Source organism: Durio zibethinus, chromosome 14 (assembly GCF_047325235.1).
Source record: "Durio zibethinus cultivar Kanyao isolate XHJ-2024 chromosome 14, ASM4732523v1, whole genome shotgun sequence".
Taxonomy (NCBI): domain Eukaryota; kingdom Viridiplantae; phylum Streptophyta; class Magnoliopsida; order Malvales; family Malvaceae; genus Durio; species Durio zibethinus.
Window position 1 is genome coordinate 24,125,199 of NC_143175.1, and position 278,360 is coordinate 24,403,558.

Sequence of the window (278,360 nt, forward strand, 5' to 3'; positions counted from 1 at the left end):
ACTTCTTTTAGCGTGCATGCTATGATACTCTGACAATTTTTACAACCTCGGCCTCTCTGGAATCCTATCAGCATTCTCAGCAGCAGCAGAAATTGCAGTAGAAAATTCAAGGACATGACAACCATCGTATTGTCTATCACACTTTGGAATATTTCATGTGGTTCTCAGCACTTTTACCATTGTTGCTTAGTGCATTACACTACACCAAGCAACAAAAAGAAAAGTGCACGCCCTCCTGGCTCTTTTTCAAGTCCAAATGCTTCGTTGGACTGACTCACTTTCTCTCAGAGTTTCCTTTTCCTTTTCTTTTTCTTTTTTCCCTTTCGTTTTCCTTTTTTACGTTTGCATAACATCAATACATCTCCTTTATATAAATTGAGTGTCTTTAGCCTTTAGGGTTCATATGCAAATGCAAATGCAATTGCACAATTCCTTTTTCTTGAGGGATGAATTTTGAGCAAATCTAAACTCAAGGATGATACCCAACAACTCAATCCCATCACCTATTTCACCATTTAGGTGATTTAATTCGATCTTTTCCATCACATCAAATTTATTGAAGGACAAGAAAATTAGAAGGAAGTCCCTGTACTAGTAGTGGCAGTTAAATTTTTTTTTCTCTAGGATTTTGGCATAATATGCTAAGCTATATATTCTGTTTTTGTCCAGTAAAGCTATACGCTCAATAATTCAATGGCACATGCACCGCAAAGTCCTTTTATAGACTCAGTACTGAGTCTTGTCGACAAATCTTTTCAGCTTTTCTTTTTTCTTTTTCCTTTGGTCCCATCTCGGGTTATTCAGACATTGTAACTAACTTCTTAGCTAGGGTCCTTATCTCTTGCCTTTGCTTTAGACTTTGCCTGCTCGATATCAGTTTCAAAATGCTTCTGGTAGATTGGGGCTTTTGTGATTAGAGTCCACTGATCGTTGTTAAAGTTAGTTGAATTGTCACCCAACTGCCTATGAAATATCTTTAAACCAGGCACCATGTCTTAGTTGCAAATGAACTAAAATTAGGTGTTATCTTTCTAAAAGATGAAATTGAACACCATAGTTATTTCTTTCATTTCTTTATTATTATTATTTTTTTCAGTGAAGTGGTCAAGGGAGAGGTAGAGACTAGAGACAAAGTTGCCCTACGTGTTTGATTAACACTGAAAACCCTAGGAAAAGATCTAGTAGATATTTCTTCTGCAATAATGAAAATTGCTAACCCAACCCATTTTACGTGGGGAACATCCATGAAAACTCTAGAGCTCCCTTGCTTCCCAGCAGGGGTAATAGCTTGCCATTAAGTCAAATATCTCTATTTTTTCTCATTTAACAATGAAAAGTTCTCATTTAGAAATAGAACTAAGCATATACATATATATATATATATATATAATTAGCATTTCCTTTTGATTGATACTTAATATACCTTCTTCTGAATCACTTCAATTGCTATCTGAAAATGACTTGTTACTCTGCAATTATCGACAATTCTCTGTTTAGAATTCTAATCAAATAAATGACTAATTAAAAATGAAAATTTTAACTTCAAATTCCCCACAAAAATTTGAAAAAATAAAAATTAGTGTTATCTATTTCTTCCCACATTTGTAGTTTGATCAACTTTAAGGTACATAGGTGAAGGTACCTCAAAACGCAAAGGCTTTCGTTTTATTACATCACAATGGCAAGATATGTCTGCATGGCCCATGAGACATGTCTTGTTTTGGCAATTATCAAGCATCGTTTTCTCGAAGGAAAGTTTGAGTTCCATGGATAAAAATGACCCAATCCCCCCCCCCCCTTTTTTTTTTCTTCTTCCTTTTAATTTTTTCCGTGCATGATCCTTCACCAAATTATGGTAGGGTAGCAGCAAACATCTCCAGCATATGCAAAGGGCCAGCTCTTGTTTCTTAAAGACAACATATTTTTGGGTTTACTTTTAAAGCTGGCTCTGTAATGTCAGATATGCCCAAACAGTTGAGGAGCTCATCCTTCTCCTCCTGACAGCCACACACTTGCATGGTATGCTGTAATTTGCAAATCAAATGTTGGTAGAATAACCTGTATTAGAATCCATACATAGCAAAGTTTAACTGTAAAGAGGAAAAATAAAGTGTAATTGTAGCATGCTAAAGCAAGGCCATCTCCATGGCCGTACAATGAAAACTTAGATTGAAGGCTGATGCTTTGACAAAAAGAAGAGATTTGGGAGGAGCAGCTTCATCACAGATAAAAAAAGTGTTCCATTAAAGAACAAATTGGAAAGAACAACAAAAGTAAAAGTTAAAGGAAAACATAATTGAAGAGCATGGAAAGGAGGAAGGGAAAACAGTTAAGGACAAAAAAGGCACGGTGGCATGGTGACATAAGGAATACAAATGCCATTTGGACAATAACCTGGACACATGGGAAACCAATTTCTACTATGGAACAAATAACCATTCATCATTAAAAACACAAACATGATACAACCTTTTTATTTTGTCATTTTCCTATTCAAAGGTCAAACTTTCATCAATGCCATTTACTCTATTCATTTTCTTCTTATTATTTTTTTATCTTTAATGTCTTAACCCTACTTACTTTAGTCTCCTACAAATTATTTTGTCCCACACTCCCCCAACCTGCCTTAATTACATGTGTAAAAAGTAAGTGTGCTGTTAATGATTTGAAATTTTATAATTTTCTATCATATATACCTTACTCTTCACTCTCAAAATTTTTTTTCCATTTTTTAAGGTTTTACTTTTTAAAGGAATAATCCAACTTCACCATATTAAGGAATGTAAAATTACAATATCAATTGAATAATAAACCACTAAATCAAAGGCATATTTAGAAGGGAATGGAATTTCTATAAGTTATAAAATAGAAAGAAAAAATAATAATTACCGTACAATATCACATTATTGATTGAATTGGATAATAGCTGACATTTTTTGCTCATAACTTTTAGGTATAGAAACCAAATCGGTTCATCATTTGACACGAATTAAGAAGCCAATGATCCTTGCATATTTTTTTATATAAAAAATGGGTAACAATTTATAAATAAAAAAATTATAGATGTTAAAATTTAAAATTTAAAATTATTAAAATTTACTTTGTAAAATGTAATTACATAAACTAATTAAATTAAATTTCAAGTAAAATCAATTGAATTTAAGTAGTTAGTAATTGTGATTAAATTTGGTACAATTTGCATTATTGGATGTTTGTTTGGAAGTGTTAATTAATGTGTTAAATTCAACAACTATCCAACTAAGAAGATATGTTCTATATATTTTTATTGAGTTAGGCCGAGGAAGAGGAGGAGCAGGAGAAACAGCCATTGAAGCAGGCTAAAGCTTCAGGTGCAAACCTGGAAAGTATAGATTAATTATATCCTGCTAGCTTGTTTACTATCCAAAGAATCAGAAATATTGTAAGAAGCTTCAGGAGAGAATCACTTTCCTTCAGTTTTAGATGCCATCTTTTATGTCAAAACAATAAAATAAAAAACGAGAAAGAAATCAATGATTTTTTTTCTTCCTGCTGTCCTTCTTCCAAACAACCTAATGTTCATTGTTAATGGATAAATCAAATCCTTTTCTTTTTGACTGAAAAACAAATCTTTCAGCGGCTATATATCAGCTCCAATGCCTATATATAACTTGTCATTTGTTTATTTGCAGAGCCTTAATTTCTGCAACAAACCCTAATCTTGTTGCTTAAATTTTCCACTTCCTAGTGTTAGGTTGTATTTTTCTATTTTAACACTTTTTCATGTCTTTACTCAATCTATTGCTTTGATCATCATACTCATACTTGGAATCGGAAAAACCATGATGAGAACTTGGCTTGCTGTTCATCTTTACTCACCAACATTTTGCAAATTTTAAATAAGACAAAGAATAGATATCATATGCTTACAAAAATATTTTTCTTCATAGTTTTAATTTAAAATTAATATTATAAATGATCCTAAGAAATATGCAAAAAATTTAAAATTTTTTTATAAATATTAAAAAAATACTCCACTTAATATGGGCACCTTTTAGTCTAAAGAAGCTGGCTAAGATAAATTTTTTAAAAAAATGCAGCGGCTCGATCACTTTGAACACTTGGAGAACTGTTAAGATGCCAACACACAGGCCACAGCTTGTGGTTTATTCAGCTTTGATTTCACAGCTCATTGTATCATCATCATCATTACTTTACAGGCCACAGCTTGTGGTTTATTCAGCTTTGATTTCACAGCTCATTGAATCATCATCATCATTACTTTAAAACTAAGATTATAGTCCACCATTAATATAATATAAAAATAATTTATGAGATTAACATAATAGTTAATTAAGATTATATAATCAAATACCACACTTAACCACAAGAAAAGACAATGGAATTGCATAATAAGCATCACATCCAACACTTTCAGAATTATTTTTTGATTGGGGATTTTACTATTCCTGTTTTTTTACCAAATTTCCCCATTTAAAATTCAATCCCTCCTTAATCCTCTATCTTTTCCTATAGGAAGAAATATCAGGGGACTGAAAATGGACCACCCCAAATTTTTATAATAGTAACAAATAATCATAGGCTCTCAATGACAAAGAGAGAGACAAAGGTGGATTGCCCTTTTTCTTTTTGACTTCTTCATAGCCAGTCTCTCTCTCTCTCCCCCAAAATTGGCAGATTACCTGCCAATAAAATTATTACCACCGACTCCCTTTGCTTTTCACCTAATCTTGAACGACCTTATTGGATGTTTAGTTCATGTTTTCTTGCATTACATTTCTATCAATCCCATGGCTGTTTCTGCATTTTTTTCTTTGTAATGACAATAATCATGCCTACAAATTAAATGGAGTTTCATTATTTTTTATATATTAATCTTTCCTTTCATTTAACAATATATATATGAATTCTTATTCTTAGTTGTTACTATCATTGTTTGAGTTCAACCTTTTGTTTTTCTATAACTGGAAATTCATGGAGTAAAACTTTGATGGTGTAAGTGTAACATTAAACATGCAAACCAATAGTGAGTGAACTTGTGAAGTTGACTCCCCATCTCCAATGGAAATAAGTAGTATGATTAGTTCATATCTCTGTTAGTTTTTTTTCCTTTAATTCTTTGATCTGTGTCCTTTTCTTTCCTAGTTCTAAGGAATCTACAATCCATACATAAGTGGGGTCAAATCTTTTTAATCCTCAAAGTAGCTCCTATGGATGAGCATATATATATATATATATATATGTTCTTGGGAAATAGAACTTTCCTATTGGGTGTGCAAGCCTTGAAAAGAATATGGTCTAATGATTCATCATTATGGGTGATGGTATTAATTAGTGCATCTGCTGCAATTCTGGCTTTCTCAATTCATGTTGTTGTCTAGCTAGGGTCCAAAGAGTAAAAGCCAGCTTTTCTAGTCAAACAAATTTTCATTCTCTCTCTTTACTTCACTCTCCCATTTTTCTACTAAAAAGGATACAGCAACTGTATATCCAGAAAAGTAATCTGAAAATTTAGAGTGAAAAACAAAATACTTACTATTATCTATGAATCCCAAGGGAATGAATGCCATGGTTCATTCAAAACCATATACTGAGTAGAAGGGCGCAGTGCAGGGAGGGGTTGGACTCACTGTAGGCACCAAACTAACCTGAGTGGCTGAGTCACATATGATTTTCTCCATAAAATTTGACCTATTTCTGTATTTGTAGGTACCCCATCGTCAGTGTCCTATTTATGAGTGGTTGGGGATTGCTTTTTTCCCCAGCTAACTGTGATGATGGATTCCTAACCTTCAAGTAGGATATGAAAATTTTATATTAATTTTTCCTCTGCTTTCTAGCCGGACAAAGAAAAAAAAATTGTTGTAATTGTCAATGGCATATTCTACAACCTTAAAACACTGTTCCCCCAACTCATTTTTTAAAAGTATCTTTCAGTGAAAAATATTAAGAATTACTAATAATAAATATAATCTGACATTTCGTATAAAAAAATTGTGTTTGATTCTTGAAAAACAGTGAAGAAAAAGAAAATGACAGAGAACAGATATCAAGTTATTCTCAAATGTGCTTCATAAATTTCTAAGACTATCCCAAATGCAAGTTAAAAAATTCAAATAAGATTGAGACAAAACTTTGCCATTGAAGCACTTAAGGATCTTATCACAAAACAAGCATAGTAAATGCTCTTTTGAAAGGGGGCTAGTAGCCTAGTACGATGAGAAGTCGACAAATGCCCCAGCAGTGGGGAGAGGGCAAAGCAGAACCTTGCCAAAGGGGAGTTGCAGATAAAAAATCAAACAGTACGGTAAGCGTGAAAAGAGAGAAAGATACCAATAACCACTTTATTTTTCTTCAATTCTTTTAGTACTTAAAAAAAAAAAAAAGAGGAAAATGCAAGTTCAGGGAAAATGTTCAGTGTCAGATTTCTGTAAACTTTATTGTATCAGAAAAAGACTTTGACTCAATTGAGTTTTTGTCATTAAAAAAATAAAAATTAAAAAAGAAAAAAGCTCAAAGGCGTGATTCAACTTCTGTATTGAAGTTGGCAGGTGAAAGAACTCTGACTATGGAATATGAAAATGGCTAAATTTAAAGAAGAAGATGGTTGCATTCTAAAATATTAGTTCATTTGCTGTCCTTTTCTATAAAGAATCAAATTTAGAGCGAATCCCCAGGTTTGTAAAAATGATTTCCTGACAAGGTTTTTTTTTTTTTTAAATTTTCTTGGTGGAATCGTATTCTCTGTATTGTTTCGAAGAACTTCATTGCATAAAAAATATTGGTACTAGTATAACATGTATAATGTGTATCTGTGCATATGAAATTCTTATTTTCCTTTCTTAGGACAAGAATTGATGGTGGGAAATTGATGAATTCTTAGCTGTTGGAACTGACAAATTATTGTTCGAGTTCAAGTTGGGATTTTCCTTGCTAATTATATTTTACAAGAATGTCTGAGGGAGTTTCCTGGTAAAGGACAAAAGAACCATACTTGTTTAGCTTGGAAAATTTAGCTACTGCTTTAACTGACACTTTTTACCATTAATATTTTTGGTGAAGATACATACCATGTGATCATTGCTACTTTTCCGTAAATTTGATTTATTCAAACTATAACATTTTCTTATTATCTTTGAAGTAATGGTGTCACGTACGTTTTATCTTTACTTATAAAAGTTAATAAAGATTGGGGTTAAAAACAAAATTCAAGATTTGAGATCTAATTATTTAAACAAAAAAAATTAAATTTAAAAGGATTAAAGTGATCCTTGACAATATTCTTTTTGTTTTCTTGTTAAAATGAAGATTTATAATAACACAAATTAACTGATATTAATTTGTAATTGCAGACATTTTATTTTCAACCTGATTTGAATTTTGAAGTATCCTTGTCCGGATACCTAAAAAAATTAAAAGCCTCTTTTATAGAAGACAAGATTAAGCCTCAAGATTACTCCTTATTCCTTAATAAGCTGTCTTGTAATATTAAAGACAAGGTATCACAGGCTTTGTTTAGTGGACAAATAGTATTATTGCACTCAACACTTAATAATCTTACATGAAATGGCTTCCCTTTCTCTCTATACCATGTTTACCAAAGATTGATTCAATTGTTAAATTCGTCCAAATATAAATAATTTTACTTTCGTTTGTGTTCCAAATAAAGATGAACCCTTTTTGCAAGACAACTAACCAAATTGTTAATTTACAATTAAATAGTAACCCTTTTCACCAAAAAAGAAAAAAGAATCAAGCTGTATTCAGACCATGTTTCCATTGAAAAATACATGTTTGGTATATTAATCATTGACAGAAAGCTGTACGTGACAATGTGATATGGTTTTTAAGCTACAAGGGTTAGAAAAGGACGGCGGAATTAAAGGGGACAGACAGACAATCACACAAGGAGAAGGTTAAAAGATACCCGAAGGTTTGAATTTGAACAGAAGAAAAAAGAAATTTCTTGTACAAGCCTTTGAGCAAACTGCTAACTTGATAAATAAGCAAAAGGAGAGGACTTGGAAATCAAACTCTTCATACATACATTTATTATTATTCATTTAAAAAACAATAAAGTAAGAAACACAAACAGTGGTAATAGTACTAAAAATGAAATTAGTTAAACTGGGTGTTTCTTTTTGCACAGTTTGAAGCTGTTTTAGTCAAAATCCCATCTCTAAGTATTCACACGGCATGGTTTTGTCGGGTGGAAAATCCGTGTCTTTTGCATTGTCTGTCACTTTCCATGTTTTTTCACAGCAAGCAAACTGAACTGCTAACAGTTGATTTTTAAAAGCAACAGCATCGTAAACAAAGAAACAACAGCAAAACATAGGAGTAAAAACTGAAACGAAACAACCGATTATCACAAAAGTCAGATAGAGTGGGGGGTGAAACATAGAGAGAGAGAAAGAGACAGAGAGAAACAATGAGTTGAAAAGCCAGATAAAGAGTGGGAAGATAATAAAGAAGAAGAGTTTTCGGGGTGTGAGTGTGCGTTGTTCATAAAGCAAAGGAATTTGCAAATGTCACAAGAGTCTGACGAGATAAAGACGATTGAGCAGTGGAAATGGTCCGAAATGCAAGGCCTTGAACTTATGTCTGCTCCTTCTTCTGACCCTTTTAAAACCAACCCCTCAACCCCAACTCCAACAATAACAACAACAAAAAACACACACTTAATACAACACCAAGAGAAACCTAAAAAGCAAAGTCAAGCTGAATCACAAACTTATCAAGAAAGTGTAGAGGAGAGAAGAGAAATGGAAACTACTACTTCTGCTTCTTCTTCATCTGAGACAAAAAAAGATGGGAGTAATAATGGTAGTGGTGGAAGTGGGGAGAAGCCAGGTGATGTTCCTTCAGTTGGGTTTGGTGAACTATTTAGATTTGCTGATGGCTTGGATTATGTGTTGATGGGAATTGGGTCTCTTGGTGCTCTTGTACATGGCTGTTCTTTGCCTATCTTCCTTCGTTTCTTTGCTAATCTTGTCAATTCTTTTGGTTCTAATGCTAATAACATGGACAAGATGATGCAAGAAGTTTTAAAGGTTCTACATTTAAAACCAATTTTTCATTTTTTTTGTTAAGCTAAAGAATTTTCACTAAAAATATATTTTTTCTTGATTTGTAGTATGCATTTTACTTCCTTGTGGTGGGTGCGGCAATATGGGCATCTTCTTGGGCAGGTTAGTTCATCATGGAGAAGACAAAGTTTTCTTCTTCTGCTGCTTTTAGTTCACGTTTCTGGGTTTTTTCTTGATGTAATAATTGAAAGAAAGCTTGAAAATTGAGTGCAGAAATATCCTGTTGGATGTGGACTGGAGAGAGGCAAACAACAAGGATGAGGATCAAGTACTTAGAAGCAGCTTTGAACCAGGACATTCAATACTTTGACACTGAGGTTAGAACTTCTGATGTTGTGTTTGCTATCAACACTGATGCAGTGATGGTCCAGGATGCCATTAGCGAGAAGGTAAAAACAGAAATATATTCTTCAATTTTTTTTTTTTGGTGTTTTTCTCTTTTAGTGTCAAATTGAACTCTGTTATTATTATTATTATTGTTTTGTGCAGTTGGGCAATTTCATTCACTACATGGCAACATTTGTATCTGGTTTTGTGGTGGGTTTCACAGCGGTATGGCAATTGGCTTTGGTCACACTTGCAGTGGTTCCTCTCATTGCTGTTATTGGAGCAATCCATACCACCACATTAGCCAAGCTCTCTGCAAAGAGCCAAGAAGCTTTATCACAAGGAGGAAATATTGTGGAACAGGTACAAAGGATGCAAATTTTTAGTTTCAATTTGTGGGAGAAAGAGATCAAAACCATTTTATGTCCAGTTTTTCTTCTGTTTCTTCATCTGGGTATTTGCTAACTGCGAGCTAAATTGCAGACAGTGGTTCAAATTCGTGTTGTTTTGGCTTTTGTTGGTGAATCAAGATCATTACAAGCCTACTCCTCTGCATTGAAGGTTGCACAAAAGATTGGTTACAGGTCTGGATTTGCAAAGGGAATGGGATTGGGGGCAACTTACTTTGTCGTTTTTTGTTGTTATGCTCTTCTCCTTTGGTACGGGGGTTTTCTGGTCAGGCATCACTACACCAATGGAGGACTTGCCATAGCCACTATGTTTGCAGTCATGATCGGTGGATTGTGAGTACTCTGTTTTCTATAATGCATTGCTGTAGTAAACTACTGTTTGCTCAAGAACATCTCTTTTATTGACAGGGGTTTGGGACAATCTGCACCAAGCATGTCTGCATTTGCAAAGGCCAAAGTGGCGGCTGCAAAAATTTTCCGCATAATTGATCACAAACCTGGCATCGATAGAAACAGTGAGTCAGATTTGGAGTTGCAGTCAGTTACTGGTCTAGTTGAACTGAAAAATGTGAATTTTGCATACCCATCAAGGCCTGATGTAAAGATCCTTAACAATTTCTCCCTAAGTGTACCTGCTGGAAAAACTATAGCTTTGGTGGGAAGCAGTGGTTCGGGTAAAAGCACTGTGGTCTCCCTCATTGAGAGATTCTACGATCCCACCTCAGGTAAGCCATGCTGCCAATTTTTTCATTGCAACCTCTATAACCAACAACATTAAATCTTATCTCATTTCAAGTAAATGATACTAATAATGTTTTATGCCAATTGAAGTTATTTTTGCTGCTGATTTCATTTATTCCATTTGGGTATGTACTTTTTTCCGGAGATTGTATACTTGTAGGGTGGAAAGTCTCAGTTAATTAATGTACTTGTGCAGGAGAAGTGCTGCTAGATGGGCATGACATAAAGACATTAAAACTGATATGGTTGAGGCAACAAATAGGACTTGTGAGCCAAGAGCCTGCCCTTTTTGCTACCACCATTAAAGAAAACATTCTTTTGGGTAGGCCTGATGCAAACCAAATTGAGATTGAAGAAGCTGCCAGAGTGGCCAATGCCCATTCATTCATTGTAAAGCTTCCTGATGGCTTTGACACTCAGGTTAGCTAATCTCGGACGGTTCATCTATTCTCAGTTTAATAATTGCTACCATGTTGTATACTTCATTAGGATTACCTACCTTCTGCAGCACTTGCTTAAAACACTTAAAATCTCTAATATAAGATAATAAGATGAAATTAATGTTAGTGTTAGCGTTCTTCACTGAATACTGAGCTATACTTATTCGCAGATTAGAAATATGTCGTTGTATACAAGTGGGGCTGTTGACTTTATGGCAATTGGGGAAGGTGAGGGAATGGGTAAGCTAGGCACCAAGGAAGGTGAAATGTAATCATGGATCTTGACCAAAGGTTTTGGTTATATTTTTAATGCCCTAGAGTTGCTTCATTTGGTCAACAAACAGAACCTAACTTACATTTATTATTTTATACAATATTTTTGAAGTAAAAGGAGGAAAATATTTGGCCATGCATGCATTTATAAGAAGGTAACATGCTTCAGTCAGCAATGCATGTGCAGGAATAAGACCAAATGACTTAGAAGGGGGAAGACCAAGCAGAGAGAAAAGAAATTAGCATAAAGGACAATAAAATATAGAAGGCTTCAAAAAATAAATAATTGCTGAATAGTTTATTTTTTTAGTAGGAATATGGAAATCAACTGATAACTTGAAAATGATAGGTGAGAAACAAATTGTGAAAAGAATAATTGGTTTAAAATTACAAAAAATTTATCGTTGGATGCAGAATTAATTAGACATACCCTTCTTTTAAAAAAGAAAATGGAAGACATGGGGTTAAATGAAGGGGTTTTCCCCTTCATTCAATTTTAAGGAGACTGCAATCTCTTAACTAATACATATATATAAATAGGAACAATCAACCATTTTTTTATTTGACAATAACAATCCGCCAAACTTTTTTTAATTTGATGCACAACCAATATTCCTGACAAAATAATCATATAATTAAGTTAATAGTATGCCGTTGTTAGCAAGGTGCAAAGAAATCTAAGTCAAATTATTGCTTGATAAAAATTTCCATGCTTTCATTTCTTTTCGAATTCTATCTTGTGATAAAAAGCAAAATATAATCAAAAGAGAGACAAATTAACTTGAAAGCATAAACCAATTAGAGTTAATAATTTTGAAATGGCAGGTTGGGGAGAGAGGAATTCAACTCTCAGGTGGGCAGAAGCAGAGAATTGCTATAGCCAGGGCAATGTTAAAGAACCCGGCAATCCTACTCTTGGATGAAGCAACTAGTGCACTGGACTCTGAGTCAGAAAAGCTGGTGCAAGAGGCTCTCGATCGTTTTATGATTGGGAGGACAACTCTTGTAATTGCCCATCGCCTTTCCACCATTCGTAAGGCTGATCTTGTAGCTGTACTCCAGCAAGGGAGTGTTTCTGAAATTGGAACACATGATGAGCTTATTGCCAAAGGAGAAAATGGTGTCTATGCCAAGCTCATTCGAATGCAAGAGATGGCACATGAAACTGCCCTTAACAATGCTAGAAAAAGTAGTGCAAGGTAGCTTCCACAAGTCTGCATGTGTTTGATAATATCTTGAGAAACCTTGCATTTTTTAGAATGTTCCTGTTAACATAGAACACTATAGGTAAATCTGAGATCTGTTGTCATGGTTCTTCTGCAGGCCTTCTAGTGCCAGGAACTCAGTAAGCTCACCGATTATTGCCCGGAATTCATCATATGGCCGATCACCATATTCACGCAGGCTTTCTGATTTCTCTACTTCTGATTTTAGCCTTTCCCTTGAGGCCTCACACCCTAATTACCGATTGGAAAAGCTTGCCTTCAAGGAGCAAGCTAGTTCCTTCTGGCGCCTTGCAAAAATGAATTCTCCTGAATGGGTTTATGCTTTAGTTGGTTCTATAGGTTCTGTTGTCTGTGGGTCTCTTAGTGCTTTCTTTGCATATGTGCTAAGTGCTGTTCTCAGCGTCTACTACAACCCCGATCATGCTTACATGAGCAGTGAAATTGGGAAATACTGCTATTTGTTAATTGGACTTTCATCAGCTGCCCTTCTCTTTAACACACTACAGCATTTCTTTTGGGATATTGTGGGAGAAAATCTCACAAAACGAGTGAGGGAGAAGATGCTGGCAGCAGTGCTGAAAAATGAAATGGCATGGTTTGATCAGGAGGAAAATGAGAGTGCTAGGATTGCAGCAAGGCTGGCTCTTGATGCCAACAATGTCAGATCAGCCATAGGAGACCGGATTTCAGTGATTGTGCAGAATACAGCACTCATGCTTGTTGCCTGCACTGCTGGTTTTGTTTTGCAGTGGCGTCTTGCCCTTGTCCTCATTGCAGTCTTCCCTGTGGTTGTAGCAGCAACTGTTTTGCAGGTTTGTTTCCAAAGCTGATCTCTTGCACATGCATGCTGTTGTCAAGTATCAATTCCTAGAATTGATGAATGATCAATTAAATTAAACTGATAATACCTAAAGACTAAAAGTAGCTATAAGTTATGGTGAAGCTGTTGTTGATATGTGATAGTTTTTGATTTATTTGAACTATATGCTAAACTAATTTCTATCTGCTTGTTGAGCTAATGTTTTTCACAGCTCCAAGATTTAGAAATTTAATCAATTATGTCTTGTACAAGTTATGCCTTTAGCAATATTGACCAGACATCAAGTTATTAACTATGTTTGTTTGATTTTCAACAGAAAATGTTTATGAACGGTTTCTCAGGAGATTTAGAAGCTGCTCATGCCAAGGCCACACAACTAGCTGGAGAGGCCATAGCCAATGTAAGAACTGTTGCTGCCTTCAATTCAGAGAACAAAATTGTTAGCCTATTCTCCTCAAACCTTCAAACTCCATTGAAGCGCTGCTTCTGGAAGGGACAAATTGCAGGAAGTGGATTTGGGGTAGCTCAGTTTTCACTCTATGCTTCCTATGCCCTTGGTCTTTGGTATGCTTCCTGGCTTGTGAAGCATGGGATCTCTGATTTTTCGAAGACAATCCGAGTCTTTATGGTTCTCATGGTATCTGCCAATGGTGCAGCTGAAACATTGACCCTAGCTCCTGACTTCATCAAGGGAGGTCGAGCCATGCGGTCAGTCTTTGATCTTCTTGACCGTAAAACTGAGATTGAGCCTGATGACCCAGATGCCACCCAAGTTCCGGACCGCCTTCGCGGAGAAGTTGAATTGAAGCATGTGGAATTTTCTTACCCCTCACGTCCTGATGTCCCAATTTTCCATGACCTTAATCTTCGTGCCCGAGCTGGAAAAACTCTTGCCCTCGTTGGTCCGAGTGGATGTGGTAAGAGTTCGGTCATTGCACTTATACAGAGATTCTATGAGCCCTCATCTGGACGTGTTATGATTGATGGAAAGGACATTCGGAAATACAACCTCAAATCCCTGAGAAAACACATTGCAATTGTTCCACAAGAACCATGCCTCTTTGGGTCTACCATCTATGAAAACATTGCCTACGGGCATGAGTCAGCGACTGAAGCTGAGATCATTGAGGCAGCTACACTAGCCAATGCCCACAAGTTTATATCTTCATTACCCGATGGTTACAAAACGGATGTGGGGGAGAGAGGAGTTCAACTCTCTGGGGGCCAAAAACAGAGAATTGCAATTGCAAGGGCTCTTGTGAGGAAGGCAGAGCTTATGCTGCTTGATGAGGCAACAAGTGCCCTTGATGCTGAGTCTGAGAGATCAGTCCAAGAGGCTCTAGACCGTGCCTGCTCAGGGAAAACCACAATTGTGGTTGCTCATCGGTTATCAACAATTAGGAATGCTCATGTCATTGCAGTGATTGATGATGGGAAAGTTCCAGAGCAAGGGTCTCATTCACATTTACTAAAAAATTATCCTGATGGGTGTTATGCCCGCATGATACAATTACAAAGATTTACTAATAGCCAAGTCGTTGGAATGACATCAGGCTCAAGTTCTTCACCAAAACCAAAAGATGACAATGAAAGAGAAGCCTAATGAATTTTAAGAAAATAGTAGAAAAGGAGTATATCCCATATACCCCTTAAGATTTTTTTGGATGTTTACTTTGGATTTAATATTTTGATATAGTATAATATATGTGCATTATCTATTTTTTCTCTTTTAACGATGGATCTTTCCAAGGAAATGATAATGACAAATATAGTTCCTTGAGATGAAATAGATAAATACATGTTTCCATTCAAACATATCATAAAAGCATCTCATACCATATGTGTTTTGTTTTTCAACTTTCATGTCAAGATAGGAGGGTATGGCAATGAAAGTCAAGGCAATGTTGAAAAATAATTGAGGGAAACAGTGTGTAGCCAAACGTTCATTTAGCTATCAAATCTTGCATGGAATCCAGTAGATATCCACGACAAATGATTAACTTTGATGCATGATAGAATTCAATCACTTTCACAAGGCTTATCACATAGTAATGGATAATTCAATGGGTTTGTGGTTGAAAACTTAAGAGGATTGGCACGTTTGGCATTTTCATCCATCACCATCCCACTTTAAGATGATGGATTCGTGGCAATTAGGGAATTTATCCTATCCTGAATATTAATGAGAGAGACCCTGTGGGGGACAAATAATTCATTGTGAAGCTCGCATGGTGGTTGCTACATGTGCAATGAGTCCTTTTTAAGCAGAGATAGCAACAGGAAGAAAAGCAAAGAGTAAAAAAGAGAAATAGACAAAGACCCCAAAGAGGACGGATAGGAAAAGATTATGAAAGTCATGCTTCAGCCAGTGTAGTAGCTAGTAGTGGACACGCGTGAGGAAAAAAGAAAGGGAAACTAGGATGGGAAAATGACAAAAGGATGATAGTGTTGGTTCATGGACCTCGTGGGATACCATGCGAGCAGGTGGAGCCCTCACCCTAATACCTTTTTTTTGTTAAAAGAATATATAAAGGATGTTAGTGGCCATAGATCCACCGATGGACCTTTGCTGGGAATGGCACTTTGCTGAAAGATTGGTCTTTGTTTTCAAGGGCTGAGAACTTTTTCATACTACTGGGAAATTAGAGGATGACAGACTGCAAAGCAAAGTACTGACTGCATCTCTTGTTCCTTTGTCTACATTGGAAAAGGTAAATGGCTAAATACAAGAGGAGAGCCAGGGCTATCTCAAATATATGATATTGATACTCTTCTTATTGGCTCTGCAACATTAAAACACTCAAATACAACTATGGAAGTTTATATGATAGCAAACACAAGACGCCAAATAGTCAGACCTCAACCATGGATTCAACAGAGCACAATAATGAGAACTTGACAAAAGTATGTTTCAAGAATCTTAAAATTTGTACTTTGTTGGTGATGTTTATGTATCCTTACCCTCACTAATTACTTGAAAACAAGAATAATTTACCTAAAGGAACAACAAAACCAGAATCATAATCATATCAGAACAAATTTTTGCTAGATTAGACCTAATAACAAAGATATTTGATGTCCAGTCTAATTGGAGGCAATCCAACTTCTTAAAGTGCTATTTCCTCCACTCAAGGCAAAAAGCAAAAAAACCAATCAGATAATGCTCCACTAAGAAGGAAAGACACGTGAAGTTTCCACCTTCCCTTCCACCCAACAAAATTTATTCTAAGAAATGCCCAGAAAAGTTCCAAGATTGAGCATCTGAAGATATTAACAATGCTCCATCTATAAGCAGCATGATACGTGGGGCCACTTCTATATCTACAGACAAACCAACAGGCTTTATGCACCAATCAAACCTACAAAATGTAGACCACCAACAGACAAGCATACATGCCATGATTTTGAACCCTCCGACAAGTTATTCTTGTTATCTTTCAAAGGAAAGAAATGGAGCACGAAGTTGCATTTCCAACTTGGATATGCGTCAAAATTCACAACCCTCTTCCTATAGCTGTCTTCCTGTCCAATACTGCTTGATAACTCAATGAAGAATGATCTAATGCAGCATATGAACTTCTTAACTTGCTTAATCCTAATAAAGCGACACTTTCCACTATCCTTCTATCTAGCACCATAACTAAGGAACATAGGCATTTTTCAAGCAACAAATAGATGGTTTGTTAGGAGTTGTGGACCAATAACCACATAGAAGAGTAGGAAATAGAGGCAATGACAAGCATTTTTGGTTGGAAATTTATCAACTGGCCATGACTTAACAGTCAACACTTTTTTCATCCCTCTCCTAGTAACCAATTCCAGTAGGAATAAAGATTGGTCTAGGCAAAGATAAGTTCAACCAATACAGAGTCCAATCTTAACAAGTATCAAATGTGTAGTTGTGACTTTTGGAAGTGTCAAAATGGAAATATAATAAAAAAGAAATAAAACAGATATTTATTTTGGAAGGTTAGTAAGTGACCAGAGCACAATATATTGTAAAACCGATATTGCTAATTTAAAAAAGAGCTGAAAAGAAAGATAATACATGATCCCTGGTACTCCTCACTATTTTCATCCACGTTATATTACTTACAGGATTATAAGATATACTGGCACAAGAAAGTAACAAAAAGGGAAAAAAAAAAAAAAGAAGAAAGAAAGAAAGAATCCACGTATCTGCGCAAGCATTAGTATAAAAGAAGCAACATTGGTTTCATCACTAAAGCAGGAACATAATCAGTTGTCTGAAGACCTTGCACCAAAAACCCTCTGCAATTAGGAGCTCTAAATTTGCCTACTGATTGCCAGAATGATCTACATCATGGATGGAGCCAAATTCAGAATGCTCACATTGACATTAAGGTTGGTCCATTATCCGGCATACCCATCCCAGCAGCTAACTCAGCATCAAGTTGAGTATGTGGTGCAGGCCACAACATTTGCTTTAAACTGCACCAAACAAAGCATAAATCAAACAAAATATCCTCCCTCTACTAAGATATGCTCACTGCAATAATTAGCTTCTACACTTTAGTCCATTAGCAGATGGCATCATCAGATTCTGTTTACCGTTACACCACTAGTCAGCCATTAGCTAATCTAAGTTACAACAATCTCTTTCAGTGTCATACTATGCAACATGGAAAAGTATTAATTGGAATGTGAACACTATTAGTATCAGAGCTATGAAGATTTCTAGAGAACATTTATAGCAAACATCGTAACAACCAAATTTTCTCAATAAAACCTGAAATTCTTAACCCAAACATGATTCTAATTTAACCCATATCAAGCATAAAACTTTTTGACTAGTTAGAAACAAAAGAGATACAGAGCCAAAGACGGTAACATGACAATTAGAAAATGGAATTGCTCACCGTTTCTTGTGACGTTTCGTCTTGAAATGTTCATCCCTCACTGTCACATTCGCAAAATATCGACTGAACATATAAAACAATAAAACGTATTTAAAGTAACAAACCATTGTATTATACTAGAATTCAAGATTTTTTTTTCTATTTTTCATTTTTTTTGGAACAAAAACAATACCTTAGGTCATTAATCAAATTATAAATTAAGTTCATAAATTATTGCACTTACTCGCAGTGTAAGCAGTAATATTGGCCCATTCCAGGCAAATCCTCATCGCGAGGCAGTGGCCTCTTCTCGAAATCACCCTTTTGCGGCTCCTCATAAACGGCATAGTCACGTGAATCGAAATCTCTCAATCAAGGAAAAAAATAGATAAAGTAGAAAAAGAATATACTTTGACTATAAAGAATGAAAAATTCTATTAAATTAAAATTGAAGAAAAAAAGGAAAAAGATTATCTTTGAGGAGGAATTTGGTGCGGCGAGCTGTTTTGTGAGAAAATCTTCGCTTCTTTACTTTCCTGGTTAGATATTTTCCTCCCATTTTTTCCCCTTTCTAATAAAATTATTTTGAATGGCTCTAGACCTTTTTTTTTCCTCTTTGTTTGTGAATTGGGGAATTAGGGCTTTGTAGTAGACTCGTTGAAAAACCCTAGACGAAAAGGGAAATCGAAGAGTTGAGGCGATGCTAACGAAACGGTGTCGTGTGATCATCATATCTTATGTTTTGGGCCTGTGACCTCGAAATCTTGGGCCGTGCAAGTATTGTTTCATGGTTTGGGAAATGAAATATAAAAGGAATTATAAATATTTAATAGCCTTTAGTTGTAGAAAATATTCTTTAGAATTTCACTTTTACTTTTATTCTAGATATATATGATAAATGCAACAAGATAAATAATTAACTGGCAAAAAAAAAAGAAGATAAATAATTAAATATGAAAATTAATTTGTTATTATATAAAAAATTGGAAAATAATTTTGAAGTAAAAAATAAAATTATTTTCTTTACCTTTTTGAGTAATTTAATCAATTAATTTAAAATTTACATATTTTTTATAGTTCCATAAGGTTTAATTGCACTTTCATTTTCGGGATCAACCGTGGAAAAAAATGGGTAATAACCTTAAATTTATTATTATTATTATTATTATTATTATTATTATTATTATTATTATTATTATTATTATCCTTTTTATTATTTTTTATTTATGAAAAAAATTACAAACCGAATTCTTTGAACAAAAAAATATATCTAATGGTAGTCTAGTGCTCGGTTTTATTAATCATTATTGTTCTACACTCTTTATTTTAAAAATCGTTTGCATGGCCAACAATTATGGAATCTATTAATAGAATATTAGATTCTTAATTTTAATAATAAAAAAATATTTTACATTTAATTTGCTAAGATAATCAAAGCAATTATATATATATATATATATATAGGGAATAGCTAGCACTGCCAAAAAAGCAGCTTAGTTTAAGTTGGGGATCAGAGAGTGATCTCTTCAAAGTTGAAAGTTTCAAACACATGTAAACCAATTTCAAAGAACAATATTAACAACTCTTTTGCTCCTCATTCTTGAAGGATATGTTTATGTTAACTGAAATGTATATATGTCTATGAGAGTATATGTTATAGAAAGAATAAGAGAGTTTTGTATCTTCAAACATTATAATTTACTTCTGTGATTAACAAGCACAAAACAGTACAAACAGATGAAATCAATTTTTTTTACCTCAGATAAGAAAGATGAATGTGGTAAGATAGGTTCCATGTGCACCAAATTACTGAGAAACAGATAAAACCAAGAAGCCATTTATCTGCACTTTGCAACTGCACCTCTCTCCATTCCCAACCAACAAATTCAGAAAATGGCCCATGCATGGAGATTGTTATGATCTCCTCCTGGCTGTAGCTGGAGTTTAGCTAGGACTCGGAGAGGTGCAGGTGCAAATGCAGATAAATGAAGACTTGTTGGATATGTCAAATGTGGCTGCAGCAGGAGACTGATTTGGAGAAGATCAGCAAGGGAAGGGAAGGTTAGCAAGGGTTGAAGAGAGATACGATCAGTTGCTGATCAACAAACAAGTTTCAAAGGTTGAAAACTTGGGAGTGGAAATGATAGGAAAATAGTAGTAGTAGAATTTAGCTATACGGCTTCTCAACAGACTTTCATTTGATAATCAACTAGTACGCTGCGACGATGTGATGCGTCGGCTGAAACACGTGGGACTTTATGCAAACAAGCCAGTCAGGGAACGCCACATAAGGATCATGCATCTGCTTCTTCATCTGATATCACTCACCCTTGGATGCCTCTAGGGCTGCCTTAAATTTTTGGGTTTAAATGCTCCTTTGCTTCACGTAGGTACTTTCTGACTCCTCATTACTTTTTGTAATCCTCTTGTTCTATGCCAATATTGTAGTAAGAACCAATATTGTAGTAAGAAAATCAAAGTTGAATTTCAAGCATTTGTTTGCCATTGATAACAACATCACACTATGGGGCACGTGCCAACAATCGCTACAACAATCACGAGGTGTCATTGAAATTTTCCATTTCAAATTTCGGAAGTTTGCACACCATTTATATCAAGTAATTGGACAACATGTAGGACCACTTTCATGTCTAATTGATTTTGTTTGATGCTTTAAAAAAAAATAGTCCACATATAGCCGAAGGATAATGCCCATAGCCATTAGCCACCCCCATAACGCAAAGGCATGATGCAACATAAATCTTCGTCTAGTTACCATTTCATCCATAATACGATTAGACCACATCCACAACAAAAGTATGCCATTTACTATTTCATCCATAATTGAATTATTTTTGTTTGAATTTATAAAAAAAAATGGCAATCTAAAATAAACTTCTAAAACAATCGTCTTACCTAACATAACACTATTTACATCCCATAAACAATCAAACTGTGAATTCCATGAAAATTCAACTAAAATGGAAGTCCTTTTGTAGTTTCTATTAACATAATGGGCATTGTTAAATGGATCAGGAAATTTTCATGAGTTGGCTTTACTAGCAGAGTTAAAAAGTATGCAACAGAGAGAAAGTGATGATGGTGGGTGCAGAAGTGGACAGATATTTGGCTAAGAGAATCGCCGCCCAGCGAATGAGAGCAAGCAAAGATATGGATTGATAGGCTTCTGCTCAACCTAGAGCTAATTGGTTTAAACTTCCTTATCACTACTTGTGCAGTGACTGATATAATAAATGTCAAATTGTAGCAAATTTGTAGCGTTCTATTGTAACGCTCTAAGAAAAATATTCCATTCGTAGTCACCCTTTGTTTTATTCTCACGAGTAATATTTCAATCCTACTTTACTACAGCTCATGGACCAAATATGTGCTTTCTACAACAAATTAGGAAAGTTGAATTTATTAAATTTATTAATTTAAAATTTTTACAGAAATTATTCACAAAAAAAAAAAAAAAGAATTTTGTTTAAAGTAAAACTGATTAAATAATTTCAAAAAAAAGTGAAAAACTAATAGGGCAAAACGCAGTTTTTTAAAACTAGCACATTCTATGATTCTCTAATGGAATGAACAATCTCTACAATCTAATACCCATAAGCTAATTTCTATATAGTGGGGGCAAAAGAACATGGGAAAATAGGGTAAAAAATTACATGAGCATATTATGAGGATGTAAAAGCTGGGGACTTGCCAGAACCAATACCCCTTGAAAAGCCTTCAAGCAAAACAGACTAATCAGGCTTAATGTGGGGTGAAATATTATGAGGTAAAGATGATCTTACAGCGGTTGCTTCTGGCCAAATTACTTTACACAATGTACAAATAGATTGATTTCCCATGGTGCTCGGCTTGAAACTCAACTATCAGTGTTCATGCTTGACACGTGCTTTTAATATTCCTGGAAGAGGCGGCGACATAGGAGGCTTATCCAGCATGCTTGTCTTTTGGGGAGGACAGATCTGTTGTTGGTACATTGCGGACATGCTAGAACCTTCACCATCCGTAGAAAAATTGTGAGCCATTTCATCACTCTGTGGTCTTTCACAGAATTTCATTGCCTTCAAAACATAATTGTCATCGTGGAGCTCAAAGGGAGTGCTGTAAATAGAACACCAATAAGATGAAAAGGAGAAAAAAAAAAAAAGGCAAGCCATGAAAAAGATGATTTAAGCATTTGGTAGAGATTTTCACTCGCTTGTCAAGTGAAGGTTGCTATCAGTCTATTGAATTTACGCCTATACTTTCACTGAACATCTAACCCTTCTTTCTCTCTCCTTAGCTTCCCATCACAATATGAGACAACATGCTTGTTTACGCTAGATGATAATGACTCAAAATAACCACCAAATGCTGTTGAATGGATGTTGCAAGTTATAAAAATAGTTTAAAAATTTTACCTATTAAAATCAAAATGCACGAGCTGCATATCTTCCGATATTTCTACCTCAACAGTTGCATGAGGACGTGTCTACAATTTCCAGGTGACAAGAGAAAATAAGAGGAGAAATTAAGGGGCCTCAGGATTAATGGAAGAGTCCAAATAACAATAAAAACACACTTTATATCAGTTCAGCATATGCATATTCCATGATAGCCTATTAGCTTTAATGAATAAACCTCATGGGGTCCATTTTTTTCCTTGAAGTTTTAGCAGATAAGAGCTTGGAAAAGGGAGACAAACACATAACAACAGATTCAACAATGCAATTGGAGTATCAATATGGGCAGAGTAAAATAGAACTTGAATAATGAAGGCCCACAATATACCTAAATATAACTGCATGTTTGAGAAAATGTCAAATCAATCAACATGGTACCAAGAGAAATTCTCCATTTATATACATTTTGCATATAAAATAATTCAGATTTTTCTTGATTGACATAAAGGAATAACAAATTCACAGTTTAACCTCCACACTTAAAATTTTAATCATCTGCAGCAACTTAGAACTTTTCCAGTTTCCACCATATCTAGTGTATTTAGTTTGTGGCTACCAAAACTTTCGTCTTCATTACATGATTAGTGCAGAAAAACCATTCCATGAAACTCTTTTCAACCCTAAACTGCATTTATTCAACCATCAGAGTATTTATATTACCTATTCAGCACACATGTCTATGTTTGGTAGGCAGCATATGCACATCAAGAAGGGCAAATGCGTGTTGCCCTTAATCAAACCTCATCCCTACTATGCCAGCTGTCAAAGAAATTTGGATCATAGAAATGGATTCCCTCTTCTTTGGCAAAGTGAGCATAGTCACCCATCATGATAGATTTGCATCATCTACATTGTGAGTGCATGTGGACAATTAAAAAATTGATGCTCCAAACTAAAGATAGCTCTTTCTTCTCCATACTCCTAATATAGACTGGAATTGATATTACTAACATGTGAAGAAGTTTTATCAAAATAAGGTTTATTTTTTATGTAGCAATCGCCAACACCTACTTATGGACATTTCAAAAATCTAGTTGAAGAAAAAGAAAAATAGGCGTACAAATCCTTTAACATATTCCCCACTTGTCAAGTAGAAAGACATGGTAGACATTCCAGTTTTTGAGTCATCAAGTTAGTGATGTCAAGCTGTGTTACTGAACAAGATTTTTTGGACAAGAAACAAAGTTAACCAAAGAACCAAAACACTGGTTAGACAAAAAGAAAAATTAAGAAAAACAAGCATACAGATGCAGATCTTAACAAATGCCAAAGCTTAGTCAAAAACCTTAGTGAAGTGATAATTGGAACAGACTACATGAAAAGTTGACTGATCATACATTTCTAGTTAAACAGAAAATAGATGATTGTCAAATTTAAGGTTGGTTCATATAAGCACAGGAACAATGATTTGAAGGAGCTAGGAAACTAAAAGTTTGCCTGATAAAATTAAATTTGTGGCTTAACTTAAATAAGTGGCATTTTCTAATTCCTTAAAGGAATGAAAGACTTGAGAAGATAACAAACCTGCACCAGGATAAAAGGTAAAGCCACACCTCCACTGGGAGCATTTCCTGAGCTGTATAATTGCTCATTTCGTTGTATCAAATTCTGAAGACCTACAAACTAAGAAGCAAAACAAGTACGTAAACAAATGCCAGAAAACAAAGGGACCAACTGAAACTTGACACACACACACTCTCTCTCTCTCTCTCTAAATGCAGCAACTTGATGAATAGCAAAAAAGAAAACTGTTAGCCTATGCGCATGCAGAAAGCAATTTTACGTACAAACATGTGTAAATTGAAAAGTACGCTATTCTTGCCTGTTCCTCCAATTCATGCAGATAGGCAGCCTTTTTTTCAATCCTATTTCTCAGTCCAAGCCGCTCAGTCTGTACATTTGAAGAGCTTGTTAAGTTCCATAATAGATCCTTAATAGTCATGGCAGATCATACCTACTTAACATAAAAAATACAAAAATGGAATCTGTATTGTCACCTTCAATTCTTCGATATCACTCAGGCTAGTACGAGGAAGTCCCTTCCATTGTATTTCTTTTTTATCCTTAGATATAATATCCATTGCCATGAGTACATTCAGGGCATCATATACCCTTCGCCGGATGTTTTTCTCATCATACTGTTGCTGTTAGATTAAAAAACCAAAGGAAGGTTCGATACCGTTAAATTTCACTCTCGTAGGTTAAAACATGCAAGTGTACTGATCAAGGAATATAATATCAGCATGGCCAAAGAATAGCAAACCTGATCTGGTGATGCTACACTACTGCCGGGATCAGCAAATTCAGCTACAAGTTCATCTGCTACCTGAAATAACTTTCACTCTCAGATAAAGACATGGGCTTATAAAATAAATTCTTAATAGATAAAAGAGAGAGCATCAATGACCATTTCCAAGCCAGGAGAGAAGGAGTGAAACTTCCAACTTCATTAAGCAGACAAAATAGTAATTTTCCAAACTTTTGAAACATTAGGAAGGGAAGACATAACTCCATACGCATGCAAGCATGTGTTTGCTGGCATGAGAAGGAAAAACTTACATTTAGGAACCACGTTACTGTATGATGTCAATTTGAAAGGCAAAACAGTATCCTTCAGCTTAAAAATTTGAAAGGGCACAAGAATTATATATATCCACAATGGAACTTGGTTGATTCTTAAAAAAAACCACTTAATCATGATGATAGACATGCAACTAGAGATTAGGTCGCAATCAGAGTAGAACAAATAGGTTGATGAGAAAGAAATCGCCATGATATCAATTTTTCAGGTCTACTCTTCATTGATATCTCATACATACATTAGAAGCACTCTGCACAGACTTGATTGCAACAATTTTCGAGTGATATGGCAGAAGCTCTATATCTAAATATAGTAGTCTTGCGATTAAGAGTTAAGGCATGCAAACCCTGCCCTACAAAAAACAACTACCAATGCACAACTAGTTTGGATCCTGGTTACCCGACAATCCATATATCTTAATCCATTAATGCAGTATCAAAGAAAAATAAATTTAGCTTTTTCATATACCATATAACACAGAGAATAAATTCAGGGAAATTTCAAATCATTTTGCAAAAATGGATAGAACATATATACACAACCATAAACAAATGCAATGACCATTAACAAGTTTACCAAAAACAACAAACATGAAAAGAATGACTTTCCGAAACCACCTGACCTCATTGTATGTGGTTCTTCCCTTGCTTTCCACTTTTTCACAAACTGGATGAAACCAAAGACAGTTCAAACAAGAAATCAGTTAGCTAAGCCACAACAGCTGCCTCATCTAAAATATCCATGGAAGAACATCAAGCACATGAAAAAAAGTTTTCACATGAAACAATATGTGAATAAGCTTTAAATGCAATCTGTTGTTAACCATAAATCACAACCTTTCAAAGGTAAGGAAAATGAAAGAGTGAAAGAAAACCTTTCATGCTAAATTGGCGGAGTCCTCTGCCACCCTTATCACTTCCAACCGCACGTTGACCTCTCTTCTTCTTTTTGCTAATGCAAATGAAATTGGCAATAAGTTAAATTCATGTTACACTCTAGCATTATAACAACATAATAAGACCATTGCAACAACTGCATTGTTTTGTCAGAGGTCAAGGATAAAGAACCAAGAACAACCCAAATGAACGCACCACATTCAAAAGATTCACCAATTTAAACAATGTTCGCTATTGTAACCGACAAACAATGTTCAATTCTAGCATAATGCGATAATATTTACCAAATTATAGCATAAGCAAATACAAATTTACATCATGAAAACACAATTCGAGATTTTTCTTCAATCTGCCCTAAAACCTCACCCCCTTTCTTCAAAAACCCACGATGAAATCAAGCATTAAACAGAATTATCATAAAATCAAGCTAAAAAGGTATCCAAAAAATAATAAAAAGCACTCACCCAGCACTTTGAGATCCAGAATCATCTCCGTGAATATCGAGATGGTTCAATCTTAAAAAAGTGTTCTCACTAGCTGGTGTAGCCATAGCTTGCTCACTCCGGCTCGAGGGAGAGCCGACACTACCACTAGTCGAAACGGATTGACCTGAAACGGTCGTGCCCCACGACCTAGAAGCTCCTCCCTTAGTTGGGTTTTTCTCCCCATCTCCTTGGTGGTTATGGTTTTGAATATGGTTACTCCCAATTACCATACCTGAAAAACCAAACCCAAAATTAAAAATTTAGTAAAAATTCAGGGGTTTTGAGAGAAACCCAGAAGAGAACTGACCTTAATGAAAAGTGGGTACTGGACATGAAGCGAAGTTAATGAGCATAACCAGTAATAGCTTGGAACAAAATAAAAAAAGAATATTATTTCTATCTGTTTGATTCTATTCCTGTAAGAAAACAAAAAGGTAAAATGAAAACTGAACTTTGAAAGTGAGGAAAGATGGGTTTTTATCATGGAATGGGGAATGGAACCAACGGGGGCTTCAAGGCTCCAAAAGCTGCGAAGGATGTGGAAAAGAGGGAAATTTTATTTTTGCGAGGGTTTGATTGGTGTTTTTGTTGTTAGCTTTATACATTTTTTGCAATTAGTGATTGGGTAGGGCATAAAGGGAATGGACTGGTCCACAGGGCCCAAATTTTCGGTTTAAGGATAGGTATAGCCAGGTTTACTTCTGCCAACTGAAATTGTTGCACTACAACAACCAAAATCAAAGTTGTTATTAGTAAGTTTACCTAATTCAATAGCCTCCAATTATTGTTCTGTTGAAAGAATTTGAATCCAAAGCTACTGAAGTTAGTAACTATTTTAAAAAAAAGATATATACATATAGATATGTATAAAATTTTAATTGATATAATGTAATGCTTACTAGTTGGATTGAATGTAGAGGGTAATTATTTCATGAAATCAACAAAAATTGGAATCGTTCTTAACTCGGGTCTTTGATTCACTACCTGGTTCATCATCAAAAGTTGTAGGAAACTTCGACTTCACGAAAAGCATAGTGCTGAAAAAGGCTTGGAATACTGAAACAGAGAGTGCTTTACCCTACGGACTAACCATGATTGAAACTTGAAAGTGGGGCAACAGGATTTTCATTCCCCATTATTAATTTCACAAGAAATCAAGACAGGCGTGAAAATCTGAAGCTTCTCCCTGCTTTGCTTTTCCTCGCCTGACCTGAATGTTGGAAGTGGGTCAGTCTTTTGTTTGGCAACTGTTCTATCAATTCAATTACTACAAGCTGCCACCCGACATTGGAAAAATGGTCCTTAAAAATCATGATTCCTGCTCAATTGTATTATTGTAAAATTGAATCTGGATTAAGTACTTTATATAGTGTTTGTTCATATATTGTGTATTAGACCATTGAATTTGATGAGTCGTGGCTTAGTATTAAATCAAACAAATATAATTAATCTGTCGATTGCTAGGATTTTCTTTGAGGGACTGTTCCATTTCTTTTAGAGAACACTAAGTTGGGTTTAAAAATCACATTTGGCTATGCAGATACCATAATTTACTTGACCAATGTTCAATGATATATAATATTTACAGGGACTGTGGATGTTTGGCGGATTCAAGTGATTAATGTGGCCAGTGGATGGAAGGATCGAACCACGGTGGAGCACATGGATCTTGCTGCGAGAGCTAGTCTTAGGGGATGTAAATTTGTCTTCGTATCCCAAGTGAATCCTCTTCCTGCATTATTCACCCTGGATTCTGAAACTACAACCTCCCATTTCCTTGTTTTAATCCACATTCCCTAATATACTCTTTATATATCGTCTAAATTTCTCCACAACATAGGTAGGACAGAAATGAACTTCCAAGCACTTTCAAAGCATATCAATATCAAGAGCATTGTTGGTCAATCGGCCCAGCCAATCTCTTCATGAAGAAGAGCAAAGATATTATCTGTTGTGAAATGAGTTACCGATCCACCATTTTTCTCTAGGCAACCAACTAAATTAACTTAAATTCCAAGCAACAATATCTCCAATACCAACTCAATAATGATGTAAGAGAGTATCTATCTTTAAAAACCTTCATCTCATATATGCATTCTTCCCCGTAAGGAAGATAATCGCACATCGTACATTTGGTCACTTTCTTCTCTTTCTCTCACAGCATAGATATCCCAGACACCGTTCCGGATCCATAAGTGCAGCTCACAAAGCCAATAGCCATTTACATTCCAGCCACCATTACCATTCTTAATGCAGTCTGCAGCACAAGGTAACTGTAACAGCACCATGTCAAGTTTTAAATTTCACCCTTCTAGGAATATATCCATGGAATGCTGCTTATAAGTTAATATAAGTAAATATTAGATCAACTAGATGATAAAATTAATGCATCACACATGGGAAAATTGTATATATGCCTAAAGATAGACATAACTAACCTTGTAACCGTGTAACATATACTAGCAGGAAGCTATGTCAAGATGTATTTTGTCTAAACTCAAAATCTGTGCTTCCTAAAGTTTATTTTTATAGATCTAGTCAAAGCCCCTAATTTCACCATTTCTAAATAAACAGATTTTATTAATATCTTAAAATACACACAGCACTCGAGCACATAGAGGAGAAAAATAATTGAATTGACAAAAATGAGACATGTCCATTAAGCATAAGCATCATAAAAAGTAATGCAACATAAGCCATACTTTTCACTCTAGTTCATCCAGTTTAATCTCATATTCTTCACCAGAAGAAAGGATTTTTACACAAACCATTCCCCTTGTGCCACTCAATATTTCCTACCGATATTAATCTTTGTGCATTTGTCCGTGCAGCTTGTTTGAACACCCTAAAAGAGAACGAAATCAAAATAATGATTACTCAAAAGTCAAAACATGAAAGAAATCGATCAAGAAGTTGAGGTTTAGTATCTTAAAGGACATCACTGGCATTAGTACCATTTAAGTGGTTTAATCTCCAAGACTAAGTCAACACTGTGGCCTTTCTCAGTGAGTTTAATAGCAACTATAGCAGCTAATCCTTGAAGATCATGAATCAGAGCACAAACATTGTTGTCTACTTCAAGGCTAACTTCCGGTAGGAGTCCCTTTTCCTTGAGCAACTTTTGAACCACAATCCCCATACATGCCCCAAGAGCCGCATGCACATGATAGAATGATATCCGAAAGGCCAAATGAGTATAAATTAAAGAAATATCAAAGCAAATTAACCATAGACAGTAAAGAGAATAAAGTTGTCAAATGAGGAAATGAGAGTGGCTGGAATATGTTAGCAAAATAACACATGAATAACATGACCTATCATAACATAATGATCCATAATTGACTGATATTTAACCTATCAATCTGTTTGCATACGACTTAATTATGAGTGCACAAGAAAATAATCAAGAATAGAATTATTATTTCCAGGATTTAACTGACTTCAACAATAACAGCATCACCAAACGCAAAGCCACAAGCTGGAACACCATCCCCACCAAAAGTAGAAAGTAATCGATCATATTGCCCACCACCACAAATAGCTCTCATCTTTCCATCTCTATCAAAACCCTGAGAAAAATTTTCATCATACTGAAAGTTCAAAAGGTGGAAAGAAAACAGAGAAATCTATATTAAAGTCAGTAACAAGCATAGACAATTTTCACCAAATAACTAAATGATTTTTCAGAGTAATACCACAAGAGTCTTTCTGTGCTTATGCCCCACAACACAGGCCACTGGCAAATGAACATCTCATATACTCATAGGCAGACCTAATGCTATTGATGGAAGCAGTGAAGTTTGGATATAATTTCTTTCAAGGGCAGGGTGCAGCCCTATGATCATAACGTTATAGTTCATATTTACACTGCCAATTATAAAGAACAATTACATGTCTACTCATATTCCATCAAAATCTCCAATGTGTCAGAAGATGTCATGCCCTTAGAGAAATATGCTACCGGCCTAACCTCCATAAAAGTCAAACCAATGTAGTTTATTAGCAGTAAGAACATATTGCCATAGAAAAAGTTTCATCAGACCCACACAAATAGGCACAGGAGAACTAAACATGAATGGTCCTTTTAAATTCAGTTTCATGTGCAAGTGCCCACAGTCTGTATCAATGGAGGAAAAACTATATCATAAATCTAACCTCAAAAACAATACCAGTGTAGTAGGCAAGACCACGAACAACTGATGCATCAAACTGAATTCACTAGGAGTAACCAAACTTCTCAGCAAGTGAGAACATTTGTTTCAAGTCAGCAATAGCATCCCCAGCATCTCCAAGTATCTCTACATTTAGAAAAGAATATGGCACACACAACTAAGATTAAAGCTATTATCTTCTTATGGAAAACACAACTATTTACAGTAAATTATCCACAAATGGTTATCACATATCTCAAGAAAAGCTGAATGATTTACAGTCAGATTCCCATTTGAAGCTTTTAACATGGACATAGAAACTTGTTTGAGGGAATCTGAAGGCATGATTTAATTTCAAATATCTGCTACAATCTCAAGAAAACTGAACATTGGGCAGCCATTATTCTTTTTCTCTCTTTGTTTGAGATGGTGATACTTTTTTACATTTTGTCCTATTGGTTATCCAAATCTTTTTCAAAATTAGAAACACTGAAGGTAGCCCAACCCCCCAAGAACAGATTTCGTCAAAGTAAGTTCATGAGTGATACATATAAAAGGTCTACTAGACCCTTTAGCCGATAATCCAACCAGATATGAGGTGGAGAAAAAGCTGAAAGCTGGAAATGACATTTGTTTAAACTGCCTTCATCTAGGGTAGCCTGTGACTAGTTGACTTTTTACCCTACCCTTTCTTTCTTTCCTTTTCTTCCCTTTGGATGGAAGAGAGGAGGCACCTAACTTTTCCTTTGACGAAAGAAAATAATATAAAATAACTTGTGGAAAAACAAACCTTCCAACTTTGTCAATGACTTCATGGAAAGGACTTGCAATAGTTCCTCAATAGCCTCTTCCAATAACCCGGTAGCATTCAACTCCCTCTTAATCTCATCTACAAGAATCTTTTCAATCTATTTCAAGAACAACAAAACTAAATTAATCAATTAACAAGTGTGCAAATAAAGAATAAAAGGAGAATAAGTACATCCAGCCATTGCAATTTTCCTTTCAAGTTTAAACAAAAAAATATAACCCAAAGACCAAATTGTGTTAACAGTTTCAGAAAGCTAGTACATGACTAAGAGAATAAAACTCAGTACTATAGAAATCATAAATACTAAACTTTAATCAACTAACCTTGTCTATAATGATGCAAACCTCGCCAAACAAATTTTCAGGTACTGAGTAGCATCTAAATACTTCTTGCAAGACCTGTGAAGTAGATATGAATTGCAATCTCACAAGATATAATAACAGTGTGTACATTTTGCACTTTCATAGAAAGTAAAACATACTGCATGGAAGAAAGTGCCAATAGAATATTGCTTTTGCAACTGTAACAATGAATGTATTCAAGAAAGTCATGAAAGACCTCATGCAAGAGCACACCTTTCCCCTTGAAACCCTAAAGCCAACATCTGATTCCGTGATTCCAATTCTTTTGAAGAAATTGACAATGGAAGAAATAAGTTCTGCCTCAGCCTACAAAGCAAAAAATGGTAATCTTGATAACTAGAAAATGAATGAAGGAATCTCCCAACAGAATCATACACGTGCACCATGTAAACCAGATACATATTAAAAAATTTAGATCCACTTGTTCAGATCAACAATCAACTGTCTGGTTTGAGCTCATCTGTGGAGCAACTTAAAATTCACTAAATAAAAAGTAAAGAGCTGTTTCTGCACTTTTGTAGCAGGTAAGCACATGTGAGCAAGGGACTGAGTAAAATAACGTCCAAGTTTATAGAACAATTAGGACGTGGCAACTGATGTTGTACAGAGGTTATAAACTATAATAACAGCAATGAAAGGCCATGATCCAACCAATTGGTAACAAAAAATAGCATCTACAAAAGCTTAGTAGTTCATAAAGCATATCAAGTTGGCAGCACATACAGTAACTTCAGGTACACCAAGAATATCCATATTCCTTTGCTAGTGCTTGCGGCAGCATCCCCTTGTCATTCTCTCATACCTCCAACACTGACCAACAGCAAACCACTTCAATGGGAGGGCAAAGATATTCAGAACCAAAAAGAAAAAACATTGGGATCAAATTCTGGCATCTGCACCTGGATACAAAAATACTGACAAAATATCATATCTTTGAAGCAAAAGCAAGAAGCTTTTTTTTTTTTTTTAAATGAGTAGATAAATTATATGGAATCAACATTCTCTGTACCCTTGCTGTATCAGCAGCCTTGCCTAAAGAAGGCATGAGCTCAGGCCTCAATGCGACTTCTCCAATCTTCAAAACAATACAACTGCATATAGAAACGACATATTGCAACAGTCATTGAAAACTTAATCTAAAAAAGTGTAAAATGTAAACAAAACACGGGCAAACATCAAGCATTCACATAGTGCATACTCTTAAAACTTTTGCACTCCTGCTGTCAAATGTTACAGTTTCACATTCTTACTTAGTTACTTTTACAGTGCAAGTGGCTATAGTGAACAAAATAATCATCCTATTTCCGCAAGTAATTATAAGCGTCCTCTGCTCAAACAAATTTAGCTATTTTATGAAACAAGGTAGAATATTTGTTGTCAGATATAATACATTAGAACCTTATCTTTCGCCTCATCTAATTTCTTGAATTAAACTACTAATCAAATCAAATATGTTCCGTAATTAGATACAATGTAATACAAAAAGGGGGCAAACCTAATCTCCAATCTCCTCCCCTGCCTCCTAATAAACAAAGCCTCTGATTCTAGCACTGGATAATCAACCTCTTCGAATCCAAACAACCGCGAAATCTTCCATAACAGAAAAAATCTAAAGTGAAATAAAGTAAAATCACGGAGCAAACACTTCACCCAAAAATTAAAACTAACTTCTCTGAAATGGTTAAAGAACCAATTACGGAGTCGCGTATCTTCAGAAGGGAAGTCGCGAGTCCGTTTAGGTGGATTCACATCGATTCTCTGAACCTCCTCAGCCAGCGGAGATGGAGATAGGGCACCGGTCTTTCCGCCGCTCCTGCTGCCATTGTCGATTGCGGACAACTGCCCCAAAGCGAAGGAAGAGAAGGTTCTAGGTTTCGCGGAGATTGATTGCCTCAAGATTGGGAATTTTTTGGCGCGAGAGAGGACCGAGAGAAAAGGAACAAAAGGTTTTAGCGAAAAACTGAGGCGCGGATTCAGTGCCGAAAGAAGCGGAGGCATTTGCGGCAAAAGATTTTACCGTTACTAAGCTGCTCTGCTGCACGTATCATGGTATCTTTATGAGTCTGTGCTCGTATGGATTTTTAAAACATTGGGCTTTTCTTGGCCCAAACAATACAGAAGATTGAGTTTTTTTTACTTTTCGATCAATTATTTAAGTTAATTAAAATATTATTTTTTTTGTATTAAATACTCTAATTGATAGTTAATGTTATGAATTTTAATATATTGAAAAATAAATTACGCTTAGCACTCGTTAGCAATTTTTGTTTTTTGTCGTTGTTGGGATCAGAGTTGGGTTGGTATGGGTTGTAGAATCTCTAATATCAAGGCCCCAAAATCATAGATTTGAAATGTGGGCTTGATTTGGGCTTTAACTCTTTCAAAATTTGAAATTTGGCTCTTGGAAATTGGAAACATTGAATGTGCGTTACCTTTTGATGGGTTGTAATTAATATGATAAATTCAAATACAGTCAAATAAATCTCAAGTGAGTTGCAATAATTTAGAGTAATCTAAATAATATAATAGTAGGAAATTTTGAATTGAATGTGTTAGTAGGCTTTTGTTCTGATTTTATTTTACATATGGGTGCATGGATGTTCAATGCAGGCATTTATAGGTAACTCAACTTCCTTAAAGAGCTTGAAATCCCTGTCCATTTAACAATATTTCACATTATTAAACTTCTTTTTGTTTAAAAAAAATTTTTGTTTCATTGTTTTTCAATTAAATAATCCAATATTTTAGGGGTTATTTGGTAACATATTCATTTTTTGTTTTTATTTTTAGGCTCTTTAAAATTTGGAAATAAAAATATATTAGAGAGGTTGTTTTTTTTTTTTTTTTTTTTTGAAAAATGAAAACAAAATTTTTAAAAGTTTTAGAATTTATTACAAACAAATATTGATGTTTTCAAAATTTTTAAAACAATTTCAGCATTGTTACCACATGGGTAATGTTCACTCTCGCTCCAGTACTGTTACAGTTCAAAGGTTTTGCTTTCGGCTAGGTTCAAACCTCTCTCATCTACAATTCAAAAACTTTAACTAATTTCTCTTTTATGTTTTTGTTTTTATATTTTTAAAATAAAAATATTCTATCCAAATATATATTTCAAATCAACAAATTAAAAATAACACAAAAAATAAAAATAAAATAAAATTTCAAAATATATAAAATACAAAACACATAACGATACCAATACCGAATGATTCCCTTAGTCATCGTGATGAAACTCGAGACACCGCATGTTTATCTTTTCTCCACTACATGTACTCTCCAAAGGAGTTTCCTGCAGCAGGAGGATATTTCTGAGGAAGTTTCTTGCTGTGCTTTTTGGTTATGACAAGTTCCACCATGGAATGAATGATCAAGGCATATTGGGCGGGACCCCTATTCTTGGCTTTTCGTCTAAATTAAAAGATCATAATTATAACTGCCTGCCATTGGCGGGCCTGCCACTGCCTGCCACAAGGTCCCCATGGCCACGGGGATAACAATGAGAGAGCACTGAAGGGATGTTGAATTGTTAATGTCGCATTTAAAAATTGAAGTCCCAAGTCCCAACGTCTCTCTTTCGCATCCCTCCCCCAATAAAGACCTTAAGCCTTCCCCAGTTTCTCGCCGTTGGTTTGTTACGTCACTGATTTTTTAAGCATCCTTGTTCAAAGTAAGAAAATTTGTCTATCTTTTCCATTTGTGATCAGAGTTTCACAGCCTCATTTCCTTCCTTCCTTTTTAGCCTCCGAATTTCAGCATTCTAAAACTCTTTGATTTTGGCCTTTATAATTTATAGGGTTGATTGCACACGAAATAAACTTGTGAGCAGATAAATGCATGAGTTTCTGCCTCATTAGACAAAATGTTTAACGTTTGAAGTCAGCGGTTTTGAAAATTGTGTGCATGGTCGCAGAATCCGAAGCTTTGATCAGTTTGTTATGAACTAGCTAGCCATCTTGCAAGGGCCATTATGATGATGTTGATGTTTAACAAGAAGGCGGTTTTGTTACGTAAAGTTGACGAGGATTTAACCCTTTCATATATAAATATATATATATATATATTTTGGGTCAAGAGTTTGCTTTCATAAACATTAAAGTTAATAATCTGAGTTTGGATCAGATAGTGTTCTCTACCTACGTAAAGACCTAAAGCCTTCCCCTCCCTTCTGGTCGATTGTAGGCCCTATTTCCTAGCCGCGCTCGCCTAACCATCCTAAACTCCAACGAATGCAACTAATTAATTGCAAATTAATCAAGTTCAATAATCATGATTTCTCGTGAAAAAGCTCGAAAAGTAGAAAAATAATAATTTGTAAATTTATATTATGTAAAATATTAATAATTTATATATTTATATTATATTTTATATGAAAATTATATATAATAATTTATTTTAATATAAAAATATAAAATATATTTGTTAATTTTATTAAATTAATACATAATTTTTGTTAAAATTTTAAATTATATCACATTCATAATTTTATTTATCTCACTTTTATATCATATTATCATATCTTATTTTAAATTATTATATTTAATAAAAAATATACAAAGCTATATAGAAACCATGAAAGATATTAATTTGCATCTTAAGGCTTAAGCACAAACTCATTAAATGAAGTAAATATTGCATAAAAAATTAAAATTAGTGTAATATTTTATTTTTATTTATAATTTTTAAATTTTAAAAATTTAATATGCAATAATTTTAAAATATTTTAAATTAATTCATCAATTTTATCAATCCGTATTAAAACATTTAAAAATTTAATACTTTAATATCTTGTGAATGCATACATAATAAAATAATTGAACCAGTTTGATTTATAATTTAAAATTGATGTCTCTTGAATATCTATATGTATTTGACGTAACATATTTTATTGAAATTTTATTGTTAATAGTTAAATTGATGAATTTAAAATGTTTTTAAATTTTTGAAAATACAAAATTAAGTTTTAAAAATAATATATATATGTATCATGTAATAATGAATAAATTTTATCAATATCTATTGATTCAAGTGATAATAAATTCAATTTCTCTTAAGTAAAGTCTTGATATTAAATTTTATAAATAAAAAAATAAACTTAAAAGAATTTATCTCTCATTATAAAATATATGGCTCAATTCAATTTTGAATTAATTAAAATTTAAAATAATTACCAAAATTAAAAGATAAATCACAGCTTTATAAGTTTAAAATTTTCATTTTTAAATATAAAAATGAAAAAGTATCTAACAAACTATTGCAGGTTTTATAAAAGATAATCATTACTTACTCCAATTTAAGTCTTCTAGAGTACATAATTAGGTCAAACAAAACACTCTTTGGGTTAGTTAATAAAATTAAAAAATTAATTGACAATCACTGTGCCCTAAAACCTGCTCTTACTTACTGTGGGTTCACTTTAATTACGGACCTAGTAGAACGTTCCTCGCGACGCGAGATCTCAAAAATGGAACTCATAATAAAATACCAAAATTTCCCAAACACAATAAATTAAATACTATATTAAAGGGGTAGTAAAGTCATTTCATCTACTGTCACGATCCGGTCAAAACGTGGTTTTAGATTGGTTTTGAAATCCGTCGTTTCTCCACAACCATCATTCAATACGACGGCAAAATAAAATATAAACCCACCTAGCCCAGCATCAAAGTCGTCATCACCATCATCATCATCATCATCCACCTACATACATAACATAGACCATCACCAAACATAGGCATAAACCGCATCTTTTCCCTATTTATTCATCCTCTTTGCCTCCCCTCCTGCTCTTCAAACAGCTCTTCACTAGCCCTCTCAAATTCCCAACCAAAAGAAAACAAAATCCATACAATTCCGTCAACCAATGGGTGAGGTTAGTTACTAGCTGTTTTCTTAGACATTCTCTCTGGTCTTTTCCTTTCAATTCTTCGAAGATTTTCCGTTTTTCCTTTTAGCTTAAATTGTTCTGTTTTTTTTTTTTTTCCCAGCAAAAGGAAGGAACAAAACCTGAAGCCGAGAAGAAACCCGCCGCCGATGCCGGCGGTAAGAAAGATGACGGCAAGGTCGCCGCCGTCTACAAGATTGATATGCATTGTGAAGGTTGTGCCAAGAAGATCAAACGCTCGATTAAGCATTACGAAGGTATTTAACTTTAGTTAATTGATTAAATAATCCCAATTAAGGATTGGAATTTGTCAATTAGAAAAAGCGGTTTGGTTGGTCCTTTTGAATTGTTCGTCAAATTTCCCCGTGATATACGGGGAATTGGATAAGGATTGGGCTTCGATGTAATGTTTTCAACCTTAATTAGATAAATAAAACTGAAAGTACATGTTACTTCTAAACATTGGCGTAAGTGGAAACCTAACTGAAAATTTACCTAACACGGATGTTGTTGTTTTTGGTTGAAGGTGTGGAAGATGTGCAGGCGGATTGTGGAGCCAACAAACTGACGGTGATTGGCAAATTTAACCCTGCCATAGTCAGAGATAGATTGGCTGAAAAAACCAAGAAGAAAGTTGACCTTATTTCTCCTCAGCCTAAGAAAGATGCTGCCCCAGCCGCCGCCGCTGCCGCTGCCGCTGGTGGTGATAAAAAACCAGACGCTGAGAAGAAACCTGAAGAGAAGAAAGAAGATAAAAAGCCACCTAAAGAGGTAAATTTACGTTAAAAAATCTGGTTAACGTGCGCGGTGCGCATGTTAGACATGGGAAGAATCTGGGCCGGTTGAGTTGTTCTTATCGGAAATTTAAGTCTGGTGACGTGTTCAATTAATTAACGATAAAAACAAGGAGTTTGGTTTGATTAAGTTTTTATTGGTTTGAGTTCTGCATAATTAATTGTGATTAATTTTGTTTGGTTACAGAGTACGGTGGTTTTGAAGATTAGAACACATTGCGACGGTTGCATTCACAAAATTAGGAAAATCATCTTGAAAGCCGATGGTAAGTTAATCAATTATGATTAATTTGAATAAGATTAAATTAAATTTGTTTAATTAATTGATAATCTGATATGATTTTATTTTAATTATAACATTAACAGGAGTTCAATCGGTGAACGTTGATGGAGCTAAAGATTTAGTAACCGTAAAAGGCACAATGGACGTGAAAGACCTCGTTCCTTATCTCAAGGAGAAGTTGAAACGAAGCGTCGAAGTGGTTCCCCCTAAGAAAGACGACGCCGTTGAGAAAAAGGACGGCGGAGAAAAGAAAGAGGCCGGCGGTGACAATAAAGAGAAAGGAAAAGAAGCTGCTGCCGGTGGCGAGAAGAAGGAAGGTGGTGAAGCGAAGGTAGAGGTGAACAAGATGGAGTATCATGGATACGCGTATCAGCCACAGCCAATGTATTGGCCTGATGGACACGTGTACGGTAGTACGAGTTACGCGGTTGAGGGATATCAGAATCATCCGCACGAGTACGGATACGTTAATCAGGGATACATGAATATGAACCAGGGGTATATGCATCCTGGGTATGTGAATCAAGCGTACATGATGGACCCGCGGCATCACCTTCACGCCCCGCAGATGTTCAGTGATGAGAATCCGAACGCGTGCTCGGTCATGTGAGAAGAAGGGATGATGGAAATCAACGGTGGTTGATGAAAAACAAATCAAGATTTAGGGGGAAAAAGGACAAATGTAAATAACAGAATTTTCTAGGGAGAGAAAAGTAATTTAATTGGAAATACTAGAATTTTGGAATTATCGATCATCGAATAGGTTAGAAGTTTAAGGGATGAACCGGCCGAGCCGGGTTTGTTGTACTCATTGGTTGTTTTGTTTCCTTTGCTCGTTCCATTTCTAAATTTATTATTAATAAAAATTTGTGTTAAAATTTCGTAAATATAAAAATATGAAATCTGAAATGTTTTATTTTATCTTTGATAAATTAAGAAAAATTGGTGCGTGGCAACCGGGATGCAACGTGTGCATTTGCTGATTTGCTTGAATATTCTAAGAAATTTTGTCTCGTTTGTTAGTGGTTTATTAGTGGGGACTGGTGATTTTTCCTTTGGCCAAATGGGGAATGGTCATTAGATTTGCACTTTTTTTATTTATTTTATGCTTTGGTTTTGACGTTTGTGATTGGGAAATGCTGCTGACGAATGGAGTTTTCTTGACTGGTTTCAGTATTTATTTAATTTTATTTTTTATCCAATAAATTTAAAAGGAATTCTTTTACATACATTTAAAATTTTTAAATGTTTTTCGTAAAACTGAACTTTGATTTCGAAAAAAAAAATCTTTTCTTTAGTAAAAATCTATGATAGTAAAACAAAACATTGTTGTTTTCAACAAAAATGAAGTAAAATTTATTCATGAAATTGATTTTTTTTTTTGTTTATTGAAGTAATGAAATTAGAAACAACAAAAAGAGTTGAAAATTCATAAAATCTATGGGGAATTTGATTTTATTAATTAGTTGTTGGGTTTTCATTGGTAAGGGCAAAGATTGAATGGTTTGTGGTCCTCGATTAATTAAAATATCTTTCATGAATCTTCTTCTAATAAAAATCGTTGGGGATAAAAAAGGGCATCTGGATTCATCCAATGGAACTATCATTTGACAATGAAAATGGGTTTTAGTTGACACTTTTGCAAGCTAGTGAGGAAGGTGGGCATGGAAGCATGCAATTTAAAGGCCGAAAGCTAACCCTTGAAAGAGGCCTTTAAGAGGCCATCGATGAGACTTTCATGATTATATAAGATTTAGTGTTATAATAATGGCTGAAAAAGTAAACTCTCCTTCCTACCTTTCCTTTGCCAAGCTGCAACGGGAACTTAAAAGGACCAAAAAAGACTGATTTTTGGATTCTATATTCGATTAGATTATACACAAACGGTGACGTATAGTTATGTAGATGTTTTGAACTGTTTTTTGTTTTTGTTGAAAATGGGATAACAAAATCATTTAGAAGATCATTAAATCAGAACAATACGAAAGTGTTGGAGATATAATCTAATTGACATATCTAATCATATTTAAAGAGTGATATTTTATAAGTTAGAATTTAGATGAAGGCTTATGCAAATACTTTTCCTTTGGTGATAAAAGGGTGATGGAAACTTGGAATGACAAATATTTTCCATTTCGTAAGTACTGTAAATCCGTATGCATGTGATTCAGCGATAGTGGCAGTAGAAATCAATCAAATGAGGCAAATTCTAGCCGAGGACCCTTCCAGGAAGCTTCCCTTACTGCTTCCAAATTTTTGTACATTTCCAGGGCCTGTCACTTCCAAAGACTGGTGAGAACGACTCCTCTCACCAAGCATACATGTCACAAACTGAACAGTTACTTGATTCCCAATCTGCATTTAACTTTGCAATAAGTTCCAAGTGTATTACGCAGAAATATATCACAATAATATCTCTCCTTTTCCAAGCACCAAAGTCAAATTTATTCCATTTCATGATAATACGTCCAAAAACCCAAATTTCCTTGAAATTCTTGACTCTAATATAATTGATAATTGACTTGGAAAAGACTTCATTTGCATGGAAAAACCCAAAAACCATTAACGTAGCCATCAGTCACTGTACTTAACGTTGTGAAGGAATATTCATTGGCTTATATACATATAAATGTGTATTAGGGTAAGAGACGTGCTTTCTTGCTGGCGTCGATTACGATTTACATCGACGATGGACCGTTAGGCCCCATTGGGACGTTGAAACCAAACTCGAGGCCATCGTCCCTAGTGGAACCTACGTAAGCATGTGCGTCATGGCTCATTAGTCTAAGATACGGAGAGTTTCAGCTTCAAAGAAGCCATACAAATCATGGCAAATATTATTTCTGGTAGGATTAGCAGAGATGAGGTCAGGGTTTCATTCGCAAAGGTACCTAACTTTACACAGATTTCTTTATTATGTTCTTCACGACAATCAACTTTTTCTCGACAAATTTTTAATCCTTGCACCACCGTATATTTTAGTTAATCTCATAAAGTTGATATACTTTTTTTTTTATTGGTTTGAATTCGAACTCTATCTAATTTAATTTGATTATATAAAATTAATGATCTAAATTTATCGAACTTAAATTGTATATGAATTAATCAAATCAAATATTTCAAATAATTTAAAATATATGAAATTAAATCAATTTATTTTTAAAAATAAATAATTAAAAATCAAAACATGAATAACTTATATAACAATTTCAAATAATTGAAATTAAAGATAATTTGAATATAATTTAATTTAATTTTTTAGAATTAAAACATCATGACCATAATCAATAATTGTATAATATGTTAATAAAATATTAAATCCTTAATTTTAATAATCAAATTTCAAAATTAATAATCTCAAATAAAAAAACAAAAAAAAGCTGACCACCCATTTACCACTTCTCAACCAAATTTTATCGAATTTTTTTTGTTGGTAAAAAAAAATTTAAAAATAGATAAATTGTTCAGTCATTCAAAATTGAATAATATATATCATATTTGACAGTTTAAGATATCGTATATTCGACATGATCATAACAAATAATCATAAATAATATTCGAATCTAAAATATTTTCGTTGAGAAGAATGATCTTAATCGATTGAATCAACTATTTATTAATAATTTGATCGAATTTTTATATTTATACAATTAAATTTTTTATTTTAATAATTAAAGTTTTAAATTGATTACCTCAAATATATATATATATATATATATGTGACGTGACCACCCATTTACCAAATATGATCCAATCTTGATGTTTATACTGTTTTGTTTGCTTACGGAGATCAAATCGAAAGCATATGACTAAAACTTTTTTACTTTAAGTCAAGTTTTTACAACAAATCAACTAAGCTTATCATTGGTCTTACGCACAAATGAAATGTTTATATTAGCGAAGAAGAAAACAAGAAAAACAAGACAAAACCGATATTTGAATGTCGGGTTAAGCAGGCCAGAGTCCAGAGATGATCAGGTGATTAATCAATTGGCCTAGTTCCATCTCGTGCATGCGACCTAACAGATTAAATTTTAAAAAGCAAGCTTCTAGAGACCTTATTAAATAATTAGTAAATGGCTTAGAAATATAAATATTCCTTCTTCATGCTCCAAGTCTGACATCAGGAGGACGAGATTATTAAGTATGGCAGGCAATGATAATAATAAAAAAATAATAATAATAATATAAATTAAATTAAGGCTTGATTTTCTTCTCACAATAGGAGCTAAAAATAAAATAAAATATGATATAATGATATTATATAAAAAATAATATATTTTAAAATTTTAATATAAATAAAAATATATTTTATTTTTTATTAATATATATTATAACATATAATTTTTATATAAAACTTATTACAAATATATAAATTACACGCTTAAATTTCTTTGGAGCCTTTTCTATTTCCAATTATTAAAGTCCTTAATCGATAACAATGTGCTTATAAATGAAGATTGGACGTTGGGTTGTACATGTCATGGCTTTTTTTACTTCTATGTCAACCTCTCTTACTATTTAGAGTATATTATAATAATCTTATCCTAAATAATATATTTATTTTTATATAAAAATATGTACTCATGCTATAGACAAAAATTCATAAAATTTGAATAAAATGATTCGATTAATTTAAGCTTTTCCTAAGTAAGTAAAAAAATTATTTTAATAATAATTAATCTGTTGATAAAGTATTAAATTTTTAATTTTAATTTTTAATAATAAATAGTTAAAATTTTTACATTTCAAATATTTTATAAAAAAATTCTATGCATCCTAAGAAATAAAGCAAATAATGTGAGAGAACAAGAAATGTACTCTAATAAAGGAATTTGTTTTTAATATTTGGAAGAATCTATTGAATTTGAGGCTTATTTAATTGATTCAAGTGATATTTTTATGATTCTAATTTCAGTATTTATAATTTTTTATTTTTAAATTATAACTTTTTTGTATCAAAGAAAAATTAGAAATAAAATTTCTGGCCTCAGACATAATTTAATTAGGTAAAATTTCTTGCACCATTTTCCCATGGTATATAGTTCAATCATTGTCTATTTTATTTTTTAGTGTCAATGAGTAACATACACACTCGATGCCTAATTGCTTATCTTCGTTAATAAGGAAAAAAAAAAAAAAAAAAAGGATGAAGAGTGTGTACGATTCATTTTAAAATATTCACATAAAACTTCAACATCACCAACCTAATTATTAAGGTTGAAATTTTTGCATAAAACCTTTGTAAATGCGTCAGATTTCCTCTTAACTTGCGTGGTTGTACAAATTAAAGGTGACAAATTAGTTTACCGCTACCTTCTGAAGGCAAAAATCAAGATTAAAAATCATTGAACAACATCGAGATTCCGCTTAGATTTAAATGTTATTTTCAAGTCCAAATTAATTACGCTAATCAACTACTTTTAAACTAATCCAACCGCAAAACAAAACCACCATCAAAGAAGTGTGCTTGTGCTCTCATCTATGTGCTATTTGAAAAAATATATATATCTTAATTAATTACATTAACTTGTATTCTAATTAATCAACCAACTTTTTGAAAAATAAGTTAATTAGGAAGCTTCTGAAAAGAAGATAAAATTTTGTTTATTTGATTAATTCTTTGTTAATGACTGATTAACAGTCAGTTAATCTAGTTTTATCAGCAAATCATCTGAGTTGGACTCACAGTAAAGCAGTGTTTTGGTTACACCGACAGAGAATGATTTTGCCTCCGTTGTGTGATAGATAGCCGTCTTCTTTCATATTATAAATAAAGAAAATAATCTCAAACTTTATGATAATAAAATAAATAATCACTAATTTAATCTCATTATAAAATTTTAAATCATTTCATTGTCAGTTTTTTTTGCCAATAATTTTATTATTATTATTTTTAATTTAAAGATAAGTAGATTATTTAATTTTTTAAATTAATATAAAATATATTATATTTGATATTTTAAAATAAATAATTATAATTCGTGTATTTAAAAAAAATCTCAATAAATATTCATCGATCTAAAATTTTTTTTTTGAAAAACAAAATTTAATTAATTAAATCAATTATTTGTGATAATAATTTTATTAATTATAATTTAAATTTTGATAATTTTAAAAATTAATAATTTTAAGATAATATAGTTTTGAAATAAGATAAGGCAGGAGGTGGGTGAGAGTCATGAATAAGGTCCTAATTTTCTGACTCAGCTCCACCTATGACTGTCTATAAAAAAAAAAACAAAAAGGTTCACTTTCATAGAGCTAGAGTTTTTTTATTTTAATGATGATGATGATGATGGTGAACTATGAGTATGCATCATGCAGCATCATCCATGCATGTTCACATGCGTGGCAATGATAATGGGGCATGGCGGTTTGAAAAGGGCATCTGCTGCGTTAGAATAGGAAGAATATTCAATGTATCATATAGTGAAATACGTAAATCATGTATTTGATTGTGATGATGGAGCCGATGGTAAAATGAAAAAAATATGCGTAGTTAAGTGAGCCCACCAGACATGAAGGTGACCCTTGGGTCCCAGTCCACGTCAATTATACACGGCGTCTTGTTGGAATTTGAAATTGCACGCCAAAATGTGTCCTTTGGCCTTCTTCGCATGTTCTATTTTCCAATTTTTCTTCAATTTCAAATTCCACAATTGACAGCAAAGTTGAACAATTTTTTTTTCTTTTTTTTTAAATAATTAATGTATTTTTGCAACAAGTTTTGTTTCATATTGAATTGTTTTTAGACCGACCAAGGAAAAAGAGTAAATTTATATTTTAGAACATTTTCTAAGATTAATTAACATACTATTTATGGCAATCTTTTTTATTAAATATAATAACTATAGTTAATGTGATAATTTCAGTGTGTTAAAAAATAATTTTTTAATATAATAATTTTAACGAATATTCTTAAAAAACTCGTTGATAAAATCTAATAAAAATAAAATGACAGTCTGATGTCATACTTTATGATATTGGCTTTATTAGAAAGGAAAGACTAAGCTTACTTTGTCTAATGTTAATCAATACATGAATTAATAATAAGTTAATAGTTAGTATAAATCAAGATTTATAATTTATCTTTCACTTTTTAATCTAATGACAAGGAATTTGAGGCAAGCATGCGATCGTGAGTTTTAATCCAATAAAAAATTTTTTTTAGGAGTTTTGTTTTTTCGGTAAACAAACAGAAATTAAAATTTATGATTTTTATTAATAAAGTTGTTACTAGGTCTATTATTAAAATTGTCATCGGGTCGGGTTTGGATGTGAGTTTTGCTCGCTCCGAATTCGATCCGATTTTATTTAAATTCAAATTTGATTTTATTCGAAATTTTTTTTTTAATATTTAAACATGATTCGATCCGATACTATATAAATCGTATTCGATTCAATTCTAAATTAATAAAATATTATTTTTTAAAATATAAAATATTATTTTTAAAATATAAATATTTAAAAATATCATTATATAAATATATATAAATAAAAAATTAAATAATTAATTTAAAATATTTTTTTATATAATATCTAATCAAATCAAATCAAATTTATCTAAAAATCAAATTCGATCCAATTCAAAACTCAAATTTCAAAAAAAAAAACCAACTCTGAAAAATTTGGTCGAATTAAAATCCGTCGGTAATGGGTTACCGACCCTATCTATTATACAAAATATATTCGACAGTTTTCCCTTACAAATGTTTGATTAGACCATTTATTTAATGCTTATAGTCCATGGTCATTCATTTGAATTATTGTTCAAACCAGACCTACAAAAAATTAAAAATTCTTCGTACAATTCCATCTATTTTCTAATTTATATATTTTATAGAAGCCTCAGTTTTTTTTTTTTTTTTCATTTTCAACCTGGGTTTCTTGAAAAAAAAATATTTTTCTTGATATATTTCTAAAACGGTGTATTTAAAAAAAGTTTTTTTCTTGGTAAAAAGAAAAAAAGTCTTATTCTTTTTCACAACCCACGTGCAGTCGTGTTCATTTTCTCTTTGTTGGCCTAATATTTTGGCAAATATTCAACTGTTGATATAAAAGGGCATTGAATATTCAATCAAATCTTTGAATATGTAATTTCGGTTGGTAGGAAACCCGGGCATTTCGTTGATTTTAGTTTGACTTTCTCATGATTTTGGATAAGCTTTGCCGCATTTACTAGCTTTAGCCCCAAAAGAAGGAAAAAGGTGACCGAAAATAGTAAAAAGCTCACATATGACAATTGTTGAAAACTTTGGCAGCCGCCAGTGCCAAAGCGGCAATCCCAATTGGGCTTATAAATTTTTTTGAGGCCAGATTTAAGTATATCCAGGCCTTCAGCCTTCGTGTGCTATTTCAAATCCAAACCAACTCAGCCCAAGTTCTCTGGCGGTTTGATATTGGGCCTGCTTTCTTTGCCATGTTCCTGGGAAAAAAGGGGAAAACAATGGATGCTATTCTAATCTCGTTAGACTTGCCAGGCTTGTTTCATTGCTTTCATCCTGCTCTTTGGTGTAGCCCGTGTGTTGTTCATCATCCTGGTCTTCCTCTTTGCCATTTGCTCAGACATTGTTTACATCCTTTTGGACATTGTTTGCCCTCTGTGAGTATCGGACAATCAATCCTAAAGCTGCTTGATTATTTGGCATATTAAAAGATACCCATAAAGAGAAAAACAATAAAACTTGGAAAGGAAAAAAAATTGTAAGAACCCACCTCTGTTTTTCTAAGCTCCCGTTCCCTGCCTTCAAGAAAAACAATCCATAGAATTCTTCACAATCTCGCCACCTATCCAAACCAAACATTTCAAAAAGTCAAAAAAAAATGGCATCAGCTCAACTACTGAGACCATCCTTAACCTTAATCAATTATCAAACAAGCTCCAGATTCCTCATTCATTGTCTCAAACCAAAAAAATTTTCCCAAAATGCAAGTAGTTCTTTTGCTCATAGATTCGCCTTTCTATCTTATTCTAACTCTGCTCCTCTTCATCCTTCTTTATCGCTTTGCTCTCGTTTTTCTTTTTCTCACCCTCCTCTTCCTTCTTTGTTTCCACTTAGTTTTGGTCCTCTTCGATTTCTTTTAACTTCAATGGCCGCTCCTCAAGTTGCCAATGACTCCTCTCAGCCTTCCCAAACCAAAACGGTAAGTTTCTCTATTATCCTTGTTAAGAGTAATTGAGATATTTTGCTTATTTGAATATTGGGTTTTCGGAAAAATACAATGATTCCTTTGACCAACCTTAGATTTCAAGGTTAAATTTTTATTCAATGATCATATATTAATGATAGATATAAATTTTGGGTTTTGGTTATTTTACTTGGAAAATTCAGTTTAGAGTGAATAATTCTGTAATAGGCAACAAAAAAAAAAGGGACTCATTTTAACCAACCATCACTGTCAAGATTGTGGCTATGTTTATGGGATTAATGGGACGGTTTAAGTTTTAGTAAAGGAGAATGAAAGTGGGTTTTGTTTGTTTCCTTGGAAATTTCTGTTAATTTTGAGTAATGATTTTGTAGTTCTATTTTGAATTAGCAACTAGCTAACACTAGGGTTTAGTTTGTGCTAATTTTTATGACTCTTAGTTATTGATGATAATGGGATTTGGTTATTTCTTCAGTGGCTTCAAAGTTCAAGTTTGTGTAAATAATGGGCATCTCTTGATTTGTTTGTGCAAATTAGGTACTTGAAAGTTTAAAGTCTATATATACTAATCAGGGTTTAAACTTTAAGTCTCTTTTGTATATATTTGACATTGCGTTTTGGTTGTTCACTCTGAAATTCAAATTTGTGTAAATAATGGGCTTATCTTGATTTGTTGGTGCATTGTAGTTATTGTAATGTCTATATAAGGTACTAATTGATTTAGTTTGTTCTAATTAGGGTTATACGTGTCTTCCTTAGGTTTTAATAATTGGTTTTGGTTGTTCCCTTGGAAAATTCAAATTTGCATAAATAATAGGCATATCTTTGGAATCTTCTGTAGGTTTATCCATTTTGTTTGTTCCAATTAGGGTTTTATGTCACTTTATTGCTTTTTGATAATGGTTTTTGGATGTTCCCTTGGAAAGGTTAACTTCCTGTCAGTAATGGACATCTCTTGATTTGATTGTGCAATTTAGGTTTTTAAATCTCTGTGTATGAATTGTAATGAACTATGGATTTGATGTGCAGGTACGGGTTGTCATAAAGGGTAGGGTACAGGGCGTGTTTTATAGGAACTGGACAATAGAGAATGCCACTCAACTGGGCTTGAAAGGTTGGGTTAGGAACAGGAGGGATGGTTCAGTGGAAGCTCTTTTCTCTGGGAGCCCAGAGTCTGTTCAGGAGATGGAGCAGAGGTGCCGTCGTGGTCCACCAGCTGCAATGGTTACCGGGCTTCAGGTTTTCCCTTCCAATGATGATCCTGGCACCGGATTTGAGAGGAAGTCAACAGTCTGATCATCCTATAAGTAAAGAGATTACCCCCATTCTCTATAGGATATATAATCTTGTTCTTTGAGGAATAAAATAACCGAGCGGTTGTGAAATACTTATGGTTAAATAGTATTGATGTTAATGAATTCTTAAGTATGATTTATGACAGTCCTTTTCCATTTAAATGAATTTTGTTTGATGAGTATTCTGTTTACTAATTCACAGAATGACAATGTCTGATTGTGAAGGGAGAAATGAGTTATGTATAACTTTATGTATGCTTGCTAAACTTGATTATCTTATTCTTGCTTTGACTGTTTAAGCATATACTGGATTATATGCATGTTTATGGCCTGGTATGCTAAAACTTGGAGGATGTTTAAACTCTATCATCTAGTTCATCAATTATTTTTAGAATTGTAAGAACAGGCTATAGAGGAATTTTGGTTTGCACAAGTTGGAGCGCCCCTATGAGCCCCATTCTTCCAATTTCCAAGGTATTGTACTTAAATATTCCTAGCATGTTGTATGTTGAGTACATGTCAGCCTCACTGTCCCTTGTGGGCCTATGAGCTTGATTCATGTTTCTTTCATATTTAATTGTTCTTTTCATTCATGTGATAATCTGTGAACTCTGTCTGCCCTGAGACGGATGTAACCAGCGTACTAAATTTCTTTATCTCTATTGTCTGTTATGATGATTTCTTCTGTTCCAGACATGTTAAATGCAGTTTCCTCACAATATTTGAGCTTTTTTTTTTTTTTTTTTCAATTGCATGAGGTGCTTAGGATTGCCAACTTCACCTGATTGTAATAGAAGCTTCATAAATAGAATTGTGCATCTACGTGCATCAAGCCATGGTGCAATGGTTGTTTCATTTCTGTCTTTCAGATATTTTGCAAGCATGTTCCAAACAAAGTTGCTAAAATTGTATGTTTTATCCAGCATAAGGTTATCACTTTAAGATGAGTCTATTGTGCAGTTTAATGCAAGTGTGAGTGATGTCGGACAAAGTTATGAAGTTGGGCTGGGGAAAATTAGGGATCTTAAGTTTTATGCTTATGATTGAAATTAGGGTCAAGTTTTGAGAATTAACTAGGCTTTGATTCACCTGATATTGGTCTGAAAGAAGGCAAGGGAAAGCTAGCTGGAATTTTCGGTCTTATATCGATTTCTCTAAGAACAATTAATAACTCAAATCTCTATTACAATTCATTCTACCTATACTAGCAAGACAAAGAGATGCAATAGGCACACATGAACTTATCCTACTTGCTCTAGGTTTGCCAAAATAATTAGGCTTGGAAATAAAACTCAACTAGTGTAAGCTGAAAGACTACTTAAACCATAATAGCTCAGCCCAAAATAAGATCTAGTGGACTATGGTTACGGCTGATTCCAGTTAAACAGAAATTAGCAAAATACCCCTAGAGACCAAAAATCAATAAACTGATAAGATATTATTCTATTGCCTAACTAGCTACCATGGAGATCTTCCCCTGGACTGAAAAACTTTTTTTTGGTTGATTAAGAACACTAGATCTTAACCTTAGGCTTCCAAAGAGGATGTAACTAATTTAACCAATCTATTGGTGGGTTACCAAGCAGTTTCTCATTGGATAGCTGCAAGCTTTTTAGTTCACTTCAGAGCCTAGGATATAGGTAGGATTTATAATCCCATGGCAATTTAAGAGCGGTCTTATTATGTTTTCTTTTTTCTCTTGACTCATCTGGTGGATCTGTCGCCTAGTTCTAGCTGGTGTATAACTTGATTTGCTCATTGCTCTTAAGAATAGTCTAACTTTTGTGTATAACTTAATTTTATTATTGTTAAAGCTTTCCATTTTTTCTTGGCTCAAGTGTAAAGGTTTGAGTTGTAGAACTATTGTAGACATATACCATCTGTTTAGCTGTCTTCATTGCATCGCCCTGAGAGAATACTGTCATTGCTTACTTACTGTTGACCGAACAGTATGTGTTTACGTAATAATTTACCTGGGTAAACCTCCTGTCTTATTGCCCCGTTAGCAACAACATTCCTAGAAATTTTTGCTGATTGAATGAGAATACTTATTAGCTGTGAAGTGGTTGGAGGAAAGCTGTGCCTTTCTTTCATATGAATCTTTTGTCTTGTCTCTAAGTAGATTGTGTTTGCAGGTTCTAAGAGCAGACTGTTAGAAGCGTCAAGAGACAGCACATTGCATATGAAAGACAGTCTGTTCTAAGTAGATTGTGTTTGCAGGTTCTAAGACAGCACATACTTATTAGCAGGTTCTAAAGCACATTGCATTCAACTAAAAATAGGGGGTGCAACTTAGCTGACAATTTAAGAAGCGTCACATGGGAAAAGCACCTATGCTATGGTCCCCTAACAACTTCTCCTTCATTTTATCTACCATTTTCTAGGTACAAAATGCTATATATGTATCTGCATTGCCTACACAGAGCCTCAAAATTGATCGTGCAAAATTTTGGTACACCTAAGTGACTTGGCCATGGGTAAGGATAAGAATTTTGGGGCCTTGAAGAAGGGAAGCATTGGAATGCTAAGGTTCATTGCGGGGAAGCTGCAAAGCAGTCTTTCCCTGTCCAAGAGGATCCGGGATGGCCACTTTGTGGTGATCGCTGCCAAAGGTCAGGAACCAAAGAGGTTTGTCATCAAATTAGATCATCTCAACAATCCTGATTTCCTGAAGTTGTTGAAGAAAGCTGGGGAAGAATTCGGGTTTTCCCAAGAGGCTGCCCTTGAACTTCCTTGTGGACCAGATGAGCTACGGAGAATTCTAAACATATAAAAACTTTAGCTTACTTGCTAGGCTAAAATAACATGTATTTCCATTGACTAGTTTGTCTGACAACTTTTGCTATTTCTGTGATAACTGGTATGCTTTTATCAGCTTGTGTTACAAATTCTTATGTTAGTTCTTGGATCTCTCCTTAGTCAGCTTTATAAATATTTAAGATGTTCCTTTTTTCACCTTTATTTGGGGAAATAGTTTAAATGTTGTAACTCGTCAATGATATTTCAGCTGATTAAGAAAAATGTAGAATGAAACTTCATACTGGTATTAAAACTCCAATAAGAATAGAATCTGAATTTGAATCCAACTAACTCGGAACTCGAGTTTTAATTTGATTAAAATGACATTTATATTAAGTGCAACAAAGGTTATTATCAACATCAGAGGATGAACAAATTTCCCTTTCCTGCATACCTGCATATATGTACTTATATTTAGCTTTGTATTTACATTCCATTTAATCGTTATAATTTATCTTTCATATTTTACAACACTAGATTTTTGTTTTCAAATTTGAACCTATCTGATTCATATCCAAGTAATTAGAATTGGACCAAATAGCTAACATAATATCTAACACGTCTGGTGAGCTGAACGACAGGGTAATTTGGGTTCAGAATTTGTTGTTTACATAAGAATAAACCTTCTTCTACACTGCTATATGCTTGAGATATCCTCTGAAATCGGCAGTGTGTAATGTGTTTCAGATCAAGAGTGACTAAACAGAAACAATTAAGCCGCACATTATGGAATCCTAAAGTTGAAAACCATACAGGGTTTAGCCCTCTTGCCCTTTGGACTTTTGAGTATAAGCTCTATAGCTTATCAACAAATGACCAAAGCCTGGAACCATTGATATGGGTCATAATGAGAACTTATATGGTTAGAGAAATTACTTTTAATGGAGTCTTTTACTGTTAAACCCTCTGCGATCTGTAGGTTATCAGTCTCGACAGTAAAAGACTGTAGAACAGTCAAGCTCTTGGCAATCATAGAGCTAATTCTAAAGCATTGCTAAGAGCTTCGATATAACTCTGAAAACAGTCAAACCACCATTCAATGCAGGTTCATTTGACTTGCCTGTTAGAGATAAACTAAAGAGCAAAAGCACCAGAGATGACCAAGTTAATGGACTTGGCTCTAAAATCTGGGACCCAATTTGTGGAACTGGTTGAGTTTTATGCTATGAGTGGTTGGCAGAGAGAGACGAGAAGATGATGTGATGGCTACAGAAAAAGTAGGAGGTAAGATGGTTCTGAAAGAAGGAGATGGATATTGCATAAACGCCATGGTCTTTTTCGTTTTCGTGAAGTGAAAGTTTCTTCAGGGTAGGATTAACAAGCTCTCTAGTGTTTTGGCCAAAGGTGTCTCCAAGTGCTCGAGTACATACCAGGCTTATAAGCTCTCTGTCATGGGAGAGTCTACACTTTTTGTTTGCTTTCTTTTTCATCATTTTACTTTTGAATTTGAATTATAAAAAATTAAATGTTTATACAGTTCCTTTTCTCAGGAACATGAATAAAGACCAGCATCCAAGAATCAAGTTCCAGGCCAACAACCTTGGGGAACCTGCATTGATGGATGAACATAACCGACCTCCTCTTCAGAAGGAATGTCAGACCTAAGGTTAACAACATTGAAACCAATAAGAACATAAAACCATAGTGGACATAGTGGAAGAATTGTGCTTTCTGAGTTGAGATAATGATGGATTTTTTTCAGTTGGTTGACAACTTTCAGAAGGCTAGTTGCCACAGTTATCGCAAAGATATTTATCAAAATGAAGATCAATAAAGAGTTAAAGACTTTACTCTTTTCTGAGTTCAACAGCAACCCATTGAAATCGAAGTTAGCTACTAGTTAGAGGTGCACAACAGGGAAGTAAGTGACATCTAAATAATATTGAGCCAAATGAAAATGACTCTTAACTAGCTCAATCTGATAAGTATGTAAGTCCAAAAAGGCTTGACCAGGGAAGGCACTGGTCATCCTACCACCCAAACTTGCCTTAGCAGTAACTGGGGCATTTTGAACATAAGTCAATTGCTCACCAACTAGTAACTAGATATTCAAGGATGTGCACAAGTCTTTTTAACTAGCTAAACCTAGCATTTAACAACAATATACCTCTCCTGTTTCCAATTCTCATTGATCTTTCAGACAACAAACAACTAATCATTCACCCTCTTCCATAGAAAAATTTCATCATTACCGACTTAGCATATTTGAGAAAGGTATAAGTCACTCAACAGCATAACAAATATATGTAGAAACATTCACAAAAGATCCCAATATTACTTGAAAGACTTCAGATCCACCAAAATAAGAGAGGGAGGAGTTAAGACAGCATAATGAGTTCGGAAGAAGGGGTGAAGCAATAAAGATACACAAACTTTTCAGCAGTGCAAATTTCTTTGTCCAAACTAATTATCAAAGAGCATGCCTACACAAAAGAGAAACTAAGGGAAGTAGACAGGCCAGTTGAAATAATACGAGTCCCTGTGATCCTTGTCCATGCGCTCATTCCACTGCAAAGACAAAAAAGTGAAGGTTTCATGAGAACACTTCATGTCCACTTTGTATAAGGCATCTAAAAGGACTTTCCATATTGCTTTTGAAGAAAGCTTGCCCATGAGTGATATCAAACAACATACCTTAAATTTGTATCGTTGCTTCCTTGCCTTGGCTTTCTTCCAATGGTAGTGTTCAAATATCATTGCTTGGTCATGCCAACTGCAATTTGAAATATTCCTAATTAAAGAAAGGGAACTATGCTACAATCCAACCCTAATCCAGCATTCCCATCCCAATCAAACCAGACCACGAGATATATGGAGACAATGAATCAAAATCTCAACCTTACAATATTGAAATTAAAAAAAAGAAAGAAAAACAATTAATCCTAATGCTAATGAATTTCAACCATCTTTCATTAACTTCAAACGGCAACCAAAATCACAAAAACCCTAAAATAAACCAACTGAGGAAACTAAACATAAAAATCACAGCTTATATATGAAACTGTCCAATAAACATAAAACTCAAAGCCAAATATTCAGATGAAACAAAAGAATTTAAAGACAGAAAAAGGAGTGAAAATCACTTGAATTGGTTAGCAAGCTGCCACATGTAAGGGTTGAACCAAGTAAGAGCAGAGAAAGCATAGGACCCAATCCATATATTCATGAACCGATCCGGACCCGCATGCGGCACGCCGGGGTCCCCTCTATATGCATTCCCAAAATACTTCTCCATCGCCAAAGCTTCTCTCTTTCTTCAGCTCTCCTCCCAGACTCTTATCTTTAATAGGATAAGGCCAACAAAAAAAATCTTTTTTTAAGTGAAATATAGTTGTGGGCCGGCTTGATAGGCCCAAATAGAGTTTTTTTTTTTTAATTTCTCAAATTTTCCTGTATTATCTTTGATTTTTTTAAAAAATTAAAGTACTCAATTAAAATTTTAATATTTATGTAATTTTTAATTAAAAATTTTAATTTTAATTTGATTCAATTTAAAATAAAATTTTTGAATTTATTCAAATAAAGCATTCCTTTATGATTGTGACTTACATCCTTAAAAGAATCACTATTTTGTAATATAATATTTAGAAATCAACCTCTTGGTTCATCAATCTTGTCGCCAATGACTATCGTCGATCTTTGTCCTTCACCGACGACACGTCTTCGTGATTGAAATAAGAATCTCAGGCTCAACTTTTCTTCTCCATTACTCTCTCTTTAAATATTTAAATCAAAACTCAACTGCAATCCAAAAATTAAAAAACTCAAGAATCATGAAATTTCCTCACCATCCACTGTACCGTCGATCGATCAGCATTTTCTTCCTTTTCTAACTTTGTCTTAAAATTCAAAAATTAAAAAAAAAAAATCAAACCCAAAAAAAAACTTTGTTGATGAATTATCAAATCTTATTACCATGGCTGCTTTTGTGAATTAAAACCTTCTTATTCTATCAATTACTTAATTGAAATTAGTTACTGATTGTTAATCTAATTGATAAATTTATTTTGTTGATTGTTTAACAAAAAATTTTCTTTTCCCCAAAAACCTTCTCAAAATAATTGTTTTACCGTATATTTTTCTACCTCTTCAAAAATTCAAAAATTTTGTCTCAACTTTCTTGTTTTTCAATGGCCTTTGATTGTGAATTGCTACGATCCAACTTGTTTTGCTTGATCATTTGAGGTTAATTATTGTGCTCAATTTTACTCTATACCTTATCGATTGCTACTGTACTTAATTTTTGTATTTTTTTTATTAAAGTTAATGGTTTTAATGAAAAATATTAACAAAAAATAAATTTAACAGAACGTATAAATTACAGCCTTAATTTAATCTTTATTTGAATAAAATTGAAAACGTTACATTCTATATTAAATTAAAATAAAGTTGAAATCTTTAACTAAAAAAATACACAATGGTTCGATCTTAATCGAGCATTTAACCTTCTAAAAACTTTTAAAACCTCTATTAACGTTTTTCTTAGGTTTCGCTTTTGGTTGGGTGCATTTTAAAATTTGGGCCTGTTGCTCTGGTTTCAGCTGAAGACTGAAGTCGTTCTTTTTCCCAGTTGATTTGAACTTCCTGCATGACTGGTAAGGCTTCAAATTCTTTTCTTTATCCCCTATTTTGTTCCTTTTTTGTTTGTTGTAGAAGTAGAAGTGTAGACCCTTTCTAGGTATCTTGGAATCAGCTGCAATTTTCTGTCTTTGTTTGCTTCCCGAGAAAAATATAGAAAGAAAAAAATGGGTTTGTTTAGTTCTTGGGTTTTTCTTCGTAGAAAACGGAACTTTCCCATTAACAAAATAGAGGGTAACGGCTAGTTTTTTTTACGAGTAATTAGTAGGAGATTAAAGGGATGAAAGAATAGATAATGTCAGAACTTAGGGGGAAAATACTGTTAAATTCGATATGAGGTTTTGAACATGAGCCATGGAGGTGTGGGGAATACAAGAGATACAAGAAAGAGCGAAGGTCAGCGTAGCTTGTCATTGGGAAGATCGAAAGCTGATGACTTTGGGAGAGCGGTTTCAAAGAGTGCAGTGGTTCAGATGTGCGAGAGTGTCGGTTATCAGGGATTTAAAGAGTCTGCTTTGGAGGCTCTTACTGATATCTCAATTCCATACCTCTGTGACTTAGGAAAAAATGCAAGTTCTCATGCTAATTTAGCTGGTAGGATAGAATGCAATCTGTTTGATATAACTTGGGCATTGGAAGATTTGGGAGCTTCACATGGGTTTCCGGGTGCTTCGGAGATTCGAAATTGTCTTGTAGGTGCTGGCATAATTAGGGAAATAATTCAGTTTGTGAATTTGAAGGATGAAATTTTGTTTGCTCAGCCTGTGCCTAAGTTTCCTGTTGTTAAGTATAGGAACCTGATTCAAAGTTTTGAGCATATGAATGGGACCCCACCTGGCAAGCATATCCCAATTTGGTTGCCTGCTTTGCCTGATCCTCACACTTATATTCATACACCTATGTGGAAAGAGAGGGCATCTGATCCTTGTGCTGATAAGATTGAGCAAGCAAGGCAGCGGAGAAAGGCTGAGAGGGCAGAGACTGGTGTGTAACGGTTCTACTGGAACTTCAGTTTCTGCGGTCATCGATGCTAAAAGGGAAAAATTACAAGAAGCTGGAAGTAACCCTTTTCTTGCTACCGCATGCAACCTGGGGAGAAAAATGTTTCACAGGTTGTTTTGCCAACTGAGCTTTCTGATAAAGTGAGCAAGGGCAATCATGTTTCTGTGCTACAGGCATTTGCTCCTGTCATTGAAGCAATGAAATGTGGGCCATCTGATGAATTGGATGGTGAAAGACTCTCCTTCCTGAAAAGAGGCCTGCTCTTCATTTCAAGTTCGAACTGGCAAGAAAATCTTGGGTGAGTCGCTAGATTTGAGCTTCCAAAAGAAGGGTGAGAGGAGCACGTATAAATTGTCCACGACAATGCATCTGGCAAAAGGAAGTTTTCTTGCACAGTTTTACTCTCGGCTGTTCCATTTAAACAAGGAAAATGTCCAACCTAACAACTCTGTCTCTCTTATATGATTCTCTTTTACTTCGTGTTATGATATTTGGTGTGGAAATCACTTGTCAGGAAAATTTCCCCACTTTCAATTGCAATTTTCCATCAGTAATCAAACTAGTCAGTTTCTTTATGCAAATTTCAAAATCATCGCAATAGTATATAGCTTAGAGCCAGGGAATTCTGGTAAGACAATGCCCGCAACTGTCTAGGGCAGCCGTCTAAAATATATGGAGTTGCTTCTGCTTGTAACAGAGACGGTAGAACTAACCTTCCCTTTTGTCATTATTGATATGTAAGATTTCTTCCATGCTATATTTAAGGCTAAATTCAAAGTCACTTCCTAGAGGCAGTTTTTAACCTTAACACTAGGTTATAACTGGAAATTTAAAATATTTGCTCCATGTCAAATATGAAACAGGTTAGAACCACAGACATGAGAAAATGAAAAGTCGAATAATGATTCGAATTGCTGACCTGCTGGAAACCGTGTCTATGATTCAAACTGACACTGAGGTTCAGTATGCCAGACAATATAACATAAAAGCAAACAAGAATGCCAAATCAAGAAGAGTAGTAACTGATGATTGGTTAAAATCGCTACCACTTTGGAAAAATAAAAAAGTACAATGCGAGACAGTACACCCCCAACCATGCCCTCTAGCTCTTAAGTTCAACAGACTCGCCAACGATGGCACTCTCCTTAACCAAAGTATGTGAAGCTTATTGATCTTAATGCTTCAGCTTCATCTCAATTTCCAACGGAAATGCTTTGGCTCTGTGATTGAAGATCATGAAGTCCAAGTTTGCTGGCAAAGAAACAATCCTGCATTCCAGATTATACTTCGTGACATTAGTGACCCATAAAATTTTCCTACAAACAACAAAGCTAGCAGGAATAATAGTAGTTATTCTACATTGTTCACTTTCTACGAACTCAAAGCAAGTTAAGGATGACAGATGCAAAGATCCATTAGCAAACTTTTTCTAGAAAGTATATTATGGAAGAGCCACCAACATTGAAAAGAACGATAACCCACAGCCAAGGTCAGGAGTCTATTTTAGGCTTCCTTGTTCATTTTCAGCAATAGTTGGCAAGCACAGTTAAATAAAAATAAAAAACATATAAAGCATTTATGGCGAGTTTTTAAGTATAAGTATGCATGGGAACATGAGGCTGAAAGGTTCATAAGAGCAGCTATATTCTCTACCTATTAAAAATGCAAACAAGCATCATATCTTTTAATCACCATAGAAGTGTGCAGTATTTAAATAGAATGATTAGTCAAAACCAATTTCGCCAGATTCTCAGCAAACTCCTTATTCGAAAGATATAGCTGATTGTAAATTTACTAGGAAAAGAGTGTTGAGAGAAATTTTTTCGAGGGAGACTAATCAAAGATTAAACACACTGAGACAAGATTAAACACACTACGACCTTCTATGTCATATCTGTCCATGTGAAATTGCTAAGATGCACGCTAGTCTATGATTACGAACTAACATTCAACTTAAGTTCAATAGGAACAAATGTTAGCTCACAAACTGAAAATCTATAAATGTAATTTATGAAATACTATCACACCATCATATGGGGGGGAAACCAAACTTGTTTCAACTAAAGAAGATGTCAAAGACAGTCAGAGCATGATTATGATCCCTAAGACGCCAACAGCATTTTCAGTTTAATTTGTCACTTCCTCTCTTTCAATATAGATGATTTAAGCAGCAAAACTAATAAGAAAAATTCCCTTCTTTTTAGTTAACCACAACATTAGTACCAAACACTTTCCCTCTCTCTAGGTATACCTTTTTTCCCCCAATCTTACATGAATAAAATGTAGCATCAACTTCGGATAATCTAAACTGACCCCTAATCTAAAATTAAGCCATTGAATGACACATTAACAACAATTTCATCTTTATAAAACACTGAGAATTGAAGAAATATATAGTTTCCACGTACCTATTCTCCTCAGAATCAGGATGTATCGAGTGAAAATTCCCGGGCACGGTTAGGGCAGCCCAAATACAGAAAACAAACCCTAGAAGCAACTCTAAAACCACCTGCTCTTTTCACATCAATGTCTTTACTTTAGATTTTGCATTAAAAAATAACACAAATTTATCAACAAATCAAATAAATAAAAAAAAAAAAAACTTACATTCATGGGTGGACCTGAAAACTCCTCCTCCATAATCTTCAACAATCCCCTATCTGAAAAAAGAAAAATTTAAAACTTTATCGATCAAATCAAATCAGAAAGGAATAGAGAGTTGTGGGAATTTACACTGAATCGTGGAATAAGCTGCGTGGGAGAGGATTAAAACTCCAAAAACGCCGACTATGAAGCCCAATCCCATCGTTGAAGATCCTCTTTTCCTCGGTCGATTCACAAATCACGACCCAAAACCCCAAGAAAGCACTTTATCTGTTTGTTTTTTTATAAAATCTTGATTCTAAGAAACGGTGTCGTTTCTTGTAGTATTCTTCTAAATAATGTTTATTTTCGTTCTTTATCTAACGCAGCGTTTCGTTGGCACCTCTTATCCTTGTTGATAACGAAGTTTATGAACTGGCAGATGAAAGAGATTACTCTGCCATTGTTGCGGGAGTATGGGCAGAGGAGGAAATTTTAGTCCTGAATTCGCACTGCAGAGCTGTGTTGTTCATAAATTAAGTTTCCACATTTATCTTAGGAAAGAATGGAAGTTGCTTCAACATGGGTCATGCCCTTGTCCCATTAAGAATGTTATGAATTTTGAGACTAATGGCTTAATTTTTGTTTTTTTGTTTCCATTGTTTTCTCTGAAGTTCCTTTCTTGGCAGGTGGTTTGGAGGTTGTAACTCATGTTAAAACTTCTCCTTTGAAAAGGAACCTTTAGTCTTGTTCTGAGCTAACAGTTTCTTATTTTGAGCCGTCTTAACAAAGTTTTTAATTTTTAATTTCAATTATTAGAATTTAAATTAAAAAAAAAATCAGTTTTGAATAAAATGGAGAAGCACTAAAGAAATCATGAATGGTTCCTCATTTTGAAGTTTGAGTTTGTATTTCCTTTTCACTGTGAAGTTTCATTATCAGAACATGGGGCACCTATTCCTCTCCCCCTTGTGACATGATGATTTGACCTAACACTTTTTTTTTTTTTTTCCTTGGATTGCAGTGGTCACACAAATTCTCGATCTAGTCAAAAGCAAAATAGTTTTCATCATTAAAGCACTCTGTCAGATGGTAAGCAACAAAATTCATTTGAGTGTGGTAATCAAAACATGTGTTGGTTTTAACTTGGGAGATTTCTTTAAAGCAATGTATCCCCAAAAAAGAGATAAATAAATAATCAAAAGTAGTTTTTTAGTTAAGGAAATTGAAGTGGCAATTGGCAAAAGCATCTCTCCCTTTGTTACTCACATGCAACTTGGGTGTGTAAATATATATACAAATATATATATTTATTTATATAAAAAGGGATCCAATTACATTTTAAAAAATTTTGCATATTTTTTTAATTATTAATTTTAATAAATTCAAGAGATAAAAAAATATATTTTATATATAAGGAATGAATCAACTTACATCAATATAAAACTTTTTAATTTTATCAATTTTTTTAATAATTGATTTTTATAAATTTAAATAAAAAATAATTTAATATAATTTTTTAGATCTATTAAAATTAATAATTAAAAAATACATAAAATTAAAAAAAAATTATACTATGTAAGTTGTTCTCTCATTTTTTTATATATATTATAATTGAAATTATTAAGATTTAAATTTTAATTATTAAAATTAAAGCCGAACACTTTACAACATTTAAATATATTTGTTTTAAATTTTAACACTTGTAAGTTTTTTTTATTTTTAAATTATGACTACATTTTGTATTAAAAAGAATAATTCCTTTCTTTGTTAAGGAGTTTTTGTTTAAGTATTGATCTGCCTTCATGGAATAATTTTCTTCAACCAAGTTTTTTAATTAAAAAATTTTGACACGTCAACTTATATAAAAAAATAAAAAATAAAAAGAGAAAACCTAGGAGAAAAAGAAAAGAATAATTCCAACCAAGAAAGTATTAAAATTAAATTTCAAATGTTGGATTAAAATATTAAAAAAAAAGACCAAAGTAAAAATATTCAATAATAAAGTCGATCCATTTTATATCATCACCCACTTGACATCAAATTTTTAACAAAACATGCCAACCTAGACAAAGGACAATGCCACTGATTAAATTTTGCTTTAATTGAATAAAATTAAAATTTCCTTCTTACTTGCCATATTTAAAAAAAATAAAAAATAAAAAATAAAAAATAAAAAATAAATTTTACTTCATTTAGGCACGTCAGGTGCCCTATCTATGCTAGATAAGATGGTCAGGGTATCCCACAAGTCCAAATTATAAAAATAGAAATAAATTTGGTCAGTCCATTTGTTTTAATTTACTTTTCTTTTCTGCCGGCTTTCAGTTTTAACTTTAAGCTACCAAATTAAATTTGCTTTTTGATAAATCCAATACTCAATTTATTTATTTTTGTGCTCTTTGTCTTTCAAATTACCAAATAAATAATTTTTTCTTTTCTTCAAAGTAAAAAGAAAAAAATTAAAGAAAAAATAAAAAATCTGGTCTCTTTTCTTTCTTCTATCTTATTGATCTTGGACGTATGTCGGAAGGTTCTTCCGGTTTCTATAGATTTTCTTCTTTGGTCAAAATCTGATCTCCTTCGAATCTTTCAAATCTCTCTTTCTATTTCAGGTATTTTCAGAATAACTTCAGTTTCTTTGTTTTATTTTGTTTTATTTTTTTGAGTATTATTAGGTTTTTGCCGATCAAATTTTACTGTAGTTTGAAACCCTAGTTTTTTGTTTGGATGTCGAGAAAATTTAAGTAATTGTATGTTCTTATGTGTGTTTTCTTTTCTGTTCAACTTATTTTGATGTGAAAAAGTGGAATTCGATTTGGTCAATTAGTCGTACAGTTGACTGTAGGTTGTTTTTTTGCTCTTTGGGATCTCATGCACTTGAAACAAATTAAGCTTTCTCACATTTCTTCATTTTGTTTAAAATCTGCATATTTTTAAAGCTGTATTGTTTTTTCGTTGTAGTTGAATTTTATTGTCAGCAGATGTATTTGAGATAGAATTTGTTGGTTCTAGGGTTTATTAGTATAAGGAAATTGAAATGTTATCGGGATAAATAATGTAGGGTTGGGAAGATTGTTTTATTTGGTATGTTATTCTTAATTTCTTACATGAAGTTTGATTGTGTGATGAATTCATATGCATTTTTTAGTTAGTTTTTTGTCTTGTAGCTACTACCAATATGCTATGCAAGTGGTAGAAGTGGTGCTATTAATTCAAAGCTAAGCACTCAGCTCGCTCAGGGCTTGGAAGACGTTCCCTGGCAATGCAGCTATTACAGAGGAAGAATAAGGGGGGTTACCGAGGAGACAGAGAGAACTATGCAAGGCTTAGACCTTGAAAAAGTGAAATTGAAAGAATCGATGAATAATCATTTGCTTTATTTATTAAACCCATTGGCCATGGTAGTCACATTGGAGGATACCGAGGGTGCTTAGTATTCACATAGTTGCATGCTTGAAGTTTTTGTTTCTAACCGTGAAAACAAGTTTCTGATCATAAATAGAAAAATGGTTAGGTCTTCAAATATTGATTATTGGATTACGCCTTCGCTTGACTAGCATATAAAGTTTTTTCTACCTTTCACCAAAAAGAAAACATTGTTTAATGTTTTTATTAATGTGAATATTTACAGCATAATAGGAGACAACAGGAAGCTGATCTTGTAAAAACCGTAAGCTATATTGTTGTTGATGGGCTCTATGCCGTTTGGCCACAAAATTCATGATCCTATCTTTCAATAAAAATCTCTTGTATTTGTTGAGAGTCAAAGATAGGAAACATCTTATTTTCACTATTTTCTTGAAGAAGGGGGATATTTGTGCATAAGTGTACTTACACTTGTGTTGTCAGCTTTTTTTTATGATTATATATTGGCTTGTGTTCCTCTAATTTTTGCCTTTCCCAGTTTTCTATATGATATTAAACTTATTTTCCTTGTGATAAATAGGGCTACTTGATTTTATACAAATTTGAAGAGGGATGAGGCATTAGTTGTCATGTGATGCTGTCAACATGCAGACAGAGTCACAGGGCTCTTTAGCCTGTGAGGCACAACATAATCAAGAAAATATTCCTATTCAGGTAGGAGATTTCGGTGTAGTGTCATTCACCTCAGATAATATTGTGCCAGCCCAACCTGGTAAGTGAATGCATTTGTAATTCTCCTTATAATAGTTTTCTTTGATTCAGTCCATGCACCATCTCCATCTATGGAGAAGAGTGATTGTGCCTTTAATTGTTGTATGAATTGAATGCCTAATGCAGCTAAAAAGCCAACTCGGCAATGGGCTGCTTGGACACGTCAAGAGGAAGAGAGTTTCTTCACTGCATTACGACAAGTTGGGAAGGCATGTCAATCTTACATGTGAGTTTGGCTTTTAACTTTTTCTATATAATATTTCCTGACACTGCATTACTTGCAGAATTTTGAGAAGATCACATGTCGTGTGCAAAGTAAAAACAAAGATCAGGTTATTTGCTACTAGAATATGATCTGATTGTTTTATTATTGATTCAAGTCTGACTACATTCGCTTGTCAATGTTTTGATTTGTTTTTTTCTTTTAAAATTTATAGGTCAGACATTATTACTATCGTCTTGTGAGGCGCATGAACAAGCTTTTGGGACCAGGATTATGTTTGGATGCCAAAAACTCTAAAGATACTAATGCAGCAATGCTTCGCTGGTAATGCTGGGAACTAATTGCCTTTTAAAAAAACCTCATTTAGATAAATTCAATTATATTATGTGGAGGATGCATTATTACAGCTCTGCTAACTAATATAAGTTTTAAGTCAATCTAGAGGCATCATTTATATCTATTTAGAGCAGATTTATTGAGCTGAGATGGGCCACTTCCAGTGAAATAGGTTGCCTACCAGCAAGACTTAGATGACCTTTGATTATGTTAGGTGTATAACCATGTTGAATCTTCAATTCATATCCATTTGAGGGCATATGACACAAGCATTTCCTTTATGTGCCCTTTGAATATTTTTTTGTTTTATTCAAATTGCAAGTCTTCTTTACAGGTGGTCTCTACTAGAAAAGTATAGCTGCAGAGCCTCAAAACTTCATCTGAAACCTCGAAGATTTAAAATTTTTGTTGAAGCATTGGTTAGTCAAAAGAATCTTGTATATCGCTAGTTTGCTTTCCTTTCCATAGAATATGACATTTTATGCTTGTGTTGGACTGACTGATCTGTTGTCCCAATGAAGGAGCATCAACTCGTGAAGGACCGGAAGAAGAATGTAAGAAAACGACCTTCTCAAGGGGAGAATAGTTCACCTACGTCCCCCAACAGTGTCGCAAATCAGAGTAGGGCTTCAGGAAATGATGCTCGTACGGTCAAACTGGTTCTTGTGGACAGTCAAAATATTCAAAAATTAGGACCCGGAAAAGGGTCATCTAAGCGTAATACCAGTGTAGGTGTCAATCGTAGCAATGGCAAAGGGGAGTCAAACACCATGAAATCTGCAAGGCAACGGCGGAAACCAGGTAGCTTTACCCATCCAAATAAATAAAATAAACTATATCTCCAGATTCTTCTAGCCCAATAAGGTTTTCCGTGTATGTATTTACTTTCATGTATTGCTGCCATGATATTATAGATGCTGAGCATTGTACTAAACATTGTTGTTGATGTCATGGCCGATGTTTATCTGTTCTTGCTTTGTACTATTAATACTTAAAGTTTTAAGGTATTGTATGGGCATTCCTACAATTCAATGTTTTTGTTTTCCATTCAAATTAAACCTGTATTGCTATAAAATGCTTGGTAGGTGCCTCATCAGCTGCATACAAAAAATGGGAAAAGGCTGCAATTGCTGGGGTTTCTTTGGTGGCTGATGCTGCTGAGCATTTGGAGAGAACAACTAATGATAAAGACATTGAGCAAGAACAAGATACACCAGGTGACATTGAAATTAATCAATTTATCAGTTATTTCCTTGAGAGAAATTGAAATTACCATTAAAATTGGAAATTTCCTCAACTCCAATTTTTTCCACTCCAGTTCCAGGGCATAAGATTCTTGACCCAATTGAAAATAATCAATTTCGCTTGCCTGCTTTCTCTCAAAATCCTTTTGCTGAGAGCAATGTACATGCTGCTGGGAAGCTTAAGCTCCAACTGTTTCCAATTGATGACAGTACTAGAAGAGCCTTGGAAATGGTGAGCGCCAAAAGGAAATTATGTTGATGATTTTGGTGTAGCATCAAGTATTACCAGTTGGGTAGTGTTAAGGAGATAACTGGTCTTCATCTCTTGTCAGGATAAACACAACCCACACTTGGAACTCACTCTTAGTATTCGAAAGAAGATATCATCAGTATTGGAGCACCTGAATCGAAAATGGGGCAACTCAACTATAGCATCAGGAGAGCTTATGCTTTTCCCTTATGTTGTTCAAAGAGAAAATCTTAGGGGTTATCAGAGATGGACTCAAGCGTCCATCGTCAGTGCATCAGATGTATATGCGATGATTGGAAGCCCCCAAGTATTTCGCCTAAGGTACTTTCCTGTATCCTTTTGGCCTCATTGCTATCTTCTGTGTTATATTTGTAAGGACAATTGCTAATTTGTAAGCTCTTTCTGAAGGTATGGTTGGTTTTCTGATACTGAAGTTGCATCTTTGACTTGGCAAGCACCTGTTTCCCCACCCTACATTCCTAGCATGCATAATATGAATGTTGAAAGTAGGAAGGGCTGTGTTGTGGAAGAAGTACAAGTATCTGTCTCATCTACCGGTGATCAGTCTAAGAAACTTGATGATCCTTGCAAGAATCAGCCAATATTACAGAATAAAAATAATGCTGTTGAATCTTCTTTAACTGATTTCCCCAATGAGATGAATAGATGCCTTACCACTGGTCTTAAAGATAATCTTGGGGATTCCCCTATTCCTGCAACAAATACATCATCAGATAGAAGTGAAACTTGCAATGTTGCTATTATGGGACGGTTGGAAGATGCAGTAAGTGTCCATCCCTTTTACAAAGACTTTGAATCTGTTCGAGAGTTTCAGCTGGCAGTTATTATTTAAAACTTTCCAACTTGTTCTGTCCCAAAGCTGTGCCTTTATTTGCCTATTATCTAAATCTGGTAGCCTTTGTTTAGACTTATCAATCAATTTTATTCATTACCTTGCGCTTTACAAAAATAGTCTTCTGCAAATGACTGCCTAGTTATCTGCTAGATCAAGAGATCATCTCTTCTGAATTTTACCATTAGCATCAGAGGATCCATAAATCTCTTTTCCTATGACTTTTTGGATACTTTGACATTATCCTTGCAGTTGTTTCTTGGCTTCCCTGTTCAACCAACATGATAGATTTCAAGCAACTTTACATTTTGTTCACTGCCCGCTGGGGCTTACTTGGTTCACTAGATTTCTTTAAAGAATACTAGTGACCACTTTTGGCATTTTAGATCTACCATTGATGAATGGTCTTCAGATTGATCCACCGTATATTTCTGACACTTTATTTTTTTTTTGTTTGCTTAGGATGATCAGAGATTGAACAATAGTACTGCTGCAGTATCTGCTGGAGAATGGGCTGACAGTCTTACAAACATAAGTGTTGGAGATATTCTTGCAGAAGTGCCTCACGACTTGGACAGTAACTGTGTTGACCACCCTGTTGGAGAAAGCTTGCAATGTCTTCAGCAGATTCCATTCAGCTGTGATTCATTTGACGCAGCTATTGCTGCTCATATATCTAGGCATCAAAACAAGATGGAATTTCCATCATTGGCATCCCATGCATCTTCTATTTGGGATGCTGAAGAAACTTGCGATGTCTTCTCATTTTCAAAGAATCCTACTCCTTGTGCAATTTCTAGATTCTCCAGTTCAACTTCCCAAGCAGCCTGTAAACAGATTGCAAGATCAAAATCTGCGGCATCTGGCACCCTTTCTAACGTATATCTTAATTCCATCCTGGCAATTTGGTTGTCTAGGTGGAGGAATAGTTAACTAACCAGTATAATGTCATTTCAGCTGCTCCCACTGGAGTCACCTGATCCTGAGGAGCCAATGGTAAATTCTGCTTGTGAAGAGCTTGTGGATGAGTGCCCATCTGATATGCACATCATGGATACTACGGAAAAGGATTTCAATGAGCTGACTGACATTTATTGGGTATGTTAGCTTTACTAAACCTTTGATTGCATTAATCTGCAAAGCAGGGCTGTTTTTCTGAGGCATAACTCTGGGGCTAGCACTGTTAATAAGGGTTTGTAAAGTCATAATTCTTTAGACAACTGACTATCTTTCTTATTCTATACATTGCAGCCTGACTCTTTAGGACCACTAGATCTTGATGTACCATCTTGTAAATATCATAGTGAAGATTTGATTTTAGGTGATAACCTTGGAGGTTTGAACCAACTAATAGCCAGCAGTCTGGATGCATTTCAAAATTGCTTATTTTTTGGGTTCGACAAGAAAGAATCGATATCAACAGTAGAAGCTCGGGACAATGCATCCTCGGCTTCTAAATTTGACAATGAGGGTTGAAATCTTCATCAAGTTCGATTTCAGGATGAAACTATTTGAGAGTAAAAAGTTTGTCGCTGGAAACCTTCAAGGCTGCGACTAACAAGTTTGTCTGACTCTGACCTGAAAGTGCAAGAGACACAGGTTGGTGCGAGCCAGGAGAATTCTGGCTTTTTTAATTAGAGAATTTCCCGGCGGAACGAACCTTATCAACTTTTACAAAGCACTTTTCACTTCCTACACTTGTGGTGGCGACCTGTTTTCATTTTATATCTTTCTCTATACTTGTTTATAGTCTGATGATTAACCAAGCAACACAAATGGACGACACCAGAGCCGTTCTATTTATTTTATTTGACATGGGTTTTGTTCAATTGCTATGTGGTGATTGGATGCATTTTTTTTAGTAAGAGTCAGCCTTCCTGCTGTGGAAAGTTGCACTCGTATATCACTGAGACTATATTAAAGCCATCATTAACAACCCTAAGGAACAAAAAAGCAAAACCAATATAATCCTGTATGATTTGCTGCCTTTAGATTTAAAAGTACTTAGAACTGAATCACACCAATCTGAGTTTTTAATCTATTCGCTCATTTGACAATAAAACATCACAAGAATCTCAGTCAAACATTGATTCCATTCTTAGTTGGCTGCTAGGTTTAGAGAATTAGTTTGACTCGGTCAAACTGCTTCTTTTTGGCCCAAAATGGTTGTTCATATATTAGGGCCAGCATCATATATGTGTGAAGTGGAGCACATGTTTGTCGTGGGTTGTTTACTTGGTCAAAACGCGGTCCAGCTGAAATGTGATTTTGGACTAAAGATCATCAGGAGTTCTACTTCTAGTTGAATTTAATTACTTGCTTTGAGTTGGGTGAAGGGATGGAATTTGCACCCTAGCACCTTTTTTTTTGGCGGGAAATTGAAGATACAAATGCAAAAAATGTTCTAGAATTTAGTGTTACCAAGCAAAGCAAAGAGTGATTAAACTAATAATGCTACTCTATTAATATGTACATTTTTTTAAAAATTTATGTCACAAATAATAAATAAATGGCTCTATAAAATAATATTTTGTTAAAAAATATAAACAAAAATAAATATTAACAATTATCTAATAAAATTTTTAAAAAATATAAAATATGAAAAGATATGAAAGTACATTTGAAGTGTTGATGATAATCTATTATATTTTATTTAATTTTAAATTTTTAATTAAATGATATTTTTTAAAAAATAATAATACAATTAAAGTTATGCTCTAATATTATTTTCTTTATAATAAACAAATAAAGCTTTAAAAATAATCAATGATAAATTCTTCTCCTTTCCAGGTTTAGATCGGATTAGAAGAAAAAAAAAAAAAAGCAAATTTCTCCTTTTAGAGGCCGAACACCAAAGTCGAAAAGCAAAGAAGTAGCCTGACCAAAACAACCCTTCTTTCCTAACAAGAAACGGGAGATTCGCTTCCTCTATAAATAACCCAACCCTCCTTCTCCTCTCTTTCTCCACAGATCCCACGCATTCACCAAACACCCCCCAAAGCTCTTCTTGATTTTTCGACTCTTCCATCAACCAAACACCATGTCTAACCAAGCTGAATCGTCTGACTCGTAATTACCCAGATCTCTCTTTCCGTTTTTCTTATATGGGTTTGTTTTAGATTTCTCTAATATGATTCTTGTTTTGTGTTTCAGGAAGGGGACTAAGAGGGATTTTAGTACGGCGATCTTGGAAAGAAAGAAGGCACCGAATCGTCTTGTTGTCGATGAGGCAATCAACGATGATAACTCTGTTGTTTCTCTTCATCCTGATACCATGGAAAAGCTCCAGCTGTTTCGTGGTGACACTATCCTGATCAAGGTTTCTACTTTAGATTTGGCTTTTATTTATTGTTTTATTGGGCTATTTTAGCTTTTTGATTTTTTCTTATTAGGTATTTGTTTATTTTAGCTGGTTTGTTAAATTTAAGGGTTTAAATGGTCCTTTATTTGACGGGTTTCCTGCGTTTTTATGTTGTTTTGTATTGGTCTTCAATTGGGTCTCTATTGTGGTAGATTGGATGTATAATGGAAGTTATCGTAGGCTATTTACATGATTTTGTTGTTTAGGGTCTATATTATTTCTCTAGTTTCTGTTAAGGTGACGAGGCTAATTTGTTAAGCCTGTCGTAAAGATTGTTTCTTTACCGAGGAATGTGCATTTTTAGTTTAGAGGGCATTGTTATTGCGGGATTGAAGCTTGCTTTTTATGTGGCATGAATAGTTATTTAATTGCAATTCTTCTTATGTATTTCACTTTTCAATGTTGTAAGGCTTATATCCTTGCTAATACTGTCCACAGGGGAAAAAGAGGAAGGATACTATCTGCATTGCTCTTGCAGATGAAACATGTGATGAACCAAAGATCAGGATGAATAAGGTTGTCAGGTCAAACTTGAGGGTTAGGCTTGGTGACGTTGTCTCTGTGCACCAGTGTCCGGATGTTAAGTATGGAAAACGTGTTCACATCTTACCTGTGGATGATACAATTGAAGGGGTTACTGGAAATCTCTTTGATGCTTATCTGAAACGTGAGTTTATTTTTAATTTTTTATTCCCAACTTATATGTTGAATGGTCTTTCATAATTTATTTGTGGTGGTTTTGGTTATCTAGGCAGGTAAAGAGGTAAAACAGTTTCTTTTTTTGTTAATCAATCATAAGAGAAGAATATAATTTGTTATCCTTAATCAATCATCAGCTCACTGATTGATTAAATAATATAAATAAGACTATTATTGATTGATTGATATATTATTTTTAACCTTATGGAGTAGACTTCCTGTATTTTGTTAATTTTAAAGGCATTTATTGATGGGCTTAAGCTTTCAAGGGGTTAGTCTTTCTGCTTTTTTATGCATGTTTGATGTTAAAAATACTTTATAGGCTGCCTTTTCTTTGTGTTAATCTCTTTCACTGTCTATGTATTGATTTATCTATACATCTGGGGTGGACTCTTACCTTCATACATGCATCATAGGTGGCTCAATTATATGCATGGACATGTATGCATTATAACCACACTCTATGCTATGACTTAGCATATACTGGGACTAAATTCCTATTAACATAATTGAGGACTGGGTTTAACTTTGAATTATTGACAATGTAGTCCATAAATGCTGACTATGATAATTTTGTATTTACAGCTTATTTTCTGGAAGCATACCGCCCAGTGAGGAAGGGTGATCTCTTCCTTGTGAGAGGTGGAATGAGAAGTGTAGAATTCAAGGTTATTGAGACTGATCCTGCTGAGTACTGTGTGGTCGCACCGGACACTGAGATTTTCTGTGAGGGAGAACCTATCAGGAGGGAGGATGAGAACAGATTAGATGAGGTAGGTTATGATGATGTTGGTGGAGTGAGAAAACAGATGGCTCAGATTCGGGAATTAGTGGAGCTTCCATTAAGACATCCACAGCTCTTTAAATCCATTGGTGTGAAGCCACCTAAAGGAATTTTGCTTTATGGACCTCCTGGATCTGGAAAGACTTTGATTGCTCGTGCCGTTGCAAATGAAACTGGTGCTTTCTTTTTCTGCATCAACGGTCCAGAGATCATGTCAAAATTGGCTGGAGAGAGTGAAAGCAATCTCAGAAAAGCATTTGAGGAAGCAGAGAAGAATGCACCATCTATTATATTCATTGATGAAATTGATTCAATTGCTCCCAAGCGAGAGAAGACCAATGGTGAAGTTGAGAGGAGGATTGTCTCTCAGCTGTTGACATTGATGGATGGGCTTAAATCCCGTGCACATGTTATTGTTATTGGGGCCACAAATCGTCCCAATAGCATTGATCCAGCTCTTAGAAGGTTTGGAAGATTTGATAGGGAGATTGATATTGGTGTCCCTGATGAAGTTGGCCGTCTTGAGGTGCTTCGTATCCACACAAAGAACATGAAGCTGGCTGAAGATGTAATGTCAAAAACTATAAACTTTTCTTCTTTCCTCAAAAATCTTTTTTCTATTTTTATTGGCTAAAAATGAAGCACTGAATCTAATTTATTTTCCCGACTTAATGCAGGTTGATTTAGAAAGAATTGCCAAGGACACCCATGGTTATGTTGGTGCTGATCTTGCAGCTCTTTGTACTGAGGCAGCATTACAGTGCATCAGGGAAAAGATGGATGTGATTGACTTGGAAGATGAGTCAATAGATGCAGAGATACTCAACTCTATGGCAGTCACAAATGAGCACTTCCAGACTGCTCTTGGAACAAGCAATCCATCTGCACTGCGTGAAACTGTGAGTATAACCAAGATACTTCTAGCGTGATAGCAGATTCTTTCCTGATTATGATTTCTTGGGTCAGTTATGTTTCTAATTATTAGTTTTCTTACACTTGGTCAGGTTGTTGAAGTGCCCAATGTCAGTTGGGAAGATATTGGAGGCCTTGAAAATGTTAAAAGGGAGCTTCAAGAGGTAATGCCGTGTACTGGTTTTTATTACTTCTCCTTTTTCTTTCCTTTTATCTTTTTAAATTTCTTCAATAAATGGGATTAATTTGTGACTTTGGTATGCAGACTGTTCAATATCCAGTGGAGCATCCTGAGAAGTTTGAGAAGTTCGGGATGTCACCCTCAAAGGGAGTACTATTCTATGGCCCTCCAGGATGTGGGAAAACTCTTCTGGCCAAAGCTATTGCCAATGAATGTCAGGCAAATTTCATTAGTGTGAAGGGTCCAGAATTACTTACAATGTGGTTTGGAGAGAGTGAGGCCAATGTACGTGAAATTTTTGACAAGGCACGCCAGTCTGCACCTTGTGTCCTGTTCTTTGATGAACTTGATTCGATTGCTACCCAGGTATGTTCAAGGCAATTGAATTCTTTCTTTATGGATTATTTAGCAGCAGGAGCAATATGGGTTTCTGTGTGTTTATTCTTGCAATGAAAATATGCTTGTCTTTAGTTGGTGTTGCTTGGCTTGCCGTCATATAATGCTGATTCATGTTTATATATTGCAGAGAGGAAGCAGTGTAGGTGATGCAGGGGGGGCTGCTGATAGGGTTTTGAACCAACTTCTTACTGAGATGGATGGCATGTCTGCCAAGAAAACTGTTTTCATCATTGGAGCCACCAACCGACCTGACATTATAGATCCAGCACTTTTGCGTCCAGGTCGTCTTGATCAATTGATCTATATCCCTCTCCCTGATGAGGAATCTCGCCATCAGATCTTTAAGGCTTGCTTGAGAAAATCACCTGTTGCAAAAGAGGTTGACCTCAGAGCTCTTGCCAAATATACTCAAGGCTTTAGTGGGGCAGATATTACAGAAATTTGTCAGCGTGCATGTAAATATGCCATAAGAGAAAACATTGAAAAGGTATGGTTATGACTATTTTCTCTCGCATTCTCAAAATATTATGTTTTTTTCATGATGTTTGAGATTGTAACATGAGATATCTTTATTTTTACAGGATATTGAAAAAGAAAGGAGGAGGAGGGAGAACCCTGAAGCTATGGAGGAAGATGTTGAGGATGAAGTGGCAGAAATCAATCCTGCCCATTTTGAGGAATCAATGAAGTTTGCTCGTAGGAGTGTGAGTGACGCAGACATCCGCAAATACCAGGCATTTGCTCAAACATTGCAGCAGTCAAGGGGATTTGGAAGTGAATTTAGGTTTGCTGAAACTGGTTCCAGGACTGCAGCATCTGATCCTTTTGCAGCTTCTGCTGGAGGAGCTGATGAGGATGACCTTTACAGTTAAATTAACCTTCATCTGTGTTTGCCTAATTTATGGTGACAATTTATCTTTTATATATGTAGTATTAAATTATTGACTGTATGATTTAAAAGCTCATTTGCACAACTGTTGAGCCGAAGGGAGCCTGGCTACCCCCCTTGAGTTCAAAAAACAGTTTTTGTTATTTTGGAATTCAAAGTTTTTACAAGATTTAATTTCAATTTAAATAGAACTTCGTTTAGCACGGTAAGATGAGCATAAATGATGATTTCTTGGTGTTTAGTATAATTGATTAGTCATGAAAAAAACCTTGTCTCTTCATGTGGATGCAAAAGTTGGGCCTTGTTCCTCACAATTTAGAGCTACAGCCAAAACCAGCCCAAGGGAGGGTTAGGCATGCCCAATGCTGCTGGGGAAACGGAGTCATGTTCCTCGAAACAGAGCATGTTATTATTGGAAATGTATTTTGGTAAAGATAGACGTGGGTGGAAATTATTGATTAGACTAAGCCACTTTATGGGAGACAACCCCACATGAGAAAATGGAGATTAACGTGTCCTGTACTCGCACTTTAGGCTACTTCTTTGCTGTTTGGTCTTTGCAATCTTTGATTCTATAACCCCACGTCGGTTGTCAAGTCCAACAATAGTGTGACCCAAAGCTCCCCCCTCTCCCTTCTTGAAAAATATAATCGAAATAGTTTGGATACTTTGGCAATTGGCACTTAATTACTCATGTCACAAGGAATTTCAAGACGATATTAAAGCACACTCTTGACATAGACGTGATGACCTGATTTTTATGAAATTATTATACCTTTGTGACATGAAATTATTATACCTTTGTGACAATCATTCAATAAATCAATGATCTATAATTAATTTTATGAAATCTTTTATTTAAAAATTTCATTGTTACTTTAATCATATAGAATATTTTTTTATCTATTTTTTTATCTATATCATTCAACATTCATAAGATCATACACATATTTATTTATATATATTTGTTAGCACAAATAATATATTAATCAATTGTTGGCAATTTTCATCATATAAATTTGAAATATTTAACATGTACAATAATAATAAAAATATATATCAAATCATATCATTTACATAATAATAACAATAATGGTGATGAAAGCACATCATATCATATCATATCGATATCCATGTAGATGCCAATCATGTCTAGGATCACACCTTTAGTACCCCACCATTTTACTCCTTTTTTCCAACAATTACAAACCTACAGTAAACTATATAATTACAGGTTCAACCAATATGTCAAATTTATTGTATGCTTTATTTAGTCTCTTGGTAAATGCCCTTTTTTTTCTGTAAAAAATAAAAATGTAAAAAACACAGAAAAAACCAAAATATATATTTAAAAAAAATAAAAATCTATTAAACGGAATATTAATTTTTTTTAACTACAAGATAAATAAATTACTAATTGGTTATTTATACAAAGGATTATTAGAGATACATTCTTTAATTTTTTTTAATAAAATATATGTGCATGAAAAAGAGTAGTGCATAATAGACACAAAAAGTGATGAAGATAATTGTCATTGTGAGGTTTTTTTTTTTTTTTTTTTTTATTGTAGCTTAAGTTTATATAACATAAATAAGGTCTAAATGTTCATAATGATTTATTAAGAAACTTTGAACATTGTCTGGACACGTGCATATTTTATATACTTGTGGTAATCTTGACTCCAGAGTTTTTTTTTTTTTTTTTCTTGTTTTTTAGTTAATTTATTTCAAAGTTGAATATAGCATATTTTTTTTCTAAGTTCAATACATATAGTTGTGATGGGATGCACAATTATTTTTCATTTATTTAAAATCTTTTTTTTTATATATATAAAAGAGGTTGAAGCTTAAGAGAACTGAAAAAAAGAATTGTAAGCTTGGAAGATCAAACATTACTCATTAACACAAACATTATTCCATGGAGGAAGGATTAGAATTCAAAGGGAAAAAAATAAACAAGAAACCCCAATTCCCATGAGAATCTAAATTATGGGACAACTGACAAATGGTTGGAGAAGATAACCTTCACAAGATTACATAAAAGAAAAAAGGAAGAAAAAGTGTGTGAGGGATCACTCTTTTAAAGCCATCACCATCCAAACTCTATTTTTTTAACAATACTATTTTCTTCCTCCCATCAATTCCCTTTTTTCTTTATTTCCTTGGTGTTACCCACACGTGCATGTCCACGTGGAAAGTCTTGAAAGGCAACTACACGGAAACGACATTGTTGAATGCTTCTGTTGCTGGTGCTGCAGGCTGTTGTTATCATGACCAGCTTTGCCAGACATTGATTCGATTGAATTCGCCTAGCAGCAGTATCAGTAGTAAATCCAACCCCAACGGTTAAACACAAAAGCTACCAAACCCCGACCCGCCTATATTTCAACGTTGTCAGACATGCACGTGTTGCCTCTGCTCATTTATGGGTCCCTTCCTTTGCCCTAGTCGTTGTAGTAGTAGTTTTTCTTTCCACATTTTGGTCCCCCATCCCATCTCTCAACTCTGGTCTTTTTTGTTGCAGTTAGCTTCAAAAATGGTGAAAATGTCAAATACCACGGAATTTGAATGCATGTTTTCATAAAACATGGATAAATAGATACAACAAGTGTAAAAGGGCCGCACGAGGGATAGCTGCAGGGGTTGTTCCAAGGATTCTCGCTGTCGGCTAACACATCCATCGACCCACCCACATCACCTCTTGGCCCCTTTCACATCGCTCTCTCATCTCATGAAAAGCTCTCTTTTTCTTTTCTTTTCAATTCCTTCCCATATGATTTAATAATTCTTCTTATTATATTGATATTTTTTGCACTCCATAGCAAATTGGTTCTGGTGCCGACTGCTGATCTTGAATTATATTGGCACTATTTAGTACCTAAGGCAATAAAAAAAACGATTTAATATCATTACATTATTTGAATCTATTTAGTTTTGGGATGACCAAAAAGCTTTTCATAACAATGGAAACATGGAAAGGAATCAAATTGTACCAATCTCTTCTACCGACTTTGATGGATAACATTTATTCATCAGACACCTTACTTTTCCAGTATTCCTTTATTTTTCACCAGAAAAGTGTAATGTAACAAGTGTAAAACCAAAGAAAATAATAAAGAAAAATTACACTTACCGGCAAAAATCATCATCTATTGAATTCACATCATTGGTATCAAAATAGGCTTTTATTGCCTAGCTAGTTTCTAATCCTATCTCCTAGCCTAATTTGGTAGTATCTTTTCTACTGTTGCTTGGAAGTATATATATGATATATCAGCTTTCCGGGCTTTTTTTTTTTTTCTTCTTTCTGGAAAACACCTTTACAACCCTCCATTATTTCTATGGTATTTACCATAGTCAAAGTTAGGTTTCATTGTTCTTTGAAATTGAGGCAAAGTTTATGCCTTAGAATACACAGTTTGAGGGTCTTACAAATAAGATTGACTGATTGATTAATTAGTTTAATTGCCAGTAGAATTAATTTCACTTGCATTAACCAGCTGCTATAGATATGTTCATCTAGTTCAGGATCGAGGGTGAATTTCAGACAGCAACTGTCATGTTATGTGATCATCATTTGAAAGCTACTATAATAAACATGCCACAGACAGATGAAAATTAATGTCAATGTTGATTATAGTGAACATGTTTTGAATCATCAACAACCCCTAAAATAAAGGGTATAACCAATATGCTGGCTGGTCAAGTGTTCATTTATTAGTCACCTTGAGGTTTTACTTTAGAACTGAAACCTACCAAATTTGGAATTATAGCGGTTTTGTCACAGGAAATAACTTGTATTCGTGCGTGATGATCAATTTATTTATAGTGTATATTTTTTACCTATGGTCAGCCATTCCATTGAATCTAAGCCGATGGATTTTTGTTGCTTGTAAAGGAACATTAAACGAGAACATGGTGGGATTCGGGGACAAAACAAAAAAAATATAAACAAGTTGAAACTGGAGGATGCTCCAAGAAAAATAATTCTAAAATTAGTGCTATTGCTCTTGTCTGATGTTCCCTAAGCAGAAGGACCTGGTAAATAGATTGTCAGGATTGACAAAATCATCTAGAGGCATGGGGAGCATGTTTCTCATAATTCTATAACATGAAACTAAAATAATTATTTCTCCTTGTCTAATACTCAATTGACAACATTTTCTCCCCCAAAAAATTCTATAACAAAATTTTTTGTTAGAATTATTGGCATTCCTTCTGTTGACATGGAAATGAAAGGAAACTAGCTAGGACTAGTTTCTATCTTTATTTCTTGCATTTTATATTATGATGACATATATAAAAAAAACGCGATTTAAAATTTTAATAAAAATTATATATAAATTTAACGAAAACATACCGATACTAATGATAGTTACATGTTACTAACGAAGAAAAAGGGAAAGATTAGTTCAGTTTAATGAGTCTGACAGTGAAAAGGGAAAAGTGAAATATGGGAAAGTAGAAACAACTGTCCTCTTTGTTTTTTTCTCTCTAACCAATGATGATTTCATGTGAAGAACTTGAGGAAAAAGCAAGAACCTGCAGTTTCTATTTATAGCACGCAAACTGTTCAAAATGAACAAATTAATTGTAAAATCAATATGATCAGCAAAGGCCAAGTTACAGCTATCAACTCTTGAATGATATACAAAGCCAATATAGAGAATTCTGGTCTAATTCACAAATTTCCTTTTGTCAGTGGAAATTGGCGACTGGAAAAGAAAAATAATACTAGAAAGAACGAAGAAAACATATGTGAAACGGTAAAAGTATCAGTTGGAAACAGCAACAAGGAAAATAATGAAAAATGGAATTTTCATTCTTCCACCTATGAGAAATGGATATGCTATTGCATAACAAAACTAACCCTTCCAGAGAATTTTGATGACAACCCAGATTTCCCTTCGGTCCCATCAATCCTTTTGACAACTGAACAGCAAGTTTGAACTTCACAGCATTCCATGAAAACCAAAGTAAGAAACAAAGAAAAACGAGCAACAAAAAGAAAGATAAGAGCAATCATTACAACAATTACATGGACTGAAGACATTAACCATTCCTCATTTTTTCAACAAGAAGAATATCCAAAACTTAAACAGATCTAGAATTTTATTTTTTAGAAGGCTAGATAAAACTAATGCAACACTATATAAGTTTTCTTATCCTTGAAATCAATAATGAGCTACAATTTTACTAATATTAATCAAAAGTACTTGTTTTAATTACACTCCTATACAAGTAGAGGCAATAAAACCAGGCTGGCCCTTTTAATGCTCTCCGCGGTCACGCCAGCAGACAAGCATTGCTATGCAACGCCGGAGGATGTAGAATTTTGCTCGCTTCTTCTTAACCAAATGGCTACACTTTTCACCAAAAGATCTGCAAGGCTCACAGGCGTGCTTGTTACTAATAAATCTTGTGTCGTTTTCTTTGCCTGCCATGTGAAGATGAGTAAGCTTTTTCTTTTTCTTGCTTGAGCTGCTGTGTCTAGTGCTGTTTTTTACTGGCACTGCTGCTGCTGCTACTACTACTACTACTAATAGAAGCAGTAAATATGAAAGGGCTAGAGGTTGAATGAGCTTGGTGTTATTTATATAGAAAGGAGATACTTTGAATTGAGGTGTTATGATTTGATTCTGGGTAGGGCTCCTCTAAATCAGGTATGGACTGTAGCCACTGCAACCCACCAGCTGTCAGGGAGGATAGAGCAGAGCAGCATGTGAGAAAAAAAAAAAAGATACAGTATGGACTAATATTAGTCTTCTTGCCAAATTCACCTGAAAAGTTACTAGCTCGAGTAGCGCACGTGTCCTCACTTTATAAATGCTTTCACTTCTATATATGCTATGACAACTGAATACGGTAATTAAGTGTTAATTGGACATTTAATTTCTTGATATCAAGCATTTTCTTGATGTTAAGGATTTATCTGCATGAGTAGAGTTCTTAATTCTCTTACTAAATGTAGACTTTTTTTGGGGGGTAAAACGTACAAGTAAGAATCAATAAACAGTATTCATTTGGTACAGAGAAACCAAAAGAAAAGAAGAAAAGGCTAAATCTGAATGCTACAAGACCAAGCCACACGAACAACAATAATATACCCTAAACAGTGTGATGTGAGATGCTTTTATTTCTGCAGAGGTAAAAGCATCATTCTCCCTAAGAACCGGGGAGGGGGCAGGACAACTCATTAGAAGAAAGTGATATTTGCTAAAGTGATGAACAGGTGAAAAAGTAAACAGGCTTGACCAACAGTAGGAAGGATGGTTTCTTCCTGTCAAGCTTTTCATTGGTGGTGAAATGCTTGCCGTGATTATTAATGTTTGGGATGCTGGTATTTTTTACCATCGAACGAAGAAGAAAGTCAAGAGTCAGAGATCCTGTATATGGGGCCAGCCATGTGCTAAGCCAGTTTCAAGTCGTCTTTTTGTGTCTTAGGATAACTTTTCATTTATGGGTCGCCATCTTTCATGATTTACCACCAAAATGTTATCATCATTATTGCAGTGTTTTTTTTATTCTAACCTTTTGCTACAATCATTGAGCTTGTATAGAGAGGTAGAGTTTCCATATTTTCCCAACTTTTTCTTTTCTTTTCTTTTTATTTTATCTCAAAAAGGCAAGCGCTTTTGCATAGATCTTATGGATCAGTAAAATTCCTAGCATCCAATGGTGAAAAGATTGAAATCAAATTCCTCCCTTTTTAATTCGGCTCATGATCATAGTCCATAGACAACTTTTCACCCATCTTCTCTGGACTCAATGACAACAAGTCATTTATGATCATTAGCATAAGGGGTGTGAATTTGTATTCAAGCAATTCTTTATTCCAAAATTCTTAATACTCGACTGAGTTCAGGCCCAACCGAAGATCTTACATTGGATCCAACCCTCTCTCTCTTAAGTTCAAGCCGAAGCCAAGATAAAAGATCCTACTTCATCATTCCATTCTCCCTATAAAGCAAACAACTTTCTTCTTACATCAATCCTTCGATAACTGTAGGTCTCACAAATCGTAGCTTTAGGTTGCACCCTCCTTTGTTTAGACCGTCTCTCTAAACGTCTTGTTGACTTAACTGTAACTGCTTCCTCCTTCTCAACTGGCAAAGTAGAGGAATTATAGCAGCGACCAAACTGCAATAGCATTAGATATCAGTCCTTGATGGATTAAACTATAACACTAATGCAATTAGGAAGACAAGATAGAAACTAACTTACTAGAAAGTGACTCATCAAGATCTAATTTGAGGTCCTCATCCAATGATGCAGCCTGTTTAGACACTAACAAAGCCTTCTTTGCAAGCGGAAGTACATTACTTGGGTCAACATTCATAATCTCCTCGGCATCAGCTGCAACAGACTGCATATTCAAGGAAGATGATGGATTTTCCCCTAATTCCAAGAGTGACAATCTGGGATGAAAAAAAATTAAAGAAATGCATGGGGATGGAATTCAGGGGGAAAGCATTACAGTCACAAGGATTGATGCAGGAAGCAATAAATGAGATTTAGTTCATTTACAATTGCCTTCAATCAGGCCACTGGAGTAACTGCTGTTCGAATCCCAACTGGCCAAAGTAGTTGGTCTTCTATTCATGAAGTGATGCCCCATTCTCAGTCCGCTGTTTGTCTTTAGGGAGTTGCCACAAAAATATTTGAGAAAAGATACCAACAGAATGACCAGAAAACATACATAAAAGGCAAGTGTGCATTTCCATGTATGTTGTGCATAAATAAAAGAAGTGTCTCACCGGATATGCTTTATCTTCCTTAAGGAAGTGCAAGACAGGCAGCAGTCTGTAGTCATCGCGCTGCTCTTGTGAGAGAACTGATGTGGGAAAATGCCTAGCTACAGAAGTAATCGGAATAGAAGTTGCTGCAGGAGCTGCTTGCTCATTAAACAACGAAACTACATAATTGTGCACATATTGTTATTCATAACTTAATATCATTACCTGTAAGCACTTGTGAGTTGTGAGAAAAACACATACTTTCATGCATAACCACATATAGGCAGTTTTTGTCATCTATGTATCTCCATATACATTCAGAATTTTATCAGGATCCTGGAAGTTAGGTAGGTATATAAACAACAATTTACATAAAAAAAAGTTCACAAGACTGCTGGCAAAAGAGTTGAATTTATGCATTTAACTTGAAAGCAAATTGACCAATGAAGTAACAGTAGGTTTTGCAGTTCTACTATGTGAATAATTCCCATTTCCAAGACCAACAATAATTACAACATATCATTAATGAACAAAAGTTCTTCAAAAAAAAAAAATCAAAACTCAAGGCACAAAGCAAGTAGATTATTATTTATTACAGAAAATGTAAAATGGGTATTGTACTAATGATGATCAGAAACATAAGAAAACATGTTCTAAAACTAGAAATAAATGTTTACCTGAAGAAGATGATAATGAAAAGATAGAATCCTTGAATTGGGTTCTTATAGAAAAGGTTGGAGGAGAAGAAAGCAAATTCCTTGCAGCTTCCATTGATGAAAATGTAAGTATTGGTTTTCTCTACAACGTAACCTTAAACATTGCATGTTTTATTCTTCTGGGTATGTGTGTTTCTGTTTGAATGTACATTTGTTCAAAAGCTTTGAGCTTTGTAGATAAAGAGGAAGCTGAGCACCGCTATGCTGAAACAAAAATTCTATTCCATTTTCTCGCCTCAACTTCGGCAATCCAGTGCTCAAAGGGATGAGGTTGGGCCTAGTGTTGCTTGTGACCCATAAAATATTTGCGGAAAGGAGATTTTTGTTTTGACCCAGCTCTATTTTGATGAAGCCCATGTTAGGCACATCCTAATTTCTGATTTAGGTTGGGTTTTTTATGTACAAACAGCCCATTAAAGAAATCGATGTTTGAAACTTTTATTATTGGGCCTAACGAAATTATAGCATTTGTTTTTTATTTGGGGACTTTTTAATCAAGGTTATCAAATTTTTATTACAAGAAATTGTCAAATTTCAATAAAGGTACTTTTATTTTGAAATAAAAATAAAAAATACTTAAATTAAGTGCATTAAGATTGGAAATTAAAGTCTTAAAAAATTGTTATGAGTATTAAGATTTAAATTTAAAATTTATTAAATATTACTTATATCACTAGAGATGACGATGAATAGGGACAAACTAAATTTTTGTTTGACTCGACATTTGTATATTTAAATTAATAATTGATTTGATTCGATTTAAAAATAATAAAATATTAATTTTTAATATAAAATTTTATTTTTTAAATGTAAAAAAATAAATATTATAAAATAATATTTATAAAATAATGTTAAATTTATATAAAATTTGATCTTAATTTTTTTTAAAAAATATTTAATATAACTCAAAATATAATTTAAAAAAACTTATAAAATCATATTAGATCAAAATTTATCGAATAAAGATTGGATTGTCAATCTTATATGTAACATAAATTTGAGATATACTTAGTTTCAAAGGTATATATAGGAAATTTTAAAATGGTAAAATTTTTTAAATTTATCAACAAAATTGCTTATTCAATAACGAGAAAAACTTAAGAAAATATTAAGAAACCGTTATAAATATGGAATCAAGATCCATTTTTTTAGAAAAAAGAAACATCCTCCCAAATCAATCAGAGCATCAGCCCACAAAAATAACTGCAAAATTTTGTCAAGTTACGTATCAATTCAAATCAATGTACCAAAAGTTGAATCCAACCAAACAACATCTGACATATGGGACCTACCATACACAACCAGCAATTCCCAAACTAGGAAAGGGGGACCGCCCTACACGTCAGCTAAACTGTCAAGTCAAGACAAATCCCGCGGATCCACCCCTCAATCCTTTTCCTGTAACGTTTGAAAGGGGCTCTTTACCTTTTGTGGGGTCGCTAGAATCCCACATCGGCCAGATACCCTAGAAGGTTTTCGAGCCCTAGAAGACTATTCTTTAAACTCTGACCGTAAGTCCTTAACCGTCCCATGGGCTTTGAAATGGGGCTTCACGAATTCTCCACCACAGCCAACGATAACCACCAGAACTCGAATATTAACTCGGTGGTTTCTAATGAGTCAACTCCCATGACCCAACAGGCTCTCCCTACTCAGAAACTCGTTTCTTCGCTTTCTAAAGACCGCCACACCAAAGTGAATGGCCGTGGCCGTCGTGTTCGGATGCCGGCCCTTTGTGCTGCCCGGATTTTCCAGCTGACTCGAGAACTCGGCCACCGCTCCGACGGTGAGACCATTGAGTGGCTGCTCCGTCAAGCTGAGCCTTCTATCAATGCTGTCACCGGGTCCGGCACCATCCCTGCAGCCCATAAAATCTCTTGTGCCTCCGGACCCACAACGGCTTCTACGCCTTCAGTGTCCTGTCAAGTGCACCCAGTAGGCGTTGGTAGCGGCGGCGTAGTGTCGGGGATGTATACCGTGACGGCTCCACCGCCGAGTTGGCGTTTGGACTTGTGCCAACCAATGGGGTTTCAGTATTCAACTGAAGAAAGAAATGGGTATCAACATATGCCGTTTACAGCGTTATTATTGCAGCCGACGACGGCGGCAGCAGAGGAGGCGCACGTGAAAGAGAAGGAAGAAGAGATTAGACATCACGAATAGAAATGGGAAAGCACAGCCATATATATAATTTGTATTATTGGGTATTATTTTCATTTTTAGTTTGGATTTTAGAGCTTCTTTAGGTTACGGATGTTGGACCTTGGAATTTAGAAATGCAAATGAAATTTTAGCAGTGGTTTTTTGGGTTTGCTTGACAGTGTGAAGTGAAACAAAAGAAATGCAGAAATCGAGGAAATGAACCCAGGTTTGATCAATTCAGAATAAAAAAGGCTGTCAATTTAGCTGTCGAGGAATTTTGGTTGGCCCGGCCACCTTGTTCAATCATTCAATCTTTCTTATACAAGGATAGAGGGCTTAAGAACTGAACCAATTCACAAAAATGAAAAAAAAAAGTTATCAATATTGAGATTCTTAACCATACTGTTTGAATCAATAAAGAACACGTATGAATAACAGATATATTCCTGCTTGATATCTTTCATGTATACAAAAAATTGAGCTGTGAATATTAGTGGAAAAGATAGAGTAATGTCTTTTTTTTTAACAATATAAAGTAGTATCAGATACTCTGCTGTTGGGAAGGAAAATTTATTATGATCGTTCAAAGCGGACTCAAGTATGTCTTCGAGCAATTGAACAGCTTGGGCAGGTCAAAGCAACAAAATGGTGGGAGCTTGGCTCATCTTTATCGTGTTAGTTGCCAAAATTCCACCACTTTTTCTTCCTTGGAACATCAGCTTAAGGGAGACCTAAAATCAAGAACAAAGCAAAATTGAACAAATTTAGAGGAAGGATACTTAAACACTGAACTGTGAACATGCAAATCCATTTTAGGTTCAAGGCAGAGTCCGGCGGACAACACTTTAGGCTTCGCATTTGTCCTATCATGATTCTTCATATAACCAAACATATCACAAGAAACTAAGCTATGCATTCCCTTGTATTTGAAACAGTAAGTACATAAAGATTTACTCCTTTTGCTGCTCAGGACATCAAGAAAATTTTGATATTGCTTATATTTTGCTCGAATAACCATAATTTGTGTTGAAGCTAAATAAAAGAGAAAAGAATGTAACATAATCACCTCCTTGAAAGTAGATTGAGTTGTAGTGAACTTCGGCCCAAAAACTTAAGAAAATGACTGCAGTAGTAGACAACAACTCATTAGTCTTAGCACATACAAGAACAGAAACATGGTTTGATGTTATTCCTTCTAGTTTTTTGCTTCTTTTGCAAAAATTCCATCCGGATACAAAAGCAAACAATAATTTTTGAAGAAATTAAAAATAGAAAGTATTGCCTTTAATTGGATGACAAAAATGCAGGATCTTACTTTTGTATGGAATAAGAAATCTCCAAATTTTTTTGATACAAAGGAGGCCGAAGCCGAAATCTCCAAATTTAACTAGAGAATTAAAAAAAAAAAAAAAAAAGAAGTGTAGGCTTGCAGCAGAAGCAAAGAGCTAAACTCTTACCTCCTTTTGATTTCTGGAACTTAGGAAGAATCTCAATGTAACAAGAGTCCTTAAAAGAAGTTATAACAAAAATTCTCACACCATACTGCCAAAAAAAAAAAGGGTAAGATGTTGCTAGTGTTAGACATAGAAAAATGCATGGACACTCAATTGCAAGCAAATTGGAGGGGGGCAGAGCTACACTGTATGGGGGGAGAAAAGACAGATCTAGACTCTGCCACGAAGCTAAAACACCGTGTATCATGATATTCAAACTTTATTTCTTTATTTGTTTAGAAAGTGAATGAAGGGTTCTTAGAATTGGATTCAGGCAATTCAAAAGAAATATTAAATCATGTAGGTGTAAAATTAGGAGAATTTCCATGGCAAGAAATGAACCAATAAATGAAATAGAAAGAAACAATTACTTGCATATAAAATTTATGGTAAATTGCTAATCATAAAACTTTTCAGTCACAACACAGTTTTCTATCAAAGTGTTTGCCAATTATAAAATTTATAACCCATACCCAGTCTGCAGCTGCTTGCAATGTAACATGATCACCCCACTCGTCACTCCTGGCATCATTCATAAAGGGTATTAACATTGCTATTCTTTGCCCAAAAGCTTGACTGATCAATAACAAGAAATGAAGATAGTTTAACTAATACCTAGAAATCTTGCTCAAATAGTCAGCATAATCCATGGGGACATATCCTTCATATGTCTCTGGGTGAGATTTAAGCTGGAAAAACAAGCCATTATAGTGAAAGCTACATCAGGATCTATACATATATATGTTATACCTTAATAAACAAACTTAACGTTGAGCATGAGCCACCAACAAATTTAATTCTGGGTCAACAAACCTGATTCACAACTTGTTGTCTCACATAATTGTGATAATCAGGTGTATGATATAATTGATCTGACAGTGCACGGAACTGGAAAAGCAAAAAAGTGACCATAAATATTATTCCAGAAATGCACAGTCAAACGACAACATAAAGAGAACACACCTGACAGTTACCATCTCCTTGAACCTTGTGCTCAACAAAACCGTATAGCTGCAATCTGGATAGAAAAAAAAAAAAAAAACATATCTAGTACTAACCTTACATAACTGATGAAACCGAATGATCAAGCCAGCCAACAACACTTTTCATGAGAATAAAAACTTCTTGATACAGTTCTTATTCACATAGCATCAAATTCAACATGCTAAGATATGAGGATAAAAAAAAGAACAGTACAGTACCTGCTCAACAACCTTTCATGATCAGACATTGCTTCATCAATTGATGGTATTTCGCCATTGATTCTAGGGACATGCTGCAATGAACAGATTTAAATGCATCAGAAGAAAACGGCAGAGATGCAGGATTGCATACATCAATCAAAATTAAAATCTTTTAACAATTATAACTCGAATTCAGAGGATCACATATATGGACATAAAAGTAAACAATAGACAACAATGACCGTTTTTATAAGGTAAACTTACAGGCATAGGAATCATTTGATTTAACCACTTGCCGACTTCATCATCGTCTAGCAAATATCCATCAGTCAGCTCCAAATAGCGGGAAAAATCCTCTGAATCACTGGGGACAGAGCACGAACTAGGTGGCACCAAACCATGAGATTCATCCTGGCCATATTCATAGCCTGCACATAGTGGCAAAATAAATTCTAAATAATGGTAAGCAGATAAATATCATGAAAATGAAATGAATATGCAAGGAAAACTTTTAGGCCACCTGAATAATAGTAGTCCCTTGTTGAGGGACTATGGCAATCATGAGGTTCACTGGGTGCTCGCAACTGCTGTTCTCCAGCATGAGAAAATTCAGAAGCTTCTACCACCGCGAGATGTGAGAATTCTTCCTGAAGGGTATGGGCGATGACCTCATCATTCTCTATCTGGCTGCTTTGTGGACCTCTAAAATAGTATGTGCGATGATAGATATCACCAGCATCATGCTGTGCGGGATGTGAGAGTTCTTCCTGAAGGGTATGGGCGATGACCTCATCATTCTTTATCTGGCTGCTTTGTGTATCAGCATGACCTCTAAAATAGTATGCGTGATGATAGATGTCACCAGCATCATGCTGTATCATGTGACTATTACATGCAGAATGATCAAAAGGGTCACCCCCTAGTAGCCAATGCACGAAATCTGAATCTTCCTGATACATAATCAACTTCAAGCAATATTTCCAACTGAAAAACACTTGGCTATCTGTACAACAAATAATTCTCAATTAGATTCTTGTTCACACATAAAAAAGCAAACGGATACCCATATTTACGCATGAAGAAACAAGTCATGAAACTGCAATTACCCTGAAAAAACAAAGACTGCTTCAAGCATCAAATTAAGATACTGCAACAATAAGTTCTCATCATGGTAGGATAGTTTACTGTCTAGGGAAACAATGGAAATAAAAGAACCAATTCTTCATTGAAATTGACCAAGCTGATATATTAAGTTGTTCCAGATTTTTCAAACTATTTCAAAATCAATTATCTATAAAGCACCAAGTTCATCATGGAACCATTTTTACATTAACACTGAAAATAAAAATTAATTGTTGTTTGTTAAGCTGTAACCTTGAAAAACCTAAAAAATTGTTTCAAAAAGAAATTAAAAATGTTTTAAATAAACAAGTGATACTTGTGAGTTAAGAATCCAGATCACCTTATTTAAAAAGAAGCCCAAAAAGAGTTATGAAAAAGACATAATATCTTTTCAGACAAAACCTAATTTGGAATCAACTTTATCAAAAGTCAAAAAATATATCCCACACAAAAACGTTTGTTTAGTGGATTTCCATCAAAACCACAGAATAGGATCGTGTTAAGCATCTAAATTTACTGGACGAATCATTTCTATCGTATCCTAAAGCCGACAAAACAAAAACCTTAATTGCCAACAGTAAGATTATATAAAATTGAGCTCTTTATTTACCTTTTTTTTTTTTTTAATCTAGATTCAATTGTAATATACCCTTATCACATAGAGTTTCATTTCCCCATAAAATAAGGTTAATTCTTTAAAAAATCTCTTATCCATTCCAAGGCATAACTTTCATTTATCAAAAACCTAAATTTCCAAAATGATACAACACATTGGATCAAAAACCTTCTATATCCAATCAAATAGAGAATCACGTAGAAAGATTCAATAAAAAATCCAAACTTTAGCATTAATCAACCTCAAAAATGAAAAAGAAGAAAAACCCAGAATTCAGAAAAATATTAACAAGCAATACCGATCAAAACCCAGTAATATATAATTTTTCCAAGTCCAATTCAATCAAAACAATAGAAAAAAAAAAAAAAAAAGACATGGAATTTAAGGTGCTCACCAAACCTAGAATGCTTGAAACATTGGTTTCAAAAGGAAAAAAAAAAGACGGAAAAGCAAACACGGAACAAGTGTTGCATTAATGGAGTACACGAGTGACATAAGGTAACGATCAAACGTTGAAATTTTTGAAACCCAAATCAAAAACAAAGACCAAAAAACAGCATGCCTCAATTCACGTGTTCATAAATAAACTGTTTTCCACGGACGTTAAAAACGACAAGCAAGCCCCGATCCGACCCGATTCCATATGGACAGTCCTTTCAACCGTTGGATACGCAATTCGAGCGGACGTGATTTTCCGTTGTTTTAAGCGGCATTTTCTATTTTCATTGAATGTTTTTTTAATTCTTAAATGGAGAAATTACGAGATCTACGGCTGTGATTGCGTGCTTTTCGTCCTGATTTTTTTGACCGTTGATTTTGTCCTAATTAAGTTGCTGAGAAAATGGCGGTTCTGACGTTTTCTTAGAAGAACAATTATAAATTAATTTATAATTTAATATTTTAATACATAATTACTTTTTTAATTTTAAATTATGCATTATGGTTTATTTTATATTATACTTAAAAATTACCGCCACCAAAGATAGTAAAATTATTTATTTAGTTTTGAACTAAATTTTAATATTACGGTTGATCTTGAATTTGATGGTAGTCCTAGTGAAATATATAAAAAAATAAAAATTATACATGATGAGATCAAATTTTAAATTTACAAAAATTAATCATTTAAAGAAAATAAACAAGTTGGTTGAGATTCATATCAAGTTTGTTTGTGATACTTGTTATTGTCCAAATGTCTGTTTCATTGTCATTTTAAATATGAAATTAACAAAGGGTTTCTTTAAAAGAGACCAAAGGATCAATCTTATTTTCTAACCGTATCATATGAAAAGGCTTTAATGTGTTATGAGAAGGAACTATTGATTCTTGTCAGAGTCTCAACAAAGACAGGAAAACCAAAATCCAAATATGAAAACTACAAAGTATATTTTTATTTATTCTATTATTAAACATAATATTATGTACCAGTCGCTAAATCAAGCCTAAACTGAGCATATATGACGTAATACAACAATAAATATAGGACTTTGGTACAGTTGTTCGTATGCTATCAAGGTTTCCAAGAAAACAAGCTCGACACCCAAATCCTACTTGTTTTAAGCATCTTCTTCTGAGCAACTTTGCTAGCCTCTTATACCAAAATGAGGATGTTAAATGGTTTCCTTTCCCATAAGAAGTTGCAGTATCTGAAAGCTTCTTCACATCTATGGTTATAGAGCAGCTTTATACATCTTTGATTGCATAATTCTATAGGAACTTTGATTGCATTGCTCAGTCAACTTTCATGCTAAAACCCTTTGAAATTCTATGAGGTTTTTTAAGGTTAAATTTAAACAACTGAAAATGCTGCAGGCGTGGTTCGCTTAAACCTTGAGCTTGAAGTTACCGGCTGTTAACATGTTCTTACAAGCTTTGGAGTCAACAGCCGAACAAACTTTTTCAGCACTTCTGAAGTCTGTGATCCTTCTTCTGTGTTTTCTTTCTGTTTCCCTGGAGGTTTTCATAGATGGCAAAGTCTTCAATGGTGGCTCAGGACTTCCGGATCTGGATGATGCATCCACAATCCGGTTCACCATTTCTAACACCTCACTCATCTTAGGGCGTGACTTTGGATTTCTAACTAAGCATCGGTTCGCCACAACTGCAAGCTTTTGGGCAGACTTGAGTTGGTATTTCCCTTTCAGTCTAGGGTCCAATATCAACTGGAATTTCTTCACATCAGAGAGGTATGCCTTTACCCATTCCAAAAGCTTTTGCTCATTCTTGGGGCGGTTTTTGTCTACAGGGCGCCTACCAGTAATGAGTTCATAGAGGAAGACTCCATAGCTCCACACATCAATCTTGGATGTGAGACGTCCAGTCTGGATGTATTCAGGAGCGGCATATCCCATTGTTCCAACAACCTGTTGAAGACCACCAGTTTGGTGCATGTAAATAGATTGATGAATAGATGGGGAAATATTACCATGACTATAACAAGCATTTTAGCTGCATAAACTGAATATTAAACACCTAACGAAAAACAAAAATCATTTCTTTCTCATGTACTTCGAAATGAACCTGTTGTATTTTCATCATCTAAAGGCAAGTTACATATTCTTTTAAGGTTGAAGCCATCCGCTTGTTTCACATATGCTTCGAGGGCAAATCTAACAACATCAGTAGAGTAATTAAATGTACAACTGATCACAGGACATTTTGGTGCATGAGAATTAGAAACTTTTGGAGGTTTTTACCCGTAAGACATCTACTAGAGATGATAAGAAAATTCCACCTCTGTTTGAACCTTCATTTACATTATTAGAGTACTATAATCGAACAATGACTAAAGGGATACACTTCAAGTAATAGATTGATCATTTTGCCTGAACATACCGCTGTTGAGACATGAGTGAATCCTTCCGAAGGGCCCAACCTGGCTAATCCAAAGTCTGACAGCTTTGCATTCCATTGCTCATCCAAAAGGATATTAGAAGACTTGAAATCCCTGAAGACTATCTGTAATCAAATATGATCAAGAAAATCTATATTAGTATCATACAAAATGCTCTGGAAATTTTTTCTGTAATAATTACTGGTTGTGACAACAGTGAGTTATCCTAAGAAGGGGATTTCATGAAAAAAAAATCAAAGAAGAAAAAGTGTAAAAAGTACAGCCATTACCATTCAAATGCTGAATGTAGATGGAAACTTAATAGCATCATACCTGGAAATCCATTCCTTCGTGTAGGTATGCTAACCCACGAGCAGCATCTTGAGCTATTTTCAATCTCAATTCCCAGGAAAGGGTTGTCTCTGACCGGATAGATAAATGGTTTTCCACACTTCTATTGGCCATATACTCGTATATCAAAAGCCTTTGGATTCCTCTTTCATCATCTTCAGCACAGTAGCCCACTAGCTTTACTAGATTTGGATGCTCAACCACACCAAGGACGTTTACTTCTGTCACCCACTCCTTGTGCCCCTGTCAATTAATAGGTAGATGGCTAAGTTTATAAAAGTTAGTGACTCTCAGCTCAAAGTCACAGGAGCCATCTTTTTTCACAGAATTTTGGATGCATGCATCATAAGCATTAAATAGAGTTTATGGAAGGGGCAAAATTCATATGCACAGTACCAACAGCAGAGTAAATTCAATCAGGATTTTCTGGAGAAATATACACTTTTAATAATATCTGTGTAATACAATTACTGAGACACTGAACTGAAACATCAGTTTGATTATTACTTGGTCAAATTCATTGAGTGATTAAAACCTCCATCTCTACCCGTTATTTATTAGAGAACTTGTTTCTGCTAAATTTATTACAAGAAAACGAAGAATGTTCCAGGCCAGCAAATTGAATTCGTTTGGATTGACATAAACGATGCAGATTCTTGTCAACATGTAAGATCACTAAAGTACAAAAACTTGGCTGGAACCTATTTTGTACAGTATCCAGACGCATGGATATGCTTATGATATCAAACCTTCTTCATTATAACAACTCGCAATATCAATGATTTCTGCCTCTGATATTTCAAAAGATAAATAAACAGAAGGCAAGTTAATTCAGAAGAGAAACTTTCAATATGTTGTCATGTGAAGGAGACTTGCCTGTAACCCCCTTTTACCAAGTTGTTTCACTGCTACTTCAATCTTTTGAGATGAATCATCAGGATTCTTGATAAACCCCTTGTAAACACAACCAAATCCACCCTCTCCAACCATGACAGAGCGGCTAAAATTCTTGGTGGCAGACTTAAGCTCAGAAACCGTGAATACTCTTAGATTGCTAGGTCTTTGGGACATGCTAGGAAAAGAGGACCTCCCCATAGACTCAGTACTAATGCCTGAGTCATTCTGGGAATTTAATTCAGACCCAGACCGCCCTACTTCACGATCAGTGAATGTAGAATTCATAGACCGAGATGAAACAGATTTGGGGGTCTTTGGTTCATCTTTTTTATCCCAACTGGGGAATATAAAACACTTCATAGCCCTCAAAGTGCAGATCCAGATGATAGAAAGAGATACAAAGGTATGATGAACCAAAACAACGACTACCAACAAATCCTGCAAAGTCAAGAGCTAAATATAAGAAGAAAGATCATTTCTGCAGAAGAATAAATATGATGCTATAAACTTGAAGACCAGGGAACCCAAAGTTGATTTTACATGCCAATAAGAAAAGACATACCATGAACAACAAATTCTAAGGAAAGGTCAAATTCACATTTTTAGTCATGGAGAAGATTTGAAAAATGCATGAGTTTATAGCCAACTAGACCAAACAAATTACAAATTTAGAACCTATAGTTTCCAAAACTATATCATACATAATGAAAAGGCAAAAGAAAGCAACAGCCAAAAAGGTTCTAAATTCTAATAACTCCAAGGAATCCTAGTTTTAGAGATCTCATCAATATGCTGAGCCACCCAAATTTCAAACGCTGCCTTTATGGATCATAAAAGAAAAAAAACCACAAAATTTTGCTCCTTATTTTCGTAACAAAATCATTACTAAAAATAAAAAAATCTGAATATAAGCCAAAATGAAGAAAGTTGCCTTTGAGCTTACCTTCAATTTTCTTGGTTGGAAAGGCAGAAATTTGGCTACTAAACTTTAAAAAGCTTCCAAATTTATGGATTTAAAGAGCAACCCATTAGTCCAATGCCCCCCAAAGACCTCAAAATGCTTGGTATTTTGGAAGAACGGTGTTCAATTATATATAAGAAGTCTGTACACGGAAGCTCAGCAGTTGGGATGACAAGTCATCTGACCAACCAATATTTATTAAAAAGAAAAAAAAAAACACAAGAATAAAAACCTACTAATTCTATTCAAAATTCAATTATTCAAGGAGAAGCTCCTCAAGTGTGAACGGGTGCTTTGAGAATGAGAGACAAAAAACAGCAGACAGCGATTTTGCTTTAGCGTCTAATACGGGGAGCAGAAAAGTCTTGTCCCGTGATGCTGACGATGGAAAGATGGGAGTCATCGAAGTCATTAAATGCATCATCTTCGCATCCTTTTAGTTTTACGATGAAACAAATGAACTCATTGCTATGGTACTTGCAACATCCAAATATGTCGAATCTTTACCGACAATGTTGAAACACGATAAACATATAATCTTGTTTACTGACTTGACTTGACTTCCAATGTTTTTCACTTATGCGGGGGCATGACAGATTAAAAGGGCCAATCACGGCGGAGCAACATCGGCTGATACGTTAAGTCTCTGTTTTTTCTTAGAAGTATTCTTTTTTGGGTTAACAAAATCGGAATAAAGAAGGTGTTCAGTTGGAAGAACAAAGAAAGGTGTGAAAATCTTATAAACCTGTCTTTAAAATTCGTATCTTCTACAACTTTAATTTTTATTCAGTTGAGTTATCGAAGAACAGTTAAGTTCAATGATACTAGTTTCAGAATTGAAGTTATTCATTTCGAATTTAGCAGTAGTCCAAAAAAAAAAAAATCTATCTGTTAAACGTGGAAAGGTAATGTTTATAAGGTGTAAATGATCTGTTATGGCAAACGTACACATGGTAATGTTAGTTATTTAACGTGTAATGCAGACACAGAATTATTGTAGTAGGAGTATAGTTTTCACCTTGAATGTAGCCACCTATTTCTCCTTGCCATTTCTTCATTCCCAAAACCAAGGACCTCCTTCCAAAGCCAAACACACATTCACTCCAACCTTTTGACCCAAAATCTATTGTTTTCTCTCAAGGGTCTACAGCTCCCCAAATCTTCACCTATGGTCAATCTTCATTGTTTGTCTGCAGATTTTCAACTACCCTATTTGCAAGTTTTTTTTTTTCTTTTGGTTTTGGTCCATGAATGTTCATGGTCTTGTTTGAAAGAAGGATAAAATCTGAAGACCATGAAATATTAAGGCACCTTACCATTGACAATGCCATGGTTCACTCACAGAATTCAATTAGAGTTAGTTGTTTTATGTTTTTTCTAGGATTTTTGATTTGTAGAGCTTCATCATTTGACCAATATGACAGGAGTTATTAAACCCCATGCTTTGCTTTTTCTTCTTGTTGTTTTGAGTTTGTTTCCTTTTGCACGGTCTGTGGATGGGGATGATTACAGTCAAACAAAAAACCCTGCCTACCTTCCCCTTGTAACAGACCTCATCTATAAACGGCTTTCCAATCTTACTGTAATATTAAGCAATGATATCAGTCATAATATGAGATTCTGCATAAAGGATGCGTAAGTATTTTGCAATTTTCTTCTGTTTGTCTCCGCATGATGCACGTCACCCTTCTTTATTTTTCTCGTGAATGACCTTTTTTTAAGTGGTGAATTGATGCATGTCTTCTTTCTTTTCAGGGAAGCTGATTGGAATGGAGCATTTAATTTTTCAAGAAATTTGGATTTCTTGAGTAATTGTGTCAAGAAGACAAAAGGTATGAAGCTTTAGCCAAGTGAATGTTATATTTACTTGAACTGGTGACATTGTGATGATCCGGATGTTTGTTTTTATGTCTACTGAAAAATTCTGACTTGATATGTACTCATAATTCATACTGGCATTATCCTAAGAATAAAAGGATTTTCCTTAACTTCTATAATTTTAGGATATTTAAAATTGAAAAAACAAAGATCATCACTCAAACATGCCAATAGTTTGTAGACATGTTTTTCACTATAACTCCATTATTATTATAAATGAGATAAATCAGAAGATACTTCTGTCCTTTTAAATTCTCAACTGTTTGGAAAGCTGAAAAATGATAAAAAAAAGTAGCAAATGGGCCATAAAGTTAATAGGTGAATTATCTGATAGCAATATTTACCGAGATTCAAGTTTTCTCTGTTGGAGTTATTTTTCCATCCTTAAAATGTGTTATCATCATATTTGTCACCTAGGACCTGATTATGAATTATAATTTAACAGGAGATCTCACCCAGAGACTATGTACAGCAGCAGAAATAAAATTTTACTTCAGTAGTTTATTTGCAAAGGGGACGGGAACTACCAATTATGTAAAACCTAACAAGAACTGCAATTTGACATCTTGGGTCTCTGGATGTGAACCGGGATGGGGTTGTAATGCTGACGAAAACCAGCATGTTGAACTCAAAAATTCAACTTACATGCCTTCCAGGACTCAAAACTGTCAACCTTGTTGTGAAGGATTCTTTTGCCCTAGGGGTCTTGCTTGCATGATACGTAAGTACTTGATAACTGTTCAATTACATTTTTTAGGCAGATGTTTGGTGTTTCTCTTTCTTCTACAACATATGTGGGGTTGATTACTTTCTCTTTTCTCTGTTTGTATGTTAATTAGCAATGTAAAAAGTTGACACTAGTCTATGGTAGTAATCCAATGTGTAAAAGCAAATCCTGCTTTATTCTAATTTTCTTTTAGAGAAGAAGTTCACACACTTTAAATATTGTACAAATCAGAAAATGGAAAGGTTATTTTATAAAAGTTGCAGACCAGAAATCTAAATGATGTTGGTCTTGTCTGATAGCATAACATGGTTGGAAAAGGCATATGAATGGGGTGGGTTAACCAGTTGGGCATTTTAACCTTATTGCATTGCAAGAAAAAGTATTTCCCATCTGTACATGTAAAGTAAATAAGCACAGGAAAAAATGTAAAACTTCTTTTAATAAGTCTTGGATCGTTTAATCAGGAATAACTTGCTCAAAATCTTTGCAGTAATATACCATTCTGTAATGCAAGAATTGGTTTATATTTCATTCAATGATACATCTGTTCACAAGCAAAGTAAATCTTTTGTGCTAAATCCATGATAAATCGAACTGTAGGGTAGATATTCCTTTACATTCTAAAATTGAGAGGATGTGGATAGTACAGCATCAATATTCATGCCTGCTAAGGTTTTTGTTTGGGGGGCCAAAATACCTACAAGTTTAGTTATGTGGATAAGCACACCTAGATGCTAGTATTGACTTCTTGGTATGAATCTATTTATTTGTTGAAAAGAAAAACAAGCCTGATACAGATGAATCTATTTTCCTTTCTCTCGTATATTGATTTAAGGTCATGTAATTAGTTCTTGTTTGAAAGGCAATGGAATTATGCATAAAGCTAATAATTACTAGTGGAAATTTCAAAATATTGAATTATTAGTGGAACTGAATGAAATGCATTTATTGTCTTTCATTTTCATGCAAAATGAAGCATGCCCTTTAGGCTCTTATTGCCCGCTTGCAAAGCTGAATACATCAACTGGAGTTTGTGACCCGTAAGTTCATATCCAATATTTCAAAAACAAATTTCTTCTGCTCTCACATGAGCATATCCTGTACAGTAGGCATTAAAATTTATTGGTAGAGAAAATTTGCAGATATAATTACCAAATTCCTCCTGGACAGCCAAATCACAGTTGTGGTGGTGCAGATAGTTGGGCTGATGTTGCAAGTAGTAGTGAGATTTTCTGTTCACCAGGATCATACTGCCCTTCTACCATAACTAAAGTTACTTGCAGTACTGGGTATTGATTTTTATCCCAGAGCTCATAGCATTAATAAAATTGTTTGCAGAACATGTATTCTATCTCAAGATAGCATGCATGATTTGATGAAATTATGAGCGTACTCTATGCTCGGAGTTTATGTTTACTGATAAGTTTTTTTGATGGAATTTCAGACATTACTGCAGAATGGGTTCCACTTCTCAACTGTGTAAGTTTTTTTTATCAGTTGGACTTCCTGGAAGCTTGCTTGGAATCCCATTTGTTCACATTTTTACAAAACTCACAACTTATATATTTTAAAGCTAGAGAACTCTCAGGGTTATGAAGAAAAATTATGGAACGCTAACAGATAAGATTTTAACAATGCATTTTGTCTAGTTGACGAAATTCACCAAATTTATAATCAAAAGGACCAGATGGAATGGCTTAATCAGTTTCTGTGTATTATATCCAATGTATGCAAAAACTTTCCATGCAACCTATGTGAAAATATCAAAATGTTGTGTAAATTTTCAGTGAATGAAAGTGCCTCAAAAAGTAGATTGTTTGAATCACCTGATGGAAGATTTATTGCAATTAAATGATATGATGAACCACAATTTATTTGCAACTCCTTACCATTGTTCTACCAACCTTCCTTTCTCGTAACCTCAAGGTGTCTTATTTATTATTGTTGCATAGGCAGCAAAGTTTGCTCAGTGCATTTAGTTCATTTAAAAGGAATGGATATCCCTTTTTATGTGATTTTTATGGATACTTTTCAGCTTGCTTCAAGTTAACTACCTGCAATCCAAATACTTCCAACCAGAATATTCACGGTTATGGAGTTATGATATTTGTAAGTGGTTTCCAAACTTGTCATAGATCAATAATTTGATTATTATTCTTGAGCTGGTTCAGTGCCTTATTAATGGTAAAATGGAATTGTTCATCAGCCATGTCTGTCAATTTATATGCATTTTAGATAATTCTTTCATGCATTCCACATGAAGATTATTTCCACTGAAGGAGTTCTTTTGCATGCTTATGCAAAATTAAATTGTGTTTTCTTTTTCTCTGCATATGATCTATTTAGCTTTCTTGTTGCTCTTGTTTCAACCGGTTGACTTTTGTACTTTCTGTTGCATAAGTAGGTTGGAATGAGTCTTCTGCTGCTCATTATTTATAATTGCTCTGATCAAGTTCTTAGTACGCGGGAAAGAAGACAGGCTAAATCCAGAGAGGCAGCGGCAAGACATGCACGTGAAACTGCACAAGCACGTGAAAGATGGAAAGCAGCAAAAGATATTGCCAAGAAGGGGGGTTGGCAGCAACAGCTTTCACGGACATTTTCTCGGGCAAAATCACATAAGCGAACTGAACAGCAGAAGATGTTCGGTATAGGTAAATCTGTTAAAGTTGATACTCAGTTGCCACCAGCACCACCTAGGGTGTCTGAGCAATCATCTACAGATTCAAAGGCAAAGAAAAAGGAACCAAGCAGCCTCACAAAGATGTTGCATTCGCTTGAAGAGGATCCCAAAAGTCATGAAGGTTTTAATCTGAATATTGGAGATAAAAATATAAAAAAACAAGCACCAAAGGGTAAACAATTGCATACTCAGAGTCAAATTTTTAAGTATGCGTATGGTCAAATTGAGAAGGAGAAAGCACAACAGAACAAGAACTTGACCTTCTCAGGAATAATTTCAATGGCTACGGATAATGATATCAGGACCAGGCCTGTGATTGAGATTTATTTTAAGGATCTAACCCTAGCTTTAAAGAGGAAACACAAACATTTGCTCAGGTGTGTCACTGGGAAACTCATGCCAGGTCGAGTGTCTGCAGTTATGGGCCCATCAGGAGCTGGGAAAACTACATTTCTCTCTGCTTTGACAGGAAAAACTGCTGCTGGATGCAATGTAACAGGTTTAATTCTTGTGAATGGAAAAAATGAACCTATCCAATCATATAAGAAAATTATTGGATATGTACCGCAAGATGATATAGTGCATGGAAACTTGACAGTAGAGGAGAATCTTCGGTTCAGCGCTAGGTGCAGGTATGTGGTTTCAAACTTGTGACACAAGCTAACTGCAGTCATCTTCTCATCATTTTATAAGATTGGTTTGCTAGACAGCTCATTTTTTATCAGGACCTCTTTCTTATAGCTGGTTGATCATTGAATTCTTAGATGTATTCTCACATTTTATGTTATTTTAAGAAACCTTGCCTCAATTATAATTAGAAGTTCAATGGCCGCAGTTTGTTGCTATTTGTTAGGATTGTTAGGTTTTATGCAGTATATGTGCTTCATGCAGTTTAAAGTAATAGACAAATGTGAAAATCATGACTTTTTATGAAATCATGATAATAAGTACCTTGTTAGCTCAAGCATATCATGATACGAAAGAAAAACATTCTAGACTTCCGACAGACTACTTAGCCAATGGTCAAGACTCAAGTTGTAAAGAACTATGTATTTTGCATGCTTTCCTTAAGTCCTCCCTGCTTCCGGCACCTGGGGGAACTGATAAATCAGAAATTATTTTGTAGTCTTAACCATCCATCTAGAACATAATTTATTATCTTTATGTTTGGTACCTCGCATCCTGTAAGTTTCATTCTAACTTTATTATTTTGGTGGATGCCATAACACTGAAGACTATCTGCTGACATGGCAAAACCCGATAAAGTTTTGGTTATTGAAAGGGTTATTGAGTCCTTGGGACTACAGGCAGTAAGGGATTCACTTGTTGGGACAGTGGAGAAGCGAGGGATCTCTGGAGGCCAGAGAAAACGTGTAAATGTTGGACTAGAGATGGTTATGGAACCTTCTCTATTGATCTTGGATGAGCCTACTACTGGTTTAGACAGTTCATCATCACAATTGCTCCTTCGAGCACTTCGACGTGAAGCTCTTGAAGGAGTAAATATCTGTATGGTACTTCACCAGCCAAGGTATGACTCTCCCTCTCTTTCTCTCCCCAAAATAGCTATGATCTTGACTTATAGCCTCATTTGATAAATTACGAAGAAAGGAATATTTCTTTCCATGTCTGTGGCTGTTGATTTTCCTGTTGCCTTTAATTGAACAACTTGACAGAATCAATCAAACCCAAAAATTAGAGCAAAGACAAAATAAGCTTTTAATCGGCTGTATTGTTGTAAACCAGGTCCCAGTGGGTGCTTATTAGAGTTGCTTCTTCTCATTAGTTGCTTCTCCCTTTTAACCAAATTGATTGTTTATGATATGATAGTGCATTGATATATATGTTGCTGCTACATTGAGAGTTTCATTTGGCGGTAGCGTCAAGCTGAGTGCTTAGAATTTGACAAAGCTCAATACTTTGGCTTTTATAAAATTTAAGTGCGAGTATTTTGATAGGACTGAGCTTTAGTGGAAAAGATAAATTGGAAAAAGTGTGTGCTTGTCTGTTTATAGCTTCTTATATATATCAAAGCTCTTGAAGGCTGAAGGTAATTGTTAGTTTCTTCTGATACAGCTATACCTTGTTCAAGATGTTTGATGATTTAATACTTCTAGCCAAAGGTGGTCTCATTGCGTATCATGGATCTGTGAAGAAAGTTGAAGAATACTTTGCTGGCATGGGGATCAATGTACCAGAGCGTGTCAATCCTCCGGACCACTTAATTGACATTCTGGAAGGTATTGTGAAGCCCACTGGAGTGACTCGTGAACAGCTTCCTATCAGATGGATGCTGCACAATGGCTACCCAATACCCGCAGATATGCTTGATTTGGTTGATGAACTTTCTACAGCCTCTGGCTCAAACCCAAATATTTCTGGTGCTGCTGCTGTTGGACAATCATTTGCTGGAGACCGGTGGGAGGATGTAAAGAGTAGTGATGAAGTAAAGCATGACCGTTACTCAAAATCTCATGACTTGTCGAACAGAAGAACGCCGGGTATACTTCGCCAGTACAGATACTTCCTTGGCAGGTATAAGCCAACACCGGTATTCCAATTTCAGAAGCGTATAGAACATTTTTTTCCTCTACTCTCTGATATAATTAATGGCTAATAAACTAATATATCCCAGATAAAAGTAGCTAAATCATTCACACATTCATGGAAGCTTTGCTAGTATTTCCAAAAAAGTCATTGTTGCCTGGAGAACCTCCCTAGGCTCACATTACAGCCTGTAACCTACTACTGAGAGGGACAGTTTTTGTAGGTCAGTTAAGGCACCTTAGTATCACAGTAGCAAAGTGATCTCTCCCAATTGCCTAATCTTGTTCCATAAGAATATATGAATATTTATTAAGGACCAATTTTTTGGAGCTTAGTCCAAAACCTGCTTCTCAAAAAGTGGTCTTCTTGTAGATTAAACTTCTTAAAGTTTTGACTTTGAAACAGGCGAGTTTTCTTTCCTCTCCGCTCAGGGGAAAATACATGAACTTTAAATTTTGTTTCCCAATGATTTCAGGTCTACTAAACAGCGACTGCGAGAAGCTCAGATGCAAGCAGTTGATCTAATGATTCTACTACTTGCCGGAGCCTGCTTAGGGACACTTGCTAAAGTGAACGATGAAACATTTGGCTCCCTTGGCTACACATATACAGTCATTGCTATTTGTAAGTTGAAATAAAAATAAAAAAAGCTTGGCTGACATAATCATTTTGTCATTGAGTTAGATACTTGCAATAGGCAAGATGACAGAGAGACACAATATTTCCATGTCTTTCTATATAAACTTAATCACCTCATTTGCAGCACTATTATGCAAGATCGCAGCATTGAGATCATTTTCTCTGGATAAATTACAATATCAAAGGGAGAGCGCAGCTGGGATCAGCAGTCTAGCTTATTTTCTATCAAAAGATACGGTTGATCAGTTCAATACAATTATCAAACCAGTGGCATATTTATCCATGTTCTATTTCTTCAACAATCCCAGATCAACCTTTCAAGATAACTACATTGTCTTGCTTTGCCTAGTTTACTGTGTTACAGGCATTGCTTACATATTGGCCATTTTCTTTGCACCTAGTGTTGCCCAACTGGTATGTACTAAAACTTATCATTCATCAACTCATAAAAATATTAACCTACATTTTCTGAATTCTTTTAGCTAATGAGCCTCATGATTTCCTCTTCAGTGGGCAGTGCTTCTTCCTGTTGTTTTGACTCTAGTTGCAAACCAGGATAAAGATAGTGCAATTGTGAAATATTTTGGGAATTTTTGCTATACAAAGTGGGCTCTAGAAGCTTTTGTCATTGCAAATGCCCAAAGGTTAATGCCTACTACCTGATTCATTTTTCCATTCTGATTTCTTCCCATATTTCTTTTTCTTCCTGTGTTTAACTCAAGAGTAGTCATAAAGCATAACACTTATTGTCCCATTCAGACCATCCTTCACCTTCCTCAATATTTTGTTCTTCAGGTACTCTGGAGTGTGGCTGATAACTCGTTGTGGTTCGTTGAAGCAAGGCGGTTATGATCTTCATGACTGGAATCTATGTCTAATCATCCTTGTTATCAATGGCATCATTGCTCGCATCATAGCCTTCTTTATACTTATAACCTTCAGAAAGAAATGAGTTAGAAGTTCTCTTTGTTTTTTTTTTGGGTCAGATTTTTTGTTGGTGTACAAATCTGTAAAGTCCATACATTTGTATCAAAACAAACTCAGCATTGAATTCCCTATAAAGAAAATGGGAATTGATGGCTAACAGTCAAGGATCAAACCCCGTTGAATAGATTAATCCTCTTCTAAATTTTTAATTTACTTTAAAATTTATTTCATATGAAAATATTATATAGATAAACTCTCTTGAATTTATACTTTTCAAATGATAATTTTAATGATATATTAATTAAAAAATCGAGTAACTTATGTTAAAAAATAACATATATTTATTTTTTAAATATATCTAAAAATACATATATCACTTTATTAATCACCTGTAAAAACTCCCCTAAATAATATATTTTTCAAGCCATTAGGCAAAATATTTTTTAGAAAAAATCTCATATTCATTGATGTCCAATATCTGGACCTTAGGTTCTCTTGAGATTGGTCCGCAGGTGAGTGCCTAGTGTTACGGATGGAGACTTAAGCTTCGAATTCGTGCAGTTTAGAGACTTGGACATTCACTCTTCTTGCGTTTCGGATCAGCCTGACCGTCACGGTTCACACCCTTGTGAGGTATTGTCCGCTCTGATCCTCTAACCTCAGAGTTTTGTCCTACAAAAGGTACATCACAAGACGAAAGTAGTGTGAACCCTTATATATCCCAGTGACCCTATTATGTTTAATGTGAGATTCAGGACTCTTTCTTAGGTTTGTGACATTCTTCCGCATCCAACCTCGTGATATCCTTGTCCTACAAAAGGCCCCTCATAAAGTGAAGGTAGTGTGAACTCTTATATACTCCAGTGACCCTCTTATTATGTTCAATGTGAGATTCAGGATTCTTCCTTAGGTCCGTGACATTCTCTCGCACCTAATCTCGTGACGCTCTCCTTACGAAAGCTGACCACTCTGCCTGCCTCCCTTTGAGATGCTTGACGTAGATCGAACGGTTTAAGGCTGGCTCTGATACCACTTATCTCGGGTCAAGACTTAAGCTCCGAACCCGTGCGACTCCGGGACTCGGGTATTCACCTTTCTGGCATCCCGGATCAACTTGACCGTCACGGTTCACACCTTTGTGAGGTATTGTCCGCTCTAACCCCCTGACCTCACGGTTTTATCTTACAAAAAGCGCCTCACAAGACGAAGGTACTGTGAACCTTTATATACTCCAGTGACCCTCTTATTATATTCAATGTGAGATTCAAGACTCTTTTTTAAGTCTATGACCACTAGTGGATGGCTATATCTAATGTCAGGTTTGGAATCCAAGGAAAAGCTATCCCCAATCAGAATCCGTGGGCCGACCCAACCCATTTATTGCTGATCCCAAACCTATAACCAAACACACAACAATTTGCCACATTTACCCCCCTTCCAAACACCCCTTTATCGTATCTAACGTCCCCTACATCACCGACAAAGGACTCCTACGTGGACAATCCACAATAAAGCAAACGCAATCAAATCATTTTTTGAAATTATATATTCCTCGATTTTTCTGCCTGTCTTAGGTCACAGACAGGGTATCCCGGACATGACAGACACATTAGACGAAAGAAAAATATATCCTCAAAGGAAAATAAAATAAAATAAAATTTTTAGTAATATAAATCCGCATCGATCCCTCTGTTCATCTCATCATCTGGTATAGCTTTTTGGCGGTTTTGAGCTGTGCTCTTTCGAACATTCGCTTATTTCTTTTTTTTTTCAACTTAACACTCCCAATTTATCTCTTAAAGGTCAGATCTTTTTCTTTTTAATTTAGATTTTATCTGTGTTTTTCTAGATTTTACCAGATCTTGATTTTTTTTTTTTTTACTTTCTTTAAGGTTTTTCTTTTGAGCTGAAAATTATGTAGATCAGAGAGTGATAAGTGGTTGGCGTTTGGTTTACGGATGAATGAGGTATGTTTGCCATTTGTTTTGTTTTGTGTTTCTGTAGTTGGAGTTGTGTTTTAGTGTCTGTTTGGTTCCTGAGAAAACATCGGGAAAAGAAAAATATTTGGTTTTTTTGTCTTGTCCTTTTTTTATGTTCATTAAAATGGATAAAATTTTCCCAAGTTTTTTTTTCTCATTTTCTTGCTGAGATTAGAAATTAAAAAGAAAGAAAAAATTTAGCTGAACTGAACAGCTAGAGTAGGCCCACTTAACTGTAAAGATATGTTTTTTTTTTTTTTTTTTTATTTCTCCTAAGAAATGTAGGTAATAGAACTGAAAAATTAGTTTTTTTTTTTAAATAAAATTTTACTTGCAATTCATAGACAAACTTTTTTTTTCTTTTTTTTGTTAACGTTAAATCCTAATTGAAATTCCGTATACTTGATTTTCACCCTTTTCATCTTTTTACATTAAAATGAAATTTTTTTATTTTCCTCTCGTCCTTTTTGTTGAAAAATCTTGTATGGATGCGTGCTTGAAATGGGGTTTGTTATTTATCCCCCAAAAAAGAAATGGGGTTTGTTTCCTGGCGTTTTAAATTGACTGTATCCGTTGCTTCATAGTTTTTGTCACTCATTTCTTTCGGTATTAAAAAGTAGAAGGAATTATGAGCTTAGAGTATTATACGGTTGAAATTAGAATTGGCTATGCTGATATGCAGTTTGCTCATAAAAAGAATGTTAATAGAATATGAAGAACTTAAGATACTTTTATTATTGTGTACTGTATGCTCAAGGCCAATTTTGACAAACCCACCCCCCCCCCCCCCCCAAAAAAAAAGAAAAAAGGCAGGAAGAAAATAAGTATTGTCTTTGAATTGCGATTATTAGTTGTAATATGGCTCGAATCGTTGATATTTTATGGTACTCTTAGTCCCTTGAAAAGTTACCAATTTGGATGAAGGTGAGAAAATAAGTTCGATTATCAATTTTCTATATTGATGATTACGCCCAAAAGTGTTGTTTCTTTATTTTAAATTCCTTCTTTGGGTTAATTAATGGAAGAACAAATGTTTGTTTGCCTGGGTGTATTAAGCGAGCCATTTTCTGATGCACAAGAAGACAATAATTTTATAAATTTCTTTCCATTTGTTTATAGGGAAAAAGTGGACACATGAATGGGGGCTTGGAATTGTAGTACAAGTTAAGGTAATAAAATGAAAACTGATCGGAAACCACATTTGATAAAAAAGCTTGCTGATATGAAATGTCAAAGGGTAAGAAACTTTTCTTTAATCTTTTCGGTTAATTCATCCTTCTTTCTATGTTTCTTTGTTTTTCCTGCCTCTTTTCATTGATTTATAAGCGCCTTACAGTCTCTGGCTTCCCCTTAAAATCTTATGCTTGTGGCATTCTCCTTAAATAAGCATGTAAAATTGATAAATTCTACATTGCTCCCTGCCTTCCTTCCCCGGCTTTTGTTCTCTGGATGCAGGTAGATGAATCCATTGTTCATGGTGTGGAAGATGAAGCAACTGAGGTTGAGCATTTACTTGCGGAACCTAAAAGTGAGCATGTTTCAGCAAACGGAGTCCTATGTTTTGGGAAGGAAAATTTAGAAAAGCACTTGAAGATGGAGGATTTCTCTTGTGCTTTTGATTATGGCTGGAAAATTAATTGTGGTAATACTCTTATCAGCTTGTCACTATGCTTTTTGCTGATGCTTTTTTTTCAAAACTTAGAAAGAAAAAGAAAATGATCTTTGAAGTGCTTCTAATTTGTGACTGGTAGAGTGCAGAAGCATCTAGAATGTTTGATAACTACTCTACAATGGGTCTGTCTCTTCCCTTTAAGACCAAACTGTGTAGTTCCCTCTACAGGGGGAGTAAAAATCAAAACAATATAGTAGGAGCAAAGACCATGTGTTCTATATGCATAAACTTGCTAACATGCTTTTGTAGAATGATTTGTGCACAAATTTGCTCTGTACTTAGTTCTGCACGTGCACAACCAACATCTATTGTGCTTTAAACCGGTTAAAATAATTGTTTCTGGTGATATTGAGCTTTTTACTTCTGAATTGATTGAACGAATCTAATCCTGCTTAGTAACTGTCTTCTTTTGTTTTTCCCCATCAGTTGGTGTGCATAACTCAAAAGTTATCATAATTGTTTAAAGTCCTGAAAATTATGAGTTGTGCATGGAAGCTGGGACAGTTTTGGACTAGATGTTCTAAGACTTGATTTCAAGTAATGAATTGTCATAATCATTTCGAGACATGAAAATTATGAGTCACACAGGGATGCAGGGACAGTCTTTGGGTAGTGTTCTAAGATTGGATGCTATTTATTGTTGTCAAATGTTTCTCAAATATTGCACAAGGATGAGACAATGAAATAGTAGAAACTAGACACTAACCCTACAACTCCTTTGTTGAACACAAGAATGCTTTTGTTCAGATTTTTATTTTCAATTTCTATAGTTATTCTTCTGATGCTGCTATATCTTTTGTGATTCTTGATAAGGTGGGCTGGATTTTATCCATGGTCAAGGAGGAGATGATTTGAAGCTTGAAGTATGTATTGCTTATTTTTGAGGCTTTCATGTCACGGCCAAGTCATTATTTGATGCATTATTTTCTTTAACTTTTCTGTCATATGCTTTGTATGTGGTTGTTATTGCTTTTCCTTTTATTTTTTGTTTATACATTGATTTTGAATATTGTAGTCACTATATGCAAACATGCATAGGGTATATGCTGATATCTGTTGAAATACTGCTTTAGTAGGTTCTTGATGGATTGCTGGATGAAGTTGATGAAGTGGATGATATTCATGCAGCCAATGATCTCTCGGGTGCTTGTGAAGATTTTCTTTTGGGTGAGTCTTGTCTGTGCTTGTATTAATTGTCTACCAGTTGTGTGCTATAACACATGATGCTCATGTATTGTGTTTCCTCTTTTTTCTTTCTCTGTTTTCCTTTTGAGGGCAGATATTGAATTTCCAGAAAAGTTTTCTGAATTGGATTGCAGTCCACATAAAGGATCAAATTTGCGTAACTCAAGTTCAGAAAGTCATTCACCTGGGTTTAGTGGAATTAGTAATAGTGCTGGTGGCATATCAGAATCATCAATTGCAACCGTTCAAGAATCCAATGGCAAGAATGGTGCGCTTGGAAAGATGTTCAGATGTGATTGTCATCATAACTTTAGGAACAAATGTGGGTGTCAGGCTCCAGTGATGGGCACCATTCATCCTACTATAGAACATGTGCAAGATTTTGATGAGTCTGATGATGATGAAAAACCTTTAGTAAGTTTTGTATTGTCTACTAAAAAGGTAAAAAGCTCTGTTAAAGTAACAAAGGGTGGCACACTTCTCAGACAGAAGAGACTGCGGAAGCCTACTAAGAGGTATATTGAAGAGTTTTCTAGAAATTCTACTACTTCTGGAAAGAATAAGCGCCTTAAAGTCAAATCACAAGAAGAACTTCCTCAAGTGCCATCTGAATCCAGGCGACAGAGAGGGCGTCCCAAGAAAATTGTGCCAAAATTGGTAGGAGAAGTTCCATTGTTGCCCCAGTTATTATATTCTTTTAGATTGTCCTTCTAGATATAGGTTACTCGGACCTCCCAGCCTCTCTCGTTCCTCTCTTCTCTAGCTTTTTTATGTTTCTATTCATCATTTTCATTTATTTAGATTTAGGTATTGGCCTTGAATACCGTGTGGTGGCCATGACAACCAGAAAGACTTATTGAGCATTGAGGAAAGATGGATGCTAGCTGCAGATATGTTATATTTGCCATAAATGCATCTAAAATTATTAGGCATAAGGAAATGGTTGTTTCGTATTCCTCTGTGCTTACTGGTAACCCATATATGTTGACTTCTTGGCAGGTTTTTTTGGCTGCATTTTAGTATAGGAATTAATTATGGCATCATATTTGCACTGATACTTGCCCTGCATTAAACTTTCCTATGGCCTGTATTATTGATGTGAGGTTTTCTTATATGAAAACTATGAGTGAGAAAACAGAAGACAAGTGACTATCAAGGATGTGATACTTTTGTTTTCAGTTGCACGAGTAGATAGCATTCTTGTTCCTTGTTTTCTATGTCTTGTAGTGAACCCTACTACTTTCTTAAGCATGATTATTTTTACTCGTTTTCTGTGTAGGAGCTTGAATCTGATTGTGAGCTTTCTGCATCTGAATGTGAAGATGAGCCTAAGAGAACCAAAAGAACCAAAACAGCTTTTGATAGGAGGAAGCATCAAAGGATGTGGACTGTTTCGGAGGTGATTAAGTTGGTTGATGGAATTGCTCAGTATGGTGTTGGAAGATGGACTGATATAAAAAGGCATCTATTTGCATCATCTGCTCATCGAACACCTGTTGATCTGAGGGTACCTTTCTGCTTTATCCAATCATATGGTCCCCTCTTGTTTTAAAACTTGAATTATTTTTAAATATGAATGCTTTATACAGGATAAATGGCGAAATCTTCTAAGATCTAGCTCTGCACATAAGCACAGTAGGAGAGAGGTTAGCTTTCTGTTTTCTTTTTTTTTTCCGGCTTCATTTGCAGTTTCATTTGCTTCCACCGGAATAGGTAGTCTTCTCTTCAATTGTTTGTATCTCTAAATTATTCTATTTGCTTAATACTAGTCCCTTGATTGCAATTATCTCTTAAATTACTGAGAATGTATTTTGAATTCCAAGTGCTTGGAGTCCTTGCCGACCCTGGATTCTTAAGGTTTGCATGTTTGAAACTCTCCCTTTTGGTAAAGTATGAAATGATATGGGATGCACCGATGCAGGGTTGACCATCTAAATGTATATCATTAGGACAAATGTTTACTTGTGATCTTCTGCATGTCAAATTGCATAATCAGGAATGAGCAGTGTATGTTCATTAAGAGTAGTTTATAGTGTATCTTATAGTATAATCATTATTTAAAATGTTAGTTGCAGGTTGAGACTAATTTGAAGCATGCTGTACGCCCCTTACCAAAGCCTGTGGTATGCCGCATCCGTGAACTGGCCACCATTCACCCATATCCAAAGGTTCGCAGCCCAAAAATTTCACCTGTTGAATATGTTCCTTCATCCAAACAACCGACAACTAAAGGTGCTTCAGTTTACTCTCATGGAAGAAATTTACGTAGGAAGAAGTGTAGCTGAAGAAGCATTTGTAATTTGCAGTAAAGCAAAATTCCAATTATATTTGTAAAGAAGCTGTGTTCTTCCCTACAGTCCCCCTAACAACTGCCGCGATCTGCACATATAAATGTTCTCAGATCATTAGAAATATCTGGTAAATGTTGCACAAGTGAAAACAAATTTTACATTTTTAATAGCCATCGCTAACTGACGTTTATTTGGCTGTTGCTAGCATTATTGACTTTCTGAGTGTTGCCCATATCCAACTTACATATTGTAGTATTTTCCAGTAACGGACATAGGTTCCCATGCTCTTTTAAAGTATGGGGGCATTCAGAAGATTTTCAGCACGTGTGGAAAAATAATAAAGGCAAATAAAGCCTTGGCCAGAGTTAGAGAGGATTTAAAGTACGGGGCATTTGGAGGGTTCCTTGAGCCTTCCTGTGGAACTGTGATGTTGCCCTTATAGTTTCTCTACGTAAAAAGAAAGGTAGCATCCCCCAACTTCAGATCTACCCCTAGCCGGGAGGGTAAAAGGCATGACAGAGTCGGGGTTGGTCAACAAGCTTGGGCTGCCGCCTGCATATGCGTAGTACAAACCATAACCAAAATACAAGGCTTAAGTTTCTACTGTTCTTCCAGTTCCGAGAGTATAGATCAATATTATGTCGAGGACATGAATGAACTCCCAACAAGTAACCCTCTGAATCAAAAAAAGTAGCGTTAAAGGAAGTAAACAAAGCCAAAAGAGGAAGCAAGGGAAGGGTGGAAAAAATCTTCGAACTTCTTGCTTCCCGATTGAAGCATGGGAAGGAATTAATGGGAAATGGGAGTAACCATGGGAAGGCAGTTGAGGGAATAAAAAAATATAAATAACAATAGATCCAAATGAAGGCGAGGGGGGACAGCTAATAGAAACAGGAGAATGCACGGGCAGTCGTGCAGGGAGCTGAGAAAAAAAAAAAAAAACTGAGGGATATGGAGAAAGAAAGTCTAATCAAATCATTGGAAATTTGAAGACACTTGGTAAGCTTTTGGCGGCCCCCAGACTGAGGCATAATATGATTGCGGTTTGATGCGTCACCAACTCTCGGTTTAAGCTGTTTCCTTGCTTCGGTGTATCTCGATAAACTCTGGTGAGTTGTGTGAGCCACTGAACCATTTTTAAAGAACTTTGGTTGGACTTGGGGTTTGGTTGTTAATAGGGGCATTTTACGGTATAAAAGGTAACATGGATATTTTGTTTTAGAGTGTGAGCTACAGACAAGATGCGAGCAATTTAATTAATTTGACTCAAATTGATATATCAAATTGATTTAAAATTTTAAAATTTATGTTAGTTTGATCATCTTAATTTATTATTTGAAAATATGTTAAAATATTGATTTGTTATCTTTTAATTCAATTGTTGACCACTAAATTAAATTGAATTAGCAATGTCAATTCTAATCCTATCACTTTAACTTTAAATCATTCGAATTTGATATTTTTATCCTATAAGTGTAAATAGCTCCTTTCTTTCAGGTGTTATTTCTTCAATTCTTTGGTTTTTTATGACCATTTTTTTTTCATTCTCTTTTTTTTTTAATATTAACTTAAATGTTAAAATACAAACGCAGAAAAAACTTTTTTATTTTTACCATTGATCAACCTTTAATCTTACAATTTTAGGTTCTTACTCTTGTTAAGACAGTTGGACATCAACAATTGTGGTGGCCCGGCCCTCCTGTGCACCCACGTCCCCTTCTCAGCTACACAGCACTCCCCAACCTATCGAGACTCTGTCACTAACTACAATCCTTCCCTACAATTTCAGCCAATGTTTCACCCTCCTCCTCCTCCTCCTCTTCTCCAGAGTTAATTTTTCAGACAGTGTCACACTTTCATAGAGGTTGCTTGCTATGATCCAGACTAGAACTTACATGTTCCAATAACTCTTCATTGTTTTAATATTCTAGTGATCAATGTGTATTGAACAGTTCAAAAAAAATATAGAAGTGAAGCTTTGTGTGGAAAACATGTTAGATATTCCAAATGCATATAAATAGGTACAGAGTTATAAGTCTGCAAGTATATATAATTTACTTTTATGATATATATAAGGAATCAATGATGGAGGAGATTGAAGATTTAAGTATTATTATACATATGGATAAAAAAAATTCAAACCTTTCAGTTTTGAGATTACATTCTAATTTTTATAATCATTAGTGATTTTTTTTAAAAAAAAAGGGAAATTGTTGAAGAGGATTGATTTGCTTCTAACATTAAAACTAGTTCATTTCTACGAATGTTTTGCTTAGAAAGATGAGATCATTGATTGAGATGGAGAAAAGTTGGAGCTCAGAGTCCCAATTGGCTTACATCTAAAATCTAAATAGCCTTGTGAATTGTGATGAAGAATTAGTTAAGTTGGCACCGAATCCCAAGTCAAAGAAAGGCTATTGGAATTGCCTGCCTAATACACCATTACGAAAACTCCAATAGTGGTTAGCCATTAAAAAATTAGGTTGGTTTTCTTTTCTTTTCTTGGTACTGCCACCGCAATGCATTTATAACATGAAGTTGTTCCATTTCTCATTTAATGAAATTCCACTGAAGGAAATCATATTCATTTTCTTTGTTGACTTCATTCATTCATGTATGTAACATCTAAAAACTATTTATTCACAGTCCAAGCTCCAAACTAGCTGTCTAGCTAGGTAAAATATAACTATACAGAGTTTTAATCTTGTGTTTTTTGTAGACTATCTCATCCACAGTTCCACCATTAAAAAACAAAAATGTATATTTTTTTCATTAAAAAGAGAAGCTGAAGAGAAATGGACTCCACAATACTACTAGTATTAACTCCTTTTCTCTTGTCTATCTCACTCTCTCTCACCATGTCTGCAAAACTGTTGGCAGCTCTATCCGAATGATATATACAATTGAGAGGCTCCTTTTTTCCTTCAGCAACCGAGTGCAGCACATATTGTCTTCAGGGGATGAACCCTTTGCTGGCTTTTCAATCATCTTTCTCAGGAAACAAAAGTTGAACAAATGACCGATATCTCTCTTCCTTTTCTTTCCATAGTCTGGAATTCATTAACATTGGAAGTTTACAGAATTCATAAAATGTATTAATTAAAATAAATCTTGAATATATTAATGTGGGGATGTTTTCATGCTAAAAGAGCCTATAAACTATTGGTTTGGTCCGTAAGATATGGAGCCAAGTATAGAATGTTTCCAACTATCAACCGTTGGGAAGGAAGGATCATTGCAAGATTCGAATGCGACTTCCATTCCCTTTGCTTCCTTTTTTATTATTATTTTTCTTTTATTTTCCTCTGGCAAGTTAAGACTGCAACCTAAGTTGTTTCTTTCCATATTTGTTTTGCAGCAAATAGCCCATTACATGCATGCACAGACAGGGTGCAGAGATACGCAAAACTTATCCCGAATCCAGCCGCAGAACAAAGCAGCCGTAAAGCCTATGGACGAAAATTGTACACTGTTTTTTGTTTTTATTCCAGACCCTCCAATCCAAGATCTACAATAACTTATAGCCACCTAAAGGAAACTTAAAAACAAGAAATTGCTGCTTCAATCTAAAGAAAATCTGGACAAATTGCTGCTGACAACATTTTGGCCAAATGTGAATTCCAGCCAAGCAATGGTTTACGTATGTGCTTGGATTAAAGTAAATGGTTTTAACATGAACATGACTGAAATGGGAAGGATTAATAAAAAGCTTTCGTTTTCCCTTCCTTTAATATATTTTACAATATCCATTTAATACTACTCACATTCACATATATATCAACAAAATTTTAAGTGGGATCGCACTTTGCCCAAGAAGCTCATCCCATCCCTCTTTCATATCTTATCTTTTCCACTCACAACTTGTGGGGCCTTAACTTCAAAGATCACTGATCATCCACCATCCTCTGTCTCTCTCTCAAAAGAGCAATAGAGAGAGAGAGAGAGAGAGAGAGAGAGAGAGAGACTTCCTGTCTGACCTTGAAGCAATAATTTTGTATAGCTTTTACGTCATGAGATGCATGTTCGTACAATTTCGTATAAAGACAAATGCTAGAAAGGAAAAAGAAGGGTACAGCCCGGCAAACCGAGGCAACCATCTCAATTGTCATATATATATTTGCGCTTAATAAGAAAAATATCATTACAAATATACACTACATATTTACCAAGACTTGATCGAGCTCTCACCTTCTCTATAGTCGATCAGCTACGTACCTGTCATATCAACCATTTAATGCTCCCTCCAAAGACACCGTCTCTTTTTCAGTTCTACTGATATATATATATATATATATATATGTATATATTTATATTTATATAACCCTTTCTTTCACTTCATCTGCTTCACCATTGAAACCAAACTCGATCTCCATTTCAGATAGATGCGACTAATTCTTTTTCCTCCAATATCTACTTAATTTCCTTGGAAGAAAATGAAGGGAAAGTTTCTAAAGGCATGCCTAAACAAATGGAGGAAGATGGGGAGTAGAGTCATACCTTGTAGAAGTTGTGAGTACTGTAATCAGTGGGCAAAGTGGCCTAATTATTCCATGCGCCATGAAGAGAGCTCAATCCCAAGAGATGTGCCAAGGGGTCACTTAGTAGTGTATGTTGGTGAAAACTATAAGAGGTTTGTTATTAAAATCACCTTGCTCAAGCACCCACTTTTCAAGTCATTGCTGGATCAAGCTCGAGATGAATATGATTTTACCACTGACTCCAAACTCTGCATTCCTTGTGATGAAAGCCTCTTCCTCGATGTTGTTCGTTGTGCTAGCTATCCCCCAGATCGAAGACTCTCCCAGTGTCTTTAGGAATTCATGCTAGAAATTTGATTTATTCACAAGGTTCAAGTCCTAATGAGAATGCTTAATATATGTAGTATACTGAGTATACTATTGTAACATAATTTCTGTAGCCTATAAATGTAATTCAATTTAAAAAAATATTTAACTTCTGTTTTCCCTTGTAATTTCTGTCTCTAAGGGCATCAAGTGCTCAAGGCATGTGAAAGCTCTTGGGCCCAAGTAGGACCCAGTAAATACAATAAGATGCCAGATCAACACCGAACAAGAAGCTGGACCAGACCCCACCATTTGACAACATCCTGAGAGTTTCCAGTTGGACCATATGCTAGACCGTAGTACCAAAAACATTTGCTGTAGCTGAAGATGCAAGTTCCTTACCCTCCTCGAGCCCATCTCAGGTGCTAAAAGATACAAGGAAAAGGCAGGTAATTAATCAAGAAGAATCTGACAGTGCCAAGATTATCAGAGCAGAATTGTTTTGAGGTTGGCCTATATGTTTTAAATTTCGGGAGCTAATGCTGCAAGAAGAATAAAAAAGTTTAGAGATCAAATGCTTGAAATCAAATTATGACTCGATTGGCAAGCATGATGCTTGAAACTCAAGACAACAATAGAATCCCAGCCAGTTACACAATGTCAGCGTGGAATAAATATATATATATATATATATATGCTCATATGCATGATGATAGATAGGTTTACAAATCACTTATGCGCTGCACCCTGCACATTTTCATAGATTCCACATGATGATTCACACTGACATAATCTCCAGTAGCTCTGCATATTCCCAGGTTCCCAACTTTCTCATTCAACCAACATTGAGTAATTCATTATCCAACCAGACACTCGGTAAAACAAAAATGAATAACTAAAAGAGAAACAGAGAAGGCGATCAACCAGCGAGCAACAATTCTGCACGGGGCAAGTGATAGAATTGACATCCTAAAAGTACAGGAACAGTAGTGAAAATGGTTGAATCTCTCAAATATTGGGCTAATAAGAATCATACACCATTTGACATATGGTTGATTCTTGTTTTGTATTCTTTGCACATTAGCATTGGATGTCTATAACAAGGTGAAAAGGTACAGAAACTCATTCTTCGTACAACAATAAATCTACACGTCATTCATCCACGCTTGCTCAAGTGTCCAAAAAATATTGATAAAATTGAGTGTTTTCCACATGAAGGACCAAAGGAAACTTGTCCAAAAATTATAAGGCATACTAGTGGAGTCAACAGAAAGACGAAATGCTACCGACTAAAATGCATTTGCATCTGAAAATCATAAAAATATCAACCAACACTATCAGAAAAATTAGTGAGTAGAAATCCATAGATAACGCTTATGATAAAATCCTCCTTCACAAGAGATCAAAGGCCAAAGCCCAAAAGCTTCTGATTGCCACTAACATGGATGGAGGTAAATGAATTTTGAAGGCCAAAGCCCATAAGCGACTTTTAAAATCCAAAACCAGTACCATTTAACCTGTCCAGCGGCATTGGCAGATCAGCCGCTTCATTACTGCTGCTACCCAATAGCCAAAAACATTGGAATAGCAAAATCCATTTTGAGGATAATTTTCACAATTTATTTGTTACATCATTTTAGTGATCTGAGATTTTGAACCTTGTGAAGACAAGCGGGCCTTCATCATTAAAGTCCGTCACATTAAGTTGTTAAGGTAGATCCCCTTAAATCTCACAAAGCCAACTAATTGAACTCCACTAGACTCCGCAACTTTGGCAACAATTACTAGCAACTTTCCATAACCTTTAAAAATCATCAGTACAAACAGGTTAAAAAAATGTAGAAGCTGCCCTAATCTAGGCAATGTTGCATGCTTTTCTCTTGTTCTGATACCCTGGCATACAAACATCATCTAATATTTGCTAAAATTGCATGTCACATCCCAATTATCTGCCCATCACAGCTTAAAATGCATATGTAACACAGCATGCCTCCCATTCAATTTCCTACAATTCCTTCTTTTCCTCACTCCAATAAAATGGCAAATCAAAAAATTCACAGCCAAATCAAGTAAGTGTATGGGATATTTAAGCGAGCCCTGAGGTGTGCGTTTCATGAACAAATTCTTTTTCTCTTCTCTTCACCAACTAACATAACATTCATCACACCTTCATTACATATATAACCTTTCTCAGTCTGCTGATTGTTTCCTTCCTAAAGCTCATCAAATTAACCCTATAAAACAGTAGCATGTATACTCACTATCCAGCATTCCACAACTTAAAAGCCTTTATTGTTTCCTCATTCAATAATCCAATGGACTGCAAGGTAACATCTGTCGGCATCTTACTAACAAAATTTATCAATCAAAAGTGGGGTAAAAACAAGAAAAGGCTCAGGCAGTGCTAATAAAGAAATTCAGAACATTAGCATATGCAAAAGGAGGAAAGGGGAAAAGGCCAGACCACAAAAGGTAACGTTCTAAGTATAAGAGCATTAGAAACATTTGAAGCATGAGAAACCATTACCATTCTCATTGACACCAGCAAGACAGCAAGGCAGTAAAAAACAATTGATTGCAACAGAATATACACAGAAGCAATTTTGTGAAAAATATACACAAGTAATATATTGCCTCATGATAAAAGTACATGCAATGCATTGGCAGGTTCTTACACCAAACAATGGTAGTACTGCATCACTAGCGCTGCAAAAACAGGAAAACTCAAAGAGTTTGAAAAGGTTGCCACTATCTTCAGCTATCTTCAGTGTCACAATCGAAAATTCTAGTAGCAAAAGTAACTTCAACCCATTTCTTTCCCACTAGAGTATCATCTAAGTCCATCAATCAAAACCTCCAATTCTCTCCTCCCATACCTCCTACCCTCTGCATTTGCTTCCTTGCACCTCACCACAAAGTAAAATATCAACCAAGCCACCATGAAATACACCTCCAAAGCTGCCTGAATAACCGTAGCAAAAAATTCCCCACCTATATGAGTCAAAATCCATCTTGCAAGAGACCCACCAAAGATAGATTCGTAACACTTAATCTGTATCGCTTGGTTCAACATTGTTGACATCAAATAAAAACCTTCTTTAAAAACTCCCCTCCCGCTTCTTCTCGAATCCACAATGGCAATCCAAGCAGCTAATGAGAATGCAAATGAAACTAAAGTGTCCACCAAAAACCACGTGAACAAAAACCCTGAAATTTCCTTCTCAAAACCCCTAATCCACGGTGACATAACCGAAAAAGGCATCAATTTTAACCTAACAAAAAGCTTGAAAAACGAGTAGTGATCCTCAATTTCTCCGAAATACCATAACCCAAGAAGCTGAGTCACCGCGTCCCTCACCGCCCATTTCATTAAAACGAACCCAGTGAGTCGTTTCAAACCTATTTTTGACCCACCCCAAAAAGCCCCAGAAAGGGAAACAAATCTTCCAATCAAGTCATTAACAATTGTAACAAAAAGAACACCCAACACCAAAGAGTAAATCGCTGTAAACAATAGAATTACCCATCCATACGCCGCCGATAAAATGCTGACGAGAAAGAAAAGCGCCTCTATGTCACGGCGGCCCAAGTCCAATCCTTTATAAACGAATTGAAAATCCACAATTCTTTCTTCTTGTTGTTCCCTTTCATTGTTTTCATAATCAAACGAGGTCGTTTTGAATTTGACTCCGTAACGTACAATTTCCGGTAGCAGAATTCCGTTATCCGCAACGAAATGCGAAAACCCCAATTTAGAGTCGAAGTTGGAAAGAATCACCGGCGTGCCATTGACGGGGCGGTTAGTGAAAGAACCGAAGAGGGAGCGGCCGCGGCGATCATCGTCGGACGAAAAGAAGTCGTCGTCGAGAGTACCGACACGCGTGAGGTGGAGGAAAGGACGGCGCGTGTGGCGACGAGAGGGGTGGATACGCGCGTGTGGCTGGGAAGGATGGAGGTCGAGGCGGGAAAGAAGGGATTTGAAAGAAGGATCACGGTCGATAAAGGAAGTGAGGAGAAGGGAACCAGATTCAACTAAGGAACGGAATGAGAGGAGGAGGAAAGACAGGAAGAGGAATGTGAAAGGGTGAGCGGTGAAATGCACGGCGGTCTTTTTTAAGATCTGAGATGTAGACCGAATTTGGCCGAACCGGTGGCGGTGATCGGTCATGGCGGTTTTTTTTTGGTTCAGATTTATGGGATGTGAAGCATTGGTGTTTGAATAGAGAAAGGGCTTCTGTTTTTCCGGTTTTCTGACTTCCTTTTTTGGTTTAAGAAGAATTTTTTTTTGTTTCAAAATTGGGGAGGAAAGAACCGCGGGTGTTGGAAAAATCCGGGCCTAGAAATCATTGATGGGCGGATATTTAGTAGTTGGGCCCCATCTTGGGCGTAATTTGATTTGATCCAAGAAAAGTAAAGAGATATTTACAAACTACGTATTAAATTTATGATATAAAAATTATTTGGTATGTTACCGAAAATTAAATATTAAGTAAAAATTTATTTATTTTTCTAATAAAAAAGATATAATTTTATAATTATTTTTAATTGAAAAAAGTTAAAAAGAAAAGAATAACTTATTAAAATGAAAGAATATGAAATTAAAGCAATTAGCTAACATTTTTTCTTTAAATAAAATTAGCTTAGTGCATTAAGTGGATTTTGTAAAACAAATTATCAAACGCATTAAAATATATAACTATTACAAATTTTAATTTTTAATGATTTGATGCTCTTATTTATATTCAACAAATACAACCAAACCAGATCATTTCTACTTACTCATGGTGGAGAAATGGTGGGTTCTAAATGTGTCACTGACCACAATGTGTCCTTCGATTTCAACGAAAGAATTCCGGGCAATGTCTGCTCTATCGCCTGGTTTCTAACCTCCCATGGAGGCATTGGTTGATGATACACTCTGCAACCTCAGGTGCCATGCTTAGCTTCAACGAGCACTGTTTGTTGTATAATAGCATGGTATGGTTTGATTTTCTACTCCATGCTGTAATTAAGGTCTTGATGGGTGCTTTAAGCATTAATGCAAGCGCATGTAACAAAAATTGAAAGTTATAACAATACTTCTGGCCTGCTCTCTAATGCAAGAACGTAGAAAAAGCTGAAAACATGGTCTCAACCATGAGCTTATGAAATGAAACAGATAGATGAAAAGGACATCACAGACTACATTCAGTTGACATAGGGATGGAATGCCATTCTCTTATATAGAGTTTCTCAGGCTATTTCTGGATGCAGCCATGGAAATGGCCGGCAAATAAAAGCAAAATACAAAGATCAAATACTAGCAAAGTGTTCTCAACAATCAAATTTTAAAACAACACCGTTGGAGAGACCAATTAAGTAGAATAGCTTAGTTAAACTCGGGCTTTTCTGGATATGTGCACCCAGACCTTTGGATGATAACATTGGATGCATAGCAACCAGCTTTTACGCATGTGTCAATGGGCTTCCCTTGAACCAGTTGGGAAAGAAAGCCTCCTACGAATGCATCACCTGAAGAAAATAGCATTCAATTGTTAAGAGTGACTCCATTACATGGTTGTGATTCTGCTTTAGACTCACCGATATGCCAAATGGGATCAAAGTCAGATCATATGACAACTAATCCTAACTATTTCTTCATTCATCCACTCGCCCACCGTCCCAAACCCTCCATCCTCTACTCTTCTATTTTCTACATATGTGTCTCAGACAGTAGCTGATTTTAGCGTTTACAGTTGTCAAGTCTGGGAGGTAAGAGGGAAAGAACATATACCTGCACCATTTGTATCAACAAGTTTTTCCTTGGGTAACAATATTACAGGGAACTGCTTCACTTTCCCATCCTCAGCAACAACTACCGGATCAGCACCCTGAGTAATAACAGTAATCCTCTTGAATGTTCCAGATGCTTTCGGCCACTGAGAAATCTTCAAGGCTATCTCTGCAACATCATCAGTCTGGACAGCAAAATAGCCAAACAGGTCAAACACAAAACATAAACAATCCCCCATAGCATCTGATATTTAACAGCTATTACCTCCCAGCCATGAACCTTTGAGAAGGTTCTTGCTTCTGTCTCATTGCCAAAGACAAAGTCCATATACCTAATAGAAATGAAATTCAGACTAATTTCAGTACGTGTACATTTATTCCACCCTGGAAAAATATGATAGAATGCTTACGGTAGAACTTTATCCTGTGCATCCTTGAAGAACTCACAAATAAATGGAGCAGAAAGATTCATAGAGAACACCTGCAGACAAAATAAATGTTTCAGTCCACTAAGCCAGGAACAGAAGTATAAAGAGGGATTTCAGTTGTGTGTGGCGTAATATACCTTGTTTTTTGCAGCTGCATGTTCAGCAACAAGCTGTATGGAGTCTGGAGATACGGTGAGAAAAAATCCAGCAATATAAAAGTACTTGGCCTTCTCAACTGCATTAAAATATGTTACAAACAAATTAGTCCTTAGAAGCTATAACCAGAGTGACATCAAATTGTTCATTTCAATTAATGTATAATTAGACCAAACTAACAAAAAGAAAGCCATATCCAATAATATAAAAGAAAAAAAGAGTACCCAATGCCCAGTTCTCTGGCCTCTTCAAATGCCCAGACTTGTAGCAATTTGCAGCTGACAGATTTGCAATGAGTGACCTATAATAGATCTAACATTGAATCTTGCTACTCCGGTGGATAAAACATATATGCTTAGATAACATCTTAATAATTGGAGCAAACATAACAAACAATAAATTGGCAGTGTAGAAGAAACAAGGAAAAATAAAGCTTGTTGTCAAACTGACCTTTCACCACCCACAACACAAACAGCACAAGTTCCTGTTGGTGCAGATTCATCCTCAAGATAGTGAACCTAATTATTATGCATCATACAACATCAATAATACTATTATTTTCAGTTCCAAACCATATGAAATGTGAAAATGCAACTTAAAATAATTTCGCATTGAGAAATAGGAAGGTGAAGGGACATAAAAAAAGAAGCATAACCTATTACGCTTAAAGCAGTCTGTAACTGAAATAAAAGAACAAATACAATACTTGGTTTTCTGTTTTTCCTTTCTCACTTTTCTTTTCAATTCTTTTAGAGGTTAGGGGTAAATGTTTTAGGAGTACTCACATTAACACCAGCAGCTGTGGAGTTCTTCTTCATTTCCTCCCCAAACTTGTCCTTCCCAATGCAACCCATGTAACTAGTTGCACCAGGAATTTGAAGCATCCACTGCATAAGGCAAAAAGAAACTCAGTCTATGGTAGAAATAAACGATATGATTTCATTTTTCCAAAGTTCTAGCCAAAATAAAATGTACCACGATATACCTGTGCAACTTTGATTGAATTTTGAGTAGCACCTGCACATAATAAAACTGAGAATCATTAAAATCCCCCAAGTTCTGATTGAAAATTCAAAATCCAACTTCTCGTTTTCTTTTAAAAAAATGTCAAATACCAAGGCAGTCCATGCATTACCTCCAGCAATATACTCTACATTAGGTTTGGAAGCCATTTCTTCATACCTGTCATAGAAAGCCATTAAGAACAGTGCATACCATGCTTGTAAACAGGTGTGATTAACAAGACAAATGTATCTCGCTAGAGGGAAGGTCGAAACTGTAATATTAAACTCAACAACACACTGGAACCTCAAGTTTTCAACCAACAGATCATATCGTTCTGAACCTATTAGGTCAGGCGAGACACTAAATACTCTATCTTCTTTCTGAAGGAGAATGATGACAGAGTTAACCCTCTCCTTCAGGGAATTGATTCTAAAATGAGATATGGTTTCAGTTTCACATCTTAAACTACATTGCAAAAAGTCACATTCGCCCTAAAGATTGGCAGTCCAGCATGTCAGGCAACTCATTCTTTGAAACTTTTTTCGTCATATGTCCAAATTTGTTTATACTAAAGGTGTTTAAGTTTATAACTTTCCACCTTTGCTCTAAACTAGGAAGGGACACAAACAATTTTGCACGTAGATTAACCATCAATTATTCCATATGCATAACTAGCTAAACAAGCAAATCAACAATTTGACATTTGAGGGAACAAAAAGATTAGAAGAACATATCAATGTCATAACGGAAATGAATAAAAATTTGATCTAGTAGATCCAATAAGGAAGTGCTTAATACATAAACTAACACTACCATAAATAACAATCACAATTGCAGTTGATCAGGTTTCATATTAAAATAAGAAAACAAAAACAAATCTTTAGATCTTTAAAACCAAATTTAAAACCAAAACAAATTTTGCTCACATGGGTATGTGTTTCTCCTCAGCTAGGATTGCATTGTTCAACTTGATATCGTATCTGTAATCAGAACCAAAAACAAAACCAAAACCAACTCAGATTCAACAACAACAACAACCAATCAATCCCAACATAACAAAAACAATGAAATCAACTGTTATAACTGTACTTTTTCAAGAAATCCTCGTCCACGACTGATGAAATGTCAAGGAGAGGATTGCCCATCCCCAAGAGAACTCCTTCATAGGCCATTTGTTCGGGGTTGCCGGTGATAGTTTGGTGAAGCGAAAAGCGAGAAAGAGAAAAGGAAGAAAAAGGAGAAGCAGAAGAAGTTGAGATTTTCAGATCCTGGTTGGTGGAAATGATTTGTGTTGTTCAAAGTATATGGGCCATTGCTAGGCGTGTCCCCATCTCACCAACCCAATTGCCCAAATGGCCGCTCTGTTTTCATTTTTTTATTTTTTCAAGTCTCCATTTGTGTTGCCACTTTTCAAGGTTCGGACATTTTCCTCTCATTGGGTGGGTGAAATCACTGTTAATTTTGACCACTCACTCATATTATTTTTATTTAATGATATATTAATACTTAATTTAAATTTAATTTAAATAAAATTTAAATTTAATTTAATTATTATTAACCGAGTTTAAGTGTGAATAATTTAATTTATTGATCGAGTCTACTTAAAATTTTTTTATATTTTATTCGAGTAATTCATAAATTTAATTGAAATTTTATATTTTAATATATTTTAATTAATAAAATATATCAAATTTAAACTTTAAATTTAATATAAATAATTAAATTTTTATTAAATATAATAATTAAATTTATTTTTATATGTTAATAAAAAAATTCAAATAATTTAATTTTTATTTCAAATAAATTTCGAGTTAAAAAATTAAAATTCAATTAAATTTAAATTAAATTTTAAGTTTCAAATTTTGAATAGAATTAAATCTTAAATTTGATATTATATCGATTTAAATTCGATTAATTACAAATATATTATCAAACATTAATTTATTTTTAAAAAAATATTTCTTTATTTTCGAAAAATAGACATTATACATTGTTATTATTTATTTTATTTTTGTAAATAAAAATCGAGATAAATAGTTGTTGGGTCTCTCGAATCATAACAAATTATTTTAAATCCTTAAGAACGAAGTTACTTACAGAGGCAGAGGAGTTAGTAATTCTTTATTTGCATTATGCGATTTGTTAAATAATAAGATAAAATGTCAGTAATTGATTATATACATTAACACGGCATATTAAATATATTTTGAACCTTTTTTTCATTACCAAAATTTAAAAAATTAAAAAGAAAAAAATGTCAAATTTATCATTGTATTACATTTGAAATATTTTTATCTCATTTTACCTTTTTTTATGTACAAATTTACCATTGTATTATAATTTTTTATACATTTCTATTCATATAAATAAAAATAAATATTTTATCTACAATATTTTTTTCATATCATATTGATAAAAAAATTATTTATAATTTTATTTTTTAAAAATTTCACTTACAATAATATAAATCTTAGTAAATAGAAAATTTTGGGTTTTAGTAAAAAAAAAAAGAAAACTTTAAAAACAAACACATTAATTAATCCGATAAACTTTTTTTATTAATCTCTGTTGAATTAATTGTTGTGGTATTTAATTTTTTACCTTAAAACCAATGCTTATGTTTTATAGTGAAATTTGTATTTGACGTTAGAAAAAATTTGGGCAAATGGGCAATATTTAGATATTTGATCAATTAACTTTTAATAATTTTATTTTCATTCGTAAGTGTTTAAAATTACAATAAAATGTAGAAGTGATAAAATTACAAAAAAGTAAAAGGTTATAAATGAATCCTCACTATAGTTCAAGGGTAAATTTGACATTTTGTTTCAAACCAAACCTAAATCCTTTTTTTTTTCTTTTCCTTTATATTCAAATTAATTAATCACAATTAGTTAAGCCTAAACCCTGCTTAATTACCGTCAAATAACTATCTCGTGTACTTGTACAGGTGCAGCCTCCAACAGAACAGCTCCGCCCTGTCCGTACAGTGTCTTTTATAAACCGTCATAATAAATTGCTTTCCAAGCCTTCACATAAACCCAGGCCTCCAAAAAAAGAAAAAAAAAAAAACTCTGGAAAATTTCGTCTATTTCGTGTCGAAAATCATTACTCTTTCTTTCTAATGTGATTTGTCTACTCGAAAAACCAAACAAATCGCCGTTTAAAATTTTCGAACTTCGGCTTTGTTTTGTTTTTTTTTTTTTTTTTTTTTTACATTTAAATATGTGTTTTGTGTATGCATGCTTACATTTTTATTTTTATTTTTTTAATTTTACCGAGAAAAATGTATTTATTTGTTTATTTTTTGTTGTTGATGACGGTTGATTTGATCCTACAACGTATATATGCTTTTTTGAAAAAAATTTCTTTGTGCCCTTTTTTTTTTGTTTCAAATATATAATTTCCTCTGAATAAATTAACAATTCTAGGTAGATTTGATTAAGAGTAGTGTTGATTTGATTGTTGAATTTTGTGAAGGAGTTGAGAAAAAAAAAATAGAAAAGAGAAATTAGAAAGCAAAGACTAATAGTGTCTGATTAATAATTACTTGGGGAAGAAGTTTCTCTTTTACTTCTGTAACTCTGTCTGTGCTTGTTTTTGTTTATTTTTAAAAATTTGATTTTGATCTTATTTTATTCAATCTAATTGCTCGCAGTTGCGGTCATGCAAAGTAGTGGTAGTTTATCTGGTTCCAGTATCGAAGGTAATGGTTTAGACAGTCCAAAAATGACTTCTACTAGCGCCAAAGGTTCGGCTTCGTTGGCCTCAGCCAGGAAGGATTCAAATCGCTCAAGGAGTTCAACCAGAGTAATGTCTATAAACAAACCGGCTTCACCAAGAACTTTGAGTAGTGGAAACACAAAAATATTTGAGAAGCCCTTGTTTAAAGCTAAGAGAACCCCCAAGTGGATTGATAAGAGACAAATGACAGGATCTATGAGAAGGTCGGATAAAGATGATCAGTACTTCTCATGTTTCTCTGTCTCAAAGATGCCTGGAAAACTTTCAAGTTCATTTCACTACGAGCAAGTTGAGTTGGTGAGCCCTCAGGGAGTAGTTAAACCACGTGATGGCAACTGCAGCACCAATGTAAAACGGGTTGCTGACCCTGGAAATAATCCTTCTAGTAGGATGATATGTGATGCTCGTAGTTATAGAGAATGGCTGAGATCAGGAGCAAGCAAAGATAAGGTGTCAGGTAACAGCCATTTTCAATTCCACCAATTGTTTGATAAGTATCTAAAATGGTGTTGAGGAATTTTTGCAAATTTAAGTTAGATAAGTGGTGACCTGCCACCTCCTTATTGCTGCTTTTTCTTTGTATTTTCTTAATTCGTTGAAACAAGTTGTTCTGTGTGGTGTGTCTTGGGGGGCATGAGGATTTAGTTTTGTGAAGGAAATGTAGGGACGGCTATCTAGGTAGGTAGAAATAGGTCATTAGTGCTTTTAAATATTATTGCAATCATGCATGTTTTAATGTAACTATAGTCTATAAATTTAAAAAAGGTCAACTTTTGTTTTTGCTTTTCAAAAGAAAAGACAACATTTGTTGTCTATAAATGCTCGTAGTTATAGAATGTTGTCATTGGGTAGCAGCGGTCTCAGTTCTCTACATATGGACGTTACAAGTGAAAAGAATCTTTATCTTGCTAAGATCTGCAAATTGGTTTACCATATTATTTGTTTCTTTAACTTGTTAATCTTGTTAAGGATCCTATGGAAGGCTGAGTGTCACTAGTGCTGAGGCTTGCAAGGAAGTCAAGGAGGAAGTTGTTGAGAGTCACCTTTCATGTACTAAAAGGCGGAGGTACTGCTGTTATAACTTTTTATTTCTAAAATAGTCAGCTTGTTTGGTATCGGTTGCTTACTTCATTGGAAGATAGAACACTGTCATTTTTGGTCCCATAGCTAGTGATGGAACAGGGGTTTAATAATGCAAATTGTAGGATAGATGTGACTATTCTACAAAGGGCATGCATAGAGCTCTATATTCATTTATGGTTAGAAATGAAAGGGTAACTGTGTTTGAAAAGTGGCCACCGTGTATGCTTTACGTTTATTTAAGCATCTGAAATGTTGTAAGACGGTTGATTGTTCATCTTACTTTAACATTGCTTAACTTAAATCCCTATCCTCCATTTTGTTGGCTTGGCTACTTTCATTTTGGTTGTTTTGCGGTCTTAAAACTCACCAGTATTGTTAATGTGTGTGTGTCTATATATATATATATATATATATATATATATATATATATATATATATATATATATATTATGTGAGAAACTTGATGATGAAAACTCCTAGACATATTGTTATATGTTGATGGCAATCATTTATTCTTTTTACCTTTGAAGGGTGGATTTTGATTCCACACAACAATGTTATTCTTGCAATGCAGAACTGGGGAACACATTGCATAGTGTATTTCCTGTTCAGGTAGATCTACTTCAAATTCTTTAAAATATGAGTTTTTGTTTTCCATTTTCACATCATATTTAGCTGTATATTTTGTACTTAATGGTGCCTAGCTTTCTATTTGCATCCCTCACATGCTTTACTGAGTTTAGCTTCAAAATAAGAGCTTTATGTGCATGTTTTAGGCAATTTTGAAAGAAGCATTTGCTGTAAGAGGTCCTTAATAGGATGAGACTGCATGCAATAACATAAGGGATGAGACTGTAGTCCTTAACATATATTTTGGTTCCAGAGTTCCTGCAACTTAGATGCTTTTTCTTGTTAAATTTTGCAGTATTATCCTAAATCATCATCATTATTTTTAAAGCTGAGAACAAATGATTTATCGTTTGCTTAGTATTTTATTGCTGTTACACATATCTTTATTTATTTTATCCTACAAATAATTGTTTTCTCTTGCAAATTTCTTTGGATTGTTTTAACTAATGCAAGTGCTATAGTAGAGGTACTAACTTCTATGTAATATGTCTTTATTCAGAGCTTTTTGTGTTAACTTCTTTATTTTTACTTAGTATCTTTTGTTTTCCCTCAAGTTTTCTCTCCATTGACGTTTTTGCTGACTCAATTAGCTTAAAGTTTATTATTCTTACCATTTCTTATCCATTATGCCAGGATGGAAAGGAATTGATTTCTGAGCTCAATATGTATCAGACTGAAGAATATTCCAGTGATGTGTTAGACAAGGAATCTCAGTTAGAAATTAAAACTGGCAGTGGACATAATGCATGTGTCACCTGCATGCTTGGGGGAAAGCTTTTGTGAGTCATTCAAATATAGTTAGTCTCTTGATATCTCATCCCATAGATTGGATTGCATGCGACTAGTCCCAACTGGGGAGCAAAGTATGCTGAATAAGTTTAATTGAATGGTCTTCTTATATGTATCTTGCAATCATATGCAGTTTGGTCGGCGATTTTTTGTGCAGAGTGATAAATGCAGATGGTTATTAAAATTTCTTTTGCTTACTTTTTCTTTATAATGTAGTGTTTTCTTGTTCTTAACGGCTGCCTATCTCTCCCCTTTTTTAACCTTACCCTCTTTTTCTTTATCCTTTTCTGAACAAGCTATTTGATTAGTTAATATGATATAATTGGTTTGTAAAATATAGCCCTAGAGTGGGTAGTACATACATTTAGCACCACTTTATCGCAATATTATTTTCACTTATTTAAAGTTATTAATTGGTTTTAGAATTATAGTATTATCTTTTCTTTCTTATGTCCATCTTCTAGTTATATCTCAATTGCATCTTAGTAATATTGCATCACATTTGTTAAATTTCAGGTCCTGTGTTGGAAAAGGGTGCAAAAGGAAGTTCCATCTTTCATGTCTTGTTCCTGCTCTAGGTAATGAACCTCCTGGAGTTTGGCACTGTGTTTGGTGTGTTAAAAAGAAGAAAGAACTTGGTGTGCACTCTGTTTCTGAATTAGAGTCCATTTGGGATGCTAGAGAGGTTGTTTCTGATAAAAAAGGTACAATGCATTATACCTTTGTTTCGCAAACTTTCCACATTTATGTTTAGCTGATACAGTATGTGTAGGATGTCAAATTTGGTAGTGATTGGTTGGTTCTATGGTGTTAGCAATGCAAAGTGAGAAGCAATACTTGGTAAAGTACCGAGGTCTTGCTCATGTTCACAACCGCTGGATTCCTGAACAAAAGCTGCTTTTTGAGGCTCCAACACTTGTTACAAAATATAATAGCAAGAATCAGGTTCTTACTAGTTTTTCATGTTCAACTTTATATAGTCCCAAACGGAGGAAAAAGTGATGCATATCTCTTCCTAGTTTAGTGGAAAGAACAATATTAATGTATGTTTTTCCCTTTCCTTGTGGGATGGGGTGGGGGTTGAGTAGTTTTTTCAGGTGATTAGGTGGAAATCAGAATGGGCTGTTCCACAACGTTTGCTACAGAAGAGAAAGTTATTGTTTCCTACAAATTCTGATGAGAATAATTTACATTGCACTTCTGAGTGGCTAGTGAAATGGACTGGCCTTGGTTATGAGCAAGCTACATGGGAATTGGAGAATTCTTTATTTTTGACGTCACCTGAAGCTATGGAGCTCATAAGAGATTTTGAAATTCGGCACAAAAAGTCAGAAAGATTGTCTTCCCATTCCGAAAAAGAGGTGTTTCTCAATATTTGACAAGTGGCAAATTGATTGAAATTGTACTTAATTACTTACTGCATATTTATTGTCCACCTTTGTAGGTGTTAGACATGTTTTCTTTCATTCAATGTTTTTGCACGTTGGAGTCTTTTTCCTTCTGTAACTAGTTCACACTTCAACATACAAAGGTCTTGCTAAATAAAGGCATGTGACATGGCATGCAGAAGCTAATCAAAGTATTTATTGAGGAAAAGATTGTGAACATGGAGTTATGGTTTTGGGAGTTAGCTTGCTTGATAGCTGTTGCAATGACATTTATCATTTGGTTCTGAGTGGTTTTATAGGTTTGATAATGCTAGATTTTTTGTCCTTTCCTTTCGCTTTTGTTCTTATCTTTGGTTGAACTATATACTTGTTGGTTTTTTCATTCAATTAGAAATTAATATTTAAATTTGTTCTTAACTTGGGGTGCTAAGTAAGAGTATAAGAGCTGGATGGGACGCCATCAATTAGGTTATGGAACTTTGTTACAGCTAAGATCCTGCTACGTTGTTTGTTAAGCTACTAACTATTATCTGTCAGTGAGATTCCTCGGAAGTTGAGATTTCTGGAAAGTGGCAGGAATAAATTAATAATATGAGGGTGCTTTTCTGGTATCATTGGCTCTCCTTGAGCTTGTGCTTTGTATGAACGAAACTTCCCAGTAAGGCATCTGACATGAAAATCTGTTCTGTCTCTGTTAGACATCAGGTTCTGTTTTCTTGGTAGTGAAGAAGGTGAATCTTGAATTACTTTGTGAATCACAATATCAAATGTTAATGGTTGAGATGAATGCTTTATTTCAATTAAAAAAAGGATTTGGTCATGCAAATCAAGGCTTAAGTAATGAAATTGGAGAGCAAAGTTTATGAAAACTTCAATTGATGAGAACACGAGGAATATAAATGCCTATTCTGTTTCTGTATGTTTACTCTCTGGCAGTTGAGATCTGTTCTTAGATAAATGAACTTTTGCAAAGTATAGGATTTTGTGTTCATTTGTTTAATACTCGTGTGCTTCAGTCTTGTCATGATAATCACTCTGTATCAGGCCTAAAATATCAATATATTATTACTCTGAGGCAGTATGCCACTATTCTCTAGATATATGAGCTTGTGTTTGTCATGGTCCATACCAGCATATTGTGTGTTTATATGTACTCGTGCCTGTTCACTAGCTGGTGATATTTGTTATTCTGCATCAGTTCCTTAATATTTAGTGCTACCTGTGTGAGTATTTTAATTTTGCATTTATGAATTTATTTGTATACAATTTACTGGTTTTACAGAAGGAAAATTGCACCATTTCTGAATTATCACATTTGTCATTTGGAGGTTCATCTGGAGAATACGATCATTATCTGAGTTATGTTAATAAGCTTCTTGCACATTGGCACAAAAATCAGAATGCTGTTGTCTATGATGATCAGGCGGATCAGGTAGATGGTTGTTTGCCTTGTTCCCATTCCTACTTTTCTTCTGCTTCTGTTTTTGAGATGCTTCATGAAATTGATTTTTCATCCTTTATCACTTTGCTTATTGTGTCTGCGAACTTTTGTTATATATTTGCTATTATAGATATCATTATTTCCTCTTTGATTTTTTGTTTTTTAATTTGTGTGTGTATTTGATATTATAGATGAACTTTAACAACATGAATATCCTCTTCTTTTATTATTATTTCTTGTTTATTTTATTGCGTAAAAGACAAATAAACAGCTTTTTAAGGTTTTAATCACATAACCAGAAATCAGTTTTATTGTTGTGACCATGCAACCATTTTGTCTGACAAAGCTTGATGAGTGATTAATTAGGCTCTATTTTTGCATTTACAAACTGCAGCTGTGAAAATTTAGGATTTATCTCCACATGCTATTTGTCAATTCTTGGTTCTTCTCTGTTATGAACTTTGTGTTGTTAAAAGGACCAATAGTCTAATGTGCCTCCTCAAGTGCTGTTTGTGCTTAAAAGCATTGGCAGTGCATTGGTCTAATGAGTACATTGTATTGGTGTTTACTCATAAGAATAAGGGATAGCCAGCGAGCTTTAGGTCACTAATCAAAGCAGCTTGGATACCATGTTAAAGAACTACTTGACCCAAGAGCTTAAATTGTTTGTTAAGGGCTCTAGAAAGGGTTATGTGTTAATCTCCAACACAGACTTTCTAGATGCTGTGTGGTAACATATGCACAGATTCTTTGGAATGTCTGTATTGAATCTTCTGTGCCCAGGATCAATCCCAATGCCAGAGAGTAAGCTTATCATGAATTTTAGCCAGGTGGCAACTCTTATTTGTGGAAGAATTTAAGATAATGGTAACTGATAGTGCTGATTAAGATCTAACCCCTTTCCCTCTCAATGTTCTTAATATTTTTTTGCACTTTAAAGTATAGGTCGGGTTTTCATTTTCCTGCTGTCTTGGGTTGCTTGTTTGGTTGTGAGTTTATTTATAACTTAAACTTTGATGATTCTTTCTTTCTCTCTCTCCCCCCCCCCCCCCGATAGACACACACACACCCTCACACTCATTCCCATGTGCACATGCACACAAATATATTATGACCAGAAGAAATGACCAAGTTAAACTTCATTTTTCAGGAGCGGGTTATAAAGGTGATTTTGTTTGTTTTGTCTTTGCAATTTACTGCACGGAGACCTTCTCTGATAATCTCAAAGTCAGCTGCTCTTTCTTTATGGGAATCTGAGTTCTTACGCGTGGCATCATCTGCCAATATCATAATTTATAAAGGTAGCAAAGATGTCTGGAGTAGTATTAGGTCATTGGAATTCTACAATGAAAGTGGTTCCATTATGTTTGAGATACTTCTATCCTCTTCTGATGTTGTTGCTGAGGTACCTTCTCTTTTAATTTTCCAATCCTTATTTATTTCATGCCACAACTAACTTAAAATATGAACTTTCTTGTATGAAGGAGACAATCACAGGAAATACTTTCATTTGTCTTGTGTGGTTATGCAGGATTTAGATATGCTAAAGTGCATAGAATGGGGAGCTATTATAATTGATGAGTGCCAACGCCCCAGAATGTCTAGATATTTTGAACAATTCAAGAGGTTAATAGCTGATATGAAGCTTCTTCTTGTTAGTGGTCAAATCAAGGTATATTTAAATTTGTAACCAATTTTTTCTCTTCAATCTCAGATATACTCATCTACTGCCCACTTTTTCAGGATTGCTCTGCTGACTATCAAAACATACTATCTCTCCTTGATTCTGGATGTGAGATAAGCAGCGATGATGTGAAGATTGACTCTAATACTGATGTTTGCAAAGTAAAGGAAAGATTTGCGCGTTATTTTGCATTTGAGTACAAGTTAGGTTTCTCTAGGTTTGTTGAGTATTGGGTTCCAGTCCAGCTTTCTTATCTGCAACTTGAACAGTATTGTGCTACATTGCTTTCAAACTCAATGCTTCTTTCTTCATCTTTGAAGAGTGATCCAGTTGATGCTCTTCGTGAGCTTATTATTTCGATCAGGAAGGTTGTCCTAACCAGACCATGGCTCTCGGAGTTAGCTGCTGTTTTGCATTCTGTTATTTTACCATTTTTTATTTAGTGTGCACTTATTGCTGTGGGGTGTAAATATGACACCATGTGCATTCTTTGTGTTTCTTTGCAGTGTTGTGATCACCCATACCTTCTTGATCAATCTTTGCAAGGTATTGCCGCAAAAAGTCTTTCTGCAGAAGAAAATTTGGATGTTGGAATAAAAGTGAGTGGAAAACTGCAAATTCTTGATAAAATCCTTTTGGAGACTAAAGCCAGGGGCCTACGAGTGTTAATCCTTTTTCAGGTAGCCCAAAGACTATGCTGACATTTTTGGGGGGATTGGAGATAGTCATAAAGTTAATTAATTGAGTTATCATACATGAAAGGTTTCCTGACTGTGCTAGAATCATGAGATTTCAAGTGGGCATTTATTAGAAATTATTTTAAACTTCTTGCTAGCAGTCATTGTTTAAATTGATGATCTGATACTTCATGTGCCCAATTAGGATTGCCTTATTAAACATTTTGAAGAATAATGTAGAAATCTGATTCTCCTACATTAGTGTAGCTTGATTTCCTAATTTATTTGGGGAATATTTCTCATTTACTCTTCTAATTAAGTTGACTATTTTGATTGTCAAATATTTAGGGATTTGTTTCTATTTTAGAATAGAATAATTCTCCTTCCTTTTATTACTTTTTGTTTTCTGTTTCATGTAAGTTGTATCCTAATAAGGAACTTCATTGTTCCTATTTATTTAGATGTACTCCTTCATTGTCAATAGAATAAGAAGACATAAGGACAATTGTTCTTTAAGTTTTCTGCATGGTATCAGAGCAAGTTGGCTTGAACCATTAGACTATAGCCACACAAGTTTCTGTTATAGCTAGCAGGAGTGAGAACTCTTCTTCTGTAGAGGTATGGCATGAGGAAAGTCACAAGGAGGTGATGCTTCAACAAACCCTCCAAAATAACTCTACAACTTTTGGAACTAGTTTACTAGCACAAAAAGGTAATTTCTTAAATGCCTTAAGTGTTCAACGGGGAAATACACAATCTTGGATTGTTGATTCAGGAGCATCAGATCATATGATTGGAGATGCATCCTTATTCAATACATATAGACCTTGCTATGATAGTTTTGCTATAAAAATTGCTGATGGCTCTCTCTCAAAGGTAGCAAGAACAGATTTTATTGTAGTTTTGAAAGACATAACACTCGACTTTGTCCTCCATGTCGCTAATATAAGCTATAACCTACTTTCTATCAGTAAGCTTACGAAAGATAGATGTTGTGTCACTAAATTTTTTCTCAACTTGTGTGAATTTCAAGAATTGGGCTCAGGAAGGATTATTGGCAGTGCTAGGATGTGTGCAGGGCTCTACCTTCTTCAAGATGATGCACTTGAGAGACCACAAAACTCTTGTATAACCTTAGCGTCTAGTACTAGTAAGGATGACCTTATCATGTTATGGCATTATAGATTAGGACATCCAAATATTTCATACCTAAAAAGGCTATTTCCCTCATTATTCAACAACATCTCTAAAGATTTTTAGTATGAAATTTGTCAACTTTCCAAGCACACTCGAAATACCTACCCTAGCCTTTCTTATAAATCATCTCAGCCTTTCTCAATGAGTCACAGTAACATTTGGGGACCGTCAAGAGTTAACAATAACACGTGGTTTGTTACATTCATCGATGATCATACTCGACTCACTTGGGTATTCCTTATGAAAGAAAAATTTGAGGGTAGCCAAATCTTTCAAAACTTCAATAGCATGGTACACACCCAATTCCAAGCCAAAATCCAAGTCCTTAAAACTGACAATGGAAGGGCATATTTCAACTCTATTCTTGGCCCTTACTTCACCAATCATGGAATTATCCATCAAAGCTCTTGCGTTGACACTCCACAGCAAAATGGGGTTGCCAAATGCAAAATCAGACATTTGATAGAAGTGACCAGATCCTTCTTGTTGACTTCCAATGTGCCTAAATATTTTTGGGGAGAAGCTGTCCTCACTGCAACTTATTTGGTTAACCAAATGCCTTATCGAGTTCTTGGCTTTAAAACACCTTGTTAAACTCTCCTTGCTTCCTACCCACAAACTTGGTTGATCTCTTCCATTCCCATCAAACTCTTTGGCTGCATTGCTTTTGTTCATATTAGCCAACAAAACCGCAGCAAGCTTGATCCCAAAGCCTTAAAATGCATCTTCCTTGGTTATTCCCTAAACCAAAAGGGCTATAGGTGTTACTCACCCATCACAAAAAAATTCTATAGCGGTATGGATGTCACCTTCTTTAAGAATCTTCCATACTACAACAAGAATGATATTCAGGGGGAGAGTACTGCTTAGGAATATTAATTTTTAACTCTTGACTTGCCAATTTCCCAACCAACCCCTTCAAAACTAGATTCGCAACCAGCCCCTTCAAAACTAAAATCTCAACCAGCCCTTTCAAAACCAAATTCTTAACCTTCCCAACCTATCAGCCATGCAGATTCCGAAACCCAACTTGTTCAGACAACTCTTCACTCTTCAAACCTTAAGGTTATGCAAGAAAAAACAAAAGAACGGGTAGTCTACTCAAGAAGCAGAAACCACAGGAAGAAGTGGACAACTGTACATAGCCCATCACTAAAAATCAACCTGATCCAAGTCTCCAAGAACCTGAAACTAACACGGGTAATGTCCCTATTGAATCTGAAACTGAAACTTGTCAGCCAACTGGTGACCTTGACATTCCTATTGCATTAAGAAATGGTGTGAGATCATGCACCCGGTACCCTATTTGCAAGTACATCTCATATAGCAAGTTAAATCCAAACTTTCGAGCCTTTACTACTAATCTTGACAAATGTGCAAATTCCAAAAAATATTCAAAAAGCCCTCAATGAACCAGATTGGAAGGCAGCAGTTCTTAAAGAAATCAAGGGACTAGAGAAAAATGGGAAATGAGAAATTTCAGATTAGCCTAAAGGGAAAACCCTAGTTGGATGTAAGTGGATATTCACAATAAAGCACAATGTAGATGGAAGTATGAACAGACTCAAAGCTAGACTTGTTGCAAAAGGGTTCATTCAATCCTATGGGATAGACTACGAGGAGACATTTGCTCTAGTAGCCAAACTCAATTCAATTAGAGTTCTATTGTCACTAGCAGCCAACTTGGATTGGCCTCTCTACCAACTTGATATCAAGAATGCATTCTTAAATGGTGACTTGAAGGAGGATGTCTACATGGAAATTTCTCTTGTTTTTGAAAGGCAAGACAACATGGGCAAAGTGTGCAAACTCTAGAAATCTTTGTATGGACTTAAACAGTCTCCTCGGGCTTGGTTTGAATTGTTGACCAAGGCAATGAAGAGGTATGGTTCCTTCAATGTCAATCTGACCAAACTATGTTTGTTAAGTTCACTAATAAAGGAAAGAGAGTTATTCTTATGGTTTATGTGGATGATATCATAATCACTAGAGACCACAAGGAAGGAATAGATGATTTGAAGAAACTCCTTGCAAAAGAGTTTGAAATAAAGGACTTGGGGTTCCTTAAATATTTTCTTGGGATGGAAGTGGCTTGGTCTAAGAATAGAATATCGGTGTCTCAACATAAATATGTACTTGATCTATTTAAAGAAACCGGTATGATTGGATGCAAACCTGCCGATACACCCATGGACTCAACTAATAAAATTGGAAGTGAAAATGGAAACTCTCTCACGAGCAAAAGGCAACACCAAAGACCAATTGGGAAGTTTATTTACCTTTTCCATACACGACTTGATAGCAGGTTTGTAGTAGGGATGGGGATTAGATACATGAACAATCCAACCAAGGAGTCTCTCAAGGCTGTTCATTGCATCTTACAGTACTTAAAGAAGAGGCCTGGTGAAAGCTTGTATTTTAAAAAGTCAATGGACAGGGCAATCGAGGTGTACACAGATGCTGACTGGGCTGGATTAGTAACAAATAGAAGGTCCACTACTGGATGTTGCACTTATGTTTAGGGCAATTTGGTCACTTGGAGAAGTAAAAAGCAAGCTGTTGTAGCTAGGAGCAGTGTTGAGGCTGAATTTAGAGCATGAGCCATGATATTTGTGAAGGAATTTGGCTGATGAGGTTACTTGGAGAATTAAAAGTCAGACTGTGGCATCTATGACACTGTTTTGTGACAATAAGGCTACTATAAGTATTGCAAAAAATCCTGTTTATCATGATAGGCCCAAGCACATAGAGTTGGACCAACATTTCTTAAAGGAAAAGATAGAAAATGGGTTGGTTAAACTGGCCTATATCCCTACAAGTTCACAAATTGCCGATATTTTGACTAAAGCTCTTCCTAGAAGCATTTTTGGTGGTTTGAAATCCAAGTTGAGTATGATTAACATTCATAACCCAGCTTGAGGGGAAGTGTAGAAATCTGATTCTCCTACATTAGTGCAGCTTGATTTCCTAATTTATTTTGGGAATATTTCTCATTTCCTTTTCTGATTTAGTCAACTATTCTGATTGTTAAGTTTTTAGGAATTTGTTTCTATTTTAAAATAGAATAATTCTCCTTCATTTTATTATTTTTTGTTTTCTATTTCATGTAAGTTGTTTCCTAATAAGGAACTTCACCGGTCCTATTTATTTAGATGTACTCCTTCATTGTAGATAGAATAAGAAGAAATAAGGACAATTGTTCTTTAAGTTTTCTACAAATAATGTAGAATGGACTTCAATTTCCTGCATCTGGTATAACCATTTAAAGTCCTCAACAGATTGGTAGAATGATGAGTATATTGAAGATTTCCATATCAAAATTTTAAGGAATTTAAGTCAACATTTGTTGCTTCAATTGATGCATGTTTAGGGTTGCAATTGGATTGCAAGAATTCAACTCACTATTTTTTATATATATAATTTAACTATGATTTAACCTTTGTCCTTTCATCCTCTTCTTTTACTAGTTTATTTGTTTCTTGATCTGCTATCTATGAAAATTTTGTGATGTTATTCTCGTTTATCAATATTTGGTGGTTGATTGGTGTTTATGGATACAGTTTGTATTTCCTTCCTCTCAATGTCTTATATCTTTCTTAATTGCATTTGCCTAGGGTTTATTAATTAACAATTTGAAATTCTCTCATTCAAAATTCATGATGGGCAGCCAATTGGTGGCTCAGGACGAGACTCAGTTGGAAATATTCTGGATGACTTTCTCTGTCAAAGATTTGGTAAGTATTCTTACGTGCGCATTGATGGTGGAGGATATGCCCATTCAAAGAAAAAAGCTGTTGTAAGTATGTTTAACAATAAAGATAGTGGCAGACCTTTTCTTTTGCTTGAAGATCGTGCTTGTCTCCCAAGCATTAAACTTTCAGCAGTCGATGTTGTCATTCTATTTGACAGTGATTGGGAGCCACAGAATGACATAAAGGCACTGCATAAGATCTCCATTAGTTCACAGTTTGAGCTGCTTAGAGTGTTCCGATTGTATTCATCTTTTACTGTTGAAGAAAAAATTCTGATTCTTGCTAAGGAAGGTAGAAGTGTGGATAGCAATATACGAACTTTAAGCAGGAACAGCTGCCTTAGATTGCTAAGTTGGGGTGCCTCTAATCTATTCAATAAGCTTGATGACTTTCATGGGTGTAGTAAGTCAGTCTCAGTATCAAATGTTTCTTGTGAACAATCATTTCTGAATGCTGTATTGTCAGAGTTGCTAACCCAATTACCTTGTGGTGGTGAAAGCAATCATTCTGCCAACTGTTCATTTATTACAGAAGTTCCTCAGAACGTTGTCTATGATAGAAACATTTCTTTATTTGGTGAAAAAGAAATAGGATCAATGGGCAATGAACCATCAATATTTTCCTGGCTAAAACTGCTTGAAGGAAGGCATCCACAATGGAAATTGTTAACTGAGTCATCTCCAAGAAACCGAAAGAAGGTTCAATATCTTGATAATTTCCCAAGAAAATCTGAATTTGAATATGATGGTGTTATAAAGAAAAGCAGGATGGCAGTCAACAGCATAGATGATCCTACATATCCAAAATGGAAGTTCAAGGGCAAAAGGAAAGTAACTGTTGTGAACAAGAAAAGAAAGCTGGCTGGTATGAACAAATTCCTATACAATGCTAGTTAGCTTTAAATGTTTTAAGTGGGAAGATTCCTGGTTGTGTGGAAAATGAAGAAATCAAGAACATTGTTGCTAAAAAAAATCAAAACTTAGTGTCCCCTTTCCACTTTTCTAAAGCTAACTTTTCTTTCTACAGCAGCTTCTAAGAACATAAGTGAGAAAATTTTTCCTTGCTCAGCAGATGGTAAGAAAGATGTAAATCAGGTAAATAATTACTAGTGGTGCCTCCTTTGCTTGATGATAATAAAAGGGTAATTTGAAGTCAACTTGATTTAATCTGAGAAATGAAATATATAATGTGGCAGAACAATCAATTGTTGCTGAAGCTTGGGATCTCGAAACTTTGTGAAGTTCTGCAACTTCCTGTACAGTACACCCTTTCTACAACTTTATGTTGTTTATATGGATTTAAAATAACGTTGTGTAGATTTTCACCAATAAAAAAAATTGTTAAAATTCTTTTCTTATTGAACTTTTCTCTCATTGCATCCGTTAAGTGTTATACTTTTCCTTCCCTATGTTGTGTTAATTAGCTTAGAAAATTAATATCGAGGTGATTAGATGAGTTAGGTTAGGAGGATGCTAGCAATACATTGCACAAATTTGCAGATCTGTATAAATATTAGTATTCTCTAATGCACGATATAAAGCAGTGTGAAAACTGTGTTTGATATTGCAATGTATTTGCTTGGATCTCCTACTATTGCCCTGGCTTAAGGAAAGGCTGGCGTAAGTTTTTTATAAATGGCAAAAAATGGATTCAGTGAATGAGTTAAAATTTTGTAGCTGAATTGTTTTCTAATGGGGCTTTAAAATAAATGTATCATTGTTCTCCCTAATATACCTACAGTGTAGGACAAAGGAAAGGTAGTTGTGGGGCTTGAAATTTATGCCTGAAATGGGATTAAAAGCTGGTTGACTTGTCTATTTGGCAGATGACTTACATCAAAATAAGGGAAAAGGATTACTATTGGCCTCTCATATATAGGTTCCTGTTCCGGTGTGAATTCTAACATGCAAGGATGTTACTTAAACAGAGGCCACCAAAAAAAAAAGAACAAAAAAACAGAGGCCATCTCCTATGGTATCACACTTGGATAGAAGAAAGTCTTACATTGTAGAAACCTTATAGATGTTCTCCAATGGGTCAACTCTAATAGTAATAAACCTTGACTAAACCTTGACTCTCAAAAAGAAACCTATTTTCCCTGCAAGAGGTGAACTTCGGAAATTAAATATAGATCCCAAAAACTCCTTTCCATAATTAAAAAGAAATCCCACAAATTGGATTGGCAAATTAAATAGATTGATAAAAAAATGTTGCTGTGAACTTTTGGTCATTGTTGTTCTGTTTAGTTATATCTGTTTCTACCTTTGATGAAATTTTGGAAAGTTACATATTGACCTTTAATGCAGGAGGATGTCAGGGGCACTACAGTGGCATTTCTTGAGTACATAATGCAAGATTATGATGTTAGCTGGGAATCACTTTCTTTATTGCAGGCATACCAGATATCTCTGGTTAGAATGATCCTAACACTTAGTGTAACATGTTTCCTTTGTTGTATGAATGATTATTTATCATTGATATAAACTAAAATGAAAGGTATTTATCTATAAATAAGCATCTTCTCTCTTTCTCTGTAGTCTGCTTACATGTAAATGCAACTGTAGGCTTGCTCATACTTGGACTAGATTTAAGAATAGAAGGGTTCTGATATAGTGTAAAGGAATGTATCAGATCTGATGACGTTAAGGCCCATACACTGTTGATTGCTGGGATATGAACTTCTAATCTAATTTGTATTTTTTGTGAAGAGTTCAACAAACCTCTTGACCAACCTAGAATTCTCACAAATATTTATTACTTTATTCTGCCCAGAATTCATTAAATTTTGCATGCTCTTTTACTTTTCTGGGATGTCTCCTCCAGTATGACATCCTGTTTATAAAATATTAAAATACATATAAGTACCCTTTGATTTTTTTTTTTTTTTGGGCCACAACCCTTTGATTTATTACAATCACTTTGTCAGGAGTTTGGTCCTGTTATTGCATGTAAGTCATATTCACAAAAACAGTTTAATGTTATTTACTGTTATTAAGACCTGCCCTTTGCTTCATTTGCTCATTTGGATTCATCCTCCCCCCTTCCCACCATTTTTTTTCTTTTTGCTTCTTATTTATGTCTCTAGAAACACTTTCACCTTGCCAGTTGCTAGTTTTCAGAATTTTCTGTACTGTACTTCGCAAAGTTTCACATTCATTGCCTCGGAATTGCCAATTCCTTTGTTACAAGCATGTTCTATATTCATTGTACGCACAATTTGCTGACAAACCGTGTAAATTTTCTAGTGTTTGACAGCTGCTGATTTGTTGAAATATAAGATTGATCAGAACAAGTCACTTGCACTTGCAAAACTACGCTTAAATTTGGATTGCAGGGATGAAAAGGTAGAATTTATCTACTCCAAGTTGCAGAGTGTTGCGAAAAAGTTTGCACAATGTTCTGAGAAAATAAAGAGTTACAAGAAGTCAAATTGTTTAAAGAAAGTTCACATTAACCACCAATATAGTGTGCATAAACCTATACCCTCTACTCCTAGATGTAATCAAAGTGGAACTGTACAGAGTGCTTCACCTAATGATCCTGATGAATCTCTTTCTGAAAAGACAGTATCCAGTTTACCTGTGAAAATAGTAGATGGTCATTTCGGATCTGATTCAGAGCTTGGTTGTCCCAGTGATCAACCAAAAGATCATACCCTTGTATCAGATTCTCAACAACACCAAAGTCCTCTTAGACTGCCAGCCACCGAATCTGTAACAGAACCTTCTGAAATTCCCCGTGCTCAATGCAATGCAGTGGTTAGAGGCAATGCTACCCATGCTACCCAGTACAATGAAGAAAGTGTTGAAATAGATGCGGTGGCCTCAGAAAGAGAGACTGTTTCAAAGATCAGTCAGCATGATACTGCAGTTACTTATCTTCCTGGAGACTCAAACGGTATGGAGTTTATTCGGACTCGTCAATCCTTGGTGGAGGCAGATGTTAACTTCATTGAATCAAATTCATTGCTGTGCAAAGAGGTAAGTAAGGTTAGATAACTAGATTGAATTTTGCAAGCTTCAATTTCCTATATGCTCTTATCCAATGCCCTGTATTAAAAAAAAAAAAAAGAAAAAAGAAAAAGCAAGTTATAGCCATCAAATATAGTTTTTGGATAAATTCGGTGATAAACAATGCTTCCCCCTCCCTCCTCCATGCACATGGAGAGAATTGTGATCGTGATTAGGCTGCAAAGAGCTTCTAGAAACTTGACTCAATTAGGTGTGGTCATATACAAGTTTAGAGTTCGAGCAGATATATTTATGATAAATAGTACCTCTATATGCTAATTATTCTGTTCTAATCTCAAATTGCCGACAGCTCTCTCCTTTCTACGTCCTATAAGGCCATCTTCCTCTGAGAGCAATATATCTATTATACCTGCATCTGGGATGCAACATCATCTCAGCAGCATTCAGCATGCTCTCTGTCAAGAGGTTGCAGTTCCAAGACACCCATCCTTGGAGGTACCACTGGATGAATCATCTGGTTCTCCTATTATGCTTTCAGTTACACTTTTGCCTCAACAGCCATCTGCAAGTACTCCTGTGCTTGGAAGTGAAACGTGCATTGGGAACCAAAGGAGCACAAATACTATGTTAAGATCTCTAAATGAGCTTCCTTGTCAAGTCAACACTGTGAGACCTGTGACACCTCAGCCAGCTTGCTCAAATCCACTTCAAATTGAGCTGGAGAGAATAGAAAAGTATAAAGATCAAACTTTGAAGCTACATGAAGATATGGTTTGTCCAAGATGAATTTAGTTTTTTTTTTTTTTTTAATTTGTCATGTTTAGTCAACTAAATGATGTCAGCATTACTGCATCTCTTTCCCTACTGAGCAGATATTGCAGCTGAAGTCTGAGCGCGATAAAGAGATAGAAGAAATATGTAAAAAGTATGACGTTCTCCTTCGAGATGCTGAGATAGCATTCAAGCAAAAGGAACAGGATCTCGAGTGTTATTGCAGCAGAGTTCAATTAAATAATTTATTGGCAGAAACAGCGACGTATAATCTGAACGAAGAAGCAGCTGGATCAACAGGTACAGAGCAGGATATAAACGTCTTTTATTAAACATTTGACCTATGTTCTTGTGTGCTTATAAAGTATCATTGTTCTTTCTAGAGATTTCTGCTCTAAAGTTTGCTAATTCTGCACCAAAGCTATCAGTCACATGTTTCATGATTTTAGGCAGAATTCATCCGATAAAAACTAGTTCAGTATTAAGAGTCAACATTCAGTAGGTTTGCGGTTCAAATATCAACATCTATAATTCCTTCTTCTATCTTCAGACATCAATCTCCTTTATACCAAAATTAAGTTTCATATGCTCTTTTAAATTAAAGGGAGAGGAATTCAGCTTCATGGTTATGATTGCAGATTTGCATGAATTTGTTTGTATTATCAAATGTATTACAAGTGCATCTTTGTGCACACACATAAAGCAATATATGTGGTGTTCTTGCCTATAACTTCATATCTGACAACATGTTCTTCTTGCAGTGATTGACAGTTTCATTAATCAGTTGATTCAGCAAACTACTTCGATGCTTGATCCTCGAATTGAGCCACCATTGACAGGCCTAGGTGCAGCACCACCTGTGCAGACGTCTAACGATTCACCAACTGGTGTTGTTGCACAACATTCCAGTCCCACAATCCATGTTGCACGAAGCAACTGGGTTGGCATTGTTCGAGCACCAGCTCCACACCTTCGAGCCTTAAATCCACCATCCATGTCAACCCCTCATGTATCAGCCTCGCATGGGAAGGATGCCCAATCTGCAATATCAAGTAATACAAAGACAATCTTAGCTGTAGACTTGCCAGTTTTCAATAGTTATGTTTAATCACTGGAAGTACCTATGGATATCGGTAATCATGGTAGTCCAGTCCTACAACATCACTTACGGTCTCGGCATACATTGGGTTTGACACAATCTAACAAACCTAGATGCTACTGCGTCTCCCATAGTCCGTTAGCCCCTTTTTTTTTACGTCTTCTTCAGGAATCGTAACTAAAACCAAGTACTCTTTTGAGTACGTACGTTGTCATGACCCGAATTTCATGTGTAAATGTATCGTTTCTAACATAATAAACAGCCTAACCATTTTGGGACTGACACATCCCAAAATACAACTTGGAAAAACCGAGGAAAATGTCTATGTTTCTGGCAATTTTCTGACTATCCAATAGCTTTCCCATATATCAACCAATCAAAAGAACTTTTATGAAGGCAATGGTAAAAGGAAACAGCACGGCCAGCAAGTACAATCCAGCTAATATTGATTTGATTGATATAAATAATGGTATATATAACAACAGTTCCACCTTAATTGCAGCATGTTTTCTTCGCCTTGAGGCAGTGCATGGCCATTGGCCAGAACACAAGTGGACTAATCTACGTTTAATAAATTTAAAAATTTAAATGATGCCATGTATTCTCCATGGCTTAAGGTAGAAAGTTCGGAGCCATCGAGGTGATTGTGATTTTATTCCTCCTAATAATAGAAGAAAAGATTTAGGCTGAGGTGAAGAACATGGTAAACAAATTGCAAAGAAACCCAAAGCGAAACTAGAAATGCTATAAAGAAACTATCTTTAAAGATGATCGCAAATAGCCCTAGTAAAATCAGTTGTTGTTGACGAGCCACCAAGATCAGCAGTTCGATATTTCCCCTCCGCAATTGTGTTGAGAATGGCATTCTGAATCCTATCAGCCTTGTCATGGAGATTTAAGTGGCGCAACATTGTGACCGCACTCAATAATAAAGCAGTTGGATTTGCCAGATTCTAGAAAGTGTCAACCATATAAATAATTAGCCGGTGCCATGGGAAATGAAATTATACTCTGAGAAACGTAGTTAAAAGAGAAGAAAAAGGAACTCAACTGGGGCAATTAAAAAAATGATCATGAAAGGCAAACATGACATTTTGGGTTTTTTATACTCTATACTACCATCAATTCCTCAGGACTATCTTCATGATCTATCACGAGACATCCAGTCTAAACCCTCAACCATTAGTATTTTCTTTGTATCGACTAAAGCATTGCATGACTAACAATCCCTGGACATACCTTCATATATATATATATATATATATATATATATATATTCACAAGTGTTCCCTGTCTAAGCGAAATGAATGGCTCTATAGAAAGAAACGAAGGGCAGATACTCAATAGAGGTCCTAAGATAGATTCGAAGACTAACCTTTCCGGCAATATCAGGTGCTGAACCATGAACAGCTTCAGCAAGCGCTATTCCTCCCTCACCAATATTGCAACTGCAAAAAAATTATATGATTTTAAACCATCTAGAAGTATATTACAATTGATCATTAGGAAGGTGTGGTTACCTTGGTGTTAAGCCCAAGCCTCCAATCAATCCAGCACAAAGGTCACTGATAATGTCACCATAAAGGTTAGGCATCACCAATACATCAAAAAGTGCAGGATTCTTCACAAGCTGCAGGTGGCAAAAAAAATTAATTAGTTCTAGATATCATCTTTCACTTCCATAAATAATGAAATGCAGTTTTGTGCATGTCTAAACAATAACTCCTTTTATCATTAGCCAAATGTAATTTGCTAAAAGTAATATAGGCAGAAAGGTAGCCCCTATAGTAGCTGATTCAAAATCTGACCTCTCCCCGTTCCATAAAAAATGTATGAAAAAAAAAGTAATAAACGCTTATAGGAGGATATCTGTCATACCATCATACAGCAATTGTCTATGACTACTTCCTTGTATGTTATCTCAGGGTATTTCTCTGCAACCTCACGGCAACACTGGAAAAAGAAAAGTAAACCAAATTTAATAAACAGTAACTCTAGAAATTTAATGAAGAACCAGCACACTAGGAATTTGAATTGGCAGACCTTAAGGAAAAGACCATCCGTCTTCTGCATTATATTGGCTTTATGAATTGCAGAAACTCGCTCTCTTCCATGGGTCTTAGCATAGTGAAAAGCATATTCAGCCACCCTCAAGCTTGCCTGACGAGTAATAATCTTGAGACTTTCAACCACACCTCTCACCACCTAGCACCCAAAGCAAAAGCATTACCTCCTCATATCTACAGTGAAGACCCCATTTATCGAATTGCCATAAACCATTAATAAACTTACTTGATGTTCGAGTCCACTGTACTCCCCTTCTGTGTTTTCACGAATAGTGATAAGATTTACATCATCATATCGAGTCTTATATCCCGAGAGGCTATAACATGGCCTGACATTGGCATACAGATTAAGTTCTTTCCTTAGAGTGAGGTTCAAAGACCGATGACCTTTACCAATAGGAGTAGCCATTGGACCTTTCAAGCCTACCCCATTCCTTCTTACTGATTCTAAACTTTCCCAAGTTAGAAAACTCTGAGTTCTTGGATCAATTTGGTCCCCAACATAATGTTCTTCCCATTCAATCGGCACTTCAGCTCCTTTAAAAACCTGAATCACTTAAAATTACTCAGTTTCCACCAAATTTTCACTAAAAGTAAATAGAAAATGGGTTTTGATGATGATGATTTTTATATAAATAATTTTCTAATTATAATTCTATAAGAACAGCTTATTTAAACAAAAAATAGCTACTTTTTGACAGTTTGTGCCTAAATCAAAAGCTTTTTAAAGCAAAAATTTTCAATTTTTTAACGCATAAGATTCAACTCCATTGATACAAATAGAAAGGAATTTAAAAGTCAAGACTTTACCAGAGAAAATTCGATGCAATGGAAATTATAAGACGAGAAAACTTGGAGAGAAGAGGAACCTGTTTGACGGACTCAGCGATCTCGGGGCCGATGCCGTCACCGGGGAAGAGAGTGGCTCGGATGGGAGCGCTGTCGGAAGAGAGAGCTCTGGCTAATGAAAGCGGCGAGCTAGGGTTAGGGTTGGCCCGGGAAAGGATCTGACTGGCTCGTCGTCTCAGGAGCTGCGTCGCCATTGATCCTGTTGGCTGGTCGCGACTTTTCAGTCGTGCTGAATGAAAACCAAATTTAAAAGCTAATATTAAAATTTTGGTTGTTTATCATTTTATAGTTGACCAATGACATAATCCCCACTACCCCATTAAGGCTCAAATGGCCAATCTTAAGCCCATTCAAAGAAAATGCGAATGGGCCAAATGTCCTTCTGAAGAGCTTCAAATGGACTATTGACCTTTTGGGTCTAACGTAGTAATGCTATCAAGCAGAGTAAAATGAAACCACGGTTGCCAAGAGTTAAATATATAGCATATAAATCCACAGAAAATGAAAATCAGTCAGATTCAGTCACCAAATTTCAGTTCAAGCAACTTGCAATTTGGGGAGCAACCTGTGTATCAAAGTTAACAGTGCCAATTGCCAATGGTCCTAGCAGGCTGGCAGGCAGGCAGCAATTGCTTTTCTTACTTTTGGTAAGATAATCCTTCATCTGCCACAAGAGAGTACAAAGTGGCTTCGGAGCTGGACTAGCAGGAATTTGTCATTTAAGTTGGACTCAGACCACGTTTTCTTACCTGAATCAGAATTGAAACAAGAAGGAACGATCAACTATCCTTCGCTCTTCAAACTTTAAAGTTGAAACCCATGTTGAGCTCATTTTGGTTTTGGTTTGAGCAAATTGGCAGAGTGCGGTTGTAGCTGATGTCAGCTTCAGTTAATAACTGAAGCCCTGAACAAGGGCAAATGAGGAAAATCAATGCTCGTCTATGTTTTTGTTTTCCTCTCTGCAAATCTGCCAGCTGCAAATGCACTACTTTCTTCTTTGGAAAACAAATGTGCTTTGGTCTGCTTCACTGCTTCTGGCCTATAGCTTCTGGCCTGTAGGGCTTACATTAGCTGTCTTTGTTTTAAAATCAAAATCTTCGGATATTATATTTTATGAATGTCAATAATGACTTGAGGATTTCCAGTTTCCCGGATCAAAGGACCCGCGGCCCATACATAGCTTAACATTCCAGTAGAAATCTATGTCATGTCATTACTTACTGGAATTATTGATCAAGCCTATCACCTTTCTGGCATTTTTGGTAGCTCAGAATTGTCAAGCATGACGCCTTTGGGACCTAATATAAAAAATATGTGGGGGGTACCTTAATGAAAATATGAAGGGAACCCCATGTGGCTCTTAGGAAAATGCAGTAAGGACGGGGGAAAGATAATGAAAATGAAAAAAATTTAGTTGGTCTTATTACAAGCATTTCTCAACATTTCAAGGATGAAGCTAAGGGTTAATTTTAGTGAAAATATTTAGAGAGATATGAAATGAGAAATAAACATTTTACATATGCATTCATATAATTAACTTCTTTTACAAGGAAAATGAAACAAAAAAGGTGAAAAACAAAGAAAAAGATTGGATAACAAATTTCAAAGATGAAAAATGAAAGCAAACTAGCAGATTGGAAGAGGGGCACCGTTCCATTCCTTAAGACATTCCAGCATTGGATCAATGATCTTCCCTTGGCACATAGCTGTGAACACCTTGTCAAACTCTTCACCAGGTGACTTGACCTTTTCTCCAGTTAGCAGCCCTGTTTCAAGCTCCTCCCTCACGAATTTGTACAGTGGATAAGATCTGCATTCCTTGATCTTGTTAGGAATTACTGCATTTCCATTCTCGAGTGACACCCTTGCATGTTCAACCTCCTTTGGCAAGAGAGCCTTTAATTCTTCTTCAAAAGCTGCGATCTTTTGGAAGATTGAAGTGCTTGCGTTCTTCTCATTCTCACCATTTGTCAATGCATGCTCAACAAGTACTTGCCTCAGTTTTTGCATCAATGGATAGGTAGCACTGCAAGGGTCATCAATATAAGCGAAAACATATTCGCGATCCACAGCTTTGAGTAAATCCTTCTCACAGAATCTTGAAGGATGAAGTTCACCATTGGCACCGGTAGTGAGGATTTTCTTAGCTATCTGGCTCACAGTGCTTTTCACTGTGTTCCTCAAATTCTCTTCCAAGTGCCTCAAATCAATAGCCTGGCAAAGAGCCACCAAGAATGTAGAGGACATAAGCTTCAAGATATCAACAGCCTCTGCAGTTTTTCTTGAAGAGATTAGTCCCAAGGAGTTCACATCTTGGTTATGCTGCTCAGCACTCTGAACATGGTTAGTGACAGGATTAGCTAGGTATTGGAGCTCAGAACAATAGGAAGCCATTGCAATTTCAGCACCCTTGAAACCATAATCCAGACTTGGGTTCCTACCACCAGAGAGGTTTGACGGGAGACCATTGTTGTAGAAATCATTAACAAGTTCAGATAATTGAGCAAACATAAGTTTCCCGATAGCTGCAATAGCCAAACGAGCATTGTCCATCGAGACACCAATTGGGGTACCCTGGAAGTTGCCACCATGTAACGCCTTGTTCCGCGAAACATCGATCAAAGGGTTATCATTGACAGAGTTAATCTCTCTTTCAATTGATTTGGTTGCCATTCTGATGACTTCAATCTGTGGACCAAGCCATTGTGGAGAAGTCCTCAGAGCATAACGATCTTGTTTCGGTTTCTGCAAGGGATCCATTTCATGCAACTTCTTAGCTGCTTTAACATAAGAGCTCCCCTCAAGTATGTGTTCCATTATAGCTGCAGCCTCAATTTGTCCTGGATGGTGCTTCAATTTATGGGTCAAATGGTCGGTGAACTCAGGTTTACCATTCATGACTTCAGCAAAAATTGCTGATAAAATTTCTGATAGAACAGCTAGAATGTTTGCTTCAAAAAGAACCATTGAAGCCATGCCTGAACCAACTGCGGTGCCATTGACTAGAGCAAGGCCTTCCTTAGGCTGCAACACAAAGAACCCAGAATCAATACCAGCTACACGAAAGGCTTCCTGGGCATCAAGGGATTCTCCATTAGGTCCAACGGCCTTGGAATTAGGCCTGCCAGTGAGCAATCCGGCAATGTAGGAAAGAGGAACAAGATCGCCAGATGCAGTAATTGTGCCACGAAGTGGCAAGCATGGGGTGATGTTGTGGTTGAGAAGCTTGGTGATTGCCTCCAGAATCTCAAATCTGATGCCAGAGTATCCCTGGAGAAGAGTGTTGATCCTAACAAGCATAGCTGCTCTAGTTGTTGAGTGAGGAAGCGTGTGGCATGACTCAGTTCCATTGCCAAAGATCCCAGCATTCAAGAACCTGGAGCAACAAACAGATTTAATTATAACTGTGATTTGAAAAATTATAGTTAAATTAATTGATCTGTTTTGACTAAAACTTTCTAATCTAAAAGAAACAGACTGTGGTCTTGGTCAAATTTTATCCAGTTCCCTATTCACCATGAATGATAGCCATGAATTGCCCTCTGGTAGGGGCACTTTGACTGTTCATGATCATTTGAAACTTTTTAATAAAACCAAATGATTATTCTAACCACTATTTGACATGTAATAGTTTTTATTTTTTAATTTAGAAAATATTTTTGACCTTTCATAGTTTATTTTAACTTTATAAAATTTTTTATTTATTACACTTAACTCGGTTGTAATTCAGCTCACCAGCCGAGTCAACTCAACTGCGGTCCCTTTTGGACTACTTCCACGAAGTTAAATGATTTTGAGTTTTGACTCGATCCCAGAAAACTAGTCCTGTGGCCTTACTACAATGCTACGAGTTTAGAACTGAGTCAAATCGAACGGTTGAACTCGGTTATGCAACTTCCAGAGTTGCATGACGTATTTCCAGTTTACAGTTTGTTGTTAAATCGGTAGTTTTAAAAAGTTTAAGACTTACCTAATGAGCTCTTTTTGAAGGGCAGCTCCTTCCTTGGTTCTTCGCTGAGAAGTAGCACCAAAACCGGTAGTAACACCATAGCTGTCAGTGCCCTTGTTCATGCCATCAATGACCCAATCAGCACTAGCCTTAACGCCAGCCCTTGCATCCTCGGAAAGCTCAACCTCGACACCCAAGTCACGTGTAGCAATGGCTGCAACTTGAGAAATTGTCAAGGTCTCACCACCAAGCTTCACCAAAGGCTTCCTATGCTCAGCCACCATGCGTTTCACTTCATCCAAATGACTTCCCTTGAGTGACTCAGCTGCAACACCCCAGTTCAAAGGGTCGACGACATCACCCTTTGTAGCAGTAGCAGTCGTGCAAAAACTCTCCAAAGACCCGCTTTGGTTACCATTTTGAGTGATCGTCTCCATTTTAAATTAAACAAGAGAAAAAGAATCGATCGAAATGAAGAATGACCCAGAAAAGAATTTGAAATTCTTAATTCACAAATGTGTGTTCGTATATGCGTGTGTGTGTTTTTTTTTATTGTTCTAATTGAAAGAAGGAAAGAGAGGGATCAGCTGAGGGGAGTTTTCCTTTCGTTTCCTTCCTGAGGAGAGAATGAAAGAAAGGTGGCTTAAATAGAGAAGGGAGGGGGGTTAGTGAGCGAGTTGGTGGGTGAGCTTTTGGGTTGGTTGAGATTGAAGAAGGGCCGTTGATTAAGAAATGATCAAAGGGTTGAAAGCATAAACTTGGATCATCGAGAAGACTACTTAAGAAAGGTAAAAATTTGACCGGTGAAAGTGGTGGTGGCGGGTGAGGAATGGATGTGGTTGGTGAGACATGAGTAGGAAATGCTTCAATGCATGTTTGAAACCTTATAGTCTCCTCCACGGCCCACCCCACCACCGCCACAATGGGTAGGTCACGTTGCATTATGTCCTTTAAATTATTCCAATAACCATGCCAAATATACGTAACACCAACTCCTTTTAGGTAGGACCTTTTCTTTAATCAGCAAAATTATATTAATTTTGACTACATCTCATTGATATTCATGGGTTACATATTTGTTCGGATCTTAAAAATAACAGAAATAGAATAGATAAATTAATTTTTCGCCAACATCTTAGGCAGCTGATGCTTTTGCAGCTAGCCCACTGTAATGCCGGTTGCTCACCAACATTTGCTTTAATTCTTTGGGAAAATAACTTTTAATAATATTAACTATGCATTTTTTATATTAAAAAATTTTGGTGAGAGAAAGTTACACATCCCATTAGCAGTGTATACCATAAATTTTAATAATAATTTATATTAAATTTATAAATTATTTATAAAAATAATAATTAATAATATAAATTGAATGTAAATTATCGTTTTTTTAATTGTTTATCCTATACAATTTATACAATTTAAAATGAAAATTATGTAGCACTCGAAAATCATATATATATATATATATATGTGTGTCATAACCCATGTTTATTTTCAATTATCCTCTCTTAAAACAAATGCAATCTTAGGTAAACTCCATTTTTGGTTGAATTATGGGTAACATTTTGATCCGTTCAATCTAAGCTTATTGCAAGCCACATACAATTTCAAGTACTGATGGTGTAATTATAATAATATATAATATATATGTAAGGGGCAAAAAAAACCTAGTTCTAGACTGAGCCCAGCTAATATAAAATAGACGGCAAAATTTACCGTCCTGTGGACCAATCCTTACTTTTTTGTTCATTTAAGAAAAAAAAATTCAATTGATAAATTATTTAATTTTTTAAATTAAGATAAGATATATTATATTTAATAATTTAAAATAAATTATTATAAATTATATATTTAAAATAATTTCAATAAATAATTATCAAAAAAATTCAAACTCAAAATTTTTTCGTCGAATGAGACAAATCTAACCCAAAATCATTCTTTCTAAAATTATGCAAAATTAAATTCTTTAACACTAAGGTATTAGTTATTAGAAATATGCAATAATACTCTGTTTTTCAATCAAAATGTAATTATCCTCTCAATTAGCAGCTAAAACCCATTTTTTAAGGCTTTATTACTTGGTTATTTAAATTTAAATAAAAATTTAACTTAAATAATTCATCTATCTCTTTAAAAAAAATAAATTTCAAAAAAATAAAGGTACAATTTTTACACTTTTAAGTTGTAAGTTTTAAAGCATCAATTAATGAATTAATTGTCATCATGAGCTTAATATATACTTTTTCTTTTTTGGTCTTAAAGGAGAAGAATTTAATTAAGCAGTTAAAATTTTAAAACTCCAAAATAAATACCTTGAGTTTTAATTTTGAAAAAAAAGTTTATAAAATAAAAAATAACCTCTCCTTGTATGAAAAAGAAAATTGAGGTTAATCATATTTTTATATGATGACACCAACAGTTATATGGGGTTGGTGGTATACTTTTTTCAACAAAGGTGTCCTTTTTTGAGCTTATTTTTTTTCAAACTTCACCAACTTGCTTTTGTCCCCCCAAAATATGTCACCAACCCCCTTTGTGGTCCTTTTTAATTTTCAATAATATTTCATTTTTAAAATTTTTTTCTGTGATTATTGGTAATATTTTATGATCATCTTATCCAAGTAATTAATAAATTTTATAAATTTTTTTGTTTTTTTATTTTTATTTTTTGGGTGTGGGTTGGTAAGTTTTTCCTTGTCATCTTCTCTCACAGTCAGGTTTAAGCATTAAATCATCAACACATTCACGTGTGACTAATATTTTTCAACTGTTCTTAAGTTTTTCTCTTTGAAGTACTGTTTTCAGCTCAATAGTCAAGATGTTGAAATTTGTGGAAAAATTAAGTTGAAAATACATATGGTGATGATTTTATTTTAATTTAGTATTCTCTTAAATTGGCTAAACCAGTCAAATTGTAGCCAAATTTTCTATACATTTTAATCTTTAAAATTATTTCCTTAATATAACAAGCTATTTTAATTTTTCCGAATTAATTTTATAGAAAAATAAAAAATAAATATTGTTATATTTGTTGAATACAAAATCACCAAATATTTAATAAAAAAAAACGTTTGCAGACTTTTCCAACCACTTTCTTGCCAAGTTGGTGTGAATCGAAAAGGGATTTGTGCTTATAAATTAAAGTTGCCAAATTTGAAACAAAATTAAATAGAAATAAATAAGCAAAAAGGTTAGATCAAACATTGTTTGTTGAGCTAACAATACTCTTGCTTGAAACAATCTTCCACCTTTAATGGTAGGTAAAAAGAAAGAAGCTCAGCTAAAAGAAAATATCATACATTGATCTATTCGTTTCATATTTTGATTTTTCTTTCCTCTTCACTTTTCCATTAGCTCATCACTTCAATTTTACATTTTTAAGCAAAACCCATATATATATATATATATTTTTTTATTTTTTTTTCCTTTTGTCATCTCATATTAATTGATGATTAACCATAGCGAAAAAGTTTGATAGCAGACCTCACATCCCACCTACCCCTTTGGCCTTCGAGCAAGGAGTCCCATTCCACACGCCAATTTGGCTACAGAACTGATATCAAAACGCCACAGATTTTTTTAGTTTTCGCCGTTAATCCCACATTGAAAAATATAAGAATATGATATAAAAAATTTAAATTTAAATTTATGAAATAATTTTTATAAAATAAAAACGTGAAATTTTTGAATAAAAATAAATAATTCCTTATTGATTGAATGCAAATTTTCATATTTTCTCTTACAAACAGCTGAGGATAAAGAAAAAAAAAATGAAAATGATATTTTTTACGTGTAATATTACATAAATATATAAGAGCAATTTCAGTATTGATTCACTTAAGAAACAAAATGTACTTATGATCAACACATTGAACAAGGTAGACATGTTTATGACATTAAATATTTCAATTGGAGCAAACTTACGTGTAATATTTTTTTTAACATAAAATTTGAGTTAAAGCAAAATGTATTACATTTTACAGAAATTATGCATTCAAGAGTAGCATTAACAGAAAATAAAAATAAAAATAAAAACTCCAATAAGATTCAAATTCAAAAGTACTTATATACTCTTATGTCAAGACAATCAAATTTACCTACGTTGCACATGCTATAATTTGGCAATCTTATTAGTAAGCAAGATGCAAATTTTGCTGTTTCTAGCCTAAGTGGTAAGTGACCATTTAATTTTATAAAATGAGAAGATCCATATATGTCCCATGACAAAGACTGAAAAACTAGCTGGTAATTGCTAAGTTGCTGTCTTACATGAAAAAAAAAAAAAAGTGGTAGGTTTGGAAGTTGCGGTTCATCTGACCTGGGCGTAGGTGCCAGCTGCTAGGTAGCTCCTGATCCATACTTCAAAGTTCGATCTGTACGGGTTGTTTACTTCATTTAAGACTGTATGACAACATTTCCATGGCTACAAATTAAGTTAATTTGCTTCATCTCCATAAGTCCTCATATTTGAGATGTACGGTCAATTATAAAGTTGCAACAGTCGATACGATGAACAGCTGCAAATTTCTAATTTTCTTTTTTTGAGAATCTTTGACCTAGCATTTTTTACTTAACAAATGTGATACAAGTTTGAAATGGTCGTAGCTTGTTTTGCATATATATTTATATATGTAGCACACCAATTTTGCCCATCAAATGTTGTTTAGGAGAATTAAAAACTGAGAAACCAGCATTTATCTATGACTCCAAATATAAAACCATATCTTTAACTGGAATGGATAATGAACCTCTTATCATAGTTTTAATGTCAACCTAATCAGGCTTTTTTTTTTTTAACTTGAAATTGTCGGTCATAATTGAATCTTAATTATTGAAATTATTGCGTTTATTGAATAGAGGTACTACCGATATCCGATCAAACATGTTTTCATCACCTTAATTATAATTCAAATAGTTAAGGAGCATTTCTTTTGCTTTTTTTTTTTTAATTCATTATCTTATTCATACAGGTCTGATGTTTATTTAGAACTGAGAAACATTATTACACAGTGGTGGAATTGACTTGTCACCACTCACAGTTTCAGACTCATATCTCAAATATATAGGTAGGGTTACGGATCAGGAGAAGAGTGAAATCGGGACAGTTGAAATTAAGAGGGAGGACCCGTGAATAATTAAAAGCTTGGGGCAAAGATGTCGATATGAAGTTTTGAAAGTGAAGTTTGTTAGAAAAAATACATAAAAAAAAAAAAAATAATAATATAAAAAAATTTTGATTTTAAGACGTAAAAATATTTTTTTTAAAGATAATTATGCTTTTAGAATATAATAAAATCTCAAATTCTTTAATTAAAAATAGTAAAAATATTATATTGAAAGATTTATTTCTAATAAATTAATAAATATAAATTTTTATTCAAATGGTTAATATTTTTTATATAATCTTACCTTTATGAATAATAATATATTTATATTTAAATAGTTATGATCATTTGTCATATAATAATTATTTTTATTCAAATATAATTATTTAAAATATGAATAAAATTAATACAAAAATTAACTTTACTCATCAATAATTAAATTTTTTTATTCAATGTGGGATGCACCATATTGTAAACTACCAACAATCTCTCACTAGTTTGGAATGTCGGTATTTAATTTTTAACCTTTCACACAAATAAATATTATGAATACAATAAGGTATCTCTTGATTTAAACCTTCAATTAGTGTATATATCTTAAAATTCTAACGAAGTTGATGGTGTCCGCAATTAAACCTCAACTCCTAGTATTAGAATTGAAGATATAACACACATAATACTTATTTGTTCTTTTATTAGATGTTTATAACCGTTTTTAGCACTATTATAGCCATGTACTTATCCTATTTATAAACATTTACCAGAAAGATTTTAATTTTTTTTGTTAAAGCAACACCACTTTTATGTTTATATATGTAGGGTTTCGATTATGTTTTCATTGCTTTAGAGATTTATAACTCTATTAGGAGTATAAAACTCATTCTCTCTATGTAATGAATCACACTAGTTTTTAAAATTTGAATAGATTTTACTAATGCTTAACAGATACATAACAATAACTTATTTTTACTGATTAAACTTTATAATTAGAGGTTACTAATTTAAAGTTGGGTTTCCATTATTGGCGTTTAATAGTAAGGGTTTAAATCAATTTTACTTATATTACCACTAACAAAATATTTTTGAATTCAATATTTTTTATGGTAATTACCCTCACTTGAGATTTAATCTCTAATATAATCATTTTAAACTAATATGTCTAAACTTTTCATTTTACATATCATTTATATGTGTCAGATATTATTGCCTCATTCTTATTATTTTAAGAAATAGTTAGTTTTGATTGTAGCTACAACTCTATACTTATTAATTTCATCCACTCTATTTCTATACTTTTATACATCTTTAATACAATTATACTTCTAGTACAACTGGATAAACTCAATGAATAAATCAAATAATTTTAGTCCTTTTAAGATTTTTAAAAACTATTTTATGATTTTACTTTAATAAGTGTCTAAACTTATTAGCTTGTATAATTTGCTCATAAAATTATACTAAAATCTTACAACAATATGATGGTAATTTTTATTTTGTTATTCTTATCACCCCCACCATGTGCAAGTATGCATTCTTTTATTAAAAAATGTCTCATTAATTATCAAGATATCATATATACTTAATCAAATTATCATTTCATTTATCTTTTCACTATTTTGTTGGGGTTTTTTTTTTTTTTAAGTAAAAAGCCTCCAAATCAACTTTTAGTGAAAGATAACTGACAAATATCTTAATATTTCTATAAATGTTCCAAAACTATACTTTAACTCAATATAAGAGTTTACATCAATAAACAAATTTAAAATATAACCATGTTTCTATAATCTTTTTTTAAGACTTTTTATGTGAATTCATAAATATTAATATGAATCTATTCCATCATGGACATTATTAATAATTCTTATTACTATGGACAAAACCATTTCCATCATCCAAACAAATCAAATAGCATTTCTTTTACTATTTTTTATATTCACAAGATCTTTGAATTACTCAAAGCTTCCAAAATAAATATACTTTAAAAATTTCACTATATAAAACTATTAATGATAAATTATTTGTACAATTAATGAATTAGACTATATACATAACAAAAAACTATCACAGTATGATCAAGATTGTGGTATCAATTTTGGCTTATAGCCATTCTAAGCCAACCATAATAATCCACATCATATCTACAAATTATGTATATTTGACTATTGAAGTTATCTCATTTATGGTGATGGCTTTGAATAAAAACCAACTATCTCAAATGTTATTATGAGTTTCCAATGCATATATTAATTGCCCAATAACCAATTCCAAATTCATGACTATTGAAACCTTTAAACTTATTTCAAAATTTTATGAGAACTTTATTTCTCTACTATTATGTGGCTTATATATCTTTATTATTTACTATTTTTAATTAATCATAACATTTTCAGATATATAATAAATTTAAATTTTACTAAAATGACCAATATGCCTATGTATAATAAGAGTACATAGTATATTTAACTTCAATTTCAAATTTTTTCACAATCATTTTGTGATCAATATGTTCATATCTAGATCACCATATCAACACAAGTTATGAAACATGAATCCAAAGAATCATTTTCATAAAATAGTATAAATAATAATTATAATATAAGTTCTACTCATATTTCATTAAAAAACTTGTGATGAATTTGCATTGGTTAAATTATTAATTGGCTAACTCCAAAGCCTGTGGCTTTCACAAACCACTATTATTATCTAAGATCATATTTAATATGGTGTATAACTAGCCACATCCTTGTCATTGTCATGAAACTATTGAAAATTTCAAAAACTTATTCACTTTTCATTTTAACAGCTTGTAAAAGGTTATTTTTTCGAGTATAAGAAGCAAAAATATATTCATTGTCTTTAAAAAATAATGTGTTAATTGAATGATAGTATTCTATCTCTATAGTCCATATTTTTCTTATATGTATAAGAAAGAAAATTTCATTCCATTCAATTCATTTTCATAATATATGGCAAACTGTACCAATGTTCACCATGCCATCGCAAAATGTAATTAAACACATACATGTATTGATACCTTTAAACATTGATGAGCATCTTTCAAAATGTTAGTAACTGAAAAATGCTTCAATATTTTTAATGACATTCCTTTTCTTTTAATCAATATCCTGTATGCAAAAAACAAAAATGCTTTTGCGTAACCATTGATTAACTCTTTGATGACTATTTATGATTTTTACTTTATGATTGTTTACAAAAAATTTTATTTTGTAAAATCATTTCTAGTATAATACACCCAGCAGGCAAAACACATGTCACATTGCCCATGTTTCTGATAATAACAATTATTTGGTTTATTGTCCACCAATTAATCCATAAAACACCATATTTTAATAATAATTATTTATATGCATCAATTTAATTTTAATTAGTTTTCATAAAAATTGAACACTAGTTAAAATTTATACCAATAATAAATTAAAAAAAATCAACCTTTAATTTATAAACAACCAACAAAGATAGAATCATACAAATAGTTTGACTCAACTTATTATCCTAATTTTGGTGCCATAATTTAAAATTAAAACTAATATTGCAACAAAATCTTATTTTCGACGTATATTCTCCACTTACATCTAATTTTTTATGGTAAATTCTGTAAACACCATTTTAGTTTTTTATTATTATATTTTTTTCTTTCTTTTTTATTTTTTTATTTTTTCTTCTTCTTCTTCTTTCCTTATCCAGTTCAGTTTGACAGCTATGAGTGCATTAAATACACCATTACCAAAAGTCCAAAATCACGATCGATCACCACCGACAGCCGTCTGGCACACTGCCTAACTTGACAGCGTGGATTTTAGGTTAAAAATCTGGGCATTAAATACACCATTACCAAAAGTCCAAAATCACGATCGATCACCACCGACAGCCGTCTGGCACACTGCCTAACTTGACAGCGTGGATTTTAGGTTAAAAATCTGGGATTTGAATCTCAAAAAATCTAAAATTTGAATCTCATAAAGCTCTATAAATAGAACTTGTTACCTACAAGAAAAGAAGCGATGATCGATTAAAAAAAGAAAGGAGGAGATCCTGTAAAAAAAGTAAAAAAAAATTTTTCTTACCTGAATCGGACTGGTCAACGGTCTGGTCAACAAGGGTCTTATTGGATCGGTGACTTGGTCCGATCTGGTTCTATTTGACGATTCAGTTGGATCGATCAGAAGTTGAAGGAGACGTGGATCATTGGGTCAGTTGCGCGACCCTGAGTTGGGTCGACGGGTTGAAGCACGAATCCCGGGTGCTTAAAATGGCATCATTTTGGGTCTTTATTGAAATGACGTCGTTTTGGTTTTGGCAATTTATATAAAATGTCTCAAAAAAAATTTTTGGTCATTTCTCTTTCTCTTAGAAAAAAAAAACCTTTTTTCTTCCCTCTCAGCCCAAGCACAGAAGGGATCGGCCAGTCGATGTCCGACCGCCGTCATCGTTGCTCCGACAGCCGTCGGTGGTCATCGATCGGTAGTCAAAAAATACTAAAAAACACCAAAACGTTCTTCTCAACCCCTCTTGCCAGATTCGAACTTCTTTTCACCCAAAATAGCCCCGATCGACATAGATCGATATTTAAAGTTTTGGTATCTTTTTTTATTATTATTTAAACTAAAACTAACTATTTTATGTTTCTGCAAGTCTTGCTTGACGTTGGGTTCCTCACCAATTCAACAAGGACTATGATTTTTGTTTGAATTTTTTTTTTCCAAAAAGAATTTTTTATTCTAAAAACTTTTTTTTTGCAGGATCTCTTACTCTTTTTTTTTAATCGATCTTTCATTCTTTTCTTGTAGGTAACAAGCTCTATTTATAAAGCTTTATGGGATTCAAATCCTATATTTTTTGAGATTTGAATCTCATATTTTCAACCTAAAATTTACGCTGTCAAGTTAGGCAGTGTGTCAGACGGCTGCCGATGGTGGCCAATTATGATTTTAAACTTTTAGTGATGGTACATTTAATGCACTCATAGCTGTCAAATTGAATTGGATAAAGAAAGAAAAAGAAAGAAAAAGAAAGAAAAAAGAAAATAATAAAAATAATAAAATAATAAAAATAAAAAACTAAAATGCTGTTTATAGCTGCCTCTCTTTGCTTATTTCTGATAATCATGAATAAGGCAAAGACAAACAAACAACCATTTTGTTTGGAAGGAAGAAACATTGAGCATAAAATTTTTTTTTAAGGCTCTAGAAGTTCAACAACATTTTTGAAAATTTAAAACGCTCTTCTCAGCAGAGGTTCAACAGCTTTAAAAAATTAAAAAAAAACTCCTCTAAGCAAAGACTCAACAACTTTAAAAATTTATCTTGAAAAAAGCTTCTTTCAGCAAACGCTCAACAACTTTAAAATTTATCTTAAAAAAGCTCCTCTCAGCAGAGGCTCAACAACTTTAAAAATTCATTTTGAAAAGGTTCCTTTCAGCAGAGGCTCAACAACTTTCGAAAATGTAAAAAAAAAAAAAAGGCTCATCTAAGGAGAGGCTCAATAATTTTAAAAATTTATTTTGAAAAAGTTCCTCTCAGCAGAGGCTCAACAACTTTAATATCCTATCTTGAAAAAGCTCATCTCAGCAGAGGTTCAACAACTTTAAAATTTTATCTTAAAAAAACTCCTCTCAGCAGAGGCTTAACAACTTTAAAAATTCTCATCTTGAAAATAGCTCATCTCAGTTGAGACTTAACAACTTTTAAAATTTTATCTTGAAAAAAAACTCATCTTAGCAGAAGCTCAACGACTTTTAAAATTTTATCTTGAAAAAGGTTCTTTTCAGCAAAAGCTCAACAACTTTTAAAGAATTTTCATCTTGAAAAAGGCTCATATCAGTAGAGGCTTAACAACTTTAAAAATTCTCATCTTGAAAACTTTAAAAATTCTTATCTTGAAAATGCTCCTCTCAGCAGAAGCTCAACAATTTTAAAAATCTCATCTGAAAAAGATCCTCTAAGCAGATGTTCAACAATTTTAAAAATTTATCTTGAAAAAAGCTCTTATCAGTAGAGGCTCAACAACTTTTAAAGAATTCTCATCTTGAAAAAGGCTCCTCTCAATAGAGGCTCAACAACTTTTAAAATCTCATCTTGAAAAAAGCTAATTTCAGCAGAGGCTCAACAACTTTAAAATCTCATCTTGAAAAAAGCTCCTCTCAGCAAAGGCTCAATAAATTTAAAATCTCATCTTAAAAAAGCTCCTATAAGCAGAGGCTCAACAACTTTAAAATTCATCTTGAAAAAAGCTCCTCTCAGTAGAGGCTCAACAACTTTAAAATTTATCTTGAAAAAAGTTTTTTTCAGTAGAAGCTCAACAACTGTTAAATTCATCTATTCTCGAAACCAAATTCTCATATTTGAACAAGTAAATTTCTCTCTTTTGAAATCTTTTGTTTGATTATTATCTTTATCCGAATATCAAAATTTTATTTTTTGTTAGGAAATGGAAAGTCTCTGTCCTTATTATAACTGTTCATGGATGCTTGTACTGAATAATTTAAATGCAATGCATGTAATGCAATCAAAATTATTCATTATAGTAAAAAGATTCTCAAAATCTCTCGCTTTTTGCTTCTTTTATCATAATTCTCAACAATTTTCATATGACCAATCTATTCTTAACATCTAACCATTGTATTCTTTTTTAACAATACTTTTCTTCTTCAAAAGTATACAACATCAATGTCTTGTCTTACTTTTCTCATCCTTTTTCATCTGTCTTTGTCAAATTTTTAAAAATTAATGCTGAGATCTTTCATGTTTTTTTTTTTTCATCATTTTAAGTTTAAGACAAATAAAATGCAATCACACATTTCTCCTATTTGTACGATGAATAAAAATATTAAATGAGAATAAAAAAATAGATAAGCATTATTTTCAAATGAAAGATAACATATTTCATTAGACAGATAATAAGTGCATGACAAAGTGTTTAAGTTAAAACAAAAGTGCCCAAATAATGATCACAAGATAATCATGAACAAAATATTTTCAGATTTTTTTTTAAAACAAAATCAGATGACTTCCTTGATTCTTCAGAGTTCGTCAAACTATACTTGCCCCTGTGTTATGAGATTTTCTCTTGATGATGCTTCTCCTTCACATCCAAGCCGCATTTTCAGGTTTTCAACTTAGATAAGTCATCATTTTTTTTCTTTTTTTAAGTAAAATATTTCTTTACAATATCTGAATTTATTGGAGTAGGTAAATCACCTCCATCCATTTTGTCAAAATCAATGCCCTACTGAAAAAAGCCTTTTTCACCATGTATGGGCCCTTTCAATTTGGTGTCTATTTTTTTTTATTATCATGTTAATTTGGAAGGATCTTTTTCAGCATTAAGTCACTTTCCCTAAAGCAATGGGAACAGATTTTCTTATCATGTGCTCACATCATCCTCTTTTGATATAATTGACCATGACATAATACTATAAGTCTTTTCTCTTTAATGAGGTTTAACTATTCGTAATGATTTCAAACCCATTCTGCTTCCTCTAACTCTACCTCTATCAGGACTCTTAATGAGAAAATTTTTACTTCAACCAATAGCATAGCTTTCATTCCATATACCAAAGAGAACGGGTAGCCCTAGTAGATGTTTAGACTGATATTCTATAAGCATGTAAGATAAAAAGTAACTTCTCGTGCTAATCTTTGTAAGTATCAATCATTTTTTCTAAGATTCTTTTGATATTCTTGTTTGTAGCCTTCACTGTCCCATTCATTTTTAGATGATACGGTACAAAATTATGATGACAAATCTTGAACTGAGTGCACACTTTATTCATCATTTTGCTATTTAAATTTTTGGCATTGTCAGAAATAATTATCTCGAAAAGCCTATATCTGCATATTATCTCTTTTTTTATGAATTTACATATCACAAATTGGGTCACACTAGCATACGATGTAGCTTCTACCCATTTTGTGAAGTAGTTAATCATTACAAAGATGAATCTATGTCCATTCGAAGCTTTTAGAGTGATGGGACCAATGACATCCATACTTCACATAAAAAATAGCCATGAAGGAGCCAGAACGTGTAATGCTGATGGTAGAGTATGAATCTTATCAGCATAAATCTGACACTTATGACATCTCTTAGCATAATCAATACAGTCACCTTTCATTGTCAACCAATAATAGCCAGCTCTCATGATTTGTTTAGCCATCATATGATCATTTGCATGTGTCCCACAGGCTCTATCATGAACTTCTTCAATAATCTTTTTTGCTTCAGCTGCATTTACACATCTTAAGAGCACTTGATCTCGACCCTTTTTATAGAGGACATCTCCATCTAAAAAGAAACTCATAGCCAATCTTTTAATAGTCCTTTTATCATTTTTTGTTACATGTTCTGGATATTTCTAGCTTTTAATGTATCGCATAATATCATGATACCATGGTTTCCCATCAACTTATTCTTCAATGCCTAAGCAATATACTAGTACATCTTTCACATCCAACTTTATAGGTTGGATCTCAGTATTCGTATTTATTTTAATCATTGTAGCTAGAGTAACCAGTGCATCAATAATTTGATTCTCTTTTCTAGGTAAATGCTCAAACTGAATTTCTTCAAATTGTTTAACCAACTTAGAAATGTAATTATAGTACCGTATCAACTTGAAATCTCTTATTTTTTATTCTTCTCGTAACTGATAAATGACTAGAGCTGAATCTTCAAACACATCCAACACTTTGATCTTTTTTTCAATTGTTGTTTGTAGACCCATAACACAAGCCTCGTATTCAGTCATATTGTTTGTGCAATCAAAATTCAACCTAGATGTGAGTGGATAATAATGTTCATCGGGAGATATTAAAATTACCCCAATACCATGACCTAAAGCGTTAGCAGCTCTATCAAAATACATCATCCAAGACTTTTCAACTGGCTCATTTTATTCAATAGCCATCACATTTTCATTAAAAAATCAAATTTCATTGGCTCATAATCTTCGACTACACGATCAGTAAAGAATTTGGCTATTGTACTCCCTTTAATAGCCTTTTGAGTCACATAAATAATGTCATATTCTGAAAGCATAACTTACCATCGTGTTGTTTTTCCTGACAATGAGGGTTTCTCGAAGATATACATAATAGGATCTAACTTCGTTATGAGTCAAGTAGTGTGGTAAAACATGTATTGTCTAAGCCTTCGAGCTATCCAGGCCAATACATAATACATCTTCTCTAATGGTGAATACTTGGATTCACAATCAGTGAATTTTTTACTCAAGTAGTAAATTACTTATTTTTTCCTGTCAGTTTCATCTATTTGCCCTAGCACACATCTTATTGAATTTTTATGCATTGTTAAGTACAAAATCAAATATTTTCCCGAGATTGGCGGCATCAAATAGGTGAATTTGACAAGTATTCTTTAATCTTATTAAAAGCTTCTTGGCATTCATCATTCCATTCTTCTGGATCATGTTTTTTAAAAAGCTTAAAAATAGGATCACATTTGTAGGTGAGTTGAAAGATGAAACGAGCGATATAGTCCAATCTCTCTAAGAAACCTCACACTTTTTTTAGGGTACGAGGAGAAGATAAGTTTTGAATGACTTGTATCTTATCTAGATTTACTTCGATTCTTCTTTCACTGACCACAAAGCTTAATAGTTTTTCTAATTTGGCATCGAATGTACATTTAACAAGATTCAACTTCAGTTAAAATCTTTTCAACCTGTCAAATAACTTTTTGAGATTGACTACATGATCATCTCCTTCACGAGATTTTACGATCATATTATTCACATATACTTCTAGTTCTTTATACATCATATAATGAAAAAGAGTCACCATTACTCTTTGATAAGTGGCACTAGTATTTTTTAACCTAAAAGGTATGACTTTATAACAAAATGTCCCCTATATAGTCATAAATATAGTTTTCTTCATATCATCTCGAGCCATCTTGATCTAATTATAGCCTGAAAAATCATCCATAAAGAAAAATATAGAATGCCTAGCAGTATTATCTACTAGGGTATCGATATGGGATAGAGAAAAATTATCTTTAAGACTTACTCTATTCAGATCTCGATAGTCGACACACATTCTCACTTTTTCATCTTTCTTGGGAACTAACATTATGTTGGCTACCCATTCAGGATATTTTGACACCTTCAAAAATCCTGCATCAAATTATTTTTCACTTTTTCTTTAATTTTCAGCAGCATCTCTGGTTTCATGCACCTTAACTTTTGTTGTACTGGCTTGCATTCTAATTTCAAAGGTAATTTGTGTTCTACAATATTAGTGCTGAGCCCTGGCATATCTTGGTAAGATCACATGAACACATCCACATATTCTCGGAGTAACTCTTCTAACTTTTACCTTTCAACTAGTAAAAAGAATGTATCAACTTTGACATCTCTTATGTTTTCATCATCCCCTAAATTCACTAATTCGATAATTTTTTAGTGGGGCTCTATTGGCTTATCTTTATGTTTTATTAATTTTAACAAATCAAGATGCAGTGTGTAATTATTCAAATCTTTCTCATTATCAAGTTCATCAATATGAATTAAGTTTTTAAAATCAAATTCGAGATTATTATCATAATTATCTTCGTGTTTATTATTTGAAACCCTACAAAGGGTAAGATGAAGAGAATATTGGCACATGAAAATGGAATGACAAAAAAATGATGAAAATAGAAAATGAAAAGTAAAATGAAGATGAAAATAATAAAAGAAATGTGGATGCATCTTCTAAGTCTTTTATTAAAATGACAAATATAAAGACACCATAAAAGATCACCCAATACTCATAAAAGTAAATAAGGATTTAAAGTTTCATAATACATTACTTTTCAGAAGTTTTAAAAACAACAAGCAGTTCTATGACTCTCTAGTTATTTAGCTCAACATCTAAAGGATAAGAAAGCATGAACAACTCTTCATCTCGACTCTTCTTTTCTCCATCATCCACCATTTAAATGATCAGCTCTAAAAATTCTTCTTTGAATTCTGCATTTAAGACTCCAAAAAAATTTGAGTAAATATATCCTCCCAAACTATAAGAATCATAGAGGTATAGAATGACCATAAGCTCTGACTCCAGCTCGTATCCCCCAAGATTAGCTATTCTTTCATCTTTTTTCTCATTCACAATTTTCATTATGTCCCATCTTGTTGGGTTATATCCTAAGCTAAATTTATCTTTCTTGTCATATACTGCTGGTGGCTCTATGATTCTTTGCAAGTTTTTTCTTAGTCTAATTTCAGGTTGTCATCCCATCTTAGTAAGCTATTTGACAACCATTTTAATTATTATAGATAAGTGTGACGAATACAATTTAGATCTTTTAGTCACATATACTGCATTAATAATCTTAAAAGATCTATATAAGCACTCTAGAGCTTCATCCGCTGTTTTTACATAAAAAGTATTTATCGATTGGATGACCAGTAAATCTTCTTCTCCTATCACACATGTTAATTTTCCATCAATAATGAATTTAACTTTTTGATGCAATGATGATGGAATAGCACCAACCATATGAATCCATAGCCTTCTTAACAAGCAATTGTATGAATGAGAGATATCCATAACTTGAAATTTCACGTTGAAAGTGCACAGGCCAATTTGTAATGGCATTCTATATCTCTCAGCACCTCTTTTCAAGTTCTATCAAAGGCTCAAACTATCATATGACTAGATTTTATGTAATATTCATCCACAGGTAATTTTGTCAAAGTAGTCATAGGTATAACATTGATGGATGAGCCATTATCAATTAAAATCTTAACCATTATATGACTTACATTTCACAGTAATATGAAGAGCCTTGGTACTTTTTTGACCTTCAGGAAAAATCTCTTCATCACTGAAAGAGACATAATTTGAAATTATCAGATTACCAACAAGCTATTTCACGTATTCAACAAAGACATTATAAGATACATATGCTTGATTAAGCACATTCAGCATAGCATTATGGTGTGACTTTGAGCTTAGCAATAATGATAATAATGAAATTTTAACTGGCATTTTGTTCAACTATTCTACCACACTATATTCGTTATATTTTATTAACTTTAAAAATTCACAAGCTTCACTCTCAGAGACTGGCTTCTGAGATTCTTTTTCTGGGGCTATGACAGGATTATTCTAACTTTTTTCCTCTTCTCTTACCTTTGTTTTCTCTTTCTTGGCTTTTTCTAAAACTTTTGGAGTATAACATCTTGCACTTCGAGTTATACCTCTTACGTCCGTTATGTTCGTAATATCTGGATTGATTACAATATCATAATCATACTTTCATGATACTGCTTTATTATTCTGATATAAAAAAGGCCAAGAACTTTAATTGTCACTATTGATCAAGAGATAGGTTTTTCTGGCCTCGATGTTGACTTTTCATAATAATAAATTGTTACTGGTTTATGCACAAACTTATTCTTTGAATCAATGGTAGACACATCAGCTTTCACCAATTTTTTTTTCGTAAAACTCTATCCGACCTATATCCATCAACTTCTGCATCTCTTAACGAAATTGGTGATAACTCTTAATAGAATACCCTAAAGCCCCTCTGTGATAATTATAACTCTCAATTGAGTTAATAGCTTCAGAGCAATTTTGAGGTTCCATTGACTTCAACATGTTAGCTTTGACTAAAGCTTCAAACATTTTAACCATAAGAGTTTTAACTTCTTCTATCCCTCTTTTCATATAGCTTGTTTGTCCATCAATCAAAGTATTTATCGATGGCCTAATGTGGTTTGGTAGAGGGTTCCCATTAACATTTGAAGTCCCTCGTCGATTGGTTTCAAAATTTAACACCCCTTCATTGATTAATCCTTGTACTTTACATTTCAGGGTAGTATAGTTCTCAGTAGAATGGCCTGAGTTTTCATAATGATAATCACAATGTGCATTCGAGTCATACCATTTGAGAAACAAAAGTTTTAAAGGCTCAACAATAACAGGGACTAGTAAATGTTTCTCGACAAGTTGAAGGTACAAATCTGTGTATGTCATAGGTATAAGGTAAAAAATGAATTTTTTTTAGGTATTTCTTGAAGTTCTCGGATCACTATTAGGACTAGATCTCTATTCTGATCTATAGGTACAGTAAGATGATTATAAGAATAGATAAGTGTCCAAAAAGATTACTGAAACTGAGGTGGATAAGCTGGTAGTTGTAATGGCTGGTATGGCTGATACAGATAAGGAGTGTACGTAATACTATTTATGGAAGGGTAATGGGTTTCATAGACTGGTGCAGGGTAAAACGTGAAACCTCTGAACTGTTACCCTACATAGTTCACCGCTTGAGCTTCATTCTCTTTCTTTTTTAAAACTCTTTTTTTTTTTGCTCCACTTGTTTCTTCTGCATCAAGCTTGTTATTTTTTATGACATTTTTAACAATCTCACCCAATATCATCATATCTGTAAAGAATTATGTTGCATTGCCTAACAATCTCTCATAGTATGGTACTTTTAAAGTGTTCATAAATAAGACAGTTATCTTTTTCTTGGTGAGAAGAGGTTGTACTTGTGTGGTCATATCTCTCCATCTTTATGCATATTCTTTAAAGTTTTCAATTTTTTTCCTTTTCATGCCTTGTAAAGATAGACAATCTGGAGCTAGATTCATGACATGCTGATATTGTATAAGAAATGCCCTTGTGAGCTCTTACTAAGAATAAATACGAGTTCTGTCTAGTTGAACATATCATCTGGCTATAGATATCATAAAACTATCTTGAAATACGTATATAATAATTTTTCATCATAAGCATGTGCTGTCATCTTACGATAATACATAATGATATGAGTCATTAGGCATTTCGTGCCATTATATTTTTTAAATTCAGAGACCTTAAATTTTGGTGGAATGACCATATCTGGGACTAAACAAAGGTCAGTTGCATCTGTAGAGCTATAAAAATTCATTTTCTCTATGGTCCTAAGCCTTTCTTCTAATAACTTCATCTTCTTTCGGGCACTGGTATCTTTCACTTTCTCAGGTATCTTCATCCCTAGCTTTTTTCTCTTATTGGGATCATCCAAGTCAGGGATTAAGATTAGCTCGGATGGTTTTTCCATCATAACAGGATTAACAAAATTTTGAAATTATCCTGGAGCAGGTGTGAATGTCATTTTTGGATAAGGATTGGGATATCTACCGGAAGTAAAAATTTGTACTCTAGTTCTTTGAGGAGGTTGGGCCGATCATGGCTCAAATCTTGAAAAGTAAACAGGATCTACCATATCTGATGATTGCTCTTGAAAGCTGAGATTTTCTTCCATTACTTTTCCCTTATCAAATTTTTTGATCATATCCGTTATTGTATTGAGATCCCCTTTTAGTTCTTCTTGAACTTTCTCGATTCTCTCAAATCGATTAGCCTGTTCTTGCTTTATGATTCTTTTTTAAGTCCTGGTATTGTATGAATGATGAATAGGTTAGGTTAAAATTTTTGATGGGTGAGCTATTCTTGAACCTTTATTACCATAAAGTTTTTTTGAAAAAAATAAAAAATCAGAATGTTATGTGTTGAAAATTTTATTTTATTTATTTTATGAAAATGATGTACGTGATGCATGAATGTAAGTGGAAGATATTTACTCTTGGACGAATTTCAACACTAAAAACTTTTATTGATTCCATACAACTTTGATTACATAAAATCTATCATCCTAGAATTATATTCATAGAAGCGTTTGACTTGCTTATAATGGGTCTTTCACCTCGTTTAGAAAGTTTACTAGACGCTATTCATATTTTCCTATGGGATTAACTTCTTGTCTTAATGTTTCTACCTTTTCAACCATCTTTCATGCCTTTTTTACTACCTTACAAACTTGCCGGTTACGTGCTCTATATACTGTTACCTTCTTAAACTTTCTGCTTTTCATATCATGTGAGCATTTCTTTCTGAATCACATGTGAAGATCCAATCTTTTTTTCTTCTCTGCCACTCATCTATTATTGCTGAAATATGGTTCTTGTGGTCTTACAGTTGAGCTCAAACCCTTGAATCATCCGATGAAGTGATTCTTTCTCATTTAGTACTTTTAGGTGCTTTCTTCTCTCTTTTGTGACTATAGCCTTTAACCTTTCCTTTTCTTTCTGACATTCTACCAATCTTGCTAAAGCCGTATTATACAACCATTTTCAATTCTGGCATTCTTGAAAAATTTTGGTGGCCTCCTCTTGCTTTTCTTGAGCTTTACCTTTTCATTGGTTCATTTCTTCTTGGAACTCATCCACTTCACGTTGTCGACTAAGGTAAGACTTAATGACCTTTTCAGTCTTGAATTAGACTCATAACCTCTTGTTTTCTTGATGCAGATCTTTCAAATCATTATTGGCCATATCTTATTCTTTTATGGCTTTTTCCAATCTGCTCCATTGGATCTCTGCTTCATATTTTAATTGTCCCACCTTCTCGTGAAATCTCAAATTTTCTCTTTTTATTTATTCTTTTTCAGCTTCTAATTCTTTCTTCACAAGCTCAATTTATGATAATTGCACTTTTTTTTTAAACATTAACTGATTGTTGTAAGTTATTATCCGGAGGGAATGTTATGTCTCTAAACTGCTTTACTTTCCAAATCTGGTAATCAAAAGTGACTTTGTCGATGAAAGGCCCTAATCTCATTTTTTGTGTTTTCTTCCATGCTTGGATTAATTGCTTCGAGGTTTTTGGTGAACTTGGTTCCCCATAAATGAATTTTACCTGAACCAAGCTATGAGTGGCAGGAACAAACTGCTTTGCACCAAATTGCCTAAGCACTATCAACAGAGCTTAACTCATAATACCCCATAACCCTAACAACGGTATCCACGGCTCGTTTCCTCCACGATACAACAAAGACACATGAGATATCCAAGGCGTCATCCATTCAATTCCATCCTCAGTAAGCCTTCGTAAAAAAAAGATCTACTCTTCCTTAGTCTTCAATGTTGGCCATCGACTTTTACAGAACTTTTCAATTGGTGTTTTATTTCAAAGATACGACTTTGAGAAAATACTCTTCTCGCACTTGAAATGACTTTTAACCTACACATATAATAGCGATGACCCACTCTTTCTTAGTCTTCAATATTGGCTAAAAACTTTTACAAAACTTTTCAATTTGTGTCTTATTTCAAAGATACAACTTTGAGAAAACACTATTTTCGTACTTGAAATGACTTTTAACCCATACATATAATAGCGATGTACATCCTATGAACTATCATTTTTCATTCCGTCGATAGAAATTCAATGACCTGATGGTTTCAGTTAGGACTGCTAGAGTGAGATTAATTGCTTGGGTTTCAATTTATTCAAAAAAATTTATCACAGTTATCTTAGTGTAACCCAAAGTCTTCAAAAAAATTACCATGCCATATAATGCTAAAGCAAATAAAGCCATAACTTGATCATCATTTAAATGCCCATAAATGAAGTTTTAAAAAAAATTCCAACGGATGCCGAGAAGTTCACCTTTAGGCTTTGTGAATGAATCAATGGTTTTCACTTTAACCCTCATAAGCTTGGCCAACTTTTTACAATAACCTAATTTCGACTTTCGAGTAAATACTTTATCTGGACACTGTAATTCTATTCTAAGCAAAACTGAATACTCTTCAATAGTTGGCACTAAATCTTCGTGATTAAAAGTGAAGCATCTATAGGATGGATCCCAAAACTGTATAACTGCCCTGATCAACTGTTCATCGATCATTACTGGAATGAGGGATGTAATCTGCTATACTTCTTACAAAGGCTTTTTTTTATTCATTTAACTAACCCTAAATGATGACAAAGTCTTCTAAATCATTCTATGTGAGATCCAAATGCACCTTCTCGGGTAACTCAGACACATAGTCGGTAGGTAAGCAATCTTCACTCTTTTGTTGGGCTTCTTTCGATCAAACATATACTTCATTATGTGGCTCACATGAGACACTGACTGAAGATGAGCAAATCTGTAGTCCTATGGGATCCATAAAAACTTCTTGAAAGAAATATGTCCTAAAGCAAATATCTTGATGGAGAACTGTATGATATGATTAATGCAAAAAGAAAAAAAATGAAACAAAATTGAGTTAGTGTAAGGATATGGTTTGAGAAAAAATATTTTTTTTGTTTTAAGTTTTTTTTTTGTTTTGTTTTGTATTACACACAACTTTTATTCTTAAGTATTTCCTATAAGGAGGTAAACGAGGCTTTACCTAAGACTAGTTTCCTAGGCTTATTACATGCTAGGTTTGGATTGACATGTGTCTAAAGGTTCTCAAATTATTCTTCACTGTCATCCACGCTGGACTAGTGAAGGACCCCGATCTTCACCCATTACAGGTTACAAACGAAAAAAGGTTCAATTTAAGTGAAAATATTACGCTTCCCATTATGGAGGTTATCACCTCACAAGGGCATAGGTACTCTACTTTCTTTTATAAGGGACGAAGCCCAGGTATAGAGCTCATACATGGATGCATTGTGTCATTGTGTGTGCAAGTATATCTTAATTTATTAAGAGTAAAATATATAGAAAAATAAAGCATAAGAGGCATAGTAAAAGAAACGTGAGGGAAATTTTTTTCTTTTTGCTTTCAATTTATTTTTTTTTCTTGTCTTTTTTGTTAAAAGTGAAAAATAAAAATCTAAGAAACCGATTAAGACTGTTTAAATCAAAATTTAAGGATAACACATAGTTAATTTTGGCTTGGCTCTTGAAAACAAATGACTTTTTCCCAGCAAAATCACCAAGCGATCGTAACAAGACCTGCAAAAATAAAAAATAGTTAGTTTTAGTTTTTTTTTTTTTAAAAAAAAGAGACCGAAACTTTAAACCCCGATCTATGTTGATTGAGGCTGTTTTTGGTGAAAAAGAGTTTGGATCCGATAAGAGGGGTTGAGAGGAACGTTTTGGTGTTTTTGGATATTTTTCAGCTATCGATTGGTGACCATCAATAGCGGTCGAAGCGGCAGTGATGGCGGTCGAACACCAATTGGCCGACCCCCTATGCGTTTGGGCTGAGAGGGAAGAAAATAGGGTTTTTTTTTTTAGAAAGAAAAATGACCAAAAAAAAATTTGAGACCTTTTATATAAACTGTCAAAACCAAAATGACGTTGTTTCAATAAAGGCCCAAAACGATGCTGTTTTAGGTACCCAAGATCCACTCGTCAACCCACCTACCCGACTCGAGGTCCGCGTAACCTACTCGGTGACCCACGTCTCCTTCAGCCTCTGATTGGTCCAGTCGAATTATCAAATCAAACCCGATCGGATCGAGCCGCAGATTCAATCGGACCAGCATTGACCAGATCATTAATCGATTCGATTCAGATAAAAATTTTTTTTTTTAATTTTTTTTAATTTTTATATATTATTTTATTAATATTTATACATATTAAATATTTATAATTATTAGATTAAATGATGAAATATGTAGTTAAAATTTTTTTTATAATTTTGTTAATTTTTAAAATAAACCTTAAATAATTTAAAAATAATAAAAATGTAAGAAAAGAAAATTTTTATCCAATAATGAGATTCAAAAAGTATTTCGAGTAGTGATGCTTTACGAAATCTCTAGGTGAGAAGTTTTTTTAAAATATTACTAGTGTATTGAAATATTTATAAAAAAACTTTAATATAATAAAAAAATTTTTTCTTAAAAAATTTAAATTAAAAATAAAAATTAATAAAATAATTAATAAAATTTCTAAAAAAGAGAATAAAATATATGGTAACATTCTACATTGCATGCACAACAGAGATTTTTTACAAAAAGTAAATTTAAGCTTCCGATAATGAGATTCTAAAGTATTCCGAGAAGCGATGCCTAATAAATCTCTAGATGAAAAAAAGTTCTTCTAATGTTACCAACGTACTGAAACATTTTAAGAATTATTTTGATAAAAGGGTTCTAATTTATTTTGAATAAAATTTGAGCACTAAAAAATACATTAAAAAAATAATTTCTAATAAATGAAAAATCAAAGAAATTATTTAGAAAATTATTTTTCAAACACCGAAAATAAGACTGTTTTTATTGAAATCAATGGATAATATATAGTTAATTGATACCGTTTTAAACGGACGTTATGGGGGTGCTAATCTTTCCCTACACGTAACCGTCTTTCGAACCCAGACTATTGCACAGACCCTAAAATTATCCTTTTAATAAATTTTAATTAATTTTAAGATTTCATTAAAAGTATATGTTTTAATAAGTGACCAATCACACCTAGCCAAAAAAAGATTGGTGGCGACTCCGCTATTTTTTTATTTCATTTCCAAATTCGTCGGGTGGACATAAAATCGTTACGACAAATTATTTTACCCATTTTCTATTGTTTTCATAAAAACTATGGAACAATTTACTTGTTCTATATATAACAAAGACATGATAATTAAACAATCGACCATTTCATTTGAACCCAATTTAATTTGTTACTTGATAATGAGTAATAATTCTTTTGATCATCGATCAATTCATGTCTTTCTTTTTTATTTTTTCAGGCTATTATCCATCTGTCTTTATAATCATTGATTGTTTAGATAAATATAATACAATTTATTAAACCCAATTGTGGAGCCAATTTCAATGTACGCATAAACTTATACTATGTCGTCAATATTTTACATATTGTATTTTGACTTTACATACTAATAAAATTAATTGTTAACTGTTTATCTTATTCAATCAATCTTTTTATCAACAATTATGTAAAAAATAAAATACATACTTCTAATAAAGATCTTTATGAAAATTAATATTTTGATTCATGAAAATATTAATCATTTGATACCTTAAGCCTTATCTAATATTGATCTCCAAATCATGCCAAATTCTTTTCCTTTTATCTTTCTCATATAAAATATAAATTTTTCATAATTGCCTTCAAATTGTTAAAAAAAAAAAGAGAAGAGAAAAATATAAAAGAATTTTAACTTTAAGACGTGAGAATTCTTTTTTAAAGGTAATTATGTCTTTAGGATATAATAAAATCTCAAAATTTTCAATCAAAAATAGTAAAAATGATTATACTAAAAATTTTATTTATAATAAATAAACAAACATAAACATTTATTCACATAGTTATAATATTTTATATAATCATGACCTTTATGAATAATAATGTATTTATATTCGAATAATTATAATCATTTGTCATATGATAATTATTTTTGTTCAAACATAATTATTTAAAATATAAATAAAATTAATACAAAAATTAACTTTACTTATTAATAATTAAATCTTTCTATTTAATATAAAATGTACTATATTCTAAACTACCAATCGATCATATTGCTCGAGTTCGTTTGTACAACTTCGTGTTCTTTTGGTCTCTTTCTGCTCGGTTATTTCAGTATGTCAGAAGTCTGGTTCATGCTGTTTTCTTTTTTTCTTGTTCATGATCTCATCATAAAATGCTTCAGACTTCAGACTCAAAATGAAGAAAAGAAAACAAAAATGTTTCAGAATCAAACAATTGATTTTCATTCGAAATGCTTAAAAATATTATTATTCAAAGGAAACAAAGAATCATATACAATGAAGCTGAAGTTTTGCAGAACTAATCAAATATTAAGCAAAGTAATACGAAACCCAAAATGTTACTATTATTATACAAAGCCAAACTTCCTGTAACTCTAGAACTCGGATGATTTCCTTGTGGGGGGTGGTGGAGGCGAGGCTGAAGCTGAAACTGGTGGTGCAGGTGGCTCAAAATATAGGAGAGGTCTTTCACATTAATACTAATAAGTTATTTAGGTTCGATTCGAATAAAACTCAAATTTGATTCGATTATTATCGAGTTGAGTTCGAATTCGAATAACTTGATTTATCGATCGAACCGAGTTCGAGTATATTTATATCCAACTTGAGTTATTTGCGAGTCTAATTGAGTTTTTATATTTTAATATATTTTAATTATTTTAATTGAATAAATATATCGAATTCAAGTTTAAGTACGAATATAAATAATCAAACTTTTATTAAATATAATAATCGAATTTATTTTTACATGTTAATTGAACTTAATCCAACAAGCTCGAATAATTCAATTTTTATCTTGAGTCAAGCTTGAATTAAAAAAATAAAACTCGATAAAAAATGCTAAGGGTAAGATCAAGATGAGCAAGATCAATGGAAAAGATATATCACTGCAGCATAACCCATCTTGCAAAGAGTAACTATACTTCAATGGAAGAAGGGCTATTCTTTTAAACACAGAAATCTGGAGACCGGTGGAAGTCAATGAACAATCATCGTCGGCAGCACACCAATGACTAGAAAATGAAGGCTGTGGGCTGTGTTTTAGCCTTTCAGCCAGGTAAGTATGTATTCATCCACGTCCATGTCTCCACACTACTCATGTCCTATATATGCCCCCTTTATTTATTCTACATAGAAAAGCAAAAAAAATTAAAAAAAAATTTATTTTTAAAAATTTTTCATAAATTAATTAATATTTAATTGTTAAATTATTTGAAAATTGTGTTTAAGTTTATATTTATCTCTATGAGATTTGTATTTAAATTTTTTTAATAAAAATTTAATTGATTAAAAATATCTATATTTTCTCAAAAATTTTAATTATTTGAAATGTTTATTTATTATATTTTGTAATTATTAAAAAATATTATATTATATTCCTATTATAATAAATTTGAAATTTCATTAGAGAAAACATTGTTGTACTTTTTTTTATGAAAAATGAAAATTTAAGACATGAACAACAATCTTCAGAAGACCTTGGATAGGCCAGAAGTGCAGGAAGCCAGTCCTTAACCCATAAATAAGTTGGCTGACCCATCTCAATAGGAAATTAAAAAAATAAAGACAAGACAAAGCCTATTTCAACTGAAACTGTAACCTTGTTGTTGGGGATTCAGGGCTCAGGCCCTAAAGAAATGAACCAACCAAGACAAGGAAAAACAGGACGAGAAAGGGTAGCCATAACTAAAGTCCAAAACTTTCTGTTAGGAAAAATATCTACCCTAAGCTATTTCTTATCAACAAAATCCCATGGCCCAGATCTCATAGCATGTAATTCTGAGTCGGGCGGAATGGCAAGGCAAACCTCTTCCCCCAAAAATCGTTTTTTTTTTCCCCTTTCCTCCTTGTATAAATATCTAACCTAAGCTCGTCTTTTTAACAGCTCTCTTCCAGTTCAAAAACCTTATCTTTTGGGCAAAGCAGAAACAAAAGCTAAAAAGAAAAGAAGCCATGTCTGCAACATCTGCCTCATCTCTCATACTTCCATCTCTCAAACTCAAAATCTTTTCTTTATCCAACCCAAGACCCATTTCACTTTCTCTCTTCTCTCTTTCCCACAAGCTCCATGCAAAGCCTCTCTTCTGTTCTGCTCTTCAAAGTTTCGGGCTTTTAACCAAAAAGTCCTCTTCTTCTGCTTCTAAGTTTGTTAGAAACGTTGCCGTTTCTTCTGATTATGGTCAGGAAGAAGAGCTATTCGGGGGTGATGACGGAGAAGGGGCTCCTAGTTTCTCCCCTGAGTTGCAACTTTTTGTGGGTAATCTTCCTTTTAGTGTGGATAGTGCCCAGCTTGCTGATTTGTTTGGAAGTGCTGGAAATGTTGAGATGGTTGAGGTACTTTAGTTTTACTTTTTTTACTAGTAATTTTCCAAGTTTACTTTTCTCAAAGAGTTTTATTTTCTTTATATTTTGGAAATTGGTTGCTAAATGTTGAAATAGATAGTTAGCTAATTGAAGGATAGTCATGATTTAAAGTATGAAACTTGAGAGAAATGCTTGTCCTTTGGTAGTTCAATTAAGCATTTATTTTAATTAAAGCAATATAGACCTTATTGCTTAACTGATAAATTATAGTATGGAAAAGTTTTGCTTTTTAAAAAAAATATATTTTGAGATGAATTTTGAGTTTTGAAAAGACATTTAACTAATTGAAGGGTTATGATATAACTTGTCCTTTGGTGATTTAATTGAGCATTGATTTGGATTACAGCAATATCGACCTTATTGCTTCACTTTAATCATCTGCGGCGTTAAGAAACAAAATGTCACTCCGTTTGAAGTGGTGATATTGTTGCTTTTGGCAGGTGATATATGACAAGGCAACTGGGAGAAGTAGGGGATTTGGTTTTGTAACCATGTCCACAATGAAGGAAGTTGAAGCTGCTGCTCAACAGTTCAATGGCTATGTAAGTCATTTTTTGGGGTCATATGCTATTAACTTATATTTTGCACATTTCCTATTTAGATTTGCTTTGTTTACATGACGATTCAAACAAATGTGAACCCTTTTTTAGTTTAGAGTATGTATCAATTACTATTTTCTTATTTGTAATTATTAGAAAAGTTTTAGGGCTGATGTCTTGTCCAGGCTTTGAAACCTACCATTGCAAATGAGTTTAATCAACATCTGAATTAAATAGCTTTATTCTTTCTTTCTTCTATTTTGATCCACATTCTCTTTTGCAGCATAGTGGTTGGGAACAGGGGTGTTTGCAATGGCAAGTGTGCTTAAGTTTTGACTGTATTAATAGCTAATGCCCCCATAAAAGTAATTAAGTCGTAATGAGTCTATAATTTTTATCAGTAGTTTGTATTCAGATTATCATAAAATTTCTTCTGTTTGTACTTACTGGTTGCAGGAATTGGAAGGGAGGGCATTGAGGGTAAACTCTGGACCTCCTCCTCCTCGTAGGGGAGAATTTTCTCCTAGAGGGGCAAGAGATGCTGCAACTATGCGTGCTTCTTCTCCCAGAGGGGCAAGAGTTGCTGCAACTATGGGTGCTTCAAATCGTGTCTATGTTGGTAACCTTTCATGGGGTGTTGATGATTTAGCACTTGAGACCTTGTTCGCCAAGCAAGGCAGTGTTGTGGAAGCAAAAGTCATTTATGACAGGGAAAGTGGCAGATCAAGGGGTTTTGGCTTTGTAACTTACAATTCTGCTGAAGAGGTGGACAGTGCCATTAAATCCTTGAATGGTGTTGTAAGTTGATCATTGCCTTTATTTTTTATGTGTGAATGTCTATAGCAATTTATAATCAATTACTGTATAATGGATCTGAAGTGATAGAACATGTAAGATAGGTTATTTGGCTAATTTATACTTTCAGTATCATTCATGTTTTTGTCATTCTATGCTGGTAACCTATAGATATTCATGTGCATGATTTTGAACAAAACTGCTACTTCCGGTGATCCAATAAGTCCATTAATGATTGTGAATTACTTTAAAATTTTGTGTGGTGCAGGATTTGGATGGCAGACCAATTCGAGTCACTGTGGCAGAGTCTAGGCCAAGGCGTCAATTTTGAGTGTGAATGTTTCCTACTGGTACCGCTAAAATTCTTTGGATACGAGTTTTAATCTTTGGACATTTGATTGATTTTTTTTTATAAAAATTTTTGCCAGGCGCCACATTTGGTCAATAATATACTTTTGTTATCATTAATTTGATGTAACTTCCCTTATCAATCTTCATATTTTACATTTCATCATGTTGTTAGTGATATTCGGTTTACTAAGCTAAAGCACATGAACTTACTTCTTGACCTTTGTCTCATCTGACATATCCACACATTTTAGGTTGAAGATGCATTACACAAGTATATTTTAAGCTCAATTGCCTTATGTTTTTTTTTTTTTTTCTTTCTCTAGTCTCTAGTCATTATCTATATATAACATTGGTTTTCAATTAAATGTTCATTGCTTATATCAATTTAAGTTTTGATTGGACTGCATTGTTAAGATTTGCCGTTCTCGTTTTTTCAGGGACACCTAGAATGTGCAGCTGGAAACTGGCGGCTGCAGCCTCTTGCCGTTCCTGGGAATCTGCAAACATCCTTCTTGTACCAGCTGCACTTTTCATTGTCTGCGCTTAGACTAGAAAGAGCCTATAATGAGCTGATAATATTCATTGAAATATTCTCGTTATATGTTTTAAGTATCATGATTCAGTAACTAACATCTAAGCCTAATGTTTTGCTTCATTTGATAAGAGTCGCTTCAAAATTATTGACTTGTTTTGCTCCCTGTATATCTTGAGCTGGAAGAAGGCCTAAGCTTGTTGGATGAATCGCACTTAAAGCAAAACCTGGTCCTAGATTCCAAAATTTATAGATGTTTGGATTTATAAGAGCAATATGAATTTCGAGGGGTTCTTATTCATTTTGCTGGGTTGTAGGTATGTGTGAATGAGTCATTCTTTATTTGAGAGGTTCATCGATTGTGCCAATGCATCAACTTTTGTTTCGTTATTGTCGAGGATGTCCTATACTGGACTTGGTTAGATCCATGTCAGAAGTGAAAACTTCTGGCGATAATGGCGCTCAATCCATATGGTTTGGAACTTGGATGGCTTTGCTGATGTCCACTATCTATGCTCTCTCTTGCAGTAGTAACTTCCTGTTCATGTGACTGACAGGGACAAAGATATGTTGGTTTCCTTTCTGTTTTCCTGTTCTCTACAGAACTCTTGCATTCCTGTTGAGGCATACGATCTTTTGGAAAGGGCTATAGACTTGGAGGTGTACTGGTGCGCTAGGCTTTTTCAGATTGGGAGAAGGACATGTCTTTCTTGAATGACCCAGTGGCTGCTCAAAGACCAAACCCACAAAAATTGGTCTTAGGTTAGCCCCTATATGGGGCCAAAGTTTAAACCCTAGGCCCATAGAGAGATCCAACTTAGCCTTCCATTCTGGTTTCGGGTCCTGCTCATTGTCCATAACCCTTGGATGATTACAATGCAAAGTTCAAAATTTCCCCCACTTTTTTTTTTTTTCGAATTCTTGCCGTGGATGGGGTTGAACCAACCTATCTGCCTCTGGGTTTTCTGTCAAAAAGAAAAAGATCTAATTTTCACAAGGATAGAAGAATCACTAAAAATTGATAATGACAAAGTGGAGTTTACTTTCAAGTATTGAAGAAATAAGTATGATTCTGGATCACTTTGTTAAATGAGTGCACATTTGCATATTGCATCTGCTAACATTTGTTTATACATTTAATTGCAGGCCTTTTAGATCAGTTTCAAATATCCACCAAAAGACAAAATATTTGTGAGGTTAATGATTTACAGCTTTTGAACTCCATTGCCTTTGACTTGAAGTCTAAGAGAACTGATATATTATATTAACTTAACAAAGTTTAAGTTTTCATGATATCATGTCTGAACTGATCAGTAATCAGAAGCCTATATTAATCTTTAATTTCTAGGTTAAATATTTTATTGCTTCAACATATATTCCATTTGTCCTTACTTGGGTTTTCTTTTTGCAATGAATGAGTGGCAACTTTCTTCAAATTAATCAAAACAAAGAGGGAAAAAATATGAAAAAGCTTCAATGGAAAACTACCCTTTAAGCCATTTTTTATCCAATTCTTTTTTCTAAGGTTTATTTGTTTTATAACTATAAAATTGATTGAAAGCAAGCCTGGTTAGCTTTTTCACATTTTTTTTTCTAATGTGGATTGCGGAAAGGAATGATGGGTTGTATATCAAAGTCTGAGTGGAATGGGGTAGCTTTCCAACTAAGGCTAAAAAAAATGTGGACATTACTTGAATTTCAATATCATTTTTCATCTTATTTTATGCATGCCTTTGAATTAATTCACATGGACATGGGATATCCTCAACTGGTCATCATGTTTTTTAAGCAAAAAGATGAGGAATCCTAGAAAAAATTTGTGTAGGAAGAAAAATTAAGCAGAGAATTCAATTGAGAGGAGTGAAAAAAAGTTAATTAAAAGAAAAAAGAAGATGATTGAGGCCAGTTAAGTTATGCAATTAAATTTTGATGATGATGATGATGTTGTTGTTGTTGTTCTTGCTGGTTCTTGTGTTTCGAGCTAGGGTTTATTATAAACATGAAGTACTGTCTGAAAGGCAGAGGGGCAGAGATAGACAAACTGATGAGCATGGAACATAGAATAGCAACCAAAAGGAGGACAGTATCAGTGAAAGGGGAGATGACAATGGGCGCGGACCCCAAAACATAGTCAGACTGCAGTTCCATATTTCTCTGTTCTGACAATCGTTTTTCTCAAATTTAATTTTCTTTTTTTTTTTAATATTATAGCTTAAATTGCTTTTAGGCATGGATCCACCTTGTCGTCACTCGTCACTAATAGCAAAATAAAAATTTGGAGTCGGCAGACATAGGCCTACCTGTTCTTAGTGGCCTACCCAAAAATGCTTCTTGGGTCACAAAATAAAATTTAGGAAGAAAAATCAAAACTAATAACTACCCTAATAAATAATTTAATTCCAAACAAATATATCCTTTTGAGAAATGTTATTACAAAACCCTTTCTTTTCTCTCCTAATTCTTCTTTTCAAAATGCAAATAGAAATTGATAATTAAACAACTTATTAAGAGGGTAATAGGGTGTTGTTTTATACCGTATTAGAGTGAGTGCTGGATATTAATAATACGCTTTTAATACGGGTATGTTCAATTTTTTTCATATATTTAAAAGGTTGAAATTTTACATGATTTATGATTGTTGGATATGTGTTAGATACGAATACATGAAATAAATGAAAAGTTCGATTCGAATAAATAGCGTAAGTAACATTTGGTATTTCTCCAACCGGTGTGGCCATGAAAGTTGGGGTAATTCCATATTTATGAGAGAACCAAATATCAGTAGAAATTGAAAGGAATAGCCACGAGTCAAAAGTAGAAGTTTGTAAACTACCAATTGTGATAGCCAAGCATGCTTTAAGCATTTGCTGTTTTATCATCATAACATGGTGGAAAAACTAGCTACTGGAAGTTTTTCTATAATGGATGAGAATATATAACACTTTGCATTTGAAGAAGTGGATGCTAGCTTCAAGGATAGGAGCCAACAAAGGCCCCACACACTGCCAGCATTACTCTATTGCAAGGTTTTCAATGGAAGGTGGAAAGCAATTAGTGTTGGATAAGGCAATGAGTAAAGAGTTGTGAAGGCAAATAAAAAAAGAAAAGCATTAAAATTTGGAATTCCAATGGCATCTGAATTATGTCTTTGACCAACAATGTAGGAGTTGAATAAAATTATTTCAGTTTTTAACTTAAAGTGTCATTTATAAGCTAAAACCCTATATATTACTTAAACTATAGTATTGTATTAAAAATTACTATGATGTTGTCCAAATGGAATTATACCAGAAATTGTTCACCTGGCCACTGATTTGGGAATCTCACTTTTCTTCAAAAGCTTCATATGAATTATAATGTTTGCGGAAGCAGACATGAAATGAAAGCTATACAAATGGAGGATATAAGAAAATAAATATAGCTGCAGCCAAGGCAAATGTTTGATGACCTTGGACCACAGCAATGGCCGTCATTTTGGAAACTGGGATGACGTTTATGATTAGAATCCACTTCCTACAATTACATTTAAAAATCTTTTTCTTGCAAACCAAACGTACTCAAATCTATCCCTCAAAAAGGGTTCCCATATTCCCTTAATATACGAGGATAAACTGCATAATTCTTGCCATGTGAGGAGTGACTACAAAGTTTTAGGATCATGATTCTTGCATGCTCACGTATCTTTTGATCTTTAATTTTTTTTTTTTTTTAAAGATTTGATCTCCAATGTTATCAAACCCCAAAACTACTATTAAGCAAATTTTATAGGAAATGATTTCTTTGATATGCTCTTAGTAATTGAAATGAATTCAATTTGAATTCCCAATTATGTTATTTTTATTTAAAGACTAATCAAGTGGTGAGATAAGAATAAAACTAAACATGGATAGAGATCTTAACTTCTAGTCATAATGCTTCTGCTTGTATAAAAAAAATTCCAATTCTCGATTTCGTTCATTCTATCATAACCGTCCAAGAATTTTAGTATCCACAAAATAGAATAATGGACGATTGTAAGATGTTGAGTGTAAGTGAGGATTGATCATGATATATTTATTTACTATAACCATCTTTGAGGAGCAAATGTGTTTCAAAAAAGGGGGACATACATTGAACTTAAAAACCATCTAATAATTTCATGTTAATTAAAGATTATGATAAAGTTTGACTAAAACGAACTCCCGAAGAGCAGTCGTCGTCAAATAAAAAATCTACGTGAAAGGGTTTAGTTATGGATTATGGGGGGGGGTCATAGAATCTTTATGAACTTTTTTCCTCAATTGTATATCTCTAATAATATATCATGCATTTGTTCATAAACTACACTTCTCGAACCTAATTATGCAAATCACAATTGTTTCCTTCTCTTTTGCACTTACATCAAATCCTTTGCAAAAATCCCAAAAAATAATTAAAATTAATTAAATTTCTTTTCAAAGTAATAGAATTCGGTCCGGCAAAACCTATTCAAAATATTGGTAAAACCTTTGAGATTCAAAATTGAGAAAGTGAGATTAAATTATGCAAAGGTAAAGTTAGAAATATGAGAAAAAAGAGGTCAAATAATATTTTTACTAGGAAGGAGGAGACCAAATATTATTTTTGGTGGGATATTTGCTAGATATTTGCTACAATGGTATATAAAGGGGTCAGCCCCCCTGGTTACGCCCCTAAAATTATGAACTTAATTTCAACATGTAATCAATTTTAGGTTTATGTATCCTAATCTTTATGAAAGTCTAAGTCCATAAAGGAAAAGAAATGCATGGATGCAGTATATTTTCCATGATCACTTTTTCCATGAAAAAACAAAATTCAGTCAAAAGAAACTTGGGCAATATATTTATAAAACCTTCTTTGGAAAAAAAAAAAAAAAAAAAAGCTAGAATGTTTTTAAGTAACCAACATCCATCAATCCCCTCTGCAAACAAAAGGAGAAAACTTTCGGTTGCATGCATGAGATTCAAGAGTCAATCCCAACATTATAAAACTTTCGGTTGCATGCATGAGAGTCAAGAGTCAATCCCAACATTGTTTATTCATTTATTGTTTAGCCTTTTATAGAACTGTCCATTTCTAGCTTAAGAAACATCAAGCCATGCATGCTTTGCCATATTCGGTATAAAAGGTTTAGTAACTTAGAAACTTAAAAAGCACCTCCAAATCAGGCTTTTTTTTTTTTTTTTTGGTAGCATATCCCATGCTGCCATGCATGCTTGAATGCAGACATTTCCAAAGGTATTTTTCCCTCAAATGGACCTAGCTACCCTAGCTAATTACTTACTACCCATTGCACTCATATGCAAAGATGGAAAAACATTTCTTCTTCTTCTTTTACGCGATAACATAGAGTATATGTACCCATTTTTATTGATTCGATAGCGTAAATATGTATATCGATTCTTGTTGATTCAAAAAGTATTGGATGAAATGAAATCCCGTTGATGATAGCAACAAAGGAACCAAGTGGGAAGTAGACATGGAGGAAAAGGTGAGTTGAACATGCCAATGACTTGGAAAACATTTGTCTCAATGTGACATGCCTAAACACCCTAATGAAAAGGGCAGTAGCCAGTAGGGGAGGGAAAGGGATCCCAATCTCTCCCCATATATACTTGGAATTTCAAACCACAACAGTTTATTCTGTGTCTTCTTCTGCCCCAGCAAAGAAAAAGGAGCATCCTTTGGTGCAAAATGCCAACCACTCTTTTCCAAATAACTTTGAAAAGATCCTTATGTTCCACTTTTGTTTATGCATGTTGCACCAGTTTTGGATAACAATAGTAACAAACATTATTGCTTCTTTTGGTAATAATTAAATGTTATCCCCCTATTTCTGTCTGATTTTTCTTTTTTTACTTTTAGCTTTATTTTGGCCTAGTTTCTTTTTTTTTTTTTCTGTTCTTTCTTTGTAACAAAAAAAATCTTTTGTTTTCTAAAAGAAAGCCTTAAATTCAGCGATTCCCTTAATTCGATTTTCCAATAATGTTAACCTAATTAAATTCCTAAGAAATTAAAAGTTAATACAAATAGAGTTTTGCTAACAAGTACTTTAAGAACATCTTTTTAAATTATTAATTATATGAAATGATATTTTCTTTTAATACACTGAAAATCAACTTTTTAACTACCAATTATCAAATTATTAAAAAAAATTAACTAATTTTTGCAAAATCCATACAAATATAGTGGAGAATAAAAATGATGAGGATTATAATTTTTTTTAGGCAAAAATGTTGTCCTAACTAATTGAAGTGATCAGATTATTCACTATTCCTGTGCATGCTGCTACCCCACCCCCATCCCACCAAAAAAAAAAGTTTTAATTGAATTATTAATAACTAAAAAGATCATATTCAAAACATTAAAATGGAATTCACATTGTGATGTAGCTAACGAAAAATGAGATTTTTTTTCAAATTTATTGTTACCCTATAAGAAAAATTACCAAATGCAAATATTGTTAGTAGATGATTTAGTCATACAAATTAAACAAAAGCAAAAAAAAAAAAAAAAAAAAAACACATTAGACTAAAATGTTGACATGGTGGTGGACATTACAAACAACTTGGTCCTACAATAATTGTGTGCTTATCAACATCTCAAATGCACCATTTCTATGTTATGTCTTGAAATTCCTCTTGACCATTATTTTCCAATGGATTCGAATGTTGCTTAAATGCGGTTTTAGGGTTAGCTTTGGGCCATCTCCTTTTTTTTTTGCATGTTCTTTTCAGTATTCATAATCAACATTGATCATCATAAAAAAGGTCATTTAAGGATTGGTCGATTTATGTTAACTAGCTACTTATAGTTATGAAATGTTGTGTCAATGACCCATTATTTTACTACAAAATATTTTTTATATACTGACGTTTGATTATTATGATGATCAAATTTTGTTAGTAAAAAAAATATTTACTGATGAATTTTTAACATCACCACAATATACCATACTTATACCAACACTTTATTTAACCGTTAGTATAAATAAATTTTTTTTTACGGTATATGACTATCGGTCAGTATAAATATATTATATACTGACGGCTATTAATGTAACCGTTAATATAGGCTAAAAAAAAAAACTATTGGCTTACAAAAAATTCAATAGAATTATTGAAAGCGTTTTTTGTCAAAAATACTTTTAATAATCTATTCAAAAAATTTTAAAGAAAAATATTAAAGGCGTTTTCAGTCAAAAACTCCTTCAATAATTTATACAAAAAATTTTTTGTATGGATTATAAATTTAATGATAGTTAAATTCCATCAGTAAAAAAGACTTTTACTGATGGAATTTTAAGACCATCAAAATATACCATACTTATACCAATATTTTATTTAACAGTCATATAAATAAACTTTTTTGATTGTATATGACTATCTATCAGTATAAATATGTTATATAATGACAGTTATTATTGTAACCGTCAGTATAGACTCAAAACAAAAAAAAAAACTATTGGCTTACAAAAAATTGAATGAGATTATTAAATGCATTTTTGGCCTAAAATCCCTTCAATAATCCATTTAAAAAATTTTAAAAAGAGAATATTAAAGGTATTTTCAACCAAAAATGCCTTCAATAATCCATACAAAAATTTTGAAAGGGATTATTGAAGATATTTTTGTCCAAAAACACCTTCAATAATCTATATAAAAAATTTTGTTGAGGGGATTGACCAAAAACGCCTTTAATAATCCTCTGAAAAAATTTATTGAAGGGATTATTTAATACATTTTTGCTTAAAGCGCCTTCAATAATCTCTTTTAAAAATTTATTAAAATGATTATTGAAGGCTTTTAGGCCTAAAACATCTTCAATAATCCTCTGAAAAAATTTTTAAAAAAATTATTAAAGGTATTTTTAGCTAAAAACGCTTCAATAATCCTTTAAAAAAATTTGAAAGAGATTATTGAAAGCATTTTTTACCATAAACGCCTTCAATAATCCTTTATAAAAATTTATTAAAGCGATTATTGAATGCATTTTTGGTCAAAAATGCATTCAATAATCCTTTGAAAAAATTTACAATGGATTATTGAAGGCATTTTTGACCAAAAAACCTTCAATAATCTCTCATAAAATTTTATTGAAGGGATTATTGAAGGTATTTTTGATCAAAAACGCATTCAATAATCTTTTAAAATAAATTGGAAAGGATTATTGAAGGGGTTTTTAGCCAAAAACGCCTTCAATAATCCCTCATAAAAATTTATTGACAGGATTATTTAAGGCATTTTTGGTCTGAAACGCCTTGAAAAATCCTATTGAATTTTTTGTAAAGGATTATTTAAGGTGTTTCTAGTAAAAAACGCCTTGAATAATCTCAAAAAAAATTGATGGGCTTATGAATTTAAATAATATTTTTATCTCCATCTCCCACCAACTCTACATACTTAATCTTCACCTCCTACCAACTCTTTCCATCCGTCGGTACCCATAGCTTAATCTTCACCTCTCACTAACTTCTTCCACCTCTCACTAACTCTACAAACTTAAACCCATCAGCATCTATTTTGTTTTAAAGTTGAATCAAAGTTGAAGCATTAAGACTCTCGTCATTTTTTAAAAGTATTTATCATTTTTTGCATTTCAATTTTGTGTCATCGAAATGCTTTTTTTTTTTTTTTTTGCTTTTTTTGCTGTATTGGATGAATATAGGCTCAATCTTTATCACCTTAAAAAGTAGAAGAAAGCTTGAAAATGTTATTAGCGGCACTATTTTTGTTAATGGAACAACTTTAATAGGAAAAATAGATGAAAACTTCATCTGTTCTATTGTGGATTGGTGGTATTTTGATAAATGTGACTATGGAACATGTAACTGTGGAAGAGCTTCTCTTTTTAATCTAGTAAGCAATTTATCCTTAGGCCTCTCAAATAAAAACATCACAGAAAAAATCTTTCTTTTTGAAATTTCAATGCATGCTTCGCTTTTATAATAATTTCTTAAATAACAATATGACTAAACAGGAAATGGATTGTGTGGCTCTGGCATTGGAACAAGAGTTGTAGCAGATCAATATGCATCTAATGTGAACAATCTTCAAAACATTATTCAAAATATATATAGAATATTTGAAGTTTAATCATTGGTAATAGCACTATGAGGATTATTTGATGTAAACTTCGAGCACCATGTTTGTAGACATTCAATCATAGATATTAATATTTTTTTTTCTAGATTTGGTACAATGATGTTAGTTCTTGACTTATTTTAAATTTGTGAATTATAAAACAATTTGGTTGTTATTTTATTTCAAATGTTATTAAATATTTTTAGTTTTTTGTGTATTTTTACTTTATATGAAACCATATCATATTATGATTATAAATAAATTAATATTAATAATTAAAAATATAATTAAAAAAAGTTTTTACCGATGCCTTTACTATTAAAATATTTTAGACTATGCTAACAGTCATTATGGACCATTGAAAAAAATTAAAACACATCAGGCTACACTAACGGGCATTGACCGTTGGTAAATACTAACGGAGACATCGTCGGTACAAGTTGAAAAAAATTAAAACATATGAATCTATACTGACAAGCATTAACCGTCGGTATAACCAAGAAAAATTAAAACATATAAGTCTTTATTGACAGGTGTTAACCTTCGGTAAAAGATATAACGGTGGAACAAACAACAGATACTATACCAATAGATAAACATTAACTAATGGTCTTGAACCGTAGGTATATCTCTATAAGTTATTATGATACCTTAAAAACTATCAGTATAAGTCTATATCAATAAAAGATATATTAACAGTTAAAAATTTATTAGAATACATATTTTGACTATCGATATAGGATTTATGGTGCTATACTATTGGATTTTAAAATTTTATCAATATTTTTTTAAGCGTCACTATATGTCAGATTTCTTGTAATGTTTATTTGATATTACTCCATTAATTATCAAAGTGTAAAACGATATAACTTTCTCAAGACAATTGTTTTATGGATAAACACTTTAAAAAATAAAATCAATGGTGATAATAAGAGAAGATTTATATTATCTTTGTAAAAACTAGCATTATGTTGTACTTAATTCAATTTATTAATGTTATCATTTTAAAAATATGACATTTAATAAGTTTGATAATTGAAATTGAAATTTTAATATTTATAATTTTTTTTTATTTTCAAATTACGACATTTTTAAAAAAGAACTAACCGTATAAATAAATGGCTATTATGCTTTTTATTTCACGATCACTTATGAAATTCTAGAAATTTTATGCTTTTTATTTTTTTGGAGAGACAAAGGGCCCTTGATTTGTTCCAACTTTCTGAAAACATTGAAAAAGGAAAAAGGGTTTTAAAATCTTGAAGAAAAGCACAATCGGGGTAATGTGCTACATGTCATTTCCTGTTGAGAACCAAATTAATAGTCAAATACTCCCCAAAGAAAAAAAAAATCACCAAACAAACATTACATTACATTGCAACTTTATTTTGTTTTCCATATGATGTTTTCCTGGAAAACAATGAGCGGAACAGTGGCTGCAGCATCCACTTACCTGGGGCCACGTGTCCTCTCAGGGAGATGGAGCCAATTGTGTCACTGGACAGCAAGATCAATGAATTCTTTTCCTAGAAAAAGCATTTGAGTGCATCTGATTGTGCACTTTAAGCGAGTGTTAGAAGACAAAAGCAAGTTGCCATTTCCTGGAAAAAAAAAAAAAAAGAAAAGTTGAAACTGAAAGCTTCTTTTGAAATTGTGAACCAAAATGTCAGATTTTATATATGAACTTTCGAATTTGAAAACTACTTCTCTCCGGTTTATGGATTTTTTGTAATCTTGCTAATTTGTTCTGTTTTGCTTTCTTTTCATTGATGAATTCTTTTCAAATATTATTATATTTATTTGTGTGAATATGAGCGTGCATGTGTACGGAAAGAGATAGAGACATTATTTATTTTAAAATTTTACAATAATTTTTTATTTTTTAGGTGCCATTATTTTGGCATAGCAAGGCGGTGCTGCAGTCATAATTGGTAAGAAATTGGTGCTCCAGTCGTTCCACCATGCCAAAGATAACAGCTCTAAGTAGTAAAGAGTTTTGTTTTACATATATATATATATATATATTTATGATGTCATAATTAAATTTATAAGATCAAGAAATTCTCCGAAATTCCACCAAGCATATATGAGAAGATTGACTTGAATGATCAGCTCAGTGAAAACCGGTAGCAAGAAAAAGTAACAGTGGTCTCCCTGAGTTTAAAAAAAAAAAAGAAAACAACCCTGTTAAGAAATCTGTGCAGTTTAGACAAAGGGCTCTGCCAATTTTACACCGTCCATAATTGATTGCTTTTCACCAAGATTTCTAAGGCATACATATCTTTCCTAGTTATGGGACTCGGTAACAAAGATGCAAATTTACACATCGGGAAATGGAGGGCAATAGTGGAATGGGTCGGGTGGTAGTAGGATTGGACGGTAGTGACAGATCCTCAACCTTCAGCTTCAGGCCTTGGCTCGGCAGCTTCCTGCCCTACACAGACAGACAAGCATATAGCAGTTTTTCATTTCATTTTTTTTCGGGGTTTACAATTTCTATCTGCAGCTGATCATGGCTAAAATTTTGTTGTTTGATTGAGTTGTGCACGTTTCTGTTATGCAAAATGGGGTCTCTACTTACATATTCTTTTTCTAGCATTATATCACTCTTATTAGCTGGCTAACAAGAGTGATGGATATATCATCACCATTTCTGAAGAATAGCAAATTCTGGCCTGTACAGGTTTTTCTGTCTGCCACCTTTCCCTTCTTCCTCTTCTCCTAATTTGCTTTCTCTCTTACCATAAATTTCAATCAACATATGATTTTTTAGATCAACTATGGAAATAATGTCAGCAACTAACAATCTACACACTGAAATCTGAATTATAGGTTAATGGGTTTCCTGTCATTATCTATGTCTAACAGTTAGTTTTTGTTTCAAATCTTCATCAAATTTAGGCTATTTTTACTAACACTAAGTGCCTGATTTCCAAGTTAAAGCCCGCCATTCCAAGCAGCAATGAGAGAAAGGATGCAGTTGGCAATGTTTGTTTTAACATGCATGATTTTCTCAATTTTTTTAATAGAAAAGAAAAAGGAGAAATCATGTTAACATTCTTGTATTCGGGCAATTTACTAAATTCCAATCAAAAATGTTAAAGAAACAAGTTTATGATCGAGAAAAGAAAACTAGTGCTAATATATATATTAAATGAAGACAAGAATTTAGGCAGAGTAGTTCGTACAATTACCTATACATGCGGGTTCACATACACACAAAAACATGAGTTAAATGCGCATGCAAGCATGCAGAAGCTGACACATAATTAATTACATCCTATTAAGCAATAGTAATTATGAGTTTATAATATCTAAACGTTGGGAGTGGGCAGGAATTAGACAGACCAATAAAAAAGAAACCAGAAAGGCCAATTTTGGGGATTGGGGATGGCAAATAATAAGACCCACATTAGTTTAAAGAGCATAGGTTCAGTTCCTGCAATCCTGGCAATTGAAGTAACAATAAAATATAAGAACGATCTAATGCAACATAAAAGAATGATCTAATGCAACAGAAGACCATAAAGCTAATAAGAAATTAGCAAATGGGATTTGTTTAAAGTGAGTGGGGGAGGTAGGTTTTGGAGAGGGGAGAGATGTGATAGGTGGAGAAGAGAGGAAATGCAATTAGTAAAGAGAAGATGAGGTTTGGGGGACAGCATGGTTGGGGAGAGTGAGGGCTGGGGCAAATGGGGAAGGGAATGGCCGCATGAAATAAAAATCCAATGTTATCTTTGCATAGAACAGGTTTGTCTAGCGAGGGAGGGTGGAGGAGGGTACAGGGGTGCATAGACTATAACCCACTAATGTTTTAATACAATCATAAATGCACAATGCTAGCTCTATAGCATCATCTGGGCCTCCTAATTTTACCCATAACTTGCTCAGAAAGTTGTGTTTTGTGTTGCAAAATAAATATTCATAATATTTATGTCGAAAATTTTTTACCATTTCACTAAGGTTAAAGAAATACACCATCTCAGGTTGTCCATGTCTTGCCTTTTATTGAAGTGATGAAGACAAACAAGCTGATTAATTAAATGGAGAGTGGAAGTTCTGTATTGAATCTTGGTTCAAAGAGTAGAATTTCCAGCCTTCCACTTTCTTGAAAAAGGTAACTTACAATCCTACACTTTCATGACAAATTAAACACGTGGGTTTATTGCTATCATCTTCCATTGCATGGCATTATCAGTAAACTGAGAACCAACCTTTCATAATTCCACTCTCATTCACTCAGCATAAAAACTACCATCTGACATGTAAAATAAACTCTACCGGATTTTTTTTCTTTTTTTATATACATTAATGCGATTGTTAATGTTTTACAAAATAACATGCCCCAAGAGGCAAAGTCTTCCACACAAACAAGGTCAAATAACTTGTAGATGGACTAGGAAAAACAAGCGAAACTGCATATCATTCGGGGCAACTTGCAACTTGGCAAAGGCAATCCTGTTTTATTTCAGTTACCATAAGTTTTTGCTACCAAAAAAAAAAAAAAACAAACAAACAAATGGGGCTTGGAAAATATAAATAATACTAAAAAATAAGTGGTCCACCCGTGCCAAGATTAGCTGTGTATGTGTGAAGAAGCGTGCTGTGAGGCACTCACGTGTGGCGAGGTTTTATATATACGCATGAAGAGAATACACTCAATAGAGTAGTAGTAGTAATCAAGCAAGAAAATTTTAAGCTTCTTAGGTTTCATACTTTGCATTGTTCTTACATTGATTTGCGTATAGCTTGGGAAGCAAAGAGACAGGGCTAGAAAGAGATATTCTCGCATTACTTTAGCCGTTTTTTTTTTTTTTGTAGTGGGTTTTTTAAGAAGCCAAAGTATACATAAAAAAAGAAGCCTGTGACAAAGAAGGAGAGGTAGTTAATGGAGATGGGGAGCGAAACACAGCAGTCAAAATTTAGGAGGATTTGTGTCTTTTGTGGAAGTAGCCAAGGCAAGAAGAGTAGCTATCAGGATGCTGCTATTGAGCTCGGCAGAGAATTGGTAGTTAGCAAAAAGCTCTGGTTTTTTTCTCTGTTTCTTGTGGTCTTTTACACAAAATGAGACTTGTTTTGGGATGGTTTTGTTAGAAACATGTTTTTTACCAATACGGAGGAAATGGGTTCTGCAAGAAATCTTTTGAAAGTTGCTTAAAGCCTTAAATTTTTGTTTCATATAGCTGTATCTTCTCGTATACCTTTTTTTTTTTTTTGTCTGTTAATGTTTGTAACTTGTTTGTGAATTGTTCGTGGTATCTTGCATTTTCAAAATCCCTCAAGTTTTTAGCTTTCTGCATTTTGGTTGTCTCTTGCTAGCATCTCTCTCTTTCTTTCTCTCTCTTCCTTTCTCCAAAGTCCTTGGTAGGAAACTCCAATGGTTTTTCAGGTTTTCTAAATGCCTATCCAAGAGGTAGAAAAGAAGGGCACTGTTTTTCCGCGAAATCTCATTATGTTAAGTTATTAAAAGTTTGGAAATTTTAACGTACGAACTAGTACTAGTTTGTTGAATGAACAGGAAAGCATCCTTTTCAATCTTATTGTTGGAGTCTTACGAATGTACTCTGAAGAAACATTGGTTTTGTCCAATGAGGTCATTGTAGATACATGCTTGAACTTTGAACCTTAGTCTCATTCCCTCCTTAACATGCTTCCTTCTTGTACTCAAAAAGTCTGCTTTTAAGCTGACTTGTTTCTGTTCTTTTGCAGGTCTCAAAGAACATTGATCTGGTCTATGGAGGAGGTAGCATAGGTTTGATGGGTTTGGTTTCACAAGCTGTTCATGATGGTGGTCGCCATGTCATTGGGTAAAATCTCTTCTTTTTTTTTTTCATTCTAAGCCATTCTAACAAGTTTAAGAAACAATTTAGTGAACTGGCTTTATTCTCATTGATAATTCGACTTCCTCATTACAAAACTATTCTTAGTTCTGTGTTCCATTACAACTGATATTTATCATGTTATTGTCTCTCTGCAGAGTTATTCCCAAGACGCTCATGCCTCGAGAGGTATGTCTGCTACAGCCAGAGAAAAAAAGTCCTGAACCTTTTCTTATTTAAATTGAAAAATAAAAAAAAAAAAGAAAAAAGAAATGGACCTACCTGCATGTTTCATAATTTGTTTTCTTTCTTTATTTCTTTTGAAATCATTCTTTCTGGCTTTGCTTTTGCTTCTTGGTTTCCTCTATTTTCTATCCTTTGAATTTTTGATTAGCCAAACTTTTCTCTTTTGTTTTTTCATTATTATTAATTTTTAATATTTCTTGTTTGGTTTTCTACATTTATGGCTTTTTGACGAAGACTTGATAGACTTATCCACAATATTACTGGGACAGTTGCAACTTCCTACTTTACCTTTCTCATTTTTGTAAATAGTTTTGGGATTACAACATTGGTTTCCTCTTATCTTTTCCTTTGTTGGCCCTTTTTTTTTTCTTTTTGTGCATTTATGTAGGTAAAATTTTACTGGCTAGGGACATTGCACTGTATTAGTGTATTGAAGTCTTTGAATTAAGTGCAGTATTCAAGCAATTCTCATGATTGCTTCACTGCACAAAACTCGAAATCTCTCTCTCTCTCTCTCTCTCTCTCTCTCTCTCTCTCTCTCTCTGTCCAGATTTCAATACTCTAATTTGTTTTCTGTGAACTTTGCAGCTAACTGGTGAAACAGTAGGGGAAGTGAAGGCTGTTGCAGATATGCATCAAAGGAAGGCAGAGATGGCTAAGCATTCGGACGCTTTTATTGCCTTACCAGGTTGGTATAAGCAGTTTACACCAAAATATCAAGGCAAATCAGGGAAACTTGAAGCTATCAGGTGCTTTTAGATTTCACCAATTTTAGCATGTAAGATTGACCATGTCTCATGATTTGATTCACTTGAGGATTGCTGAGTTCCTCTGTTTTATTTGATCTTTCAGTTCAGAAAAAAAAATAATTTAAAATCCTTACTCTTTACCTTTGGATTGCTCATTTGACGTAACTAATGTTTCCATGTTATACTAAAAGATAGTTTTAAAAACGGTGCTATGCTTTGGGGTAAGGAAGGTCAAAATATTATCACATGTTGGTGTTATAGTTTGATACTAGTAACTATTTTTGGTATTTGCTATATGCTGTTAAAGCAACTATGTGATTCCAGAATTATCACAACTTGTGAATCTTCTCTTACAACACAGACCCCAATGCCCATGATTATAGAGCAACCCTTCAAACCCTAGTTCTTGACCCCATCAACATCTTACACTGAAAATTAGACTTCTGAGGAACCCTCTTTCCTTGGTTAGTATTTTTTTTTTCCTCTGATGTATTCCCACAGTCTATGGTGTAACTGTGCCCCCCCTACCATATTAAGTGTGAAGGACATCCTTAAAAACTTTCACTAAAGAGTGTTTGCCAACTAGCATCTGCATCTAAAAGGGAATCCTATTAACCTCTTCGAAAAGTCTACTCTTTTTAAGTTCTTTTTCAGCTAACTTAGAATTCTATTTATAGGCAATGGCAAATCAGTCATTTTATTCTTCAGGGGAATTGTCCTTTGCATGTTACCCACCAAGAGCAAATGAAAAATCAAATGGAAAAAACTTTGTAAGGTGATAATGAGAGCCATTAATGGGTAGGCAGAGGATTGTGCCTCTATTTTCTCGATGGATGGGAGCAATAAATACCTTGTTTTTGGACTGTGGAGAAAAGCAGGAGTAAATAATAATCTAGAAACTCCTTGTTGTGCATGCCATAAATGATAAAACAATGGCCATCAAATGACAGGCAGTTGAAGTGAACTTTAATATTCCTTATTATTACTCCTTGGTCCTAGGCATTGCACTAAACTTCATATTATCATAGCAAACAGGCAGTTGAAGTCTGTTCCTTTTCTAACCTTAAATCTAATAGTTTTAATCTTATAATGTCCCATTCTCTTTTCCTTCTTGAATTTGATTGGATAAGTAGAATCATAGATGTCGTTGCTTTTGAATAACCTTGTGTATACCTGTCTCTCAATCATGTTCGGCACCAATTAAATGTTGTACCATAAAGTGACACAATGAAAGAGTTTCAGTAGTTAGGTGCTAAGTTATCTCTTTTGCAGCATCACATGATTACCTGAAGAAAACTATAATGGAAGAAGAAAACTCATATAAATGCATGCAGGTGGTTATGGAACTCTTGAAGAACTGCTTGAAGTGATTACCTGGGCTCAGCTTGGAATACATGATAAACCAGTGCGTCCTTTGCTTTTCCTTATATGTTGATGATCCCTCACAAACTGATCCATGAAACTACTAATCAATAATGCATAATTCTCCACATTCTTTCAGGTTGGCTTGCTGAATGTTGATGGATACTATAACTCATTGCTTTCTTTTATCGATAAAGCTGTGGAAGAGGGATTTATTAGTCCAAGTGCACGCCAAATCATTGTATCTGCACCCACAACAAAGGAGTTAGTAAAGAAATTGGAGGTATAAATTAAAAAAACTTCTTCACGTAAGCTATACCTTCATTACATAAAGTGCATTTATATCTCTTTGAAGCAGCTTCTTTTTTTGTGCTAAAGGAGTCATAGGTGTTCCATACATTTATCCCTTGCTCTGATCCCAAATTAGGACATGACAAAAAGTTTTCCAATATTTGGGCTTGTCTAATTATTCCCAAGTATTAAACCAAAGATAAAAATTATGGTTCCAAAATGAAACAAATATTTGATTGTACCCTAAATTTAAAACTATTTTAATTTATTGATGCAAAATATATATTTAATTCAAAATGATTTGATTGTGTCATGTGAAAGTGTACATTTGGTGTATTATCCGAATAAAGTGTCCCTGCAAAAATGGCCTATTTTTCACGTCTACTTCTATTACAGGAATATGTCCCCTGCCATGAAAGAGTTGCTTCAAAGTTGAGTTGGGAGATGGAGCAGCTTGGCTACTCTAAAACGTATGACATGTCTAGGTAATGCTTGGAGTGCAATGAAGAAGAAGAAGAAAGTAGGTGAAATTTGGAAGGCTCTAATTGAAAAGGACTCAAAATTTCCTTCAATGGAGGAATTCTTTTTTGTAAATTACTGCTATTGACATGAATATATGAACTTCAACCTTCTCTCTTTTAGTGGAAAATTGATTCTCTTTTGCGTTGTAAGTACTAAATGCTTATGAACAGTGCCTAGCTTTCAATTTACCTGATCAATCATTTTCATCAATTTCTGCTTCCTTCTCTTTTGGAGATTGATAGAGAGGTTAAGAGAAGCAAGAAAAAAGAAGTCTTATCTTTTTGGGGATACAATATCATGGTTTTCTGTAATGAGTATCAAGGAGTAAAGCAAAACCTTCAGATGAAACTATCATGGCTTCTGTCAACTTTTTAGCATCCTGCTGTCTGAAGCTTTTCTCTGGTCAACTTTGATTTATCATTGACAGTCTTTAGCCAAGCTCTTGTGCAAGATCAATCCCAGCAATTTCATTTCTTTTAAACCAAAATTAATCCAAGTTTCCTTTTACACTGTTTCCTATTTGAGTGACATGAACCAATCACTTTAACAGTCAAAGGCTATGCATGTGCAGTTAAATGAACAAAAACCAATGATGATCCAACACCAAATTAAGGCTTTGTGTTATCAATTAATTGAAAGGTGACAGGGCCATATCATGTAAGAAACATGTCTTCAGTAAGTGTTCGTGTTCTTGTTTTGCTGCTAAGGTTTTGAGCTAGCTAGGGACTCCCGACAGAAGCAACCAAACCGACGACCATTAACGGAAGGAGGCAGGTGGTTTAATGGAAGAGAATAGAGATGGGCCTCTTTGCTTTTGCTGGTGAGAAAAATGGAGCCCGCTACCATCCCACAAGTAAGTCCATGACATGTGTAATGTGGGTCAGATGTTACCTAAGGGAAGGACCATGTTCCATGGCCATTTCAGGACAAAATCATTAACTTCAAGACAGTTTCATCTCACAAAAGCTTGTGACTAGTGACTGATGGCATTGCTCTCTGCCATTAGTTTGAAGATTCACCCAAAGAGCATATGGTGGTTGGAGAGTCACTTCCCAAGGCTTCTGATGTTTCAAATTGGCTTCAATATGAAATCGGTAGTGTTCAATTATCCATTGAAAACGATGTTTTCGGTATCTTTTGCCTACACTAAAACATGTTATTGCTAAAACTGCTTCTAACCTGTTTTTATGCAATAAAAAATTCATGGTTTATAAGCTTTCCTGAAGCAATGAACATCCGTTCTTCAGCTTGGTTCTTTTTTTTGTGTTTCAATTAAATGCAGTCAGCAGCAGCGTGCCTGCCTGGGTCTATGGTCTCTTGCAATTATAGACCAAGAGAAATGATCCAATGGACAGGGTTCATTAGCTAAGCCCCTTAACTTGAACGGTCATTGAACCCAATTGTTTGATTGGATCAAGCCCAATTAAATCTTTGAGCTTAGCCCATGCATAAAATAGAAGTTAAGAACTTTACAATATGTAAAAAATAAAAAAAAATTTGTCATATTGAGAAATAATTGGTATAGTTTTTAAATTTTACTAGTAAATTTTAAAAAATAATTATATGTTTTTTTATTATATTAATATATTATTTTATTAAATATATTTTAATGAAGTATATGTCAATCATCTAATTCGATTGATGAAGCTTAATTTTATTTATAGTATATTAAATAATTTTTTATATTTTTATTTTTAGATTGTGGGAATAAGTATTTTCTCATAGTCTCATTTTAAAATTATTTTTTTTATAAAGCTCGTGGACTGAATTAGAGAAGCTAATTATTGACCAATAACAAATAGGTCATGAGTCATGAAGAAGAAAAAAAAGGTACTCAAAATGCTTTTGACTTTCAAACAAAGAGGGGGAAAAAGTTATTTTAAAGCTTTAATATTAAAAATAATCAATTTTGTTGAACAATTATACACAAAAAGAAACAATTATACATAAAAGGAAAAAAATGACAAAAAAAAAAAAACTTTATAATCAGTAGTTGAAATATGAAAACATTATCTTTATCTATTTTTTAATTAATAATATAAAATTTTATAATATTAAATTTAAACTTTAAATTTATTAAACATTATCTTAAAATGAAAGGTGAATAAAATAATCAAATTAAATTAAAAATTCAATGTGTAGTTTTCTTTTATGTGTTCATATTTTTAATTTTTTTATTACATCAGGATAATAAAATTTTAACATAAATAAAAAAAAGAAAATTTTGATTTAAAATTAAATTTTTGATATCTCTTAAAATATTTTTAATTATTAAACTAAAAATTTGAAGATTATATTTTTATTTTTATTAATTAACAAGAATGAAATAAAACTAGCATATCTAAATATAAAATTATACTTAAAATAGTAAGCATGTGTTATTTCACATCATGTAAAAACATAAATGGAATCTTTTCATCATATAGTATTTATCAATCAATTTGACGGTAGATATTTCAAGATGGTGAATCGTCCACCACAAAATTTGCCATTAATCATCTTATCAAAATTTATTGTAAATAAATAAATAAAAAGTAAAATATGAGAACAGAGATTTGGGAGGCTGTCAAAAGTGGGGTCATGTCATAGTTTTGTTTTTTTTTTCATGATGATGTTAAGACAGTCAAAAAATACGTCACGGTTACCACAAAATGACACGTGCGAGATTTCTGTGTCAGAATCAGACACATCACGCCCTTTGTCTGCTCTCTTTTGCTGTCTTGTAGCTGTCACGTTATGGTGTGCCAGTTAGAGATTCACATGAAAATCCAGCCCCCAGGTATCAAACCCTTCACCCAATCAGATTTCGCCACGTGGTATCCAGTTGTTTCCGTGAACTTATGGTTAGAAATATTTCTCGAATTTACTGATGATATATTAAGATAATTTTAAATATATGATTTTTATAATTATTTATTTTAAATTATTAGATATGATATATTTTATTTTGATTTAAAAAATTAAATAATTTATTTATCTCAAAAATGTTTTTATCAAAAAGAAATATTTTTCAAATCACGAGACGTTGGGCTTATTATCTCCACTTGGCAACATTTTATTGGTTAGTGAGGAAAACTTATTATAGAACAAACTGCACTTTATGGAATCAATTAATTAATAAAAAGTTATAATTTCGACGGAGAAAGTAAAAACATCTAGAAGCAAAAGGAAAAATGAAAAATTAATTTAACAAACATAAAAAATACTACTAATTAAAAATTATTTTTTTACTTGAAAAACTCAGGAAAAAAACTTTGTTAATGCTTTATCGAAAATTACTAGCAATAATTAAAAATGATTTTCCTACTATAGTGTTAATGGGATTATTGTTTGGGCCAGCCACCTTTCGGTTGCGCCAATTAATTAAACATCCTTTTTTTTTTTCAATGGAATAAAATGTTTCACATGTAATTTTAATTTGCTTGTTTCCTCTTTACGTTTATGCATGTGTCAAATTAATTTCTCGAAAATTTTCTGCTACTAAAAGGGAAATAATAAAATTTTTGAACTGGCCAAATAATTTGATAAGATATAATATTATATTATAATTTTTACCCACATATTTTATATTATTTAAATAAGGAGAAGTAATCTAGTGAGTATTTTCGTTGTGCAATTCATCCATTAAATAAATAAATAAGTTTTTATTTATATATATTTAAAGAAAAGATAGGTAGATAGAAAATAAAAGAGAAAAAAAATGAGAAATTGATAGTTATGATGGACCACTTTCCATGGTTGATGACACTACGTCATTTTCTATGTTTTTGTAATTTAATGAAAAGCAAGAGAATTAATTCAACTTTTTTATTGTAAAAGCTACGCAAATAATAAAATTACACTAATTTTATTAATTTATACATATATAATTTTATTTTTTTAAAATTTAAATGGGATCAATTGATTTCGAAAATTATGTGTGACTACGTTCTTGATACAAAGAGGTGAAAAGAACAACTTAATAGGTCGTTAATGGCATTTTTCGTTCGGTGATAAAATGATTTTCCTCTAAACACAAATTACTGAAATTCATATGGGAATAAATTGGATATTATTTCCTTAGGACACCTAAAATATGTGACTCTCAAACTCTTGAATTTATCTGAATGTTTGCACTTTGTAACCCCACCTTCAATTATGCAACAAAAAGTGAACATTGGGTGAGGAAATTTTTTTTACGGCCCTCCCCCTTTCAATGTTGAAGGTCCAAAATATAAACCCTCTTAGACTAGCATATGTTGAAGGTCCACAAAGGCTAAAACCTTCAAAATTTATGAACCTGTCAAAAATATTCCAAATTTTCTACCTTTATAAATGGGGATTTTGGGTTAGACAAGATCGAGTTAAAAATAAAATGTGTTTGGTCGTTATTTGTTAATTGTGACCCACACTGTGGGCGGGTTAGCTGGTTTATTAGGGGAAGAAGGAAGAGTGGGGATTGTAGTGCGTATGCATGATGGATGTCCGAAGGAATTGAGGGAGAAGGGGGACAAATGCCACCTACATTTGACGTGGGCCAGATTGTATTTTAATTGATGATATATGGGTTTTCAGTTCTAATGATGATGTTAGGGAAGATGGGCTCATCGTCACGTTTGGTTTGTTGTTTCTTCCTTGCAACCACTTTGGTTTCATCTCCGCAAAAAAGGGTGGGGTCCTAATGCGGCTAATGTTGTGGTTAATGGGTCTCTTTCCTTGTCATTTGCACCAAAGGCAACAAATGCTCAAAAAGTATGCCCCCTTAGTTTTACAGTGTAAGGGAATAATGTTTCTATATCTGGCATTTTCAGATTGGGGTTTCTTTCTCTTAATCTCTTCTTGGTTTTCATAGTTTATGTGAAGTTTTGTGAATGGTCCAAGTTTTAATTAATTTTCTAACTCAATGGGGTTATTAGAGATTTGAAAAGTGGATCTTTCCTTTTTCATGATGCAAGAAGGATACACATCAGCCTGAACCTGAAGCATCCCTTAATCAGAGGGTTAGAATCTTTCTATATGTGTTCTGCAGACTTTATTTCAGAAATAATGAGGATTCAAAGTCTCAAGTTTCAGTTGGAGTGATGAGTAGTATGTTGAATGAACAAGCCAGCAGATGTGAATTTTAAATTATGATTCCAACAGTTGCAGCAGCAGATTTGTGTACCCTATATGACAACCCGATGCTAAACTGTCATTAATCTTTGGATTTGTTGGTAAAAGCTTTTGATTACTGCTGGGGAATTCATCTCCAGGAATTTCTTGTCTTGTACTGTCAGCCATTTAAATCCTTACCAGATATAGTATAAGAACGAATGAATCTTTCTTAAACTTAATTTCACTGGCTGTCCATGAAGAAAAAGGGGGAGCTTTCTTTAAATTTCATTTGCAGGTCACTTGTTCATAATATTCTGAACTTTGACGTTAAATTTTGGTGATTTATGACCATTAATTTATAAACCACCCTAATTAAAACACAACACATTAATTGACCCAAAACTTTGAAAAAAAAAACATGTTGCCCAGCATTTCCGAGTACAAGTGTTGGAACTCCAGCCTGTTTAAGTATCTGTTGCATGTTACAAACAAGGGAAGTTAGGTGTGAGGCTGTCTTCTAAAATCCCAACTTAGCTTGGGCACAAGCTATCTTAATTAGCTCAACTTGATTTGAGATAACTTCATAACACTTAGCTCAATGTTCAAATCAGATGTTACTAAATTGGTAAATAAGTATTGTAAAAGGATTGAAAATTTTCACACTACTTTGCCAACGAGATTAGTTGAGTTGGTAAAATTCGAATACTTCGCATGTACAGGCCTAGGTCTAAATCTCACTACCAATAATCCAATGCATGTGATCTGCCCTGGACCTGAAATAGAGAAACCTCCGCTCACCCTTTTTCTTGACAAAATAAAATTTACACTGCTTACTTTATGGCTCATGGACCTTAAGTTAACTTCTCCCCTTCTTTAAGCTGATTCGCTGAGCAACCTGCAGGGCATGTAACAGAAGAAAATAAGTAATCTGAAATTTGAGTATTGACATTAACCCTGGTTTCTAGGTTGACCCCTCTCAAGGCCTAGAATTTCAGGGTTAATGTCCCAACCCACCCCCCCAAAAAAGGAGCATATCACCATTTAGTCTTGACATCCCTGAACTCCAAAAACTCTTTAATTTGCCAAACCTATATTTGTAGCTCAACTTGGCCATTTTTAGGGTTAGCAGAAGGATAAGAGGATAAGCTTAGCCTTAGCAGCAGCCCTTAACAGTTCACATTATTGAAGAACTTTAGGCCACTAAGCTGTCTATGTCAGTTATGTTTGTAAGTTGTAACAAAAAAACTGACCTGATTTCAACTTTCAGGTAATTTTCACTGCTTACTAAACAGGCTTGTAACTCTCAAGTTACGGCTGTAAATATTTGGTTAGACTTCAAGGGTCAGAACTTGATCAGAAATACCCCTGATTAAATCTCTGTTCATCAATAGTTTTCACCTTCGAAATTTGTGCTGCATCTTTCAGATCAGAAGAAAGAAACACAGCACTGTGCCTGATGCTACCATACATTATTTTTTTACATTTCCTTCCCCCATTCAATTCCTACTGTTTTTGTTTGATTGAATATTAAATTTTCTTCATTATAAAAGATTTTTTTTTTCCTTTAAAGATTCAACTACTTTGGAGTATAACTCAATTGGTTTTGAAATAATGCTTCACTCAGTTCCTGTTCTTCATCCAAATCTGGTATCTGTCAAACAGAGTAAACTTGAATTTTACTGAAGTGGAAACTCTCCTTTCTTTTTCGCTTCCAGTTTCCTTCGAGCTGCCTCTGTTGGGTCAGTGCTGAGAACAAATCTCGTCAGCTGCGAACTTCACGCGCTGTGAACTTTCGCGTGGGAGTATGATTTTCTTTTTGTTGTCAAAAGAAAGAGGCAACTGGCAATATACCCAACAAAAGTTTTCTGGTTTTACTTTTGGTCATGTCTGTAGAATAACTCAAATATAACAGGGAAGGAAGGAAAAAAAAACCTCCCATGCCGGCCGGCTTCCCTTCACCCAACCAAATGAAATTATAAATCTCTAATCTCAGCCTCACGCGCCTCCAAAATGTAGACTATTCTATAATTCACCCTAAAATTTTAAAAAAAAAACCCCATTTCACCATTTAATAAAGTAGAAATTATTTTTAATAGTTGAAATAATAAATTCTGAGTTGATCTATCAAGTAACCGAAATTTAATAGAATTCATATTCAATGTTATTATTTTATTTATTTATTTTATTATTTAAATATTCAAAAATTAAGACCATTCAATGTTTTGTTTTTGTCACGCATAAATTAAACCAATAATTAAAAAAAACACAAAAATTAAAGCTTATACAATTATAGATATCCTGGATACATTGAAATTTATTACGCATAAATAAAAAAAATTATTTTAATATAAAAAAATAAAAATTAAAACAAACATATAATAATAGATTCGAAATTATATCGAAGCATCGATAAGTAGAAAATTTTTTTTAACCCTTTTTAATCGGGACTAAAATTCTAAAAATTAAAAATATCAAAATAAGAATAGTATTTTATGTTATTAGAAACATCCAAAAATATATTATATTTGTAAAGCAAAAACATATAATAATTTTTTTGAGAAACTTTCATTAATAATTTTATGTTCAATGAACAATCAAATTTTACACATAATTTTTTAATATTTGATTTAATGAAAGTACATGTATTTTTAAACTTAATTTATTCAAATAAAAAATATTTCCTCCTTTTTACAAGTGAGTCTCTTTATATGATTTTTTTTCGTAACTCTTAATATATTAAGTGAACATATTTTCATAAATAATGATATTAACAAATATATTTGGAGTAATTGAAAGCAAAAACCATATTTAGTGGCTTGCTAGCATTGAGTGCAGCGTGTAAACACTCGCGGAAAGAGAGAGTGGGGAAAAAGCAGAGAACAATATGCTCAATCCAAAAGGAAGTGAAACAATTTGAGGTTAACCAAAACAAAGGTACACTCAAACTCTAGTTGACTAAAACTTCGAAACACCCATCAACCACGGTTAACTCGCATTCTTATTGGTTAACAAAAAAATTTTATCGATTTTTTTTCCCGTATAGGGAATTAATAAACCAATATTTTAATGAGAATTATTTAAAAAATATGACATAATAATAAATAAAAAATGAAATATGGATAGGTTCCTTTAAAGATCTTTCTTGTTTTCTGGATTCTCAAGATTCCAATAGAGTTTACTTCCTTCAAATCCGAAGAAAATGGGTAATAGCATAAATAATAATAGTAATAAATAAAGGAAATTACAAATTTACTTCTTAATTTCTAAAGTTATTTGTTAAAAATAAAAAATAAAAATGAAGGTGGTGGTAGTCCAATGGCAGTATGGCACTCTTAATTATTAGGCATGTTTATTTGTTGGTTAGATTAATTTTAAATTAAATTAATTAAAGTATTTTATTTTATTATATTATTATTAATCAAATTAAATTTATTAATTTTAAAAATTAAAAGTAGAATTTAATTCAATTAATTTGGTTAATTTTAATAATAAATATATTTAAATTAAATTAAATTTTTAATTTTTAATTTCTTATATTTTAAATAAATTGAACAAAATTATTTAATAAAATATTTAATTATCAAATTATTATACAAAAAAATTTAACAATTTATAAAATAAAATAATTTATTTAATATATTTTTTATTTTATATTTAAATTATATTATATTTTGATTAAAATTTAATTAATTAAAATTTTAAATCAAATTAACGAAAAATTAAATTTTAAAAAATATATTTTTATTAATCGATAAAAATTAATTTAATACTCAATCAATTAATTAAATTAATCAATGAAATTGATTTTGGGTGTTAAAAAGGATGTTATGTTCTGTCATTGTATGCTTTTTGGACTCTTGCATGTTCCAAAAAGGTGTTCTCTTTATATTTCATTTTTCTTTTTCTTTCTTCTTTCTTCTTTGTGTGCTAATGGCATTTTTATCTGCTTGTGTGTCGGCCAACGAATAATTCTTGATTGAATCTTTGAAAGAAAGACACCCAAAGAAGATTCATCACTGTTTTTTTCTTCTTTTTCTATATTCCTAGTTATCCTCTTTGGGTCTTTATAGGAGGAGAAATTGGACGAGGTTTTGATTACAGAGACTTGAGAGTTTAGGTTCTTTTATGCGATCAAAGAGAGTGTGAGAAATAGCAGAGAACTTCTTTTGTGCGTGTTTTTGGTTTCTGGGTTTTTCTTTTTCTGTCGATTTTAATCTTGGAAGTACAAGTTTTGTTGTTGAACTCCAAACTTGGTGAATTGAACAGTGGTTTTTTCCCTCGTGGAGAGAAAGTGAATTTGTCTCTGATTCTTTGACAACAAACAAGCAAAAAAAAAAAACTTTTTTGTTTTTTTGGCTTCAATTTTGTTCACTTATAGTGCTTCCTAGTTACAGATTTTGGTGTTCAAAGCTGCTAAAGCGAGGCAAGAAAGCTGTTCGACTTGAAGAAATATAGAGTTTTAAGGGGCTTTTTGGTGATGAAGCTTAAGCTGTTTTGAGAAAAAAAAATGGAGCTTTTTGGAATCCGAAGTTGGCTCCTTCTTTCGGTAACAAAATGTTGAAATTCTGTGGAATTCCAAGTTTTTGTTTTGGGTTCTCTTTCTGGTGACGATCAAAGAAGATCCTCACTGGATATTTTGTTGGACGTGGCAAAAGGACTCTTAATTACGGTGTTCCTTGATCATACATGTTTTTCAAGGTAACAATTTCAATTCAACTACTTTATTTCTGATTTCTTCTCTCTCTCTCTTTGTTGAACTTATGAGCAACTCCTTTTCTTTTCTTTTCTTTTTTTTTTTTTTTGCAGCATTTACTTAGAGAGAAAAGGAAACGGAAAATTTTACTGTTAAAGTCATTGTTTTGATTGAGATGATTACTTTTATGGACTCAAATGAGAAACTGAAGGAGATGGAGAAGTGCTTGGATTCTCAGCTGTGGCATGCCTGTGCTGGAGGAATGGTTCAGATGCCTTCAGTTAACACCAAAGTCTTTTACTTCCCTCAAGGCCATGCTGAGCACGCTTGTGGCCCTGTTGATTTCAGTAAATGCCCCCGAATACCGGCTTATATACTCTGCAGAGTTGCTGCTGTTAAGTTCATGGCCGATCCTGAGACCGATGAGGTTTTCGCAAAAATTAGGCTGATCCCAGTTAGTACTAATGAGCCTGATTTTGAAGATGATGGTATTGGAAGCATTCATGGAAATGAAACACAGGAAAAGCCGGCTTCTTTTGCAAAGACATTGACCCAGTCAGATGCAAACAATGGTGGTGGTTTTTCTGTTCCAAGATATTGTGCTGAGACGATATTTCCAAGATTGGATTACTCCGCTGATCCCCCTGTTCAGGCTATTCTTGCTAAGGATGTCCATGGGGAGACCTGGAAGTTTAGGCATATATATAGGGGGACGCCGAGGAGACATCTTTTGACTACGGGATGGAGCACTTTTGTGAACCATAAGAAGCTTGTAGCTGGGGATTCAATTGTGTTCTTGAGGGCTGAGAATGGGGATCTTTGCGTCGGTATTCGAAGGGCTAAGAGAGGGATTGGGGGAGGACCTGAGTCTTCGTCTGGGTGGAATGTTACTGGTGGAAATTGTATGGTGCCATATGGAGGGTTTTCAGCATTTCTGAGGGAAGATGAGAACAAGTTGATGAGAAATTGCAGTAATAACGGGCTTAGCTCAAATAGCAATTTGATGGGGAAGAGAAAGGTTAGACCTGAACAAGTTATTGAAGCTGCAACTCTCGCTGCCAATGGACAACAGTTTGATGTTGTTTACTACCCCAGGTCGAGTACCCCCGAGTTCTGTGTGAAGGCCTCTTTAGTGAAGACAGCATTGCAGATACGGTGGTGCTCAGGAATGAGATTTAAAATGGCCTTTGAAACAGAGGATTCTTCACGGATTAGTTGGTTTATGGGCACTATATCTTCTGTTCAAGTTGCTGATCCCCTCCGCTGGCCTAACTCACCTTGGAGGCTTCTTCAGGTACTATCACCTTGAAGGATTGCATGTGATCCTTCAAGTGTGTTTTCCTTTTTGTTGAATTCGAAGAAATCCGTCGCCTTTTATTAGTTTCTCTGATTTACCTGGTGCTATCGGTCCATATCTCTGTTCCCCAATTTTAGATCTATAACCAATTTGGTTCTTTTCTCCTCTAATTGTGTTTCTGTATGGTTTCTCCATTATGTTCAGTTGATGCATCTATGTATTCAACCTTATGTTTTTTATAACAATGGTTTAAAATTGCAACTCCTGGCTGTTTCTAGGATAGCTTACTTCTGTTCTCTGATTGAGTAGGTCATAAATTGCCAATTTATTTGGCAATGTATATGTTAATAAGTGTGAATCTTGTGCTACAAACTGATATGATAGATGTCATTGACCAGATATCCTGGTTTTTTCTTACTTACTGCGTTCTCACTGTGGTATTCTCCATGATTCTCTTCTAAATAAATTTTTAAAAAAATGAAAAGCCAAAACATGAACAGGGCATTGCGCATCATATTATTACACTTACTGTAATGGCATGATTGAATTCCATTATTTGGATCCCAGGAAGGGACACCTAGAATATGATATTGCATCACTTTTCTCATGTAATTGTTAGCTTGTGAACTTTTTGTTGTTTACCCAACCAAATTGATTTCTTTTCCTTCAATTTGTTCTGATTTGCTCCAGTTTTTTCCTGCAGGTTACATGGGACGAGCCAGATTTGCTTCTAAATGTAAAACGTGTCAGTCCTTGGCTGGTGGAATTGGTTTCAAACATGCCCCCCACAATTCATCTATCTCCCTTTTCACCACCAAGGAAGAAGTTGAGACTGCCTCAGCACCCAGATTTTCCCCTTGATTGTCAACTTCCAATGCCAACATTTTCCGGCAACCTCCTTGGTTCCAGCAACCCTTTTGGGTTTCTACCCAACACCACTCCTGCTGGCATGCAGGGAGCCAGGCATGCTCATTATGGTCTATCTTTATCGGATCTCCACCTCAATAAACTGCAGTCAGGTCTCTATCCAGGTGGTTTCTCGCCACTTGATCATGCTGCTACACCCAATAAGACCTCCAATGGTGGCTCAATCGTTCAAAAGCCTAGCATGAGTGAGAATGTTTCTCGCGTGCTAACCATGGCCCATTCTACCCAGAATTCTAAGAAAACTGATGATGCGAAGACGCATCATCTTGTACTTTTTGGTCAGCCAATCCTAACTGAACAGCAAATCTCTCTCAGCTGCTCTGTTGATACAATCTCTCCAGTGCTTACTGGAAATAGTTCTTCCGACGGGAATCTAGATAAGACAGCAAACTTTTCTGATGGTTCTGGATCTGCACTTCATCGACAAGGCCCGCCAGAGTGCACAACCCGTGAAGATTTCCCGTGGTATAAGGATAATCGCCTAGAAGCTGAACCCAACTTGGAGACTGGTCACTGTAAAATTTTCATGGAATCGGAGGATGTAGGTCGTACTCTTGACCTTTCATTGCTGGGGTCTTATGATGAATTGCACAGAAAGCTAGCAGAGATGTTCGGTATGAAAAATTCTGGGACTCTGAGCCATTTACTCTATCGGGATGCTACAGGTGCAGTCAAACAAATTGGAGATGAACCATTAAGGTAAAACTCGTTTATCTTTCTAGTTTTGTTGGCTCATTTTGTTACAAATCTTCTTCTTATACTAAAAAGGAGTCATAATGATCAAGTTCTCGTTCCCATTGCAGTGACTTTATGAAAACCGCAAGGAGATTAACAATTCTAATGGATTCAAGCAGCGACAACGGAGGAGAGTATAGAGGAAGTAACAAACCTTGATTTCAACTTGTACAGCTGATTGCTCGAATCCTTTATCCCAAGCTGACCTATTCACCTTTTTTAAGTTGTAGGAGGAGCTGCTTCAGTCCAAGTTCTGGACTACCAACCCTTAAAATCCTCCCATATTCTGTTTTTTGTTTTTTTCCATTGTTTGCAAGGGCTATTTGGATTTTGAAGCCTTTTGTTTTAAGATCAGAGTTCAGTAAACATTGTTGTTGGTATATTGTTCCTTTCTGATTTCCTGGTTCCATAGGCAGCCGGTTCCTACAAGTACCAAGTCAATTTGTAGGACATGATCTATGTATTACAGGGTCTTTTTGCCCCTTTTACTAGTTTTTTCCTCTCTTTGGCTGTAATTCATTTCTTATAATTATGAAGTTAAGGGTTTCCTTGTGCATGTATCAAGATTGATTTTTATTACCCTAAGCTTAAAAAAAAAAAAAAGAAAGCTGAATATTTCTATTACAACCTACTAGACCAAAGTACAATAATTTAATGATTTAATAATTTAATTGAAATTTTTTCTATTTTACTATTTGTATTTGCTTTCCAAAGCAAATAGCACTTGACTGTATATACAAATTTTCATCTCTTTAGATTGCAAAATGTTTTATTATATCTCTATACACACCAATTATGATATAATTTGAGTTACATTTCAATTGCTTGTCAAATTAAAATATAATATAATGTTACTTTAATTTTTTACTTTTGTTTTATGAAAATGTTCATGAAAAAGTAAAAAGCAAATAATAAAAATATTAATCAAAGAAAACCTAAATAAAATAAGAAAATGTTAATCAGTGCCTAATAACACTAGTTAAAGTGATGTTTAAGAAAAAATATACATTAATGAATTGCCTATTAATTTAGTTAAAACAGTGCATAAATGCAAAAATTTTCCTTAAATATTGTTGTAATTACCTCAATCAATACCTTACAGGCACCTGTTTAAAAAACCCATAAAAATATGAACCAAGAATCAATCTTACTTTTCTTTATATAAAAATTTATAATTTACAATATAAAAAATGTAAGTGTTGGTAGCATCAATCTTGCTATGGAATTTAAAAGTTATTTATAGACCCTTCAATATGCCAATGTCACTGTGCTTTTATCATTGATGAATGTCAATCAGTGTTTAGTGGCATTGATTAGGATGATATTTGCGGAAATTTATATTATTTTTTATTTAATAAAAATAATAATTAAATATAAAAAATTAAATAATACCATTAAGAAGATCTTTTATTATTTAATATGCTCATGTGGAAGTACCATGACCAATGAAAAGGCACCTAACAGTAAGTAAATGCACCACTTTTTCTTGCCTCGCTCTACTAATTCCCATTGACGGATCAATCAAAGCATGTCCATTTTCTCTTGTTTGCATTTCTAGCTGGTAGAACTTTATCTTTTCTTGGATGCATTTGGAAAACAATTGTTCCGTGTATGAATAAAAAAGCTATAATTAAAAAAAAAAAAAAAGAAAATTAAACTTGGTTGTTAAAGGTCTAATCAGATTACAAAAATGAAAAAAAAAAAAAAAAAAACATATGTTGAGTTGACTTTATCAATTGGGACATGTTTGTTAAGGTGGAATCTGATATTTTGCACGACAATAGATCGATTCCCATAGATTATTGGAAGGAATATTTTCGGTTCAAAAAATAAATTGATCATTTTTTTATTAAAAATTATTAGCAAATAATTAAATATATTTTTTATTTTTTGATCTATATGATATGTACGATATTATATAAACTCGATTATGTTACTATTTTATCTCATATATCTCTCATCTTTTACTTATAAATAGGGTAATCAAGGTGTTATCTATTCATTTGATTTTTTTCTACTTTCTTATTTTTCTCTCTTTTTGACTTCTTTTATTCTGACATATGACTTGAGCATTAAAATACAAACACAAAAAAATACTTCCTATTTTTACGCTTAATTGTTCTTCTTATTTTGTGTAATTTTAGGGTTTTCACTCTCAATTCTCAGCTCTCCACTAACAATTATGAATAAAGATTCTTGGTTAATTAATCTCTACAATTTGTTAATCCCAAAGGTTTTTTATTTAACAAAACAAAAACAAAATTACGGGCACAAGTCATCTCCATCGCATGATAATAAATAAGATATATTGAGATTAATTAACATAAATATTAAGTACTAAATCTCAATCGCTTACATTTAAAAAAAAATAGCTTAAAATTTAATGCAAAAAAAATGTCTCATCTTGATGCGGCAAGTGTGGGGATTAAACTAAGAATTTATATTTAATATATATTAATGTATAAATTTTATATACTATCAGTAAATCAGATAATAATAATTCATTAATAAGTTAAATCATATGATATTATCTCATTAATAGTAAATTATTTTAATTTGTGTCATTTATTTTAAGAGTTTATATTTAACTATTAATGAGTTATCATCATCTGATTCATTGATAATGATAGTGTATCAAATATAAACTTTAAAGTTAAAAAAAAAAAAATAGACATTGGGATTGCAAAAGTTGTTTGTCAATTGTCAAACATAAATGGCCATGAAATCTAGTTCAAGAAAAAACCCCAATTACATTGTGAAATGTATTTAGACAGTGTTTTATGGTATGGTTAAAAGTCATTATTTCTCTATTGAAGATGGAAAGGAAAGCTGTTTAATGGTTAGTTGAATTCTTATTCTAAGCAAGATATTTGACTGTTTTAATATAAAATTAAAATTTAAATATTTTTTAATTACGATAATTGAATGTCTTTAATTTAATTATATAATTGATTATCATTCATTTACATCAGAAACATATATTTTATCATATTTTAATTTCAATGTCTATTGTTTTCAATTTGACGTAGTAAATCTTGCCCCACATCGTAATTGATCCAAAGCAACTAGATAGATGTAGAAAGAAACAAAGAGGAGGGAAGCACAACAGAAAGAAATAAAAACACATTTTGTCAAATCCCTAATCTGAATCAGAGCCGCATGTGTGTGAAAATGGCGAGAAGTGAGGGGACCCACGTGCGGAAAAGAAAAAAAAATTTAGTTTTAAAAGTTAAGATTATGGTTAATAGATTCACGTGTGGTCGACGTCAGCTAAAGCGGTGCATGTGTTGCGCCGTTTCGATGATTGGGCTGCTGCCCGTGTTTCTTGATTCGCCTTGCCCTTTTCACCTTTGACTGCGGCTTTTACCCGGCTCTTTGGCTTTCTTGTTTTCAATGAAATCAAGAAGAAAATGGTTTTTAGTTTTATATTTGAATGGGAGGATGGGCAGAGACCCAAACAGCATGTCCTTTTACCGATCAGACCGTATCCTTAGATAAACAGTAAAATTAATTTCGATTAGATAAAAAAATAATAAAACTAAAATTAATTATTATAATTATGAAATTAAAATTAATGTTAAAATATACTTTTAAATGAAAAATAATATTAATAATAAAGTAAAAAATAATAAAAATAAAAAATTATTATTAAATATATTATATTAAAATTGTATTAATAAAATTTATAATATATTTGATATTTATAAATTTAACAAATAATTAAAATTTAATGAATTTATTTTTTATTAAATTATAAATTCGTTAAAAATTAATAATAATATTTGTCCATAAATATACATATATATATATAAATGTAAAGATATACTTGTCCATTATATAATTTTAAGGGTAAAAGAGAAAGACAAACTAAAAAAATTAGGATAATATTGAAAAAGAGAATTATATTAGACAAAAGAACTTTCATTAAAGGAAATAATGTTCGGTATGAAAATGGGATTACATTACAAATTTTTTGCAATAATCACACCACAATTGGTTACTCAAACGTCTTACTACAGCATGATTGCACAAAAAATCATGATAATCAAGTTGAAATGTGGCTTTAAAACGCTTATAAGAAATGATGAAACCCATTTTTTGTATGTAATTACATGCAATGCTCTAAAACACAAACAACCTGTTCATTTATATATATATATATATATATATACTTTACACTTTGGCAATATGATTGCTAAAAGCAACAAACAAATTGGGTTTTTTTCGTTTCTTTTTTGGTTTTTTATTTGTTAAATTTAATGCAAAAACCATGCAGCCAACAACTCGAACATAGCCAATGGTCAAAACACTCACAAAACACGAAAGCAAGAGAGAACCTTTCCCAAAGCGTTGCTTTTATTACTAGGCTTCGATTTCAGTTCCCCACTTTTCTTCACAAGATGATGAATAAACCGCCTATAAAATAAACAACATTATTGGTGTCTAGGTATTGTAGAACGTTACGAGGTCCCCTCCCTAGGGTTTACTTTTTAGCTTTAAAATTACGTCAAGAAACTGTCTGCTGTCAAACACTGAAAGAAAAGAGAAAGCAAAAGAGGAAAAAAGGGGTTTTGCATTGAAAGATCCAAGTCACGGGAAAAGAGGGCCAGGGTACGTGAGACAAGTACGTCATTTGCATTGAATGAGCATGGTTAATTTGTCTGCAATTCTTGACTTTCTCTAACTTCTTTTTCTCTTTCCTTCTTTCATTTTGGCTATTTGCACTAAAAAAATCAATGAAAACTCGTTTAGGGAAAGTAATCAATTCTGAAAGCCAATTCAATTTGGTATCAGAATTTTAAAAAATACAAATTAATATTTAAATAAATAAAACATAAAATTCATCACTCTAAATTTTAAGTCCATCAATTAATTTAATTTTTAAAATTATATAATTTTTTATCCATTAATGGATGTCATCGTTGTTTTATAAAAAAAAAAAAAACATGAGAAATTTTTTTAATTAAGTATTGCAATGTTAGTGCAAACGTGAATATGACGTGTGAATTACGTGAACTTTTCATGTGGCATTTAATATTTTTTAATTAACACATGGCATACAATCGTATTAATTAGTCGAGAGACTGTTTGTACATTTTTCTTGTTCAAATATTAATTTGTACTTTATTTTTTCAAATCTCGAGTGTCAAATCTAGGACTAATGCTTTTCTCTACTTGGATGGGGTAAATGAAAATTTTTTCTTCATGCTTTTGGAATAAGAAAGCCGTAAATTAAATGCTGTGGAGTTCATATATACGTAGTCTTTATATGGTAGTAGTGAAATCAAAGTTTTTTTTTATTATGGAAGAGAGATTGATTGATGCTGTTATTCTGTGAAGAAAATGAAGGGATTTTCATGTCCGGGGGAAAGATTTGGCTGTCTCTGTTATTTAATTTTGAAGCTTCTAGGAAGTTATTGCATTTAAAATATATACAAAAATGGAGGTGCATTTATGCCCCATAAAAGCTGTTAAAGGAATTAGGCCTAAGCAGAATTTGGTTAAAATAAAAAAAAAAATTTCAGGGAAAATTGGGTCTAGTAATTTGTTATATAAATGATTAAAATGGTTAATTTTTAATTTTAAAATATCTAAATCGAACAAATCAAAATACTTGATTTAATATAAATTAAATAATTAAAAAATATATATGGTGTAAGTATATTTAATGCAAAAAATAAAAACCAAAATTGATTAATCCAAAAAAATCGACCGAAATCAATCACCTTAATTTGATTTTATTTTTAAAATTTATATATATATATATTAATCGATTTTATTTTTTTAATAAATTAAATAAATTAAATTGATTATTCGATTTTTACGATCAAATTAATTGAATCTCGATAATTTGCTAAATTTAAAAAAAAATGACAATAATTTGTCCCATGCATGAAATTTTTTTTTTTGTTTTGCCTTTGCATGCAAGCATCAATAAATTTTAATTTTTTATTAATTATTTTATAGCATTTATTTGATATATTTAAATTTTTCAAGATTTAAATTTTAATTATTAAAATTAAAATTTTAATATTTTATCAATAAATCGTTGATAATTTTTTAATTTAAAAAAATTCAAATGCAAATAAGTAAAAAATGCACCAAATTTAAGAGTCAAATCATAAGAAGAACAGTATTACAACAAATAAAAACAATTAAATATGAAAAAAAAAAAAAGTCCCCAGTTTCTAATGTTCTGGTAGTACACAAACAAAAATTTGTCACTGTCAAAAAGTCCTTGTGCTTGTCTTTGTTGTTGTTTTTTTTTTTTAACCGTGGAAAAAAAGACACCTCTTGAAACGACAGAGATTCGGGGTATTTGATGATATGGCAGCCAATAACCCGTGCGGTGGTCCCCACAGTTAAACCACGCTTTGATAATATTAACTGAATTAACCAAAACTAGTCCAAAATTCAACGTCCACCTCTTGAAAGCACTTTAATGACACGACTCTGACAGACACCTAGATTATCACACGATTGTGACGTGTCAGTGTAATTTCAAACATGTGACACGACAACAGTAGCCCTTTTGTTTTTTAATGGTTTGCGTATGAAGCTGGGAATGACACTGTCAAATAGCCAAAAATGAATAATCAATAATAAAATAAAATAATAATGCTCTCAAATGTGGATTAATGTCGTATTTCAACTCATAAAATATCAAAGGTTTTTTTTTTTTTAAATTTTAAATAAATAAATTATTTAATCTTTTATATTAAAATAAAATTAAAATATATTATATTTAATAACTTATGACATATGATTATAGATCGTACATTTAAAATAATTTTAATAAATTATTATCGATAAAATTTAAATATAAAAATTTTTTATCAAAAAAAATAAATTTTAATTAATTAAATTAATCACTTATTTATAATTTTTGACAAAGATTAATATATATCTTATAAAGCACCATCGAGATACTAATAAAAACTATTTTTTGGTCGAGAAAATTTATTGAATCTTGGGTTATACAACGGGAGGTTTTCCATATTATTAGTAATAGTTTGACAACTAGGATAATTTTTATTACCATGAAAAAAAACAAAATACAAGCGACATTATTGTTCAAGTTTAAAAAAAAAAAAAAAAAAGAAAGAAAGAAATGATTCTTAATTATTCACAAAAACAGAAATTATTTAGCCCAGATATGGGGCCCAAAAAACATTATTCACAGGGAGAAAGGGTAAACCCTACTATCAAGCCCTTTCTCGATCGTCAAGGTATCGAACTGCCCCATTCACGGCCTAAAAATTGCAATAGCTACAGCCCAAAATCTCCTGTTGTAGTTTTGTCTGGATTCGCCACTACCCATTAGGCCTTTTCCTTTTATACTTTCTATTAATATAAATTAATTGATGAATCCCGTTTTTTTTTTTAATTTGAGATTGACAAAATTTAATATTTTATTACGATGATTCCTGTTTTACTGTTTTGAGAGTCATCAAATATAAAAAAATTTATAAATGAGATACGAAAAATTAATTAATTAATTAATATTAATAATATTTTTATCTATGGATAAAATATTCACACAAAAAAAACAAAGAGTTGAATTTCTCCCAGCCAACTAGAACAAAGTAATATATCATGCTAGGCACATTTAGCATGTTATAATATTTTTTTTACCATGGATGTTCAAAAGCAGAACTGTAATGAAAATTTTGGTGCGGAAATGAGAATTGAAAAGGCTAATAAGGCAGGGCAATTATGGGTAGTGGTTATTTCTCTAGTTGCTTGCTTTATTAGAAGAGAGTTTCTTTCAGCTTTCCTTGCATGATCAATAATTTTGGTGTTCTTTTAACAATGATCCAACTGCAATACCATAATAATTTTCTTGTTCTGTTTTTTTTTTTTTTTGGTGAACAAGAAAAACTAACGTCCTTAAAATCTTGGCAACAACAAGAACAAATGAAACCCACATTAAACGAACAAGAACTCTTTTTTAAAAGTGAGCTTTTGCAACTTGCAGGCCTAAAGCAAGCATTTGTGATTTGCCTACTGAATTTTGAGCTTTTTTTTTTTTTTTTTTTTCGTAAGAGATAATGCCAGTCTCATCAGTACGAAAAGACTAGGCCCCACTGTTCATGATAGTAACGGCTCAGATTCAACTGTATACCATTCAGCATTGACTTTTTAACTAAAGTCAAGTAGCTCGGCAGTTCGTTCGAAGCACACGGGGAACTCAACCCACACGCCGTGCCAAGTTCCAATTTTACTTTGTCAGGAAGAAATTAAGACAACGAAAAAAAAAACCAATGAAATATTAGAGCTTTGTTTCTTGCAATTCAACAAAAGTCCTTACTTTTCCGTAAAAAGGAAGCGAATTGGACTGAGAAGGGAAAGGAAGTAATGAACGTGAGCCGTCCTTCTGTGCACCCGGTGGAGGCTCCACCGTTGACGGAGGCTGCCGTGCACGATCCTAGAGTGAGGATGAAGGACGTCCAAGGCATGCCTGGGACTAAAGGTGGCCTCTTTCTTCGTCTTTCTCAGTTCATTTTTGCCATCATTTCTGTCTCTGTAATGGCCACCACCAATGATTTCCGCTCCGTTACAGCTTTTTGGTAATTCCCTTTTTTTTTTCATTTCCTTTTTGATTCTGACTTTTGAGTCTTTTCCTTTTTTTTTTGGGGTTTTTTAATGTTGTATTAAATAGATTGTAAGTTGTGATCTTTCTCTGTGTGAATTCCAGTTTCTATTTTTTATACAAAAACCCAATAGTGTAAAATTTACAATAGAATTATGATCTTCCAAGCAGACATATAGGAAAATTGTTATGTTTGAGATGCCTGTTTATTTGCCATAATGTCTTATGTCTGTAACACATTTTATATGGTAATACATTTGAATAAATGTCTAGACTTTGATGATCGATATAGTTATGGGCACAAGAATACCTTTTTCTTTTTGATTAAATCAAACTGTTCTGAGCACATAATAATGTAATATGTTGAGTTCGTCTGACGTCGCAACCTAGACATTTGCAATTTAGAGCTGAATATATAGCATTTATGTCAGTTCAACAGGCTTCCTTCAAAGAAGTTCCACATTTTACTATCTTCAGATGCTTTATACTAATAAAATTTGGCATTCTTTCTTCTTGTGTATATTTAGCTTCAGTTACCAGTTTTTAGTTCATGAGCTGAGATTATGAAACAGTTTCAACAAACTGTTGTCTTTTCGATAAAAATGATAATTTCATGATTTTAATCCTCTTTGTAACATGAATATTAATTTTATGCTTTTAATGCATCAGCTACCTCCTTCTTGCTGTTGGCTTGCAAAGTTTGTGGAGCCTGACCCTGGCATTTGTCGACATATATGCCCTTTTGGTGAAACGCAGCCTGCGGAACTACATAGCGATCTGTTTGTTCACCATTGGTGACGGGGTAAGAGACACTTGATCATGCATATAAAGTCTGCAGCAAGGCTTATCATGAAACTATCATTTTGGTTTGCCATTTATGTACTGGTTTAACTCTAGGAAATTTGTATGCTTGTTATTGTTTCATCCTTTCATAAATTTGTAAGGTCATTACCTAAAGTAAAGCTTCAGTTGATGGGAGCTATGATTTGGTTTTGTTAACCAATATTTTGCTTAGACATCTTTCATTACATTGAGTATGCAGGTTGAATTTTTTCACATAATACTTCTTTCAGTTCTTTGAGGTTAAAGTTATTATAACAGATGCCGGAGGTTATAGTCATTCTTGCATTTTGCCTTTTCTGTTCGTACAGAAACCTTTTAAAAGAGAACGAAGGATCTAATAATTTAAATCATTAAAGAAAGAGACCCTTATACTGTAATTTAAGCCTTGTTGACGTACATTTCACTAGGCAATGGCTATTCTGATTTTGCAAATAAAGTTTCCATCCAATTTCAAAAACATTTTCTCCTCTTTTTGGCAACAGAGGTATATAGAAATGGATAATCTGACACTGTTTATCACATTTATTTTTCTCAATGCACATGCTAGTATGCCATTGCACAATCTTTGTAGGGTAGCTTTGGGTGCTGGGGTGGGGATGTTTGGTCACTGCCTTAAATTATGGGATTTACTTCATTTGCCAGTTCAATAAAGCTGGTAATGTTTTGGTGCAGATCACTTCCACCCTTACATTTGCTGCTGCTTGTGCATCTGCTGGAATCACAGTTCTGATTGGCAATGGTCTTGATAAATGTGCTATCAACCACTGCACTAGGTTTGAGACTGCTACAGCAATGGCCTTTATCAGCTGGTTTGTCATGTCACCATCCTTTCTGTTGAATTTCTGGTCATTGGCATCCCAGTGATGATTGTTTACAGGTTTGATCGGTGAAATTTGTACTTCTGTTGTAGCGTTGTGCTACCTTTTCAATCTGTTTTATTGTTGATTGCACCAACAGTGTACGTAGATGATTTTTGTTAGGTTTCCTAAGGTAATTTTTTCCATTTTGAGTACAGTATTTGTATCTTTGAGGGAAAGCAATTATTAAATTATAAATTACTTGCTTCCCCGATTTTCGTTGCTGATAGTTGAATTACCATTTTGAAGATAGTGATTCTTCTTATCCTGTCTAGGGCTGATAGTCCCAGTGCTGGTTACTCTTCATACATTGGAATAATTATTTCTTCTTATCCCAACATTGGATGTTTTGATGAGGCTCAAGCTTGCTTCTAAAAGTAGACTGAAGGGATTAACTATGTCATTCTTACGCTAGCCTGTTGGTGCCTAACATTGCGACACATTGTTCTTTTTCTTTTTAGGTACATAAGAGGCTGCATGCTGAGAATAGGAGAAGAGATTGTAGAGCTAGCATTTGAATCCCATACCTGCTGTATGTCACCTCTTAATGGTGGCTAAATGAACTAACCGAGCTAATTAAGCTCCGGCTTCAACTTTGCGACACAATGTTTGCTATACATCTTTCTGTTCTTGCTGTTCTGAAAATGACTTGATTTCATTGGTAGTTTGGACTCAATCAGATATTCAGTTTAGACAGAAGTTTCTGCAAGCATTTTGAAAATGGTCTGTGCCTTCTGGTTTGGATGGTTTCTGCAATACACACTTTGCACGCTTAGGGAATATCCTTCATGTTTATTCTTTCACATGAAATTGATAATGGTCGGTTATATTCTTCATGGTCATTGTTGAACAGAATAGGATTTAGATTAATCCCAGAATTTAGGGCTAAGCTATAACACTTGTAATTTGAGATGTCAGCAAATTTAGTTTCATGCATATGTAATCAACAATATTTGCATGTTTCTTGAGTTTGTTTCTTTGACTTAGAAATTCTGAAGTTGAAATTTCCACATTTCATGGGGAAGAAAAGGCTTGATTCTCACACTATAGCGACATGAAAGATACTCCACTAAAAGTTAAAAGCAAAAGAAAAGAAAGGAATGAATCCCGAGTGTAGTTATATTAGTTCATGCATTTACCTTTAAAAAGTGATAGTCGGTAAGTTTGAGATTCAAATGCTAACATCTACCATCTCTTTCTCCTATAAAAAAGAAACAAATGAAATGAAATGAAAAGAAAACTAATTCTCCAAATCTTTGGAAGACAAAAGATAATCTGAATTGAAATCACATTTTCATGAACTACGCTAAGATGCAGAGGACTCCTCTGATGTGATATTCATCAGTTTTATCAATTCATTGGTGGTGGACATGGGCAGTAGTTAAAGTTATAATAAAGCGTTTATTCTCCTGTTATTTTGGCTAGCCATTTATTCTCTTTCAATTGCCCTTTTTTCCTACTTATTTCTAGGAGTATTAACCTCTCTCTCTTGAGACTGAAAAGCTTTGACAAGGTTTGTCATCACAAGAATTGCGTTTGGCTGCTTATAGAAGAAGATATATATGGTGGTAACGGCCATATCAGATTCTTGAAAAAGCACCAAATTTTCATGTTCATGACAAGCTCTCCACCGGGTATATATATTTATCAACCTTTTTAATTACTCCATTCTTGAATATTTCATCATTCGAGAGTCTGATAATGTCCAAAGCAGAAGAAAAAGAAGAAGATAAAAGGCTATACCAATGTTTAAGGAAGTATCAAACAATGATAAAGCAGGTACTTCAATGTTAATATCTGAAGCCAAGTAGGCACCATCACTTGATCTACATAGATTTCCTTCCTTTGTTTTTTTTTTTTTTCTTTTCTCAACAATATTATTAAGTACTAGTTGGATGACACATGGGATTTGCAGACAGACAAAACTGGTACTGTGGAACATGTGAGTCTAAAGAGAAATGATCTTTTTCTAACTCTTATTACCATGCAAGAAAATTTGCAGACAGACAAAACTGGTACTGTGAAAAATATTCAGTGTTTTTAGTAATTATTAATGTTTAACACTCTTATGGTTTTACACCTAATCTTAGTTGAAAGACTAAGAAAGGTAAAACATGGTAGTATACTTTTCTTTCTGTTTTGACGAGAACAAAATTGATTTAGTTGTGAGTGTGCTGTGTCAGTTTGATGAGCTTGTTGAGATGATGGATGTTAGAACCAGATCATCAATGCAACGAAGGGTAATTTCTTTAGGTCCTTCAAGTTGTCCTTTCTTTTTTATGAGACTTGTTCTTTATTAATTTCAAATAGAAGGAAGAATCATAAGTATAATGTGCATTCATGAAGTGTTTTTCTTTATTTGCTCGTTGGTGTCATCCAAAAACTCATTGCAGTACTCAGGCTTGTCTCCAACGTACTTGCAGAGAAGCAAAATCACATCTCTTGGTAGATCAAAATTAGCGGCATGGAATTGTGGCATTTAACTTGAACATAAAAACAAACTAACAAAAATGAAATCCCATGCATCCATTATTTTTGCTTTGGGTTCTGCCTTTATTTTTCCCCCTGAAAAACCAATTCTGTATTGATCTTTTGTAGAACACTAGAGGAAGCAACACTGAAAATCAACCTGATAATGGAGAAGTTTTTGCGCAGACCATAACAAAGTTTCTCCATGAACTGAAACCTATCCCTACAACAGATCCTAATTGTTCAACAAGCACCCCTGATCGAGGATAGCTCCCACTTGGTCTAGCAATGACTGTTGTCTAACAAGCTCAGAAGTCATCTAGCTTAGGAATAACCGATGTCTAACCATCTATCTTGGCTGTCACAATTGCATTAACAAGGTAGGAGAAAGATACCAGAGATGCTGTATAGGTATGATCTCCATTTTACTACTGCTTGCTAATTATTGCTAAGAAAAGCAATGATTATGCAAATGAATTATTAAACCAAATCTCTTTTTATCTGGTAAACTATTGCAGTTTACTTCCACGTATAAAATGGAAATTTGCTTTAAATTCAGGCTTGCTGCCTTGTTTGATCTAATGACTAAGTCGACAAGGCTGTTTGATCTAACGATCATGTGACCAAGACTGTGCTCAACATATAATGCGAAAGTTCGCTTTAAAATCGGAATCAATCTTGTGTTCAAACTCCAGTGAGGACTTGAAACTAAAGACTGCGTCACCAATCTTGATCATTGCTTGCATAGCAGAGATGGCAAAGTAAGCTAATGTACATCTGTTAGAAAAGAAAGTTTGTCCAAAACATTAAATTGCCTATTCGAGCATAAACATGCCAAGTAACCAATACCATAGTGTCCGAAGAAATAAATGAAAATGCAAAATTAGATATACCCTAACAAAAGGAAAAAGATAGGCTTTGTTTTTCCTGGTCTCAACCCACCTCGAAATAGAATTTTTCTATACCCAAAAAGTATGCCTACTCCTCAAACACTTGTTACATTAAAATTTAGGCATCAATTACGCATAGGGAGAGAACAACTTTAACGTCCATCCCCGTATTTGAATAACCCTGGAAACCGCAGATTCGTTGGCGAAAAACTGGACCGTTGAACCACTTAGTTGCAAGCAATGAAGTCAGGTGAAGTTCTGCTCAATCCAATTTGCAATAAATTTGTCAGTTTCTCTATTCTGAGTGACACCTCCCTTTTTCAGCATCAAGCTCATTTTTTAACGTTTCCACCTGCACGAGCAAAGCAGCATTTTCCTGCTAACGTTGGAATTTGTCAATAAAGTAGTAAAAATCCATAACTGAATAAGCTTGTAAGTTACATTGCCAGCACTACAGTAGGAGTTCTACGATCTTGATCAAATACAGGCAAAAAACAAAGAAAAAAGACTAAAAGCATAATTGAGGCATTCTTTTGTTCTTCAGATCCATTTTAAGTAATAACAAAAATTGCTGTTTGACAAATTTTCAGTAACTGATGAGTGATAAGTGATGAATAACAAGATATCTCAAGGATAAAGAAAGAAAGAAAACAGGTTTCAGTACTGCAGAGGTCACCTTTTGCAGTGAGGCCAGTTTTTCATTAAAGCTAGTGGAATCCTCCTTCTTCTCAGTAGAATCCTTAATCTGTGAAAGAAGCACATACTCTATCAGTTCTCTTTATGCTTTCAAGGATAAAAAGATAGCAAGTAAAACGGTTTCGTTGTTCCAACATGCATATATTCTTAAAAGATCACCCGTAAAAGAAACTTGCCAAACATAAATGTAATACATTGACAGCTGTAATTTGATTGTTCGGAAAGCATTTTTTTATCAATTCTTGTTGCATGATTTACTTATCAATTTTTAATTTTTCATTTTCAACATAAAGTAGAAAACAATTTCTGATAAATTGGTCATGCAGAATAATATTGTTGACACGTGCTCCAAGGTTTTTCCAGCAATTACACAAAACATAAAGGATGTATGTGACAAGAATCACCTAGTCAGACTAATGAACCACCTGCAAATTTGAAATAAATGTTCCATTGAAATTAGTCTAAAAATATTCCTAACAAAGTATGAATGTTTTGACATGAAATTTCTCTTAAAACAGGAAATGTGGTAGGTAACAAGCTCCCAATTATAGCTTTTTAATAATTTGTCCAGTAGAAATTTTAGCAGAATGTCAAATGCAAAGCAATTCCTTGAAATCCTTAGAAACACTAGGCAGATATAAGGTAGTTCTCCAGAGTCATCTACTAGTCATAACTGCTGAAGGGAACAAGCTCCAGATTTTAGATTTTTATGCAGGAATTTCAATTGAGATTTCTTAGAAGAAGGAAGGCAAGATAAAATATTCCAGTTTCATATATGAAACAAAACTGCTAATTGGACTTAGCTCCCAATTTGAACTTTTTAAATGGTCAGTAAGATCAACTATATTCACTCTCTCACTCTCCTTTGCAACTCTGTTTTAATACTAATCTTTTCCAAATGAATGTTCTGGAAGAGAAGTAAATTTGAGATCATCCCAATTGACCGTAAATCAAGAAGAGCAATGCTAAATCTACTTATAATCCAAATTTAATAAGAAAGTGAAAACGCCAACAAGAAATCAGCATACCTCTTCTAGTTCCTTGGCACACTTTGCAGCCTTGTCTGCCTCCTCATCAAATCTCAGCCTCCACTCTGCAGATTCATCCATTGCCTCTTTGTTTGCAAGATCAAACTGTCTCCTTCTCTCCAAGAAAAAAAAAAACCATCATTTTAATTATAAATTAAGCAGAATTTAAAAAAAGCAAAAAAACCCAGAATTCAAAACAAGCAAAATTTAGTCAAAACCGATGATTTTCCAGGAAAAAAGGAAACCAACCTTAGCAACTCAGCATCATCAGAAGAGACAAAGTTAGCAATTGTCCAAAGCCTGAAATAAACTGCCATTCCTAAAAACATAGCCACCGCTAATCCCACCAATATTCTCCTCCTCTCTCTTCCTACCATCATTTTTTTTTTTTTTTGCTGTATAAATTTCTTCTTCTTGAATTGTTTATTTATTTTATTTTATCAGAATTTGACGTTTGTCTTTCACTTTCCAAGCCTTTTTTTAGTATGGGTTGTTTGGTTTATGAACAAAGCCAACATCGACTTAGATAACTCTTGAGACAACGTCGTACCAGATTCACATTACTTGGTACTTTGGTTTGGACTTTGGACTGTAAAATGTTCACAAACTTTTCAATTTTCAAGATTAAAAATGATAGTATCATTTTATATATATTTTATAGATTTTTTAATGTATTTTTTAGATATATGCAAAATAAAAATGACTTTTTAAATTCTATAAACAATATTATAATATTATGATGTGTCTTTTTATTTAACATATTAGTTTATTTATTAATTTAAATATACTTTAATAAAATGTATGATAATCAGCAAATTTCATTTAAAAAAATCCATCCAAAATATAAGATAAATTTTCGTTTCATAAAGTAGTAATAAAACAACGATATATTCACTTATAAAGACAACAATTATTGGGCCGGCTTTACGAGGCAGCAAGCCTGGGCTAGGCCTACCTCCATTCCTGGAGGAACTGTATGAGGCGGAAGCTCCACTTAGGTTTTTGAAGCCGAGCCTTTCCAGCAAAGGGACCAGGGACCAATACGATGATTGGTTTAGATAGGGCGGTGCCTCCTACCGGTACCTGTAGGGGTTAGTGCGCGAGACCACGATCGACAATTCATTTAGACCTAATAACTTTAAAAATATATGAAAATAACATAATTATATTTCTTGTCTTAATTATATTGATACAATTAATATATATATATATATTATTAATGCCGTATTCATATTAAATAATAATATCATATTTAAGATATGATATTATTTATAATATAAAAAAATTTTAAAATTTATTTTAATTTTTTAAAAAATAAATTAATAATTATATTTATCATATTATTTTAATATTTAAATATATTATAAATATTTAATTTTTAAATAATATATTTTTTAAATACTAATTATAAATCTCATATCGACTGTGTATTATATTTAATTTTAAATATAACTTAATTTTTAACACATCTTTTATGAAGTGAAAATTATAAATTGAAAACAAATAATATATCACAAGATAATATGAATCATAACATTTAACTTTAAAAAAAAAAAAAAAGAGGTAGATGTCAAAAGATCGAGGCGAGATTTGGAACCCTACAATGAGAGGGTTGCTTTCTGGAATAGCTTGCTTTGTGACTGCAAACTATTAAGGGTATATTTAAATGAACAATGAGATTAAAATAATAATAATAATAATTGTTATAATTATGATTAAATAAAATTATTAAAAAATATTTAAATTAATATTTAAACTCAATTAATAATATAAAAAATTTAATTACATCACGTTAAAATACGATAAAATCTAAAACCCTACTAAATTGGATTAGCTTGAGCCCTTGTGACAAATTATCCAGCCTCGTATTCATGATTTATATAAGTTCAAAGCCTAAGGAGTGCGGAATAAGGATGGGTTTCACTGTATCATCGCAGGCCGCCCCTCTACCTATCGTCGGAGGCTAATTCTTGCTGTTTGGGCTTATGGCTTAAGAAGCACCGAAGCTTCCTGTCCCCCATGTCTTGGTCTTTACATAGCTTGGTCCTTAATTATAGGTTTAGGTTTGCTGTCTAATTCTTGGCTAAGCTTGATAAAACTTCAAAATTCAACAATGCCCAAGAAAAAGGGGAAGTTGAACTTCAGAATTCACCCTTAAATTTTTTTTGTACTTTTTTTTAATTTTTATTTGAATCTTTTTTATTTTTTTATATTTATCCGATAAAAAAATATTATATGTATAAATTTTTTTAAATTTATAATTTTCAATATCAATTTTAATGTATTAACAACTAATTAAAAAAATCGACTCAAAAAATATATATGATTTACCTTTTGAATGATTGAAGATTAAAGTATAAACAAAAGAGAGGAAAGCTTTTGAAGTAAATGATAACATACATCTCTATCCATTTGAATTGGTCACCTTTCAATTCTTGGAGGTTGAATTTTAACTCTTAACCTCTGTTTGTTTTATAAAAATCATTTTTTTAATAATTTTTTGAAATAAAAATATATTTTTTATTGTTTGATGATTTATAAAAATAAGTTTGGAAAATTCCTTTTTTTTTTTTCATAAAAAACACCTACTTTCTCCTTTTTGAAGGACATAATTCATGGCAATGGGCCAAAGCTGTCAATCAAAAATAAAATAAAATAAAAAACATAACTCAACATTCAAGTAATTGAACTTTTAATTGTCACATCTTCATAGGTGACTTTGGGCAAAGTTTGGTTTAAGTTAATGCCATTATTTTCTTTCTTTTCAGCATATTTCACCTTATCATGGTGGTCCTAAATTAATTATCTTTATTACACAACCAAATGAAAAAAAAAAAAAAAAAAGACATAAACACAAAAAAAACCAAGGTTATAAAATCAAGCAGCTGCTCTTGTTTGATGATTTATTTATTACTGCCCAACCATTGTAATTGCAGTTTTTTTTTTTTTTTTCCTGTAGAATCGTAGATGGACTGACAGTTAAGAACATTTTTTCTTCAAGCTTAAGTAAGAATTTTTTAAGTTTTGTCCTATCTTTAGTTTCTCTCAAAATCATTTTAGTAGTTTAAAAATAGAGTAATTGCCTAACTTGAAAAAAATAAAAGAAAAATTAAAATCTAACATTCAAAAATCTTGAATTAGAATGATTAGCCATTTTGAGATTTATAATTATTTTTTAAAAATAAAATATAATTTAATTTTTAATATTTATAATTTTTTTCAAATTAAAATCTCTTTTATAAAATAATAATATTTAAGATTTTTCTTAAAATAATCTCATTTTACTTGTAAATTATTATTTGGTGAAAACTAAAATCCGAAACCAATCATGCTGATATTTGTTTTCCAATGAACATAAACTCTCGTGAATCAGTCATGATGACATTCATGAAAAAAATTTGTTTTTCTCTTTTTGGTGAGAAGGTAATTTGCATTTAAAGAAAAATTAATAATGAGCAATGACAACATCTTTCTTTTTTTTTTGTACTATAACGTTATTTTCAGATTAAAATAAATGGCTTATATATATTTTTTATTAATGCAACTACAACATATACAGAAAAGTCTCTGAGAATAATTCAACATCGGATAAGGTAATACTTTATGTTGACATCAAACCATAAAATAAATATTTCCAGTCTTGGTCTGTGCTACAGACAAGAAGAAAATCCAAAGGCTCGATTTGTCATTTGCTCAGAGATTGAATGAACAGTGAATTTTACTTAAAAGGGTTGTTCTTAGCTAGCCTGTTGTTATCCTGCCAACAACCACCATTTCTATGAGTCTGCATCACCATACATAGTTTTTAATTTCCTCTGTCAATTTCCTTAATAAATAAAAATACCCTAAAAGGAAATAGTGAAACAAGCTTGTTGCTACTTTAAACAAAAAATAAATTATCATTGAGATCTGCCCAAAAAAAAAAAAAAAAAACCACTGATGAATCTGAAAACACCGAAAATCAGAGGATAAAAGTTGAAAAAATATGGATATGGCAATAAAAAAATTTGCCAATTAACTCTATAAAATTATCTTACTCAAAAAAAAGAAAGAACACAGGATTCAACCTGGGTTTTTTGTTCTGTTTCTGGGGTTAATCTTCAAACCCTGTTTTTTTCCAGATAGCATTTCTTACTCGACGCAAGTCTCTTCCTTTCAGAGTCCTTCCAATTCCTTCATGAACAGAGAACGAATCGCCTCTTCTTCTAGCCAAATATTCATGCGGAGGAACCCTTCCATCACGATCACCGTCGTCAACTTCTTCGTCACTCTTGCCATGTTTCCTGTATTCTGTTTTAAGAATCTTGGACCAGTCCGGGATGTTGACTGGCAATGAAGCTGAGGCGGCCATTTGGGTCGACCTATGATTATCACTTACCTCCATCTTTCTGAAAAGTTTCTTAGCTCGTGAATTTGGCAATGGGTTTTTAGCATCCACGTTACTTGTTGCTTGATCATTTGAATTGTTCCATACATCTGCTTCATCGAACTCGAAATGGTTGTTATGATCAGATAAAGTGTTGTTGATGAGATTTCCATCATCCAATTCCGTGGTTGGGTAGATGTAGCTTGGTTTTGAACCAAAAAAGATCTTCCTTGATGCCATTTTTGCAAGAAGAAGAAAACAAGAAATTTTGGGTCTGTCTCGTCTTTCTTTTCCTTTGCTATAATGGTTCATCATCTTGCATTTTTATAATGATGTAGTGGATAAGCTCTCTCTTGCAACTAAGCAAGTCAAAGTTATAAGGAGGGAAATTTTTACCATGCTTGCATCCTCACCAGCTACCCATGAGCTTCTCACTTGATTTCTCACATGATAGGTTGATTTCAAGTACAATTCGCTCATTATTGGTTTATGATTTTTTACATTTATTAGTGAATTATAACTTGTTAAAATTTCAACAATAACTAGTACTAGGTGGACGTCTATTCTATTTAAACATCGGATTCAATTTTTTTTAAAAATCAAATAAATAATTATATTTGAACATTTAATTTTTTACCAAAAACAATTGAATGCTTCATTTTTCAATTCAAAATATCATCAAACAAACTGTTTTTAAAAATCATAAATTAAATTATTTATTTTAAGCAAATAATACTTTTTAAGTGGAATTATTAGAAAATATTTGAAAGCGTGTTCAATTTAATGGGGGCTACCTAAAAGCATGTGATAATTTCTCACTGTTTAAAATCCTTAAATTACCTCGGGATGACACGTTGGACACTATTTAAAAAAAATTTTAAATGTTAGTAATTTTCAGCGCACGAAATGACACGTAATATAAATGTTTTTATGGGCCCTCCATTGAATAATTGATAGTGGACGCCGAGGAAATTTATCCAATCGAACCAAAGCGGATGAATAGTGGACCAACCACAGCGCTCCATTGGTCACTGCAGAATTCATTGGCTGAGTGGACTGCAAGACCAAGGGCATGTCCCATCACCGAAATTTAGAGATCAGGACGTCCACATCTTGACACGTATGTACGGCAAATTTTTTATCTTATCGTTGAATTTCGTGAGAGTTTTTATTTTTGTCGCGATTGGTAAATTAGGAGTGAGTAAATAATCAAACATTGATTCGATTTTAAAAAATTAATAATTAATTTATTTGATTTTTATTTAATAAATAATTAAATCGATTAAATATTATAAAATAATTGATTATAATATAATTAATTAAAATCAATTTTTTTCGATTGATTTGATTAAATAATTATTTTTTTATTTTTTTATTATGAATAATTATTTAATTATAAATTTAATTTAATAAAATTTAAATTTTAATATCATTCAAATTAAATTATTAAATAATTTAATAATTTCAATAATATTTTACAAAAAAAATAAATATTTATCTTAATTTTTTAATTTTTAATTATTAAAAAATCGATTAATTCGATTAATGCGATTATCAATTTTAAAAATAAAAAATTAATCGAATTAATTAATTTAATCGATTTAAAAAATTAATTATAAATTAAATCAAACAAATTAAATCGATTCAATCGAATTCATTCAATTTCGATGGACCTAATTGATATAAATTAAATTTTGCTCACTCTTAAAATAAATGATGTGGCATGTTACGATGACAAAATTTTAAAAGCCTACCTGTCATAATGATATGAAAGTTGAAAGTTTTTATTTAAAAAAATAAAATTGTTCAAAATTTTAATGAAGTTTTGTCTCAATTGCAAGACCAAGTCTCCAAAATTTTACGTTTTAAGTTTAAGAAATTATCGAATGGGAATTTTGTTTAATTAAATTAATGCATTGATTGCTACTTGTTAGTTTGATTTATTTTTTAAATTTTTAATGTATATTAAATTTTATTTTATTTTGATTATAATTTTTATTGACATGTTTCATAAAAATATAAATAATTTGTAATATAAATTTTTTCTTTTAAATATTATATTATTCTTTACATATTTTTGAATTTTGAATCATTATTGACAAGCCTTTGAAAGATATTATAGAATTCATTAAAGAAAAAAAAATATATATATATATAATATGGAGTTATTGTGAGAGATTGTTTATGGTAGGCATAAAATTTTTTTAAATTATAATTATAATCAAATACTTCATTAATATAATTAATCGAATTACATTATATTCACGGTACATTTATAACTATTACTTCAGAGTTAAGTTATATTCATAATTATTATATCATAATTAAATTATAGTAAACAAATAACCAATTAAAATATTATAATATAACTAAATAATTAAATCCATGCACGGTATGATTTGGATCTAAATTTTTTAAATTATAAAACCTTCTTTTTATTACTAAACCAAAGCTTGATTGGCAAGATAAGCATAATTTAAGACACATGAAAAAGTTAAAATTTCAAGTTAAAATTTTGAAATCATTGCAACATGTTGAATTTTGTTTATATGTGGTTTTTATATTTTTCACTTTAATAAGTGAAAATTTTGGCCCAAGTTTTTTCTGTTCATATGATATCATAATTTGTAGATATTAAAATTTGAATATCAAATTTATTGAATAATACAATTTAAAAATAATTATATAAATTAATTAAAATAAAATTTAAAATTTAACTCAAATCCATTGAACATATGAAATTCATTTAATCTTCACAACTTCCTTTTGCATTTCACCATAGGCAGCAAAGTTACGGTAAGTAATTAATTTGCTTATATATATATATTATTTAATACATTAACAGTAAAATTTTTAATTTCATAAACGATATTAAAATGATAACATATATCTGATTTTTTTTTAAATTAATTATTTTAAATATAAAAAGAGTATGTGTCATTATCTTAATTTCACTTATAAAATTAAAAACTTTCATTATCAATATATTTGATAATTTCTCATATATATATTATATATATTGTCATGGAGTTTTTTTTTTTTCTTTTTTCTCTACTTTTTTTTTAGGTTGTTAGTTATTAATTAAATCACAGGTACTGTTGAAATTTTAAATTTGGAATGAGACGTTATGTAACAATTTTAATTGTGAATTGTGTTGTCAACATCGTGCATTCATGCTGTTTCCATAACCCCATCAAACAATTCGGCTATACATTTATTTTGGAAACAACATTTTTGTTTTTCAATCCGAAGAAAAAGCAGCCATGCATAAAATAGTCGTCTTAATTTTATTTTTTAAAGTCCAACAGTACGATGGATATACCTATTTATCCATGAATCATCCTGATTTTGTTTTTAAAATTTATTTGAGAGTTTGATTGAAAAATTCATAATTATCGTATCGAAATGTACATTTTGTGACTAAACACTTGGATCGTTAATCTCAGTCAAAAATGCAAAGAAAAAAAAAATACCACATATTGTAAATTTATAAAAACCGACAGGTATTTAAGGTTTTTTTTTTTTTTAATACAATTGAATACAATTATAAAATTTTTTAAACTTCGTTTGGACGTAATTTTTTTTGAACATTCTTAAAATATATACTATTTACATCGATGTAATGTATTTATAAATAAAATATTTTATGTTGGTTTAATTAGTTAAAAGTTTAAAAAAAATATATATTCGTCTCAAAATCTTTAGTTTAGTGATTAAAAATACTCGAAGGGATATCAAATATTTGATTTCAAATCAAATATTTATTTATTTTTTATTTATATTAATGCTTTATTATCTTGATGTAATAAAAAAATATTTAATTTAAATAAGATATAAATTTGTATGTCATAGATATAATAATTTTGTACACAAACCTTTCTTTTAATGGTACATAAATTTCTTTAAATGATTCCCAATTCAAACCAAACATTTGTTTCTCAAATGATGCATGCATATATTAAAATAAACATTTTATTTGTGAATCACGAGTTCATCGATTGGAAGTAAGAAAAAACTTCTAACTTTGATATTTGTTTTAACTCTTAATACACACAAACCCATGCGATTAAATCCAAATTACATGTCTTTCAAGACGTCTAATCAAAACCTAAACTCTAGAAAATTTCATTAGAAAAAAAAAAAAACAACAGTAAGAAGTAATAATGGTGAATCTTGCTAATATTTTATGAGTATGTAAGATTTGGCCTAGCTAGTACTACAATAGCTCCTCCAAAGCAAATTCTTGAATTTTCCAAGGCCATTAAGTCTAGTATTTTCCTAAAGAAAACCTAGGCATGCATGCCTTGCCATACGATGAGCTAAAGTCTTTAGAAAATCTTATGTTAGATAATATTTAAATCTTAATTGGATTAAAAAACAAATAAAATAGCCTAATAATGTTGTTCTTAGAGTATATTTTATTTTCTTCAAGGTTATCTAATTTGCTATGGATGTTAGAATCTATCTTTATCTTATCCAAACCCCTTTTATTACAAATGACCCCCCCTATCCCCCCTTTTTTAAATATAGTTAAGTGTGTTATGTATGGTAATAATGGAGTTCCTTGGAGGATTTAAAGGATGCATGTGGCATGTCCATAGATTCTTTATCAATTGGTAGGGTACCCAAGATGGCTCTTTTTCAGTACAAAATACGACGTAGTATGATGATAGGAGAAGAGATTACCTATGTCTCATATCCATGGTAATGTTTGCTTTATATATGCATCCCTTGCTAACTGGTAGATTTATATTTTGAGATTTGAAAATATGTTAATATGATTTAAAATTTTAATTTTATCATGTAAATTCTATCTTAACTATCTTAAAATTCAAACACGAACTTTTAAGATGACGTCTTAAATTTTAATAGCTGATGAGACACAACGTTAGATATAAAGAGTTACTTTCAATTGTAATTTTTCCTGAGATTTTAAGTTCAATCTCGTTATTTATGGGTTTAATTAATTTTATGTTAAATTTAGTTAATTATAATATAATTTTTTTGGGCCGATGTCATAAACAGCCTGATTGTACAAGAAATTCAATCAATAAAAAATTTTATTATGGGAGCTCAAACCTAGACGCTTTGCATTTAAATATTAAATTTTAACCGCTTACACCAAAAATTTGGCGATGTGATGGTATATTTGTAGATATAAATAAAGCAAACTTTTTTGTGGGCTTGGGTAAAGGTCTCATTTCAAATTGGGTAGCTAAATGGGCCAACAGGGGCCCAGAGATTTCTCCAAAACCCGAGGACTATTTCGTCATTTCAAAAGCCCAACACATTACACACCCCAAAACCCTAATTTCCCATCACTTTAAACTCTTCGATACTCTCCTAGTTTCCACCTCGCCTCCGCCAAAATCTCAGTTTTGCTCTCTAACTCTTCGCAATCCTAACCGTAGCCACCGTCGTCGCAGGCAACCATGCCGCCAAAGTTCGACCCGACCCAAGTCGTTGACGTATTCGTGCGAGTCACTGGAGGTGAAGTCGGAGCTGCCAGTTCCCTCGCACCCAAAATCGGTCCTTTGGGTCTCTCCCCCAAAAAAATCGGTGAAGACATCGCCAAAGAAACCTCCAAGGACTGGAAGGGCTTACGTGTCACCGTCAAACTCACTGTCCAGAACCGTCAAGCCAAAGTCACTGTTGTCCCCTCCGCCGCGGCGTTGGTCATCAAGGCATTGAAAGAGCCCGAGAGGGATCGTAAGAAGACAAAGAACATTAAGCATAATGGGAGTATTAGCCTTGATGACGTGATAGAGATTGCTAGAGTGATGAGGCCCAGATCTATGGCTAAGGATTTGAGAGGAACAGTGAAGGAGATTTTGGGAACTTGTGTTTCTGTTGGCTGTACGGTTGATGGGAAAGATCCTAAAGATATGCAGCAGGAGATTTCTGAGGGGGAAATTGATGTTCCCTTGGAGTAAAAAAAGTGTTTTTTTTTTTTGGTTTCGCTTTAATTATTGTTTTCTTTTTTAAAGTTTATGTTTTTATAAGTTTTGGATAACTGTTAAAATGATGATGATTAATTCTCATAAGGGGTTTATTGATGATGAAAATTGTGGAGGATGGTGGAATGAGATTTATGGTTTAAATTTTGCTTTAGGTGATTTTGCTTATTGTGGAACGAATATTGGGATGAAATCTTAATTTTGATGAATTTATTTTCTGATGCATGTAATTTGCTTCTGTGTTTGATGAATTGTTGAATGTGTGGTAGGATTTTTGAGTTTTGTGGTGATTGATTCTTATTATAGTTCTTTTTATTTCCTCCTGCTTATCTTCCGTTTTGATAGCATTTCGCCATTTTGCTGATGATTAGTTCAGGCTGCTAGTTATTTAAATTTGTTTCAGTAACATTACTGCCTCTAGATGCTTTTGGACTGTAGTAATGTAAGGTGTATTGATGCTTAAATCAATTGTTTCGATGTGGTATTATATTGATTCTTAGATTGACAACTAGCACGCATTTAACTTATGCTTTTTGATTGTGCTATTGCTCCTGGTTGCAGTTCTCTATTGTTTTTTGAATGTGTTTATGGCCTATAGAATAGCTATGGATTTGAAGTTCATGATATCTGTTGTGGAATCCTATTGCTAGGGCTGAGTTGTTCGGATTTTTGAGAACCTTAGCGGTCTGTTGTGATCTTAAGTTGTAAGTGGTCTAGGGGGTTCTCTTTCACTTTTCTTGCTTGATATTGATACAAATTATTAGTTGAATATCACTTGATAAGCATTGGTTATAACTTAGGTAGATTTGGGAGGAAAAGCTTTTCTGCATTGGACTTGTAGCTTCCATATTTGCACTGGATAATATCCTTTGGGCATCAAGTTGATTGTCGTCAATAAGGACATTTCAGTCACTTCGGTAGCATATGGTGTCTGTATGGAATGATGGAGTCATTTTATATTCTGTCTATTGTTCATGGTACTTGATCAAGAACTAGCTATTTGCATGATATTTGATGCTTGATCAATTTCACTTTACAGTTTCTCGTTTGATCAACCTTACACTGTGCTTCCCACTTGAATGGCAGTTAACATCAGTCGGCATTCTTCCTCACTTATAAAAAGAACAAAAAAAAAAAGAAAAGAAAGGAAAAAAATTCACCTTTAATACCACTGCCAATCAAAGAAATTGAGGACAGCAACTTTTTCTCTCACTAACGAGTTAGGAGATATGGGCTACAATAACCATATCACCACAGCTTTAGGCTCTCTTATCAAGGTTTCTACTTTAATTCTTTGGTTCCATTCGAATGTGCATAAAATTAGTTAGGGTGAAATTAAAAACTGTAATAAAAATTATTATAGTAGTGATTGAAAAAAAATTATTGTAACTATAATTGAAAAAATTTTTAATAAAATTTTTATATTGATTTGATTTTATTAAAATTGACATTTAAATTTAATTGATGATATAATGAATTTAATTATATCGTACCAAAAGTTGGGACTTAGTCCCCTTATGCAAATGTTTTGTGTAGGAAGGATAATGAGTTTAGAAATTTGATTAACTTGTCACCTTTCATGATATTTTTAGCTGGGTTACGAATCTGATGTACCTAGGGATTTCCATTGTAGATTGGGAAAAACAAATCATATGGGTCTATAGGAAGTTATGGGAAACTGTGGATTTGAAGTTTGATAGCAATTGTTGGAATATGTACTTTTAGATTCATTGGGGTTAAGGTTACATTAATCATATTCCTTGATAGGTAGGGTTTATTAGTTTTCATGTTACAGCCTTTTTTCCCTCAGAAAATATGTGGTCAGACTAAGTGCGAACTACGCACTCACACTAGCAGGACCAGCTAAATTAGCCACCAAGAGAAGCTCAAGCCCGGAGAAAGGGCCTTTAAAATCGTCAACCCATGGACGGTAACTTCAGTATTTGGCCCTTATTTATTTCTCTACCTTTTAACTTTTACCTTGGTTTCACAATCCGATTTCCTCGCTTGGGCGGTAGCTAACGAGGCTATCATATATGCTTGATGATCATTCACACCGTGGGGCAAAAAGTTTCAACCGTTGCATACAGTTCCACAATCAAGAATACAACCAAAGACTCGGGCAAGAGGTAATCCTTCCTTCAACCAACATAGTTCTGCAATGAATCTTTCTAGAAATCCCAGTTACCTAAACTATCACTAACAGTTCTCCAGCTGATGCTCGTCCATAAGCCTCCCCATCGACGGCAGTCAGTTTTCTAAACAAATACTACTAACACATTCTATGGAGGAGGTTCAAGTTACTTTTTCAATGTAAGTTTTTCTAATAGTAAGGTCTCTTTAGTTTTTCTAATAGTAAGGTCTCTTTTTGATTAGCCAAAAATAGATTATTGACTGGTAAAGTTTCGTCCTCAAGAACCATTTATTTACTTGGTTTTCAAAAACCACCTTCATGGCTGGTATTGAAGTCATTTTCTATTTTTGCGCGTGACCGCGGGAGACTCTGGAATCAACGCTTGTTATTCACCTGGACCTCGTAAAATACCAATTTTGGTGAAATAAATGCATTGCTTCCCAAGATTTCCACACGTAATCCTATCTTTCTTCGTTCAAGAAGCCGTGTTTAACAATGTACAAATGGATTGCGGTCTACCATCGATTTGGCCTATGACTCGACGCTTGGATATTTTTAGTTTTGCGTCCTTTTCATCCTTCTCTATTTAAGCTCTTTTGGCATTGTCATTCTTCTCAAATCCCAAATGATTCCTTGTTCTTTCTTGTAGAACCCAAAACAAGCGTTTTTTAAAGTTCTCCCCTGGTGTTTTTGAGATCTCTCTTCTTCCCAGGAATTGGAGGAAGAGAGGAATTCACAATATACCCCTTGTTAATCATCAATAAACATTTTAGAAACTGTCTCTTCGTTAAGGCTTAAATGGCTAAGGAAAGTTGGAAAAGATATTCTTGGATGGAAGTAGCTCCAGCTCCAATCATTTTCCCCGAAAAGCCTTCCAATTCTCCAGGTTTGGAGACCATTATAGAAGATGCTGCTGAGGAGTATGGTGACAATGCAAAATTGCAGGATTCTGCTGAGTGTATACCCGAATTCCTCGAGACTTCTTAGCATCTAATGAACGCGGAGAAGCAACCAAAAAGAGTAGAAAAAGGACATGAATGCATCATCCATCAAGGATTGAGAAAACTAAGCACTCCCTGAATCAGCAATGTACTGTAAATTTTGTACATCAGTTTTCTTGTTATTTTGTATATATTCTCTTCGTATGAAGGAAAGTAGTTAATTTTTCTTTTCACTTAAATTACTGTCTTGCCCTCAAATTTTCCATTTTGTCATCATCCTGGAATCATCATGAGAATTGCATGTTTAAAATTATTCCAGACTGAAACTTTGACTCCAAGGTCATATAAATTCATGACATCCAGTGAAAGAGCTACTCTAAATTTCTGACTAATGCTTTAACTTTGCCAATAATTGCCCTGGATGCAAAATTTGATAGCCTTTTTCAAATGATGAAATCTGTCTTAAAATCATTCTGCGCAACAGAATAAAAATTAAATTTCCACACAAAAATTTTGCAAGAAAATCATGCAAGATGTTGTCATTTGAAGGGGTAAGGTTTATTTTATACCTCAATGTTAAATGTTAAAACTCATCTCTATTTTTTCAGAGAAGGTATCTGACTAATAGGGAAAATCTGGAGACCTGGGGTTCATCAATATCATTTTTTGTTTATCAGAATCAATCAAATCAGTCTTTTGAATTGGGGACACGTGCACCGATTCTCAAAACTAATGGAGTTGGGCTCTTTAGCTTTGAAAACTTGCCGCTTCATCATCACTTTCTTCAACTTGAAAATTATCTATATATCTGACTAGAAAGTTATACCAATCAATTATATGGTAGGTTTGCTTGCACTGTGTATTCCACAAGTGTTTTCCACATTTGTCCCATGCTCGTGACAATTGCTTTACTTCATCTTCCATTTTTTCTACATGGCTTTAGCTTAAAGGGGCAGAAACCTCTCCATTTTCGTTGTCTTGTGAACAATAATTTCTTTCTTCAACTCCTTACAAGAACCATCCACTTCCAGTTTACATCCAGCAGAGTCCATAATCCTGCAGACAAGTTCCAGGACAGGTTCTATCTTTTTCCCATAGGTCTCCCTTTCAATATCTGATGAGAAAAAACTCCTGAAGACAGCTTGCTTGAACTTGTAAATTGTAATAATCAGGGTAATGTTGAATCAAAAAAGAAAGAAATTTGGTTCAGCTGAGATTGGACACAGAACTTGTAATCCCAAAGTATGATTGATTAGTGCTTTTTTTTTTTTTAATTTTTCGATTCAATAAATATGAGTTAAACAATGATAAAAATTAATTGAATTAATAAATTTGTTTGTTTTCACGTAATTAATTTCATATTTTAATTTTTTAAATAATTTTTTATAATATTTCTTTCGAGTGCTTGTGAATTTTCCTTGTCCCGCGTTGGCGCGAGAATTGAGCTACTCACTTTTTTACCCAAAAAAAAATAAAAAATGATGCATCCTTCACACAGAGTGCACGTGATGAAATTTAGAAGACGACAACCGACAAGTTTAATGGCCAATCATCATCCTTGAAAATTTTTAGTATTTGACACGTGGCTGAAATAATCCAGGAAATTTTTCTGTGTTTCTTTTGTAGTTCTATAGCTTGGATTTTATGGAGATAATTAATTATTATTATTATTATCATTATTGATTAGGATTTAGAGATTTTTTTCGGCCTCTGTATTAGAATTTACAGATAAGCACAGCGTTTTTGTTTAGATTAAAAACAAATAAGGCAGAATAAATGACCAACGATTGGTGGGGCTAAAATACAACGTGGCAGAAGAAGAGTTGTTGAGGCTATCAACGGCGGTGGTGGGTGGGACCGAGTTGAAATGGACGGTGGTGGTGGAAAAAACGATGATTAGTCGGTACACCTTTTAGTCACGCCCTCCCCTCCCCCACGTCATCCATTTCTGGTGATTGAGCTGTCCATTAGATTCAAGACAAGTGGCGAATTGTGAGCCACTTATTCTCTTTTTTAAAGGATTTCTTTACTGAGCGTTTTTTTTTTTTCATCATCATTGGAGGGAAGGACAATAATAGTCATAGTAATAGTGGAAGCTGCACTCTTCAAATTATTTAATTAATTTATTAAGAAATAAATTGAAAAGTTAAATACATTATCCATGGTTTGTATACTACTAATAAAACGAGATAGGTGAAAATAATGTAACTTTTTTTAATTATTATTTTTAATAAAAAAATTGTAATATGAGAATAGGAAAAAGATTATAAATATCAAAATTTAAAATTTAAAATTATTAAATATATTTTTTAAAATAATCATAATCTTAAGTTATTTAATTATTATTTAACTAAAAAAAAACTGATTATAGTTCATGGTCCAATAAAAATTATAATATGATAATAAAAAAAGATTATAAATATTAAAAATTTAAATTATTAAATATTATTTTTAAAAATAACCGTAACCTTAAGTTTATTTAATTATTATTCAACTAAAAAATAACTGGTTATAGTTCATGGTCCAATAAAAATTAACTTATCCATTCACTTTTGACAACTACAACGAGAAATATACCCTAATAATTGTAAACTAAAATACATAAATAATGAACTTGGTTTTTTCCAACCAAATTCAACGCTATAACTTTCAGAAACCTAAGTGGGCTTTTTAATAAATAGAGCTGACTACAGATATTTGATCACACAGTCCACTGATCTTAATTTGACAGTGAAAGGAACCATACCTTTTGTAATGTTGGACGGCAATACGCACTTAACTCCCTCCTTTCACCCCCATATATACCCCTACTCCAGTTGTCTTTCGCAAAGGAAAGAAAAACCCTAAGCTTCTGTCTCTTTTTGATTGCTTTTTCATTGAAGTTTCTAAGTAGTAAGAAGAGGCCATGGCTAAGGATATTGAGGTTGGTGGTGAGTTTCAAGCCAAGGACTACCATGATCCTCCACCAGCTCCACTGGTCGATCCGGAGGAGTTGACAAAGTGGTCTTTTTACAGGGCTATAATAGCTGAGTTTATTGCCACGCTACTGTTTTTGTACATCACTGTGTTGACAGTGATTGGATACAGTAGCCAGACTGATACCGCCAAGGGCGGTGAACAATGTGGTGGTGTTGGCATTCTTGGCATTGCTTGGGCTTTTGGTGGCATGATCTTTATTCTTGTTTACTGCACTGCTGGTATCTCAGGTAACTTCTACCTCTCTTTCTTTTGTATTTGACAAGCAAGAAAGTGTTAAAAAAGTTTTAAAAATTACAATAAAATAGCAGATTGACTAACAGTTTAGATAAAAAATGCAGGGGGACACATCAACCCAGCAGTGACCTTTGGGCTTTTCCTGGCTAGGAAGGTGTCCTTGGTCCGAGCCATATTGTACATGGCTGCTCAATGTTTGGGAGCCATCTGTGGATGTGGGCTGGTGAAAGCATTCCAAAAGTCTTACTTCCAACAGTATGGAGGAGGAGCCAACAAACTCGCTGATGGATACAGCACTGGAACCGGTTTGGCAGCTGAAATTATTGGCACTTTTGTTCTTGTCTACACTGTTTTCTCTGCTACTGATCCCAAGAGGAATGCAAGAGACTCCCATGTCCCTGTATGTTTCTAACTTAACCAATTCTAAACCTTTTTTTTTTTTTCCTTTTTATCTCTCAATTAGGCTACAAATTTCTTAAAATTCTCAATTTTGGTTTGATTACAAAATTCATTGACTGTATGATTCTGAATTTGAAATGACAGTAGGAAGTAGATAGACGTAATAAAATGTACAAATTCTACAGAAATTATCCTAGTTACTAATTTTTCTATATTCTAATTTAAGGTCCTGGCACCACTTCCCATTGGATTTGCTGTGTTCATGGTCCACTTGGCCACTATTCCGATCACTGGCACCGGCATCAACCCTGCTCGTAGTTTTGGAGCTGCTGTTATCTACAACCAAGACAAGCCATGGGATGACCAGGTATGAACCTTCACTTGCAAAATTGATTATAATTTTCCCTTCGTTTTTATGGCACTTTTTTTTTTTTTTTTTTAATTTTGATGCTTACGCAATATTTGTAATGTTTGAATTCTTTCAGTGGATTTTCTGGGTTGGACCTTTCATTGGTGCTGCCATTGCTGCAATCTATCACCAATTTATCCTGAGGGCATCTGCTGTTAAAGCTCTTGGATCCTTCAGGAGCAGCTCTGTCATATAAAAAAACAAGCAATAATTCTCCAGCCACAAGCTCAAAAAAGGGTTTCCATGGAGGAATGAATTAAGTATTAACTATGGTCAAGAGGCTTTTTCAGACCATTGAATTTGTAAATTATAATGGAAGGTGTCATGTTTCTCTGTATCTGGCACTTCTTTTTAACGTGCCATCATCCCCCTTTCATTCCTTTTCCTTCCTTTTGTTTTGGTCGTCTTTGGTGTCTCTATGTTGTCGTTGAAAATTTTATAAAATCAAGAACTTTATGTTGCTTTATTTAGATGAGCTTAATTCAATCTTTATCTTTTTTTTTTTCTCTTTTAAATCTGGATGGAAAATGACTTGGGTGGGTGGCGTATGAATGTGGTAAAATTGGCAATTTTATCAATTAAATATTTTCCTGATCAAAATTAGAAAAACAAGGGGCAAGGTAACATTTCACTTATAATTATTATAATATAATTAATCAATTATTAGTTAAAATTATATAAAAATTATCAAAATTTTATAAAAAAAATTACACTTATAAATGATAAATTTTTACATAATTTTTTATTATAATTAAATAATTATATTATTGTAGTAAAAACTTTGATAGTTTCTCACAATTTTAAATTTAATTAATTATATTACAATTAATTTATGTGACATGTTCTTGACAACAAGTAGATCAAACATTAAAATCTAACAATTAATCACTAACAATTCAAGTATTAATAAAGGCTTCACAGCAATTTAAGTACATAAATTATTTAATATAATATAAAACAATGGCAATTCATATATTAATTCAGTCTTCACAGAAATTTAAGTGCGTACTTGTTTTCTCTAAAAAAATAAAATACATGAAACAATTAAGAAAATATTCTCCTAGACGACATCGTTTTATAAGCTCCCTTTGTGCTAGTGATAGTTTTTCCTTACCTGCATCAGTCAAACAAGCGTCCTTCAGTTTTCCATTGAAATCTTCAGACAAAAAAATTGAGACTTTCTTAAGGTAACCCAAAATTTCTCTTATAATTGATTCTTTTTTCATTATCTTCATTATATTTCATTCATATGGGTTTTTAATTTACTCTCTGCCTTGCCAAAAGATCGAAACTTTGCATTCTGTTGTTTATTGGAGTGAATAAAATTCTGTGAAAGATCAAACCAAGTAGAAAAGCAGAGAACTTTTTTTTTTTATTCTTTGCAGTTCAATTCTTATGATTTTGGTTGGTGGGTTCCTTTTAGATCTCATTCCAAGTATTTTGTTCTTCTAACTGAAATCGTGTGGATTTTTAGGAAAAAAAAGCCTTTTAGCTATTATAAAATATAAGATGTTAGGGATTTGAGGAAATATCTTTAATCTAAGAAATAATTTTAGTTTTTCTCTTGTATCTTATGAAGATTTGAATCTTACTTGTTTCTTTGAGGTTAAAGTTTGCATCTTGCTCGTGACCCTTTTGCAAATGGAGCTATAGTTCTTCTATTGAAATGGAATTTCAGGGCCCAACAAGAAATTTCTACTAAAGTGTCAAATCAGAGTTAAGACTGGATTTTCTGGGAAAATTCAGTTGATGATGCCCCTTTCTGTTGAGAACTTAACATCACACTTTATAGCTATAAACCTATAAGTTTGCTTTTGTTAAGTTTAACAATATAATTGGCGTAGTTCCATAATAGTTTTATCAACACCATCAAACAAGTCTGATAAACCTGAAATAATTATTCTTTTTTGACATTAAGGCTATAGTGATGAACTTTCGAGTTTGCAGTTAGTTTAACCTGTTGGGGTTATTGACGTCATGTGCTCCAAATTTTAAACTTTTTCTCCGACCTCAAAGTGCCTTAATTGCTATGACTTACAAGTGAGGTTTTCTTGGATTTCCAGACTTGCAATTATACGTTATAGTCAATCTTGTTCTTGAAAGTTAGTTTTGGCATTTTAGGAGAACATGGAAGTCAATAGGGGTCAAGGCGGAATCCAGCAGTTGCTTGCTGCAGAACAAGAAGCTCAGCACATTGTCAATGCTGCCAGAAATGGTAACCATTCTTTTCCTTATTCATGACAGATTTACCGATTGGACCATTTGAAGTGATTTGTCTGGGTTTAATCTCATAGGTTGATATCTATTTTTGTTCATTTGTATGTCAACCATGCCTGCATGAATTGGTGTGAAACTGTGAATATATGAGACTTTCTTCCCATATAACTGATATTTAAAAGGAGAAAGAAAAGTTGTCCTCTTCATGTCTTCTATGGAAGAGTTGGCTGTATCATTTTTTCTTGTGGTATTCTGCCTGTATGTTTGCATCTCGTTATTTACAGACATAGGTGCTTTCACTTGCATGTACTTGCTTCTGCACGTATGGGTTTTAGGATTCTAGAAGTATATGGTCTGAGGAAATGTTTTTTGGTTCATTATTATATTTTTGCATTTTGAGCTCTGAAGTAGTTTCCCTTAGTTATTTGTTTTCTGAATTTATACCTTTAGCAAAAATGGCTAGGCTGAAACAAGCCAAGGAAGAGGCTGAAAAAGAGATTGCTGAATACCGTGCTCAAGTGGAGAAAGAGTTCCAGAGGAAAGTGGCTGAGGTAAATACTTCTTGAGGGTTGATAAGAGTCAAGCATTCTGACTATTCTTCTTGTAGCTTGTAAAGTGTCTCTTCATATGTCCCTTGAGATTGTTAGAGAGGATTGGAAGCAACTGTTCTCACCCTGCATGTTGATAGCATCAGTTTATTCTCTTAAGCCATTTTCAAGATAGGTTTCAGCTGTTAAGTTCTTTATAAATTTGTTAACTCTCTCTTTTCATGTGTTATGTGGTCATCAAACAGAGCAGTGGAGATTCAGGTGCTAATGTGAAGCGGCTTGAGCAAGAGACTGAAGCAAAGATTCACCACCTGAAAAATGAGGCTGCAAGAATTTCAGATGATGTCGTCCAAATGCTTCTCAAGCATGTAACAACTGTGAAGAATTAAGCCCCTTAGACATGGCAAACATTCAAAATCTGTTATACTGGTCTTTATTTTTTTTTAAAACTTGGTTTGTTTTTTCGGAGGCCTCCTGCATCAGCATGCTGTAATAGTTGCATTTTTATGTTCACTTAATGTCATTATTTCTGAACCTAAACTCATGGTTGAGATCTGATTCCTCTATAGCTACATTATTAGTAATTGCAGTATCTGTAACTAAGGCAGTGATTCTGGAAGAAACTAAAGCAAAATTAGACATACATCCAAATGAACTCAAAGAGAAATTATTTGTTTTGATTCCTTCTACGGTTTCACAGCCACTGCCACCCAAAAAAAAAAAAAAGCACCTTGTTCAAGTATTGATATAAAGTACATTGAAAACAAAGTACCATTTAACATTTTAAACAAGCAAACAAAATCTATGGTGAGTTCCAAGCAAAATCATTTTCCCCGACAGTCCACATGCACTGATCAGAGTCCGCCTGAACAAACTGGGTCCACTTCTTCCATGTACCTTTATCCTTGATGGTGGAGCTACCACCCTGCATATTTATATATTTATACATTTTGACACAATAGTATGGCTTCAATATCACCAGACAGTGACCCTACTTGCACACCAAAATCTTCTTCGAAATCAAACTTTCCATTTCCATAATGAAAGTGTGGGGTCCTAATTTTCTTCCTTCATATATTCTTTCTTTCATAATCGGGCTTCAGATTTAATCACATTGGATTGTAGGAATGACATTTAACTTAAGAATTAATCTTCTCAAAATTGATTTCTGAATATAAAAGGAATAAGATGGATCCTATGCAAATATTTGGTCTTTGGGGGGGGGGGGGTAATGTATCTACAAATATATAGACCAATAGGATTAGATTTTTAGGAGATTTGGGTACCCCAATTGTGGTTTAATGACTCTGGAATTTGGAATAGCTCAAAGAGATTCAGGTTGACTATATAATCGTTTAGCAGTAAAATGCCAGGAATGCTGGCCAAGCAACCACGTGATATGATCGGCTGTTTATAATTTCTAGGATGGTTTGGCAGCAAGCGCACAAATGACACTGAATTACAGTGACACCCAACAAACAAAATTCCAAATTGAAAATTGATTTTCGAGCATTCAAGTTTGTAATGGTTCCTTGTTGTTTTCAGAATTCTGAAATAGCCCCTCCCTTGCTGCCTCTCCATTTATTTGCCAGCAATAAATTTTACGCTGACACATTCAATTCTAAGCATAATTTTGCCGTCTGATTGCAGTTCTTCTTGTGTTTCAGGCTTCCTCTTGTTAAGTATTTACTTCTCACATTCTCAATCTTATGCTTCTTTTTCATAATTTACAAAAAATAAAATCAATAAAAACTCAGTAATTGATATTCAGATCCGGACAATTTTAAATACTAAAAAATTAATATGGGTCGACAAGTTATTAATAAGCCGACTAAGCAAGGCGATTGGACATTTAGTTATCACAACATGTAATAAAATTGTGAAAAGAAATAGAAAAGAAGTTATCCTGAAGTGGATTAAACTTGCAGTCTTACTTTCTTGGTTGTACTTTTGTCTTCTTATTGTGGGAGTGGGAAAGAAAAGCATGAGTAGCAAATGGTAATAAAATTTTGTGAAATTTTTTTTTAATTAAAATTTCTATGATTAAGAAAAAGGAGGATGGTGGTTCTCATTCATTGCTTGGTTGTTTCCATAATCCAAAGTAATGCTCTCTGTTTTGCATTTAGTAATGGCACATCCTATATTGTTTGATGCCAAATTGTCTCATGTAAAAAATGCAGAAGGGAAAGAAAGCTAAATCAGGAGAATGGTAAATGAAATGTATGTCAAATATAAATCTTTTGTTCATTCAGAGATTGAAGAGTAAAAGTGACCCTAACTGACAGTTAATTTGGACAACTTGAATACCTTAGTAGTTTCGAAACATTAACGGTCCGAACCACCGAACACAGTAAAAAAAGGAAACAAACAAAAGGGGAAAAAAATGGCGATACCCACGTTCTTTCGTTATCACCAACCTCAACAACTATCTCGTTCTCTTTCTATTACTCGCTTCAAGTTCAAACAAAGAACTATCCATTTCCATTTCAATTCCATGACAACAAACAAGAAGAAGAGGACAACGACGACAACAAGAACAACAAAGACCCGCCATGCAAATCCTCAAAACAGCCATGTTTCTCCTTCTCCTCCTCCTCATTTCCGCCATTTCCGCATCTGGGTTCGGATCAATGGGTCCCATCTCCGCCGCGTTCGGCGACAACGGATTCTTCTGTGCCATTGATGCCAGCGGGAAACAGGAAGTTATATGTTGGAGCAAAAACAGTAGCTCTTCTTTATCTTCCTCTTCTCCTACTACTACTACTTCATCCTCACTATCATCCTTGGACTCTACTTCTCAAGTTCCTCCAATGGCATCTCTCTCAGGTGGCGAAGGTTTCCTTTGTGGCATCTTAGCTAACACTTCTCAAGTTTTTTGTTGGAGCCTGATGGCGTCAGGTATGGATCTTGGTCGTTCAAATTATAAGACCATGGCTTATTCTTATATAGCTGCTGGAAAGAATCATGTTTGTGGAATTAGAGGGGATTATTTTTCTGATCATGAATCCGGTATCGTTGATTGTTGGGATATTGTAAAGAGTTCTAACAACACTTTAAGTTCAAAACAGAGTATTCTGTTTTATGATCCGAGTATTAGTAGTCTTGCTTTTAAAAATATTGTTTCTGGCGAAGGGTTTAGCTGCGGTGGGATTAGAGAAGGAGGGCTTGTTTGTTGGGGACCAAATGCCGCTATTTTAGGGGTTTCCAATGTTTCCGACAGTTTTTTAGTTTTAGCTTCAGCAAAAGGCTCTATCTGTGGCATCCTGGATTCATCTGGTGAGGTGAAATGCTGGGGTGATTCTGCCTCATTTTCAAATCCTCCTGTTGGGCTCCGTTTCGTGTCGTTGACAGCAGGTGCCCATCATTTTTGTGGGATTCGAGAGGATAATCATGGGGTGGAATGTTGGGGCAATTTCAATTTTTCTTCGGTTCCAAAGCGTTCTGGATTTATGGCATTTGCTTCATCTGACTTCACTACATGCGGTATCAGGGAAGATGATTTGGTTTTGGATTGTTGGTCTATAAATGCCTTCTTGCAACCAGATTATAATCCTCCACTGGAATTGTGCAGCCCTGGTCTTTGTCGCTCTACTTCCTGCAGTGAAGGGGAGTTTGCTTTCAATGCAAGTATTCTAAATGAGCCAAATTTGAATAGCTTGTGTGTTAGGAGAGATTTGCAGATTTGTTCACCTTGTGGATCAAACTGCTCCGAAGGTTTCTTCTTGTCTAGTTCATGCACTAGGAATGCTGACAGAATATGCACAGCTTGCTCTCTTTGCCAAAACAGTTCTTGTTGGGATATTTGTGGGCTCCAATCATCTCCAGAGAAGCACCGGCATCACCTGCTTAGACTAGTGCTTATAGTTGGTTCTTGTGCTACAGGTTTTTTGCTGATATTACTTAGCTGGTGTTTTCTTCCACGTGTTTTTGCTACTAAAAGGGAAGAAGGGACAAAAAAACAATTTAAGTCTTGCGTAGGCAAACCAGAGTTGGATGCTGATACCACTGCTAAGCCATTCCCTCCTCTTTCTATCACTCCTTGCCCAGGGACAGCTCAAATTTTCCGACTTTCAGAGCTAAAAGATGCCACTAATGGTTTCAAGGAGTTCAATGAGCTAGGTAGGGGAAGTTACGGTTTTGTTTACAAGGCTGTGCTAACAGATGGCAGGCAAGTTGCTGTCAAGAGGGCGAATGCTGCCACCATAATCCACACCAACAATCGTGACTTTGAGATGGAACTTGAAATCCTTTGCAATGTGAGACATTGCAATATTGTGAATTTGCTAGGTTACTGTTCAGAGATGGGGGAGAGACTGCTTGTGTATGAATATATGCCGCGTGGTACACTTCACGACCACCTTCATGGAGGGCTTTCTCCCCTGAGTTGGAGCCTTCGTTTGAAGATCTCATTGCAGGCTGCGAGGGGACTTGAGTACCTTCACAAGGAAGTTGTGCCTCCCATTGCCCATCGGGACATCAAGAGTTCAAACATTCTTTTGGATTCAGATTGGGGAGCAAGAATTGCAGATTTTGGACTTCTTACATCAAGTGAGAGGGATCTTGATCTTAGTGGAGACATGAAAAGTGATGTTTACAGCTTTGGCATTGTTTTGTTGGAGATTCTCACTGGAAGGAAAGCTTATGACAGAGATTATACACCTCCGAGTATAGTTGAATGGGCAGTTCCCTTAATTAAACAGGGTAAGGCAGCTTCCATCATTGATTGCTACGTAGCTCTTCCTAGAAACGTTGAGCCTTTGCTTAAATTGGCAGATATAGCTGAGTTGTCTGTTAGAGAAAATCCTAGGGAGCGTCCTACTATGTCAGATATGGTAAATTTGTTGCTGCAAATTGTGAAGGACGGACTGGTCTTGTGATCTTGCCTCCCCTAATTTTTGTGCAAATCTAATGAACAGATTAGCAATGTGCGTAGCTATTTGGAACTGTAAATCAACTTCTTGTACATGAAAATGAGATGCAATGTATTGCTTAATATCCACATTTTCTTTTCAACTCTACATTTTTTTTAGCTATGGATGTTCATACAATAATTTCGGCCTTCCATGTAGCACATTCGACGGCTATTCCTCCCTGTATCATGTTCAAGTTCCTAGTAAGAGTGCTTGTGATGAACTTAGTTTTTTTTTAGGGAAATGGAAGTATTTGATTTTGGTATGATAACATTGTTTATTTCATCAATTCTCAGCTTCATTGAATATGTCAAATTGTCAACCTATCAGCTAGGAACATATATTTCATTCCGCAACCACAAACATAAACAAGCAATGAATACCATATCATCCAATCAATGTCATCATCAATGTGCTGAAAGTAAAAACTGTCATCTAAGTTATGCTGTAGATAAAATTATCTTCTGCTAGCTATGCTTTGAAATTTCATAAGGAGCAAAACCTGTCCCAAGGTTTGGGTAGACCAAAAAGACTATCATGGTGTTGGTTTGCCTCTTGTTATCAGCAGTAATAGATATAAATAAATATTGCTACACTCAGCTATAACAGACATGGTTATGAGCATTTTACCTTTTCATTTCATCATTTTTTCTTTTTTTGCCTAAGGTCTTTATCTCTATCATTTCACTTCGGCTTTACTGCAATTATTTTGGCACTATTTGAATGACTTGAACAGTCTGATGTCTGTACAACCGAATTGTTAATTTTACATGTTCTTAGTTTTGAATTAGAACCCCATGCCTGGGATGGCAAGTTTCACCAATACATATTGGTTGTCACAAAGAGCCACAGAGAAAGCAGAATCTGAGCAAAGAGAGAGTTCAAGCCCGGTTTGGTCGACTTTTGGCCCCACTGTGAATTTATGGGTAGGGAAATCAGGAGAAACCTGTAGAGAAGAAGATGGGACAAAGGTACATGAGAGGCATGAGAGAGATTGAGAGAGGGGAGGGAGATGTTGTTTGAACACCAGGTGTATAGGTATGGAATCCAAGTCATCCAAGCACTCCTAGACAAATCAGTTTCAATGTTAGTGCAAAGAACCTCTGCTTTATGAATAGAAAAGAGGAAAAAAGGATCCCAAAAACCAAACAATAAGGCTCAGTAAGTGTTACTCTGTTGCCTACCTCTTCTCTCTTTCTTTCTCTCCAACCTACAGTTACCTTCTTACTCGAATTCACACAAAAACCCTACTACCTTCACTATGTTTAGAGAGAAAAGCAGGAAAAGAGGTGGCCTTTCAGGTCGAATGATATGCCTTGAGTTTGTGTTAGCTATATGCCAAATTGACTCAAAAGCAAGGGAGGTATGTTCCTAGGGAAAGCAAAGGGGGAAAAAGGGAGGTATGGAGGTAGTCACCTTGAAACCAACTTGATTATGACTGATTAGAAGTTCATCCTAGATATCTCCCTTTTTTTCCTTTCTTTTGACAAGATGACTCTTTTTCTTCGATATATACAGCTCCTTGCCTCCTTTCTCTGATGCAGCTTCTAACATGAATAGATTTCTTTTTCATTTTCACTTGACAGTTCTCAAGTCATAGTCAGTATATATATACGGATAGTCATAGTTACCACTGTTCAAGCGTCGTCATCATTGGTTTTGGAACTTAAAAGTAACATGAAGTTTATATTTAAGGACCTCAAACTATATATAGACAGATATTTATGCATCCACTCATTTTCGTATTCATGGAATCATTTTAGCTTGTACTAACCATATATTGAATGCGTATTTTGTATGCCTGGCTCCCTGTATGCCATTTGCAAAGTCCATCAAGAGTCCGGTGACCTTCGTGAATGGCATGCGAGGAGCCATGCATGCATGCTGCTGGCTTAACCGATTGAAAGATGATAAGAGGGTGGATTTCATTCTCTGGTCAATCTAATTTGCAACAGAGATTTGGATTTCCCTAATAAAATAAGCTTTAGTCATAACCCTCTGAAAACTTCGCAAGACTTAAAGGACTCAGGTAAAATCTTCTGAGAACTCTTGGATTTGTTCTTTATTTTTGCTTGTGACCGGTTCTTTTCTTATCTTATACTGAAGAAGGGAGAATTCTGATGCCTGGGCTACACCAATTTCTATTTTCCTCATTTCCAAGGTATGAAAATGAGTCACAGCTCACAATCTTGGACACAGATATCCACTGACTTAATAGGCTCTCTGGTTCTTACAACATTTATTTCTTACTAAATTAGCAAGGTAAATCTGAAAGAGATACAAGAAAGCTACAGATATTGAAAAATTCAACTAGCAAACTACAATATGCTTATTTTGACCTGAGAAAAAAATGTAAATGTTGAAAAATTGTCATTTTTTTTTTTTTTTTTTTTTGTGTACAATATTTTCGGGACTGTCTTGGAACTGTTCTAATAGTTTCCAAAACATTCATTAGTTTCCCTATCCTAATTCCTTTACTTCTCTGTTGAGACCCCCCCCAGCAGCCCCCCGCCCCCCCCCCCCCCCCCCCCCAAAAAAAAAAAAAAAAAAACAACCCCAAAAGAATAATAGAGCCAGCAAGTCAAGAATATGAACAAGGAAATGTGGTCTTTTGTCCTAACTTGATATTCATCAGATCAGCAACAAGACCAGGTTGAGATATCTGAACTCCTTCGATGTCGACGTCATTAGTCAACATTTTTAGGGCAATTGGCATTTCTGGTCGGAGCCTGGCTGTTTCTTGAACGCACAGGAGACCCACCTTGATGAATCGAACCGCTTCCTCTTCAGGGTAGTTCATACGTACTGTAGGATCCACCAGTTCCAGAAGGCTGTTAGCCCTGTAGATTTCCCAAGCCTGCAGGTTTGCACACATAAAGTCAACATGCTAGTAATTTACTGTCTGGAGAATATATGAATATATGCTGAAAATGAATTGAAAGCTTTAGGTTTCCTGCATCAATGTTGGATTCATGAATAACAGTACCTTTTGAACCAGGTAATGTTCACCATGCTCTAAATCAAAATTTACAACTGTCTGCCCGCTGATAATTTCCAGAAGTAGTACCCCAAAACTGTAAACATCTGTTTTTCGTGTCAAACGTCCACTGATGGCATATTCTGGAGCAAGATAGCCTCTATCTCATTTTGCCATTGCAAGAAATTCCATTAGCCATGGTACTTCAAGGAGTATAAATTCAACCACAGAAGAGATATTCATGAAGGTAATGGGAAGAACCAGCAAATTTCACTTACAATGTGCCAGCAACATGGGTACTAATATGAGAAGCATTGTCTCTTAGAATTCTCGAAAGCCCGAAATCTGAAACTTTTGGTATCAAATTCTGATCCAGAAGTATGTTACTAGCTTTAATATCTCTGTGCACAATGTGAGGCTCAACTTCCTCGTGAAGATAGGCAAGCCCTCGTGCCACTCCTAATGAAATAGTTCGCCTTGCTTCCCAACCAAGTTTCATCCTGTTTTGCTCTCCGCCTATTAATCAAGAACACATAGCAACCAAAATTGTCTGATAAAAATCTATTTATTTGTTCAGTATCTGATGAATTCTGGGCATTGTACATTGTTTAATACATCAATTGACTTTCTTTATTATCAGATTGATAAACAAACTTTTACCTAGTAAGATCTGCGCCAGACTATTATTTTCCATGTAATTGTAAACCAAGAATCTATTAGCTCCATCCACGCAGCACCCCTTAAGTGTAACGAGGTTTTCATGTTTAAGATTGGCAAGTGAAATTATTTCAGATACAAACTCTCTTTCCCCACGCATCGATTCGAGTTCAACTGAAAGCATTTTTATAGCCACATTAGTACCATCTCTAAGCAAGCCCTACAAGCCAAAACCGAAACTTACATCAGCATTTGTTTAAGAAAATTAACCAGAATTTTCTGTTCAAGGCAAAGAAGTAACCTTGTAGACAGAGCCAAAGGCACCTTCTCCGATCTTGTTTGAAGCAGAGAACCCATTAGTGGCAACTTTCAGCTCACTATAAGAGAAGACAGTAAAATTCTGATAATTTTCTCCTTCGATTTCTGTATATGCAGAAAGAAAAAAAAAAAAAAAAACGACTAATGTTGAATACTGAAGAAAATTCAATGTTGGACACCAAAATCTTAATCTTTGCATCAGAACAAAATAGTCAAAGGTACAAGAAAGAGATAAACACCCAACATTTACCCGCTCTTCCTATATCGATGGGGGTTTCTGATGCAGAAGAAAAACAATTTGAGAAACAGGAACTGAACTTCATGTCTTCGGTCTGCCTGGAAAGTGGGAACCTCGAATTTTGCCTTTTTTTCTTTTGTTCAGAAAGCTCAATTCAAGATGTCAATGTCTACGTTACTTGGAGACAAGTATCAGCTAAACGGAGGAAGGAAAGAACACAAGTACTTGAGTACATAAAATGGAAGAGAAATGAGAACACAAGCTTTTATGGCTATGGATTTTGACTTTTTAAAACTAAGAATTTGGAATCATTCTCCAGGACAAATTTAGAAACTACTAATAAAAAATTAAGTTGAACATAATAGACAAGAAACAAGTTGGGTTCGGTTGGGCTGTAGATTCAACTAACTACAATAAGTTTATCCCTCCATTTTTTTTTATCTCATTTCATACGCATGTAAAATCTGAGAAATATCAACTTACTTTTTCAAGCTTGAAACAGGAAAAAGAAGATCCATATGCATCAACCCACCAATGGAGACCTAATATCTAATTGCACCCGCCTATAATTAATCAATTACAATTTAAAATAATATGAAATTCATCAAAATTTTATATAAAATTTATATTTATACGTAATAAATTTTTACATAATTTTTAGTATGATAAAATAATTATAAAATTCGTCTACTTATGTAATTGACTAATCACTACTACAATTTCAAAAGGATATTGCCAGGAAAGAGCCAAACCCAGCTAAACGTCCAGAATAAAATGCCGGCCGAGACTGTTAATTGAAGTCATATTCCTGATTAGTTCATACATATTTTCTTCTTCATTTTTTTTTAAATTGTTGATTAGATTTCAAAATGTCAATGTTTCAGTAATAATTACACGGAATCCCTAGAGAAAGTCTCGTGAATAAAATTTCAAAATTTCAAAATTTCAATGAGGGTGTCGTGCGCAAGAGAATTCATTTCTGTACCCCAAGAATGAATTCGTATTGATGGTGTGATCTAAACAGAAGTCGAACCTCAAAGGCAGGCTATCACGCTTCGAAATCAAGACGTAACACAGTCATATTATTTTAAAAAAAAAATTTAAAATAATATGAAGCCTTTTTTTTTAAATATTTTAAAATTTTTTAATAAAATAATTTATCAAGTAAAATTTATATCTTTAATCCAACTGATAATATATCTCTATATATCCAAATACAAACCATATAAAATACAAAATTATCTTTTAAGATCTCATTGGTCAACATATTCTACGACGATTAAGTAATCTTACCCATTTCATCTTTTAACTTCACACAAGACTAACCAAATTTATCACTTAGTCTTCTGTAAAGAAAAAGTAAAAGGAGAATGAGCAAACCACAGCTCAGTAAGTATAAGCTCACATACCTTACTAGATCAAGTATCGTTTTCTTACACATCATATAGATAATTCAAAACTTATCAAATCATAATATCAAAACATTTCAAGATCATCGTTTTGTCAAATATTTCATAAATTCATAAATCAATGTCAAAATATATTACTTCATAAATCATTACAAAATATCTTATCATTCAAATATCATAATCAAACTAAATCATGGATCAATCATTAAAAATCATTGCAAATCATCATCATCATAAATCATCATTATCATTCAAATCGTTAGCTACGGTCACTGTTATAACCCGTGACATTGGCCGTATCGATAATTTCATTCTCATGATCATTGCTAACTATTATAACCCGTTAGCCAGGGCTTACGCTAACTACTATTACCCGTTAGTCAAGGTCGTATGATCATGTCTTTGCTAACTACTATTACCCGTTAGCCATGGTCGTAGAACTAGTTCTGGTGTCGATGATCCCACTTTCCAGGGATATAAAAACGTAGCTATCATAAAATTATTCTTTAAACATAAATCATTTTTTCATTTCATTCATAAGCATGATCCATCATTTATATAGAGAAACACAAAATAATCATATGCTTGATCCTATTTTCATACATTGAAAATAAAGATATAAAACATTCTTTCATTTAGAAACATATATATATACATAGATTCAAAAACAAGCAAAGTGTGTGATATTTTACTTACCTCCATTCGATTCCACCACTTAATTTTTCTCCCAAAATAATTAATGGCCTATCCAAGATCATTTCAACATATCAGAATTTAATCAACCATTTTTGAGACCATTTATACAAAAATCAACTAAGTTACACAAAGGGTTAACTTAACTAATTAATACTGATAGCCTGACGTCTTTTCATTAAAATAGTCATATCTCAACATATCCAAATCGGAATTATGATCTCTTTAATGCGTTAAAAACTAAACTTGATAAGCTTTCTAACCATATATGGCACACCTCGTAATTCCTTGTAGATTAATTATAACAATTTTTTAAATCTACGTCATATACTGCTGCCAAACAGCCTGTATACCTTTTAATAAAAACTATACATTTATTCATAGGAAACTCTAAATTCAATTCCGCTTGTTTCATTGAAAAGTAGACTCAATAAGCTTTCTAAACATATATGGCTTAATCTGTACATCCTTGTATACAAATTAAGGAAAATTTCGAAATTCAACCCTAATGCTGCTGTCTTACAGCCTGTATATCCTTAAGTTAAAATTAGACAACTCTTCATAAAAAACTCGAATTTGACTTTCGTTTGTTTCATTAGAAACTAGATTCAACATGCTTTCTAATGATATATAATAATTACAGCAATAATCTATCCATTAATATAAAATTCAATTTCAATTTATTATTACAGGTTACAACATCTCATCCAAAAATAGAATTTTTCCTTAAATCTTTAAAAACTCAAATCTTTACTTTCAGTCTTCAAACTCTATTCAATAATCATCAATAAATCTTAAGAACATGAAATAAATAAAGCTTAGTAATTTACCAAAATAGATCATCAAGATTAATGAAGGATTTCATGATTTTTCTTGGTTTTTTTCTCAAAATTTCAACTCCAAATAATAGTAATCAACTTGATATTTCTTTTCAAATAAAAAGATGGCATGTACTAACCTTTAAGGGATTAACTTGATTATAGACTCTGATTGTGAATCTCCAACTTGATTTTTCATATTCTCTAACCCTAAAGAAGAGGAAGAAGAATTCTATTTCTTTTTTGTTTCACGATAATTAAATTTTTTTTCATCTAATACTTCAACTTTTTTTTTTTTTTACTAAATAATATCTTAATAAATTTATAGACTTTAGTATTAGTTTAGCTCAATTATTATTTGGGCTAGGATATTACACAGACAAGAAACCATGAACTGGTTTTGTACATGGTCAGATAATGTCATTGGGGAAACAAACATTGGTAAGTAATCCAGGATTCTAATCCAAACCTTGCTAGGATTCCTCCTGCCCTTAGCCTTTAGCCTGACTGGTTCAAGAGCTTAATTCAATTTTTCGGTCATAATAGCTACTTTGAAACTAGCTTGACTGCCTTCTAACTTTAAGTGTAAAAAGAAAATTGGGTTTGACAGCTTATTCTATTTATTAAAACATGTCAAATATCAAAGCTTTATTTAATTTCAAAAAAAAAAAAAAAAAGGAGAGAGAGAAAGTGTCAAACTAGAGTATTCAACATAAAAGAATCCCAAATTTTGAATTCAATTTTATTACTGATTCGAGAAATTGTTGAATCCATCTTGGCTCAATAAGTTGCTAAAAACAGTTGAGTTCAAAGTGCCTTACAAAGTACTACAATTCAAGTCATTGTTTTCAAGCTTATTTAATGAAGAACTATGTTCATATTTATTTACTTCATTTTCTAATATGAAGCTTATATATATAATTAAAAATTTTGCCAGCTTGAGCTTTTAGTTTTTAATTATTAAGATTTAAATAAATAAATATATATATATAATCAAAATTAAAAGGACCTTTTTATTAAATAAAAAGTAAACAAAAGCCTATAGTTGCTGTTTTTATTATCTTTAACCATTTTAAAATAACTTCTTAAATGAAGGAATCACAAATAAGCTCATAAATAAATCATAGGCTGAAATAAAAAAAAAAAGTTTCTGAATTTTATCATTTCATTTAAATAAATTTTTATATTTTTATTACACTCAAATAAACCCTTAAATTTTAATTTACATCCAAATAAATTCATAACTTTTAGTTTGTATATAAACACACATTTAACCTTTATTTTATATCTAAATAAGTTTTTAATATAAATAAAATTTTTTATTTGAAATAAGAGTTTATTCATATACAAATAAAAAAAATAAAGATTTACAATAAAAGTGTAAGGGTTAATTTAAGCATGTGAAATAGTTTATAGATTTTTTTAATATTTTAGCTTAAATTATAATTTGTTGTTAATTTTACTTTTACTTTTTGGAAACTGAAATGCAAAAAATGCACAAATATGAAATGAATGCATGACATATTTTAAGTAATTCTTGATTTTGATTTTTTCATTATTTATTTGTATACTTTTATAAAAAAAAAAAGGTAAAAAATAAAAAAATAAATGAACAAAATATTCACAAAATTTTTTATAAGCTTAAAGGGGCCAAATAAATCAACAAGCAGTGTACAAATTTAAAAATATTTTTTTGTTGGGTTTTATTAAGCGAGATTAAAGATGTTAGGTTTGAACTTGTTGACTAATCGGAATACAAGTAGAAGGGCTTGAAAAGTTTTACTAACTGGAAATTTGGCCGTTTTATAGGTAATTTGATTGGCTTATACGTCCCTCCGCAATTGCAAACAGAAAGTGCCAAGCTTGTCTTCATGACCAGGCTGGAGGACCAAGGCTGGCACCAAATGGAAAAACACTAACTAATGACAAATAAAAGATACACTAATAAATGTGAACATTATCAAGAGAAAGAAAAGCTAAACAGGTCAAGTTTTGGAGGTAAAAGCGAAACAATCTGTTTTTCTCAACATAAAATGCCATTGTGATTTGTGCTGGTACTTAAAATCATAAAAAAATTATAAATTTAACACTATTAATTTGATCAATAAACCACGTGGTTTTGACCTGTTAAACCCTTTTTCATTGAGAAGGGAACATACATATTTTGATTGTCACTGCCCAGAGGTCAACACAATGATTTCATTGCTGTGATTTACCTAGAATTATAATATTTTGGAGTGAAAGATAGGTAAAACAATTAAGTATAACATGATAGTGTGCTATTAGTATTAATTGCATTGCTATGTTCCATCATCCAAGAGTATGCAGACAAGCTGTTGGCCCTTTTCTTTTTTTTTTTCATTGTTTATTGATCTTAACAGGCAAAGCAGTTAGCTGCTTTGGTGTCATGACCCAACATCCCTGGGGGAAGATTGCAAATTCTATCAACCTTTTGCTTTATTCATAAAATTCAATCTCAGAGTTTGATCAGTTGCAACACTTTCAAATCTCTCCTGATCATGCCCTTGGATCATATGGCTAAGCTTCATTTTGCAGTTTTTTAAGCCTTTTCCAGGCTATGGATTAGAAAAATTGAAGCAATAAAATATTAGAATAGTAGATTTTTAAAGAAACTTTGAACTACAAGTTGCCTGCCGACAGGATCTTAATGTTCGAAATTGGCAAATGAATTTTTTTAACAAAAAAAAAGAAAAAAAATTTGATTGGTCACATTCAGGGGACCAAAGCACTCAGCAGCCTCTCAACACTGTAATGGCGGTGGTCATTTCAGCCTATGACAATATAAAACTGCACAGTAAATTTGCATAAGATATGGAATTATTTGAAGTTTTCCTCTTTTATCTGGCATCATCCATTTCCCATTAGAGTCGTTATCAAAGGACATGTGGTAGGCCATTATATACAGAAAATTCAATTATTAATTTGACTTTGATTTTGATATTATTATTAGTAAGGTATCACAGTTTATGAATGACTTCAGCAGGGGAGGCCGTGACCCAGCAAAAAGATTGTGAATTTGTGATCTCAAATACTGTTATTTGTCAAAAAAAGAGAAGAAAATCATAAACCTCTAGAAAAGAAAGCAAGAAAGAAAATCATGATTCTTGCAAATTATATTTAATTTCTTGATTGCAGGGTGTTATTGGGTATCTGCAGTCTTCAAATTTGTGGAACAGGCCTGCGCTGAGATAGGCTGAAGGGGGCAGTGGAGAACACTTGTAAGGCATATAAAAATACTTCAATTTTGATCAAACTTTGACTGGCTTGGACTTGGAAAACATATAAACTGAAAATGAAATATATTATACATCAAAATTTCTGACATAACCAGCAGCTTTCACCAGGTGGAGATTTGATCCATTTCCTTTTATCAGAAACGTTTACACATTGTTCTCCAATTATGTCTATTTTTAAATGATTGAATTTAATATTTCTACACTCCAAAGAGAATTTATTAGGTTTTATTTGAATGATCGATTAAATTGATTATAATGAAATTAAAAATAATAATAAAATTTATTATAATTATAACTAAAAAAATTTAATAAAAAATTTATATTAATTTAATTTTATTAAAATTAACGTTTATATTCAACTGACAATCCAATAAATTTAATCTCAACGGATGTGCTGTAAGATCTAAACAGCTCCTAGGACGGGTCTGAACCAGTACAGCCAGCTAAAAAAGTGAAAGCCTACTACAATCTTCCCGCCCACAACAGAGTTCCTATTGCTAAGACTTCGTAGCTAAGATTAAATCAGACCACTAATCTGCTACGTGCTTCTTCATGGGAATACAATCTGAAACCGACCAAAGTTGGGGTATTTTTGTCATCAAAGTACTTTCCCTAATGTATCGTAAACCCATTATAGAAGGCGGTTTGCTTTAGCACAATCTCCATCTCTCTGTCAATGGTGGTTTGGGTGGAGCTTTACTCAAACCCATTATACCCATCCAAAGATTCTCTCTATTTGTTTATCTTTCCCTTCTCTTCCTCTCGCCCTTCGCTTCCCTTTCCCTAACGAAAGGAAAAACAGAACATATAACAAACCCTTTTTGTTTCTTCTCTTCTCCTTCCTGTCCCAAACAACTTTTTTCTTTCTTTTTTTTTTTTTGTTGGGTTTTGAGGGAGAAACAGGAAAACGCAAAAATATTTACATGAAATTGGATCCAATTTTGTTATAAAATTCCTTCCTTTATAAATATTTCCTTTTATATTCCAAATAACGGCAAAAAATTCATGGGGAACATCGGAAGTAGCGGATTAAATGGCCGGCGAAGGCATGGCAGCCGGCGAAACCACCCTCCGCCACCTCCTCCAACACAGCCACAACCGGAAATCCCCGCCAATCGTTATGTCTTTGCCGCCGCCACGCCGTATCCACCTCAATACCCGAACACGAACCCGCCCCAGTACTACCAGTACCCTGGCTACTATCCGCCTCAGCCGCCGGTGCCATTGCCGCTTCGGGCTCCATACGATCATCATAATCGGGGTGGGCCCCACATAGATCCCGCCAATTGGAGTAGGTATGCTTACGGACCAATGATGCCACCGCCTCTGGTGCCGCATATAGAGCATCAAAAGGCGGTGACGATAAGGAATGACGTTAATTTGAAGAAAGAAACTTTGAAATTGGACTCTGATGAGGAGAATCCTGGGAAGTTCTTGGTTTCTTTCACGTTCGATGCTACCGTTGCTGGAAGGTATAAAAATTCTATCTTTTTGGTTAAATTTTCAAGTTTTTGTTATCTATGAGAATTAGTTGCTGTAGCTGTGAATATGGGTTGCTTTTGATTAAAATTTGCTCTGAGGATACAATTGACGTGATTATTTTTAAATGCTATTTTCTTTTGGAGAGCTTGAGATGTAATCATGTCAAATTAGACGGATAAGTGTCTTACAATTGCAGAGAAGAGATGCAATTTTTAGAGGGATCAAGGTTTGCCCTGTGATTCTAAGAATAGAGATTATTTGGAATTCAATGAAAGATTATTAGGATATTTTTTGTTCACTCTTTAAGTATCGGTTTTGTAGTTTCTCAGCTATGTTTGGAGGTTTTAAGGTTGCCTTGTTTCTATGGGGTCTGACTGTGATTAAGGAACTAGGTTGTTTGTATGTTATTTGAAACTTTGAATATACTTTAAACTAGATGCCAAGATGACAGGAAAAGGGAAGAAAACTAACGAAATGGTGTTTCATCACATTAGTGGTGTTTTGAGGACTCGCCCACTCTGTGTGTCAGATTGCAAGCTCTGTGATTTTCCTTTTTTACTTGATAGTGAAAATTTCAATAGGTTTATTGTGATTAAAACTAGAGTGATGTTGATATTTTGTGAAATTTCGGCATCCTAGTAATCAGATATAGGAACTTCTAAACTAGAGTAAAACGACGGAATGGAGAGCTCTATGCTTTTGTTTTAAGGAGCTTTGAAGTAGATTACAGAAAAGAAACACGAATGGTTAGTTGAAGTTCAACACAACTTACATAGAAAGCATTAGCTGGCTGAATTTCTTGTAAAAATGTACTAAGACATTTCAAATCATCCTTTCCTTTTGCACTTTCATTCTTCTCTCCATTGTAGAGTTTCAGTTTTTAGGTGAATAGTGTTGTGTCTCTGATACAGTTCTTAACTTTGCTCTGCAAACAGGATGACTGTTATTTTCTTTGCAAAAGAAGGTGAAGACTGCAATCTGACACCAATGAAGGAAAGTGTCCTACCACCAGTAACTGTGCCTTTTGAACAAGGTCTAGGACAGAAGTTCAGGCAGCCCTCTGGAACTGGGATTGATTTTGCTATGTTTGAGGAGTCAGAATTACTGAAAGTAGATGAGGTGGGTATCTATCATCTAGCAGTGAAAGCAGATGCATTGCCTGTCAATCAGAATGGATCAGATGGAAACCAAGTGTCAGGAGCCATGAATTCTCAGATAACCCAGGCTGTGTTTGAGAAGGAGAAGGGTGAATACCAGACAAGAGTAGTGAAACAGATTCTGTGGGTTAATGGGATGAGGTATGAGCTGCAAGAAATATATGGAATTGGAAATTCAGTTGATAATGATGTTGATGCAAATGATCCTGGAAAAGAATGCGTTATTTGCCTTTCAGAGCCTCGGGACACAACTGTTCTTCCCTGCAGACACATGGTAAACACTGTCACTCACTCTATTCTCTTCAGTTCCCTTTTCCTTTGGTCTTTTGCAACATTAACCTTATAGACAAGAAAGCAAGGGTGAGACCAATCGGTTGGCCTAAACCAATGAATAAATCTTGCACGCGCTAGTAATAACTTGTTTTCTTTTGCAACAGTCAGAAATACTTGCCTATTACAGAATGTTATCGTGGTTGTGGATCTCACATGAATGGTCGATTTAACCAATTTTTAGTTTCAAAACCATTTGCCCCCTCATCTTCCTTCATAAAGAAGACAGAGAAATGGAGTAATGAAAATATTATATGCTTCTAGCCGATTACTGATTCAATTTTGTTGTTTATTATGCAGTGTATGTGCAGCTCATGTGCGCAGGTTTTGAGATGCCAGACTAATCGCTGCCCAATTTGTAGGCAACCTGTTGAGAGGCTTTTGGAGATAAAGGTCAACAATGGCCCTGATGAATAAGATGAGAACATGTTTCTTGGACTATCTTCCTGTATAATAGTAGCTTGTTGTTGTCTTTTTTTTTTTCCCCTTCTCTTATCACTTCTCATTTGCCCTTTTGTCCTCTCTTTTGTTTTACATTTCAGGCGTTTCCAATAATCAAACAGGAAGTTATAATCAATTATGCTACATGGTATGAATGAATTGCTCGAATTTCATACAAAATATATTAGCGAAATAGATGGCAAATGAATTTGCTTCATGTTCTACTTCATTTACTTTTTTAGATGCTAATGAAGAATTTACATTAACTCATTCTAGGATAGATACTTAGCTGTATAACTGGCTGTCTAAATTTTTGGGGAACCTGTTAAAATCAATCCTGAGAATAGTCATCAGCCTTGAATTTCATGACTCTGGTCTGGACGTACATGGCAATTTTAGTGTGACAGTAGTTTTGTCAGGTTTCTGTACAGTAAAACGGAAGTCTAAACGAGGTCATTGGTGTGATGCAGCCGACAAAACATGGGTTTTTGTTTTGCCTAATTTCTTTGGGATGATCAGTTCAAAACTGACAGCAAACAAGGACTTTCCGCGTTGTCATTTTGCGTTCCGCGTTAAAAAAAAGGGATGTGCTTAGTTAGCCTGTTTCTTTTATGGGGCCACACCTTGTAGACTTGTTCATTCTCTCACAAACCGGTTCAAAATTGCCCAAGCATGGCAACAAGCATTTGTATGTCCAACGGGCTTGTGCATCTTTAAGAGGTAAGGACAAACATTAATTGGCTCTTCTTCATTCAACAACATTAGCTGGAGATAAAAGGACAACAATTCTACTGTAGTAAAAACTAATTTCAACAAAACAAAGGTGAGTAATTAAGCAGTAAGCACACAACAGTTTGTTCAGCAAACTAGAGATTACAGTGGTTGCTTATTTAGTATAGTGCTCAACCACAAAAGCAACTTGATTTCCTCCCAACATCAATACACGAGATGAGGAAGATAGATGACAACAACCGATAACAAGTAGACAACAATAATAGCACACGCAAGCAGTAATAGTACATAGACGACGACTCATGACTCAAACAATACAGTACCTAAAACAAGAGTCCACCAGATCGGTGGTTCTCTAATCTACCCACCACTGATGGACGTAAACACCAGTTCTTCTAAGGGCCTTGAAGAGGTCCATGCAGTCTCCCTTTACCACTCCGCTGTCGTCACGGTCTGGACAGTGAAGAAAAAGCTCATCAATGAAACATATGATTCCACTTTCAAACAAATCTGAGAGAAGTTTTAACTCCACTGCGCCTGCATTCATCTTCAGAACCACAAAGTCTGCATATAGTACTGTATCTTTAAACCAGAGAAGAAAGTCAAACCCTTCATCTTCAACAAATGGATCTAAATCATCAACAATATCAGAACCTGTGGAAGCCTTATTTCCTGAACTGGCTGTAGCTCTATTTCCAGCAAGGCCTGGGTGATAAACAAAGTTGATACCAGGCCCTTTGACATAGGATAGCATTACCGAAGTATTATGATCAACGAAATAAACATTAAAGGCTTTGTAATCCACAGGATAAGATGGTAAGAACCAACTTGTAACATTGGAGGTCAAATGCTCACCCGCCCCAATATCAATATAGACCAATCGTTGCTTAGAAGATACGTTAACAAACTTGGGCAAATAAGCAATACTTTTTTCAGACCCAATTGGTTTGTCCTCCAAAAGAGGCTCAATATTATCCAATATAGCTTTGTTGTTTGTCATAGATGGGCAATCGGCAGGAAGACGATACTGCTCAAAGTACGTGGTATTTTCCAGTTTCTTTTTGAATACAACCAATGTAAACTCATTCACATGATCAACATGCACAACACTGGAAGCTTTCAGTAGCGAAGAAACTGGAGTAGCAGACCTAATCAAGCTAGTAGGGTCTGACCCACTAACACCAACGACCAAAGCCCCAATTCCACCGGGCCTAAGGACACGCTCAATCTCAAGCACAAGAAGAGCTGGGACAGAAACCTTATCTAGATCCCTGGATAACACAAAATCATAAGAATTGTCCTCATAATCAAGCTCATAAACAAACTTCTTATGCTTAAGAGAGAAAAAGGGGTGCCTATAAACCCCAGTAACAGCAGAGAATCCCAGGTCTCTCAATGCCACAACAGCTGACACTGAGCCTTCACCAACACAGAGAGCTTTTGCACTGTAACTCAACATTTGCTTTCCCATTAGCTCTCTAACCACGCTGGTTGTCAACTTCCTATCTTCCTCGCAGTGAACCGATCCAAATGAACCCCAAACTTTGGAGAACAAAATGGTGCCTGGAAACATAAATGGACCTAAAGATCCAGGTTCAAGGGCACAGTCTGCTGAGGTAGAAAGGGTATACAACATCTCTGGATGTGCCCCAGATATGATTTGCAGTAAAGGAACAATTGACAAAGTAGCAGCAAGCATGAAAGCGCGTAAAAGCACACGCCTAGCTAAAGACCCATGAAGGATCATCAACATAAAGGTCTTAAAATCCATGGTCTTAACGCTTTCAAACTCACTAGGCAGCAAGACAGATCCAATCTTTGATATAAAAGAGACCGTTGTTTTTATCAACTAAAATGAGAAATCAAGAGAAACTGAACCCAACACAAAACAAGAAAACAAATTTAGCGAGTGCAAAACCTGGAGGATGTGTGATTTCCACCCACAAGGAGACCCATTGATCTTTGAGCAGTTAACCAAACCTTCATTGGAACTCTTTTTCTTGGCTTCATTTCAAACAAAGTTTCCTCCATTTTGCCCCCTGGAAACATCCCCAAGACTCAATCTTTAACTGCTCTACATTACATCCTTTGATGAATTAGCTTCAATCTCAATCTGGGTTTTCAGCTTTTGATTGAAACAAAGAAAAATGCCAGGAAAAAAAGAAAACTGTCAGTGCGTTTTTTTTTTTTTATGAGGTGCTTCCTTGCTTGAGTGGAAGTAAAGTGAAGAAGTAGCTAATGCTTTATTTGCTCGATCAATGACGAGTAAAACGTGATAGATCTGGATCTATAATATACAGCGACACCACTAGCAGCTAAGCAAAAAAAAAGAGTGTGGGGAGTGGGGCCAAGAGGAAGATGCTTCGATGACCTGATGTTCGGATTACGTGGCAGCACAGGTAGCTTCAAATGTGAAAGGATTTGGCACACTGGCCAATATCTGAGAGACTTGCAACCAATTATCATCTGACAAAGCCCGTGGGCTATGGACCCCTCCACATGATTTTCGACTTTTCTTCTATTGTTTATTGGAGTGGGCGCCTGGCTGGCGTAGTACGATTTATTGGGTCCACTTTGTCTGTCCAGAGACAGAAACCTGTTTTTGGACTTACCATATTGGTTCATCATCGTGGCTTGGCCCAGCAGCTCAGATCTTTTTGTTTGTGGTGCGTCAGTGATGAGTGCATTTCAAACTACGAACTCCTACCTACGTCCTATTTGGGTTCTTACTGGCCGGCCTCACTTTTTTTTATTTAGTCCAACATAACCTATATGTTGAGACAGGGCCCCAAAGGAAAAAGTTGGGACAGACAAAACTATTCGAGATGTCTAGTTAAAGACCCAACTTGAAAAAGCTACTATTTTGGTTAAATGTACCGTTTCAAAATGATAATTTTAACGGATGCTCTTAAAAAGTTTTGATCCATGAATTCGATTATCATACATCAAAATATCATGGATGAAAATTGGTAGATCAGCAAATTGGCCAATTAAACTCTTTGACTTTCCAAATGCTCCATTGTTTAGGCAGATAAGTTATTATTACATCCTCTATCTCAAGAAAATTCGTGATCAGCTACTAATTCCTTATATATGAATATGATAATTAGGGTGAATTTGAAAACGTGATGAGAATCCTTTCTCATCCTTACTGGAACGCAGGTTTGGCATTGGACTCGTATGCTGGCATCCTTGGGTCCCATTTCAAAAACCTCAAGTCCGTACACTAGCAGCCATTGGCTACGCAGAAAGCCATGCTTCCTTTTGATTTCTTCAGCAGCTGCGGGTAAGTTTAACAATCTGTTCTTCGCTCTGCATTTGTTGGGTTTGAAAGCACAATGTGTGGAAACCCTATTCTTTATGAGGTTTCAAGAGGGTGAGAAGGCAGCATGCTGAATCAAATCAACGACTTGGTTCTGATGATGTTCCCCAGCCAGATCAACCACTGGTAACCGCACAACAAAGTCATACGGATCATCACCCTAATGAAACTGAAATAAGAGCCTTAGAAAGTAGGAATGACAATTAAGTTAGCATATCTATAATAACATGTATAAAATGAAAAGCTTCGGCTGTATAAAAACTGTCTCATTTCAGGACAAACTTGTCCAAGTCCAGTCACCTAGAACTCATGAAGTCATGTGCACGAAGCCATCCGCGTGTTCAACATCAGTTTTTCGAATATGCAATAAATATCATACTGTAATGGGGATGATGCATCAACAATAACAAATAATCACTCAAATGCACCTCTAAGAAAATACTACAAATCTTAAAGGAGCAACTCCATGTTATGCCAGTCACTGTCAGATATTCTAGGAATAGCCGTTTGTACTTACAATGGAGGTTCGTTCTCCCTCCAGAACTCTTTGTGCCGTCAATGGCATTTTTGTCCTTGAATATTCAATGGATTCAGTTGGTTAATCTCATTGCAATTCAATTATGTTCACATGGTTGTACTTTCAGAAAACCAACTGGATAAAGAGAAATGAACGGCCACACTAGCAAATAGAAATGCAACTCCAGCTGAAAAAATAAAAGAGCTTTGATCTTTGCCTTGCATCTTTCGATGATCGTCTGGTCATTGTTTGTAGCTAGAACTGCCAATCTTGCTGGAAAGTAATGGTTTATCCTTGGAACTGGTACTCAACACAGTTTCACTGTTGCTTGATTGGCTTTCTGCAACACCGGGTCTCATCCAGATTTTTATGTGCCCCTCTCGACAAACAGTAAGTACAGATTCCTGGGTAAAAATCAAGCTCGAGAGGGGTTCAGTATGAACTCGATGAGCAACCACTGGTGAAATTTTTGGAACATCTCGAATGCTTGGGGCAGGTTGCAGGGTACCCAATGGGCATACATTGTCCCAGTGGGAAGATTGGCTCCCAGTGCTGTAAGTGGGAGATCCACCTGGAGGTCGACGCAATGGCACTACAATTTCATCCATTTCCAGGTCCCATAATAACAACTGTGTATCCTACGCAGAAGAAGGCAATAATAAGAAGTGAAGGATATTGCAGGTGCTGCAAAGTAGAATAGCTTTTTCTTTAAAAAAAAAAAAACAAGGGAATAATACAGATTATTAGATGACAATAACTAAATTCATAGCCATGTTCCTTGACCACAAAATGTTTTAGTATGAAATTATGACTTTCCATAAAAATGAAAGGCATCTATTCATCAGAGAATATTCTTGAAGTATTCCCTGATTTTCTGCCAATATGTTTTGGCTTTTCTCATGTTCTTCAGTTTTCCCCATTTGCATGCTAACTAGAAATTATATTAATCATATTAGCTGTTCAAGATGCTATTTAAACAAGAACCTAAACTATGTCACCTACAATGTATAGTAACCGATGCAGACCTATAGTTTCATACATTTAAAATCTAAATATTTTCTACAACCTAAACTTGATCCATGTGCCATATATCACCTCTGTTCCATCCTAGAAACAGCAACCACTGTCATAGGTAGAAAAAGAAGGCAACCACTAAATCTAGAAATGTTGCTCCAACCACATTATCACAAGTGTCAGGTATCTATAACTTTCAAAAGCTAGACATTTTTGGAACTTAACAGTAGAATCCACATAAATACAATCTAAATACATGGACAGGAAAGAACCATGGGGAAACAACGCATCAAGATAGAAGGGACAATAATTCAGACAGTCATTATTTTTACCAGACTAACAACATCTACATACCTGACCAACAGAACCAAACCGGTACATCACAGTCTCCCCTGTGCCATCTGAATTGGGTGATGACCAATATGAATCAAACGCCACTCCACTAACCTGTCAGCACCAAGGACAGAGCCATTGTCATCCACAACAACTAAAAATAAGCCTTCATTATAAGATAAGAATCTTACCCATGAGTTGTGCCCCTCACCCCATGCCACAACCTTTCGATCTTCCATACTCCAAACTTGAACCAAGTCATCTTCACCTCCAGTCAGAATATATTTCCCATCCATACTGTTCATTGGATATTGTTGTCAATAACAAGTTTTATTTTCTCCAAAGGTGATAGCTTAGATATTTTACAAAAAGAATACAAAGTAACAAATGGAAAAAACAAGTACACTCTAGATAAACAGCATGCACAAATTTAAAAACTTTTCTTTGAAAAAAAAAAAAAAAAGAATAGAGCACCTCCAAGCACAACATAGTAGAGCACCATAATAACTTTTGCCACCACATACAAGATGTTCTTTTGAATAGTCAAAAACTCGCAGATAACCTGCAATCAGTATGTGAAAAGAGAAAAACTTTAAGTTCAAACAAACTAGAAAAGAAAACTGCTGTAAAACGCAAATGGTGTCAATTTGACTTGATACCATCTCTTCCAACGGTTGCTAAGTAGACTCCATCAAAGGAGAAAGCAATGTTATTAATTGAACCTTGACAAATATGCCATCTCGCAATTGGGTTACTCTGCAAGTAAATAATGGCAAGTCAACAAACAAAATAATAATAAGAGGAAAACTTATATGGCTTCCTCAATGAGGTCAAACAACAGTCAGACTAATAGCAATTATGGTGCTAAGGCAGGTCTGATAATGTCAGATATCAAGACTATCATAGAATTAACTGTAACAAAAAATATATATATACACATATAAACCAGAAGGCAAGCACAAGACTAAATTCTTTTTTTTTTTTTTCATACACATACCACATTACTAGCAAAATGTTTTAAGTATACGTTTTGATCATGCATGATTAATGTGCGTTTTTATTATACCTACTTGTAGCTCTTCAAAAAAAAAAACCTAGGGCAAACTTAGGACTACTTGCAGATCTCTAGGAAATGTGGTTGTCAATTCCATTTTGACAATCTAGACCATGCACACCTCAGCAACACATGCATCATCTAATTCAAAACAGAATGTTATCTTGCTAAAACCTAGAAATACATATAGTGAAAAGCAAGCTATAAGCTATGCAGCACCTACTATATATATAAACATGATAAAATCATTAATGGCCTCCAGCTTTAGATAATAGTTCTAAGGTAAACACTACCAATTTTCAGGAAGAATACACAAAGAAGAAAGTCTAAAAATAGTTTTACAAAATAAACACTGACCAGTACCTTACTATAACGTGCATGCGCAACAGAAAATTGAGTTTGGTCTTTGATAACAGAGAATGAAGAATCACCAGCACCATCCTTGTTCTAGAGGGCACAAAAAAAAAAAAAACTTACTGCATAGAACATCATGAAATTTGAAAGTTCTACCCCCAAGAAGTGAAAAAAGCCTTCTTTAATTATTGGAAACTTGCCTTTTCATACACATACATATTTCCATCAGCATGAGCAACCACAAAAGCGCCATCACCTCCAGGAACCCACGCAATACTAGTACAGCGACTGCTGGAAACAACAAGCATTAATAAGATAGGAGGCAGTCAACACAATTAAAAACATTAATTCAAGATAAACACCTATTAGTCACAAAAGTCATTGCCCTTTTATTATCCTGAGGGGAAACTCAAGAGGGAAGCAAATTTTAGATATAGCAGCAGAAGAACAATTACGAGTCCAATATTTGCTAAAAAGGTTAACAATCAACTCAGTGAAAGATCAAGTCAGTTGCCTACTTTAAATTACTAGTACTGATAATTTAGAAGTACAGTTCAAATAATGAAAGGTCATAGAGAAAACAAATGAAGCATACTACAAGGAGTCAAGGAGGATAGATGGGTTACTGAAAGGCAATACTGCCCCTGTAAAAGAACAGAAATAAATTCCAGAAAAAGATATTTTTATAATGATTAAATGGAGTAAGCTGCATATGCACCCTTGGAAAAAAAAAAACCCTAAGATACATAAGATGTCTTAGAAAATTATCCTGCTCCAAGCCATTGGGTATTACAATATATCTTTGCACCATCCTAGAACTAGAACACATAAATCTACAAGAGTTACATGCAGAAACACCTAAAATGGAATATCTAACTCTTAAAATTTTAAAAAGAAAACTCAGATGGTGAACAAAGGTTAAAAGGTCATACTTCTGAAAAGTCAGAAAATGTATAAAGGATGTAGTAATCTAAATCTTGCCTGTTATTGACAGAACCATCTTTATTGTAATGCTGTGCCCCAACAAGCTTCTTTCCAACATCCTGTAACTGTTGTCTCAATGACACCGAGTAAACTACAATAATACACACAGAACCCATAAATTGGCAGAGTTTAAACTTAGTATTAAAATTGCCAATTAAAACAAGCTAAGAAGGATTACCATCACCAGAATTCAACCCAATAAGCAAATCATGCCCATCCTTGGCATCCTGATCAAATGCATGGCAGACAGGGTTCGAACTACTGAAATGGATGGACTTTATTGGATCCTACATTAAACACCAAGATTCTGAAAATACACCATGGACAACCCTTCCAATTCATCAAAAACCTTAACAACAAAATGCTAAATTACCTTATCCTGAGAATTCAAATCACTTATAAAAATAGCATCACCAACATTGAAGATTAAATAAGTTCCTTTCCCATCGAAATTTGTATTAGTCATTGAATTACTTGAACTCGAAGCACCCAATGACCCAATCCTACTAGTACTACTAACACTTTTACCCCCACCATTCCCTCCAGCAAAGCCAATTGCACGGCTCCCATTCCCAGCACCTAGCCACCTCGCTGCTGCTGATCTTACCCCACTGCTAGCACTGAAGCTGGATGATGAAGCTGTCGGAGTTGACGGAGCTGGCTTATCCTTCAGAAGTGCTAGGGTAACCTGACAGTCAAACTTGATCAAATAAAATCCTAGAAAATCAATACTGAAACCTAAATATTACACAAAAACGATTGAAAATTGACTTTAGAAATATGGGCATTGATTGAAAGTCCTTAAAATTCAATCTTTCAACCAACAATGCTCAAATTGATAATACAAAATAAACTAATAAAATCTGTTCATTCAGTGCTTCCAACAAATGGGTATTTGTTGAAAACCATATTTTTACTAATAAATTGGAAATGCTCTCTAACTATAAATTTAAATATCAAAAACACCAAAAAGAAATCCCATGCTAAACAAAGGACCAATTTAAAGTTAAACCTAGAAATTTGAAGTTACCTGAGTAACAGTTTTGCCATGAGCATAGTGAAGTAGGCCAGAAGGGTGAGTTTTTTCATATTGAAGCTTATATCGACCTTCTGGAGTTTTAAAATAAGTCTTCAAACCCGGCGATTGAGCATTCGCCGATGAAGATGATGCCGAAATCATACCGTTGGCTGTGTTGATCATGGCGTCTCTTATCATACACCCGATAACATCTGATCATGACACTCTAGGGTTTCTTTTTCTTCTTAATTTTGGATTTTTCTTATTTCTTAAGAAAGAAAAAAGTCTTAAAACTTTTTTTTTCTTCTTTGTTCTTCAATGGCTATAGGATCAAAGTAGGAAGGTGAGACAAGGGGGACGGATCCTGTGTGGTTGCGGCTTATGAGAAGTCTTTCAATTTTAATGGTATGTGCAATCTGGGGTTTGTATATAGTTTTTTTTTTTTTACAGTAATTTGATGTAGTTAAGAGGTTTGACTTTGATAGAGTTTTAGGAAAGTCAACGAAATAGACGGCGGAGATGAGGTGGAGGATTGAGGAGAGTGTTTTTCAGGCTTTGAAGTTATAAACAGAGAAACGGAGGGAGGGTGCGATGACGAGAAAACAGGAGACGTTTTTCTGTCTTCTTTGATTTGTGTTGAGTTTGAGATTTGATATGTTCAGCTCAACTCTGTTTGTTTGGTCTTTACTTTTGGGCTTTTAAGGCTTACAGGAATAGCCTTACTTATTATTATTATTATAAATACTATGGCTTTCAGTTTTTTTTTTAATTTGTTTTTTTATGATTCTTTTATAAATAGACAACTGTTGTGTTTTCTTTTCCATTTCTGATAAGCATGTAAAAGGCCCAGTCTCATTTCCTCGTTTGGACTCAGAGCCCAGTCATTTGATTCCCCTGGCCTAATCAATTACTGAAGTCCAACCCTTTATGAATTGGGCAAGTAAAAGGCTAGAGCTTTTCTAAAGCTGAAGGCCCATATCATTCCAATGCACTGTTTCATGAGTCCACTCCAGCTTACAGCGTTCCCTGTCACATGCAAAAACACCATGGTTTTTCTCATTGATCCCATGCTCTTTTTTCCTGTTTTGTAAAGCAGTCTCCCCACTTTTGATTGAAATATCTTAACAAAAAGAAAAAAGATGTACTTTAACATTTTTCTTGCTATATTCTAACTAAAAGGTAACCCATCCATCCACCTAACATTTACATTAACAACCCATCCCTCATCTCTCAACATACATATATACACCTCAGTAAAACAAAAATACTATAGGTAAAGGCCAGAGCCTAAAAGAATGAGAAAGCAGCTCTTCTTTCCTTTTCTTTTCCTGGTACTCTTCTTCATTTGCACCAATACTTTTGCTCAAATAGCACCAATATTGAAAATGCTATGAATAATATTGGGAGAGAAGAGAGCAGCATTTGTGCCATGATCTCATGCTACAATCCCGGATTTAACTTGTTTTGACTGGCGTAAAAAAGAAAGAAATTTAGTTACAGAATTTACAAAATTTATATGGACTGTTAACAGAATAGAGTAAACAGCGAGCAAACCCTATCCGTAGAAGTTATGGTTCTTTAAATGCTATTGCTCAACAGGGCAATGGCCTCTGCTGCTGATGGAATATTAGAATGGCTCAAAATCAAAGCAGAG

At 33.8% G+C, this 278,360-nt stretch overlaps 31 protein-coding genes, 2 long non-coding RNA genes and 8 pseudogenes across 70 annotated transcripts; 21 read left to right on the plus strand and 20 right to left on the minus strand.

Moving 5' to 3' along the window:
- Positions 1–8,477: 8,477 nt before the first annotated feature.
- LOC111293722 (ABC transporter B family member 1) lies at positions 8,478–15,044 on the plus strand. Its single transcript, XM_089744037.1, has 10 exons — positions 8,478–9,053; positions 9,137–9,191; positions 9,303–9,478; positions 9,579–9,779; positions 9,900–10,159; positions 10,235–10,551; positions 10,764–10,987; positions 12,106–12,479; positions 12,604–13,318; positions 13,643–15,044. The coding sequence occupies exons 1-10, from the start codon at positions 8,529–8,531 to the stop codon at positions 14,927–14,929; spliced, it is 4,134 nt and encodes a 1,377-aa protein (XP_089600163.1). The 5' UTR covers positions 8,478–8,528; the 3' UTR covers positions 14,930–15,044.
- LOC149515172 (uncharacterized) lies at positions 9,593–10,181 on the minus strand. Its single transcript, XR_016327825.1, has 3 exons — positions 10,041–10,181; positions 9,833–9,966; positions 9,593–9,729 (listed from the first exon to the last, which is right to left on the minus strand). It is a non-coding gene; the product is annotated as an uncharacterized LOC149515172 (long non-coding RNA).
- Positions 15,045–17,320: 2,276 nt separating the features above from the next.
- On the minus strand, positions 17,321–18,744 carry LOC149515173 (uncharacterized). The gene is made up of 4 exons (XM_089743004.1): positions 18,718–18,744; positions 18,430–18,557; positions 18,207–18,269; positions 17,321–17,778 (listed from the first exon to the last, which is right to left on the minus strand). Exons 1-4 carry the CDS (start codon positions 18,742–18,744, stop codon positions 17,676–17,678), a joined length of 321 nt encoding a protein of 106 aa, XP_089599130.1. The 3' UTR covers positions 17,321–17,675.
- Positions 18,745–21,782: 3,038 nt separating this feature from the next.
- LOC111294225 (transcription factor-like protein DPB) lies at positions 21,783–27,205 on the minus strand. 2 transcript variants are annotated; one of them, XM_022887461.2, is made up of 11 exons: positions 27,060–27,186; positions 26,915–26,932; positions 26,587–26,839; positions 26,101–26,177; positions 25,849–25,892; positions 24,909–24,971; positions 24,643–24,789; positions 24,468–24,536; positions 24,170–24,268; positions 22,604–22,674; positions 21,783–22,304 (listed from the first exon to the last, which is right to left on the minus strand). In XM_022887461.2, the coding sequence occupies exons 3-11, from the start codon at positions 26,835–26,837 to the stop codon at positions 22,070–22,072; spliced, it is 1,056 nt and encodes a 351-aa protein (XP_022743196.2). In that variant the 5' UTR covers positions 26,838–26,839; positions 26,915–26,932; positions 27,060–27,186; the 3' UTR covers positions 21,783–22,069. The 2 variants fall into 2 exon arrangements, with proteins under 2 accessions (XP_022743196.2, XP_022743195.2); XM_022887460.2 differs by having other exon boundaries at positions 26,915–27,205.
- Positions 27,206–29,222: 2,017 nt separating this feature from the next.
- LOC111295143 (histidine--tRNA ligase, chloroplastic/mitochondrial-like) lies at positions 29,223–34,020 on the minus strand (annotated as a pseudogene). The gene is made up of 11 exons (XR_016327826.1): positions 33,600–34,020; positions 33,427–33,521; positions 32,935–33,022; positions 32,655–32,778; positions 32,145–32,237; positions 31,893–31,967; positions 31,549–31,666; positions 30,763–30,905; positions 30,048–30,176; positions 29,562–29,725; positions 29,223–29,452 (listed from the first exon to the last, which is right to left on the minus strand). The product of XR_016327826.1 is annotated as a histidine--tRNA ligase, chloroplastic/mitochondrial-like (transcript).
- Positions 34,021–37,551: 3,531 nt separating this feature from the next.
- LOC111293910 (heavy metal-associated isoprenylated plant protein 5-like) lies at positions 37,552–39,813 on the plus strand. Its single transcript, XM_022886964.2, has 5 exons — positions 37,552–37,803; positions 37,919–38,072; positions 38,342–38,586; positions 38,797–38,875; positions 38,976–39,813. The coding sequence occupies exons 1-5, from the start codon at positions 37,795–37,797 to the stop codon at positions 39,500–39,502; spliced, it is 1,014 nt and encodes a 337-aa protein (XP_022742699.2). The 5' UTR covers positions 37,552–37,794; the 3' UTR covers positions 39,503–39,813.
- A 7,154-nt stretch (positions 39,814–46,967) lies between these two features.
- Positions 46,968–47,840, minus strand: LOC149515174 (uncharacterized). 2 transcript variants are annotated; one of them, XR_016327828.1, is made up of 3 exons: positions 47,754–47,840; positions 47,611–47,682; positions 46,968–47,524 (listed from the first exon to the last, which is right to left on the minus strand). It is a non-coding gene; the product is annotated as an uncharacterized LOC149515174 (long non-coding RNA). The 2 variants fall into 2 exon arrangements; XR_016327827.1 differs by lacking the exon at positions 47,754–47,840 and having other exon boundaries at positions 47,611–47,749.
- On the plus strand, positions 47,371–49,493 carry LOC111295687 (acylphosphatase family). 2 transcript variants are annotated; one of them, XM_022889300.2, is made up of 3 exons: positions 47,371–47,497; positions 47,955–48,039; positions 49,072–49,493. In XM_022889300.2, the coding sequence occupies exons 2-3, from the start codon at positions 47,986–47,988 to the stop codon at positions 49,336–49,338; spliced, it is 321 nt and encodes a 106-aa protein (XP_022745035.1). In that variant the 5' UTR covers positions 47,371–47,497; positions 47,955–47,985; the 3' UTR covers positions 49,339–49,493. The 2 variants fall into 2 exon arrangements, with proteins under 2 accessions (XP_022745035.1, XP_022745033.2); XM_022889298.2 differs by lacking the exon at positions 47,371–47,497 and having other exon boundaries at positions 47,719–48,039.
- Positions 49,494–50,324: 831 nt separating this feature from the next.
- Positions 50,325–52,285, plus strand: LOC149515175 (auxin-responsive protein SAUR32-like). Its single transcript, XM_089744039.1, has one exon. It carries the CDS (start codon positions 51,811–51,813, stop codon positions 52,108–52,110), a length of 300 nt encoding a protein of 99 aa, XP_089600165.1. The 5' UTR covers positions 50,325–51,810; the 3' UTR covers positions 52,111–52,285.
- Positions 52,286–54,381: 2,096 nt separating this feature from the next.
- On the minus strand, positions 54,382–55,429 carry LOC111295689 (uncharacterized). The gene is made up of 3 exons (XM_022889302.2): positions 55,220–55,429; positions 54,771–54,849; positions 54,382–54,644 (listed from the first exon to the last, which is right to left on the minus strand). The coding sequence occupies exons 1-3, from the start codon at positions 55,369–55,371 to the stop codon at positions 54,576–54,578; spliced, it is 300 nt and encodes a 99-aa protein (XP_022745037.1). The 5' UTR covers positions 55,372–55,429; the 3' UTR covers positions 54,382–54,575.
- Positions 55,430–56,725: 1,296 nt separating this feature from the next.
- On the plus strand, positions 56,726–58,297 carry LOC111295686 (transcription initiation factor TFIID subunit 8 pseudogene; annotated as a pseudogene).
- Positions 58,298–58,595: 298 nt separating this feature from the next.
- On the minus strand, positions 58,596–60,624 carry LOC111295688 (membrane magnesium transporter-like). The gene is made up of 4 exons (XM_022889301.2): positions 60,450–60,624; positions 60,324–60,376; positions 60,125–60,225; positions 58,596–58,984 (listed from the first exon to the last, which is right to left on the minus strand). Exons 1-4 carry the CDS (start codon positions 60,520–60,522, stop codon positions 58,891–58,893), a joined length of 321 nt encoding a protein of 106 aa, XP_022745036.2. The 5' UTR covers positions 60,523–60,624; the 3' UTR covers positions 58,596–58,890.
- Positions 60,625–62,588: 1,964 nt separating this feature from the next.
- On the plus strand, positions 62,589–69,174 carry LOC111293727 (TSL-kinase interacting protein 1-like). 4 transcript variants are annotated; one of them, XM_022886637.2, is made up of 15 exons: positions 62,589–62,914; positions 64,249–64,440; positions 64,566–64,648; positions 64,724–64,771; positions 64,877–64,986; positions 65,333–65,417; positions 65,520–65,643; positions 65,731–65,799; positions 66,084–66,215; positions 66,317–66,474; positions 66,575–66,813; positions 66,901–67,276; positions 67,808–68,224; positions 68,303–68,443; positions 68,597–69,174. In XM_022886637.2, exons 2-15 carry the CDS (start codon positions 64,314–64,316, stop codon positions 68,819–68,821), a joined length of 2,334 nt encoding a protein of 777 aa, XP_022742372.2. In that variant the 5' UTR covers positions 62,589–62,914; positions 64,249–64,313; the 3' UTR covers positions 68,822–69,174. The 4 variants fall into 4 exon arrangements, with proteins under 4 accessions (XP_022742372.2, XP_022742370.2, XP_022742373.2 ...); XM_089744043.1 differs by adding an exon at positions 63,470–63,643 and having other exon boundaries at positions 62,657–62,914; positions 65,520–65,799; XM_022886635.2 differs by having other exon boundaries at positions 65,520–65,799.
- Positions 69,175–70,311: 1,137 nt separating this feature from the next.
- LOC111293676 (cell division cycle protein 48 homolog) lies at positions 70,312–74,773 on the plus strand. The gene is made up of 9 exons (XM_022886533.2): positions 70,312–70,414; positions 70,499–70,664; positions 71,145–71,373; positions 71,991–72,757; positions 72,867–73,088; positions 73,194–73,265; positions 73,367–73,648; positions 73,809–74,168; positions 74,263–74,773. Exons 1-9 carry the CDS (start codon positions 70,386–70,388, stop codon positions 74,551–74,553), a joined length of 2,418 nt encoding a protein of 805 aa, XP_022742268.2. The 5' UTR covers positions 70,312–70,385; the 3' UTR covers positions 74,554–74,773.
- A 4,412-nt stretch (positions 74,774–79,185) lies between these two features.
- LOC111295161 (small polypeptide DEVIL 16-like) lies at positions 79,186–80,301 on the minus strand. The gene has a single exon (XM_022888549.2). It carries the CDS (start codon positions 80,012–80,014, stop codon positions 79,841–79,843), a length of 174 nt encoding a protein of 57 aa, XP_022744284.1. The 5' UTR covers positions 80,015–80,301; the 3' UTR covers positions 79,186–79,840.
- Positions 80,302–80,559: 258 nt separating this feature from the next.
- Positions 80,560–83,231, minus strand: LOC149515176 (RNA polymerase sigma factor sigF, chloroplastic-like). 4 transcript variants are annotated; one of them, XM_089742922.1, is made up of 4 exons: positions 82,984–83,231; positions 82,328–82,485; positions 81,795–82,206; positions 80,560–81,710 (listed from the first exon to the last, which is right to left on the minus strand). In XM_089742922.1, the coding sequence occupies exons 1-3, from the start codon at positions 83,075–83,077 to the stop codon at positions 82,090–82,092; spliced, it is 369 nt and encodes a 122-aa protein (XP_089599048.1). In that variant the 5' UTR covers positions 83,078–83,231; the 3' UTR covers positions 80,560–81,710; positions 81,795–82,089. The 4 variants fall into 4 exon arrangements, with proteins under 4 accessions (XP_089599048.1, XP_089599047.1, XP_089599046.1 ...); XM_089742921.1 differs by having other exon boundaries at positions 80,560–81,676; positions 81,795–82,485; XM_089742920.1 differs by having other exon boundaries at positions 81,791–82,485.
- Positions 83,232–84,455: 1,224 nt separating this feature from the next.
- On the plus strand, positions 84,456–85,318 carry LOC149515177 (transcription factor TCP11 pseudogene; annotated as a pseudogene). Its single transcript, XR_016327829.1, has one exon. The product of XR_016327829.1 is annotated as a transcription factor TCP11 pseudogene (transcript).
- Positions 85,319–85,539: 221 nt separating this feature from the next.
- LOC111311831 (OVARIAN TUMOR DOMAIN-containing deubiquitinating enzyme 12) lies at positions 85,540–90,127 on the minus strand. 2 transcript variants are annotated; one of them, XM_089744041.1, is made up of 11 exons: positions 89,974–90,127; positions 88,362–88,844; positions 88,106–88,269; positions 87,860–87,933; positions 87,621–87,675; positions 87,471–87,545; positions 87,273–87,346; positions 87,131–87,179; positions 86,622–86,706; positions 86,231–86,287; positions 85,540–85,895 (listed from the first exon to the last, which is right to left on the minus strand). In XM_089744041.1, exons 2-11 carry the CDS (start codon positions 88,798–88,800, stop codon positions 85,885–85,887), a joined length of 1,083 nt encoding a protein of 360 aa, XP_089600167.1. In that variant the 5' UTR covers positions 88,801–88,844; positions 89,974–90,127; the 3' UTR covers positions 85,540–85,884. The 2 variants fall into 2 exon arrangements, with proteins under 2 accessions (XP_089600167.1, XP_089600166.1); XM_089744040.1 differs by lacking the exon at positions 89,974–90,127 and adding an exon at positions 88,948–89,923.
- Positions 90,128–91,271: 1,144 nt separating this feature from the next.
- On the minus strand, positions 91,272–94,740 carry LOC111293960 (serine/threonine-protein kinase PCRK1-like; annotated as a pseudogene). Its single transcript, XR_016327830.1, has 5 exons — positions 94,604–94,740; positions 93,640–94,098; positions 92,746–93,006; positions 92,415–92,537; positions 91,272–91,942 (listed from the first exon to the last, which is right to left on the minus strand). The product of XR_016327830.1 is annotated as a serine/threonine-protein kinase PCRK1-like (transcript).
- Positions 94,741–95,734: 994 nt separating this feature from the next.
- LOC111293959 (putative white-brown complex homolog protein 30) lies at positions 95,735–104,290 on the plus strand. Its single transcript, XM_022887043.2, has 14 exons — positions 95,735–96,256; positions 96,377–96,453; positions 96,945–97,220; positions 98,203–98,266; positions 98,369–98,515; positions 98,671–98,705; positions 99,262–99,335; positions 99,631–100,541; positions 101,144–101,440; positions 101,986–102,444; positions 102,932–103,080; positions 103,220–103,509; positions 103,606–103,739; positions 103,891–104,290. Exons 1-14 carry the CDS (start codon positions 96,039–96,041, stop codon positions 104,045–104,047), a joined length of 3,288 nt encoding a protein of 1,095 aa, XP_022742778.2. The 5' UTR covers positions 95,735–96,038; the 3' UTR covers positions 104,048–104,290.
- A 1,432-nt stretch (positions 104,291–105,722) lies between these two features.
- LOC111294477 (uncharacterized) lies at positions 105,723–111,345 on the plus strand. 2 transcript variants are annotated; one of them, XM_022887785.2, is made up of 10 exons: positions 105,723–105,824; positions 105,915–105,989; positions 107,121–107,238; positions 107,457–107,643; positions 108,487–108,536; positions 108,750–108,840; positions 108,953–109,515; positions 110,138–110,365; positions 110,448–110,504; positions 110,928–111,345. In XM_022887785.2, exons 3-10 carry the CDS (start codon positions 107,179–107,181, stop codon positions 111,141–111,143), a joined length of 1,452 nt encoding a protein of 483 aa, XP_022743520.2. In that variant the 5' UTR covers positions 105,723–105,824; positions 105,915–105,989; positions 107,121–107,178; the 3' UTR covers positions 111,144–111,345. The 2 variants fall into 2 exon arrangements, with proteins under 2 accessions (XP_022743520.2, XP_022743521.2); XM_022887786.2 differs by having other exon boundaries at positions 110,934–111,345.
- Positions 111,346–114,210: 2,865 nt separating this feature from the next.
- On the plus strand, positions 114,211–115,963 carry LOC111295200 (indole-3-acetic acid-induced protein ARG7 pseudogene; annotated as a pseudogene).
- Positions 115,964–116,058: 95 nt separating this feature from the next.
- Positions 116,059–120,298, minus strand: LOC111295199 (uncharacterized). 2 transcript variants are annotated; one of them, XM_089744042.1, is made up of 2 exons: positions 118,609–120,298; positions 116,059–116,358 (listed from the first exon to the last, which is right to left on the minus strand). In XM_089744042.1, the coding sequence occupies exon 1, from the start codon at positions 120,099–120,101 to the stop codon at positions 118,764–118,766; it is 1,338 nt and encodes a 445-aa protein (XP_089600168.1). In that variant the 5' UTR covers positions 120,102–120,298; the 3' UTR covers positions 116,059–116,358; positions 118,609–118,763. The 2 variants fall into 2 exon arrangements, with proteins under 2 accessions (XP_089600168.1, XP_022744326.2); XM_022888591.2 differs by having other exon boundaries at positions 116,336–116,475.
- A 742-nt stretch (positions 120,299–121,040) lies between these two features.
- On the minus strand, positions 121,041–124,568 carry LOC111295122 (adenosine kinase 2). The gene is made up of 12 exons (XM_022888492.2): positions 124,384–124,568; positions 124,221–124,274; positions 123,425–123,471; positions 123,275–123,306; positions 123,075–123,176; positions 122,740–122,807; positions 122,514–122,590; positions 122,271–122,368; positions 122,116–122,186; positions 121,971–122,037; positions 121,707–121,890; positions 121,041–121,444 (listed from the first exon to the last, which is right to left on the minus strand). Exons 1-12 carry the CDS (start codon positions 124,464–124,466, stop codon positions 121,302–121,304), a joined length of 1,026 nt encoding a protein of 341 aa, XP_022744227.1. The 5' UTR covers positions 124,467–124,568; the 3' UTR covers positions 121,041–121,301.
- Positions 124,569–126,313: 1,745 nt separating this feature from the next.
- On the plus strand, positions 126,314–145,829 carry LOC111294915 (uncharacterized). Of its 8 annotated transcripts, none has more exons than XR_016327836.1 (21): positions 126,314–127,495; positions 128,008–128,104; positions 128,652–128,733; positions 129,385–129,530; positions 130,057–130,244; positions 130,355–130,485; positions 130,629–130,901; positions 132,211–132,360; positions 133,520–133,774; positions 133,901–134,041; positions 134,113–134,421; positions 134,560–134,733; positions 139,542–139,723; positions 139,837–140,543; positions 140,706–140,773; positions 140,875–140,934; positions 141,986–142,090; positions 142,925–143,659; positions 144,000–144,421; positions 144,523–144,721; positions 145,183–145,829. XR_016327836.1 is itself a non-coding variant. In XM_089744044.1 (20 exons), exons 1-20 carry the CDS (start codon positions 126,961–126,963, stop codon positions 145,527–145,529), a joined length of 5,361 nt encoding a protein of 1,786 aa, XP_089600170.1. In that variant the 5' UTR covers positions 126,319–126,960; the 3' UTR covers positions 145,530–145,829. The 8 variants fall into 8 exon arrangements, 1 of the variants encoding a protein (XP_089600170.1); XR_016327832.1 differs by having other exon boundaries at positions 126,332–126,420; positions 126,953–127,495; positions 139,595–140,543; XR_016327831.1 differs by having other exon boundaries at positions 139,595–140,543.
- A 120-nt stretch (positions 145,830–145,949) lies between these two features.
- On the minus strand, positions 145,950–148,690 carry LOC111293941 (isocitrate dehydrogenase [NAD] catalytic subunit 5, mitochondrial). Its single transcript, XM_022887017.2, has 7 exons — positions 148,456–148,690; positions 147,813–148,133; positions 147,564–147,725; positions 147,399–147,473; positions 147,041–147,150; positions 146,896–146,968; positions 145,950–146,473 (listed from the first exon to the last, which is right to left on the minus strand). The coding sequence occupies exons 1-7, from the start codon at positions 148,627–148,629 to the stop codon at positions 146,282–146,284; spliced, it is 1,107 nt and encodes a 368-aa protein (XP_022742752.1). The 5' UTR covers positions 148,630–148,690; the 3' UTR covers positions 145,950–146,281.
- A 1,243-nt stretch (positions 148,691–149,933) lies between these two features.
- On the minus strand, positions 149,934–153,002 carry LOC111295400 (phenylalanine ammonia-lyase-like). The gene is made up of 2 exons (XM_022888871.2): positions 152,406–153,002; positions 149,934–151,811 (listed from the first exon to the last, which is right to left on the minus strand). Exons 1-2 carry the CDS (start codon positions 152,819–152,821, stop codon positions 150,062–150,064), a joined length of 2,166 nt encoding a protein of 721 aa, XP_022744606.1. The 5' UTR covers positions 152,822–153,002; the 3' UTR covers positions 149,934–150,061.
- A 26,517-nt stretch (positions 153,003–179,519) lies between these two features.
- On the plus strand, positions 179,520–182,486 carry LOC111294505 (RNA-binding protein CP29B, chloroplastic-like). Its single transcript, XM_022887851.2, has 5 exons — positions 179,520–180,087; positions 180,558–180,659; positions 181,113–181,454; positions 181,720–181,801; positions 182,240–182,486. Exons 1-4 carry the CDS (start codon positions 179,707–179,709, stop codon positions 181,780–181,782), a joined length of 888 nt encoding a protein of 295 aa, XP_022743586.2. The 5' UTR covers positions 179,520–179,706; the 3' UTR covers positions 181,783–181,801; positions 182,240–182,486.
- Positions 182,487–196,100: 13,614 nt separating this feature from the next.
- LOC111294064 (cytokinin riboside 5'-monophosphate phosphoribohydrolase LOG3) lies at positions 196,101–200,616 on the plus strand. The gene is made up of 7 exons (XM_022887233.2): positions 196,101–196,425; positions 197,127–197,224; positions 197,395–197,425; positions 198,071–198,170; positions 199,566–199,636; positions 199,733–199,876; positions 200,281–200,616. Exons 1-7 carry the CDS (start codon positions 196,306–196,308, stop codon positions 200,371–200,373), a joined length of 657 nt encoding a protein of 218 aa, XP_022742968.1. The 5' UTR covers positions 196,101–196,305; the 3' UTR covers positions 200,374–200,616.
- Positions 200,617–209,401: 8,785 nt separating this feature from the next.
- Positions 209,402–213,691, plus strand: LOC111294321 (auxin response factor 18-like). Of its 2 annotated transcripts, XM_022887590.2 has the most exons (4): positions 209,402–210,177; positions 210,286–211,466; positions 212,173–213,095; positions 213,200–213,691. In XM_022887590.2, exons 2-4 carry the CDS (start codon positions 210,348–210,350, stop codon positions 213,288–213,290), a joined length of 2,133 nt encoding a protein of 710 aa, XP_022743325.2. In that variant the 5' UTR covers positions 209,402–210,177; positions 210,286–210,347; the 3' UTR covers positions 213,291–213,691. The 2 variants fall into 2 exon arrangements, with proteins under 2 accessions (XP_022743325.2, XP_089600171.1); XM_089744045.1 differs by lacking the exon at positions 213,200–213,691 and having other exon boundaries at positions 212,173–213,099.
- A 7,589-nt stretch (positions 213,692–221,280) lies between these two features.
- Positions 221,281–224,392, plus strand: LOC111294489 (CASP-like protein 5A1). Of its 3 annotated transcripts, XM_089742924.1 has the most exons (4): positions 221,281–221,701; positions 222,394–222,526; positions 223,210–223,444; positions 223,886–224,392. In XM_089742924.1, the coding sequence occupies exons 1-3, from the start codon at positions 221,490–221,492 to the stop codon at positions 223,429–223,431; spliced, it is 567 nt and encodes a 188-aa protein (XP_089599050.1). In that variant the 5' UTR covers positions 221,281–221,489; the 3' UTR covers positions 223,432–223,444; positions 223,886–224,392. The 3 variants fall into 3 exon arrangements, with proteins under 3 accessions (XP_089599050.1, XP_089599049.1, XP_022743539.1); XM_089742923.1 differs by lacking the exon at positions 223,886–224,392 and having other exon boundaries at positions 221,285–221,701; positions 223,210–223,682; XM_022887804.2 differs by lacking the exon at positions 223,886–224,392 and having other exon boundaries at positions 221,292–221,701; positions 223,240–223,682.
- A 2,281-nt stretch (positions 224,393–226,673) lies between these two features.
- LOC111295048 (uncharacterized) lies at positions 226,674–229,109 on the minus strand. Of its 2 annotated transcripts, none has more exons than XM_089742925.1 (4): positions 228,757–229,109; positions 228,508–228,619; positions 227,460–227,528; positions 226,674–227,135 (listed from the first exon to the last, which is right to left on the minus strand). In XM_089742925.1, the coding sequence occupies exons 1-4, from the start codon at positions 228,885–228,887 to the stop codon at positions 227,079–227,081; spliced, it is 369 nt and encodes a 122-aa protein (XP_089599051.1). In that variant the 5' UTR covers positions 228,888–229,109; the 3' UTR covers positions 226,674–227,078. The 2 variants fall into 2 exon arrangements, with proteins under 2 accessions (XP_089599051.1, XP_022744134.2); XM_022888399.2 differs by having other exon boundaries at positions 226,674–227,159; positions 228,757–229,108.
- A 2,898-nt stretch (positions 229,110–232,007) lies between these two features.
- Positions 232,008–233,211, minus strand: LOC111294963 (protein S40-4 pseudogene; annotated as a pseudogene). The gene is made up of 2 exons (XR_016327264.1): positions 232,575–233,211; positions 232,008–232,416 (listed from the first exon to the last, which is right to left on the minus strand). The product of XR_016327264.1 is annotated as a protein S40-4 pseudogene (transcript).
- Positions 233,212–238,197: 4,986 nt separating this feature from the next.
- Positions 238,198–238,984, plus strand: LOC111293964 (large ribosomal subunit protein uL11x pseudogene; annotated as a pseudogene). The gene has a single exon (XR_016327839.1). The product of XR_016327839.1 is annotated as a large ribosomal subunit protein uL11x pseudogene (transcript).
- A 5,631-nt stretch (positions 238,985–244,615) lies between these two features.
- LOC111293948 (aquaporin PIP2-2-like) lies at positions 244,616–246,392 on the plus strand. The gene is made up of 4 exons (XM_022887027.2): positions 244,616–245,111; positions 245,223–245,518; positions 245,744–245,884; positions 246,003–246,392. Exons 1-4 carry the CDS (start codon positions 244,811–244,813, stop codon positions 246,120–246,122), a joined length of 858 nt encoding a protein of 285 aa, XP_022742762.1. The 5' UTR covers positions 244,616–244,810; the 3' UTR covers positions 246,123–246,392.
- Positions 246,393–246,962: 570 nt separating this feature from the next.
- Positions 246,963–249,231, plus strand: LOC111293950 (V-type proton ATPase subunit G-like). Of its 3 annotated transcripts, none has more exons than XM_022887028.2 (4): positions 246,963–247,113; positions 248,048–248,141; positions 248,594–248,694; positions 248,937–249,231. In XM_022887028.2, exons 2-4 carry the CDS (start codon positions 248,054–248,056, stop codon positions 249,078–249,080), a joined length of 333 nt encoding a protein of 110 aa, XP_022742763.1. In that variant the 5' UTR covers positions 246,963–247,113; positions 248,048–248,053; the 3' UTR covers positions 249,081–249,231. The 3 variants fall into 3 exon arrangements, with proteins under 3 accessions (XP_022742763.1, XP_022742764.1, XP_089600173.1); XM_022887029.2 differs by having other exon boundaries at positions 247,069–247,113; positions 247,990–248,141; XM_089744047.1 differs by lacking the exon at positions 246,963–247,113 and adding an exon at positions 247,206–247,334.
- Positions 249,232–250,828: 1,597 nt separating this feature from the next.
- On the plus strand, positions 250,829–253,841 carry LOC111293945 (serine/threonine-protein kinase-like protein CCR1 pseudogene; annotated as a pseudogene). Its single transcript, XR_016327265.1, has one exon. The product of XR_016327265.1 is annotated as a serine/threonine-protein kinase-like protein CCR1 pseudogene (transcript).
- A 2,320-nt stretch (positions 253,842–256,161) lies between these two features.
- Positions 256,162–258,132, minus strand: LOC111293951 (putative serine/threonine-protein kinase). Of its 2 annotated transcripts, XM_022887030.2 has the most exons (6): positions 257,804–258,130; positions 257,537–257,658; positions 257,239–257,455; positions 256,857–257,094; positions 256,588–256,738; positions 256,162–256,458 (listed from the first exon to the last, which is right to left on the minus strand). In XM_022887030.2, the coding sequence occupies exons 1-6, from the start codon at positions 257,874–257,876 to the stop codon at positions 256,183–256,185; spliced, it is 1,077 nt and encodes a 358-aa protein (XP_022742765.2). In that variant the 5' UTR covers positions 257,877–258,130; the 3' UTR covers positions 256,162–256,182. The 2 variants fall into 2 exon arrangements, with proteins under 2 accessions (XP_022742765.2, XP_089600172.1); XM_089744046.1 differs by having other exon boundaries at positions 257,537–258,132.
- Positions 258,133–264,461: 6,329 nt separating this feature from the next.
- LOC111293947 (putative E3 ubiquitin-protein ligase LUL2) lies at positions 264,462–267,514 on the plus strand. Its single transcript, XM_022887025.2, has 3 exons — positions 264,462–265,440; positions 266,386–266,881; positions 267,238–267,514. Exons 1-3 carry the CDS (start codon positions 264,974–264,976, stop codon positions 267,352–267,354), a joined length of 1,080 nt encoding a protein of 359 aa, XP_022742760.1. The 5' UTR covers positions 264,462–264,973; the 3' UTR covers positions 267,355–267,514.
- Positions 267,515–268,353: 839 nt separating this feature from the next.
- On the minus strand, positions 268,354–270,022 carry LOC111293946 (peptide upstream protein). The gene has a single exon (XM_022887022.2). It carries the CDS (start codon positions 269,879–269,881, stop codon positions 268,466–268,468), a length of 1,416 nt encoding a protein of 471 aa, XP_022742757.2. The 5' UTR covers positions 269,882–270,022; the 3' UTR covers positions 268,354–268,465.
- A 1,058-nt stretch (positions 270,023–271,080) lies between these two features.
- Positions 271,081–277,331, minus strand: LOC111293920 (uncharacterized). Of its 6 annotated transcripts, none has more exons than XR_016327841.1 (12): positions 276,719–277,331; positions 276,062–276,376; positions 275,867–275,975; positions 275,686–275,779; positions 274,905–274,992; positions 274,714–274,797; positions 273,956–274,052; positions 273,771–273,858; positions 273,488–273,593; positions 273,318–273,410; positions 271,950–272,587; positions 271,081–271,601 (listed from the first exon to the last, which is right to left on the minus strand). XR_016327841.1 is itself a non-coding variant. In XM_022886975.2 (11 exons), the coding sequence occupies exons 1-11, from the start codon at positions 276,902–276,904 to the stop codon at positions 272,192–272,194; spliced, it is 1,656 nt and encodes a 551-aa protein (XP_022742710.2). In that variant the 5' UTR covers positions 276,905–277,331; the 3' UTR covers positions 271,684–272,191. The 6 variants fall into 6 exon arrangements, 4 of the variants coding, with proteins under 4 accessions (XP_022742710.2, XP_089600176.1, XP_089600175.1 ...); XR_016327840.1 differs by having other exon boundaries at positions 276,062–276,388; XM_022886975.2 differs by lacking the exon at positions 271,081–271,601 and having other exon boundaries at positions 271,684–272,587.
- Between the last annotated feature and the right edge of the window lie 1,029 nt (positions 277,332–278,360).

Bases quoted from the DNA above. Each gene is read 5' to 3' on its own strand.
- LOC111295688 (XM_022889301.2), bottom strand. From the start codon at position 60,522: ATGGGATTGGGCTTCATAGTCGGCGTTTTTGGAGTTTTAATCCTCTCC. The intron at 60,226-60,323 runs GTAAGTTTTTTT...TGAAAAGAGCAG, and splicing joins TTTCAGGTCCACCCATGAAT to GTGGTTTTAGAGTTGCTTCT. The intron at 58,985-60,124 runs GTACGTGGAAAC...TCTGGAATGCAG, and splicing joins CCTGATTCTGAGGAGAATAG to GATTGTTTCTTTGCCAGCAA.
- LOC111294225 (XM_022887460.2), bottom strand. From the start codon at position 26,837: ATGGTAATTGGGAGTAACCATATTCAAAACCATAACCACCAAGGAGAT. The intron at 26,178-26,586 runs GTGAGTGCTTTT...CATTTGCATTAG, and splicing joins TCTGGATCTCAAAGTGCTGG to CAAAAAGAAGAAGAGAGGTC. The intron at 25,893-26,100 runs GTTTTCTTTCAC...GGTTTCATCCAG, and splicing joins CCGCCAATTTAGCATGAAAG to TTTGTGAAAAAGTGGAAAGC.
- LOC149515175 (XM_089744039.1), top strand. From the start codon at position 51,811: ATGGGTAAGGATAAGAATTTTGGGGCCTTGAAGAAGGGAAGCATTGGA.
- LOC111294505 (XM_022887851.2), top strand. From the start codon at position 179,707: ATGTCTGCAACATCTGCCTCATCTCTCATACTTCCATCTCTCAAACTC. The intron at 180,088-180,557 runs GTACTTTAGTTT...TGCTTTTGGCAG, and splicing joins GAAATGTTGAGATGGTTGAG to GTGATATATGACAAGGCAAC. The intron at 181,455-181,719 runs GTAAGTTGATCA...TGTGTGGTGCAG, and splicing joins TTAAATCCTTGAATGGTGTT to GATTTGGATGGCAGACCAAT.
- LOC111311831 (XM_089744041.1), bottom strand. From the start codon at position 88,800: ATGTATCAGGAAGATTCAGATTTCGTGCATTGGCTACTAGGGGGTGAC. The intron at 87,676-87,859 runs GTACTGTACTGT...TTTTCTATCCAG, and splicing joins CATGAAAGGTTGTTGAGCAG to ATTGCAGCTATACGGTTTTG. The intron at 86,707-87,130 runs GTATGGGTTATA...TTTTTTTGGCAG, and splicing joins TGCAAGCAGCTGCAGACTGG to TATGGTGTGAGAATTTTTGT.
- LOC111293947 (XM_022887025.2), top strand. From the start codon at position 264,974: ATGGGGAACATCGGAAGTAGCGGATTAAATGGCCGGCGAAGGCATGGC. The intron at 265,441-266,385 runs GTATAAAAATTC...CTCTGCAAACAG, and splicing joins GATGCTACCGTTGCTGGAAG to GATGACTGTTATTTTCTTTG. The intron at 266,882-267,237 runs GTAAACACTGTC...TTTATTATGCAG, and splicing joins TTCTTCCCTGCAGACACATG to TGTATGTGCAGCTCATGTGC.
- LOC111293948 (XM_022887027.2), top strand. From the start codon at position 244,811: ATGGCTAAGGATATTGAGGTTGGTGGTGAGTTTCAAGCCAAGGACTAC. The intron at 245,112-245,222 runs GTAACTTCTACC...TAAAAAATGCAG, and splicing joins CTGCACTGCTGGTATCTCAG to GGGGACACATCAACCCAGCA. The intron at 245,885-246,002 runs GTATGAACCTTC...GAATTCTTTCAG, and splicing joins ACAAGCCATGGGATGACCAG to TGGATTTTCTGGGTTGGACC.
- LOC111293946 (XM_022887022.2), bottom strand. From the start codon at position 269,881: ATGGATTTTAAGACCTTTATGTTGATGATCCTTCATGGGTCTTTAGCT.
- LOC111295122 (XM_022888492.2), bottom strand. From the start codon at position 124,466: ATGGCCTATGAAGGAGTTCTCTTGGGGATGGGCAATCCTCTCCTTGAC. The intron at 122,808-123,074 runs GTGAGTACTCCT...CATAATAATTAG, and splicing joins CCACAGCTGCTGGTGTTAAT to GTTCACTATCTTGAGGATGA. The intron at 122,369-122,513 runs GTACTCTTTTTT...ATTTTAATGCAG, and splicing joins GCCAGAGAACTGGGCATTGG to TTGAGAAGGCCAAGTACTTT.
- LOC111294064 (XM_022887233.2), top strand. From the start codon at position 196,306: ATGGAGATGGGGAGCGAAACACAGCAGTCAAAATTTAGGAGGATTTGT. The intron at 197,225-197,394 runs GTAAAATCTCTT...GTCTCTCTGCAG, and splicing joins GGTGGTCGCCATGTCATTGG to AGTTATTCCCAAGACGCTCA. The intron at 199,637-199,732 runs GTGCGTCCTTTG...ACATTCTTTCAG, and splicing joins TTGGAATACATGATAAACCA to GTTGGCTTGCTGAATGTTGA.
- LOC111295048 (XM_022888399.2), bottom strand. From the start codon at position 228,887: ATGATGGTAGGAAGAGAGAGGAGGAGAATATTGGTGGGATTAGCGGTG. The intron at 228,620-228,756 runs GTTGGTTTCCTT...CTTGGAGAGAAG, and splicing joins GATGATGCTGAGTTGCTAAG to GAGACAGTTTGATCTTGCAA. The intron at 227,529-228,507 runs GTATGCTGATTT...CTTCTTTCACAG, and splicing joins GTGCCAAGGAACTAGAAGAG to ATTAAGGATTCTACTGAGAA.
- LOC149515173 (XM_089743004.1), bottom strand. From the start codon at position 18,744: ATGGGAGGAAAATATCTAACCAGGAAA. The intron at 18,270-18,429 runs GTAAGTGCAATA...TTATATGTTCAG, and splicing joins TATTACTGCTTACACTGCGA to TCGATATTTTGCGAATGTGA. The intron at 17,779-18,206 runs GTGAGCAATTCC...TGTTTGGTGCAG, and splicing joins ACGAAACGTCACAAGAAACG to TTTAAAGCAAATGTTGTGGC.
- LOC149515176 (XM_089742921.1), bottom strand. From the start codon at position 83,077: ATGGAAGCTGCAAGGAATTTGCTTTCTTCTCCTCCAACCTTTTCTATA. The intron at 82,486-82,983 runs GTAAACATTTAT...ACAATTATGTAG, and splicing joins TTCATTATCATCTTCTTCAG to TTTCGTTGTTTAATGAGCAA.
- LOC111294489 (XM_089742924.1), top strand. From the start codon at position 221,490: ATGAACGTGAGCCGTCCTTCTGTGCACCCGGTGGAGGCTCCACCGTTG. The intron at 221,702-222,393 runs GTAATTCCCTTT...TTAATGCATCAG, and splicing joins CGCTCCGTTACAGCTTTTTG to CTACCTCCTTCTTGCTGTTG. The intron at 222,527-223,209 runs GTAAGAGACACT...TTCATTTGCCAG, and splicing joins TGTTCACCATTGGTGACGGG to TTCAATAAAGCTGGTAATGT.
- LOC111293910 (XM_022886964.2), top strand. The intron at 38,587-38,796 runs GTAAATTTACGT...GTTTGGTTACAG, and splicing joins ATAAAAAGCCACCTAAAGAG to AGTACGGTGGTTTTGAAGAT. The intron at 38,876-38,975 runs GTAAGTTAATCA...TAACATTAACAG, and splicing joins AATCATCTTGAAAGCCGATG to GAGTTCAATCGGTGAACGTT.
- LOC111295687 (XM_022889298.2), top strand. From the start codon at position 47,719: ATGGCATCAGCTCAACTACTGAGACCATCCTTAACCTTAATCAATTAT. The intron at 48,040-49,071 runs GTAAGTTTCTCT...TTTGATGTGCAG, and splicing joins AGCCTTCCCAAACCAAAACG to GTACGGGTTGTCATAAAGGG.
- LOC111293920 (XM_089744048.1), bottom strand. From the start codon at position 276,904: ATGATAAGAGACGCCATGATCAACACAGCCAACGGTATGATTTCGGCA. The intron at 275,780-275,866 runs GTAATCCTTCTT...GTATTATTGTAG, and splicing joins TGGGTTGAATTCTGGTGATG to TTTACTCGGTGTCATTGAGA. The intron at 274,798-274,904 runs GCAAGTTTCCAA...TGTGCCCTCTAG, and splicing joins ATATGTATGTGTATGAAAAG to AACAAGGATGGTGCTGGTGA.
- LOC111294321 (XM_022887590.2), top strand. From the start codon at position 210,348: ATGATTACTTTTATGGACTCAAATGAGAAACTGAAGGAGATGGAGAAG. The intron at 211,467-212,172 runs GTACTATCACCT...TTTTTCCTGCAG, and splicing joins CACCTTGGAGGCTTCTTCAG to GTTACATGGGACGAGCCAGA. The intron at 213,096-213,199 runs GTAAAACTCGTT...TTCCCATTGCAG, and splicing joins ATTGGAGATGAACCATTAAG to TGACTTTATGAAAACCGCAA.
- LOC111295400 (XM_022888871.2), bottom strand. From the start codon at position 152,821: ATGGAGACGATCACTCAAAATGGTAACCAAAGCGGGTCTTTGGAGAGT. The intron at 151,812-152,405 runs GTAAGTCTTAAA...TTGTTGCTCCAG, and splicing joins CTTCAAAAAGAGCTCATTAG to GTTCTTGAATGCTGGGATCT.
- LOC111294477 (XM_022887785.2), top strand. From the start codon at position 107,179: ATGAAAACTGATCGGAAACCACATTTGATAAAAAAGCTTGCTGATATG. The intron at 108,841-108,952 runs GTGAGTCTTGTC...TTTTGAGGGCAG, and splicing joins TTGTGAAGATTTTCTTTTGG to ATATTGAATTTCCAGAAAAG. The intron at 110,366-110,447 runs GTACCTTTCTGC...TGCTTTATACAG, and splicing joins GAACACCTGTTGATCTGAGG to GATAAATGGCGAAATCTTCT.
- LOC111293941 (XM_022887017.2), bottom strand. From the start codon at position 148,629: ATGGCGACGCAGCTCCTGAGACGACGAGCCAGTCAGATCCTTTCCCGG. The intron at 147,474-147,563 runs GTCTGCCAATTC...TTCTTTTTCCAG, and splicing joins CGGATGGTCTTTTCCTTAAG to TGTTGCCGTGAGGTTGCAGA. The intron at 146,969-147,040 runs GTAACCACACCT...ATTTTTTTGCAG, and splicing joins GGCTTGGGCTTAACACCAAG to TTGCAATATTGGTGAGGGAG.
- LOC111293950 (XM_022887028.2), top strand. From the start codon at position 248,054: ATGGAAGTCAATAGGGGTCAAGGCGGAATCCAGCAGTTGCTTGCTGCA. The intron at 248,142-248,593 runs GTAACCATTCTT...TTATACCTTTAG, and splicing joins TGTCAATGCTGCCAGAAATG to CAAAAATGGCTAGGCTGAAA. The intron at 248,695-248,936 runs GTAAATACTTCT...GTCATCAAACAG, and splicing joins TCCAGAGGAAAGTGGCTGAG to AGCAGTGGAGATTCAGGTGC.
- LOC111293676 (XM_022886533.2), top strand. From the start codon at position 70,386: ATGTCTAACCAAGCTGAATCGTCTGACTC. The intron at 70,415-70,498 runs GTAATTACCCAG...TTTGTGTTTCAG, and splicing joins CAAGCTGAATCGTCTGACTC to GAAGGGGACTAAGAGGGATT. The intron at 70,665-71,144 runs GTTTCTACTTTA...TACTGTCCACAG, and splicing joins GTGACACTATCCTGATCAAG to GGGAAAAAGAGGAAGGATAC.
- LOC111293959 (XM_022887043.2), top strand. From the start codon at position 96,039: ATGACAGGAGTTATTAAACCCCATGCTTTGCTTTTTCTTCTTGTTGTT. The intron at 100,542-101,143 runs GTATGTGGTTTC...ATAACACTGAAG, and splicing joins CGGTTCAGCGCTAGGTGCAG to ACTATCTGCTGACATGGCAA. The intron at 103,081-103,219 runs GTAAGTTGAAAT...CCTCATTTGCAG, and splicing joins ATATACAGTCATTGCTATTT to CACTATTATGCAAGATCGCA.
- LOC111293722 (XM_089744037.1), top strand. From the start codon at position 8,529: ATGTCACAAGAGTCTGACGAGATAAAGACGATTGAGCAGTGGAAATGG. The intron at 9,479-9,578 runs GTAAAAACAGAA...TGTTTTGTGCAG, and splicing joins AGGATGCCATTAGCGAGAAG to TTGGGCAATTTCATTCACTA. The intron at 12,480-12,603 runs GTAGCTTCCACA...GTTCTTCTGCAG, and splicing joins GCTAGAAAAAGTAGTGCAAG to GCCTTCTAGTGCCAGGAACT.
- LOC111295689 (XM_022889302.2), bottom strand. From the start codon at position 55,371: ATGGAGAAGTATTTTGGGAATGCATATAGAGGGGACCCCGGCGTGCCG. The intron at 54,850-55,219 runs GTGATTTTCACT...TTCAAATTGCAG, and splicing joins CAGCTTGCTAACCAATTCAA to TTGGCATGACCAAGCAATGA. The intron at 54,645-54,770 runs GTATGTTGTTTG...TTGTCTTTGCAG, and splicing joins AGCAACGATACAAATTTAAG to TGGAATGAGCGCATGGACAA.
- LOC111295199 (XM_089744042.1), bottom strand. From the start codon at position 120,101: ATGACCGATCACCGCCACCGGTTCGGCCAAATTCGGTCTACATCTCAG.
- LOC111293727 (XM_022886635.2), top strand. From the start codon at position 64,314: ATGCAGACAGAGTCACAGGGCTCTTTAGCCTGTGAGGCACAACATAAT. The intron at 64,987-65,332 runs GTAATGCTGGGA...TCTTCTTTACAG, and splicing joins AATGCAGCAATGCTTCGCTG to GTGGTCTCTACTAGAAAAGT. The intron at 66,814-66,900 runs GTACTTTCCTGT...CTCTTTCTGAAG, and splicing joins CCCCAAGTATTTCGCCTAAG to GTATGGTTGGTTTTCTGATA.
- LOC111293951 (XM_089744046.1), bottom strand. From the start codon at position 257,752: ATGCAAAGATTAAGATTTTGGTGTCCAACATTGAATTTTCTTCAGTAT. The intron at 257,456-257,536 runs GTTACTTCTTTG...TTTGGCTTGTAG, and splicing joins CCTTTGGCTCTGTCTACAAG to GGCTTGCTTAGAGATGGTAC. The intron at 256,459-256,587 runs GTACTGTTATTC...GCAAACCTGCAG, and splicing joins AACATTACCTGGTTCAAAAG to GCTTGGGAAATCTACAGGGC.
- LOC111295161 (XM_022888549.2), bottom strand. From the start codon at position 80,014: ATGGCAGGCAAAGAAAACGACACAAGATTTATTAGTAACAAGCACGCC.
- LOC111294915 (XM_089744044.1), top strand. From the start codon at position 126,961: ATGCAAAGTAGTGGTAGTTTATCTGGTTCCAGTATCGAAGGTAATGGT. The intron at 132,361-133,519 runs GTAGATGGTTGT...TTCATTTTTCAG, and splicing joins ATGATGATCAGGCGGATCAG to GAGCGGGTTATAAAGGTGAT. The intron at 140,544-140,705 runs GTATGAACAAAT...TTCTTTCTACAG, and splicing joins CAAGAAAAGAAAGCTGGCTG to CAGCTTCTAAGAACATAAGT.